Source organism: Macrosteles quadrilineatus, unplaced genomic scaffold, assembly GCF_028750875.1.
Source record: "Macrosteles quadrilineatus isolate MER2022 unplaced genomic scaffold, UCM_ALF_1.0 Scaffold_23__1_contigs__length_1887923, whole genome shotgun sequence".
NCBI classification, from domain to species: domain Eukaryota; kingdom Metazoa; phylum Arthropoda; class Insecta; order Hemiptera; family Cicadellidae; genus Macrosteles; species Macrosteles quadrilineatus.
In genome coordinates, this window is record NW_026542616.1 from 1,397,391 (window position 1) to 1,685,748 (window position 288,358).

Below are 288,358 nucleotides of genomic sequence, written 5' to 3' on the forward strand. Positions count from 1 at the left end.
TGTATGCCATATGAACTTGCAGCCATTTTGAATCTTATCATTGATAGCACTGTGATAACTATAGTATCTTAGTATTTGTTCTTGTTCTTGTTAACATCTCTATCTGGTGGAACGTCTAGGTCACCGTTCTGTTGTACTAGTATATATTCTTGCTATATGATACTATAACGTTGTTAATGTAAAGCTAGGATTTTCAATTGCTTAACGTATATGTGATTTTAGTTTTAGTTTAAAGGGTAAAATGAATTGATTTCTTGTATGGTGCCTATATTTAAGTGCATGTGGCTCAGTTAGCAAGTTTAGTCGCTAAAAAGTGTTGATTTCTTGAAGGAGAATTACAAACTGTTCAATTTAGCACAATTTTCATCTCACTGCCTCAACCAAACTTGAGCTTTTATATTACACTCAAAGTCATTGCCTTCAAGTAATCAAATAGTTTTGATATTTTGTAAAATCCAAAAGATACCCCTTGTTACTTATTTTATTGCAATTTATTTTTGCGAATTGACCATTGATTATACTGTGAAGTGCATGTTTTAAATTTAATTTTGTATCCTACTATCATTGTTATTAATAATGAAATATAGATTTGATTCTTAATAAAAAATCAAGTTTCTGGCAACTGGACCACTATTTAAGCCACCTTGATGCTTAATTTCCCTTCTATATTGTGGTTTACTGTTTAAATTTCTTGCTAACAAAACAGCTTTGACAGAAGCATAGGATCACTTGGGTTTTTTTACCATGGAATTATGCTATTGTCAATTTAAAACACTTTGTTTTTGCTAAAAAAGTAATTTTTAAGGTTTTTTTCATCAGTAATGAATCGTGGATATGACCTGAGCCACTTTGCATTTTATTTTAATCGTAGACCTTAGAATGAAATATCTGGAATTATTTGATAAAACTATCAATGTTTGTAAGTTTCCGGATTTTGAATAATAAAAGAGGAACCACACTTGACTATTGCATATTTTATACCCTGACATTAGTAGGTTTTACATGTACCTAAAGAGTTTGAGTCATATTCTGGTAGATATACATTACAAACAAGATGGAGTCTTCTCAAAATTACAGTGATGTTTCCCATTTAAAATTAAACTAGTGTATATGTTGCTGGAATTCGAGCAATTGCAAAGTATTACAGAAGTTATTTCAATGCGAATAACAGTCTTATTTACGATTAGTTTAAAAGAGTCAACTCAAAGATTACCGGTGTGTAATTCATGGAAATACTCACAACAATGGCGGATTACCCATTAGGAATGATAGGCAACTGCCTAGGGGCCGCAGACAGAAAAATAAAAATAAAATTGTTGTAAAAATAGTTTGAAAAAGCTTAAAAAAACTAACAAATTTAAAGCCAGTTTCTAAAAATTTTCCTGGACCCCCAGTAGATCTTGCCATCCCAGTTAAAAGTCTGAAATGACCCCCATGGGGGGGGGCCTAGGTTTACATGTGCCTAGGGGCCGCTGAGGTCGCAATCCGCCACTGAATAATAGTTCGATACAATTAACATTTCCTGTATATACTTTATCATATTTAATAAGCTGATATTGTTTTTTAGTGTTTTCTACAAACATTTCCTGACTTATAGCCGCATAAGGTTGTCCATGTTTATCTTCTTTGATGATAATGTAGAATGCATGGTACCACCCTTGTCGCCAGCAGTAAGTTTAAAAATTTAGTCTTTGACTTGAGGTGAAGTTTTAATTAGAGCACCAGAACTTAGTTAAACATTTATTATATAATATATTACATCTACAATATCGTAAAAACATGTAAATAATGTTACACGAGTTAGTGTGAATAAATTAAGGACATAATATACAATACACACATACATTTAGACATAGAGACTCTAATATTGCTAATACACTGGAAGCAGATTCCTGGCATCTACTGTAATAAATTAAGTAACAATCTAAAAACCATTTCAAATAATAATCTCTACAACCATTCAGATGAACAAAATTTCAAAAGCTTTGTTAAAAAGTTTAAACGTAACCAATATAATATTTGTAAATTAAAAACCAGTTGAATATATTGTGCACTATTTATTTAGTAACAGTTATAAATTTGTTTGAAATTATCACCATTTAAAGTCCACATTAACTGTTAGGATATAAACGGGTAATAAATAATAATCTGTAATAAATGTCTTTAGGAACTAGCTAAACAGCTACAGAAGAAATTCTAAGTAGTAATTTAATTACATGCTAAACATTTGAGAAAATATACAAAATCAAGAAGTAATGTACAATAAACCTTAACCTAAATTATACAAACATGTTCTTATCCACTGTAAAGCTAAATACAGGTGCAAGGATACTGGAAAATTAGACAGATAAATAAGTTATGGACAACCAATTATACATATCACTAGTTTAAAATTGTGATTCCATTTTGCTATTATGGTATTTAGTCAAGTGGAATATTTTTAAAAGGAGATTCTCAAATGAATAAAAATTTTGAAAACTTTGAAACCTTAACAAATAAGCGGTTGACAATGAAAAATAATATTCCAGTAAGAATAAAATATACACAATCTGGTAAGGAGTTTCTAAGTGAAAACTTGATTCAACACGTGTAGCCGTAAATATATTACTTTACAACCTGTATAATTTTGTTCACTGCTTAGTACATTTCATAAATCGTTTATTCATTGAGAACAGTCAGGCTTTTTATTCAAATTTTTCAATAAATCGGCTATAATTTTTCATTCTTGTAATATATTTACGGCTCAAACTCTTTGGCTCAGTTCATCCAACTGACTACAGATAAACGATAATGTACAAGAACATTAATGCCTTAGGAAAAGGTAAATCCCTTCCTCTACCTAACTAGCTTCACCTAATATATTAAAGCTATGGCAAATTATATACTCAGTCTGTTAATATGATACATTCAATAATTACAATCATACGCAAAAACTCTGCAGTGGTTATTTTCAGCCTTTAAAACTCAACAATTGAAAATTTGCTTGGACTTTATTTAAGAGAAGTTAGATGGAAAATTCACTTTGTAAAAAATAATATGGAATTTTCAAAAACTTTCTTGAAGTGATAAAAATTGTTTTTGGCAATGGAAACGTTGATATGTTAGCTGGAAACTTTCAAATTTTATGATATGTTAAAAGATAGTTTATGACAGAAAATATGGTGAAAACATTTTGAAACTCCAAAACCACATTTGTCAAGCATCATGTAGCAAAAATATGTTAAACCTAACATAGACACAACCATGGGACATCAAATGATTCTAAATTGGCACAACCTTTAATAGTTTTTATAAGTAATTTGACAAAACCGGTCAAATAGTGATAAAACGTGTGTTCTTCCACTCATAACATTATGCAAAGTACAGATTATTTTTTTATCACTCACCCCAAACACTTTTGGAAATACTGTTCAGTCCTAAGCCAAACTACATAATAAGATACCTATGGGGATGCTGATTTGTGACTTTTGTTGAATATAAAATGACTCAATACATGGATAAATATAAATAAAATTAACTTATATTACCAGCTAAATTAATCTGTGTTCTAAAAATAAATCAATACTGTTCTTATTTTTTTTACGTCAAAACATTTAAAAACATATAAAAATAAACCTTATTTTACTCACAATTTTGTTTTAAAAGAAAAAATTTAATTTTCCCAGCTAGACACAGCTAGTATAATCTTGTTTTAAATAAATACAGGAGCAATAAAAAATTGTATCCATATTTTAAGAAACGTTTATGAAACGTCCTGACATAAATATGACACGTAACTAATACATTGTTATCAGTAAATATAACTATATTTTATCATCAAACCCATCAAAATTGTTACCCAAGTCTTAGTTAATCACATAAAAAATTACAATTCAATTTACAATTAAAATCTTTAAAAACATAAGATTGATCATGCTTAGGCTGAAAAAAGTTGAACTAATACTTTGGCTGTTCCAACTAAAAACCATCTATATCCCTCAGTTCAGCTAACACCTTGTACAAACAGAACCTACGTTTTCACTCTCGTAATCCCCGCGGAGATTGACAGTGATTCAAACATCGACAACCAACTAACAACAGTTCGCTTATTTGCACTGACGAGAGCGTCGTTGGAACCTCCTCATGCGGTTGTTCCATTCCTCCTTCCACTCTATGACGATGGATCTCTGGGTGATCGTCAGGCCGGTGTGTTCTCCCTCCTTCTCTTTGCCAAGAATCAGGTAGGACCTGCAACAGGCGTAGAAGATTAAAACCGTTTGTTATCAACATATGAAATTATGATGCTGACAAACCAGGATTTGTATTTACAATAAATTATGATGAACAAAGATACAATGTTTTACGATGAAGTGTTGAATGAATGAGAAGAAAGCATTGTTACTGGACTATCAGCTGATCCTTTAGCCAGGACATTTTATTGAAAGCCCTATGATCAAGGACAGCTTTTCTCAGGATCAAACAAGTGATCTTTTGATTACCAAGCGAGCACTATATTCACTCAGCCACTCAGCATGTATTGATTGGTTGATGTTTGGAACAATAGGGGGTTTTGTCATTAGTAAATTGCCGAATAATCACCTTGAGGATCACTTTGAATGATAGTCTTTGCTGCCACTTGAGCAACAGCGTTACATGTTTTCAATCCTCAGGTTCTCCACTTTGTCTAGACTTTGCCAGTCAAAGCTGTAAAACCTCAATTTTACGGTTTGATGAAAACTAATCTAGGCCTGCTTTTTTGCATATTACTCATCCCATTGCACCCCAGATAAGATACCAGTTACTGAGCTTTGTTCCAGTTCTAGATCTCCTTTAATGATTAAAAAAACGCTGCGCAAGTGGTTCCAGAAAGTAAGGCACAGAGGAAACTTATAGGATATCTGTGCGCTTTCAGCTCAAAGATGTTTGACTAAAAAATATACTTTTGAAGAGCAAGGAAGAGTCTGAGTGGTGAGCACTGTGCGGAAATTCCTATCACACAGGTACAGTGTCTTTCTCCACCTTGAGCGTTGTAGTAGGGACAAGGAGGCGGTGTTGGACTTAACCCTAGACACCAGCTAGTGCTAGACACCACTTATACCATTGAATGTTTCCTCTGTACTTATCTTTGGTGGTTCTTTAACGCCAACAGTTTTGCTTCAAGAAAATAACTTGGGAACAGTCAGTTAGGCAGATCATACTGTGTTGGTAAGTCTAGAAGCTTGACACCTCACTCTCTCAAACATTTACTGACACAGATACTTACTTGTTAGTTTTGATCTTGGGACATTTGCAGGCCAGATCCTTGAGTGGGACCCACAGGAAAGTGGAGGTACGACGCAGTCTGGAGTCTCGCGCCCTCTTGAACACTGACTGAATCGTCAGCGAGAACTTGACCCAGTCATCGACAGTCTCTCGCTCAACCACCTTACCCAAGATGGCTGTTGACAGATGATGCAATCAATTATAATCAGTGTCGTTTAGGAAGACAGTTTTTTTAACGGAGGATCAAAAATTTATATATGTTTGGTTTTGAATTTTTATTCTTCTAACCAGCTGTTAACCGTTCGCTACTGTAATAGTATAAATTTTTTCATTCACATGGACCAGCGACGCACATATGCGACGACCGGTTTCCACCCATAGACTGTCACATTAAAATAGACTCGCGTATTTGCGTTGGGGTTCTAATGTTATTAAAATGTTTATATCTTTGTAACGGTCTATTTGAAGGCACTGAATTCCCTGCAGTGGTCTACAGAGATGTCTGACGCACAACTGTGTCGCTTGGTCTGTGGATATGATGATTGGTGATGTCATATGATAGTTGGAAAAACTGGTCTTTACTTTTCTGCATCCACTGTATGTATATATGCAGTATGTATGCTGCATTATCCTTTATAGATTTTATATTTGTTCAGTTATAAACTGTTCTTGAATAATCTGTTTTTTTTTTTTTACTTACTTTCACCTCAAAACACAAACAAAAATGAACTATCGCATATATGCAACGTTTGGTCTATTTCAAGCAAACTATGATAATTTTCACTATTGTCTTCGCTGTAGACCGGGCGTCGCAAATATGCGACATTACAAAAGGTTATAAAAAATACAAAAAAAAAACAAGAACAAATAAATTATTTACAAACACGATTGTAGCGTATTACAATGTAAATGAGCACTATTTTACAGGTTTTCCCCCGTGGTCTGTGTGTACTGTTATCCAAGTGTTAGCCCGTCTACGTGTAAGAATCAAATGTATACCTCGGTCTGTGGCATATATGCGACGCTCAGTAGCGAACGTGTTGATCCTTCAGTTATCAACTGTTCTTCATTATGATTTTTTGTTTAGTTAAAATTTTTTTTTACTTTATTTAATTTACAATCTGTTCAAGTTGAACAATAAGCAAATGATATAAATAAAAATACAACATTGACTTGAAGAACATGAGCTAGTGATTGACACTAGCTACGCTACAAAGAGAATTTTAATAATAGTACAGGTAAAATAGGGTTTTATAAACAACAAAATTTGTACATTCATGAAATTTCACCTGTGAGTTACTAATAATATGAGAAATGAAGATCTGATGAGTCCCCAAAATTTTGGGCGTCCTAAGGCCCTTTTTGGGGCCCTTTTTGTTCCGAAGGGCCCTTGTTCCTGAATAATTTTGTTTTACGTTTAAGGTCGAGTGAGGTGTGGTTTTCGATGGTTTTAGTTATTTTAAATCGATTGGGAGTAGTTTTAAGTGTATTAAACCACACCATACAGGGTGTTTCGAAATATTATTACTTTTTACGATATTTAAACATTTATTCATAAAGTAATAAAATTAGTTACCTCCATGCTCTATATAATAGGGGATTATTGAAAATAACTGTAATTCTTTACTATATACGAGGGAAGGATCACAATGAGTAAGAGAATATATTAAATACCCCCGTCACAGCAAACCTGCAGACTAAGCGAATTTTCATTTGCCCGATTTTCAATTAAATCTAAAATTGCATTGAGTTTAATGAATACTTAGGTTTGCTGCTACAAGGAGGCCAATATAGTGTGTTATAGTGAAATATTAATAGCCTAGTATAATAATAAATAAATAAATAGTATAAATAAATTTGACAAGTTTTATCAAGATATATCTATTAAAAAACAAACAAAATCATTTTACACTATTCTACATAAGAATAACATGGGAATTTTAAATTTACAATTTTAGTATTTTTATCCGTAACTAATAACCATACAAAAACACGTTTATATACTAAATTATTTGTTTTTAAGCTATTTAAAATGTTATAGAGAAAAATTGGGAAACTTTGTGTTTTGAGGGTAAAGTAAATAAGAAAACCCAATTTTTACCCCATAAATCTCGTTCCCATTGTTCAGGACAAAAATGCTTGTACCGACAATGCTGCTCTGATGTCTTAGTGCTGTCCTGGTCGTCATAACCACGAAAGATACCGGTAACCGTACTTGTATTGATTGAAAATAAGTTTGAGGAAATTAAGATACAAAGTTGGAAACGTCAGTATGTATGAAAGGTGTTTTTGCACCACATTGTTCGTGCTTTAAGATTGGTGTTGTCTGTTCTGCAATATGCAAGGTTTTAGGTTTGTAAAGGGGAATCCTGCTTGAACACCAACTTTGACAAAATCAGTAAAGATGGACAAGTTGCTAAGAATAATAAAATTGTTAATGAGTCGTCTGAGAATAATTATTGTGATGATGAAATTGTAAAGAGAGATACTACGGAAATTGTAGAAAAATTAGTTGTAGTAATTGTAGAAGCTTTAGTTTAAGTACTTCATTTTAATATGTAATGTAAGGTTTTATACAAATACAATTGTTTTAATTTTTAATAAATGTAAAAAAATAACTTAAATAACTGCCTAAGAAAAATACATATCAATTTTAAATTGGTCTTAATAGATTTGCTTAAAAAACACGTTGAAAGATTATTAAATAACTTCTTGATCAGCATTGTACGTGTTATTAAATTTACGGAAGGTAAATAAAAGAAACTTTTTATAACACTTAAAACATATATTTACGCTTATACTGTTAATCACAAGACGGTAAATATACAAAAAAGATGTTAAGTGGTGATCGATTTCGATTGGACACTTCAATCATCATCAGACCCAATGAATGATTGAATATGACGGTGAAAGATTATTCACTCCATCTTAAAAGTTGAAATGTTTGCTTAGTAACCTATGTTATTATGTAATAGTGTAAAACTTAATTCACCCCTTTTTAGCGAACATCCCACATAGGAGATAAGCTATTACCGAAGGTCTTATGGTAAAACATAGACCCGAAACCGATTTACCTTTTCATTTCGATGCCCCCAGAAGCCTAAAGCACCATCCACTCAAAATATTATATATGTGTTTATATACATATATATATCCATGCTATATACGTGTCCGTAAACATGATAGCTCGAGTAATTTTGGTTCAATTTTAACGAAACCGGCATAATCGGTCCATGGAACAGGGTTTTATCTGGTAAAAATTTGTAATCTTTGACCCTCAAAAGACAAAGTTTCCCAATTTTTCTCTAGAGCATTTTAAAGAGCTTAAAGAAAACAAATAATTTAGTATATTAACGTGTTTTGTAAGTGTATTAGTTATGAATGAAATTCAAAAATTTTAAATTTAAAATTCCATGTTATTCTTAAGGAGAATAGTGTAAAATGATTTTGTTTGTTTGTTAATAGATATATTTTGATCAAACTTGTCAAATTTATTTGTTTTATACTAGGCTATTAATATTTTACTATAAAAACACTTTATTGGCCTCTTTGTAGCAGCAAACCTAAGTATTCATTAAACTCAATGCAATTTTAGATTTAATTGAAAATCGGGCAAATGAAAATTCGCTTAGTCTGCAGGTTTGCTGTGACGGGGGTATTTAATATTTTCTCTTACTCATTGTGATCCTTCCCTCGTATATAGTAAAGAATTACAGTTATTTTCAATAATCCCCTTTTATATAGAGCATGGAGGTAACTAATTTTATTACTTTATGAATAAATGTTTAAATATCGTAAAAAGTAATAATATTACGAAACACCCTGTATGGTGTGGTTTAATACACTTAAAACTACTCCCAATCGATTTAAAATAACTAAAACCATCGAAAACCACACCTCACTCGACCTTAAACGTAAAAACAAAATTATTCAGGAACAAGGGCCCTTCGGAACAAAAAGGGCCCCAAAAAGGGCCTTAGGACGCCCAAAATTTTGGGGACTCATCGGATCTTCATTTCTCATATTATTAGTAACTCACAGGTGAAATTTCATGAATGTACAAATTTTGTTGTTTATATGGAGTGTTTTTGTATTATTTTATTTTACCTGTACTATAACACTTAGCCGAATCTGAATGGGAGGTTCAATATTATATGTCGCTTCAGTCTGTAAATGGTGTTGTGATTGTCCAATAAATTAAGTGCAAGATGATTTGAATGATTTTCCAATTTTATAATGTATTTTTTACAAGATTTTTTAATTTCTTCTTTGACTGTTCGAATGAAAAAAAAATATTCTACTTGCCTCTTAGCTGCTTCTTAAATTCTCAATTTATATCTCTCTCATCTTTTTATAACTAAATAAAGCAATAATAAACATTAGATTTTTAGCTGACAAATCATATACAAGTCCTACACACTCAGTGCTCGGGGCAGATTTTCAGTACCTACCTCTCTTTCGGGAAGATAGACATATTGACATAAATAGGTACAAATCACATTAAATAGGTTACAGATCCGGCAGCTCGTTTTTTACAAATCAAGCACTGCCTCAACTAATGTATAATTTGTATGTATGATCAGTTAAACTCAGGTTATTTGAATATATCATCATCATTTGAATATATTAATCATGTTAATACAAAAGTAAAATATATTTTCTAGGTTGTTTTTTTACTGCATCAACAGACCAACATTGGAACATTGGAAACACACTTCAAAACGTTTGGTTTATAGTAGTTGAAAGTTTGGATTGGACTGCTACATATCAAATCCTAGAAAACGTATTAAAGATACAAACCATAATCTCTCTTGCAGTATTTGTTGAGGTTGAGCCTCCTCGTGCCAGCTCGGCACTTGCCACATTCATCTGAAACATTAAACATGAACATTAGAACATAGAAGTGGTAAGTCAAAACATTGAACATGGAATGTAGAAACAATGAACAATTGTTAGATAATTAACCAAAGAGTAGGAAAACATGCAATGTTAGAGCACTGAACATGGAACCCCTAGATCATGTTTTAGAACTTAAAATGTGTATTCTTTAAAATATTAAAAACAGTGGAAAAGTAAGGTAATGTTGGAATTTGAACATGAATGTTAAATCTTTATCCATACATGAAATGTTAGAACCCTTTATACATAATAACAAGAAAATGCTAAAACAATGGATGTAAGGGATTATGGAATGTACCTTTATTTATCACCAAGCAATATGTGTTACATGAAATAATGCAATAAACATAGACCAAACAAAGTAGAGAAGTAAAAATAAGAAATCTGAGTTCTGTTGAAACAAATATTGCTGTAATTTTTTTTATATTTAAAAACCATGACCAAGACATCAATAAAGGGGCTGAAGTTTAACAATCAGTTTTAGACAAATCTGATCAATGATTAAGAGACATTTTATTTTTATTTCATTTTTGATTCAGTCTCTACTATTGACTATTGTATTAGCATTTAAAGCAATATGTCATTTGTATGGTAACAAATATTTATTTGTTGGATTCAATTCTTTATTTTAGTCTAAATTTAGAGTTAACTCTCATTAAATAGACTGATTGGGGTTAAAGTCAACACTCATCTGTATTAATGGGAGTCCAGATTAAATTACTAAAGGCATATAAGCCAAACCTTAAAAAAACATTTAACAGTTCTATATAGTCCAAGACTACACCCTTCACCCCTTGTGTATAGATAGAAAAACACCTGCTACAGAATAAAGCTTGAATAATATGTTGGATAATACCAACAGTAGTTGTGTGCTAAAATGCTAAAATATCTGTATTGTTGAGCAACTGTGCAGTTTTATTAGCTTTTTAATAGCTGTACTAGGGAGTTTGTTTTTTTCTGTGGCTGTACCAAATGAAATTAATATACTTTCCAGATAAAGTACCTATTAACAGTTCGGATTCAAGGAATTTATCATATACATTTGCTCAAGTATACAAAAATGTTTCTGGAGATATTTTTTTATTTTGCAGTTTTTATAGTAAAAAAAACCCTGGACATTACACGTATTCATTAAATAACACTACAGTGCAGCGTTTTTAACATTTCTACTTCAGTTTTCAGGTTTCCCAGGAAAAACAACATTGTTTCAGAAAGTTGTAAATTTTAAACACACTAACCTGTGTGCATTGTGACAAACAAAACATTACGATGCTCAAAGGCCCAAGGGGGGGGGGAGGGGGGGAGGGGGCCTACCTACTGTTGTGTGAAAATTTAATTGCAGTAAACAGTGTCGCCAACCTAAACAACCTCTTTTAATAACTTTCCGGTGGTTTATGTTCATTAACATCAGCACCTGAATTTTTATCCCAAAAATGTGTCCCGTAAGTTTAGTTGAAAATTTACATATTTTCATTGACTAAACGTATTAATAGTCAAAGATAATATCTTGTACTGTTGGCTTTCGAATAATATATATTATTTTTCTGTGGTTACCATTGTGAGAAATAAAGCTATATAGCTTAACTTGCGTGAAAACCTATTAACCGTGGAGTAGTAGGCCTACTCCTTATGTAAATACCAATTGAAGTTATTTTTTGTAAAAGTTTTACCATGTTATACATGTTTATGGGGTAAATTATACAGTACCATCATTTAAACATTTTTACAAATAATTGAACAGAACCGGTAAGGATCATAAACATGAACAAATGACGTTGCTGACCCGAATCCTATACTAATAGATTTAACATAAAATGTTTTAGACCGTTCCATTTGGTCAATGTTAAATAATGTTAACTTTCGGCATTGATCCAGTAACATCATTTGGGCCAGTAACATCATTTGTTTATGTTTATGTAAGGTGTAGAAACAACAACTGTAAAATCAGCTGATTTGGATTTAGCAAGCGGGAATGGTCTTTTGCCGATCTAGAGCGTAAATGAGCCATTTTGCGTACTTTTTACAGGTATGGGAATGTGATCATTTCTACGCAGTGGTAAGAACACAATACAATCTGCTAACTCCATAGAGAACAACTCTAAATCAGCTGTGAACTACGGCTTTTGAAAAACAACACGACTAAATTAAACTAGATAGAGACAAAACAAGCTACTGTATATACACAACAATATGAAAGCAAATAAATGTATCTCAAAACACATTTCCTGTAATCTGCTGCGCGGATCACATAAACGTTTGTCTACCGGGCCATTTGGCGGAAAACACGGCTTTTACAAAAAAACACAAAGTGCACCCTTCCTTGCCATTGTTGTTTCCGGAAGTGCTTGGCATCTCGCCAACTGCATTATTGGCTATTTCCGGTTTTATGGCCACCGAGCGATTCCCCCGAGCCCTTTATCAGAAAAGCTGTAAAATGGAAACAGATCGGCCCTACACTGCCCGGCCTTCTTGTGGAATTTTTACGTTGAATCTACAAGATAAAGTATACTTTATTCACTCCACCCATCACACGTTAGTACAGTTATATATAATAGTCAATGGTGCAGCTTCGTAAACAATAAAAACAAAATCTTCATTCTAACCTGAATACATTAGTTGTGTTCGATTTGTATAGCAGTTCGAGCAAAGAAGTAGCTTTGTTAAATAATCGAAACTTGGCGTTATCGTTTATTGGGCTTTAATACTGCATATGTATATGTAAGTTCAGAAATAAGAATATAATTAATTGTTTTCTTCATTATAGACTGTATTTAAGTGTGTGCAAATGTTTTTTTTGTGATAGCGGGTTTATTATTAATCTAAGAAATATCATCATTTGTTAAATTAATCCAAGAAAAAAAGTGTTACAGTAGTAATAGTAGTATTCCCTATAATTGGCTAACATGTAACTCTAACCATTACAATGTTTTAATGAGACGATGCCAGATAAAATGTTTCAAAATTCCACATTAAACTCTAATCTACTCATAATACAGTTCCACATATTGAGGTTGCATTTTAGCACAGTTTTTGGTTCTTGAGGTTATCTAAAAGTAGGCGATCGCTGCCTACAAGGGCCCTTGATGGGGTGAAGGGTGCATATATTACACATCCACCACACCGATACTTCGATATTATTCATAACTGGGGTAATATCGATATATTATCAATAGTTGAAACACTTGTCCGTTCAAATATAATTAAATTGAATTTAGCACGTTCGTTTAATTAATAAATTCCTTAACACCTTCAAACCAAATTCCTTTAGATAAAAAGCTATACCAATACAAGTTATTTAACTGAATTTAATACTTGCGCTGACAATAGACAAATATGAAGTGAAATAATCAACCCATTTCTATGTTTAAATTATAACTAGTTTTCAGGATAAAAAATTATGTACCATTGAGTGACTGACAGTGTTTTGCAGTAAATATTAAAGTACTTGGGTTTCGGTTATATACTTATTTTTTAATCATACCAAACTAATGGGGCAATTTGTATAATTTGATCTTTTATGAACTCATAAATTATTAGTGTGAGGAAAGAGAAAACGTAACTTTAATGTGTTATATAACAAATATATTTATTTATTTTATATTGGATATTGTTCACATGTAGGGCTACTGTAATTAATAAAGATTTAATAACATTGACCATGACCTGAAATTTAATGACATTTTAACTGTGACCATGATCTAAGTATAATGCATTAGTCATTAAAAAAATAGTACAATGGTTTATTTTGTTCATTTATTTTATTTTATAATGCTAAACAATTTTTTTTATTAAATCGTAGCATAAAGAATGCACAAAGGGGTGTTTACAAAGGGATTTCAATATAAAAAATTAAACTAGGTAAAATATCCTTTTATTAACCATAATCAATAAAACACTATCAGTGGTTGTAATCTTGAAAAAATATTACCCAAAATATAAATTTAGGAATGACAATGATCATTTTAAATAAATAAAAACAACAAGAACGTTTCTAGAAATAAATTATAAAAAACAGACCAAATATGTACTTAAATGTCCATTTCCAATGGAATTTGTAAGTCGATTCTCCAATTTTATTTAACAGAATCAAAATAGAAAAACGCATTTGAGAGTGGTGTTTAATGATTCTGTGTCTACTTCAAAACACTGTACAAAGACCAGCAAATAAGAAATCAACGACGACCAAGCCGAGACAAAAGACATATCTGAGATGTTCAAAGACAAATAAGCAAACTGTTGAAGGGAATGGTTCGTCTTTGTGGAGAATGACTACTTCAAACAGCAGTTGCTTGTTGCAGCATACAAAACGATTGTTGTGGTTTATTGTTAGAAGAACAGTCGATATAAGGGGATGACAATAATGAGGATTTGGCCATTTTATAATTCCAAGTTATGAATCTAACTATTTTTAATCTTAACGAAACATGCTTCAAGTTAATTAATTACATTTCCTAGCTACCTATTTATTATTTTGCATACTGACTTTATTTATTTTCTGAAAATATAATAACAAAGGTACAATAAAAAATAATAAAGACTGCAACACAACATAAAATATTTGTTCACAAGTAGATGATTAATAATAGCTCTGTTACATTTTTTGGCCCCTTCAACAAATGTTACTGTACCTACAGGACGCAACGAGTTGAAATTGCCTGTCTCATATAGTAGGAGTTTCGTTGCTCTAAAATAAACCAGGAACTAACTGCAAATTGTAAAAAAATACAAATAACTTTTTTGAATTTTACACAATCTAAACGAGTTTCTTTAATTGTTATCGCAGTAGAATACAAGTACATTGTAGTAGATAATTCAAGTTTTTATGAATAAATGTATATAGTATTGACTAGAACCAAGAAATAATTATCAACATGTTTTTCATCAGCAAATTTGTTACTATTTTAATTAAAAAAATTATAATTTCATATTTTTGAGAAAATTAGCTTAATTTTCGCTCAGTCCTTAGTAGTCTGATTTTAAAGAAAAATGTTAAATAGATTAAGATACTAAGTTATCTAGTTTCTTTTTCGTAGTTTTGACTTTTTAATTATGTTCACCTCATAAAATAATGAAAAACTGCTCAAAAACTGTTTTAACAATTTCAATGAAAAACGAACAATCAACAACCACACAACACAAAAACAACAAACAACAAAACAACAACAACAACAACCGAAACAAACAAAACAACAACCAAACAAAACAACTTGAACAATCGAAAAACGAACGGATTTAAAATGAAATTATGTTAACAAATAATTTAATCACAAACAAAATGAAACAACCCACTTAAGATTCAGCAGTTATTCCTAAAAGAAATTTACAAACTTATCACCAATTAATTGAATAAACAAGCGTTGTACTACAGAGATTTATATATACTGTATAAAATATTGGTTCACTGGCTAATAAAAAAATTCAATCGATTTCCTTGCGAAATTGTCCTTTTACAGAAAGTAGTTTAAATATATTTATAAACGGGAGAAATATGCATCAGTATCTGATGCCGTTAATTTGTCCTAGATTTAATTAGTGTCAAACATAAAGTAACAAGCAAACCGTTAAGTGATGACGTCATCTTGAGCAAGGCCATAAGACGAGTCATCACCACAAGGTCCACAGTTCAATCCCCAATATAAGACGTGAAATAGGTCAAAGTCTGTGTTGTTAGGGCCGCTGTTGGGGAAGGGATAATGTTGCCACATTTGCTCTAAATGACACCCAGTTATAGCTGCGCTCTGGAGACTTTATTGTCTCAAAGAGATTGTTTGCTCAATAAATTTCTGAGTTTTATATTCTGTTCAATATCTTACAATGTCCTTGAACTTGGAAATACTCTAACATTGCTTCTTTTTGACTGTGGAAGGATTCAAACTTTTATAATATTGTTCTAATACGTTGTGGAGTAATTTAAGTAGTTTTACCAAAATCTGACATTAATGTAGATTATGAAATATAATTGAAAAGCTCAGTGTATAGACTAATGTTTAATAATGAGTATTTTTTTCGGTTATTAAGATAAGTGATGTAATTTCGAAACATTTATGACGTCTGTAGGGTGGGTGAGTTTTACTTATTCAATAATTTTTTGGTGTCCAAAATACATAAAATTGATCATAGTATCCCGAGTCATGTTCAAGATAATGACTTAGACAAACAAATTCGGTAATAATTTATTTATTGTTTATAGGGTAAAGTGTTGTTGCAGACTCTTATACATTACACATTCAAAATCGTAGGGAACAAACTTGTATAATTTCAAGTTATATGTTTGAGTAATATTGAATTCCCACTAACATTTTTTAAATCCATAAGCTCTTTTAGTTCAACTCGCGTAGTACGAGATGTTTAACCTACAATATGCAAAAATAGTTCCCAGTACATTACCCGGATTAGAAAACCCTCTCCGCTAATAGCCAAAGGACGTTTGGCCATCTTATTGAAAACCCAAATAGGCCTAACCTTTTTCTCAGCGTAACTCAATCAAAAACAGCTGTGAGACGAGCCTGAAGACGATTGGAGATCAGTGATTTTCCAAAGTTTTAGTGAGTTTTGTAGTTTCAATGAGAGTTTATTTACGTTGTCAAACCAGATAAGAGACGAGTAAACAAAGTTTGTTGTAGAACGTAATTTTGACATCGAGACAAGTGTGTCTCGTAGACGACAGGTGAGTAGGTGACATGAGTGTGTGTGAGTGAGAGAGAAGATATCAGTAGGTGTGATAAGGAGGTCACATCGCCTCACCCTGGTGTTATCAATGAATATGTATGTGTTGTCACGGCCTCTAGCATCTTATCTGCCCACAAATCTACACCATAATCCATCCATACACCATCGCTACCGCTGCACCTTAATTTCTAAACGCATCATTCTCCTAGCGTATTTGTTGTAACATTTTCAAATGTCCTGAGAAAATTGTAGTATTTGATTCTTGCAAAGAGTATGCGTGCGAACTAAATAAAAAAAAAATGGCCAACGTCAACAATAGAACACGTAATATGGCTCCTAAAGTATTTAACTACAAAATAATGATGAACATAACGTTATAAACTCCCCTCATCTAAGTTTAGTTTGTGTGTAGAATATTTCGAAAGTATTTGCTACTTCTAAAAAAAACCAAAGTTTTGTCCAAGTACCTACTTTGTAATGGTAATACTTACATTGTTTTAATTAAAATCACAAACATGTACAGACACACGTTGCTGTAATAAAACTGAACTCGATGATACAGGTTTAATACGATTGCAAATTGGGCTGAAAAGCTAAACACTGGCTAAGACAGGACTCCTACAATATATTATCCGTTCATTAACCACTGTCTCTAAATGACATACTGTATATCATAACGGTTAGAATGGCTTTTGATCGCCGAAGTAAGTTATGGGGTTGTGTAGGTTACAAACAGTAGGTTATGTGGTTATGGTGACATATATTCGAGGGGTTCCAGTGTATTTATGTATAACTCTAACCATTGATAACTGTACAATTTAAAGGATGCATGAGCTTAAGTAGAAAAGAGCCCTAACCGGCAACTTGAGATAAATTGCAATCTTAAGAGGTACACAATGAAACTAAACAGGACAGAGTTTTTGTAGACACCTAAACAAAAGCCGTACTCTTAAGATAAATCACAATAACAAATTGTACAATTACCAAAACAGTGAATCTTAACAGCAAGGCGTTTTGTAGACACCCTTGCCATATCCGTCCCATAAGAGAAATCACGATTGTAAACGATATTCTCAAAACAGCGAAACTTCGCAGAAAGGATGTTTTGCATACCGTCATCTGAGAAATTACAATCGCAGAGGTATAGTCCACTTCAAAGAGTAAGGGCGCGAATGGTTGTGTTATTCCTAGTTAGTGTTGGAGTAAGGCCAAAGTTGTGTCACTTCTAAATTGCCAGAACGCCCAGAACATCTAGGCTGGCTGTCGGCTGTGCTGCGAAGCTCGTGTCAAGTTTGTGCGAGTATGTCCAGCCAATTGCAACCTTTAAAAGCACCTGACACAATTTTGATATTTATGTTTCAAGTGTTTATATCTGAAAGTAATACAAAGTTTTACGTAAAATAATTTCAATGTAGCCTATCTTTTATTTTTCAATATAATAAAACAAGTTTTACGCCACACTGCACTATTTTGACGAACTTCCCACGCAAGGATTTAGTCCAGAAAACAGCTGTTTGCCACCAGCTTGATCAAATGGGATTTCATTACGTACTACTGTACTGTAATGAGTTTTACCGGACACCAATCAGCTGATTATACTGCATTTGGGTGGCAATGAGTGGTTATAAACAAAAACATAAGGTTATGACTAGTGATTTTTAGTCCTTTAGTTGGTGGTAATATATAAGGATTTGTACAGATTTAGTAGTATGGCGTAAACTATCGTACGTAACTCGTACAAAACGTGTTTACCAGACTCGTATGGTAATCTCATACTCCACTCCGTCTCGCACGGGAACGACCAAACTCGTCCGGCAAACCCTTATTTTCAGGACTAGTAACGTAATACTATAAAAATTCTGCTAAATGATTGTGTAAAAATATTATTAGTCAACAGCAAAGTGTGTTTTAACTAAAAGTACTCAATCGCACCATACAATAACGTGTTGACAGAATAGAAAGATATTTGGCACAGAGATTGATTTTAGAATGGAACAGGACAGGACATAGGCTTGTTGTGTTTGGTATATCAAAAAGGGCTTCGCCCCAAGCCGCCAAAGCTCTCATACAAATTATGAGGAGTATTTTGTTGTTTTAAATTCATGCAATACACAATCATGAACACAATTTCATAAAACTGTTTAGCTTCTGCGTATGCGTTATACGTAAAATGTTGTAAATACCCGATTGAAGAAATTGGCAACTGTGGTGGCAACTAGGTTCAATTCTTAAGTTGAACCACCATCAAGGATTTCAAGAAGCAATATTTGTGAATAAGCCAAATTTAAATGATAACTTACCCTAAATATACTTACCTTTTATCTCAAGTTAAACATCGTATAAAATAAACAAAAGCTAAAGGAAAAACTGAATTTTCCCAGAGTGGCTTATTTAACTCAGTTGTACTGTATTTGAATAAAAAATTGGCCACAGCTAGTGAATATAGATGCAATGAGTATTCCAATCCCAATAAATGCAAAGACAAATTAAAATATTATTTATTTCATGGATAGTACAAACGCTATTCGATAACACTGATGCGAAGCTGTTTAATTTGCTCAGATCAATCGACCAGGTTGATTAGGCAGGTAATGAATCGACGCAGGGCTGCCAACTCTAGAAATAACCTCTCAGTAATGGGACGACAGAATGTGAGGCTCATTCACTGTCCAGTCTAGTACTGGGCGAGAGAATCGACCATTCCAATTGAGAAAACATTGGACAACAAATTGAGAAAGTCTAAGAAAGTAATCCCTTCTTAACAGTCAACACAACTACAAATTTAAGGTTGTGTGAAGAAACCAATTGAGGAATCAACAAAAATAATAAAAATAGTTGCTAGGCAACGGTGATACTGATTGTGTATTTAATATGAATTCATGTTTTAAGAAAGTAAGCGGACAGCTGATTTTGCGGCCCTAGGGCCGTAAAAACCTGCTTGGTCCCCAAATGACGATGACAGCTGGCATTGCCAGCAAAACGTAACTTTCAGCCACCAATTAACGTATGTAAAACAGCTAAAAACATCATAGTGTGGTGAAAAAGATTTATTAAATATGAGCATGAGCCCAGAGAACCCCTGCAAGTAACGGACTTTGGAGGAAGTAAACGAGTATACAGAATCGTATACGGATGTAGTAAAAATCAATTCAATTTACGATTCATTGAAATTAAGAAAGTAATCCCTGAAAAGATCAACATTTGGACAAAAGTTTTTTGAATTTTTCTAGGGGTTTAAATTAAAGGATTCAGGTTTAGCAAACACATAAAAGGAAATTATAATTTTAAGGAACACGCTTCCAAAAACTAAACTAGTTTCATATGATGTAGTTAACAAATAATTTTGCTAAAATAATGCATTCAAAGGACTAAGTGGATTAATTGTATGCATTGCTTTGAGAACCTCACATGGGTTCATAGCAAACGCAATAATTACAGGTTTTTAAGTAATTAGTTTTAAAATTACTCAATAACGAACATCAAGCATAAGTCAACGAGTGTTTAAAGATGTTCAAGGTAAAGGAAATGGATTTATTAGTTCGGAACGTTTTCCTTGTCAAAACTTCACACTTGCGTATTCTAAGTAATACTTGTAATGCAGCCTATTATGCATAGCTGGTTCTTATGTCTTTTTTGTGTTCTGAATAATCTTTGTTCTATTATTCTTCATTAATACCTACTGCGAACCGTTGTTGTTGAACAACAAAACCCTGATTTATATGATTTTTTTACTACATATTTTCATCGCAAGTATCGTAGCTTAATGATGTCAATAATTAAAAATCAAGATTTAAAATAGATTTAGCACCTTATGATGACAGACGTTTAATGTATTCCGGAACACATATCGAAGGCGTATAAAAGCTTTATATGTAAAGAAGAAAAAGAATACTAAATCTACACCATGTAGTTTTTCTACCGACCGGAAGTAACAGGAAAACTTGGGTCGTTCCATTCGTTACCTTCCCTACTCAAGTTCCAAACTTGACTTTGTATAAGTCAAGCCTTATCCCAGCTGTCTATGAACTCTACTGCCTATGAACTCAAAGATATTATGCAGTTAACAATTCCAGAAATACTGTATTCGTCAATGATAAAATTGTTTTGACAATTTTTAAATGTAACCGTTTTCCAATAAAAAGTATCTGACAATAAGAATGAATAAGGAAGAGGTCTTAATTGATATTTTTCTATACATTTAGTGGATAAAATTCCATTTAATTACATTGTATTAGCTAATAAATGGCTAAACCCCATACATCGACCCAGCAGATCACTTACAACCAACTGTCTGGCTAAATACCTACTTAATGGCTTCATACTTTACTAGCTAACTACTGCAAGACTCTTATTATTATACACTGATCCCATATCAAACAGAACGATCTATACTTGCACAACTTTTGAAGTACCAAGATACGTATCTTCCCGTAATTCAAAGAACTTTGTTCCCTTAAAGCACACAAATAAACTATTGAGTACGATTTAAGTTAGTAACCTGGAAATATTAGTGTTTTCATGACCAAAGGTACGTCGCTTAACTTAAATTATTCTTTATTCGTTTGGTTTTGTGTGTGATTTAGTTTTTTATTCTTCAGGCGCATTGTCAATGGAGACTGAGCGAATGCCAGGGACGCGAATAGCTCGTTGATGTTCCATTCAGTCCATTCGCTAATGAAACTGAGCCAAGTGTTAAGTATAGGTTAAAAACTCCATAGCAGTCAATAGTAAATTTGTAATGAATATGATGTTATTTTTTACACGCAAGCAAGTTGAATTCGTACAATCAGATGCAGTTATGGTGACTTAAACAATATTGGACTTTGTTGTACAACTTATCGTGACTCTAGGTCCTGAAATGTTTTTGAACCGATGTAAATAATATGTTGTATCATTATAATGGTTAGAAGGTTAACTGATAGGTCCATAAGGTCCTAAGTTCGTCTATAAAAAATAATTTTTAATTAATTTTATTTCATTTCAATATTTTCAATAGTCTCTAAATAGTTCTTACTAAACAATTAGTTCACATAGGTTATGTATGTTCACTGTTATTCTAGCAGTTTATGTAAATATGTAATTTATTATGTAGTTCGGATTATGTAATAATGACTAGATCTACTTTTGTGTATTAGCTTTTAGCCGCAGTGACATATCGGATGATGAATGGTTCACGATCGTATAAATAGTTACACCAATCGGGATTTAACTCTTAACTATAATCCTATGTCGCTGCTGAGACGACATTGTATTAATTAATAATTAGTCCCTGTAGCCCTGTGACAAGTTACTTATGATTGGTTGAGAGGGTGTGTCAGCTGTTCAAACTAAATGTGTCTATTGAGCAATATTCTTTCCTAACTAGCTTACAGATGGTGGATTATGCTTTTTCCATACGATGTGTATAAATGATTATCTTACAACCTCTTTTCCGTACATTGCGTCAAGAGTAATCTTCATATTTTCTATGCAGCACACAAAAGAATCATTGGAGCTTCGAGCAAAGTCTACAGCTACAAAACTGTTTTCCTAACCTTTTGTATAAAATTATCATCTTACCCTACTACACTTGGAAAATCATCCATACTTCTAAGCGTACAAAGTCGAATAATAGTCACTTTACCCATACTAATGTAATAGAGAAATAGTATCCTTATCTCGTAAGGCTATTTAAATCTAAATAAATAATGTTAGCCTATTAGAGAAATAAAGTTCTTTTCGTCCCAACTGATTTGTGCAAAATAGTTATTTATTAATGTAATAGAGAAATAGTATCCTTATCTCGTAAGGCTATTTAAATCTAAATAAATGTTATTAGATAAATACAATTCTTTTCTTCCCAACTGATTTGTGCTAGAATATTTATTATTCAACGAAAATACTATGATGATGGCGTTAATGAATGCTGTAGCCTAATTTTACAAATTCAATTAAATCAAGACAATTTTCATTCCATTGTATTTCAACGTTTGAGCGAACTATTGATTTAATATTGTTCAATAATCTATATTGATTTGATAGGTTGGGTGAAGGCTGTCTAACTTGCTTTGACAAGATATCTGATATTATATGCAACAGTTAAGAGGGGCTCTGGCGTGGCAGTATCCAATTTCCTACCTCTATAATAACATAACCCTACACCTACACCTAGATGTTAGGATAATGATGTGCAAATTGATCAACGATTTCAACATATCATAAATTCCAATGATACCGAATCTTAAGTTCAGTTAATAGTAGTATAATAAGTTTGTCAAATTATGTTTGAATAAAAGTCTGCCAATTAAGTTAACCAGTTTACAAAACATTAATCTTCGATCAGTAATATTCCAACACTTAACATAAAAAATTCAGTTAAACAGCATGTCACAAAGTTAGAAATTGTAAGTAGTACAATATATACTGTATTTTAATTTGTTGGAGTAAAGCAATAACATTAAAGGCTAGTGAATACAGTATACATGTATGCGGAAAATAAGCAATTTAAAATTCTGTTGTTAAAATAAAGAGTCACTAAATTAAATTGCCATTTGACCTAGTGAGCATTTTACCTCGTGACAATTTTATCTAGAGACAATTTGACGAGAAAGGAACGTCGATTACATGAAGATATGTAACTATGTGTATGTGTTAACTACTTTAACACGTCGATTAAAACTTAGACCAAGTGGCACTGCGATTAAGTGTAAAGTCGACCAAGTGGCAAGTCGACAAAGTGGCAAGTCGACCAAGTTGAAAGTCGATTAAGTGGAAAGTCGACCAAGTGACCAGTTGGTTAAGTGGCAAGTTGACCAAGTGGCAAGTCGACCAAGTGGAAAGTTGACCAAGTGGCAAGTCGATCAAGTGGCAAGTCGACCAAGTGGCAAGTCGACCAAGTGGCAAGTCGACCAAGTGGCAAGTCGACCAAGTGGCAAGTCGACCAAGTTGAAAGTCGATCTTATGGTAAGTTTACCTCTGGCTGGCGAGGTATCCCCTTGGCCGTTGTCTTCCCCAGCGTCCGCCGACATCTGGTTGATAGGCATTCTTGGAATTTCTGAAACAAGGAAATAAATATGTTATCGCCTGTAACACTATGTGGATTAATTGCAACTTTTGAAGACATTAAAACTAACGGATTAATTTATAAAAGTACCTAAACAAATTCGATTACTGCTAATGGTTTTGCTAACACATTAGTTAATCAAAATACAAAAATAAAAAAACGTTATTGGCTTTCGAGATTCCAATATCAACGTAATTTAATTTTATGTTGTGCAAAGTCAGTTAATCTTTGATCAATTTAAGAGGGTTCAGCCAAAAAAAACAATAAGAATAATGCAGTACACTAACTTTGTTGATTTTGTTTGTTGCTATATCAAAATCAAATTAATCGATTCCAAGCAATAGGTTCATTTGTGATGATGTACAATTATATAAAAACAATCTAACAAAAACGAGTACAATATTTACACAAAAATATCTAATCAAACTCAGCACATTTTGGTAGCTAAAAAAAATATTACAATCCTGCTTCATTATATTAATATTTTAAACAGATAATTGATTTATTCACAAATTAATTATAAATTAACACGAATAGCTTGTCATATAAGGTAGTTGTGTTTAAGTGTTATATATCGAAGTTCTAACGAGTAATATCAATTTATTCAGTTACTAAGGGAATATAAAGGTATATATCGAAATCCGTAACATTGAAGAATTAAAACACACTTTATGGATCGGAATAATATTGTGGAGAGTATTTTAAAGAGAAACATTTAAAGAGAAGCCGTAGCTTTGGAAATGTACCCAACTAATTGTAAGCCTGGGGCTAGTTCCGTGTATTTGTAGTAAACCCTTTTGTTTGTTACGAAGTAAAATGTCGAGAAAAGAGAAAGGTTGCAAATCGAAGGAAAAGTTAAGTTTGTCCGTTTATTTTCTAGCTTAGATTTATCCTTTTAACGTCATAGTTGAATGAAAGTGTTTATAGGTATGGTTAATTCTATACACAACGCAATTTATTATATTATTCAAACAACAAACAACTCGCATTAAGTTAGTGTCTGCAAAATATTTAAAAACTCATTTTTGAGAGAATTGCTGATCATTTTGAGGCAATTTATTACTTAAACGAAATCTTCTTGACGTTTTGGGCCATCCTACTTATTTAGACGAATTGGTCTAGGATTTCTTATAGTTATAAATGTTGACACACTTAAAAAACATAAGATAAAAATACAAATTTTGGTCAGAAGAATCACAAAGCTGTCTAGCTTAAGATATAGAAATAAAAACAATTGTTTTTTCTTAAAGGGACCTTCTTTTTAATGTTTTGATTATGATCTCAATCCGTCAACCATTTTACCTTCTGTATTTCAACGCTACGGGTTTGAACTAAAAAATTCCACAAACGCAAACAAAAGCTGTTGCGTTGATGCAATAGAAATATTCTTGATATGATTAAACTTAGAATAGGAAAGTATTCTAAATAAAAAACCTACAAAAATATGCCTTCAATTGATCCGAATCAGAAATGAGATTAAGAAACATCCACGTTTTACTAACAACTTCTAGCTGACATTTGTAAGAAAAATCACAAAGTATAGTGAATGTTTCAAGTTCGACTTTCCAAGTCTAAGAGGAACGGCGGAGTCGAACCGCCTGAAGACTTGTAACTTGTAGTTTGAACACATTAGACGAGAGTGCACAGATTACAAGCAAACTTACGCATTATCCTGACTTGTGACGTCACGTCAATGGGGCTTGACGTGTAGACTAATAGGGATATATCTCCACGTTGATTATGAGGGGGGGTTCATTCAATTATGTATGATAGTATGATAATTAACTGTACAGTATAACCATTGCTTATTGTGTTACAAACTTTAAACACTGTATTAATGCTAGTTGGTATTGTGTTTGGTTCCCAATCTACGATAAAACTGTTTAAAAACTTTATGCCAAATTTACTGGTAATTTGTTTTAAAATTAAGACGGATTTTAACTTACACTTTAGTGACAACTTTTGCGAGAAAAAAAACAACAAAAATGTACTACTAATCATTTGAGGAATTTTGTTTGGAGAAGTTATTAAATGCAGATAATCTTCTGAGAAATATACCATTGCGTTTTCATAGATGGACTTTTAACCCAAAAAAGGTTTCGAACTTCAGGGCTGTGATATTATTATAAACCAGTACTTAATACTTATAGCTATGGTGATTGGAGGGATATGAACCTGGGACTTTAAGAATTTACTTTTAGTTCGCTTTTGACAAGGCTCTTCGCTCCCCCCAGATGCCTACTAAACTAACTAGTACTTTAAAACATTATTAGAGTTAAATAATGAAAATACTAACATTTACTTTATCAAAATATAAGCTTCTGCAAAAATTTTCACCCATTTCATTCCTTCAACAAACAAAATTGATGATACATTATAACCATTTCTAGATACAGAAATAGGTTTTAACAAAGGGGAAATCTGTATACATTTTAATACGTTGACATCTAACTTTTTGAATACAAAATTCCTGATTGAACTACAAATATGTTCTTAAACTATATATGTAAAGCACACATAGCTGGGTAATCCACAAAGTAATCCACTGTAATGCAAACATATTACGCTTCACGATTGAAGAATATAATTAGCACTATACAAAGACAAATCACTAGATGAACAAACATGGACCATATCACTCTATTCACCTCCCATTCAAAAACAATTAATGACACTCATTACAGACAGATGTAACAGCGAGATGTACTTAGTTCAAACAAATGACTTGATTTAACGGCACCACGTCGTCCCGCACGCGTCGCGGACTATTACAAAACGATGTACAGAGTAATCCCAGTATATTGTGAAGGGACTGATATTGGACATAGGGGGATATAATTACATTTTTGAATCAATAGCTGACCAAGTTTGGGTACAAGTAGGATTCACATCATGGTGGGAATATTACTTAGAAATGGTGCAAGAAGTAGTAGGGATTCTTTATATTGCTCGCCTTCAAATATGAAGGTCTGTGGTTCGATTCCAAGTGACCCATATCCCATTGTTTATCATTGGGCTATCAATGAATGATGCTATTTAACAAATGGTGGACGTTTGATAGCTACCAGGGTTTGGACCGTTCCTTTTCAAAACGTTGAAAGATACAAGTTATTGTATCTTCCTTTTGACTGAATTGGCGACTTGCCAATAACCCTTATAACATCATCCTTTATATTATACAAACAAAAAATGAATGTGAAGGCCTAATGCAGAAAAATGCCTCATCGAGCCATATACCACTTTTCTTGTTAATATTTTCTGTATTTTAAAACATCCTAAGATCTATGTAAGATGTATTTCCTCAAGTATACTTTGCTGGTCGGTTTAGGGTGAGGCAAGATAGAGACATCTGTTAGCGTAAAACAGCTCATTTTGTGGTAAGTTGAACGTAAAAAGCAGATAATAGGGAGCTAGAGATAATTAATTAACATTTTTTTCAACAAATACATAATATGTATTATTATTCCAAAATTCATACAAGTTGGATTTTCTTCAGAACGCTCAGCTGATCGGTTCAGGGTAAGCCGAGGTAGATATGTTCTGATAGCATGGATCAGCTGATCAGCTCAGTCCGCAGCTAAGGTTGAGCTGAGGAGGCAGATAGCAGGCAGCTGATAAGATGGACAGATGCAGCTATTTCAGAGGAACAATCCGACACTTCCGGTGTTGAGCCCGGGAGATTAATAGCGACTTCTCCATCCTCCTTCAGCTCAACACGCGCTCAGGTGGGGTCATCCACACCTTTCATGTGTTTATTTTTCTTCCCGTAGTGGCGTTTATTGTAAGAAATGCTTCGGGATTGATTATGTAACTATTATCAATTTATTAGGGGATTCACGTTCGTGTGAATGACTTAAGACTGGTTTGTGGTTGAGGGCTAATTTATTGTGAATCAGGGGTGGAATTGTGCAAAACAAAATATTTGTTGGTGTTCCTCAGGGATATGGTTTTGGACCATAACCGTTAACAGTAAATTTTATATGTTAAGGAATGGTCCGACCAAAATTCCGATAATGTTATCAATCAGAGATAATCCTCAATCGTGTGCGTTCAAAACTAAACAATAGCTGATTTTCTCTACAGGGCTAATATATTTATTGTGGAGTGATAGTGGAGGTTTTGCAACGCCAAATACGTTTAAATACGTCTAGCAAAAAAAAAAAAAAAATTCTATGATTTTTTGGACTATTAAACATGAAGATTTCGTTTACTTATCAAGGACTTGCAAAAACATTGTGATAATGCTGTGTTGAACAACAGACAGTGTGATATGAACAACAGTTTATTTAATTTTTTTGGTAATTTATGATTAGGTTTTATAATTTCTTGTCAAAACGTACCATTAACTGTGCTAAGTACAATATAAACACAACATCAACTCTTGTCATTGAATGAAGTTACGCACAGCAATGAAGTGTTTTTAATGATGGGGAGACGTTATATTGATGAAATTCCACACATGTTTGCGACAAAGTTTACATTTGGTGACATAAGTGACGAAATCGGCCCTCAACTACTTACAGACAGACAAGCAGACACTCGCTTATGATTTATAGATACCCTAGACGTTTGGAGAATGTGGCCATCTATTACAGCTAGATAGCAATAATTACCAAAGTTACACAACACATGACAGAACGCTCGGCTGTCGACGTATTTGTCTGCTTGTTTTGTCTGTCACGGATTCTAGCAGTGATATGAGTTTGTAACCAAAGGCAATGCGTGGGTGATAAGTTCAACCAAGGGTAAAAAGCGAGAGAGAACTTTTTATTTTCCTATCATTTGGACTAAAAATGAAAATCCCATAGGTTTCCTTTGTATTGTTATTCTGTCATATCATATTCCAACTGGCTCTATAAAAATACCTAATGCATTAAGGACAATTTTTGTTGCTGAATAGGTTTTTTTGGGATAGACATGTACAGTATGTATTCATTTTTAGAATCACAAATGTTTTGCTCAGACGCAGATATAGAGTTAAGGCGTTAAGGTGTACAGTTCTAACTTTAAAATTCGTCCGCTGATTTTGCCGACGGAAATAATACCGATTGTTAAAATTATAATTACATCGCTTCAAGTGTTTTGGTGCTTCTTGTGTAACATTGTTTTAATCTCCTCTCCTCTTATTTTACATTTTGACAAATTTTAATTCATATTGTTATAGATATCGATTTTAAATAACGGCAACAAATTACGTATACTATCAAAACGAGCACGGTATTCGGTGAACACACGACATAAATTATTTTGGGTTTTATTTTTTTTAAGGTGGTGCACAAAATTGTCGTTAGCTTTAATAATAGTGCGGTATTACGATACGCATTTTTCACACACGGGTCAAAATATACAACACAGGAAGTTGAAATTCTCCCAGGTTAATCCACCAAACAAGCGCCAAAGCGATTCTCGTCCGTCATCGAACCTTCACAATCGCAGAGACCGATCGTGTGTGGGAACCATAAACAAACCGATGAACATAACTTCACACACACCAATTCACAAATTAACACCACGCCAGTGAAATCCCCGTTAAGCTCGGAACCCAATATATATGCTGATCAATCTTTGCGCAACTCTGGTCTGAAGTGTTCTTTAGTCGACTCTCGCAGCGTGTTTATGTTTCCATGGAGTAATTGATGTTGGCATTGGTTGTTTTAATATTTACTCATCGATAGGTTATTTATTCGATGTATTATTTTAAACTGTTTTTTCAAAGTCCAGGTCCACTAGACATGGAAAAGGTAATTATTTAATTAAACCTTAATATTTTGGTTGATATTGTATTAAGCCTCATGATCAACAAGAAATACATGCAAATTTTGTTTGTTTGAGAAGAGTTTAAATCGAACTGAAGACATGGCGTACACTATGTTAATGAATATGCATATTTAATAATATCAACAAATTCCGTATACTATGAAAACGAGCACGGTGTTCGGTGCTAATACAAAAGGTAAGAATGAGTATATTCTCATTTGTCCATTTTACTACCCTAAAATACGCAATAGGTCCCAGTTAGTTTGACCATGATAAAAGCCGTTAAAACAGCTTGCCGTTTTGTAGTATAATGCATATACTTCAGTCTAATATGATAGGTCATAAGTTAAACCCTCTTCAAACTATGCAAAACTGCACAAGACATCTAAATGCATAGACTATCCAAATAACATCCTGAGTTGTAAATAACCGCGCGGATGACATATTTCAACCATAAGCGCAACCATAAGCGCACCATTACACCGCACTATGCGCAACTACGTGGGACGCAATCGTAAATTATCAACACTGCATCGCATAAACAAAGCAAATTAGTCGTTAAACCAACATCCAACAAGACTGCACGCCTCGCCTGTAAATGCTTCAATTATAAGAGATAGCATAAATCAAACTCCCGCGATGGCTCGTAGATGATCATTGCGCATGCGCTGTAGAACGGAACATAACGCATGCGCAGACACACACTACAGGCTTGAATACGATATTGTTGTGTTTGTAATACTGCAATGTGGCGTGAACGCAGTAAATGGTTGTATGACAGTTTTCTATGCTAAAACAAAGACTTAGTAGGGATAGAATCGTGGTTTTGTGGCGACGAACGTTTCAAAAACGACGAAACACACTCACCGAAGTTTCGGCCTCGATACAGAGTGTCATCTTCAGGGTGACTTCGCACAGATGACAAATCATAAGTCACACAGATAACTTGATTTGTTTATCTGTGCACTCTGTATCGAGGCCGAAACGTCGGTGATTGTTAGTTTTTCGTAGTTTTTGACACGACGTCAACAGAAGAACAAGATTCTACGTTAAGTGACCGTGGAAGCCTATTCATATACTTAAAATGGTTTACAATACCTGCATATAGTAATCCTTTGTTGCTGATTTAGGCAACTAGTTTCGGTTCTTGTTTTGAACCATCTTCAGGCCTCAAGGTGTCAAGGTGTTCACCAGTCTAGACATTACCTCAGCCCGGTCACGATCGTTTGTCAATGTCCCTTCGTGTTTTTCGTGTTTTTTGTAATGTGTGTCCGTTCCGTGTATCGTGTTTTGTATATGTTTTATTTATTGAACTCTGTTAACGACCTTCGAATGAAGTGATCACTTGACACCTTGAGGCCTGAAGATGGTTCAAAACAAGAACCGAAACTAGTTGCCTAAATCAGCAACAAAGGATTACTATATGCAGGTATTGTAAACCATTTTAAGTATAATACAGTAATCCGGAGGCTAAACAACTATTTCTATTCATATACTTTGTAGAGGTATTTCGTCACCATAGATGAACTTACATAATTACTTCCTCTCTGTCACCAAGAAAACTATAGATCTTAACGATTGCCGAAAAGTATATTTACATACAGCCAAAGATTATTTATTTAATCTGGTGTCTGTTTGTCCTGCGTTTTGTAACTTTTTGTAATTCATGACTGGGTCATGAAACTTCTTAATGTATTGCCTTGCAGAAAATATTAATTCTCGATCATTAGTATAGGTAAAACTCACCTAAGAAAACATAAAAATTGGTCCGTTCATGAAACTTGCAGGAAACATAATACTTTCCAGTAGGCTTTGGAATCTGAAGAGTCCCTAGTGATTGTGGGTGTGGAAGTACCATTTTATGGGGGTTAAAGTTTATGGGGGTAGTCATTTTGAGAAAATTGGTATTTATGTGATCCAAGCAAGTGGGGTGTCGTTTATGTTTCTTAGGATGCAGAATCGAGAAAAAACATAATAAAATCAATACAACCGACAGTTTATTAGAAATACCCCCGCCGCAGCAAACCTGCAGACTAAGCGAATTTCCATTTGACTGATTGGATTTACACTGAAATGTCTACTTAAAAATATAACATTTATTCCCAATTTAAATAGAATTAGTTTAACAAGTACTTAGGTTTGCTGCATCAGGGAGGGTAAAATTGTTTTTTTTTTGGAAAATGTTAATAGTTGGTAAGAAATAAAAAAATTTTCCAAATTTGATCAAAATATGTTCATAAACAAGCAAACTACAACAGTTTACTTATTCTCCATAAGAATAACATGGGAATTTTAAATTAAAATTTTGTTGAATTTTCTCCGTAACCGTTAGGCGCATAATAACGCTTCAATATACTAAATTATTTGTTTTTTTAAGCTCTACAAAATGGTTTGGAAATAAATTGCAAAATTTTAAGTTTTTTGGGTCAAAAATGGGAAAAACCTATTTTTACCCCATAAAACCCCTTGTAAACACCCGTTCCCATGGTCCGATCATGCTGGATCGCGAACTCGTTCGAATAAACGTAGGTTTACACGTTTGTACCAAATTTCATCAAAATCGGATCATTTTTGCTTGAGTTATCGTGCTGACGGACACATATATTTATATATATATAAATATATATATATATATATATGTGAATTTGAACGGATGGTGTTTTTGGCCTCTAGGGACCTCAAAACGAAAAAAAATCGGTCCCGCGTCCAGGTCTTACCATGAGTACTACGGTAATAGCTTATTCCCTATATGGGAAATTCGCTAAAAGACTAATTTATTCATGAAAAACTAAATATGGCAAATTACTTAAGGTAAAGTAATCCATTTAATATCAATTATTACGAAGTAGATCATGGGTCTGTGTCATATGTTAAAGTTGTGAGGAAAATTAACCAAGATACTGGTAGTCACGCCTCTTTAAACACCACGTGTCATATTGTTAATCTGCTACTGACGCATCTTCACCATCCATGGAATCGTCAGGGTCTCTAACTCGTTCTTCTCCATCGCGTCTTGACTTGACACTGACAGCTTAGTAGTGGGGGTGGGTAGCAGAAAAATATTTCAGTTCTGGCGGTGATCTTGCAACTTAGGGTGCTGATAATATATAAGACCAAGAATGTAAAACCGCCCAGGGCCGAATTTTTAAGGACCTCGGTCGCCCGCATTGACGACATAAATATGGCGCCCGTAAGAGGATGCTGACGCCTATGAATAGGTTATAATACTAAAATGCCTGACACTATTTTAGTGAAATTTGGCATACAAGTGCTTGAATACGATATCTAATCCCAGGTTGTCAATGGTCGAGTTTGATTTAGTCATTTCAAAATGGCGGCCGCTAATAACTAAAATCGTTAAAATGTTTCAGTGTTTTGTTTTTTCAACTATCTCCAGGGATCTGAAGCAATATTTTCATTTTCCTTGCAATCACAGGTTGTGATGCCTCCTCTGCATTTCATGGAATAGGCAATATACCCCTACCGCAGCAAACCTGCAGATAAAGTGAGCTTCCATTTGCCTGATTTGATTTTCAATTAAATCTATTTCAATAACATTAGTCTTAATTAGTAACCCTAGTTAATTAGTAACATTAGTAACATTAGTCTTAATTTATCCTAATTAGTAGTTTGTATATATATACAAACTTCCTCTTTTATAAATATAGATAAGTTCAAAGTGAAATCTTTATTAAAATTAGATTTGCTGTTTAACAGGTACTGTTTTATAGGATATAATTTTTTTAAGACTACAGTTTAAATACGCATAGTATTTTGGACAATAAATCAAGTGAGTATTCCTCTGAAATCAGTTTAATAAAAATCGTAAATATTTCCATACCTGTTTACAGAGCTTCAACGACGTTTGTCACTAAATCGGCATTGACCTTTTGTTGCATCTACAAACGGTTGTTTGAAAATAGCCTGGAATGCTTTTGAATCACGAATAGTGTTGAGGACTCCTGCAAGATACTTCTTACCATTATCATAAGGGATAACACCCTCTGCCTTTTCACTACCGACTGAAGTAGGATTTTCGTTTGTGTCTGAAATAGACTTTCTAGTAGGTACGGGTAGATTCACTGTTTCTTCACTTTTACCTCTCGTACTTGTACTCCAAGAAAGATTGCATTCGACCATATTCGAATTTTTCACTATCTGAAATTTTAACGGTCTCACTTCAATTGGGACGTTAAATTCTGTTAAAGTAGCATAGGGTGGTTGACTGCAACAACGTCCCAGATCAAATAGCTTGTAATCTTTCTTCGATATATGAAATGAATTAACATGCAAAGTCACAGTTTTGAATATTATATTGTCAAAGAATCTCCCATTGACTGAATAATAAGATTTCCATTCTGCGTTTGAAATTGACAAGGTCATCCCGTCAACGCATCCACAAACATGAGCTGGTTTGACTACCTGACCATCAAAGTCCTCCTCACCGGTGTTGATTTTTTCTTTGAATTGGTATTTACCTGAAATTCTTCGGGGATAATTTGTTTCCTTTAATTTTTTTTCCAACCGATCCACCACACGGTTCACGTTCCAGTTCAGGTTTTCATCTTGTGAAGTGTCAACGGCCACCACTTGTAAAAACACAAACAATGATAACAAAACTGACAACACTAACATGTCCACGTCAAGCTCGTCCTATATTAAATAAATATATCAGTGAACTATCAAAAAGAATGCTAACTTGGTGTGTATTGCCGAGCCGATGCAAGTATTTTAATGACACACACCTGTTTGGCCACCTGTTTAATTATAACTCTAGTACCAGGGGAACGAGCTTTGCTCGATTAAAATCATTAGTATATAATTACCTGAGAGCAGTCTTTGGTCAATGTGATTCATTCAAATATTTTGTAGAGTATTTTTTATCTGTTAAATTTTCATTTGTAGTTGATACTTAATAAGAACAGTAACGAATATTTAACAGACCATAAGACCATTTTAAAACGTATTTTGAACACAATGAAAGTATTGTTAGAAAAGAGTTATGTTGTTTTAGCTATGAAGTATGTTTAAAGCAGGGAATGTTTCGTTGAGAGGTGTAATAACTCAAATAACATCATGAATGCAACTCCTGAATCATAGGGAATGAACACAGTTACTCTATTATCATGGCCAGGATAAACCAACGATCACATTAGTCTTATGTGATCGTTGGGATGAACTGCCAACGACATTAAATACTTACTGTACATAATTCTATATCAACTAGAAGTAATAATGTCGTTGGCAGTTCATCCCAACGATCACATAAGACTAATGTGATCGTTGGTTTATCCTGGCATTGTAAATATAAAGAATGACCGGTCAAAACTTGACTAACAAGACACCCGGTAACTCTGCAGTCAACAGCTGACAGGGTAAACACAAAAAGAATTGCAACACAAATGCCTAATTGGTCAGTCATGGTTGTCAAAGTGTACACAGTACACGGCAATTAATTATGAAGATTAAATCTTTTGGTGGTTTAGTCAGTGAAAAATAATATGAAAATTACAATTAAATCAACCACTTCTGGGTTTCTTCTTTTTGTACTTCTGGCCAATAGATTCTTAAGATTCTTCTTAAGCACTGGTTCACGAATTGTTAGACACATCCATAAAGTAAAACTAACTTTACGTTGGTGTTAAATATTCTTAACTTTGTTCTAGTTGATACTTCCCTAGCTCTCCAAACTGGGTCTCCAAACTAGCTCTCCAAACCCCTTTCACTAATACCCCTGAATCACTCTTGCTCTGGGGAGTCAAACGGCACTCGGGCCTACCTTGACAGTTTTGACAGATCGTGAACCCCACGGCAAAGAACAGGACGGCACTCGCTATTGGTTGTTTTACTCATCGATATGTTATTCATTCGATGTATTTTAAACAGTTTTTCTAAGTCCGGGTCCACTAGATTTACTATAAATGATGGTAAGAGGGTCCCGATCAGTTAACCACTAAACCTAGTTGAAACAGTTTAAATTTTTTTAATTTAATTAAAACAGGCTAATATATAAAACAGCTACGCAGAAAAACAAAATTGGAATGCATTGACATGGAAAAGGTAATTTACGGAAAGTAATTATGTAATGGTATGTATTTAGTTCAAATGCTCATCTATAACTACAGTGCAGGCATTTACGTTTCAGGAAATCATTGAGTAAAAATGTTTCTCAGCTCAAAAACCTTAACATTGTTTATAAAATATTGAAAAAGCAATACTCATACAAGTCCACATTATTACACAGTATACCGATTATTTCTAGAACATTACAACATGGCAATCACACAACGTCAAGAATGTACTCTTACTATCACTAGTTGATGAACAAAACTGGTTTGTTTCTGTTATGTTATTTAAGACCAGAGAATCTATCTTCTGAGACTATTACTTTGAACTCATTTACCATTCATATTTGTTTTCTGATTCCACAACTCAACGTTATGTGGCGAGATTCTACTCAAACCTGTTACCGTTCATATTTTCTCATCATCCTCTGACCACAATGAATTACGGTTATAGTTTCTGTCAAGATGGGTTGTAATTGATATGATTGGTTGGGAGATTGTTTACCGAGTGTGAGGTTTTGTATGTTTACAGAGTAAATTATGTGACTAGTAGAACATATTTTCCCTCTACAAATACATTTTAATGTTTACAAGCCATTTTATTAATTGTAAAAAGTATTTATGTAAAGCTTCATGTAAAAAATCAAAATACTCTTACTAAACTTCGATAAACCTTGCCTGTGTTTTGATTGTTTTTGTTGTGCTTTTTCTATCGTATTTTAAAATAATACTCCCCGTTGGCTATGATTGAACAATATTTCTATTATATTAAAAGTTTATTAGAAGTTAAGTTATAGTTAGTTTAAGTTAAGTTAAGTTTAGTTATTATTAGAAGTTTTGAAATAAAGAACGAATTTGATTAAATTTATGGCTATGAAAGAGCTTTCTAAAAGGTTTAGGATTTGACGCATTACATTGTTCGACCTAACTTTGTTTCAAATCCTTCATATTCAATGCTTTGAAATTAAAAAAAAAATTGTATTTCATGAACAAATTGAACAGAAATGTATGTAATTTTATGACTTTGTAAAAACTTTTATTATACTACAAATAAATTTGGTCGATCAACTGATATTTTGTTAAACCTTGACATGGGAAATGCAATTTTGTGCATTTCGTTTGAGAGGAATTAAAGTGCACTGAAGACATGGCGACAAATTAATATCTTAATGCATATACAATTTTTTTTTAACTTCAAGTTGAATACTTTTATTTTATTCCCGCTGTTTGCGATACTTTTCTAAAATACTTTACTTATCCAAGGTATTGTATTGGCTTTAAACACGTACAGTATGCACCGTACCGACAATTTTCCTTTATTTATTTTTTTCAAGACATTTCTATCTTACCATAAATACTTAGGCATGTGTGAACTGAGAACCATTAAATACACAAAACTACAAACTCCACAAGCCACCGTATAAGACACACAAGGCGGCAAGTATCAAGTAGGCGGGGGTCCCAGCGCCTTCTAAATCACGACAAGCCTTTGAAGCCTGCTTAATCGCTTCGTATCTCACAGCTCTTTAAATATTTGTTTATCTCTCAGCGACTGGCATATCACCTCCCTTCAACTCTCTTTTGATTTTCCCACTTTGGTAACAGTATACTCGTCAGGTCTGTTGTGTGTCACCCAACATTATGTTGTTTTCTTGCCGTCCTTCCTTTTCGATACAAACAGTCCTTTTGATGTAAGATTTATTTCTAGGAAAATATTGTGGATTGGAATAAATGCGAAAATAGTTCGATGGAAGTGTATTTAGGGACCAATCTTAAATAATGGCTGTTATTAAAAATCTGACTTATCAAAATTAAGGGTCAATGTTAGGATTTTTTACTTGCAAATATTGTATTATTTGACTTATAACGACCAGTATTCAAACATTTTCTAGTTTTTAAATTGTTTAAACATTTCTCCCATAAAAACACAGAAGAAATAGAAAAACAATTCTAAAAGTTTACCTTAGCCCAACATTCCACAAAGACATTTTCACTGTATTCTTTGAGTTACAGAATACATTCACTGTACAAATAATACACGTAATCCTACAATACATTAACAACATAGTATAGTTTTGCTAATACGCCTTTATCGCCTTCTAGATGTTTAACTAAAAATCACTTTTCAAACGAATAATAATCAATTATTTCATCCCACAATCCTCCGTGGTTCCTCCATACAAGCAAATCACTTTATGACTCCTTTTGTAAGGCACCTGCACAATACCACATTCGTAACGATTTAGTTATGGGTAATAGTTACTAAAACGTACACAATTACAGGTATTTTTTAAAATATTGAAATGAAGGTGATGTGTATTGTAAATAGTCAATGCACCGAAATAACAGAAATGAATAGTTTTACTTACATCTCGTAAGAAAATTAACCTAAACTAACCTAACAAGGCCCCTTCCCATCACGCACCATATTGTTTGTCTGGATCTAAAGTTCCCCAATTTCCAACCGAACCTAACAGAACCTAACCTAACACAACCTAACCTAACCTTACATAGCCTAACCTTACATAACCTAATATCTTTTACAAAATGTAATGCAATTTTACAACCCGTCCTATAGCAAATAACTAATAAGAATGTATACATACTGATGCATGGTGCGATGTGAGAGCGACTCTGCTGGTATCCTTTGGCACAGCGGTTGCAGGTGATACCAGTGACTCCATCCTTGCATGGACACTGGCCCGAGGTCTGGTTACAGGTCTTGCCCGAGGCTCCGATTGGATGACAGTCGCAGGCTGCAACAGAGAGGGAGGATTAGACAGGTAGTAATTAACTAAACATCTTGAGGTGTTGCATACAGTACTGGGTTGCAAGACTCGTGAATCTGAAGCTATATAACATAGATAGAAGCACATCCTTTTTGCTTAAGCTTATTCCAGCAACTCCAATAGAATGACAGTTACAGGATGCAAAACACAGATAGTTAGTTTGAGAGTAACCGTGAGAGAAGTCTTTGCATTCAAGTGTGAAGGTTGCCGAAGAAACAAAATATTTAGAGGTATGACATAGACTACTCAACTGCTAGATTAGAGCTCCCGATAAAATTGGTAAGGGATTGAGTCTAAATAGAGAGAATTACCATTATTCTAAAGGAGAAAATATTAGGAGAGTGTAAAGATACCATAATCTTTCATATCCTCTCCTTCGCTTTAGCCTCCTTCCTCTATTCCAAAGAGAAATCGAAACAGACCTTTAATGTAGGTCCCTAACTCTAAGATTTTTTCTTTAGCATGTACATATGTCTTCTTCTCTTTATTACAGTGGAAATCTAATGAGAGAGAATCTAAAGTTAAAGATAGAGGGCTAAAGGGAGTGATTTGTTACCATATGCATTACATGTTCAAAGTTTATATCATCGACGTCGATGTTTAAATAATAGTAATCGTGCTTCAAACCAGAGTTTAGTATCCACACACTTTATTCCAGTTCAACTGTACCAGCTCAGTGAACCAATAAAACCATGCAATGTGTGAAGGCCTAGGTTGTTATTTGCCAACATGAACCTCAGTTCATAACACGTTATTTGTATAACTATGTTGTTTTCAATGTGATAAACACCTTAATACGAGTATCTCAACGCATAGTAGACGGTTAAGATTACAAAAATACATCCAGGACCCAAAATAAGCACTACTGAGTATCATTTGTATCACTACGAAGTTGTTTGATCTTAGCCTAGTTCAAATGGATGAGTCATGTAAACCATTTTATATTTGCATTACAATTTTTGTGAATTAATCTGTGTGTTTATTCACATCATGATTTAACGTGAGACACTTTGCATGTTAAGTGTCGACCACGATTACTGGCGACACTCGCTAATTCGTAATAATGAAAAATGCGCACAACTGGCTCATTTCAGGGCTACACTTCATCTTAATCTGGAGTTTCCTTAAACCGATTAATTTACAGGTCTGCCAAGTTTTTTCCAAGAATATTTCAAGTGTATTTTTACCACTTGAGACATAGGTACTGGTTCCAGTTGAATGTGCGGTTGCCAAATGACCACCCGAGTTGTCTGGATATTTTGTCAGCGATCTCGACTCTCTGTCAGTGTTGCAAGTCAGATTAATGTTTATCAGCTGGAATTTGTAAAACATGCAGATGCTTAGAAGCAAGCTAAAAATCCTTTGTGGCGGCGATATCTTGGGAGTTTACAAAAAAGGTGTCAACGACATCTTGCCGGTCTGTACCTGAAATCTGAGACGTGTTGAAGAATTCTCCAAAGTTTTTGTAAGGTGAAAGACAGTTATCGACTAAAGTTTCGGAGTTTTCAAATTCTTCTGTTTTATTGATTTGGATAGCATCCCAATTTTACATCATTGCATTCCTGCAGCTAATAGATTCTCTAAGCTTTACAGGCAAGATCTAATAAAATATATTACGTAAACATCCTTCAGGAACTTGTTTTGAGTACTATGTGTACTAATTTATCCAATTATTATCAATTTTATGATCCTAAATATTGCTTTATTCTTAAATAAAATTTATCCTATCAAGTGCGTGAACGATATGCTGGATATTCTTAATCTATTAACTAAAATTCATTCAATACTTAATGCAAATCTTTATCTGACTATGCACCTGTACGACCGTCATGTTTAAGTTTGTATGATTTTGAGTATGTTGCCGCAGTTTCGATACCTCAAGTCATCGGTCTATCCACATCAGACTTGGATGAAATAATAAAAACCTGTCGTGACAAGTAAAATATCTTCTGATGCACACAGAAAACGAAAACTGAGACAAAAACCGCCTCAGACTTTTACAAAGGTGTATTTCTTTTGTAACCCATTAATTTAACACTCGTCCAGTTCCACTGCATCTCCAGTAAGTACGACTTCCAATTTATCTCCCAACTGGTCAGCAGCCCACGCTGTTCAAAGATGAATGAATCCTACCCCAACTCATTAGTCTCTTCTATTTACAATTCATATTTGTTTTCCAAACCGACCAGTCAACGTCTGCCCGGAGGCACGAACGGTTCAGATGAGCCCAGGATGCTCCGGACCCAGATGCTGGATGATTGCTACATGTCATCGCCTGATCTAGTCAAAAACTCTCTAGACGGTGATGAAAGATGCATTTTGGAAATCTCAACGTTAATCCACGGCTGTTTGGATGTTCTCGTTCTTCATCAGCCTTGAGGCTCATCTGGTGGCCTTTTAAATATGACTGGTTTTACACACTTCACTTTTTTTACCCGAGTCGTTTAAGAGTAAAAGGTAAAGGGTGATAATGTTTCCTCCGTAGTGTTTTAATTACTTTAAATCATTATTGAATTAAGACGAGGACACAATACTACATATTTGAAGTGAAGGATAAGTGAATAATGAGGGTAGAATGGAGTTAGATACCTTGTGTACCTTATGTTGTTTTACCTCACGTTAAAGGCCACGAAGTTAAATATATGCAACTACATGTCTGCATTTTGCGTAATATTTTTGTTTAATTGAGCAACCACCGGTAACTAACAATAATAGCATAATCTTTATTTCAAGAAAATAATTCTTCATAAGCACACTTTTTATTTAATGTACCTAGTTTATGTAATTATTCGATCGTTTAAATCACTAAATCGCTTGATTACAATAGCAACGTATTTGTGCGCGTATTTTATTCTGAGTATGTATGCAGGGTTGGTGTAAACCTTTACGTGTTACCAGTATGCATTTGGTACTAAGACCAGCACATCTTCAACTATGATCGTTCATTCCAAGTCCAGTCTTCGTTTCAGCAATCACCAAAAACATAAAGAATTCAAGCTTACTCAATAAACTGATTCACACACAAATCCACTTTTCCACATTTCCTCCCGCACCTCCCAAGGTGGCCGACTCCTGCCACATGGTCACACCATATGCACCATGACTTACTGCCTACTCCAGATACATACGCGATGAAAGCGTTATTTACAGTGGCGCTGGAGCGTAACGTGGAACAATAGCGGGGAGAGCGAGGACGCCTTTTTCGGACGAAATAAAGAAAACAAGAATCGTCTGTGAGAAAAAGCTAGGAGGCGGCAGGCGGATTCCTCAGTCTTGTCTCACAAGGGCCTCCGTCTAAGCCTGGAGGTCTATGGAAGCCTCACGTTCACGACGTGAACCCCCATAGCACCATGGGATTATGTCAATCACTCATGTCTGCATGTCCGCTCGCCGTCTGTTCTGATTTACAGCTGGGAATTACCGCGTTTATTGCACCGCAACAAGTGTTTACTCGCGGGCTTCCACAAGGCTGCGTCCTTGGACCTATTTTGTTTTTCTTTTTTTCGCGTGGCAATATTAAACAATGAATTTTAAAGATAATACATTTGTTATGTGTTGATGTTTAGTATGTACTAGCTTAACAACGTTGATGGCAATAACAAATGAGTTCTTGTTATGTAAGAACGGGTCAATTTAAGGATGATTATAGATATTGGAAATAAATTTTGATTTGCAAAATTTTCATAGTCAAATGGGATGGGAAAAAACAATGATTTAACCTTTAATCAGACACTTGTAAATCACTAATATACTACTAATGCTGTATTTGATAGGCATGATCAATAGCAGTACTAAGAATATAATTAGGAAGGCAAAAACACCATTTTAATGTCATACTGAGGTGAACTTGGAAATGGCTATGTAACAATGTACCAAAACAAAATCCTCATAATTAAAGCATGATTTTTTTAGGACAAAAAATATATATGTATCACTGGCCAGCTAGCCATTTGTAATAATTTAGCTAAAAACCCTGTTTTGGGAATTAATTTAATGTATTTTTAAAGGCAAGTTTCTTAATTCCAATATATAAATTAACTCAAGAAGCATTTCAAGCACTACACTGATCCAAAAACAGTGAGATCAGATATTAAATGATTGTCGCTTATTTGTTCTGTTTCTGTTTTTCTTCTTTCTATATTATTATTGTGCTAGATGAAACGCAGCTAGTTAAAGCCGATGTATACAAGATGATGAATAACTGAGACCAAATCAGGTCCTTGCTTGATCTCATCAAACATTTACGCAGTTTATGATCACTTTGGCGTCGGCTCACTTTAAGCCTTAAACTTTAACTTTGTTTAGGCAGACTTTAAAACAAAGCCGTAACTTTGTTAAAAGTTGCTTATAAATGATGAGACGGTAACACTCTTACGGTCTTCATTTATTAGTAAGTTATAAAAATTTTAACTTTTTGGAAATCCAAAGTATAGTAGATTACCAAGTACTCTACCAAGTAATCTATTCCTAATCTACCATGTGATCTATCAAGTAAAGCAAATTACAGAATATAAGGTAGCCTACTACTCTATTCTAGCCTGGAGGGACACTTCTTAGATCAAACTTTGGAGAAACACCTCACAGTAACCACTTAGAAAAATCCATAAGGACGTTATCATTATCTAATAATAGCGAAAAAAAAACAGTTGGTACATCAATCTTGGGCCCAATTTGAGCCATATTTATGATCATCATTATTGCACCATCATCAAAACTAACTTCAAACAAGCCACACCGTACAGTACTATTATTTTTAAAACATACCAACAATCTCTTGTTTGTTTAAGAAAATGTCATAATTGTCCAAATAAACTACGTGTTTATGGACGAGCACATGGCCTTTGAGCCAAGATATACGAACTGTAAACCACACAATAAATATGTTTGGATATTGTGGGTAGAGCATAGAGATTTTTCTAATCTCTTGACAATCTCTTTAGCACATAAGGTAGAAGTGATGAAGTAAGGAGTGCCAACCTTGGAGAGGTGTTAGCCTCGACGCCAGCTCCAAGTAAGTATTATCCTCTTACCGTAATATCTTTAGATCTTACTTAGTCTTACTGAACTCTCTCGAGCGTTGTATATCCTGTATTGCTTACCAAACAAGACGGTTGCCTTAACTAATCTATATTCGATAGGATGGAGTTTTATACTTATTTATATAAACTGTATGTAGTTTGAAATATGCAATAATTAAGTTACTTGGGGTTGCAGTAATTAAGTTAAAGTTAGTTGGGGGAGCGAGCTGGTATAGTGGTTAGAGCGCGGTACTCAGGTTCCTGGGGTCCCGGGTTCAAATCCCACCAAATCACCAATGGATTTTATCTAATTGATAATGTCGTAACCCCTAGGTCTAGCCTGAAGTAATGTGAAAAAAACAATTCCGGGCTCGTGCCTAGCGTCCTAGGACAAAAAATATAGGTTACGATTTTGAGAACAAACTAAATTAAACAACCATGCAATATTTTACTATCTTCGAATGTGTACAATGCATACCAATGATTAGTTTGACAATCATCACATAACTTGTTGTACACAGCACTTATTTTACAATAAATTGTCTAAAATTGTCAACTAAACTTTGTGTGACTTTCAAAACTCAAATACGAATATGACCAGTTCTATCCCCTTCGGGATAAATTTTTAACCCGATGAATTTTGGTCTCGGCGTTACTTGGTAAATCCTGTTACTTTTTTTTTCTTGGAACTATCTACCTTAAATGATAATTATTGAAACTAATCGATATTCATATTACAGTATCAACTTTCAAATCTGATGGTTGCTGGGACGATCCCACGCAGAGTCAATTTTAGAGCTTTGTCGAGAATTTATCGTCCAGCTATCAAAATGATGCTAACAACATAAGTAATAAAACCAGGGTTTGGACAGCCACTTTACGAAATACGTAAAAATGTCAATTTAGTTCAAACTCACAAGACCTAATAAAGATAAAATGATATCATTATTATTTTTACCTTACTATAATCTACAGACAATTAGATTGAGTATAGTAACCAGCCAATATAGTATATGATTTTAAGTATATTGCAATTTTAATTAGGCCTAAATACTTGACGTATAAGTTGTACGTATAGTTATTTCTACCGGTACTGTTGAAAAAATAGGAAATATTGATTTAAGCAAACGCTTTAAATACAAAAATTTAAACTCGAAATTAAGTAAGACCCCCACGTTTATACCATGCATATAAGGGATATGTAGCTTCATTCAAATCAAGCTTTTCTACACGTTTTATACCGTACTTATCTAACAGTGTTGAAATGTTCCCGCCTAGAATTGAAACCAAAGGTTAGTCGTATACAACAGCTCGCAATGGTCATATCTCGACAAAGGTCATGCCCATAGAAGTTGTGTAATAGATATATAGCCGGGGCCCCCGGGCAGCGGCAAGCTATGCAAAACAACGACGGTCCAAGTGCTGAGCCCTGAGGGAGTCCACAACGAGCGATAAACCCAGCCATGGTGGAACTTCCTGGTGATCACGTTACTGTGATCACAGTGTGGAAAATTGTAACTCCAACGTGTTGTGGAGGGGATGTAGAAGTAAGTAAGACTATTCATGCCTTCTTGGTTTTTAAGAGGTTTTACTGAAAAAAAATCTCTAACAATATTTGGACTCTACAATACAATACAGTAGAGTTACTCCAAATTTGTTAAATATCCACAACATCATTTTTAGAGAGAGAATTATGTCTCTATTAAGCCAAACATTTTTGCAAATGCCAAACATTTTGAAAACCTGTATTATGCTCTTTTCTAAAGGAAATTTTCCCTAACAATGCATTATAATATTGCGCTAATCTCCGATTTCACATTTGGGACATTTCTCTTCTTCTTCATTCGAGTGTAATGTATTTTATAGAATCTTAAAATACTATGCACAGTAAAAAGTCATTCATATTCTTATTCCTATAGGAAGACGTTCATATTCCTATTCTTCTTGTATAATAGAAAACCGTCTCTGAAGCTGAACCCCGTTACAAACATTGTAAAAGGTATGAATAAGTTTTTTTGTGCTCTAAATATCACCCAAAAATTCGTTATTTCCAAGTCATTATAATAATTCCTATGGTGATATTGCAGCAATAATCCATACTTTAATACTTTTTTAATACTTTAATACTTTGAAATACTCTCTGAAATGGCAACCATACAAGATAGGTATTTTAAGCCAAGTATGAATGGAGATGAGTGTAGGATGAGTGGCGCGATCTTGCAGTCTTGTTAGTGACTAAGGCCGACATATTCCTTAGACACAACTGTTAATTAATAGCCCATACAGCTAATGGCGACTAAGGGACCTACAGTTTATAGTGGAATCCAAAAATCCGAACGACTTTTTTTTAATTGGTATATATAATATATGCAACTCCATAAATGCCATTATGTAGCATCATATCTGCGTGTTGAAGAGCCTTGAAATGCAGCTCACAATATATCTGTCATAATGTATATCCTTCAACACAGCGCTAATGGCATCAGAGCTCACAAAGGAACTACAAGGACATTCATAACCAGTCACTCTCATTAGTATTACTATCAATGGCTGATTTTCAATCAGTATGCAGAAGTAATGGATGTCTAGGTGTGAATAATCCTCTATAATAACACATCGGCTACTTCTCTATCGCTGCGGTCGGGCAGCTCCTGGTTGAGAGATCAGATAAGATGGCAGTTTTAATCGTATTCTCATTATTGTGACTATTAGTTAGAATGGATGATTCTGCTATCTGAGTTCGATTGGTCAGTGAGAATGGGAAGGTGGTATAATTGAATCCCACTTGTAAGTAAGTTTAAAAGCTGGAGGAGATACAAACTATAGATGCAAAATCAACTGAATGAATTGCTTTTCGTGGATACAAACACTGTGCCCAATTAACTTAATTTTTGAGGTGGTGTATTTATGATGAGCTCCAAACCATCGGGTATTGTCATGGTCTTTATTGGATACGAGAGCAATCCTCATTGCCCAAGAGACTTCTTTTTGTTATATATTGCTATTAACATACAGCTTATAAATGACTCAGAAACACCAGGTTATAGCCAATGAACGTATCAATAAACAAACTGTGCAAATTGGCTAAATCTTAACTTGAAGGACAGAAATAGGAGCAGCACCTATAAAATGCATTGGATTGTTCGTATTTTAAAGGGTTTGAAAAATAATTTGAGTTTGGCCAACATACGAAACAAAACATAAGACTTGTAACTATATCTGTTAACATACACTAACCAAAAACTAGTTAAACATAACAAAAAAAATTAGTTGCCAAGGCTAGATCTGAAACCATAATCAAGATGGAATCTCAAGGAGTAAAAAATTACCAACACCCTAACGGAGTCACTCTGAATAAAAACAAAATTTTTCACCACACATACTTTCACTAACGTGTCTCACAGGTCCCATACCTCCACTTTCCCGCCACCCCGCAAGACCACGCGCCCATTCAAGTGACATTGGCGCCAAATTGCAGCGCGGGGTTCAAATTACCTTAATTGCCGTAGTGGGCGCGCGGGCCCAATTTCAAGTGTTACACTCGCCTACAATAGCTAGGCGGGGCTGGGCTGCTACCACGTGAAATATCAGATCTCGTTTTGGAAATTGGGCTCACTTGACGGTTCCACTGTGTTTATGTATAGGGCAGTTTGCTTAAGTGTATATAATTGATTGTCCACAGTGTATTGTTTGGTGAGAAATGTGATTTTTGTGAGACCGTTGTATTGTTTTGAAGTTTATTTAGGCTACTTGTTCACCAATTTAATAAATTAATACTTTTTTTTCCTTTTGCTCTAAAATGAACAGAATATTTATATTTATTGGAGTGTTTTAAATGTACGAATCGGAAAAGTAAAAGGTAACTTGTGTTACTATTTAATAGTACAAACTACAATTGACAACGAAAACCCAATACACATGAGTAAACAGCATAATTATCAAAAGTTTTGATCTATTAATCTAAATACATGTGGTCAGTTAGTTTGATATGTTTTAATTAATTCTAGGTATTATAATTTACACATTTTATATACAATACCTTATTTTAATTCGATTTCGATTGAATATTGGTTCTACAAATAGGGAATACAAGAATGACTAATTTTCCTTTTGTACAATATTGAACATTATAATATTTAAATATACATACAAACATTGTTGTAGCAATGAAAATGTTAACTTTATTCTTTCAAACGACCTTTTTCGCTCATAAACTATTGATCGAAATTAATTTTAACAAATTGAGAAACATAGTGTCACAAAACCACCGAATTAACTTAATAAATCTTACTTGTTGAATATAATCGGAATTAAATACCTGTGGTGTTGAATTGTTGCATGTTTTAATTAAACATCTGTCGAAATCGACTTGTTACTGACAGCCAATGAGTGACAGCTGTCAAAGTACGAATTAAACAACAAGTTTTGAGTTTGAGTTGCTGTCAATTTCCATTAAAGCAATCTCATGGACGCGATATCGAATATGTTACATTCACTTTACCTTGCGGTTAATTTAAAGGCAAAGGTGTTTTAACTACATTAAGCCAAATAGTTTTGCAAAACTCAACTTCTCTAAAATCCAATTTATAGGATTTTTGAAAAATAAGAATATTTGACGAAAATTCTTAACCAAATGATATATTTAATATTCATTACAAGCAGTTGTCATAGTAAACTTCGTGGAATAAAAAAATAAGAATGTCCAACGAAGAAATTCCAAATACCAAGAATGTACTCAGAAATCTCCCCATTGTTATTTAATAGCCTCGAGCAAGGCCCCAGTGCTATATACCTGTCTGAGGCTACACTGTTTAAACACAGCTGTCTGTCCTCAAGTCGCGTGTCTAAACAACTGCTCGAGCATCAGTCTCGCTTCTGGTTAGTGGATTAATTGATCTGTGATATTTTGAATTTAAAATTTAGGCAACCATTGATGTTCATTATAAGTTTGGAAACATCAATAACCCATTTTGTTCTCCTCAGCAGGTAGGTCTTTCTATTATAAGCAATATATTGTTTTATAACAATAACATCTCTATCCCAAGGGTATTATCTACTATCAATACGGTTCACTAGAGCTCTATCTGTAGAATCCAACAAAGTAAAGCAGTTAGCAGAGATCACACAAGGTAGGTGTTCCCCAAGGGTCTACTCTACTGCCAATACTGTTCACTAGAGCTCTATCTGTAGAATCCAACAATGTGAAGCAGTTAGCAGAGATCACACAAGGTGGGTGTTCCCCAAGGATCAACTCTACTACCAATACTGTTCACTAGAGCTCTATCCGTAGAATCCAACAAAGTAAAGCAGTTAGCAGAGATCACATAAGGTAGGTGTTCCCCAAGGGTCTACTCTACTGCCAATACTGTTCACTAGAGCTCTATCTGTAGAATCCAACAAAGTGAAGCAGTTAGCAGAGATCACACAAGGTAGGTGTTCCTCTAGGGTCTACTCTACTGCCAATACTGTTCACTAGAGCTCTATCTGTAGAATCCAACCATGTGAAGCAGTTAGCAGAGATCACACAAGGTAGGTGTTCCCCAAAGGTCTACTCCTACTCTACTGCCAATACTGTTCACTAGAGCTATATCTGTAGAAGAATCCAACAATGTGAAGCAGTTAGCAGAGATCACACAAGGTAGATGTTCCCCAAGGGTCTACTCTACTGCCAATACTGTTCACTAGAGCTCTATCTGTAGAATCCAACCATGTGAAGCAGTTAGCAGAGATCACACACGGTAGGTGTTCCCCAAGGATCAACTCTACTGCCAATACTGTTCACTAGAGCTCTATCTGTAGAATCCAACCATGTGAAGCAGTTAGCAGAGATCACACACGGTAGGTGTTCCCCAAGGATCAACTCTACTGCCAATACTGTTCACTAGAGCTCTCTATCGGTCAGATCTCCCATCAACCTTGATCCCTCCCACCACGTGGCTTAGGCACAATCTTGATCACTCACTATTACACCATCGCACGTTACAAGCCAATGCATGATTTGTATCAATAACCGTGCCTTATCCCCTCACTATCTTAATGTGCACCTCCAGTCACAGTCAGTGAGTGTGCTAAGAGTCACTTCCTGGGCTGCAAACTGCGAATGAGTCGTGCATGAATGGTTAAACAATTAGTCTTGTACGAGGTTATCCGTGTGATATTTGGTGACATCATCGAATGTGTCGCAATGCTCAGCTGAGTGTAATGACAGTCATATCCTGAACAAACAGCAAATAAATCATGGTTGTATGGGTTAGCAATCACCACTTCTTATACGGGGTTATTATTCAGTGTTGTGACAGCATCGAATAATGCAATAACCCCAAAGGAATCGGTTGATATTATCCCACTTAACTTTGTGAGATTTGATCAATATTGAAAAATGATCCCGATGCAAGAAAGAATTCTTTAATTTAGATTTTAGAGCCTCCTTCAAATAAATTCTACCTCCATCATCATCATTCAATATTAACAATTCATTTTTCTAACTAACTTACATATACAAATGATGTTTTTCTTTAGGTGGTTCCACATTTGTCCGGTAATTACCTTTCAGTAATTCCACCGAGGGATCTCGTCTGGACGGTGACAAAAAGTAAACAAAGCCAAGACACATAACGATAAAGATTCCCGCCTCTGCGCCAACCAGCTAATCGCCGCCATCTTTATTGCCGCTTGTTACACAGTCTTGCCAAATTTCGCACGTTTAAACAGCTGATTTAAGCGTGACATAAATATCACTGCTTTGTGCTGTCTAGTAAATCTGCCAGCGTGCCTCGTCACTCGCGAGGCGCGGCCGTCGTTAGTTTTTCCTGACAACTATGTCCCAAACATGTTAATAGTTCATTCTATTTCTGCGCGATTCCTGCTGCATCCGTCAAGGTCTGTGTGGATTTCCTTGTGTGATTATCTTCTGTTAATACTACAGCTTTTTGTCGAAACAGGTTTTCGGTTTCATTATTGGAGATTGTTGGTGATGTTGCAGTGTTAGGTTCCGGTCAATTATCAGAAGGTGTTATGAAGTAAATATTGATTGTAGAAAATTTCCAAAACTTTCTTTGAAAAAAATGTCTTAAAAATGAAGAGCTCTCACCCCATTCTCGATTGAAACACTTTTGTTCACTCTGCATACAGCCTTTAGCTTGCCTTGCCTACCTTGATTAGTTGAAAAATAAATTTACTTCCTACATGATGCACAATTGTCGGAGAAAAGGATTTTAGGAGTGTTGGAAAGCTTAATTTAAGATAAACTCACAGATTAACAAACACTTCTAACATTATTTTATTTTCATGAACTGAACAAGAATTGTGTATATAAAAAAACTAAAAACAAAACATTGGCAGATGACTAATTTAAATCATTTAAATAATCAGCTGACAAAAGCAAGTAAAGACTATTTGAAATAAATTCATTTTACCAACATCCTCCCTTTCTTAACTTTTTTTTTTATGTCTTTAAAAAGCGTCTGTTGCGAACATATAAGTTTCCACCAACTTGTACCACATATCTTCGATCTCTTTCTTTTTTTATAACTTTACCTTCTACCCAGGGATCCCTTCTCTCTTGAGGTTTCCTTTGAACCCAAACAACTTGTCCTGGTATCAGTGGGGCGAGGTCTTTAGCTCCTTTGTCAAAATATGTTTTGTATGCATCTTTCTTTTTATCCCACTTTTCAATTACTTTCACAGGAACATTAGGACGCAGCAGATCTTCACAAGTGGGTACAAAGCTTTTAGTTCTTCTAGACATTAACAACTGAGCTGGACTCTTACCAATTTCTTTGAGTGGTGTATTTCTCAACTCAAGAAGAGCCTGCTGAAAGTCGCCTTTGTCTTCTCTCACTTTTTTTAAAATACTCTTAAATATCTTTACAGCAGATTCAACTTTTCCATTTGCCTGGTGGTGATATGGAGAGGAAGTAATTATCTTAAATTTCCACTCTTCTGAAAAATCTTTAAATGCTTGACTTAATATAGGGGTGCCACTATCACCAACTACAATGTCTGGAATGCCGTATCTTGCAAATAACTCTTTACAGAAAACAATCAATGATTCAGAGGTACATTTTTGTGTTTTCCTAATCTCAAAAAATGACGAATAGTAATCAGTCACAATAATGAAGTGAGTTGAGCCTTCTTGAGCAAAATCAACCCCGATTCGCTGCCATGGTCGTGATGGTGTTTCTTGAAGTAAGAGGGGTTCTTTCCGTTGAGTCGGTGCATATTTCTTGCATACTAAACATTTTTCAACTTCTTTTCTTATATCTCCTGCCATTCCCGGCCAAAAAAATACATCTTTTGCTCTCCTTATACATGATTCAACCCCTTGATGTGAAAAATGAATTCTATGGACTAGTTCAATTGTCATGCTACTTGGGATAACAATCCGCTCTCCTTTGAGGACAAGTCCGTCTTCAACTCCAAGCTCTTCCTTAAAAGGCCAGTAATTCCATAGCTCCTTGGGAACTTGAGTCTTTCTATTAGGCCAACCATTTATAATCACCGGTATAAGCTTCTGAAGCACGGGGTCTTTGTATGTGTGTTCTTTCAGTTGGTTTAAACGCTCATCCGTAACATTTATGTACTCTAAGGACTTACACTGTTCAAACTCCTTTGTCGAGCTGTTCATTGAGGTTTCAAAAATCATTACTGAATTGTCCTGCATACTGCATTCATACTTAGTTTCTGGGGCGCGTGACAAAAAATCTGCTAAAAGCATTGTTTTACCTGGTCGATAAACAACAGTAAATGTAAACTTCTGCAATCGCAGCAACATTCTTTGCAACCGCTTAGGTGCGTTGACCAAAGGTTTTTTGAAAATAGTCTCAAGAGGTTTGTGATCGGTTTCTACCGTAATATCACACTTACCGAACAAATACTGTTCAAACCTTTCAAAGGCAAATAGAACTGCCAGGCATTCTTTCTCGATCTGAGCATAGTGGCATTCTGTTGGATTTAAAGTCCTTGATATATATGAAACTGGCTTACCATTTTGCAATAGCGAAGCACCCAAACCAAACTGACTTGCATCACATTGCAACGTCACAGGAGAGTCCTTATTGTAATACTGTAGGGTTGGAGAGTTGGTCACCATGTTAACTAATTTCTTGAAAGCCAATGAATGTAATTCCTGCCACGTCCACTTAACATCTTCTTTAATTAGAGTTCTTATTGGAACTGCTACTTCTGACAGTCCTGGCAGAAATTTACTTAAATAATTGATAAATCCCAAGAACCTTTGAGCTTCCTCCTTGTTCTGAGGCTCTTTCATATTTGAGACTGCTGATATCTTGTCAGGATCTGCTTTCAAGCCATCACTGCTCAAAACATGTCCCATGTACTTAACTTCCTTCAGTCCGATTTTACATTTATTCATGTTGAACTTTATATTTCTTTGTCTAGCTCGCTCAAGCAATGCATGCAGATTCTTGTTATGGTCCTCTAAAGCTTGTTCATCTGTGTCTCCACTGCCGTAAACTACGACATCATCTGCAATCGTAAAAATTCCTTTTAGTCCTTCCAGCTCTTCGTGTACTCGCCGTTGAAATTCTTCTGGAGCTGACTTTACTCCGAAAGGCATCCTTAGCCAGCGGTACCTCCCAAATGGAGTCCAAAATGTCGTTAATTTGCTTGCCTCTTCGGTTAACTTTATATGCCAGAACCCATCTTTTAGGTCTAGAGTACTAAATATCCTGGCTTTTATAAGTTTTGGAGCAACTTCTTCTATAGTGGGGACCTGATAATGTGACCGCTGGATAGCTTTGTTTAGTTGATGTGGGTCAATACAAATGCGTAACTTGTTCGGTTTCTTAACGACAACCATAGCACTGACCCATGAGGAAGGTTCCGTTACCTTACGTATTACACCTAATTCTTGAAGACGTTGTATTTCACTTTTTATCTCATCTTGTAAAACCAGAGGATATCTTCGAGGTGGAACCACTACAGGAACAACAGATTCGTCAAGTCTAAATTTATGTTTACCCTCAAAGCATCCTAGACCTTGACCAATGTCTTGAAAAGAAGATAGAATGGAGCTTGGATTTGGAGAATTCTTTAACTCAAAAACATCCTCATCTACTGCAATAAGCCCTAACCGTAAACAGTCTTGAGCTCCAATCAATGGAATATGCTTCGTATTGATAACTTCAAACGACATTCTTTGCTTAATATTCTTCCATATAACATGCAATGTTATTTTCCCAAGAGAAGCCTTTGAAGCACCACCATAGAAAGTAAGCGTTGTATTACTTTTTTGGAGGACTGGACGATCAACTCCAACCAGCTCCTTCAAAATATCGTAACTCATTACATTGCATGTCGCCCCGCTATCAAGTTGACATTTTAGCATTCGATTACCTTTCCTAAATGGGACTTTCAAATGGACGAATAGACGTTTTTTTGGAATGTCATCTTCCATTTCATATATGTCATTTTTGTCTACATAATCTCCAGGAATGGTATCTTCACAAGCAGAGCTTACTACTTTAATCTTTTCTTTTGCTTTAAGGCACATTTTAGCAAAATGATTGTTTTTTCGACATAAACTACACGCTTTTCCAAACGCAGGACAGTAACTTGCTCCTCTTTGGTGTTTCCCCCCACAGAATTTACACGAAAGAAGTTTTTGATCACTGTTTATTCTAAACGACTCATTAACTATATTTTCCGTAGAAGGTTCAGTCTCGTTAGTTCTACGTTCATTGATTTTTTTAGCAAGATTACTAGCCTGCTCATCAGAAAGACATATGCTTGTCGCATTATCAAGAGTCAGATCTTTTTTTGATAAGAGCCGTTTTCTTAAGTCATTATTTGATAAACCTACTACTAACCTATCACATAAGAGCTGCTCTTCAATTTCAAGCCTAGATAAATTTGACAGTGACTCAAATTCACATTTTCCTATCATTTCATGTAACCTGTTAATATACTCTTTACAAGACTCATTTGGTGATTGTGTAGCACTATTAAACATAAAGCGCTCAAAAGTAACATTCTTAGCATTATTAAAATAATCATCTAGTCTATCAATAATCTCATCAACACTGGCCTTGTCATTGCATATTTTATTTATTAGCTGTAATGTTTTACCTCCAATGAGAGACTGGAATAAAGCTACCTGAACTTTTTTGCTTGTTATCTTGCTGCATTTTGAGCCACCACACGCTTCAGCCAAAGTTAGATAGTTGTTCCATTGGACCTTGAATAACATCCATTTCTCTGCTGCATTTGTTTTGTCCGAAATGTCAAGTGGATCTGGTAGAGGTATTCCATTCATTATTGTAATTCTTCTAATAACCTGACACCATGTTGGAAAGCTTAATTTAAGATAAACTCACAGATTAACAAACACTTCTAACATTATTTTATTTTCATGAACTGAACAAGAATTGTGTATATAAAAAAACTAAAAACAAAACATTGGCAGATGACTAATTTAAATCATTTAAATAATCAGCTGACAAAAGCAAGTAAAGACTATTTGAAATAAATTCATTTTACCAACAAGGAGCAAAGATATGCTATCAGCCGATGCCTGATTTATTTTCTTGAAACACAAAAAACATCTACGTTATACAACTCTGGACAACTCTTCGAATTATATGAAAACCGAATTAATAAAATGGACCATTTCATTACAGACATAATTATTTGCGTTTACTTCGTGCTATTTTGCACGACTTCTTCGAATAATTTCAAATGTTTGATTGTAATAAGTTTATCGTGGTTCGTTCCTAATTAACCAAATACAAATTATTGAACAGATTTAGTAGAAACTGGTACACACCTGGCTTAATTGAGCTAAAGTAGCCTATATGGGATTTCGAGATTAGAAATATTCATATCTCTTCATAAGGCAAGTCTGGGAGTAACTCCATTGTAAATTCTACCAGTCAGCCTCAGCCAGATAAGGTAAAGTCCACATAGGGTAAGTTGTACATTCCAGACCATACCACTCCAACAGGTAAGTTTATTATGATAGTGAAATGCTGACCAAGCGTATTTTACCTTACTCACAAGGTCAGAATATAAATTGGATGTAATGCAATTTGTTTCCTAATGTACAACTTCGGACCCATACGCTTTTCTGTTGGGAGTAGCGTTGAGGGTGAAGGTAGCAAAAGTAATTGTAATAATTGACATAATATCTATAACATTAATACAAGTGGTTTTATGGACAATTGCAACGTTGTACTTCAAAATTAGTAAAACAAATTTACGACATTTTTGGATCTATGTCTATTTTGTTTGCATATCCTCTGTTTGTACTAGTGTACTTGTTTTCTTTCTGAATCGTTTTATTCTTGTTTTGACCAATATACAGTTTTTCTTTGTAGAGTTTATTTTGTGGATTTCAAAGCTTTGGCTAGGTATATGAAATATTTTTCACCTGTTGACGGGATTAGATTCCAGACAGTGGAGAGTGGTTAATACACAAACTTTGCTTTAACTGTAAGTTTTTTAATCACATCAACAATTAGATTTAAATGCTATAGGAGCTAGTAAACGCTTTAAAACGATAAACCAGAGAGCTATTACTTTTCAACAAATACTTTAATATTTCAATTTGAACTCACAACAATACAACAATGAACACCTAAACCATAGATCAAGCTTAGTAATCAAAACAACAACTGCAAAGAGTATAGAATAATTAAAAGCTGATTCAAATTACCGTTTTAGCTGTATACAACTGTAATGGATGTCCTTACAATAACAAACTGACAACTTCTAACTTGTATTATCTACGTTTGAGCTTTAGAGTTCAAATTGATATTGCTTCATGTAAGAGCAGTAAGGAACAGTATAATGTGATCCCTAAAACACTGCTAATTAGTGTCGCTTGATCAGCTTTAACACAGTTAGTGCCACAAACTCACATAGTTTACAGTTAGTGCAGGAACATCTGTCTGACACTGTATGCTAAACAGGTATGGATAACATCATCTCTCACAGTTGACCGTGCTGGAAAGCGGTCAAGACTTGACCTCACTTCCTTTAGCAGGATTGCGATTACAATTCAAACAATTTACCGCACGTGTTCTTGGTTTCACATCCTGGTTGAAAGTTAAGTGGTTGGTAATGCTACGATTTGCTCTCTTCATTTCACTGACTTGAGATGCTTGTTTGGATTACATTTGACCCATTTAGCCAGTTGCTTTTACTTTGACCTCTATTGTAACGCGTTTGCGTGATTCAAACTAAAATTCTGAGTACCCACTAACATATACGACTTCAAGGAAAAATGGTTACTTTGATTAGATTTTTCCTTATTTTTTTACCTAAGGTCTTATGCTAAAGATCCCAAAACTTCCTTTTAAGTTTTAATTCCCAAAAGCTCTTTTAAGCAAAGATGACAACACTTGACCTTTAAGTTATCATACTAATATTAATAACTAGTGTGTAAATTTACAGGCTAAAACGTTTCAAAACAAAATAAGACTTTTCGATGATTTCTAGGAGTTCAGATATCACTGCATACTTATCAGCAATAGCGTCGTTATGAGGTTAGGTTGTGTACAAACCAACATCGTCATTTGACCAATACACTGACCTCTGACTACGACCATGTTTTGATGGGACCTAATCAACCTTATCACAAAATGATTAGACTGTCTGTTGAATATCAATTAACTATCTGCCGCTTCCTTATCAATAAGAGCTTTACTGACCTTTGTGTCTTATCAGGTTAGGTTAAACAGTTTTATTTTCAGTAACCACTTTTGCCAACGTCCAACAAATTTGGATTCCAAAGTCCAAGTTTTTGAGTCTATTCAAAAGTTGAATACTAAGATAACCTCAGGGAAAATCAAAGGCTCAGTATAGTTAATTTTCACTACCTTACATAATTATATAGTACAATAAATTTATAGGACTCTGAGTTAAATCGATTTGTATACATGAGGGATATCCTCCAAAGATAATTTACCTTAGTAACCCTAATTTTGCAAAAGATAAAAACCTAGACTTCCTCAGCCAATAACGAAAGTTATTTTCAACGTTACTGAGATATTACTGCCTCTAGCATAGTGAGATACTGATGTATTGTGTGTCCTGCAGTATATTCAGGACAGACAGTATCGATACTGCAATACAATACTCCCTCACCATTGTCTGCTATCTTACGGGCTATAAACAACCGTAGCTCCCACTGAGTGCCACAATGTTATAAATACTATTCAAAAGAATAATTTGGAGTCTTTTGATAATTTAAAAGTTTCGAATGGAAAGGAGAAAAAATACTGTGTAAAGTATCTTTGTGGATTGGTTGTACTTATAACCATGATTGAAAATGTAATAATTTTAGGTTTAGCAAAAGTGATGAATGTTAGCGATTTGTGTTAAGGCTTATCTAAAAATGATTTCTACTATATTTTATGCTCCTTCAATTGATTTAGCCATTGATTAGTCTAATGCACTATGTCTGATGATGGAATTTGTATAAACGAACGTACAAAAAATACAGTAATGTGTTTTAACTTCATGGACATACCTTTTCACAATTTTAAATGCCCTTAAGGTGTCTTATTCCTAAATGTTTGCCAGAGTTTGATAAGAGTAGCTGATGATTCGATGGGTTTATGTGTTTATTCATGGTTTTTATAGGAATTTTGACTGAATTTTGTACATTACGTGCTTTTTTATACAGTTATACAGTTTTACTACGAAAGTGAGTCGTCAAATGGGTTGTATATTGACAAGCTGCAGAGCCGATGGGTCATCTAGGATTTTGAGGGACTACACTTAAATTCTGCTCGATATGAGGAAGACTACCGGTAAATAATGAGACAGTCCTACTAAGGTAGTGAGTTGTCAAATAGGTTGTATGTTAGCTACGAATTTGATGGGGTGTTGTGTTGCTGGGTCCATGCAGGGTTTTGACAGGGAAAATTGTGCTAAAATTGTGTTCTATTTAAACAACACTACGGGTAAATAAGAAGACAATCCTGCAACAGTGGGACAACCTAAAGTAGTGGGTCGTCAAATGAGTTGTACAGTATATTGACTAGCTACAACGTCAATGGGTTAGTGTTTTTCTAGGTTCATCTAGCATTTGAGAGAGGTCACACGGATTATACGCTGAAATTGTGCTCGATTTCGAGCAACACTTAAGTAGTGGGTTATCAAATGGGTATATTGATTAGCTGATACGTTGAGTTGATGGCTGTTCCATATGAGCTACCTTGAATGGCTACGTTCCAATGACTCGAATAATCGTTTGATGATTGCCAATTGATGGATGTTTGATTAATTAATGTTCTGCGAGATTGGAGCAGCAATTAATGTGCATGTGATGATGTAATTAATTAATTCAACAGGAATACAACGTTAAATTTACCAAGTTTTTTGTTTGCTTGGAGCTTAAAATTATAACTGCACTGGAAATTTTAGTGTAAATAATATTAGTAGGGATTTTAGATTTTGCTCGGTCGAAGACAAGGAGACAGTTAAATCATAATTTAAGGTGAAATTCACCAGTAGTAAGCAACTGTACTGTAGTTGGGAAGACTTGAGAAAAACTTGATTCAATTGTAACGGGATTCCATTCAATTTGATCAATTACTTTAATTCAATTCTTGAATAAAATTTTACCAACTAGTCAGTACAAATGTTAAACACATCAGACCAATAATTTTATATATCCATTTTACATACTACATTTACAAGGAAACCCCCATAGATTTCTCCATTACAAAAGAATTCTCATGATTTAATGAACTATATTTAATACATATAGATGTCGGATACATTTTTATATTCAATACACATACACTATTTAATACGTAGTATTTAAGATTCGTTAGGTGTTAATTTAGAAGCAAATAATGCTTTGAGTTACGAAAGTAAAAGTTATGAAGACATTTAATGATAATTAAAAAATCCTGTAAACGCAATTTATCAAGAACGAAAATAATTGATCTCGAGCTTGTACTAACAGGTAAGCGGTTTCGTAATTTTTTGCTATCAAAAATAGTTTTACCAAACATACTACACAAAAACTAGCTCAGTGCTACCAACTTTACAGAGAGCAGAAAGGGTGTACATCTTGGGTGGTGGCTACGAGGCCCCGGGGAAACCCAAAATTGGTTCTCCACAAAACGCCCTCCGAGTTGAAACCTTCCCAACTTTATAGAGCCAACAATATTGTGCTTCTAAGACTGGACAATAGTGTCCGAAACATAGTTGACAATTTTTTTAGTACAGTGTATCTGGTGTACCAATCCCTAATTATCTGAATTTTGAAAGAAATTTACAATTTATTTTATGTTTGTTGGTTTTTTATGTTCAAGTTAGTAAACGGTAACTTTTTGTACTTAGGTGCTACATCATTATGTGTCGAATTCTAAATAGATTTAACTTAGGCTCTAGATTTATTTTACGAACTAAATTTTATCACGTCTGATTCTACCAACACACTATCCTTTAGCTTATTCTATTACCACAAATAAAAATTAGTGACAAACTGGTGCAGGTTTTATTGTCGCGCAGTTATGATAGTTTCGCCGCGTCGCGCTGTAAATTGCGTGATAATTTAAAGCGCGCGCGTGTTCGTGTATTTCTGGCTATCCCTGGGGAGAGAAGCGCTAAAGTGTTGGTAATTGTGCGACTTGCGGAGGCTAAACGATAAATAATCGTGGTCGCAAAGTAGTCACAACAAGACAAGTTAGAGCCCAAGATAAAGGGGGACATGAAGGTAATATTCATCACTTGTTAGGTTACAGTACTACAAACTCGGTGATACAAATACTTCGCACAGTGGATCTTTGGCTCGTTTTGCCGAGTGGTTATAGCGTTCGCCTTCGAACCTGAAGGTCGCTCGTTCGATTCCAAAAGATACATATTTTGAACTCAGATGCCATTTGTCATTCGCCATTGATGATGCGATCTGACGAAAGGTTGGCGTTAGAGCAAGATGATCAGAAAATGTATAAAATACCAATAGTGCCATAACACATATAAAATAAAAATGAAATAAAATCCTAAACCGTCAGAGAAACTACGTTTGAGTTTCGATGTTCCGACTTATGGAACAAAGAGTTTGCCAGATGAGCAAATCTATTATATTATTAAAGTGATACAATCAAATTTTATGTAAACGGTTAAGGTCATTTACCAAATAAAAATATAGGCATATGGCACATCAAAATGAAGCTTAGAGTGTGTAGATTTGCCGAAAAGTATTGATATGGACGAATTTCCTAAGGGCCCTGCCCCACAGGCTGATTTCCAAAGGTCTACGCCTGGCTTGCTTTCAATGTTTAAATGATTTAATTTAATTTAGTTAATGAAACAGCTGGTCAGTACAATAAACTGGAGTTTGTTTATTTACTCGAAAAAGATGTTTGTGACGCTTTATGTTGATTGAGGAGGGTTACGTTTGGTTTTAAAGTGAGGTTGTATACGTTTTGTATAGTATTGCTCAAAGTTTCATTTTTAATTTATATAGTGTAAGTTACATGTGAAGAGGCTTGACTAAAATTGAAGAATTATGGTAAAACATGTCATTCTCGAAGCATCAATATGAAGCAGTTGATGCTATTGCTACACTAAGGTACCGGTATGTTGTCATATTCTTATGGATCTATTAACCTTAAAAGTAGGGGTTTACGCTTTTAAATCAGTTTATATTTTCAAACTAAATAATAGAGTTGCTGTACTTTAAAACACACACATCAGCATCACTTTAATAGCTCTATAGGTCACATTTTCATCCCGTTGCAAAGCACGGGTATAGCAGCTTGTAACTTAGATTACCCGAATTTCTCTTAAAATAACCCTAATGAATGATTAATTTTAACATGTTGAACATATAACTTATAGAAAACTTTGATTTCCCCAACGACACCAATTATTGGCTTTACCACATTTATTGGGTTAAGTGTAGGGTTGCAGTTCTTTTCCTAAATTTACAGTTTACCAGGATTTTTCGTAAAGCTTGGTAAACGGTGACTATAAAAATATGCTTCAGAATTATTTTAGAAAATTACACTTTTTCGCCACATACAGAACTTGCTCAGGCAATATTTGAATAACTCTATCCTTTGCCCTTATTTAATCCCTTCCTCTCTACAACCATTGACTACAAAACTTACTTTTAGAAAATTACACTTATTGTTTGTTTCTCTAAATAATATCACTTATTGAGCTTGGTCAGGCAAAAATTCAGGCAACTCAATCATAGGTTTTTATTTGACCCTACAACCATCAATTACAGAACTAATTTTTACAAAATCACACTTGTTTACTCCTTAAACAGTGTAACTTATTGAACATGTGCAGACAATATTCATTCCTTTAATTTCCTGCGTCCTTCCCATTCAACCCTAGAACCATTGACGTCCCTATTCATGTCTAAAGTTCGCATTCCTAGCTGAAGTCCGGGCTAGGAAAACACTTCAAAAATCTTTTAGAGAGGACAAGATTACAATGGATGCTTGTGGAGCAGTCTTGGACGCTTATGTGCACCTGGGATAACATAGAGACTGGATCCCACCGTAGAAATAAACATGAACTGTAAAACACAGGCCTACGTTCGTATCACTTGTGGAATTTGTATACAAAATTCATGTATTTTGGAGGGTAAAAGAGGGATTATGACAAGGTTACGGTATAAAAGGAGTTAAGCCAGTTTTAACTCTCAAAATGTCTCAATAGGGTGTAGTTATAATAATTAGGGGAAAACAGGAGTAAATGGTTTAAGTTACATGGCAAAGGGGATTACAAGAGTCAAAATTTGGAACGTGTAAAATTGTTGTATTCCAATACGATTAAAGTAAATTGTATGGTACTGTATTCTAAATATTGGGAAGGAAATGTTGATAATGAAGAAATAAATACTAAGGAATACTCAAATTGTGATGAAATTACTCTTTTGGGTAAGGGTATTCACAAAAAGGTTAACTTTAGAGTTTTGACATTTTATAGAGATAAATATTTGCTAAATTATGTGGTCGCACAAGGCGAACAGGTGTTGGGATAATGGAATCGTTATCATACTGACCATTAGAATATTTTTAGAATCTGTTGGAAGACCACCATTGTAAGAATCAGTAAGTAGTGAAAAGTAACACAGTATACGATAGTTGGAAAATTGATTTTCCATGTGAGACATGGGACACTGGATCTGCTAAATCAACTATGATGGAAATAGTAATGGAAATGGTGAGTTTCCAATAAAAAAATAACACATTTAGTGGATAATAAATCAGTATATATGGATCTAATATAACCTCAATGGGTTACGTGTTTGGTCAAAACTCCTTAAAACATTTAAATACATTTTTTATTTCGTTATATAGAGTTTAATTTTTGATATTTCAACCAAAGTTTAAAATCACCCTGGTATACAGTCATGTTAATTTCCTGACTATGAAGATATTCGTTACCAAAATGTTTGACACAGTTAAGATCAGCATTGCAATAGAAAATCCCTTACCTTTAAAACCAGAACAATACTTTCATCGTCTCTTTTGAAAGTAGAACAATGTGTATTTGAATATTTCGTCAAAACATGTATTTTTAGGCAATCAAATGTTGAGGTCACAAGTCGGTTTATTCAATTACCTTTTGACCTTTGCCCTCCCGTGGGAGAGGGATGTGTCTGGCATTTGGCGCCCGAGGGAAACCAAAATGGATTTGCCAAAACTGTTCAGACCTTTCCAAACTTGTGCGACCACGAAATCAAAGTTTCCCAGAAACCGCATCTTTCTAATGGAACACGGTCTGAATATAACTCAGATTGGAAAGCAGTGGTGATACAGTACTTAAATTGGTGGTTGGATGGAATATTTTAAAATATCAACAATTAATCGAGAGGATAAAATAAATTAACTAGTTGTTTTTTTGCACTGTTGGTGGCAGTAAATGAAAATGAAGAAGAGAGATTTGACTATAAAACTGTGAAGAAAAATGTATCTAAAACATTATGTGCCGTATCATATTTGTTTGATTATGCCCTACGATTGACTAGGATTAAGATTACGACTTTAATATAAATTATAACAAATAATGAAACTTGTTATGTTGTACAAAGAATAATAAACCTATTTAACTAGCATTTTTACGATATTCAAATGATTATATTTTTTTACTACGTAACAAAGAGAAGCCATAACTTGATATATGCTTTGCGATTTCAACGAGATTAAATCAAATCGTCGAAACAGTTTACAGGGAGTTTTATAAAACTCAGTTGTAAAACAAAATTTTCCCCCTACAGTCAATATTAGAAAATAAGCTTTTTTATTTGTCAATAGCTAACCTACACCGTGAACTCAAAATAACCTGTTCAGTCATTAAAACATTGCTGAAACCTATAAGTGATTGGCAGTATTCGAACCCTTGCCCTAAAGATGGAAGGTTTGCGTCCCAACCCTTGTTTAGACGCAACCCATTCATAAAATCAATACTATATGTGTAAGATAAAAATTTGTGACTTATACAGAGAGAAAATTGACTATGATGGAACTATTTTCCTCCAAGCTTCTTAGAGCATATGCACAATTCCACATTCCAAGATACATCACTGAAAACAGAATCCAAATTACTACCAACACTGTATTACTATTACAAACCCATGTGATGTGTACACGATACTGTATATAATTTAACTGTTATTGAGTGATTTTCCAAGGTTGGCAGCACTGCGCTAAACAGCTGATTACATTGTTTATATAAACAGCTGATGTGTGACACTGGGCAGCCGCCAATGCACGACCGTCCCATTCATCATATGAACGGCTACAACCTGAATTCTGGATCCCACTTGGTGAAGTTAATCATTGTGAAATGTTGGAGTCGTGTTTTCCGACTCTCCCTGATTAAAGGGATGTCTACATTTCATTCCTCGAATCATGTCTTCATTGCTTGAATGGTTTTGCTGTTACTGTTAGTCCGAATGTGTTCAAATTTTTCTGAGGCATAATTTATATTGAATCGTTTTTGTTTAGTATTCATTTCAAATAAGGAATCAATGATGAAATTTAGGGGACGAATTTATAACCGAGTAAGTTCAATGTATGGTTGTAAATACGAAAAGGTAACAATTCATAAAAGTACACTTTTATAATTGGAAAAAATATTTGAATAAGAATTACAATAATTTTTTAACTTGACGACCATGCAGCATTTCTTACGGCTTATTTACTTATAAGCTTGTGAAACATACTAGTTACATAGAGTGTTTTTAAATTTTTTACTGATATCGGTTTATCATTGACAAACATACTTTTACTGCAGGAAGTTTAAGTCGAGTACTGGATCATCCATGATGTAGTGGGCACTTAAATTATTGAAAAAATACGAACTAAATATTGAATCTCACTTCCAACCTTATCACATCAGCTGATATCATATGTAGACCAGCTGTGGGCTGTGGAGGTGAATGGGAAGCCATGATTTACTTCCGCTAATTCATCCTGAATGTAAGACGATATTTTGTTCAACAAAATGGCACCTTCCGTCTCGCAAAAGAAGGCTGATTTTGCACGTTTTATTATATGGAATAACACTATTCGAAAATGTGCTGATTCTTATGCCTCAAATAAAATTAAGGAACAAACAGATTTTCTCACTCGAAAAAATACAAGATTTGTTAGAAATATCGATCCTTCAATACGTATTGATATGAATTTTTAAATATTCCCAAGCAAAAACAACCTTCGGAAAAAGTAAACATGATACACGGGCAGTGACTGGCTAGGCTGTTTTTGATGTATGATACAGCAGAGCTTTGGCTTCCCTCCAAAACTATCAGCTGTGAACTCAGGGAGCAGTGAAATCATCCGTTTATAAGTGTTGCCAACAAAATAAATGTGTTGTACCCCAGAAACTCATGTAACGATAAAATTGATTTTAAGTGATGTGGTTTTGTTATTATAAAAATTATAATGTAGAATTTTCATTGAATTTCGTCCGTCAATGTTTTGTTTTCCGTTGCATCTTATATTCTTCTCATTTTGCAAGAAATAAACATGTTGTTTCAAAAGCGTGTTCGAATTGCAAGTACTATGAGATACCGTTTAAGAAAAAAAAAACTAGCTCATAATTTGGTATTCCTGTTTTCTTTACTTCATTGCCGATCAGCTGATATGCATTGTTGCATTGGCTACTCGGTTTGGTGTTATAGGAAATTTATTGTGAATAATACTCAAAGGGGTATTTTTGCAACCTTAACTGGTATGTACTATAGGCCAACGATTTTTTCTACACATCTGGTCTCCTTAAATTAAAATGTCTATACATATTTGATTTATTAGGTACTAGAATCACACCAGGAGACTTTATTACAAACCATTATTGGCAAAAACTAATGATTTACTTATAACAAGTATTCTTCTCCAATACATACTGTTTCATCTTGCATAAACCACATTTTGAGTCTTATTCACAATAAATAATAAGAATAAACCTTATAGACAATCGTGCAACAATAACAGCTGATCGACAACGAAATAAAGAAAACAGGGATACCACATTAAAAACACCCTGTATACAAACAAATGTTTATAATAGGAACAACCAAATACCTAATATTCTATAGACCAATCACAATAATACCAATTACATAAGAATAACAACAACGATTCCCGTGATAGCTACACACAGGTCACATTACCAGGTGAAAGTGGTAACTAATTAATAGCCAAAGATCGCTTACCGTCACCGTTACCATTATCATTACCAGCCAGTCAGAGCAGTGACGTTTGTATCTGTTGTCTGAATGCCTCTCATACTTTCTAATCACCACCTTAGCCGGGTTTCACTCGTATCGTGTTTTAATTAAACGGCTGCTAAGTGATGGAACGTGTTTAGATGTCGATTCATCCACCATCATTTGTCCAGCTGTTAGACCGAGGCTTTAATGTTTTCGTTAGTGACCACTGTCGTGGCCGTGATCGTGTGTGGCCCACAGGAATGCTTGGAAACTGTTCCAGAAATGTATTTATTATTTTATTTACTTTATTATTTAGTCAATTTTAGGCTATGTTGTAGATTATGGACACAATGACAACATCGAGGACAACATAAAGTGATTCAGCTACTAGAAAAACAACTCAGGTAGGTAAAAGCTGTGCGGAATTTTTTAAACTTGGAAAATTATAGGCGATTTTGGAAAAGTTGTTGTTTGAGTTACAGTTTGCTCTGTAACACAGCGAATAATATTTTAATGTAAACAATAAAATACCCAAGCAGGTACAGTTGTGAGGGGATTAGGAAGAAAAAATCTTCTTAGATCAGTTATTGTTTGTATATCGTAAGTATGCCCATTTTTTTTCTAGAAGTAAATTAACATAATGAACAACATCGAAAATTGCTTAAGTAATTCAACTAACATAGAAGCACAGTATCAAAGAGATATGGAAATAATAGGTTTTGAGAAGGTGGATGATGATTACACTTATAATTCGGTGAATAGTAGGTGATTTCGTAAAGGTTCGGTAGAGGTGACAATGCATAAAAACATCGAGGATGAAAATATTTATCTACAAGAGAATAACCTGGACACAAAGTGGAAATATGTACGAAAGTAATAGCTTCTTCCAACAATTATAATTTGGTAAATCGTAGGTTCGGTTGTAAATGTTTATGTTTAAGTGGCGATTTACTTGATAGAGAAATGCATCTGGCTACTAAAAACAATCGTTAGATCAAAGTAAGTGGTTACTATATGAGATCAGTTATTATTGTTTACTAAAACGTAGCCCTTAAAAAAGTGAGCAGCTATAACTAACAGTCTAGTTTAGAAAATAATAGTAACCATCATGACTTCAGATAGAGTTGGGTAAAAGGATTTCCAATGGTAAGATTGAAAAATGTTTACGACAACATGTGAGACATTTTCTTTAGCGTTCTTCAGTTAAGCGGTATCCATTGGTGTAGCGTCAAAGAAGGAATGCTAGTTATGTGCGTTTGTCAAATTTATGTGAACATCTTGGTCATCGAGGGTAAAATAAGTTATTCCACTACTACAAAATAACCAAGGCAAGTCAACATGGTATTTGTAGGGAATGTGTTTCAAGTTAAACTGATGTCAGCAATTTCTATTAAAATAATTTAACGTCAATAATAAAGTTGTTAAGATTTACATCTTTCAAATATAAATCTATTTAGAAATCGTCATTATCGGCATTAAATGTTTCCTTTGTATTATTAGATTGAATTCCTAACAATCTAATATATGCAGTAGTGTAAACTGACTGTACTGATCGTAGTATCAAACTGACATCTCAGTTAGTAGATTCTTCACAAAGAATTAAAGAAAATAAAGAAACAAAATTGACGATTATTACTTACACTATGTTATTATAGTTTCACAGTAGTTAGCTATAATTACATGTATATTTAGTTCTTTACTAATCGAGAAAAATCAATAGTTTTATATGGTACCTTGACTCTATGGTACGAAACTTTACCCAGCTTTCCTCAATCATTCGGATTTTAATAAATGATCCTGACTAAGAATCGGCTGATCTCAGTCGTTAACAAAGGCTCCACAAATTTAACTAATCCTTATTTGAACAAAAGTACGTTCGCATCGCAATGTCTAACATAATTAGCTTTCCTACTAATCAATACTAGTAGGTTATATTCTGTATTTTTTACTACACCAAAACAAAAACAGTATACTTTCAAATGCTAAAATCGAACTGAAAAATTAAAAAAATCCCAAATAACTCCGCAAAGAACTAAACATCTCCCGCCAAATTCTAGTGTGAGGCAACAAGCCCGCGAACCGCAGTCGCAGGCAGGTGTTAATTGGTGCAGACAGTATATAAATAGCTGATTAGCGCGACCAGCTTGTGTGGCGGAAATGTGTTGTGAATGTGTAACTAGATCTTCCACGGCCATTACAAGAGTTACACGGTTGTCGTAATTTAAACACTAATTAATCACCCTTGCACTTGTAATGTGTAATGTGTGTTGACGTTACAGAGAGTCTTACAACTGTGTCGAGAGTAAAACAATGTCCTCTGTAGCACAATAAAAATGTCTTCATTAAGATGTTTTTGAAACAGTACTTAGGTTTTTGTATTATGTATTCACCACACCATTTAATATGTAAAATGGCTTAAAGTGTGGTGTAAAAAGCGGATAGAACCCGAAAAGACAGGTACCAAGCATAGTTTGATTCAATGTAATTTTGTTCTATTTCAGCATTTAACTCATGAACTTTTGACTTTTTTACACAAAGATTGTCAATTCTAAGATAGTTCCCATCGCATATGAAAAGTTTGAGATATCTCAATTAAAACCTAACTTTGTATATCATCTTTAAAACATCATTATCATTATGAGATGGGGACGCTACATAGGTGCGTATCTTAACTCAAATATGAGTGAAGTATGAGTCTAAAATTGTGTGAGATGATATGTGTATATTTTTTACTGACTAAGATCAGCTGTTTTATTAGTCAGGATAATTTGCCCAATGATCAGGGACAGCTGGGTACATTTTCGAACCCACCAATAAAGTAATGAATTTTCACAGGATCGATCCAGCGACCTTTAATTGTTAGGCGAGCACTTTAACCACTCAGCTACCCAGCCAGTATTCTTAGTGACCTTTAGTTTACTTCCAGAAAATTCTAAAATGTAAATGTTTTTACTCAATCTCAAAGTTTTATGAAAGAACACCTGATATTTTATGCTCAAACGGATTAACAGATTTTACTATCAATATCCAGAAACAACACTGAGTTACACTTGATCAGACACGTAATGATAATTAAAAAGCAATTAAATTCTCGCTTCAAAAGTTATTAGCTTGCAAAGCTGCCTGTTACACAAACAGGTCGACAATGTTTGCTCGCTGCTTATTGCTTTTCTGCTATCAAAAGGTAAATACAATATTCCTTTTACAGCGACATTATGAAGGTATAATTATTTGTGTGTTGGTAATCTAAATGTTGTGTTTTTGTTTACTTACAAACGAATTGACATGCCGCAATTATTACAGGAAAATTTATGTCATTGATGTAATAAAAAATATATTATCTATACAATTCTTTATGAAGTGTTCTGCGTAGCAAAACGATTTAGTATGCCAGATCTTCAACTTAAATCATTATAGCCGCATTTTATTCAATTAGGTCTTCTACAAACATTGTCCATGACAAAAAGTGGAAATCATTTAAAATGTCAAGGAAACTTTAACCTGAACATATTGTATTCAGGTGAGATGGTGCCTAAAAGAAACTAAAACATAAAAGGACTGAGTTAGAATTGGTTGTGTTAGTCATATTACGTAATTCGTTAATTTTTGTTACTTTTTCTGCAATTTTAACTATGTTCAGATTTTTTAATAGTATTTTTATTTCATATGCGTTTCCAGCAACGCCAGCGTCAAGTATCAGGATCATTTACAGTACCAGATGTACAAATCCATAGAAATTTTTTTTTCCTAGAAATAATATTTATTTAGTCACCCTTTAAATGGCAACGCGAGTATTATTGTCATACTCAGCTGAGTACTAACATTGAGTATAAACCTAACTCAATGGTACTAAACAACAAGCAACCCTTACATATTTACATTTTTAGATCCGGATAACTGTGTCAGATGCAGTGTTCTGTACCCAATGCCCACACCGATCCACCGATCTCTACCTAAACAAACAACGGTAGGCTGTTATATCACCGACACCTACAGTCGTTAGGACCATTAGCCCACGGCTGGTCCTGTTCCATCGTTCCAGTAGTCCAGTGTTCCGCGGCTACCATTGTAGCTGTAACACACACAATGGTAGCCTCGTCAATGGACCAATGGACTGACCACTTTGAGCTACCGCGCCTACAAGAACGGTTCTTTATTGTCCGTTCATCAGAGGATACCGAGGATCTTCGGTTTCGTAACAAGGTGCCGAGTGTGGGATTAAATGGATCAGGATGTGCTGGTCATCTCGAAATGAAAATAAATACGCATTGGGGCTCTATAAAGAATATGTTTTGGAAATACGAATGTTACAAATTTAAATGTTTCTAAAGCACAATTTAAGAAAAGATTTAATCCCAACTATGGAAATATGCTTTGTTAAAATATTTCCAACTCCATTCGTAGAATGTGTCTAGTTATTTCACAATGTTCATACGTTTAATTGAGTCAGAATTTTTGAAAAATTTCAAAATACCTAAAGGTCACGAATTAAATGAGCAATCAAAATTTGAACCGGACCCTTTTACACAGAATTTATTACATAGCTATGAGATAAATTCAGTGTAAAAGGGCCCGGTTCAATTTTTGAGTGCTCTTATAAATATGATGGATATCGGCGTGTCAAAATATATTTTTAGCTCAAGTTATAATAGTTTGCTTCAGATATGTTCATTGACGATTACATGTATTTCACAACTCACAAGCCACATACTTCGCGGAAATTACGTATTTAAAGAGAATATTTTTCATTGTACTTGTTCTTAGGAGCAAAATAGATCACCCAAAAAGACTCTATAGATCCTTCCAAATAACTGTGAATGCATGTTCAATATTTCTTCAATTTAACCGTAGATTAGGTAAGAATTTAATCATGTAAAAGTTGTATTTAAACCGTTCGCACTTCATGATCATGTTATTTTCGCGATGAATCCAAGTCTCAAAGCTTTCTTATTTTCTATATAAACTTCATTTAATATACATTCTATCCACGAAATAAATTAAATCAAAGCTTTCTTAAGGCAGTTTTCACGGATTGCACAGGAAACTTATCTGTCTTGCCCTTCGCTGAGGCCAGCCCTGCACCCTAGGGGAGGTTGACATATATAATGTATGTTGGGGTGGTCCTAGGGCTAGGTATTGTCCAGCAGACCCTCCCAGCATCCCTGTCGTATAAACCTCATCAGCTGAGAATTACAATTTATTGCGTCATTAGAGGTCAGGGGTTGGCAACACTGTGTTACTTGACTTGCCTAGTTAATGTCTTTATTACAGCGAGGGGCGCTGGGATAGGAGATGAGAAACCGTGGATTTGGTTAGAGCTTTGATAACAATTGTAGTTTGGCTGTGAAATTGTGTGTTTTAATTTTCTGTAATTAGTGTCCTACTTATTTTACGGGGGGAGCGAGCCGGTCTAGTGCAATGTTCGTGCCTAGCGTCCTAGAAAAAAAACTTATTTTACGGAAAGTGAATGAAAATAGTCTAATAACACTTTAAACATGTATTTACACTTATACTGTTAACTCAAAAGACCGCAAAGACACAAGAAATGTTGTAAAGAAGATTAAAAAATTAAACGACCATTTTTGAAGAAAAATTTAAAATTCTCGTTTCAATTTTTCACATTGTTTCTTGGTAGATTAAAAAGAAATTTTTTTTTAGGTAAGACTCATAATTCAGGTATACAGGAGTTTAAAACACGAGAAATTTTAATATGTCAATGTATGTTTATGAATACACTTAATGACAGCTTACATGATAGGCGAAGCGATATCGTAAGATGAGCAACTATTGGCCAAGTACAACTGAAGCAGAACTTAGATAAAATAGAAAAGGGAGGACCCAATCCGAAAAAAAATATTTCGAACACATCCATCAGTATTCGATCCCGTAAATGACTAGGACTATAACTTCTTTTGTAAATTGGGTATTTGTGATATGGATAGTTTATTATGCGTTCTAAAACAGGTTAACGTCAAATTGTAGTTATTGTGGTACCAAAGTTTGGACTGTTCCGGTATGGAGAAAAAGAAAGTAGTAATGCCCTTAAGTACAAAATAGATAAGATTATAATTACAGCAGTCCATTCCTTAATGGTGCGTTTCATTGTACATCTAAAACGGCAATGAACTCTAACTATCATGATTTTTTTTTAATTTTACAGGCCTATCTCAAATGGAGCATAACAAATAATTTTCCAAAAATGTGGTTCTAAACACATTCTTCAGCATCAAGAAACTCTGAAGACCCTCACAATAAACTGCGGAGCGCACTTCATCAGCAAATTCTATTGCAGAACTCTTTGAACTCTTGGATATTTCACGCCTGATTCTTCAACAGTGTTAACAGACTGTACAAACGTCTTGCTCTGTCCAAGATGGCACAAAACATTGGCGGCTCAGAGCCTTTGACACAGGCACGAACCTACATCTCCGCAATCTATAAATATTTGGTCTCGCGTATTTGTCGTTTGTCCGGCTCGCGCTTGCGTCGCCCTTTTTTGGAATTGTTTGTGAAGGTTGAATGTGACTGTAGATTCTGCATAGTTTGCACTTCATTAGTATGTTAGTCTTGTGAAGTTATTTTGTGAAATTAATTTAAACAATTGTGGCACAACGATCTATATATGGCATTTCTGAAGAAGAACATTGCTACGGCGCTACTTATAATTTTCCCTTGGTCTATCAGATACAAATTTATAATAAAAATGCGAGATTGTTTGGAATATTTAAACATAACTCAGATGTAAATTGTATCTTTGATAAGTTCCTAATATGACAGGTGATAAAATCAACTAAGATGTCTAAGATGTGTAAAAAGACAGCTAGATGTCGCCTTATCACAAATCCACTTGGTATGATACGCATAAACATTCTTAGCAGTCACAGATAGACCCATTTGTCAGCTATCACTTCCATAACAAAATGTATATTTGAACACCACTTGAGACACATCACGGTTAATTTCTATATTTACTTAACACTCAATTACAATAGAACATTAGTAGTGGGGATAAGTGTGTTCTGGAACGTACCTTTACAGGCTTTGCGGTGTGTGATGGGCTTGGTTGGGTCACGGTAATATCCCTCCTTGCAGTAGTGGCAGTGCCTTCCTGCGGTGAAGTGTCTACACTTGAGGCAAACCCCGCCACTGACTCGACCGCTTAGCTTGTACAGCTCCATGTTAAAACGGCATCTGCGGGCGTGGCCGTTACAGTTGCATGCTGAAAAAGAAAACCACAAGTTAGAGAGGTGAAGAATAGAAGAGTAGAAGGTTGGTGTTATGAGGTTGATTCATAGTGGATGATTGTTCAAAGCTAAACAGGAATTAAAATATTTAATAAGTTAATTCTTTACAGTGTTAATAGGGAACTAATGGTCCAAATGTATCTAAATCATGTAATACCATTAACTTACTTAGCATGTGAATAGAGAGACCATGCACAAAAACAAATGACAGCGATTCGTATTATAATACAGTTAGTTGTTTCAGCTTGCCAACCTAGAATGTGTTGTATCATTAGACCAAAGCTACTAGTTAATCAAAAGAACAATTGAAAATTGTACATTTAATATGTTACTCGTTAACAAAGATCCTAAGTTTACTTTGAATCACACACATAATTTCTTTTGAGCAATACCCAGAACATACTTAAGTTGCGTATCGTACGGCGAAGATGAGTGTTGAATAAATGAAAAGATACCGTGGTTGCTGACTGAAATCAGCTGATTCTGTAGCCAGGGCCATTAGTTTAAAGCCTATTGCTAAAACCACCCGGGTCAGAACCATCAAAATCTACCGACTTCCTAGGATCGAACCGGTAACCATCTTATTAGCAGGGCATCACTATTATTACTCAGCACATATTAATGATACAAAACATCACCATCGTATAGAACAAACTGGTTTTAAAACAAAGTAACACAATTGTTTTACAACTGACAACTTGGTAACTTCAAGAGAGAGTTGTATGTAATGTATGACAATAAAGCCACCCAGTAGTGGTTGTCGAAGGACTGTAACATCTAAATTACTCCATAAACACCGGTATGTACGTGGCCATTCCATCTCCTGTCTACCTAGCACCAACGATATAAACAACTCAGTTAGTTTTTACAGTTAGTTTTTACATCGTTGCCTAGCACCACACTAGCGCTCCTCGTGGCAGAGTGAGGAACTACAATACCAAGGTGTTGATGTACGGAGGTATGATTAACTCAGTTCCCCGCCCTAGGCAATAGATGGTGCCACCGCCGCCGGTTTATCACGATGGCTGTGTTTTTGCGAGGGAAAATGACCCGCCACTTACTACTCTAGTGTTACTAATAGGATGTAATTTTGTCGGCCCTCTCAAAAACTGCCTGATTTGTGTAACAGCCTGGTCCGCCACGCTTCACACCCTGAGGCCGCGGCGGCTTTTGGATTTGATATGCGTCAACATTTTAAATTTTTTATTCAGTTGTTTTTTTATCCAAAGCATATTTAGAGCGATTGCGAGAGGCGCCTTGTTGGAATTATTGAGGTTAAACGGTTCAAATCCACATAGAACAAAGACACATCCAAAGATATTTTTATGATTAGAACATATGATGTCTAGAACCACGGTTGTTTAACACAGTGATTACTTGAAAGAGGTACAAAATACTATAAATATACCAATGAAATGCAACAATTTTTCCGGTACCATCTATTAGGTAGTCTATAAAAAACCAAAACCAAAAATTTCTTCAATATCGTTGTCACATAACACATTTTATCACCAGTAAAATACTCCTCTTAAACTTAACCTAACAAATAATACTCTTTCAAAATAACACACACACGCAGCTTAGAGCTCACAAACTTCAAACACAAGTTCCAAACTGTATCTACAATCTTTGAAAGCTTAACGTAAGAGTCACATTCCAATCGATTGTTTATAAGCGACATTCTCTATTTGACCTTTAACATCACCTATCTCTCCCAAAGGTGTCGTTAATCGAATGCCAGTCCTCGATACATCGATTACACCTATCGATAGTATCGCAGTGGCAACTTGATAGCCCTTATCTGGCCGCTGGACGTGTGTTATTCTTATCTATGGATCAGCTGTTTGGAGTGTCATGGACAATCTGTTATGTTATGCAAAATCGGTGGCGGATTTGGTGGCGACGGTTGTGGGTGGCGACCCCCTGGTGGGTCCGACTGGATGTGGCAAATTGGGGGCGTCGGGGGGTCTTTGAAAAATGAAGGGGGGGCAAATAACGTAGGAAGAGTATGGAGAATGGCAGGAAAAAGAGTGGCAAATGTTCTAGAGGTTTGTAATTAGCTTCTATTCACACCATTGCTAAAACTAAGTTTTTTTATAGGGGCCAATTTAAAACCTGGTCTTGTTGGAATTTAACTTCGAGCTTTTATATACAGTATTAGCATAAACAGTTTAATTCTTTAAGACATCCACGCACACTTTGGTGCGTATTTTAAGCTGGATATGAATGAAAGATTTATAATGGAGTAAGATGATCTGTGTTGCTTTATTACTGACAAAGACCAGCTGTTTAGCGTGGAACATTGCCCGATGGCTCATGACATCTAGATACAGAATCAACCCTGTTTCGGACTGAACCAGGAACCTTGAGATTTGAAGTTTGATTTTAGCTAATGTCTATTACATGTAAGACTAGTCAACTTTAACTGGGTAACGTTTAACGTTTCTTAGTAAGTCGCAACAATATCAACTAATTCTTTTAAAACTTAGTGGACTTTTAAAACTGAGATATTAATGTCTTAGGAATTTACCCTAAAAAGTCAAAAACAAATATTTGAAATATCATGTTCTCATTCCCTAGTACTCTATGTTATAAGCATAATTATAAATTTTCAAAACTATACCTTTATAAATAACGCCGGCATGCTGCTACAAATGATGGTATGTTCTGTCAAATTTAATATTGCTCTAATGGGAATAAAATCCAATATGGCTGCCACTGATGAGGACTTTTAAGATTTGTATCACTGTGCCTAAAACACTAATATATAAATTGACGGATTACAAGGCTATGTTTAGACATCCATCTATGTTTTTAATTCCCCAATAATATGGTATGTAACATTATTTTCAACAAATAAAAATCAAGCACGACTTTGTCACATTAGTTAATTTGACTGGTTTATTGATGGCTTGTTATTTTGATTGCTCTATGTTTACGCGAATACTTTGAGAATTTAGCACACTTTTATAAACCAAGAAAATAGAGGAATAGGAAATTAGGATCATACTTCTCTTACAAATATTTTAAATAAAGTTAAGGCGTTTCACCTTGGTTTGGTCGACGGTGGTTTTACCTAAGTTTGTGTTTAATGATTCGCAACATAAAACCGTTCCTGTGCCAGTTTTATATCTGTGATCCGATCAGACGTGGATGTCAAGATGGTTGTTAAAGTGGAAAATTTACAGTCGAAATATTTCCACTAATTGGGAGTTTAAGGTTTACAACCTACAGAATCAAAAGGCAGTAAAATAATCCGCTGCTTTTAAACTGCAGTAAACTCGAAACATGGGTTGAGTCTTTTTGCATTTGGACTGATATAGTTAATCTTGTGAATCCATTAATTAATGTCTCCAGAAAGTTTAAGTAGCAGACTGTGCAGGCATATACAATAAATTAGAGAGAGGACGAATTATTATTATTTTTTGTAATTTATGAAATATATTGATGAAATTCACATAATTATTACTGTACTTGAAAACATTATTGAAATTGGACATTTCAGTTACTTTTTATGAGCTAATTGGTATTTTAACTTTACAAACGACTTAAATAAAAACAATTACAGTCAGTCAACATTGAATTTTGTTTTAGGTTTAAGGTTTTACAGTGTTTGGGATTTAAGGATACATAGACTTGTGGGTACTGTAATACTAAGGCAAACAAGACTGCGTTGAGTTGAACAATTAGCTTCTATACATTGCTAACAATATTAACGTAAAAAATGACAATTTCCGTTAAACTTTAAAAAGTTAGTAAAATTGTTGACTGTTAATACACTACAGTATTCAATAGTCAATGGTTGAATGTTTCAAACAATCTGAAGCCCATAATCCGTCATTCACACACACTCTTCCTCTTGCCATTGACTGTATATTAATTAACAGCTGTGTCTAAAGAATATGTCGGCCTTAGTCACTAACGAGACTACAAGATCGCGCCACTCATCCTACACTCATACTTAGCTTAAACTGTGTATGGTCACCATTTCAATTACTAGGTGGCTTTCTCAGAGGCATCCACAAAATTGAGCGGAGTCATCAAGGGTTCATATTATATTGTTTTTGTCATTATGCAGTAAAAACAGTCGTTTTTAATGCATGCGTTGCGGGTCGAAAGTAGCATTTTTACTCTCTAGGGAGTAAACGATTGCATGTATCGAAAATATGTATCGATTCGTGCTTCGTAATCATTTTAACCTACACAGTCTACAGTCTCTTCCCATAGCATTATAGTATTGCAGATACATTAATCTATTCCCACACTCAACACTGCTCACCTTTAATAATTCCTTCACCACCCCCTACGTCGTGAAACTGTTTCCCTCTCTTCCCATAGCATTTTAGGATTGCAGATACATTAATGTAATTGCCAAAAACAGTTCCCACACTCTGCACGGCTAGCCTTACTAATTGCTTCGCCATTTCCTACGTCATAGACCTGTTTCCTTCCTTTGTCATAGCATTTAAGTTAAGTATTACAGATACATTTATCTAACTGCAAAAACGGTTTCCCCACTCTGCACAGCCAGCCTTAAATACTTCCTTCACCACTTCCTCCGTCGTGGGGCCTGTTTCCTTCCCTTCTCATAGCATTTTAGGATTGAAGATACATTATTCTAACTGCCACAGACGATTCTCACACTATGCTCATACTTTACCACTTCCTAATCAACTTCCTACGACGTGGACCTGTTTTCATCACTTTCCATATCATTTTTGTATTTCAGATACGTTAATCTAATTGTCACAAACATTCCCCACACTCCACACTGCTAGCCTTTAATACTTCTTTCACCATTTCCTATGTCATGGGCATGCTTCCATCCCTTCTCATAGCATTTCAGCTTTGCAGATACATTAATCTAACTGCTACAAACGGTTTCCAGTTCCCACACTCCACACTGCTCACCTTACTACTTCCTTCACCTCTTCCTACGTCGCGGACCTGTTTCCCTCTATGCCCATAGCAATTTAAGATTGTAGATACCTTAATCTAATCGTCATAAACAGTTTCCACACTCCGGACAGCTCGCCTCGACTACTTCCTTCACCACTTCCTACGTCTTGGACCGGTTTTCCTCCCTCCCATAGCATTTTAGGATTGCAGATGCCTTAATCTAATCGTCATAAAAGGTTCTCACACTCCAGACTGCTCGCCTTTACTAATTCATTTATTACCTCCTACGTCATGGACCTGTTTCCCTCCCTTTCCATAGCATTTTAGGATTGCAGATACCTTAATCTAATCGTCATAAACAGTTTCTACACTCCGGACAGCTCGCCTAGACTACTTTCTTCACCACTTCCCACGTCACGGACCTATTTTCCTCCCTTTCCATAGTATTTTAGGATTGTAAATACTTTAAACTAATCGTCATAAACAGTTTCCACACTCCGGACAGCTCGCCTTGACTACTTCCTTCACCACTTCCTACGTCACGGACCTTTTTCCCTCCCTTTCCATAGCATTTGAGGATTGCACATACCTTAAACTAATCGGCATAAACAGTTTCTACACTCCGGACACCTCGTCTAGACTACTTCCTTCATCACTTCCTACGTCGCGGACCTATTTTCCTCCCTTCCCATAGCATTTTAGGATTGCACATACCTTAAACTAATCGGCATAAACCGTTTCCACACTCCGGACAGCTCGCCTTTACTAATTCCTTTATTACCTCCTACGTCATGGACCTGTTTTCCTCCCTTCCCATAGCATCTTAGGATTTTAGATACCATAATCTAATCGTTACAAACAGTTCCCACACTCCGGATGGCTCACCTTGACTACTTCCTTCACCACTTCCTACATCGCGGACCTGTTTTCCTCCCTTCCCATAGCATTTTACGATTGTCGATACCTTAATCTAATCGTCATAAACAGTTTCCACACTCCAGACAGCTAGCCTTGACTACTTCCTTCACCACTTCCTACGTCGCGGACCTGTTTTCCTCCGTTCCCATAGCATTTTAGGATTGCAGATACCTTAATCTAATCGTCATAAACAGATCCTACGCCCCGAATAGCTCGCCTTTACTACTTCCTTCACCACTTCCTACGTCACGGACTTCAAGCTAGTGTCGTCATTTGATTATATTTATGATCCATACCGTTTCTGTTCTAATATCTGTGGAATAATGCTATCAGCTATTTCTTTATTTACCGCATTCAAGAGTCAACAGCTGATCATATGTCTTTGTTTATGTGTCAAATACTGCTTCCATAAGGATTACATCGAAACTTTGAGACCCAGTGGGGCGGATTCCTGAGAGACTTATTTAACGCCATATAGATGTTGGCACTCAACGATATGGTCTTTATCACTATGTGCAAAATTTGAAAACGATTGATTCAGCCGTGTAGGAGGAGTTTGCGTATTACGAAATGCATAAGAGTCGACGTATAAGAGCTTCGCTCGCTCCGCTCAAAAAGTATTAACATTTTTTTTATGTTACACTTTACATTAAACCCTTTATTTATTCATAGGCAGGTTTCAAAATATATAGATTGCTGCAATCATATCGACTCTAAATTACCGACATTTGTTGCGACACCGATAATCGACCGTGAAAACATCCAGGTGTCTAAACAACTAACATTTGTCCTCGTCCAAGGCTAATTGAACAGTGTAAATATTTATAGGATCATACCAGACAATTAGGGATATTTGTCTCTAGCTCGTGGTGGGTGGTAGCACTGACGTCCTGATTACCATACACTAGATGTACTTAACCGTCTCGTTCTTCTAAGGACATATCAGCCCGAAGGTAATAATTTCCCTTGACACTCGCTATACTGAATTGATTCTGCACGGATATCACAGACCAAGGTTTAGTATTGACCTTGAACTGGACGTTCTAAAATAGCGACAAGCGTGAAGATTTTCATATTAATTTTTATATGAGATAAAAAGTTATGTTTATGGATTTGCGCTGAAATATTGGATGAACCTAGTAAAAGTTGGCCATTTTTAACTTAGTTTGGTGTATAATGTAGTAGTTAATAAACAATTAAAATTATATTTTCTTACGCTGTATGTCTAATTAATTAAAATCGTAAGTGAAAGAGTTACCCAAGCTTTACAGTAACTTATCAAAACACTTTGGGAGAGTTAAGAATATAAATGTGTTGAGTTTATAGATGATCCAAACTTTGACCTCCTGACCTCTACACTTTAAGCGAACGCTTACCCTACATCTAATTGTCGATTATTAAGAGGAGTAGCTTTTGAAAAAAGATTGATTTTAATGAATCTAATATTAAGGGAGCTCATTGACCGATGTTATATTCCGATAAAAATAGCTACAGCCTGTTAGTCTAGGTGACATGTCTACTACGATATCAAAAGGTCAATGATTTACTTAACATTATAAACAACAGTACATGGATGTCTAACCAATTTTTTAGATATGGTGTTCTGCGTATATACCAATTCTTTATTTATTAATTTGTTTTTTTTAGTATCTGAGTTTATTATTATCTATATTATCTTAGTTTATTAGTGCATTTGAGGAGGTTAAGCAATTGTATTGCTAAATATGAGATCAACTTTGCTTTAAGATTCCAGTACAACATGCAAAAGACGTATGATTATGCTGGAAAAATCGATTTTTTTCTAAAAAACCCATGTGGTACAATTAAATTGTGCCTGGTATGCGTGTAGACTTGACCTGTCAAATTGGTAAAAAAAAACATTTAAACTCAAAGACATCTGTTTAACTCATACGTATATTGTGTGTCGCTCTACTTTAGGAACAATATAAAGTAAAACATATTTTAATTTATGTGATGAACTCAAACAAGATTTTCAGGCCACTTTGGGTCCAATCGGCCTCCATTCTTGTTAGATGGAATGTTATGAATAAAATTATCCGCATCACTCACCTAACTCGTTTCTTATCTCGATTGTAAATCAAGACAATTAATCCGTTATTAAAATTGGCAGCGGCAACATAAAAGTGACTAACCTCCTTTGGAATGTCATTGTTTTGTATGGTTGCAAATTAACTCTAGTTGTAATGATTTGTATTTGTTCTCTTAATACATGCAATAAGAATTTATAAATTAAAACAATAAAAAAGTTAGATTAATAACCACGTATTTGGTTACAGCTGTGTTCAATAAAAGAAAAGGACATGTGGACAAAATTTTTTACTAACTTATTTCAAATATATTTAATGAGTTGCCAATGGTTTCCTTCATTATTTGTTTATTTAGGACATTGAGGTTAGCATCTGTAAGATTACATAATGCTGTAAATACACTTTTCGTGCTTAAAAATAAAAACAAAGTGTGATGGCTTAGTTTTATCTTTACAATGTCTCTGTCACTAAATTAAATTAGAAAAACGGTGCTAATGATTTTTTATAAAATAAAAGTAGTTTTCATACTACACTTTTTTATCAAATAAAATGATAGTGTTCGTTCTTCTTCATAAGCTTGCAACTCAACCAATATTTCTTTTAACAAACTCTATAAAGCTAAACAATTTAAAAGTGAATAGAACGTAAATATGATGTTTCTTTTAAACGCATATTAGGTACTTATACAGATACAGTACAGGTAGTCACAGTTTATAACGCCCCTCCCATCATTATTCTTCAGGCAATTTGTGCTGAAACTGCAGGGTGCCAGCATTGGAACGACATAACAGATTACCGGTACTTGACAAGCGCTGCGTGTCGCGACATGGCATAATAACAGTTGCGGGCGCGGAGCCGTTCCACAGTAACACGTTACATTACTGTCACTGCGATATAATAAATCATCCTTTACAATGGATTAAAAATGTTGTTTGAATGACTTAAAAATCATATGGAGGATTTCAAATAAGAACAATTTCATCCCTAGGACGTAACGATTTTGCTAATTCAAATAAACAGCTATTTAGTAAGTTTAGTTGTTCAAATCATTTAGTCTATTTCGATTGTGTTAGTGTACATTAGACTATTGCTATAATGTACTATAATGTATAATGTTTGGTATAATGTACTTGTACCATGTCGAACGTTTAACAAGAATGCAACAATAAGCTACAACCGATAAAATCAATCCATACATAATTCCCGATCCATACGATTGCTTAAGTCAAAGTTTACAACTGAGTTTATAACAGCTGACTTTAACTCCTTAGTCACTGAATAGGCTTTTAATTCCCCAGGGAGTATAATAGCTACCCGCAACGCATGTATTAAAGCGGCTATTTTTCTAGCAGTACGGCGAAAAAAAAATTTATCTTCAACCTTGATCTTTGCACTAACTAACTACGAAATTGTATAATATTTTTATCCAAAAGTATAACCATCCCAAAAGTCTACTTCCCAGTGGTTGTTTGCATTACTCTAGTAATTTATCTGGAACAGCGATTCATTGTTTAAAACTTTTAATTGTTTGCAACCAACCAAAGCTTTGTTTGATCAATATTTCATAGATTGATCAATAGATCTTTAAATAAAATGCATAATTGTGACTGGGCAGATTAACTGTGATTGTGTTGTAATCCCAACAGTTTCAAAGGGGTTAAATACGATAAAGGATAATCCAGACAGTTGGTTAATTAATTATTGGTATTTACCGGGTTTCCATTGAAGACAGCTATTGTGCGATTTCACAATTCATGTATTACTATTACATGTAATGTAAATGCAACGTTTTGAAATTAAATATTATTGGTTGGATACGTTTTAAAACGTTTCTAAGCTAAACAAAATTAAAAATATGAACTTGTAAAAATGTTCCAACATGTCGTTGACCAAACAGATCATTATGCATTACATTTTAAGTTTATACTATTTTTCTTGGATGATAATTTTAGTTTATGGTTTTTTTATTACCATGTAAGAGATAATTTACAATAAATAGTAATAAATGGTTTCATTTTAGAATAATTTAACGTAATTAGTTTTCGAATACAGCATTGTATTGTGTATTGTTGTATCTATAATATTCTATTGCTTTGAATTAGTATATAAAGTGTAATGTTATTAGCAGTTAGGAATTGTTAGAAGAAAAACGTACTGTATAACACACTTTACGACAATGAGCCCGTTCGCACTTACCAAGCCAACATAGAGATAAGGAAAGTTCAGTAGCGAAGTTGTTGTTTCTCACAGCATAAAAAGGAACGACTTGAAGCTCTCCCGTGGGAGGAGTTTGCTGCGATGGGATTCACGGGATACGGGACTCTGGACCGGGAGTGGCCAACTTTATCTGGACTCTGGAGGCCGTTCTATCATGGGACAGGGGACTTTACATGGCACTCAGTATGAAGCAACTGAGTGAAACATAACTGAGGTGTGTGGTATTGTTATGATCATATTAAAATACACAAACAAAAAAAACATGTTAAAATACACGTAAAATAAATTGCTAAGAAAATATGTACACCAAAATATGTACACGAATTACCACAGCAGCGAAAAAAAGAAACTTAGCTTTAATTTCTATACAACTATACATCATTTCAATATTAAAATTTTGTCAAGTTTTAGAATTACAAACGAACGTAAATTGAGCCAACGACAGAGTGCGATAATGAAAATTAGGGATTTTTGTTGAACGGTCAAAATTTTTTACCGGGACAAACAAAAAGGAAAATTTATCGTGAATACATAAATTGTGTTATGTATTTTTTTGTCGCATTAACTTTATACAAAACTAAGGGTGGAGTAGAATTTTTCTAGTACTTTATGGTCCTTTATTGATACAATCTAAAGATAAGAGCTTATTCATTCATGTCGTTTTTTTTATTTATTTATTTTTTAAACAGTTGGCAACATTTGGTAGATTAAGACAGGATTAATACCTCAGTATCAAAAAGTCAATTCTGGTATTCCAAATTACCGCTTTATAGTAAGTTGTGTTTTAGATGTAGTAAAATGGGTGTGCTAAATGTTAAAAAGGATTACATTTCGTTAATTAATTTACTTGTGTATGATTTAACAATGTTAACATGGACGGTTTGAGTATTTATGAATTTTTAAACCTATTGTGTGACTTAATATGGTGTGTTAAAAATATAGCTGGGTTGTTCAGCTGTGAGTAAAACTACAAGACCAACTGTTTGTCAGATTCATCCTGTATTTATATCAGTGAACATGATAGTTTGAGTAGGCCTAATTTTGGTCCGATTTTGATGAAATTTTGCATAATTGTATAGAGCTGAATAGAACTAGAGAGCTAAACATTTTATAAAATTCCAAAACAGTCCTTGAAGAAAAGAAACCAAGACAGAATTTAGTCCCGAAACTTAGGATTACCTTTTTTACATAAGATAGAGAAAGCATGTTTTGTAAACTGTCGATTTGTTTTTGTATTGTTAGTAAACACATTTTTTTGAAACCAATCTTTTTAGTCAAATAGATCTTAAGTTCCAACTATTTCTAAAACGAAAATCAGACGTAGCCTAAATCCCGACGGATGCGAGTTTAAGTTTTAACAGGGTAAACAATTAATTTATATTTCAAAATTGTTATTATCTTCAGTCCAGTTATATCAAACTTTAAGCAAACCACGCTACTATCGAAAATAACTAAAATTTAAAAGAATTATAGAATTTTTTTTAAGTCAACCTCAACCAAGTCCAGTTACCAATAATTCATATATTCATGCATTTTTCAGGACGTAAAACACCAATAAGTCTCCTTTCAAATAAGGAACTACGAGAAATGAGTCATTAAGAGAGTAATATTGTGGTCAGACTAACGTGTGTCATTCCCTGTCGAGGTCGGGGTTAATAGAGCTCAGAGGGGTCCCAGTGAGGGAGGTGGGGGGGGGGGGGTAATGTTGTGTCCGAGTACCACTGTAACCCCAATGATGTCTTGGAATCATATGATTTGGTAAAACCATGAATTGAGTACCTTTCCTACTACTAATTAAGCATTACTATTTATACGTTAAAGATTTTATACCACTGAAAAAAAAACTGAACCTTTTAAAATATCATCAGGTCATGTTATTTTGTACAAAGGTTTAGGAGTTTCCAAATTGAGATTGATGTAATAAAACATAGAGTACATACATTTCTTAAAATGGGAAATTTTTGTTCTAAAATGCGTGTTTTTACTACGTAATCTAAAAAAGGTTTCGTTAAATGTCACTAAAGATTAAGCAAAGTAGACAGTTTTGTTAAATGCCTAATTTGCATATTGTATTCATTTTGTACCCATAAAACAATACAAGCTTAAAAACCCCATAAAAACGTCACCTCGCAGTGTTCTAAATAGTTTTTTTTATTATATTGAGTTTTTGCCTCCTGATCGCATTTAAATAATAAAAAATTGTGAAAATACCTGAATTTATGTGATCGCATTGCATGACCTGCATATTGCAACGCTTTAGTTGCACAAAAGCAGGTATTTTACACCAATTTATAGTATGTTTTTAAGATGTTTGAAGAAAGGTTTAAAACAAACAGTCATTTATTCCCTCTAAAAAATGTACAATACTTCAATGGACTTTGTGAAGTAAAGTTTAAAAAGTGCTTAGTCCATATAACTACAGACAACGACAAACAAGAAGATATATAAGATTACATTATTATTATTATGCTATATAACAACAAAAAAATAAATGTTAATTTTCAAGCTTAACAATATACAGGTCAAATAATTAGCAGGCTATAGCAAATTAATTGCAAAATTCTAATTTACTATGGTTAAGTTTATAGTGTATAACGTTAGATTGTATATTGTATAGTGTATATCGGGGACAAGGTTCATAATAAGCTTCATGACAATAGACTGGTAATGGATGGACTTGACATAGTTGGAGATAGGAACACTGCCTAGCCTTATTGACAGGTATACTGCGATGTAGGGTAACTTAAAACCACTGAATGTAGAATGTATAATAGCAAGTTGATGAACTTATAGCAATAATAAATTAAACACATCATATAGGTCGTATTAGTTTCTACAAAAATAATAGAAAATAAGATTAGTGTGATTACAATGTTTTTAAAGAATGTAGTCCTGAGGATAACAATAATACGTTTTCCATAAAAATACACTGAATAATTGTTTTCAGTTTGATTTATGTTGTTAATTTTAGACATTAGTGCTTTCTTGTAATAAAGGAAATATGGGTAATCCTGCAAAATTATTTTTGGTTCAACGGGTTCAATTTAACAATATAGTTATAAAAATCTATCAACACAGGAAATGATCAGTCTAAAATAAAAAATAAACAAAACACAGATCGTTCAAGAAATTGATGATTATTGGAAAATATATGATTGTGATAAAAAAAACATAAAACGTAACTACATGTATTTACAAATATATATATATATATATATATTAACTAGTGTATTGCATTATTTCTTGTATAGTTATGTAAACATTGTGAAAAGATGCAACAAACGTATGCGTGTAAAGTAACATTCTTAGAAATCTGGTTCTAGGATTGTTTCTCAAGAATATGATGTGTCAAATTAAATTTAAAAAAATTAAGAATAAGTTAAGAAGAAGGATAAAATTAGTTGTGACCATTGTGCTGGAGTCAGAGATATATAGCTGGAGTAGGGTTAATGCAATAAATTCAATTGCCACAATATTAAAGTAATTTTTACATTGTTTTGAATTTATTCTATTTTTTACTAGATTGATTATAATATAAATCAACATATTTCATCATGATCGTGTATAGCTACTTATTAGGAAACATTTCAATACGCTATTTAATACATTTTTAAATAGCCATGATTTTTGTTGCTAGATTATTCTGTATGTTTTTCATTTAACCTGAATCCAATAATGTATGAGTAGTGGTGAACTAGCAAAGATACCCACATTTTTCCCATGTTATTCTTATGGGGATCATTTTTTGGCCACCAATTCCAAAAATCCTGATCTTTGCCTAAATATCCCTATATAATTGTTAAACCTTATTTCTTACTTATTCCCTATATATATTTGATATTAAGCAAAAAAAAAAAATTATTGACCCATGCATGTGTATATGTATAGTAGTATAGGTTGTCGCCGCCGTTTTTTGGGGGTCGAGGTTTTTGAGCCAACTCCCCGCCCATGCCTAATTGCTAGTACATCTAACATTCCCCTTTCTAGTTGATATGTTGATATGTTGTAGTCTATATTTCTGTCTTATCTATATATATTAGTTGTATGAGTTGTTTAATATTTTCATTTCTTTGTCTTTTGGGATATACCTCTTAAACTTACTCTTGGGCCTATACAAGCCTATATAAATGTACAACTCCATATCTATATTGTATAATTTCAAATCCATCTCCAACACCCATTCACATGTATATTCTCAAAATCATCAACTTGACAGTGCGAGGTTTGTACGCGAACTCGGCCGTGCTCCCGGCTCATGGCGCGCCCCTGGCTCACGGGCAAGCTCCTGCTTCTTGCTCCTTGTCTCTAGTGGTAGCTCTTGATTGAGTCCTGGGTGGGAAACCTCCTGTTGAAGTAATTTCTTAATTAAAAAAAAATTTATAAATTTCAAAATGTTTAAAGTTAAATTTTGTAAATTAAAAATGTTAAAGTTAAATTTTATAAATTAAAATGTCTAAAGTTAAATTTTATAAATTAAAATGTCTAAAGTTAAATTTTATAAATTAAAATTTTCTAAATTTATAATTTTATAAATGAAAATTTTCTAAATTTATAATTTTATAAATTAAAATTTTTAAAATTTATAATTTTATAAAAATTTGGAAATTTCCCAAAAGTCTATATATAGAGGTGGCATCAGCCCGAGACCTCATTCCTAAACATGAAGCCGTCATGTCAACACTGCTCCGTGTTGCTCTCCACCAAAAGCAACCTGATTCGTCACTATAAGGTAATGCATCAAATGAATGTGAAACTGTGCAAGGTTTGTGATTTAATCTGTGATAATAACTTGGCTCTAAAATCGCATATATTACAAAGTCACAAGAGTTGTAATTTTTGTAAGAAAAATGTTGTTGGACATTTTAGAAGACATGTCAATTCTTGAAACAAATGTCCATACACAATGATTAAATTTGTTGGTGAATCAATTAGAGCTGAACTTGAAAATACTCTCAAGTCTTGTCCTCTGCCAATAAAATGGACTTTAGTAAGGAGAATTAAATTTATAAAATATTCAATGGATCAAAATGGAAAATTAGTTAATGAGAAAGAATGTATAGCAGATTTTAGAAGTCTTACTACCTTAACTATTGAGAAGAGAGATTTAAAGCCTCAAATTGAAAATGCACTTTTAAAGATTGATGCTTCCATACACAAATATCAAGCCCAAGGCAGTGGATGGATATATGACCATACTAAATATTGGCAGTTGCATGTTTACAAGTATAAGCCCCTAACTCCAAAGTCATATATCCCCACACCAAAAAGTATTCAATCAAAACATGCTGTTTTAAATATAAAGAATTCTGACAATAAATGCTTTCTTTGGTCAATTTTAGCAGCTTTATACCCAAGGAACTTTAATGAACATGCTGAAAGGGTCTCAAACTATACACCCTATGAAAATCAGTTGAATATGACAAACATAAAGTATCCTGTGAAAATATCTGATATAGATAAATTTGAAATACAAAATAATATAAGTGTTAATGTATTTGGAGTTGAAGGCCAGAAATGTGTATATCCATTAAGAACAACCAAACTGAATAGTAATACCCACATCGATTTATTGTTATTACAAGAAGGTCGTAAATCACATTACTGTTTAATTCGTGATTTTGATAAGTTAATGCTGCGGTCTACAAAATATGACCATAAGAAACATTTTTGCAAGTTGTGTTTGCAACATTTTTACACTAACGATATATTAGAACGCCACACAATATATTGTAAAAACTTTGATGCCCAACGAGTGGAAATGTCTAAACAAGATACATTACAATTTAAAAATTATAAATATCAACTTAAAGCCCCATATGTAATTTATGCAGATTTTGAATGTTTTATAAACTCAAACAACCATATTCCATCGGGATTTGCATTTGTTGTAGTGAGAGATTCTAAGATTATTTCTGAAGAGTTATATAGTGGTGCAAATGTTATGGATGTATTTTTCGAAAGGTTGTTTGAGACTTATGATTATATTAAAAATCAAATGGCGATATATATTCCTCTTCAAATGACTCCTGAGCAAGAGGTATCTTTCCAAAACTCAATGCATTGTCACATTTGTGAAAAGCCCTTATATTTTGATAGGGTGAGAGATCATTGTCATTCATCTGGTCAATACCGTGGAGCTGCCCACAATGATTGTAATTTAAACTATAAAGTAACAAAGAAAATCCTAGTATTTTTCCATAACTTAAAAAATTATGATGGTCATTTAATAATGCAACACTTGGGAAAGTTTAATCGTAAATTAAATTGCATTGCCAAGGATATGGAAAAGTACATTTCATTCTCAGTTGATGATTTAGTATTTTTAGATTCCTATAACTTTCTGTCCCTTCCATTATACAAATTAGCTTCCAATTTAAATACATTTAGATTCATAGACAATCCACTACTACAACGTAAAGGCGTATTTCCCTATGAATACATGACGGGACCAGATAAGTTTGCAGAGTCTCTACCCCCAATTGAATCATTCTATAGCTCTCTAACTACAGAACATATCTCTTCCAACGAATACGAACATGCTAAAAATGTCTGGACCCATTTTAATATAAATAATTTACAAGAATATCATGATTTATATCTTAAAACAGATGTATTGCTACTGGCTGATGTGTTTGAGACATTTAGAGACCTGTGTTTAAAGGATTACAAACTGGACCCCGTACATATGTATTCACTTCCTGGATTAACATGGGAGGCCTGTCTTAGAATGACTGGTATAAAATTACAACTATTTCAAGATATTGACATGCATTTGTTCATAGAAAGTGCGATTAGAGGAGGAGTCAGTATGATTTCCACACGTTATGCTAAAGCCAATAATAGATATATGGGTGAACACTATGACCCCAATCAAGAGAGTGTCTATTTAATATATTTAGACTGTAACTCACTATACTCTACAGCAATGTGCGAGCCACTGCCTGTGGATGGATTTCGTTGGACTAATGAGATAGACTACAAATATAATCAAAATGATGAGTTTGGTTACATTTTAGAAGTTGATTTAAAATATGATAAAAGCTTACATGATTTACATAATGACTATCCATTAGCACCAGAGAAAATGAATGGCAAATTAATACCTAATTTAAATGACAAAACTAAATATATTTTACATTACAAAGCATTACAAAAATATGAGGAATTGGGTTTGATTGTTACAAAATACCATATAATTTTAAAATTTAGACAGTCTAAATGGCTTGCGCCCTATATTAATTTTAATATTGAAAAACGAAAAAGTGCTAATAATGATTTCGAAAAAGACTTTTACAAATTGTTAAATAATAGTCTCTTTGGTCGAACAATTATGAATCAACGAAAGTTCCGTGACATATATCTCAAGGATGAGTCACTATTAACAAAATATGTCACTAATCCAAGGTTTGACTGTAGCAAAAAGTTCGATAACAATTTACATGCTATTCATTTAAATAAATTAGTTGTAAAGTTTAATAAACCAATATATTTAGGAATGACAATTTTGGATATTAGTAATGTATGATTTCCACTATAACTATATGTCAAAATTTAAGAATAAAAGATTTCTAATGACAGATACAGATTCATTAATGTATGCTATAGTTACAGAGGACTTTTACAAGGAAATAGAATGTGACTTGCACTATTTTGATACCTCTGAATATAGTAAAGAACATTTCTTATACTCTGATAAAAATAAAAAAGTCACTGGAAAGTTTAAAGATGAATTAGGTGGTCATATTATGTATGAATATTGTGGTTTAAGACCAAAGTTATATTCTTACATTCCTCTAAAATGGTTATATGAAGAAGACAAGCAAGCTTTAGAGGTGAAGAAAGCTAAAGGAGCTGATGGTGCCACTGTTAAACATCTCCTCAGACATCAACATTATTTGAACTGCCTTGCAACTGGGCAAGATTACTATGAGAATGTGACAAGAATTAAATCTACAAATCATCATCTTCAAACCTTGACCATGAATAAGAAAGTACTATCCTTTGACGATGACAAGAGGTTTATTCTGGAAGATGGTATCAATACTCTTGCGCTTGGTCATTATAAAATTGATGAAACATAGTTATGTTCAAATGTATGTAGATGCAAAATAAATACAAATGTTAAAAAACTCCAGTCTTTTATTTATTTACCCTTACCATCCTCTTGATAGAATTGGTCAAACATAAATCTATATTTGCCATTATTCTTTGACCTTTCTTTGTCTATTACGAAAAAGCCATATTTAGTTTTATCCCAACATTGATGACAGAGATTTTTAAATTGGTCAAATGAAAAGTCATTACCAACATGATTGTGATATACATGTTTTAAATTTAAATCATCTTGTTTGAATAATATTAGGAAATTTACATTATCACGTAAATGTTTGTGTACTTTGCTGTAAGATTGACACAAGTAAAAACAGTTAATATTTTTGTGTCGACCCATTGAGAAAAATTGTGTAATATTTGGTCTATTTATGTCATCAAATACAACAACTGACTGTGATTTTACATCATTTGGTGTGATTTCACAGTCAGTAAACGTGTGTAATTTCACTTCGTCACACAAACTAAATATTTCAATTATTTTTTTATATTTTTCTTGTTCTAAAGATTTAGATATTAAATATAAGTTTGTAAATTTTAATCCTTCCTTTCTTACAATTAAATTGTAAATTACAACCGTCTTCCCACTTCCACTTGGACCACAAATAACACATCGAATATTGGTAGGAAATAGACCCAACTTCTTTGGTATATTTTCCTTAGTATGTACTATTTTAAATTTATGTTTTTGTTGAATAAAAGACATTTTTTATATAATAAAAATGGTAAAAAATGATAAGAAAACATGTAAAAAGGGCAAAGGTTTATTCCTAAAGCCTTACAGGGGTCGAGGGTTATTGAATACTCTTATAAATAACCTTCCATTCCCACTTCACATACCATCATATCAGTACTGTGGACCTGGAACGAATATACGTGAGAATATAGCTAAAAATGTACCTCCAAAAAATAAACTAGACTCTTATTGTAAAGAGCATGACATATTCTACATGAATAATCCCGATACCGCTGCTCGGAACAAAGCAGACATGAGATTAGCAGACTTAGCTTGGACTAGAGTAACGGCGAATGATGCAAGTCTTGCTGAAAGAGCTGCTGCTTATGCCGTGACAAATTTGATGAAGGCAAAAGCAAAGATGGGAATGGGATTAAAATTTAATAAAAAAGATGGACAACTACCAGCTGTTAGAGGCCGCAAAAGACGTGCCTCACTTCAGAGGGGTGTACCTAAAAAACGAGCTAAAAAATCTAACACCAAGAGTAAAATAGTGTGGAATAGTTAATTTAGACAGTTCATCTGGCACACATTGGACAGCATATCGTAAAAATAAAGATATTGTAATTTATTTTGACCCATTTGGAATCCAACCTCCAAAAGAAGTAATTAAATATTTTGAGGGATATAAAATCTTCTATACAACCGATCAAATACAAGATTTAAATAGTTCTATTTGTGGAATTTTATGTTTATCATTCATAAAAAAATTTTGTTTATAAAAATGGATTCATTTACTATAACATTTTCGGGTACAGAGCCAGAGCTTAAGTCAGTGTTCTTTCCTCCCATAGAATTAAATGATGATTATGTAATTGGATTAGTAGATTTTCAAAGTTATAATTCTATATTTAATGTTAAAAAACCTCTAAATACTTTAACATATTATAAAGTAGAGAAAAAAACATTACCAAAAGGAGATATCTCAGTTGATGATTTAAACCAGTTATTAGATGGTAAACTTAAAGTTATAATAGATAAAAATGGAGACGCATTAATTAATACTAAATCCAAACTTTTATTCAAAGGGCTTATTCCAAAATTAAATCAACTTAAAGGCAACAAATTAACCATTGGAGAAGGTGATGATGTTTTCTATTATGATCACAATGCTCCAGTTACAATAGAAATTTCTGAAGGAACATATGAGGTGGTTGAGCTTGCAAAGGAAATTCAAAAGCAAATCCCAGACTTTTTCCTTACAGCTAATAATAAAACTATGAAAGCGACATTACTTTCTAGCCATGTGTTTGATTTTACAAAACCATGTTTAGGGTCTGTCTTATTGGGATTTAAAGGTGTTTCTACTCCTGGTGTTCAGTTTGAATCTACAAATAAAATAAACATTAATAATGTAAATGTGATTAGAGTAAAATGTAATATTGCAAACGGGTCCTATTTAAATGGCAACAAATCACACACCATACATAGCTTTTATCCAGAAGCTCCTCCTGGCTACAAAATTATTGAAGTTCCAAGAAATATTATATATTTTCCTGTAAATAAGAGAAGTTTAGATGTTGTCAGTATTACATTTGCCGATCAACACGACAAGGCAATTGACTTTAACGGAGAAGAAACTACAATTACTTGTCATATAAAAAAGATATGAGAATTTATAAGAATTTATCTATAAGTGTACAAAATGCTAGGTTCCTAAAGTCAATAGGACTAAAGTTAAAATTTTCTATTAATTAAAATGGAAGATTTTCTAGATGTTACAGGGAAATCCCAATTCGACGATAGTGTGGTTAAAATTACAAATCACTCCTATGTTCCCCACAACACTTTGGCAATAAATAATTCTGATGAAATTCGAATATGTATTAATAATCAAGATTTGCTAACTCTCCCATGTAGGAGTTATCTGTATATTAAGGGAGAAATTGAAAATCATGATAAAGGTCATTTTATAAATAATGCATTTGCGTTCTTATTTGATGAAATTAGATACGAAGTTGCAGGTAAAGAAATAGACATTGTAAGAAACCCAGGAATTTCTAGTCTTATGAAAATATTGAGCTCTTACAATAAAACTACTAAATTGTCAAATGTAGCATTTGATTCTGACACGAATTTAAAAGAGTTCCATAAAGGTGGCAAGTTCAGTACTTGTTTGCCATTAGAGTTGTTAATGGGTGTATTCGAGGATTTTAATAAGGTTTTAGTAAATGTCAAACAAGAATTGGTGTTGAAAAGATCCAAAAATGATTTGAATTGTATATTAACAACCACTAGTGCTCCAGCCAGTGGCACTGCTGATACAATTCCCAAAATTACACTTAACTCTATTCAATGGGTCATGCCACATGTGATACCATCAGATGGGGAGAAGTTACAATTACAAAAGATGTTATTGCAAAATAAAAATTTGCAAATTGCATTTAGAAGTTTAGAGTTGCATGAACTTCCATCATATCCCAATACCACAAGACATACATGGTCAGTAAAGACATCTTCAAGTTTGGAGAAGCCTAGGTATATTATATTTGGTTTCCAAACAGCTAGGGATAATAGTGCACGAAAAAGAACTGATGAATTTGATCACTGTAAATTAAAAAATCTCAAAGTATTTCTAAACTCTGAATATTATCCTTATAGTGATTTAAATCTTGACTTTGAAAATGGAGATGTCTCTAAAGCTTATGAGATGTTTATGAGGTTTAGAGAGACTTACTATAATACTATCCCAGATCCTATGATTAGTAGGGCTGAGTTTATGAAGAAATATCCACTAATTATAATAGACTGTTCTAGACAGAATGAAACAGTGAAGGAAGGAATTGTTGATATTAAATTAGAGATTGAAACTGCAGACAATGTACCAGCAAATACATCTGCATATTGTTTGATAATACATGATAAAGTGTTTGAGTACAATCCTTTGTCAAATGAGATAAATAAAATGTAAATAAAAGATGAAAAACATTCAACAAGAATTGGTTGACTCTGCAAATCAAATACGAGAGAAATATAGAGCTTTAAAACGTGGCAAGTTTCTAGAGGCTGAAGAGAGGTTCCAAACATTCCAACCTTTAATAGAGCCATTACAAGAATTAAAAAAAATCACATCAGAGAGGCCTCGAATGGAGATTCTTCCAATGACTCCATCTAGAATACCAATAATACCAAGATTACAACCATTACAACCATTACAGCAATCCACTCCACAGAAATTAGATTTTGGTCTTTTAGCATCAGACTATTTAGGAAATTACCTCAGTAAAAGTAGTATGACAGACACTACATATGGTATTAGACGAGAAGCAAATAAATTTTTTATTGGAAATAAGGAAGTTGATATTGCCAATGATGATGTCACAGTTGCAAATAAAACCTACAAGGGGACAAAAGGCTTGTGGCAGTTGTTAACTTTAAAAGAACCTGAGGATTATACTCAGGTTGATTTGCAAAATTATAAAGAGATTTTGGAAGCCACAAATGGACATTTAAAGAGTTACAAAGATGGTGCACCAATTTCAAGTAATAGACATACTAAATATCTTAATATAATTAAACCTCTTTTTAAATCTGTTGGTGAAGGTTTGAGACAAGTGACTGGTAATAAAATAGACTATATTTATTGGGATGATCCTAATGAGCTTGTAGATAGGTTAAGACTTCTTTGGCTAAGTCGCCAAGCCGGTAACTCAGGAGTGGATAATGAAATAGATTCCATTATTGAGGAATTAAGAGAAAGTGGAATTATTTATTAAATAAAAATATGTTTATAGATAAATTTTATCGTTTATATAATCCATATAATAAGCCTACAGAACCCAGGGCTAGTCATGAACCTACTTTAAATTTAAAAGACGATAGTTGGAATTGTTTAAACCGTAAAATTGGTAATGTTAAAGATGGGGAGTTTGTAGATGATGTATCAACTTTGGGTCAGACATTAACTAGAAAAGGTGATGTATTTTTACAAGGTAAAACTAAATATGAGTTTTTAGAATCTAAGAATAAAAATTGGAATGCTAAAAAACAGAAAATTACTAATGTGGAAAAGGGTGAAAGTTTAGATGATGTGCCCACTTTACAACAGACTTTAATACGTAAAGACGGTGGTACATTTGTACAAGACAATAATAATTTTGAATTTTTAGAATCAGAAAATGATGTTTGGAATGCTAAAAAACGGAAAATTACTAATGTGGAAAAGGGTGAAAGTTTAGATGATGTGCCCACTTTACAACAGACTTTAATACGAAAAGAAGATGGTAAATTTATACAAGATGATAATAATTATGAATTTTTAGAATCAGAGAATGGTGTTTGGAATGCTAAGAAACAGAAACTTAGCAATTTGATAGAAGGTACAGATAGTAAGGATGCTGTGAATGTTTCACAAGTTCCAAAAATGGAAGCAGGCTATTGGGATTTTAATAATAAAAGGTTAGTACGTGTAAAACCCGCCGTTGATGACACTGACTGTGTTACAAAAGAACAGACTATAACTTATGATAAAAAAGAAAAATGTTGGGATGCCAAAAAACAATTTATAAGGAATCTGCCAAAGGGGGAATATTTAGATGATATTTGTTTAATGTCACAAGCTATGTATTATGATGGATCAAAATTTGTATATGCAGGAAGAAAATTTAATTTGATGGAATACAATCCTGATTTATTAGTTGCCGACCCCACATCTTTGAGTGGATTTAAGTATATAGATAATAGACCATATATACCAGAAAACTATGTATTTAAAAGAATGGAAGATAATCTATTGATTGGGGCTAATGGTAATATATTTACAGTACAAGGAAAGAGTGATGTTATAAAAAATGAATGAAATTGCATACGAACTTCATAAGCCTGCAAGAAAGAATTTCATTAGAAGGTCTTTTAAAGTATTAGGTATAAACGAAACTGTACAAATAGATTTAATTGATATGCAAAACTATGCTAGAGAGAATTCTGGCAATAAATATATTTTAACTTTAATAGATACATTTTCTAAAAAAGCTTATGCTGCTCCACTAAAGAATAAGACGGGTTTGGTGGTTACAGAAGCCATTAAAACCATTCTACCAAAGGGGGTTAAAAACATTCAATCTGACAATGGAAAAGAATTTTTTAATCAATATTTTAGCAAACTAATGAAAAACTTAAATATTAATCACTATCACACTTTTTCTACAACAAAGGCTGCAATTGTGGAGAGGTTTCAGAGAACTTTAAAGAATTGGTTATATAGGGAATTTAGTGCTCAGGGAAGTTATAAATGGTTGGATTTACTTCCAAAGTTAATTCGAAAATATAATAATAAAGTGCATAGATCTATAGGAATGAAGCCTAACCAAGTGAATATTAAGAATAGTAAATATGTGCATAAGAGGTTGCATGAAAAGACTTCTAAAGTAGTGCAAGTTAAAAAGCCAAGATATAAGGTAGGTGATAGTGTGAGGATTTCCAAGTATAAACATGTTTTTAGTAAAGGTTATACTCCGAATTGGACAGGGGAACTATTTACAATAGCAGAAGTTAAGAATACAAAGCCTGTGACTTATATCTTGAAAGATGAAAATGGCAATATAATCAGAGGAGGCTTCTATACAGAGGAGTTGTTAAAGACCAAGTATAAAGACATGTATTTGATAGAAAAGGTAATTAGAAGGAAGGGTGATTTATTGTATGTCAAATGGCTTGGATTCCCAAGTAGCCAAAACTCATGGATTTCCACTAAGGATGTCCAAGGGGGCGCGCCATGAGCCGGGAGCACGGCCGACTTCGCGTACAAACCTCGCACTGTCAAGTTGATGATTTTGAGAATATACATGTGAATGGGTGTTGGAGATGGATTTGAAATTATACAATATAGATATGGAGTTGTACATTTATATAGGCTTGTATAGGCCCAAGAGTAAGTTTAAGAGGTATATCCCAAAAGACAAAGAAATGAAAATATTAAACAACTCATACAACTAATATATATAGATAAGACAGAAATATAGACTACAACATATCAACATATCAACTAGAAAGGGGAATGTTAGATGTACTAGCAATTAGGCATGGGCGGGGAGTTGGCTCAAAAACCTCGACCCCCAAAAAACGGCGGCGACAACCTATACTACTATACATATACACATGCATGGGTCAATAATTTTTTTTTTTTGCTTAATATCAAATATATATAGGGAATAAGTAAGAAATAAGGTTTAACAATTATATAGGGATATTTAGGCAAAGATCAGGATTTTTGGAATTGGTGGCCAAAAAATGATCCCCATAAGAATAACATGGGAAAAATGTGCCTAAAGTGGGGTATCTTTGCTAGTTCACCACTACTTGTATGAATACAGAATCTAACTCCAGTAGAGGAGTGCATCCACAAATACTGCGTTAAATTAACCGTATTGAGGCATGAGTGGCGTTTATATGAAGTGTTTTGGAGGGAAAAGGGGGTAAAAACCGCGGGAGTAAGTCTTGCTCATTAGAGTCGTGTATGTTCTCGCCCCTAGGCACTTACCCTCCCCCAACCATCTCGGTCACATATAATTGCAAACGAAGTCGAACTCGGGGAAAATACAAGTTTAAGGTTAAAGGGCACTATGGTATGTGCTCCTAACTTTGGACATTTTTTGTCTCGGATCTTGTATATACCGAAGGTTTACTGCAAAAAAACTTTGGGTAAGAGGCTAACTAATGATTTGAAATAATATGTACTTCTTCACTTATTTGTAACAATTCTCTTTATGTATTCTCTTTCTGTTGCAGTCTAAGGGTAAATATACATATGAAATTAAACCAATTCAATATATTTTTGATATAGCCGAGAGGAAAAAGTATTATAAATGTGTATTTTTTTCATCCACCCTTATTCTTAACTCATACTTTTTTATAATTTTAGTCAAGATAATACGACATTTCCTTAAAATTACCTTACTAGCCAATAGTGGTAGTGTTGGTTCATTGATGACAGTAAAATGGTTTAGAAATCAGTGTAAAAGGAACTTCATATGGACTTAACATCAACCGATAGTTTATTTATGCCAGTCAGTACTAAATGTAAGCTTAAGCGTAATTAAATGCGTGTAAATGTGTATTAAATGTGCGTGTTAAATGTATGATAAGCTTTAAACGGCCTTTTAATTTACAAAATCTAGTGGAAAGAAAGCGATTTAGGGTTAAATATGGAGGCAACACCAAAAACACTTAAAGCAACTGATGCATTGTTAGAGTAAATGACTATGATCATTGTTTCCTTTGACTCAGAGAAAAATTGAGCTTCTATAAGAGTAATGGCTAACAATTTCGTTCACAAAGAGGGATTCCCTAATACCAATTTCTCCACGATCACCAGAAAAATCCCTTTGATTTTATTCAAACCAAATCTACATTAGTTTAGATTACAGTCTCCATGCTAAAACTATATACACATCTATATAATTAATACGCTACATGAAACTTTGTCGGTTGAACTCCTCCGCCATTTCTTAACCGATTTTATCCATTGACATCTCATTGGAAAGAGCGTGTCGTGTAGATTTGCAAACTGACCTTACATTTTTGAAAAGTCCCTTGGGCTCTACCCCAGTGGCTTTTAAAGTTCCCATGTTATCCTTATGAAGAACATAATTGTTTACATTTTGATCAGCTGTATAATTTAATTACTGTTATTTATTTTTCAATTCAATGAAACGCATTGAGTACATTTGTTTACTATTTGAGTTTGTGTAAACATAACCCCCAAGACGAATCGTGTTAGTATGGTTTCATCTTAAATTTGTGTATTTATGGTTGTTTTGTGTCGCTATGACGGATCGTGTTAGCATGATTCTAACTTAAATTTGTGCATTTAGGTTTTGTGTACCTATAATTTGTTTATTTGTTGTTGTTGTTTTCTTTTAAATGCCTCCGATGCGACGGAAACTAATCATAGACAATAGGCGTAATCGTGATAACGACCGAGTGTAGGACTTTCGGCCTGGGGTGATTAAGAGAAACTTACCCTCCGCAACAAACAATAGGGAACGTGGGTAGCTCTGAGTCTGCTGTCCCCAAAAGATTCCCTATAGGTAAATTGAAAAGATTTTGTGGGTAAGAGGGAAGTAGGGAAGGGGTGATATGGGGGGTTTGACACAGCAAGCTGGCCAAAAACTATGAATAGGATTAGGTACGGTACTTCCAAGAAGGACCTGAGCCCAGAGCACTCCAGAGCAAGAGCAGGTATTAGATGGATTTAAATCTAAGTTTGGGCTAGTTTAGTTACAAACACCGTGCTAAAAGTTGTATATTTAAACAGTTTTTAACCAATTTTAACGACGATTTGACGACATATGTGTCACCTCAGTTCAAGATACAAAAACAGTGGATATGTATAAATTGACCATCATAATATTAGTTATAGATATTATAGTTTTGTATATACATTATAGCTTTTATAGATAGGCTACTGCAGAAGGTGGGGCCACCATCTGCTTATTGTCACTATAGCTTTCATAAATCACAAACGTTGACGAATTAGTCTCACTTAATATGATTTCAAGGCTTGTTTATATAAGAATCCATCCACTCAATAGTAGAAAAATATTATCCATACAACAGTATATTATATTATTACAGTGATACAATCAAACTTTTTGTAAACGGTTAAGGCCATTTACCAAATAAAAATATAGGCATATGGCATATCAAAATGAAGCTTAGAGTGTGTAGATTTTGCCGAAAAGTATTGATATGGACGAACTCCCTAAGGGCTCCTATCAAGTGATACCTCATTTTGAATTGCTTAAACAAACTAAAAGAATGGTGAAAACTTGAGCTCGCTATCTCTTCTCTATCCAAAATGACAACAAATATTAACAATTTTACCATTGATTTTCCACAACATTTGACGGGCTACCATTTTGGATAGAGAAGAGATAGTGACCTCTAGTTTTCACCATTCTTTAAGTTTTTGTAAACACTTCAAAATGAGGTGTCACTTGAAGGGGGTTTACATTTAAAATATTTTAGTTGCCCCCCAAATCCCCCCTTTTGGGGGGACACTCAAAAATTTCAAAATGATAAAATGAAACTTCCTGCTAAGATTGCTCGACCACCAAAAGGATATCTCTGTATATTTACTTGGAAAAATATTAGAGTGGGGGGTCTTGACTTTTTATTCACCCTGTATATGTAGTTTGTTTGTTTACATTTTTGTTTACTTATTTTATTATTTACTTTTACGTTCTTAAAAGAGTCGCGGTGAATGGACAGTGAAGCTATTTATAGCTGTTTGTTACAAGTGAGTAACTAAAGGTGTTCGAACCATGATGACTATGAGATTAACAAACCATGTATGTTGTTCGTTCCAAGAGGTTGTCACCGATCTTTAACAGATCGCAATTTCATTGAAAAGTATTAAAGATGTCGTGAAAGAGAGCTGCGTGTTCAGGTACAACCTCGGCCAACCTTAGGACGTAAGGTATGAAGGTTCCACTGCCTTTAACATCCTTTCACATGAAAATTTCTCGAACTTGGGCCCTTTAAATGAAATATAAAGTCAAAGTTGATTAAATTAATTTAATGGTGGTTTCTGTTCACCCGTCAATTCACGGGTAGAACCAATGAAAAAGGGGGGGTTGCGGGTTTATGTTTAAAGTGTGAATTGTAGTTTAACAGCTGAATTCGTAGTACATTCATTCAGATAATTTAAACAAGAGACGTAGTATAAAAATAATGATAGGCCTACTTTAATTAAATTACAGTCTGGTGTAAGGTAAACAAAAAACTGCAGTGTTAAAATAATGTTTACCTAAAAAAACTTCTGGTAGTGTCCTATTTACAAGCAAATACAAAGTGAAAGTAAATAACAATTTGTTATGTAAAAACCAGATAAACACTAAGTATAAAATACGAAATTAAAAACTAAACCAATGTAACAAGAGACAAGTATGTTATAAAAATGCGTTTATAATATAATCCTATATTAATTAACAGTCTGGTGTATTGGTACAACAAAATATTAAAAATAAACTTGTAACTGCAGTGTTTAAATGATGAATTACTACAAAAGGCTTCTAGTGATATAGATATTTACAATCAATAAAAGAAATTTACAGTTTGTTATATACAAAATCAGAAAATTCAGTTGGATGGAATTAAATGCCCCTATGCATTTCATTCAACAATTAATTAATGTAATTTGCAATTTAATAATTGGAACACACAATTCATTATTGTGCATTTCCAACAAAAATTATGTTGGATGGAATTAAATGTACTGTTGTTATTAAGTGAAATAACACAGAACAAGTAAGTATCAACATTAAAATTTTACGGCCAAAATTTAGCGTACGCAGCCAACGAAATAAAGAATTCAAGTTAAAATTACTACAAGTATTTTGCATTTAAAGGTTTCGTAATACAGTAAAGTTAAATAGACACCTTCTAGTGATGAAATGCACTATTTTGTATTGTTTTACTATCTTACACAAACATCTGTTACTTTTATATTTAGTGTTCGCGGCCAACGAAATAAAGAATTCAAGTTCAAATTACTACAAGTATTTTACATATAAATGTTTCGTAATACAGTACTGTTAAATAGGTACCCTCTAGTGATGAAATGCACTATTTTTTATTATTTAACTACTGTACACGAACATCTGTTACATATTTAGCGTTCGCGGCCTAAGAAATAATGAATTCAAGTTCAAATAACTGCAAGTATTTTACATTTTAATTTGTCATAATACAGTACTAAAAACCACTATCATATACAGTATTAAAAGAAGCATAAAAGATTTATTATATGTAGTAAGAATTTGCGTATTTTTGAATCTAAAATTTTGAAACAAAAATAGGTTTATTTGGGGCGTATATCCACCACCCGTAGACACCATCACTTCCTGAGTCGTTAATGCCAAAGATTACAGCAATATTCTAATACAATAGTAATGTATTTCCTAGAAGGTTGGCTCCAATGCTATTTGCCCTGTTTCCTGTGTCGACGACCCTGTCCACCACCCCACAGGTATTTCCGTGAGATTCCTGGGATTTAGTGGGTAAAGCGCAAGCTCAGGTCAGGTACCTACTCCCGAGAAACCTACCCTTTACACCACATAATAGGGGCAGCCCAGGCCGAGTCAGGGGCAGCGCAGGCCGAAAGTCCGTTTCCCATAACGACCGCAGCTACAGAACAGTGGCGCGTAATAGGCTTAACTCATCACAGTCAGCACCTGACCCTGGACAATCTCAACTATTAGGTTATAAATGCGCCCTAACACTACCCCAAAACGACTTTTCGTTCTCAATTGGCCCTCTATCAATGATCTGTGTTGCATGTACAGCGAGGCATTTAGAGAAGGAGAAAACCGGCCGGAATGCTTTAGGTTTATCAATAACGAAGATAAACATGGTCTGAGTTACACACCGGTAATCTTTGAGTTGACTTTTTTAAACTCATTGTAAATATGACTGTTATTCGTTTTAAAATAACTCCCGTAATACATTGCAATTGCTCGAATTCGAGCAACATGTAAGCTAGTAAAATAATATTTAGTGTAATAAGTCATCTAGTAAGAATATAGCTCATATAGTTTTGTAAATAAACAATTAATTTTCTACATGTAAACGTTAGATTTAGAACTTAAATTTCCAAATACACTTTACTTATCTTTCGTTTCAGGAGCTTCAGATCTTTATCAAAGCACACTTCACAATCAGTTCAACACGCACGCCAGAGCAGCTACAAATCTACCGTGGACGTCGTATGGTAATCAGCTGATATGTCAGCTGTGATACCGGAAGCCGGCGACAACAAAAGAGCATTACCAGCTGATTTGAGGCTAATTACGGTATGTGACTGGTTTGTACTCTCCGCTACGTGGTTGGAAGGAATGGTTTAGTTTGTCGTGGTTTTACTAATTTGAAGGACACCGTTTTAATTGATTTGGGAAGATGAAACTGTTTAGTTAATAACGTCAGTGTTAGGCTTCAAAAAATAATTAGAGGAATTTAAACACTTTAATTTAGACCATGCATGCTTTACTCAGTAAAACGAGTTCATATGTTTGACCCTAGTATATTATTAATGCATAATCTAACAGCCATATACAGATACTCGGGAAACGAAGTAGACATTCTATCAAATGAATCAGCTCCATAATAAAAATAACATTCAGCAATTGGTAAAATGATCGATTATGTACCTGAAAACGAAATAGGCTACTGTTTAACCTGTACATCGATGCCTGTACCGTAATTATTTACTATAAGGTTTTTGGTTGTACGGTAAGATTGTACAATAATTAGTTTGCATTCATCAATCAACGTCGACTAACCATTAACAAATATATTTTTCTACAGAATAAGAATGCCATACGTATAATTTTTCTTCCAGTTTGCAGCGTGAAAATCATTCTTGACCTTTATGCAACGCACTAATGCAAAGTGATGCAGGATTGAAATTCTTCGCAAAACAAATTAAAACGGAATGCAATTAAAGTAATGCAGCGCCTGCTGATAGTGATAGCGCTGATAACACTGACACTCAGCATTATGCTAATCCCTGGTGCGATTGACAGATTGTACGTTCACTTAGCAGAGTGTGGCGACATCTAGACTGAGCTGTCTGCGGTGTTTGGTAAGCTGATTAGTACTGTCTGTCAAGTATGACTTGTTGAAATTTCATTTTATGATAATTTGGCAGTTCTTAAATTACAGTGTAAAAAGTTATTTATTTGAAAATTGTTATGGCTACAAGGTCGAGCATGGTCGAGCATGGTTCCAGAATGATAGACGTATTTTTTATTTTTAGGAAACTTAAGTTTTAAAGGATTTTTATTACAACTTTAACCAACAGAGGTAATATTTAAACCCCCACCTAGGCTAGTGTTTGTTTTACTACAAACAATTATGTAGGTATTCATAGTATAAAATGTTTTGAAAATATAACCAACAATATTTTAAGTGTAAGTTGCGTAACCAGTTGCTTTAGGGGTTCAATCCCATTCTCCCTTTGGAAAAATACTTTTTAATTTGCATAGGAATAAAGTACTTATTATATTCAGTTATGTATATTTTCATACTTCAGCGTCATTTCTAGCATTACACATTATAATTTTTTATATCACCTATTCCAAACTGACACCCTTTATTTAACACCCTTAAATGATATATTACTTTCTTGAGATCGTCCTAGTTTCATACATGGATTATTTTTATAATACTAGGTTAAGGTTACAATAACAGTTCTTTAGTACAGAATGTACTCTCTCTCTCTCTAAAAACTAATTTGTTTCTTCATAATATTGCCAAACGGCTAAATCATTTTCCAAAATAAACTAATCACACACTTTTTTTAAAAAAAGTTCTATATTTCGGCATTAGCCTTCTTCAGGAACAAACAAACAATAACAAATATAAGTGTTTACCACTCTGAATCAGATGGTTTTAGCAAAAATCCAAAATACATATAATTTATAAAGAAGTAAAAAAGAAAATGTTGATAGAAAGAAAGAAAGAAAATATGTTTTATATACTATCTCAAATTTAGACCGGAAGGTGTTTTAGATTTAAGTATTAATTTATGAGCTTGCTCAAGCTGTCTTAATTTTAAGTCTGATGCGTCTTTTGCCAATTTTCTTACTCCCTTTAATGAATAACATTGTTGAAAATTTTGAGAATGCTCTCTCGCATAACTACTAAAATTCTCTAAAAACTAAATAACACATTGACTTGAATCAAAATTAGAATGAAACTTCAGGTAATGTTTAATCGTGTGTTGTTTTGTTCTACTTGGGATTTTGTGAAAACCTTGGCAACTCCACCTTGATAATGTTTCTTAAAACGATGTATCTAAGTATATTCTTGGGCTATTTTAGTAATATAAAAGTAAGGTACAGAATATCTTTCAAGAGTCAGAATGAGTATACATGGTAAAATGTGCAATAACCAGTTAAACTTTAAGATATACGTTGCATCAATTTCATCGTAAAACTACACCAATATTCATCATGGTGAGGTTGCTTCTGAAGAGGTTCCCACTTCAGAAATAAATAGCACAATTTCTCAAGGTGACTAAACGTACGATTTATGTAAAATCCACCACGGACTGTTTGCATCCCGGCAATGCAGTGACACTTGTGCATGCTCATATGATATACAACCACAACCGCCTGGTGCGGCGCCTAACTATATCCTTGTCAAACATTGCTTGTTTGCAGCAATCCCAACTGATAAGGTGGAATTAATTCGGACTCATTTCCTGGTGATAAGGAGATGGGGGACTCGTTATCCACGTGATTTACTGCCAGGAGTAGCGCGGTGTCTGGTAGGTATGCTAATATGCAGTCCGTTCATTCAAGTCTCCGGCGCAGTCGGTGGTGGGCCAAGCTTTTCTAGGGGATTGTTGTGCTGTCTTCTCAATAGCTACGTCGCACAAGTTCTAGACGGATAAGGGTTTACACCTAATATTTCAAGCTAGGGTTAGTGGATCGTGTTATGACTATAAGACAAGAACGTGCTTTTTTTGGTGGTTGGAGGGATTTGAACCGATGACGTCAAAGACAGAAGCTCCGTTCTGTACCAGTGGACCAGCTCGACCCCGAGTGGATGGCTTATAGCCTACTCGATGATTGTATGGCGTTTTAGTTGGAATTCTGCAATGCTGATAAGGTTTTCGTTTGAGATGCGTGTATAGACTGAATAGGTGTGCATGGCTTCTACTGGAACCTATCAAATAGTGACAATATCACATGGATAAATGAATTTGCGAATGTTGAGATCCAAACCTAGGCCCCCAAGAGTGTAGTTCCGCGCTCTATCCACCATATCAGCCTGATTATTCAGGGAAACATTTTAGACTATATTTACTTCAATATTTATTTTTATTTTAGCTCATTATGGTCTCTATAGGTTCTTGTTTTACTTTACCCTTGTACCAATACTCCTTTCCAAGCTTAGTAGTAAATGTTATTGAAAGACAACTGTTTTCATATGACTATAATATTTTGTTTAACGTTTGTGATACTCTAACGAAGTACGAAAAGTAATCTCAAAAAATCGTCAACGAATCAAAAATATTACAGTACACTGAAATGCTATAACTAACATTTCATAGTTGTACCCGGCATTACCATTTAGGGCTACACAACACGTATAAGCACCAAAATGATTCGTAGATGTATAAATGGTATCGTCGTAATTTGAACAGTAACAATCTAAAATATCAAATAGCGTGGACTATTTCGAGGAAGTACTTCAGCTAGCTGAATTTTTCACATGGAAAAAAACACAACTATAATGGAAACAGTATCCTATTAGATACATCAAAATATTAAGTAATTCTTTGTTAGGCCTACTTGATAAACTATATTTCTAAACTAAGTTAGAAGTAGAACACTCGTTGAAGTTTTTGAGCAAACACGTTTGTAGATTTACTTTATAACTAGTAAGATACTTTAGTAAACATATGACGCGAGTTGACAAATCACCACTTGACTCACAGGCATAGATGTATACTCTACAGTAGTTACAGGGAGTTATTATACATCGATGCTCACAGGTAGCTGGTTGTCGCCAGTAACTAAGGTAGTAACTCTACAGGTAGTTAACTGATGGACAGCTTAGTTAACAGTTAGTTACAGGTTTTACAACTCTATGCGCGGACCCCCGCTAACACTTATTAACTCCAGCCACGAAATGACAGTCAAACTTATGGCAAACAAGCAGTAGTATTACTGACAGTGGATGACTTCCTTCATTCTTGCTATGACTAAATTATGTTATTCAAATAACTACGGGTACAATAATATACTTCGTATTTACGTTTCGTGGTAGTTAACTCTTTAAGTTCTAACAACAGGAGTATATCGAAACGTTGAGATTTTAATTTTATAATCAAATGTCTTATAATGTGTAAGTATTAAATCCTGTACATGTACAATGGTTAATATTAATTACGTAAGTACTGGAATTACAATCTTGCGGTTATGAAATTTTATCATATTGATAGATTTCCGTTATGAGATTTACAACACATTTTTACATATACATTTATTTGTACGTAGATGTATTATAACGGTGTTAATCGGGTTCCAAGACTGTGTGCTGATGTTAACTCGTTCCTCACGCACAGGCTTAAGCCTGTGTGGGGACCATCCTTGTTTAAATAGTTTTTCTGTATTATTAATTTTCTGTGACAGGTGTTTTTCACGTGATAAACTACTTTTATTTGATTTGATTGATACGATGAGTTCTAGATAGGAAGGCCACAGTGTCTACAATAAGGTTTACAAACGTACATATCCACCAACAACTTCCAACCCCTTTTAACTCCCTCAAACACACACTACTGTGTTTATATAAACGCCACCCAAACAGCTTTGTATTATGTAACTTTAGAGCGTGTTATTCGTATCTCTTTATCAAATTTTGGAGAACACGTAATTATCTCCGATGCAACAGTAAGAGGTTTGGTCCTAGCATTTCCACAAAACCTTGAGTTAAACAGTTTCCCCTAAAAACGTAAGTGATTCTACCGTATGATATGAAACAAGCGTAGACACTTACATGAACGGAACACGTACACAAGTTACGATTGTTAACACAAAAGTGCATTTTTACTACTTGAACCATTTAACAACCATAACACATGATGTTGTTTCTGTATAAACACCACACTAAGTGGTATTGCCAAACTTCCACCAGTATTTTTCTAATCCACACAATGTTGACAGATAAAGTCCGACTCGTCAAATGATGGAGACGTCGAGAGGTAGTCATGCTGTGATTCTCTGATGCTGTGATGCTGTGATGCTGTGATTCTGTCGAGCCGTGATCCTCTTAGCCAAATCCTGCTACAGATGGCCAAGATAGCCTCAGTCACAAGTCTATCAACGCGTGATATGGAATTAGCATAATCCAGCTTTACGACGAATGTCAGCGAGCCACGCGGTATCAGCTTTGTCAATATCAGTTGGGTTAAAAATGCTATAAGTTATGACAGATTGTAAATTAAAATGCCTAATAGCATTTTATATTCTTTGTTCCCAATACGATTAGTGAAAAGCCAAGTTTCCACGACGTTTCGATATCTAAAATCTGACTTAATGTGAAAAATTAATAGTGTTTGTGTTCACTTTCCAACATGTATCAACATTTCATGTCAATTTTGCAAAACTGAAAGTTTTTCATGTGTTATAATTCGCATGCACATATCAAAATTATTTTTACAAACTTTTACTGTAGGTTTACATTTTAGTAAAAAGTTAAAATATGCCAAAATGGATTATACTCATTCTGTTCTCAATAGTTTAGGATACAGAATAGAAGAAACTAGAGTCTAATTAAGCTATAATGACAACCATATTTTAAGCAGTAAAGAAAAGTGATGCTCGTTCTAATAGAAAATAGAGAACAGACCACAAAAAAGTAAATAATAAGCAAATGTTATTTGAAAAACCTAAATAATTAAAGTATAACGTAAAATATTAAAACACAATAGTCAAAATGTTTCTTGATACTGAAAATAAATGTTCGCTATAGCCTACCCTTTAAATTTATGTTTTAATTTCATATGATATGATGGGAAGAACGCCTGCGGATGGTTAGGTACACGACTGTAATGAGCAAGACTTGGTCCCGCGATTTTTGCTCCCTGCCACTTTACCCGCCATAATTTTTAACATACATGTAAACATTATTAAGATTTTCCATGTGAGAACTAAGAATGATGCATATTTTAAAATATTATCTAGTGCAGGTCCTTCAATTTTACAATAGATAATTAAGAAGCAATTTAAGTAATACTGAAATGAAATCCCCTATTTTATATTCGATTTCAAAGCTGAATAGACCTTTCTTATTCAGATAAAAACGAGCCTAGCATGTACTCTATCACAGGATCACAACATGGTGAAAAACATTGATTAACTGTAAAATAGAAACTTGAATAAAAAATTCATAAGTTCTCGGGGAAATAAAATTTGTAACGCTATTCCTAATACTAATTTATTGGTATTCATTCAATAAAAATAATTTATACGTTGATATTTCATCTAAGTTCTTAAATCCCAATGTTTATCTAATCAACTCTATTTTAATAATGTTCCTTGTCTTTAAAGATTTTTTCTAGCAATTTAATTAAAATATTAATATTATTAGTTAAAGAAATTTAAACCAAAAACATAAAAATTTCCCTATCAATAGGCCATTAATAGTGTGTATTTCATTTGTTATTTTCCTTACTTTCAGAAAAAAACCTGGTTATTATTGTGTTCCCAATCCCATAGAAAAACCTAATACTATAGAAATCACCGTGTAAAGAATTGTACAGAGTGGTGATTGACCTTCTGTCGTCTGACGTCAGAACTACTTCGACTACCTCATTATGACGTCACCACTTCATCAGCAAATAGAAGTGAGTGCTTCAGAAGCATCAATAGATTATGTATTAACACAGTATTAACAAGACGCATGTACTCCTGACTTTTTTATGGAAGAAGTGTTTCCTCTAATTATGTTCTTGTCTAATAAGAATTTAAAATTGACTAGGCTTATACAACATTCAAAAATATCAGAACTACAAAAAATCTGTTCTCATCGAAGCTTTACCTTATAAGCTATTCACACGCTACATGTTTAAAATTTAAACCCAAACGTCAAGTTTTATTGTAGCAAAAGTCCGAAGTTCCTAGTTTTCAAAAGTAATCGTAAATACTTAAACGTTAAAGGAATACTAAAAGGAGTCGTAATGTCTTAGGAAACGTTAAAATTACTGTTGAAAAAATGTTTAAAAAGTAGCCAAAGAGAAATTCTAGAGTCACATTCAGTAATGTTGACCTAAGACATTTAAATACCCAAGCGTTGTAAAAGCCTCCCAAGTAGACTTGTTGCGTGTGGAGATCTGCGATCGCGTGAGATTCTTCTTCTTCTCCCGCGTGTCGCAGGTTAGAGAATTCCGCAGGTGTCAACTGTAAACCGTATACAGCATACAGTGCCACAGCGTATACTGTATGACTGTAGAGCTTTAACTTACTAAGCTAAGTGAAAGAGTGGATCCTAGGTAAAATATGTTTTTAAAAGCTTTAAAATTATTTTTAATTAAAACATCAAACACATTTCATTACCTTTAATAGGTCATGCATTTTTATGGGTTAACATAGTATCTTTCAATTTCGTGCAAGGATTCACTCAATTATGTGTTACTAAATGGGGGTTGAGGTTAATCGCTCATTTACTGTTTTTACCCAAGGGTAAAGTCACTTAAAAAAATATTGAAAAACCATGAACATACAGATGATGTCCTATAATTAGGGAAAAGGCCTTATAATACAATTTCAAGGCACATTTGAGTTTACCATGAAGACCTTTTAGCTATTGATTATTTTTGTAAGGAGAGAATTTTGTATCTGGTATTAAAGTAAAATTAAGTTTCGACTGTGTCTAAACGTCTACGCCAGTTGGGTTGATGAATGTATTGTACCTTTTAAGGAAAATGTTGTCGAAACCCTTTCAAATGTTTTTGGATATGCAGTGGATCCAACCCGTCACCCCTCACCAAGGTTAAGGAGTTAACGTAAAAGCTTTTTGCAAAGGAAGATATCGTAGCAAACAGTACCTCGTTACACTGCCTGTCAATAAATAGTTCCTAATAGAAGTAGAAACATATTCTTAAAAAATCGTGTGTTTAATTAATTATTTGAACTAGTGGTCGTCCTGTGGTCGAAACTCGACCAAAAATAATTAATGTACAGACTTCTCTATTTTCTCCCCACACTGTAAATAAAACATGTGATTGGGATTTCTTCCATTTGTTTTGATTTTCTGTTTACATTTGGTTGTTATTTCGTCACCATCATGGCAACCCAGTTGTTCCATGTAAATTTTTGAAGTTTTCAAATTCGTTTTTTGTGCTTATTTTTTAGCCTATTTTAATTTATAAAGGGATTCTGCACATCTACAGGCACATATCTTTCTAACAGTATGCGTAGATTTCCCCTGCGATGCACACGAGCTGAGAAAAAAGGTTTTAAAGAAACACGCTTGCCTATTAATATATAGATAGATGATACGTCATTGTCTAGAGTATTCTCCAATATATGCCTTCTCAAAAAACATTAATCGTTCCAGAATGGTACACGAATACTCCAGCAAACAAATCCAAAGTACTCAATAAATTCGGCTTACGATCTAAAGATATTAACCGCATGACGGATATTCAACTTTCTACTCCTTATTAGTGCCATATCTCTGATGCAAATCACATTCCCAGTGTGTAGGAGACAAGATTTCACTTTCCTTCATCTGGTCGGCCATGGACGATCTATCACACACGAAGACAGATCATAGTCCACATAATTGATAGAGCCAGTAATAGATTGTCCTGTCGATGTCGATCTCACAGGTATCCTGTTACTGTATCTCCCGCGCAATCTAGCCACACTCCCGCCTAAATGATGTTTCCTGCCTCGCGATCGTGACGTCACAGATGTGCTTTGTGCAGTTTCTTTCTGATGGGCAATTTTCGCTGGGTTGAGGGATGGGTTTAAACAATTGAACATAGGAGCTGCATGGACGTGTATATGGAATACATTTACTATAAGTACTGAAACAGTGTTTACGTACAAATATAACTAGTAAGGTTAAGGTGCGTTGAAGGATGGTTATGTGCAAACGTGGAATGTAGATTGGTGTAAAAGCTGAAGGAGACAACTTGAAAACTCAAGTTGCGTGGAAAACTTTAGAGAGTAAAACATTGATTGCACAAGAAAGCAAAGACATTTCGCAAAATAATGTATACGTACTGTTAGTATTATCAGGTACGTTTACTCCTCAAAGATGAGCAATTTTGGCAGGTTGGGGGATAATGATAGACATAATTTAGAGGGAAAAATGTATGTAGGTGTGTACAATATACACATCATAAAAGGGACAATGTTTATTTGCAAAAATGTAACTAGAAATATAGAAGTGAAAATTTTTGTTTTGATGCGGTGAAGAAGGGTTTTGTGTGAGTGGAGTGTAGATAATTTTCTCATAAAACTCCCTGTCCACATAAAATTCCTGCTAGTCCTGCAGGATAAGTTTTGTTCTGACAAATAAAAATACTTAAATCACCATGGTACCCCTCTTAGGGTTTCACATATTTGATAGGGAAAGGTTCCACTTGTTCGGGAATAACACAGTATTCCAACTTCTAAGCTGACTGCAAAGTTACCACAGTAGAAAGGGAAACAATTTAGAAATCCACAATTGCACTAAAAATTGTCATCCAAATCTTACTCGTTCTTAAATTAAAAATTCCATACATTGTCCTAAAAGGTAAAGACATTTTGACACACGATTGTTACCAACTTCGCTAAACTATTTCAACAAAACTGCTTGCGAACTATTCTATAAAAGTAAGGGATTGGCGAGGCAAGGAAAGGGTTGAGAGATTTCACAGCTTAGTCGCTGATCCTCTATAAATTCCAACCACGGCCGCTAGAGCCTCCAGATTTATGCGAACCAATTGATTCCGAGAACTCGCGGCCAACAGTTTGCACCGCGGGTGCTACGTCGATATATATACTTTTTACTGGACTGATTTCTTTGGTCTTTGGTGAAACATGTTTTTGCTTAAAGACTACGCATCAAGAATTTGATCGACATTGGTACCTAACCTATATAAGCTAGAATGAAATGGAAAAACGTAAAAATTTAAAGGCTTTGCTTTGAATTATGTGATTTATTAGGTTCAATTATAAATTATCAATATTTTTAAATGGGAACGCACTATGTGCGTATTTTAACCCAAATGAGGGAAGGATGAGTGTAAGATGAGTGGCGCGATCTTGTAGTCTTGTTAGTAAGTAGTTGTTAAGGTTCTGAGTTAAGTAAATGTTTATAGCTTACATGGTAGTAGCAGCATGGCGTTTACGCAAATAAAATATAAATTCAGCGTTTATATTATTAAAAGTCCCTTTAGAATCTTTCAATCGTAAGCAAATTGACTCACATCGCTTTGTTGAATTGTCTTATAAGTGTTTTAAGTTATAATGTGAATTCAGTAAATTATTTGAAAACTATCAATGAAGCAAACTAATGGGAATAATGCTTTTGTCTATGGTGTTATTTCATTAACTTAAAACCAAAACTTTTCAATATAATGCTTATGTTTCGTTAAGTCTAGATGGTAGTCTATTCTTGGTTATTTTTCTTGTAAATAACATCTTTGCCTCAATCACTTTACTTGAATTGAGATAATATATTTTGGATTTTAATCTAATTTTGAATATAGGATAGTTATCAGAGTTGAATGAAGTGAGATTTGTGTGGCTTGGGTAATACAAAACGTTGTATAAACTGACTTAGATTATTAACTATTTATTTAGTTAGGATCATAATTAAAAGCCCAATGATTAAAGACAGCTTGGTCCAGTTTTGAACCACGAAAATTTTCACGATCTATTCTTTGGCCTACTGATATACCAGTCGAGCACCATATACTAAACTAATAAATTTAATTCAATAAAAACAATAATTATACAAGAATTTCTTTATACATTTGATCACGTTTTATCAGACTATGACGACAATGTCAAGTTCAATTTTGTACCTCAAGACCAAGTCTTGCTAATGGAACATGGTCAGCACGTTGTACAACAACTGATCAACCGTTGTCTGTTGTCTGTTGTTTGTTGTTTGCTGTCTGTTGTCCGCTATCTCGAGCTGTTGTTACGTAATTAACCTGTTAAACCCTTAGAAACACATCCCCCCTTAGGCGACAAGGTCTTGGATGATACAGTACAACTATGAGCTTCATACACAGCAAATACATGAGTGTAAACATTGGACTCCAGTTTGGTAGAAACGGTAGAAATAAAAAAATATTAGTTTGAAACAATATGAACTAAATGGCTGGGTACATAAACTCTGAAGTCCTTATATTAGTGGATGCGTTTAACTATTACATAGTAATTGCAAATACTGTTAAAATGAAATAAACAAACCAGAATACAGTAACACAAACAAAAAATTACAGCCGATTTTAATAAGGTGATAAATTGAAAGAATAACAAACAAGTAATACAACAGCTGAGGTATTTTTAACATTAGGTGTATGGAAAGTTCCCTTTACGGCATTAAAGGGTAATTTATGAAATAATGGATAGTTTTGCGAAAGGTTTCTCGTCATGATGAACATTTTAAGTATATGGTTCATGGAAATGTGACTTGTAGTTTTCTCGAAAGTTCATGGGTACTTTGGAATTTATATATGGATAACATAACCTAAAAAATTAAACTAAATGAGTAGTAAATTAAACTAACTTAGTCTTCAAAAAATCAGCAAACAGTTGAAAATATGTTGGACAACACGCTGCATCATGAGAGCTTTATTATTTGTGAATATTTTTTTTATTTTTTATTTTCAAATGTAATTAGAGGCCATAAATCTTACCTTAGGTCTTCCATAAATGTACGAGGGTTTATGATAGGATCGAAGTAAAAACACATTTTAAATAGGAACGGCTTGTTTTGCATGGAATTATGCTGTCCATTAGTAGACAAATAAGCAAATTTGTCTGCGATACAAAAACTGCGCGAAAACAAGAATAAGAAATACGTAAATTGCAAAGCTCTCCGTGGCACCGCTCCAAACACTCGGTGCGTTTTTCTTCATTAAAAACTCTTTACTTAAAACCTCGTTTCCACTTTCCTCTTGTCTTGTGGTTTTAACATAATTATTGGAAAATAAAAGTAGAGACATCGGTGAAAACTTGGCTCTCTTCCTATTCCCGGTGTTTCGATAAAGAGTGTTTTAATTCTTGTAGAAGTGATTACTGATAACTGGTGTATGTTAAAATTTTATCGTTGTAGAAATTTTTAAATAGTTGTATATTACTTTTATGGAATAAAAAATGAATGCTGTTCCGAACATATTATTTGTTAACTATTATGTAAAAATGATTTTTCCACAAAGAGAGTCTAATTAGATATGAAAGTATAGATTAATTGAGACTACGATTTATATTCTAAAAGAGTTCCTTAGGTTCCACGATTATCCAAAAGTAAGTTTTCCTATTTTTAACTCAAGCCCGTTATTCTCATAGATTGTTATTCATGGAGCGAATGCGCACTACACAATCCTCGACCTCACATTTGGCAAAGGCCCCCATTAATCCCAACAGGTGGGAGAGTCCCAATTATACGCGATAACAAGCCCAAACACATTCCCGATTCCTCCAATTTACACGGAGGAAACAATAAATCATAAGTACGATTTCCCCTCGGAGATTTATACAAATTAAACCCGAAAGGCCCACTCGTCCGAAAACTAGAAACGAAACCGGAACGGAAAACCAACAAACATTGTGTGACAAACGGGAACAATGGGACATTAACAGTGTCCCACACGGTTAATTGCCAACAATTAAGACCGAGGGGACAGAGAGACGGAATAAAATTATCAAAACAGCTGATTTAAAAACAGCTGATTTGGTTTGGCCCACGACCTGTTGCAAATCTGGTCGATAAACTAGCCGGATAACTCACTCAGGGATTACAGTGATTTAAGCGACCAGCTGAGGTGTGGCGGAGATTAAAAAAGCCGAATATTGTACATCGCCCACAGCGCTCGGCCGCGCCTAGCGGACGACAGCGCAACTAAACCACTTCTGCCTATCACACTTGTTTATTGCTTATGATCGCGTTTGTTTGTTTCATGTGGTTGACGGACCCGATTTCCCCAGTAGTAAAGCAGTCGTTCAGATTATGATTTACTACTGCGCAGGTGTTGGCGTTGGACGCAGAAGCGATTTGAATTTTGGTCCTTCGAGCCGGATGGGTTTTGTTTCTCTTTTGCAAAATGTTGCATTCGTATGCTTAGTTAAAGCCAACTAAATTTTCCATTAAATATATATAGTTTGTGGTCGTATTTCATTATTTTCTTCGTAGTTTTAAACTGTGGAAATATTTCCGCTTCAAATTCATTTTTTTAATGAATCATTTGATAAAGCTAATTATTGAATCCCTTTTCTCAGTTAAAGTTTATTCTTAAATAAATAACATTGATGTAGGCAATATTATGGGACCTTGAAATAAGGGTTTTACCAAAATACAGTGATTATTGTAAACAAGAATACCTATAAACAATTGTGACTCTGAGAACCACACAGAAACTATGGAAAACAAAAATATCAATACAAGCAAACTCACAGAAAACAGACAGAGATTATTAAAATAATTGGGGACTTTTAAAAACACACAAAGACTAACTTCTAAATAAAACCGTCTCAACGTATTAGACTAAAGCAAATAACTTCATGGCCTGCCAAGCAATAATCTACTTACAGTAACAGAAGGGACTGTGGAAAACATACAAAGACTAACTTCCATATAAAAACGTCTCAACAAACTTTATTAGGTTGAATCAACTCATTTCACGGACAACTAAGCAATAATATAGTTACCAACATTCTCTTAGCGAAAGAAAAATAATCTCCACAACAAACCTATGGTAAGGGGCTTGGGGATGAATCATGAACAAATACCGACGCACCCCTCTAATAAATAGCACCCTACAGATTGCCGCACCCCGCCGTCAAATGTTATAAACTGTCCGTAGGTTACTTTGGGGGGACTCCTTTGTAAAATATTCATTGAATTCTGACGGAAAATATACTTAGAAATAATGTTCATCCATGAATTGGTTAGTTTACACGATCACTTATAGCGATTTGTGATTCGATTGTTCGGTACCGACCATAAAACTGTAATAGATGTAATCGATGTTATATAAACGATTTTAAACATATTGAGTAAGTAATTTCGTCTACCAAATTGGGCCACGAACACACTACATTATACCATTTTAAGTGTCGCATTTGTGAAATATTTAATGATTTCTGCCTATGCTTAAAATTGTATTTGTTCCGAGGATAATTAATTGGTCCCTGTACTAGATTGGTCAAATGTGTTTTAGCCATACAATAAAATTGTTTAACTGTATTCAGAGGTGAATAATTATTAAACTTAGTCATATATATCAATATAAAAATAAATTACTTGTTTACTGGCTACACACTCCACCGTCATACAAATACCAGCTTACATATCGCACTCTCTGATTTATACTTATTGACTGTTTTAGTGTCAAATAGCCAAGATTGTTGCTGGAAGGTAGTTCAATAGTTAAATTCTAATTTATAATTACAGTACTTGTAATTTGTTATGTATAAGTTGTAATATAGTTGTAAGCAACGATAATCACGAACAATTAAATCATAAAAATTGGTTCTGCAAAGCAAGTAGTAGTGTGACAACAATTTTACCTGCGTTTGATTGTGTACGTATTTGTGTGTACTTCAAAACTATATGCAGTTTTAACTACAATAAATTACCTCCTTGGCTTAAATAAAATATTATTCTTTCATATTTCTTCAATAAGAGAATAACTAATAACATGTATACAGCATTATTTTTTATACTCTCCAATTCAATAGAACACTTTAAAAAAATATACCGAAATGTATTTTGCCTCCTGAAATAACGCACCCTATAACAGGATGTAAAGAAGACAGTTTTTATTGCAACAATTGGCTGGAGGGATGGAAGCGTTATTTATGACTAGGGTTGTATTAGTTGGGGGATGAAGGCATTTATGATGACTCAACGACCCAGCATTAATCTTAATAAGCGTGAAAACAGACAGGCTTGTAGAGGATGTTTACTTGTTATGTATTGTGTAAGTTATTTAGGAAGTCAATGTAGAAACTTCATACGTTTATTCTTTTTTAGATTTTTTAATGCGTGTTTCTGTCGGCTAAAAAGCTGGGTTTGTACAGCAAAATTTGCATTTACTGCAACATTTTCGTATGACTTTCTGTTAAGACAAATAAAATACATCTATGAAAAAAAAAACTTATGATGTTTAGACTTCTGTGTTCCATGGATACTACAAAGTAAAGACAAATGTTAGTGACAAAAAATATTACACTTTGTAAACCAACAAAATCTAAAAGCTATTGACGATTCGATAAAAAAACTTAGATATATAAAAATATTATATTTTTTTTAAATCAATCTTGAGGCGGCACGTATATTTTAATATCGAGCTAATATTTTCATAAAATGTATACAGTATTAGGCCTAAGTAAGATTTAATACAAATTAAACCCATACCCGGTACATGATATGTAAATCCATTTTTCAAATTTCAGCGCTACCCTGTACAAAACGTATGCTATCACAAAACTAGAATTTCGTAAGGTATTCATGAGGTGAAATCGAGCCCTATAAGCACTTTCCTTGAATTATAAACAAACAATATCAATTCGTTATCGTTTCCGTTTTGGAAACTTTCCCGATTGTTCTACATACAAATTACAAATAGGACCTTCTACTAAACAATTCAGCTATTTAAATTCCGATGGCTTCTAGTCCACACACACTAAATAACACAAATTTAACTTTCGAAACATGTGTAAACCAGTCATTTCCAAGCTGATGTTTACCAAAACAATGTCAACACTAGGCAATCGTCGATAGTTATTCGTATCTCAATCTATCGCCTAATCCGACCGGCTTCTACCCAACACATTACTATGAATAATTTTCAACACCAGTTAATTGATAAAAAAGGACAAAAACAATTAATATAAAATAACAGCTGTTAGACATCATTATTGTATCAGTGTTTAGAATCATGGTGGACGGAAAAAAACATAGGTGTGCTATTCCCGTCTTATACTGACGTCACCCAGATTGCAAACAAAAAATCGCATGATTTTATTTCCATATAAGTATATATTTGTTTTGATTTTATTGTTTTTAAAATTTTGTTATATGAGGTAATGGGATTTGCAATCTGGATGACGTCAGCATATGACGGGAATAGTACACCTATGTATTTTCCTTCCACCATGGTTTAGAATGTTAAAAAGAGTTACTTCAAATACCCCCGCCGCAGTAAACCTGCATACTAAGCGAATTTTAATTTGTCGGATTGGATTAAAAAAAAATATATTTCTAAAATATATACAAAAGATTTCATTAGACATTATATTTAACGAGTTTAGGTTTACTGCTACAGGGAATGTAATAAAAGTGTATTTTTAGTGAAATGTTAATAGCTTAATATGAAATAAATAAATCTTCCGAATTGGATAAAAATATATCTATAAACAAGAATACTGAAACAGTTTACTTATTCTTTACAAGAATGATATATGAAATTTTAATTTAGGACAACAATGTTTTAATATATTATATTATTTGTTATTTTTTAAGCTCTACCTACAAAATAATTCTAAGAGGAATTCTGTCATTCTGTGATTTGAGGTTCAAAATGGACAATACCTTCGCTTCAAAAGATATCCATTAACAAGCAAAATCCAACCGCTTACAATCTCCATGATACCACTATGATCAGTATATTGTATGGGGGGGATGGGGTTCCTCATGGGTCTAAGTCTTACCATAAAACCAACGGTAATAGCTTATTCCCTATATGGAAAATTCGCTAAAACGTTACCTACAAACAAAGTGACACCGTTAGCTAGTCATGAAATTCTTAACCTTATCAAACATCTTACTTAAATTATAAACAAACTATGTCAATTTAAAATTTTGGAACACACCAGATCGTCCCAATAAATACCGGTACTAATAACTTTCAACTAGATTATCAAAAACCCTTTAATTCATACAGCTATTTAAATTCCAACGGTTCCCAATCCAATTCCCGCACACTCGAAACAAAATTTAACTTTCAAAACACATGTAAACTAGTCATTTCCAAGCCGATGTTTACCAAACCGATGTCAACTCTGAGTAATCATCGATAGTTATTCGTATCTCGATCTATCGCCTAATTCGATCGGTTGCTAGGCAACGCATTACCATGTATCTGTGATCAGCTGTTAAGCGATCAGCTGTTTTGGGCCAGGAGCGTAAAGTAGAAACTAACAAATTGGAGGAGAGATGTTATCCAATAATCCCAGCTGAGCAGCTTTCGACAAACCGACCGTGTTACGAGGGAACTGGCTTTACAGTTACGAATTGAGAATTACCGAGTCCCGGGATTGGGGATAATTAAATGGTAAAACGCTCCAAGTTGGTGTCTTTATACTTACGTGGGGAATGATTATTATCTTTAACTCTGATAGTATTTATCAGTTTTTATATAAAAATTAAACAATTGGGTTTTGAGCCTAGGTCTTTTGTTGTTTGAAATAGAACATTTTTAAAAGACTAGTGCACCTGTTGCTCGGATTCGAGCAATTGCAAAGTATTACAGGTGTTATCTCAAAACAAATAACAGTCATAATTATTCCTGATGACTTAAAAGAGTAAACTCAAAGATAATGTATTCAATCACTCCATTCCAGTTATCGAAACTGAAAACGAACGCTCTTGTGTGTATCATGTGTTTACTAAGAACAGCTGTAATTAATACAAATCATTCGTCTGTTTAAGTGAACAAAATCATTTTTTCATAAGAAATACATTGGGATTTTGATGGCCTGTGGGGCAAAGCCCGAGGACTTTTATTACAGGAATTGGTGAAAGGGGGTGTCAACACAACAAATACTTAATTTTGACACATCGTTTGTAAAAATCCGTCCATTATTAACGGAGGAGTATTGTTTTGTAGAAATCGCCTTCACGTATTATATATAAGGATTCGGTGTCGTAAGGTAACATTTTACTTGTGTTATTTTCTGCCAATGTTAAAACCACCAGAAAAAGTGCACATTCTGTTTTTGAATGTACATTTCTAAAAAAAATCGTGATAGTAATTAATTAAACTATGTATGACGCAAAACAAAAATTTAACCTATGATAGAACGGTTTTTAGAATCCATTAGATAAATAGCTTTACCATCATTTAGACGAGATGAAAAATAAAACTCACATATTATTAAAAACAAAACTGGTGTTCCACATTATATTTGTTATATAAAACACCCCCAAAAACATGTCATGATACATCCCCATGTTTTTGTATGGTAAAGTGTTTTGACTTCTGCACAAAGAGGAATTGATTTTATCCTTGTTTTACACCAATACATTTTGAGAGGTTTAGAAAAATTTCGTTTAAAAGCTAACCCCTTTCACAATGCCACCAGAGGCGGGTCCAAGGGGGGGGGCTATAGGGACTAAAGCCCCCCTTGGACCCTGAATATAAATTTAAAAATACATTTCGAAAATGCACTGGCAGGTTTTTAGACACAGTTGTAGACGTTGACAATGGCTTTAAAAAGTCACCAAACGGCTTTAAAAGTTGTAATTTTTCTGGGAAATAACCCCAAACCCCCTTCTGGTGTGGGACAGCCCCGTAAGCCCCCCCCCTCACAAGGTCCTAGATCCACCACTGAATGACACTGCCATAAACAGTTACAAATGGGACTCCAAGTACAATTTAGTAATGGATACACTCGAGTTAGTAAAAAACTCAGAATGAAATGAACACTAATTAAAAATTACAAGTACATTGCGGTGTCGGCGGCTCTTTTCTCCCAGTTGGGGCCATTTAGCGCGAAGCCCCACAAGTGCGGGTAGAGTTACATCTCGGCAATCGGTCTTTTATGTTTTAAAGTTTTTTTACGAGACCCAGTCCCAGTCAAGCGGTACCTCCTCTTCCACACCCACACATTTACACACACACACACACTCTAACACCAGGTTCCGAATACGGACATTCCATAGCAGACTGCACCATAAGTATTGATAGATACATCCTTATATTGTTTAAAATAAGAATGTTATGTAATATATGTAAGACCCTGCGATTTAGACCTCCGCTGAAGGTACAGTACTTGATTCGTAGAGCTACTTGGTTTCTATATGTATCACGCTAAATATGAATACAAGGAGAAAGTATAATGGATTCAGGTGACCTGTGTAGCTTTGTAAGTGAAAAATTTGCAATTTCTTTAGTCGGCGAGAGACTAATTCAAATAGAGAGATATTTGAATGAAACAAGACTATGCAATAAATCAAATACTTGCAATGTCCTTTAAAGCGACCCCCTTCAAATGAAGAAACTATCAGGAATGTGAAATACCATAGGGGTACTATGGACACGATCCCTCAAAGGAGATTTGTTAAAACAAATTTTCTTCGAGGAACCATGTTCTTAAAACCTATTTCTAAATAAATAGATCAATCAGTCTATAAAAAATGTCAAATAATCTTAACAAGAGTGTGAGTTGACTCCTGATCTGAAGGAAATAACTAAATAACAAAAACATAACCATCTGAAACGCTACAAGTTCGTTTTCGTTTTCACTCAATGTTAGAGAAACAAATTAAGAATTAGGTAATGACAGATTGTTTCGTTTTCCAATTAAGTAGGACGCTACACACACCTCTTACGAAGGTTAGAGCGTTCAATGTATTTAACTTACTAACAGGATCTCCAAAAAAATATTCAAATTCTTGAAGGAAATAACTTCTTTTGTCCTCCGTGACAAAAAAACAGGTGGTAAATTATGAATGAGACCCGTTTAACCCGTTTAGCCTCCACGGGGATGATGGGTGAGGGGTGGAAGGGGTGGAGGGGTGAGAGGAGATCTTGGAGGTGTTAGGTGCGTGTCGTGTCAGGCGTGTTGGAGCGTGAAACACGCGTAGCAACCCGAGATGGGAGCCGAGGAGTTAACCGAGGTTAAATAGTGTAGAACGTGTCCTTTATGTATCGGCTCTGTGTTAGCTTTAAAGTTGGTTAGTAAATGGATGTGTATGACGCATTGCAACCATTGAATTTTGGATACTGTGGTAGACATCCCATATTGGCCAGCTATAGAAAATTATTTTCAAAATCAGAACACGGAAGTAAGAGAAAATCAAAGGTTGCGGTGCTATCAAACTTTGATTTTCTGCTTTAATTTTTGGTACTATGGTATTTTATGGGTCATAAAATGCTATAGTTCACATTACTACTTATAGTCCTTAGTCCACATTAGTCCTTTCAAATTATCTTGGTTAAATGGTTGACGTACGCCTATTTGCCAGAAATCAGATTTTGACATAAGCATTGGTGGACATTGAGTATTGGTTATATGGAAATAATGTTATTGTACTATTATAATGTATTTTATTATATTTTTCGATACTTTTTAATCATATAGGAAGACCTATTAGCTCACATGTGCAACGGTGGTGATTATAACATACTTAATGATGATCCATGGCTAAATGGATAATAACCCTTGGGGTTTTCGAGGTCTGAATGTAAGATCCTGTTTGACAATCTAGATACGTATCACAGTCCGGAAAAAATCTCAAAATCCCAAATTCTATCCCTAATAACCACAAAAAGTAATCACCCATCTCCTTTATATTCCTTTTAAAACAACGGCGGTGTTGAAAATGCTCGAATTTAATTCTAAGAGTTTTTTTAGTTTGTATGCTTGGAACTACTTGGGATAGTAGTCTTGAATGAATTGCCTCCCGAAGGTTTATGTAAGGTGTATGTAGAATACCATAGGTTTGCTGGTTTAACTCAATACAAAAGCAGCATCTCTATTGCAACAATGGATATGTCAAAGACATCAATGTTAAACACGCCATAGAAATAATCCTAATCCTTAGGCGACTCCTCTCGCCCACACCGAACATACCGGAGACGATGTCCTCTCTAAGCCAAGGGTCGCCGATCAGGTCAGGATCTGGAAGTCGTAAACGAAGAGAAGTTGGGGATTAAAGGAATAAACCAAGACTACCAATCGTAAACTCCAGAAGCGACGTTGAGTCAATATGGGTAACGGATTAAACACACGGATAAACCCAAAGTTTAGTGGAAACCTGTCTTGTTAGATGCTCAGCAAGTAAATACTTCACTGACGAGTAGTATTTACAAAATATGTATAAGGTTATCTTTGTGAGGATCGTGGGGTTTATAGTTAGAACGTTATACGGGATTGTATATATAGTATATGATTGACGGGGTGCACAAAATGCAACCTCTGACGTAATTGATTGAATTACAACCCTAACAAATTGTACACGTAGTGCTGTTAAAACTAAATAATCCACGTCATTTTACGGTTTACGAAGAAGTAAGCCAACCCAAATTAAACTATAACCAGCCTACAACTTGAGTAGGCCTCCATTTCTTCAAGTTTACCTGGCGTACTTTTAACGTTACCACAAGAAATCATATGGATACCTTTTGAGTAACTTCTTTGTAACGTATGTTGATTGAAATTGAAAAACATAACATGCAAAATAAACTCACCCACTAGGAACAACTACTGCGTTAATAACACTGCGTACCTGGAAGAAGAATGTATATTGGAACAAGTTATAAAGCAATTATATGTAGTTTTGTAAGATACAAATGTTCACCTCTTTAATCTTGAGTCAATAAACTTAAAATATGCTGTTCGGTAAATCTTAACAAATTTTCATCATAAACGTGTACAAACCAAATTGAATTATTCCCAACATTGATCAACATTCTACGTTGTATGGAAATAAAATTAATCTTTCTGACTTTACAAACATTTTAAAGTGTGTACCCATTATTTCACCTTCATGATTTTTTACTATTTCTCGGCATCAACCCAGAGTAATCATTGTATTTATATTCTACTAGCTGTACCCGCGGGCTTTGTCCCGTTTAACTTCTTAATTTTCAAGATGAGCTCGTTCGCATGGCTCAATCACGTCCTGGTTGAAGTTCGTTCGCTACGCTCACTCACCTCTATGTTAGAGCTCGTTCGCTGCGCTCACTTGCCTTCAGATTAGCTCGTTCGCTACGCTAACTCGCCTCCAGGTTGAAGTTCGTTCGCTACGCTCACTCGCCTTTTAGTTGCAAATTAGCTGTTGTCATAAATTAAAAAAAATAATATAGCTGCACCCTGTTGGTAATCCCTGTAATTTTAATGCTATTGAACATCATAGAACAGAACCAACTTGTTTAATTGAAACAGCTGGTTATGATTCATTAATTCCTTTTAAATATGAAAAAACATAAGGTTAACATGGGAAACTCCAGAGCCACTGGGGCGGAGCCCGAGAGTCCGATCAGAATAAAAATAACTTAGTTTTCCTATTTAATGCCTAAAGAATCAATGTGCCAAATTTCAGACTCCTAGGTAAATGGGAAGTGGGAGAATTAGTGATGAGTGTGTGAGTGAGTGTGTCAGTGAGGGCTTTGCCTTTTATAAGTATAGATTCAATCAGTGAATGACTTTCGAAAAATATCTCCTACTTTTTTTATTCAGTATTTTCGACTCTACTTAATATTTTAAGTAACAAATTAAATACAAAACACTCTCTACAAAACATTATGTAAGGTGAGTATCATTAAATTAAACCCACACCAACCCGACGAAAACCAAAACTAATATAAGCTCTTATTAAGCTAAGTATGGTAAATTACGACATATTAACCCACTCTAACAATTATACGCTATTAGGTTACCAGAAAAAATGTCGTTAACGGAGGATAACCAGTTATTTTGTAACAGTTATTGAGGTTAGATAATATCTGAAACGTCTCGAGTTGACACGGACATAAAGTGATGATAATGTAGCTGTTGTCAGTCTGTCGAACACTGAACAACGTACAAGCCATGGGAAAGTGAATACGGATGGTTGTAAAAAACTTCAATAGCAGGAATATTACTTTACTAGCAAGACTCCTCAATAGCAGGAATATTACTTCACTAGCAAGACTCCTCAATATAGGAATATTACCTTACCTTACTAGCAAGACCCCTCAATGGCAGGAATATTACATGACAAGCAAGACCCCTCAATGGCAGGAATATTACCTGACTAGCAAGACCCCTCAATGGCAGGAATATTACTTGACTATCAAGACCCCTCAATGGCAGGAATATTACTTGACTATCAAGACCCCTCAATGGCAGGAATATTACTTGACTATCAAGACCCCTCAATGGCAGGAATATTACCTTACTAGCAAGACCCCTCAATGGCAGGAATATTACATGACTATCAAGACCCCTCAATGGCAGGAATATTACCTTACTAGCAAGACCCCTCAATGGCAGGAATATTACATGACAAGCAAGACCCCTCAATGGCAGGAATATTACCTGACTAGCAAGACCCCTCAATGGCAGGAATATTACCTTACTAGCAAGACCCCTCAATGGCAGGAATATTACATGACAAGCAAGACCCCTCAATGGCAGGAATATTACCTTACTAGCAAGACCCCTCAATGGCAGGAATATTACCTGACTAGCAAGACCCCTCAATGGCAGGAATATTACCTTACTAGCAAGACCCCTCAATGGCAGGAATATTACTTTATTAGCAAGACTCCTCAATGGCAGGAATATTACTTGACTAGCAAGACCCCTCAATGGCAGGAATATTACTTGACTAGCAAGACCCCTCAATGGCAGGAATATTACTTGACTAGAAAGACCCCTCAATGACAGGAATATTACTTGACTAGCAAGACCCCTCAAAGGCAGGAATAGTACTTGACTAGCAAGACCCCTCAATGGCAGGAATATTACCTCACTGGATTCTTGTCATTAGTAAGAATATTGTACACTGAATGTGATATCTAAAACTAATACATTCGTCATCTTAAATAACAATATAAATCAATTGCAAATCAACGATACAATAACATTTTAATCACTAAACCCTAAGAAATTCGCTCAAGCCTCAGAGGCAATATAATCTCGGCTATAAAAGCAACATCTCGACATAGGACAAGATTGTTATAGAGCGTGGGTAAAACATGAACCCAATATGACACTGTTTATCCCTCCCTCCCCTCTACTAGCGTCAGTGTTACCAATATCCAGCTTTAATTTTCCCCGACAATATTTGGGCAGCCTCCCCCCCCCTCTGTGTTGGACAGATGCGACTTTATTAACCGACGTCCAGATATTGTTTTGATATTAGCCCCGGAAGTGTTTGCCCTAAGAGACTTCGAATTTGGAGTTATTGCTTCACCTTCACCCTTCCAGGGGTTAAGATTTTAAAAGCGAGGGGTTGCTTTGGAAAAATTAGTTTGATCAAGTTTGTAAAGTTTGTAAGTTTGTAATCGTAATATTTAATTAATTACATTGCGAATATTTACCCTTGGTGTTCGTATTTTTTCAATGTTTATGAAAGAGTTAAGGAGAAAGAAATTAGCGTTCTTTTAAATATTGCACTTGTCTGTCAACATGACCTCAAAGGCCTGAGCGTGAAACATTTCATTGGGTAAAGTACAAGAATGTAGTGTTCGATTTTTTGAGTTGTCACCGGGGAGCAAACCTTTGACATCACTTGTGTTTTCAAGATTCGCGATTCGTCAAATACACAGGATTTTTCCTACCACCATAATTAACTTACAACAACATACATATTAACTTTTTGGATGGATATAAAATGTCATGTAGGTTATGTTTGACATTTTAAGGATATGTTATTTACTTAACGGTTGTTAACTAACGTACCGAATCTGCGGCTGTGGTTGGTGAAGAAAAAAAAATTTGTGAAATCAGCTGATTTAGTGTGCGAGAATAATCCATTCCCGCACTAGAGCGGAAATGATCTATTTTGCGCACTGTTTACAGGTATGGCAATGTGATCATTTCCATGCAGTGGTAGTAACAATATTATTTTACTTCCACATCTTTTTTACACAGAATAATCTTCCTACTCCTTAAGCCCTTACAATGTTACAAATCACGAACAAAATTTCTAGACATCAGTGATCGATTGCGAAGACTGTTTACATTAAGCTGCCGTTGCATATATGGTTGTCCATTTATATAGAAAGTTCCCACTGAATAATCAAGCAGCTTAGTTCCATGTTCGACACACATTTCTCATCCTCTGATAACTCCAATCGGTTTTCTCCTTCGCCAAACCATCAACGATCCCGTCATCTTCTCTTGTTTCAACCATCACTTTCTGCCGAACGGAACTTTTCAATCTGACTTCGTATGTAAGTTACATATAGCCTACAATAAACTAGAATTAAAAACATGTTATTATATCGACATTTTCAAATCGGGGTGTGAAAGATCGGTTGTATCAGACAGTAATGTGTGCAAGAGAATAAACAATAAGAAAATAAACAATAAGCCTGACAATAGAAGTCTGAAACTGCTATGTACGTTTAACCCTACATCTGGCAAGAGGCTCAATGAGCTGAATTTGGCAAGTGTAGTGTGAGATGGCAGAGGCTCATTGAGCCGAATTTGTCATTGGCACACTCAAACACATATTTCGTTGTGTTATGATGGAATAAATTACTAACAACCTATACTGTTGTGAAGATGAGATTACGGGCTTTATTTTTCATATATAAAACATCTACGGGCGTTTCTATATACGCGTGTGGGAAATTTTGAAAACAGGTGATTTTTTATAGTGCTGTGACAGTGCAGTACAAAACTCTTTAGGCGACTTATTAATAAAGTTTTTTTATAATTTAGGCCTATTTCTTTTTTGTTTGTACAGTTTATAGCCTATAACCATGCTTGTAAATATACTTTCTTCATTATAAGTTTATTTCTAATTTAGGCCAAGGCTATTTCATTTTTTGGTTGGCAGCCAATTTTTTGCGTAGGCTTAGCCGATTTTAATTTTGTATGCCAAATACAATGTAGGCTTACTTTGTAAATATTTGTAATAATCATATTTAGTCATAAAATATATATTTCAATGTTTTTCAACCCAGTTTATGACTTGTTTTTTTTCACCATATCACTTTGTAATGACTTGTCACTTTTTTTCGAAAATTGCGAAGGTTGCGACTTTCTACAAAACATAGGTCTATAGGAGACTTATTACTTAGGTTTAGCAAAAAACCCTATATATATTCTAAAAGTACATAAAATTAGTAACAAAATTTATATCTCAGAATTTCATACATGAGGTATTGAAGATTTTATAATCATTTCATTCATGCGAATATGTTATACATTTTTCATAAAAAATGTAGAAGTTGTTTATATTTTGAGTTTTTTAATTTTTTCAGTTGCAATAATCAGTAAAATACAAATATTTATTGAAAGCCCTATGGTTTTTGAGTATAAACATGCAACTTTTATTGACTCTTGGAATTTATTACTATTTTTGACATCACTCAAAATTTTATTTGCGTTTTTTTTGTGAAAACACATTTTGAAAGATTTATTGACTTTTTACTAATCCTTTTACAATTATTCCAAAAGTCTTTATATTACTATGTAGAGTAGGCCTACTAAACTGCCAAACTTTTTCCAATATATCTTTATAAGAAAAAAAAATTGTAAAACTTCTTATAATCAATAAAATTTCAAATTTTATTTTTCAAAGTAAAAAAAAAAACTTATCTCTTTGTTACTATGACAACTATGAGTAAAAAAATAAATAACTTTCACTAAATTGTTCATTGTTTTGTGCTGAATCAGAATATATATAATTTATTGTGTTTTCCATTCAATATAACAGAGTTATTAACAGTTTAATGAGGCCACTACCAAAGTTGACCAAAACCTCTGCCATCTCACAGGTGCACGGCTAGCAGACGACGCCGCCAGATCTAGGGTTAAAGATAAGAAATAGAAATTTACGATTTCACTATAGACAAATTTAAGCTTAACAAAGTAGTTTAGGAAACCAAGAATATTTTCTTCGAAAAAGATTTAATGGGATATCACTGTCACTGATAACATTCCAGAGCATAATCCCAATAATTCAGTTTAATTTCAGGTTATCGCGAGGTGTCAAAAAACAAATTACCGGTTATTCCATTGTTTCTGGGCTTGCACCAGACGGATTCCTATCACCTGATAACTAGATACTGGAGAATGAAGTGTTAAGTGGATAGCTATCGAGATATTGAAAACATATTACCGGTTATTCGATTGTTTCTGGAGTAGAGCCACAAAAGGTGTTGGTGCTGGTGCTGGGAATCCCTATCATCTGATAACTAGATACCGGATGAGGGTATTTTCCAGATAAACTATCGCAAGATATCGAAAACATATCACCGGTTATTCGATTGTTTCTGGAGTCGAGCCACAAAAGGTGTTGGAGCAGAGTATCCCTATCATCTGATAACTAGATACCGGGTGAGGGTGTTTTCCTGATAAACTATCGCAAGATATCGAAAACACATCACCGGTTATTCGATTGTTTCTGGAGTCGAGCCACAAAAGGTGTTGGGACTGGGAATTCCTATCATCTGATAACTAGATACCGGATGAAGGCGTTTTACTGATAAACTATCGCAAGATATCGAAAACACATCACCGGTTATTCGATTGTTTCTGGAGTCGAGCCACAAAAGGTGTTGGGGCTGGGTATCCCTATCATCAGATAACTAGATGCCGGATGAGAGTGTTTTCCTGATAAACTATCACAAGATATCGAAAACACATCACCGGTTATTCGATTGTTTCTGGAGCCGAGCCACAAAAGGTGTTGGGGCTGGGTATCCCTATCATCTGATAACGCCGAGGGAAGATTGTGAGAGAAAAAGAGGGGAAGAATCTCAATCTGATGTCGCAACCTCATTTAAATATCACCCAGACATCTTTATTAATAATCTCCCGCCTTGAACAACATTGACTCCCTTTTTTTGCAATTTAGATGCCACTTTATTGCGAACCCCTCTCACCCCACCTGGTCGTTACTTCACGAGAAGTTTATTGCAAGTTTATTGGCACCGGTGATGGTTTCACCTCGTCAAGAATGCACGAGGTGATTATGTATTCTCACATCAAGTGTCAGATTTGGGTTAAAGGAATATACAGTAGATCAAACTAAGATAACAAGTATCTCTAAACGCTACACGATTATAAAATTTCGGAAAATAAGCCCTTGTGAACCCCCCCACCCCAAAAAAAATTATTTTCAAGCTAGTTCGAAGAGTTTTAAACATAATAGGCATGTGTTAGTTGAAGGGTTTACTCAATTGGAGGATAGTACAACACCAATGTAATTTGGTCCAAAAAGAGACCCTTCTAAAACACTATATAAAATCACTTCATCGTATCATGCCTCACTTTGACATGTCTACCTTACCTATATCACCACAAAATATGTTTGAGAAGCACTAAAAATGTCTAATAGTTACTCCAGTCTTGTTAAATATATTTGATGACAATAGCTCTCTCAAACTTGCCGTGTGTTAGCAACGCCTCTCTAAAAAACAGCAGTGGCCCCAGTACACACCCTTGTGGAACGCCGCACGAAGGAGCATTCCTCGGAGGCGCCTCGCTGATGGTTTCGCAAGTTTAGCGGCGGTCGTGGTATCAACGCACGCTGCGATGGCAATTAGGCGCATTAGCATAGCTGTTATCAGTGCAGTTAGGCCCGCGGCTGGTGATAATGTGGGCAGTAGTGGTCGTAACGGAGATACTCCATGTTAACTGCCACCCAGATGTTCATAGGGCAAAGATACAGCGGGTTTTTATCATGGGTGTGTTAATTACAAGGAACATAAATGATTGGTACAATTTCTGCAGATTTTAATCGGAAAATGCTTAGTCTAAGATTCGTCAGGGTGTCCACAGAAAATTTGTCATTAATTTCCATGACTATCCATGATCATTTACCTTTGATTTCCATGACTCACGAACTTTACTCGAAAATTATAATATACTGTAACATTCACTAACGAATAACACTGCCTGGACAAGTTATTTCAGAGAAAATACTGAAATATGTACTAAGAGATAACAACGGAGTACAATAGGTACGACAATGAACTAATACAGACTCAAAATTCATAAACACAGAACTGCAATACATTGAATTATCACATTATTTGTGAAAAATCCTGAAAAATGCTACAATAGTCGGGGTTAAGGAAGAAGACTAGAGCAATGAATGGTCCCCTAAAATCCCTCCATCATTGGGGATTTCCATGACTTTTTACCTATTTCCATGACTTTCAATGACCAGAATTTTTTCCATGACTATCACTGACTTTCCAGAATGTGGACACCCTGTGTGTTATTGGAGTAATTCGTAAACGGGTTGTGAATCATCGTTGTTTGAAACAACGGCGTATGTTTGAATTTCATAGTTAAAAGTATATGCGTTATGAACGAGCTATCGATAAGTGCTTTTATATTGCTATTATATTATTATAATTGAATATTCATATGTTTCAACAAAATCATAGATAGTTGCACTACTAATTCCTCACTTTAACTGGAGTCGGACTGAAACCACTTCTAAAGGCAAATAAAAAAATACTCCCAAGAGTTACTACAGTGTCCCCAATTGTGTGGCTGATGGGTTTAGTTAGTTTTAAAGGAGTCTGTCGCTAGTTCGAGTGAAGCACCGTTGTTTTATTCTCAATTCTAGACATAAAGGAATTGTCATGACTAATGCAAATTTGTATTTGTTATTTTGGGTAAATTAAAGGATTTATTGAGTTATTTTACAAATTGTATTTAGTGAATATTGCGTCAATCATACGGTTGGTTAGACGGTTCGTCACACGGTTGGCTGTCAATTCTCGAAGGCTGTTCTCATTCTTTCAGTCCGATTTGGCCGAGAGGATCTGATAAAAGTGTTCCACCTCATTAGATCGACGATGGTTGCCGATTGGAGCCAATTTGAAACTTCTGTCGGGTTCAGGTTTGGGGCTGATGTGAGCCGACGTGCTGACAAAACACTGCTGGAACTAGCGTGAACAAGGGTCTAGTTGTTGGGGAAATAGAAGCTTCAAGGCTTCAAGGAGACCCGCCAAGGTGGGTGAATAGACGAGCTAGTGACTCGAGCAGCGAGCGTTTGAGGGGAGAAAAAAATGCAATAGGGTGAAGTAGAGGTTGAAAACAGGCGAGTGCTGGTTTTCCTAACGATCCTGTAAAGCGTGTAATGTAAATAAATTGAGTTACTTAAGAGCACTTATACGTTGGGTCTATTTACTAACATATACAAGAATTCTTTGTCCTATTTTCTTTACAATTTATCACACACATTATCTTTAAACACTACGAATCTCTAGAAGACAGTGAAGTCCGCTACATTTTGTTAAATAACTTGTGACTAGCATCGTGAGTTAAGACCACACACCTTAAAAGTTTAAAAATAGGGAAATTCGCTATATAATGTATTTACTTTGTATTGAAGTCCTTCAGGTTATTTTAGGTGTAATCAAATTTACCTTCCAGTTATGGAATGCCACATTACCAATCTTTACCCACCAACGCGTCAGTTATTCACAACCAGTGACAAATTTTCACTCTCGAAATGAAATCCAAGCTGCATTCCAAGTAGCAGGTGATGTAGAATGTTAACTAGAGACAAAATATTTAGACGTGTGCGTGATGTGAGTTGAAATGTTGTTATACATTTGTGAATTCTTATTTTGAATTTTATATTACCCCAGCACGTCGAGAATAGTGTTTTTAGTCAAATTATTTTGTTACCTCAATGTTTTTATTTGTTTTATCCATCAGCTCGCCCTCTATAGGATCGCGGGCTATGATGTGATCTGGCCGGCACCTCTTCTTCGCTACGCTCCGAATTCCAATTACATGTAATGTGTCTGACCCTCATTATCTGTCTATAGCTTCATCACCGCCCCCGTCTCCGTCCCTGTACCGCACGCCGACCGATCTCGTTTTAAACTCAGGTTTCGTGATTAGTTTTATCTAGATCGACACATAATATCATCACTGTTTTATAATGTGTTAGAGCGGTTACTAAAATTACGTGTTATAATTATTATATTACAAAACGGAGCTTATAAACTATTAGGTTGTGGAAGTAAAAGTGTGTGTAATAGTAACAGGTGCTAAAATGTTTATCTGTTAGTAAGTGTAAGTAAGAAAACATGTTTTGTGTGTTAAAAAAACTATAATGTTTTATTACATTTTATTTGACACAACTTAGGCTTAGATAGTTAACTAAGCGTAACATAAAAATCTAGCTAAAGAAAACCGGACTCTATATTTTCCCCAGTTCATATTACGAGGCATTACTCAGTATACATTTTTGTGGAAATAATATGAGAAAATCGCAACAAATTCTAAAAATACACAATTAAGATACTGCAGCCAGTACACGATCAATGTCTCCCCTCAAGCTGTGATGTAGTAGTTCTACTTTAACGAGTTGCTAAATCAACAAATCCACTATTGTGTCAATGTATACATGCCCTCATAGCAAAATCCATAACGAAAACCCATTTTAGGAAATCTTTATATAAATCACGAGTCTCCAAACACAGAATCAGCAGTTCTGTAAATACAAACCGTCGTAAAATAACACACTTATATTACAATGGCAAAATAATCATAAATAGCGTGGAATATTCTATAAAAAAGGGAGAGAAAGGTGAACTACGTTCGGAAAAGAACAAACTCTGCCCTCTCTCGGAATATATTCAAAAGAAGTCATATTTCACTGTGTTATTCCAGCCTCAGCGTTCTGTATGTGGAGAAGGCAACCTTCATCTGGGAAAAGTGATTCACACTATTAAGTACAATTTGTTTTAATGTTGCAAGACTTAAATATTTATTAGTTTTGAGAATGTTATGAGAAGTTTTTATGTACAAGCTTTTAATATTATAAGAATTTGTGATGCATATTAAAAATTAGTTAGTTAACTTCAAACAAAATAAGTTTTACTCCATCTGAAAAGATAACGATTTCACAGGCTTGATTTTAATAATTGATTCAATAAATGGGGGTGTTGCCAGTTATATTGGTTAGCGCATTGTTCTTTGGTGTGCGATGGACGGGGTTGTTCCCAAGAAAATCCTAATGATTTGAGGGGATTGTACCGTTCTTCACGAAAAGCGTTAAATATTTTAAATCACAAAATGCATCTAAAATTGAAACTATCAAAATTAACAAAATATAGTAGTATATTTTCACAAAATTGTCAAAGGTTCATGGCATGATCTACCAAAGTATTACAACGTAAATTTCCAATGTGCTCCAGGTTAACGAAATAAAGATATGTTTGTGAGCTGCTACGCCCCAAAGACTCAAATTTGGGCTGCGGCACCCCGTGAACTGCATACTGATCTTTGACGTAAACAGGAAACTGCGTTTGGTTCCTGGAGAGATTTTATTTCTGTGATTGCTTCTTGTAGTTTGCTTCGTTGTATGTTTATTTGTGATACCTCCATATTTACCTAAAACATTAACACTGACCCAGTCCTCAACCAATCTGACTACTTAACAATGTTATAAATTTGTAGTTTAACTATTAGTTATTGAGACTGTACATTCTTATTTTCTTGTAACATTTTAAGATTTAATTCGCGACTTGTCAAGGGTTAGAACATATATTTGGAAGTTTAGGTTTAAAAAGCACCAATCACAAATATATTTCACCTATGTAATATTTCAGTGTAATGGTGTTTCAGATCTTACCTTAAGCATGAGATAATCAACATTGAAAATGATATATTAATAGTTACCTCAGGAAAAGAGGGGCTATACTTTGTCAGCTTCAAAAGTAGAAAAATGTATGTTTAAGGCAATTTTAAAATTACTTTTAGCCTCTGTTTCATTCTCTACACATGGGCTACATGTTTATTCGGATTGCCCTGCAGTAGGCACGATGCTTCATCTCTACAGATCATACATACCGCAGTCCCATAGAGGCTGCAAATTGTCTGCCAACACCACGGCAATGTTTACATCTCATACTTTTGGAATAATTTTAATTTCATTTAGACAATTCGTCTGGAAATGTGAAAGGATTTCGGGGTGGGAAATTCATATATTTGTTACCTTAAAGGCGGCAAATGGTAAAATTTAGTTTTAAGAATTGTATGGAAGAATAAATTACATTAAGAAAATGACTGTTTGTAACAATGAATCTGTTAATTAATGCAAAGTTAGTGTTAGAATTAAGTTAAATGCCTTGTGTAGCTTTGTTAATTAATGACTAAGGATAGATATTTTAGTCAGGAGCAACTTGGTCAAAGATAGTTAGGATCAGTTTTAAAACATAAACAACCAGCAAAATATTTCTCAGGGTTAAGAAAGGGGACGTTTTGATCAATAGGGGAAAATAATCTTTCCAATTTATAGAAAGAATTCCATCATTTTAATTTTCCGCGCCTTTTAGCATTCAGTTTCATCGATCTTTCCTACACTAAAACTAAGCACAACTATAATTTATCAGTCCGAAGCATCCACGCTAGTCTGGAAAAAAACACAAAACATTAAAAAAACACATACAGTAAGTGTAAGAAAAGTCCATCAACCATCAGTAGGTTATCCTTTGCATTTATGAACTTTAAAAATGTGACATTATATAATATAACATTACGAGCCAAATGTATAAATTAAATGAAGAATATTAAAAAACAAGATATTAAGCTATCTACATACCCAGACGACATCATTTTTTTCAAATATACTAATATGTCCTCCTCATAAGACATACAATTGGAGTACGATATCTTCCTGTATGTTTTAACCATGCAACCTACACTGAGTGTTGTCAATCAGAAGTCTGTTGTATTATGCAGCTGTATACTTAACGACGCAGTTTGAGAGGCAACCACAATGCACGGTGCACGATAATGAAGATAATGGCAGCGACTGGGGCCCGTGCTCCAATTGTGGTGGGCCCCGGGGCCCGGCGGGGCCTGCACTGTACCGGCTGGGTCTGCTACACTGGCTGAGAGGAAACGTCCTAGCTGATGATTCTACTAGCACAGCCATGTGTAAACTACGATAATATCCTCAGGATCACATCTTTGAAAAAACATATGGTCTTTCTGAAATCATGGCAAAGGTAAACTTGCAGAGAGCAATCCGTGTATTGTGTAAGTCAAAACATCGGTGCTGATGTCTTAACAATGTAACATATACATGGCGAATAAAAAGTCAAGACCTTGCATCTAATATTTTTCTAAGTAAATATACAGATATGTCCTTTTGGTGGTCGTGCAATTTTAGCAGGAAGTGTAATTTTAAGTTATTGAAAATTATGGGTGTCCCCCAAAAATTGGGGATTTTGGGGACAATTCAAAATTATGTCCTTTTGGTGGTCGTTCAATTTTAGCAGGAGAGGAAGTATCATTTTATGGTATTGAAAATTATGAGTGACCCCCAAAAATTGGGGATTTTGGGGACAGTTTAAAGTTTTTAAATGTAAGCCCCCTTCAAGTGACACTCATTTTGAAGTGTTTTACAAAAACTTAAAGATTGGCGAAACCCGGATTTTGATATATCGTTTCTACCTAAAATGGTAGCCCGTCAAATGTATTGAAGTCTTCACATTAAAAAGATAAGAAATAATCAATGTAATGGTAATATTGGCTACCATATTACGACATCATGTTTATTCCCACCTATTTAGTTTCAAACAAATTTCACCTTAAACTTTCACAAAAAGTGAGTTTTACAAAAACGTTGAACTATCTATTTGGGATGAAAAGGTTTGTCTCATGTTTTTAATAAACCAGTCATTCTAAATTCTGTGAACCCTTGTAAAGTTTTGATAGACCCTTCTCATCGTAATCAAGATACCACAGTCCCACATATCCTGTTGAGAGCAATATGTAGTGAAGTCAAAGAGGACAGTATTTGTACACCACCTTCCCTAAACCCAGCTACAGTATTAATGTTAGATGTAAAAAGTTTATGTTAATTGGATTCTACATTTCAAACCACGAGAAGCTACTAAACACCTAAAATCAAAGCATAAAGGTAGGCAATATGAACAAAGTAATTTTAAAAACAGATTATATTTATATTCCAGCATATATTTTCTTAAGGGATTCATGATAGGATTCAACCATGATTTTCCGCCCACTTCAACTCCTTACCCAAAAAGATGTTGCTAAAATATCACCTATAGTATTACAGCTTTACGTCATTAATGCAGAGTCAGTGAAGCGTTGTAACCCTTGTTTATTACAATTTCACACCCTATATTTTAACAAGTACGGTCTTAATGAAATTCTCTTACGCTATATTTTAGAGAACCCCTTCTAAGCGATAAACACAATAAGTTCACCAAGGTGTTAATTGATGTTTTATTACCTCAATGAATTGAATTACTAATAAAACTGACATAAAATAAAATTGTTTTTAACATCTTTTTCACTTAGCTTTTAACCATGTATTCTACATATAAATATGTAGTTGAGACATTATTCCGTCGAACCAACCTGACAGATAATTCCACTGATTTAACCTTTAACATTGAATATTTACGATATTCACTTAAAGATATGCTAATACAAGTTTGTTCTTTGAAAAACAATAATTTTAATCACACATTCTACCGTGGAAGGTTACACCCCTAATGAAATTCTCTTCAGGTGCTATATTTTAGGGAACCCTCGTTAAGTGACAACTAACCTAACAACAGCGTAGGAAAATAACCGTAAATTACGTTAATTAGTTTTAATTTAATTTAATTACGACTAAAATTAACAAGTAGGCCTAAGTTATTAAACAATTTATGACATTTCCACATAACTGATGGTCTTGCATGCGGGCAAAACTTGACCAATATCACTAAACGAATGAGACTTGTGTTCTATCCCCTACATATCAATATGAATTATGTATTAAAATAATATCACTGATATTAAAAAGTAGTAATTTATTAACATTTTCTGCCATTTTAACAGCTGTATTTTCGTGAAAGAAACTCAGCTAATAACCCTGACCATGAATGAGACTCCACAATCCCAATCTATCCCCTACTTATCAATTTTACAATATTGTGTATGAAATGCCACTGAAATTAACATTTTGTAACTAATTTCATTTTTCTACCATTTTAAAACACTATTATCACGGACAAAACTCCACCAATATCACTGTCCATGAATGAGACTCCCCGTTTCATCCCCTACATATCAATGTTACAATGGTAATTGACAGACGCTGGGCTAGGTCAGTTGATTAAGGTCGTTGATTTTATCAACAAGGCCACCCTCAATTAAGGGCACCCCTCCCAGACCCCAGCCGCCCGAGGCCTAAGGCCACTAAAGGCCTAAGCCCGGATTACTCGGGCTTTGTCACTTGCAGATGTCCCGCCATTGTTGCATTGGCCTAAGGCGACGTCCTGAATAATTGCATTAAAGGTCTGATCCGGCGTGTGTTCGACGGTTCACGAACGTTTGAACTAAGGTTGAAAAGGAAAGGGTACAAAAGGTTGGTATAGTAAGGTTTATGTAGCGCTGGGATGGGTAAAGTATATTGACCAGAGAAAGGTATAAATGCTTGTTTGGATGCCTATTGGAATTCTATGGTAATCGCTGGAATCTAGTTCAGTTTTTTTTCGACAGTAGTCAATGAGTGTCCAAAATACTCAGAAGCGTTACATTGCGTTGTTGATCTAAGTCATTTTAAGACACTCTTGTCAAATGTCCTTGCCATTTTGAATGCAGTGTCGTTACAGAGATCAAGTAGTGTATAACACGAGATAAATAATGGTGTGTTTATAGTTAGTACAATTTTACTTCATTGAAGAAAACTATGACTAGTCCTGTAACATAAAAAAATCTAACTGTTACAAAACAATAGGATAATTTTGTCAGCATTTCTTGGCCAATCGCGAAACACATAATATTATACTTCATGTTATCTGCAACAACATTCTAAATTTTCTCTACGTGTGTATGGATTTCCATCTAAAAGGTATAAAACAATAAGAGATTTTCCATGGAACTTTTTACAAAAATTGTTAACACTGTCATTAATTTTTGTGCTTCTGTCAAGTGTCCGTTTCAAAATTGCCTACAAAATCACAAGATCCACAGTTGTTGAAAGATCATGTGGACAAAAGTTGTAATGGAAATATAAATTTGTTTCCACAATTTACACGAGTATAGCTTACCAAGACAGAAACTGCGTTGTAAACGGATTTTACAGCCTTTCCAACGGTCACAGCTTTTAACGCATTTGCCGCGTTGCATACGCTCGACCAATGAGAAGGCGAGGTGATAAAGTCATAAATTCTCAACACTCACCACACATGTTTCATCAAGGGGAGAAAGTCAAGACTTGATTGTGTCTACGAGGAGGGTTGGGCTAACATGTGTTTAGGTGAAGGGTGTGAGTAAAAAATTGACATAACAGTTTTAAAACTGTAAACTACGTGTTTTTTGCTTGGCTTGACGAATAGTGAAAGGTCAGTAGAGTGCAAAAATAAAAGGTAATATTGCTTGAAGTGTGAATTCAAAATGCCTAAATAAATTGTTAAACTGTTAATTTTTAGGTTGTTCAAAGGTGGATTGTTGCAGTGCATTTGATACGTCGGCCTTTATCGTAACCAATTCATCTCCAGACCAAATCTTCTAAGCCAATTTAAGACAAAAAGATGCAATGACACACAGTAAAACCATTATAAATGCAGTAAAATTCAATAGAAAGAAATTTAAGATTTAAGGCATCACAAAATACAATTAAAATCAATACGACTTATTCCCACGGTTTACTTTAATCTAATATTGTTATCACACAATATTTGTGTAAATTCCATCTGGGAAAATAATACAGACACCTGGTTACTTTCATTGAATCGTTTTGGAATGAAAATAAATGGGGAAAACAACTTGTAATGTTGTTTCTCTGAAAAACTAGAATAGATGAGGCACATATGCTAATAACTAGTCCAATTACATTTATGAAGCTGTTTGGCACCCGATGCCGTGGACGGACGTCCAAAGGTCGTCTAAGTCTGGACAGCCGGTAATGATTGGCTACTTTGGCAACAAACTACAAAATATGACTGGTGAGAATATTAGCATTAGGAGAAATAAAAGTCTTTATATAACGCTCGATTTGTGTTTCCATGAACGAACTTATTCACAGAGAAATATTTAAACTCAAGTTTTTAAACCTGATCACAGAGGAAAGATTGTATTTTACTAAAACATTGCAGTTAAAATAATTTCACTTTGAAATTATGTACGTTGGCAAAATCAACATGTTTGATTAGCTTCTTGTACTAGTAGGCCTAAGGATAAATCATTTACATTTTTTTTTTTCTTAGCCATATTCACAGTACAAGCATGTTTTCGAGTTGATTTTCAAATTAATTGTATGTAGGTAGGCCTATTCCATTATATTGAATTAATTGTGTTGTATTTTGTGAGTTGTTTTCGAACGCCCGTCTATTACCAATTCTCAACGGCATACATTATCAAGGTACCTTTTAGTATTTATTGTTTCGTTGTTGTTTAACCAAGTTTTACAGAAAGTGCAAAATCTTCAAGTCAATTGTAGTTGTAATCTACAATAGCAAGCAAGTTTTTAAGAGTTTTGTGAAAACCAGACACAAAGGAAAGCTAAACTAAAAATTACTTGTTCGTCATGCTGCAGCAAAAACAACCATTTTTATTACTTCCTTTGCGGGTCCAAAGTACTTTTTAGGGAGTCAAAAGCCTTTTTAGTCCCTATGAAGTCAAAGTCAGCTGATATAAACTCAGTTGTAAACTACGATTGTAAGCGATCGCATGTATCGAAATGACGTATTAAGCTCGGGTCGAAAGAGTTACTTTACTACCTAGTGATAAAATATACTAGGCCTATTGAAATATGCTCTTAATCTAAATACTAGTTTTGCAAATACCTAATAAAGATTATTAAAGGACTCAAAGTAAATAATTAAGAAAGAAACTAACCAAATAAGCTAGATAAGAAAAAGGCTGTCAAATGATAGTACACCCTGTTTTCCCATACCTACAAATGTGTCACCTTTGGAAAGACTACAATCAGCTGTTCATTTGTACGTAGTTAGGGGAGAGTGACATCACAGGGGAGAGTGTAATCAGCGTTGTCCACCCTGTATAAACACAGTCTGTGGCTCTTTATTGCGTTGACCAGGAAGTCTGCCGGAGTTGTGGCCAAAGTTGTGTTTATATGAGTCGCAGTCCAGGACAGAATAGGCACGTGTGGGAATGGTATTTTTTTACATTTGTTGGGTATATCTTTATATATATCGATAGAAACAAACTATACCAACCTTTTTGTACATTTTTTGAAAAAGTAATATTTTTTTATAATTTTAATAAGGCCTGTTAGTCTAGTGGCTGTCGCCTTGTATTCAATCTGATAGTAACGTGTTCAATTGCAGGCTTATCAACAAACATTTTAAGAATTTTGCCCACCTATTCTTAAAAATAAAATTTTTGTGATTTAAATTAAAAAAATATATCAAACATCACGGTTGTGTACGGTAACAATCAAAATTGTGCTAAAGGCCATGGTTGTATGATATTTTAATAAGGATTTAGAGACTATGTATATCTAAATGATTATGGAACCCTAAATAATAAATCCACCTTGGTTAAAAGTTTGTATGCAGAAGACCGTTTATTTATGTTTTGCTATGTACTTACAAACAAAATAATAGATTATTTTGCATCTGAAAACATTTATGAAGATTATGGGATGAAACGTAGATAAGAAAGGAAAGGGAAGTTTGATTTAACTAGTCGTGACACCCACTACACACGCGTGTCAATGACGAATTGAAGGAAAATACCAGAGAAATATTTCTAAAAAGGAAATCAAAACAACCTACATGCCCACCTAACTATAAATAACTTACATGAATACAAAACATTATAGTGTTACATATATTCAATGTTTATGGCTATCTTTGTTCAACACGGCCCACATTCCTAGTTAGGCCTACATTTATTTTAATTTCCATCGGGGCATATATTTTGTACCAAACTTTATAGGCTGAATGAAATGTGCAAAAGCGATCAGAGATGCACCACACTAGAGATATGAAGATGACAATGCTGCATCTGGACCTCATATTAGTGTAGGCGTGCAACACTTCTTGTGAGACACTTTACGAATGTGTGTTTCCAAATCTGTTTAATTTGTGTGGGATTGCACTTTGAATGTAACACAGTTGAAAATAAAATGTCTCGAAAACGCTAGTATAGCATGTTAGTATAATCAAAATGTGTACTATCTACAAGGAAAGTTGCTATACCGCAGTCTTCATGGTCTACTATGATACCTGAGAAAATCTCTACTATTGGTCTTACGAAATAAGATGTAAATCTCTTGATTAATCCTGTAAACTACAGGGTCTATTGTGTTTAAATGGAAAGATTCTCGCAACGATATTTTCCTATGTAAAAGTATTGTGTCGTATAGTAACAAAGTACCATTATTTGATTCAAATTTCTAAGCATTTTGACGCTGGTAACAAACATGAGATAGACAACAAATATGAAATGTTAACTGGATCATAGCTGTAAAAAGAAATGCAACTACATAAACTGGTACAGACACTAACTGGTGGTCAATAATTTAAAATATTACCATAGATAAAAGTAAAACATACATTAACTAGACACGAAATACGAGCCTCAAAATTTACAATGGGATGAGAAGTCTACTAGTGTTGGTTAGTCCAACACAATGATATTACCGACCAAAATTATTTACAAAATACAAATTATCGGCTAGCTTAACTTGTATGCGGTATCTATATCAATCGCATTAATAGTTTAGAGAGCCAAAATTAAAACGTGAAAGATATTAATAATTAAGAGTACAAAATTCTGACTCGCCAACATTTCATAATCGAAATAATTAAAATCGCAAATTGAAACATATTCACACAAATTACCTTCCACCTGTCCAGTCAAAATATATATCAAATCCCAACCTGACGTAAAAGCACATTGTCAAATATCGTCCAATATCTTTCGTCCATAAATTTCGCAAAACTCGTCATGTCGTAAGATATCGTAGTCGTCTCGGCGCATTCCAGAATACCGAGTCTCTAATGGCTTTGTATGTATTTAAATTTATTCACCCTCCTGTACCGATTTCTTGGCGATTCCCAGATTTATTGGTTGGCTAATCCGTTACCGTTAGCTGCTGATTCCAGTGGCTGGCGAGTCTTGCTGATTGATCAAGTGCGTGTGTCACAGTCGATTTACATCTTTGGAATTGCAGCTACGGATTCGTTGATTAAACATTATTTTTGGTGTGGTGAAGTTATGTCATTTAAAGGATTACTGCGCAGATTTTCAAATGCTAAGATAAGTAAATTAGGTGTTATCAAGATGTATCTGGATATGAATAGGCTTATCCAAAAACTCCCGTTCTTGGTTCTTAGTTGAGAAAGTGCTTTACGTAAGAAGATTTGTATAACTCAAATAAAACTGGAAAATTACAATTAGTTATTATGGAGGTTAGACGAACTCGATTGATTCGTGTATAAAATATAATGGTGGTTTTAGCAAGATACCGCATCAAAAAATTAGATTAAACAAAATATAGTAATGTGTGTCCAGGACCATTTATTAGCCTAATATTCAAAAACAGCTGAGACCATTTTCGACCCATCAAAAGTTTTGCGACATGTTTCAAGATCAAACCTTCAACTTTTATATGATAGGTGAACAATATTATTACTCAGTTAGAAAATAGTTCTACAAGACATTTCTGTCTGTATGTAACTGTTGCAGTTACAACATGTCTCTATTACAGGATCGTAAACAGAAGTTGTAACGGTTGTAACTACAGTTTATGAGATCATATCGCAACTGCAATGCCTTATGGGTGTGAAAGGCCGTTAAATTTTGTGATCAAAATAAATTAACCGGTTGATTATGTTTGCTATACTTGGAGCTAGTTTTATTATTTCACTTGAAGAAAATTGTGTTGTAGCGAAATAAACTGATCAACATTGTGAGCGTTGGGTTTGTAGTAAATCGATTTGGAATTTATTAAAAGATTGGGATTGAGTTGTATGTGTAAAAAATTGACTCCTTCATGCATTTCTTTGTCCATTTTGCTGTAAATTGATGTTTTGCTTTTGTCAATTATTGTTTGAAATGTGTACGTAGTTTACCTAACACCCGGCAATAATAGAAAGGAGCGATTCAAAGTACGGATTGTGTGTGGCTTATCATTTCATTCATTCACACAAACAACCTACGCAACCATCTATTAATCATTTTAATCGTTAATTAATAATTTGTTCATTTACTTATTTTACTATATGACCATGTCAGCAGTAAATTACCCGTTATAAAATAAAGTTTTACTACTTAATTAGTTTATTGAGATTGGTCTACTGTTTTTTTATTGGAACATACCACTAACAAATTACATAATTTAAATGAAAACAATAATCAAAATATGCCCCAGATAGATATGTTAAGCCTAAGCTAAGGGGGAGGGTGGATTGATGAAATAAAAACACCCTTAAGGAGTTTTTTTTACATTCCTCGGGTTTAGTCATAACCGTGGGTGTTTTTATAGAGAAATTTGTCATTTTCAAATTAATTTGCATCCAAACAAAGCTATTTACGAAAATTTAGTATATCACCCTTTTAAACTGTAAACAAATTTCAAATAGAAAATATTTCACTATTAAAAAACATACTATAAAAATTAGGTTTTAATTATTGGTGGTTTATTTTTAAGTAATTTTATCCATAATTTACAAACAGAAACATTTTTTTTTTCTTCCAATATAAAAATAATATTTTTCTTACAAACAGTGTGATAATTCAAGATCGTAACAAGTACAAGAACATTTTTAAACACTGCATTTCGAGTTAACACGACAAACTTTAACCATTATCGTCAACTAGATAGGTCCCTACACGTATTTCACATAATGGACTAATCGAACCAAAACCCTGATGATCGACAGCTCCTAAAAATCGCCCGCCAAAAGTCATAATCTACAGCTGGATTGGTCACACATTAGCGCGGGTTGGCGGTAAACCAATCAGAGTGAAGTGATGACTGGCGAGTCGCGCGGTGGCGGGAGATTGTGCAAGGGTTACTCAGCGGAATGTAAATTTTGGAGGGAAACTGGGCCCCGTGTCAAGTAAAAACCGAAGGTTATAGTTTAATAGCTAAAATTATCTAATATTTTGTTTGGTAATTGTGAGGTTTTATGCTGTAATGCGGCAGTACAACGCTAAAAACAAATGGCGATTAGTGGGATTTGAACCTGAAACCTTGCCCTTTACCACCTGACTTGCTAGTACAGTATTCGACTTTCAACACAATAACATTTGGTTAAAGTATTGAACGAAAATCATACATATATTTTATCAGATCCATTAAGTTATCTCTAACAGGTACCAACAGTCGCAACCCCTTATGCATATTAGGTCTACTGTTACGACCTATTTGTCATTTGTAACAGATACATGATGTAACTACAACGGTGACGGCCCGGTAACAGTTACATATAGATTGTAGGGTGATATTTGAATGTAATTACTGTACAGTGGTGGGTACCGTAGTCAAATAATACTGGTAATTTTTTCAGATACGTGGTGTCATTTTACACGCAGTAACAGTTCCGTAAAAATAACTGTTACCGGCTGTCACAGTTGCAGTTACATCACGTTACTACAACAGTGACGGCCGGTAACAGTTTCAGAACAGTACATAAAGACTGTAGTGTGATATGTGATTGTAAGTACTATGAGTATATACACGGTTGAAGTGACAATACAAAGTACCTCCCATAGCCGTTTATTACCACGACAATCGCTTGCTCATTATTGCTTCACTAGCAATGCTTTACAGTACACGCCCTGCCCTGCTTACATACTTTCTCGTGACTGATATAGTATGACGATTAGTTTAGTAATTTTAAACCGCAAGCTGTTTAACGTAATGTTGCAGGCAGCATTTTGATGATTAATATTCTTTAATGATGATTACCGTTTGTATACCATTGATTTATGCTGGCACATAAACTTTTGCCATTAAAAGGGCGATTATTTTCTTTAGATGTTAAATTACCTAAGTCAAATTTCAGCATTTTCAATTCAAATTAAAAAAAAAAATTCAACAAAAGTTATATTTTTGTGCTAGGTCCATATCACTGGAGAGTAATAACAGCAGAAGATTAAGAGAAATTATTTTTAGTTTCATTTTCTAAAATTTTTTAAATTAAATTAAATTTTTTCTAAATTGTAGTAAATCGAGCAATGCTTCTTTACATATTTTTCAACCCAACCAAAAGTATGACGGAAAAGTTTTAACTTTAATTCAATGAAAAATACATGGACAATACCGTGCCAACATGGGTATTTACAAAAAAAAAATTAACAAAGCCTTCTATTACATACCTTTACAACAGAGGAAAATTGCTATAAAACATTTGATTTTATATTTTTTTTGAAAATGTTGTATAAATTTCAAATCCTCCACAATTTATATGATAAAAAATTTTAAAATCCCTTTACAACAGTTGTACTCCGAATTAGATATCTTTGAACAAACATGGACATTTACAAAACCATAAGTACATGTACGAATACATTCAACACTAACTTAGACGAATCTAAACCAAGAACGCATATCTTGAGCAGCGTTTGAATGTAAAACGCCTCACTGAATACAAATTAGCGTTATCCTTCCTTCGGGAGACGTTTGGGTAACTTGTTTACTGGTCTCAAGTTGTTTTACTTTTTATTTCGTATGCTTTCTCCAACTCAAAGTTCCATAACTGTAAAACTTCATTTATTTTTGTCAAACTTAAAATGAAAATGTCACAGAATAGAGCAAGGTAATTTTTTTCTTATAGGACCAAATTCTTACTTCTAGAATTTGTTAGGTTTGACACAAAATAAAATATTTTTACATATATTAAAAAATCATAAAATAACCTGCTTTTTGCAGAGTTTTACAATGGGTTTCTTAAGCAAAGCACTGGTTAATCCCTAGAAAAATTCAAGATAATTTTGATATAGAGATTTTCCGTTATTTTTCAAAGTCCTCACAAAATTCTGAGTTAGAAAGTGGTAGCTTTTAACAACAATTTTAACTAATGTTGAACAAATTTGTTTTAACAAAAGCATGACACATTATTTGTTCTTTCTAGTGGAAAATATTAACAACAAGTTTAATTTTTTCCTAACGTCATAGCGTCGATATTCCAAGTTCGCAATGGGCAATCTATATTTACATGTTTTTAACATAAGCTTATTTTTATCGATAATAACATAATACCATAGCAATGCCAACATTAGTAATTTTATCATTTTGGCCATCTGTTTGTAAAGGATAATCAAAACAGCACGCTACAAACTTGGCCACGTCCGGTGGCCGGGTCAGGTGTGAATAAGAAGAAAGGTTGCGGCATTTGTGCGTGGAAAACATTGCGACAATAGCAAGGGTCTGGGAATGGAGCCTTGGGGGACACCCTGTCCAAGAGAATGTCACCTGCGACGATATATGGCTATACTGGGGGGTCTGGCGTGATGTGACAACATCGAGTAGTGTAAAAAATCAACAAGTACGGCAGTCGATGCCAATAATATACTATTTTGATTTAGACGTTAACTGTTGCTACTGGTCCTCAATACAAAATGAAACACCACTCAACTCTGTTGTAACACAAAAATGATCTTGTGACTTGGTGAGGAGGCACTTAGGTGGTATTTGGAGGTACCCCCAAAATATCGTTTCGCTCCTATTAACAGTGTTAGTTTAACATATTTTTGATTTTTTTTTTGCTTTCAACAAATTTTATATTTTAACATATTAGGTATTCTACTCATATTTTACCGAGATATTAAATGTGCTAAACACAATACCGTAGTCTCCAATGTTATCCTTGCTTCTAATAAGTAAAATAAGATAAGAGTGCAGATTCATTGTATATAGATATATCATATCTCCATATAATTTGCAAAACTTCATGATTTTACGGTAGGCTTTTGACAACTGTGAAATAGAATTTGTGTTTTCCTCTTTGCACTAAACCAAAGTGATCTTCGATTACACTGTTTATGCAATGCATGAAATCATAACAAATTTTGTCAAGTGTTTGTATGAAATAAAAACTAAAATTACTAATTAAGTACTTAATTGTTACTTTAAATTCACTTAGCAAGCAGTTTTTTTTACTGGAGTATTTACTACAATATTCAGTTTGGTGAGTGAAGCACTAGATAACTAAGTGGATTTTTACAGATATTGACAATTTATTTATATAAATAATATGTATTTAGAGTATTTTCACTATCGTCAGATCCCCACAGTGACGGCCAGTTAAATTGAATTGAAAGAAGCCAACACAGTTTCACATATAAATGGAAGAATACAACATCCACGAACTAGGTTATTCGGCATTTGAACTACCAGGAAATGGAATAGTAATTTTAAAACTTAATTCTCGAAAACGCGAGACAAGAAAACGCAAGCGGATCTAATTCAGGCATGGAGACTTTCTACTGATTTGTTATTCGTTGGGAACGGGCACAATTATGAAAATGGGGGAACAAATTCGAACATGACACGAACGTGAGCGAGTCGCCAAAATGTTAATGAAGTTACGAAATTCATTTCAAAACCAACAAACAACGGTGAACAGGTTATCATTAAAACCAGCTCGAGCCCCACGCTATCTTTCAGCTTGTTTGGGTTTGTTATAAAACGTGTGAATCTTTTTGATTTATTTGATTAAGTGTACGGGTTTTGTGACTTTTTCAATGCACTGACTACACTGAAATGAGAGGCTTGTTTCGGAAGAAACAAGTCAAATCGATAGCGGTTTACTACAATAAAAATCCGTTTACTACAATAACAACCTAAGTATGTTACTTATTTCATTTCAATGTAGACTGGATACGCAATACCCTAATAAATGTTATAGGTCCTAATAGATGTCGACCTTGTGCAAAGATTCATGACATTATCTGCATACGAATGATAATTACAGAAATGTTTACACTTTACAATCCTTCAACTCGTTTCAATACTTAACTAATATATCGAATTTGTATTTATGTAATAAATAAGAGGACTGATAACTAACTATACGTCTATAATAGTACTAAAGGTACAGATAGATGTTAATTTCATTTCAGCGTAAAAAATAGAATCTAGTTAAAATTCCCATCAAGACAATGTTTGCAAAGCAATGATGATTCCAGAGACTTCAGGTCCAATTTAATTCATTATGATAGACAAAAAGTACAGTTCATTATTGTTATAATTAGGTACTGTAATAACCATTAGGAATGATAATTAACAGTTAAAAAACAAAACAGGCCCACAACAGGCTTGGGGCAGCAAAACAAAGATTTACCAACAACACTGGTATAATTTTTCAACAATGTGTAACTCATTTGATATGTTATAGGTATTTTGTCCCGCTGTCAATAGACCTCGTCCTTCTCTAGTAGGCTACTGATTTACCTATTAAGGAAATTAATACACAATTTTTTTCAACCTAACAAAATGTTTTCCTTGCACATTTTTCACGCTCTAATTTATTACTTCGAGCTAAATAAAACACGTTTGAAAGCAAACATTATTCAAATGACCATCAAACATTGTAATTCCACAAATTATCAATTCAATGACGTGCCGCGTGTACAAACGCAAGTCAGTGTTTGTTTTAAGTCGTCAGTTTTCCAAACACTCGACTTGGCGACCCCTGAAGACCTCAGTCCTTACGTAGGCAGTGCGGAGGTCGAACAATGGATCAGCTGATCATCTGTCTTGACTTCTTCGTCAGCTGATGACCACAAACAGCTGATGGCCCCCAAGGTCACCTTGGCAATTCGTTGGGAGGTTATAGGAAACATTCTCGGTCGCGAGTTTGAAAATTTGAAGGTAGCTATTTCTTGTGCGGAGGTTACAGTTTATATTCGAAGTGACTTTAGGAATGATTGGCGTGATCTTGAAGTTTTAGTGGGTCTACTGAGGTAGTTCAGGTTCCAGAACGTTGGACGTCTTCAGTTTTTGATAATGGAATTGGAAAACCCTTTATCTACCGTTGGGAACAGCTTTAATATTAAAATGTTAGCTATTTTGTAAAGTAGTACTTGTTTTAGACTTTTTTCTGTATTCTCAGGTGTGGAATTAACAATATGTGAAAATTGTAAATTTACATATTTTGTACGGCAAAACAACTCATTGAGACCATACGGTGAGGGGTTCCCACGTATAAAAACCAAGCGACAATCTCTTCTTCGATAATATGAGACATTAATTAAATAGTTATTGAGACATATCATCGAAGAAGAGACTCATCATCATGGTTAATGGAGATCATGGAGATCATTAATCGTTGGTTTACATCAATCACAAATGTTACACATCTAGAACCTAAATTAAATAAAATGTAAAACTGCACGTTAAACAATTTTTTCATCTCACGAAATTTTGAGGAGGCTAAGTTGACAATCGAATTTGAGAATTTAAACAATAAATAACTACCTCTTCTATCGGAATAATTTTAAATTCACTTTGTACATAAAATCCAGTAGTGTCATGCGGCTTTCATTGCGTTATTGAGGTTATAAAAAATCTTCACTTGATTAATCAAATATAGTTTAAATCCAGAAATGTACAACTGCTATTACTGCTGGAACTGCGGATACAAAATTGTGAAACTTTATAGACGGACGATAGACCACTCTGGCCAGGCCTACGTTGGAGGCGGCACCGGAGGCAAAACAGATGGTATAGTCACATGCCACCCCCACCGCCTCCAACGTCGAGCCTGGGGGCGGCAAAGACCATTCCGATAGAATCCAACCTAAATTTAAAATTAGAGTATGAAAACGAATAATAAAAGAAAAATCCACTATAGGTTAAGAGATACACTTTAACGCTGAAATAAAATGTATGTGGTTTCATCTAGTTTGTTATTTAAGTACGACTTTGTATGAAACCGATGTAAGACTTTTAAAATACCAAAATGTTATTTGTAAGTCAATATGTATTGATAAGTATCTTATATATTAATTCAGAACAATGCGAAAAACGATTATTTGTAAGTGACAGCAAGATCTCAACCCTTGGATAAACCAGGTGACTCGTACTTTGTTTTTTAGCTGATTCTGTTGCAAAAAAGTTTAATTTGCTGTTGGATTTATATGTACGAACTTTACTTATTTTTTAATAGTTATGTATAAAAGTTATCACTGTGTGGTCTTAACATAAAGGAATATTTCCAATATAGTGGCAGCTATACTGCGGTTTAAAGGGAAGAGTAGTGTACTCATCCTAACCTGAGAGGCCAATCTTTTTTTAACTTAATAACTTAATAGTTAAAATTTAGTATAAGTTGGTTCCGAGCCACAAGGTCACGGCCAGAGAAATCTTTATCAGAGAAATACAAACCATTATCAACTATCAGGAATCGATCCCCGGACTCCAGAATCACTAAGCCGAGCAGTAATAACGTAAGCAAAAGATTTTTTTTAGCATACAAAATCAGCACATTGGTGTGCCTAGATAACAGTCACCCCAAGGGGCATTCAGAGACAATGCATGGTAAGTCAGCACCAGTGTTTGGTTGACAATGACAAAGTAACTTTCAGCTTCAGGAACTATCCACACCGTAGCTTTCACCGAGATCCTTACAAAGAACGCACGATTGTGTATAATGAAACCTTTTATATGGTGGTAAATAATCTTTAAACTACACAACTTACAGAACAATCATTGAATTTGTTGGGTGGTTAAAAATTACTAAAAGAGGGGGATCACACCCTTGACTCTAATACTGAAGTCCGAGACATTCACCAAGTCAGTAGAAATGCATTATGCATTTCACCTGCATTACAATAACTAAGCCTGAAATAAAAACTATATTTGACAAAACACAGCTAATAAGCGTTTTGTTTTGTTACAGGTTAAAACTGTATTGTGTTCGGTAAAAATGTTGTTTCAGTGATGATAGTTTATTTGTAGCGATGGTAAAGTTATGTGTTATTTTGTATTAAATGTGCTAGTGTTATTCGTTAGGTTATTTTGTTTAGTTTTAATGTGCTTACCACCCATCCACAGTCAATTGGCCACACTTATAGGAAGGTAGGTGACGTAAGTCTAGCAGGTAATATGTTATAACTCATGTAATCTAACACATAATCCAATGTATCCATGTTTTAAAAAACTTCTGTACCAAACATTACCGTTTACATTTTATTTCCATTTTCTCAAGGCCCATAAACTATAGTCGCACTTCGAATCGAAGCATTTTTAAATATGAAGGTTATTTTAACCTTACAGCGCTCTAGATTTATGGCTCAATTTGGCGTTGGTTGGCGGCAAACCGCGGAACTACCGAAAAAATAAATGAGCAAGGCGGCAATAAAGGCAGGCCCCGTGTAATCATGAAGCCGCGCGGTGACAATAACATTGTGTCGCGTTGATTTTTGATAGCTCTTAACCGGACAAAACGTACCAACGATATAGGTAAACAAATTACGTTATGTGTTTTATTTTTTAGATTCAGGCCTATTGGGTCTAATAAGGTTAATAATAAAATCGTATAAATAACTGAGGAAAATTGGAAAGTTAATTTATTGTATGACTTCTGTAAGTCATTTATGGAAGATCATTTTTCACATATACTTTTTCTGTTGAAGTATCAGATAATATCAGGTATTGGAATTCATCGCAAATTCCTCAAAACAATATAGGAAACCAGCATCAAAAACACAAATTGATAATCGCTTTTTGTAATACTAAATAGCAGTTGCAAACTTAATACTTTGATTATACATCTTTTTTATAAATGTATAAGTTGATGTTCTATATTTTCGAAGATGTTAAATTTTTTAGGGTTTTTGTATTTTTTCTTATTGTTGAGAAGAAATTGTGCACACAAACAACAATTATTGAGAGATTTTCTAGTCTATTGCTATAAATTTAAGTTTTTTTCACAATAAATTAACCATAAATATAAGCAATCGATTACAAACTCGAATTCCAAACAATACGAAGAGAATATAACAAGACTACTGACATCTCCGTTAGTCAAACACTTTCTACAAAGAAAATGTTGATCAAAAAGTTGTAAGAGACGGAAGGAAGCTATCCAGCAGATGATCCGGAAGGGATCCTAGGATCAGGAGCTGATGGATGCTGATCCGACTGGCTCAGAATGCTGAGTCTAAAACAATTCTTTACCGTCCTCAGAACCCCCGCAGGATTGCCGTTATCTCTATACATATAGAACGGCTGGGGAATACAAAGTTTGTATAAACTGCGTTGCGTGGAGGACTCATTTGAATTGTTATTGTAATGGTCGATTTATTTTAAAATATTTGCGTTTAGAGAATTTTTATGTTCTGAACTTCGATCAGGTATTTTTTTATTATCCATGCTTGTAATTAAATTACTGACTTATTCCGAAACCATGGCCAACAAAAAACTATGATGATAACATAGGAATGTGAATATAGAATAAAGAAGATGGTTTTAAATGTGTATAAAATGTTAGGTTGTGTGCTAAAATCTAAGTAACAGTTACAAGTTCGTGCCCCGGAATAGACAAACAAAATGTAAGCGACTTTGACCGCTTTCTTTTTAAATCACGTTGTTCGATTGTAAACAAAACGTAACAGTAAAAAGAAATATAGAGGCTATATCAAGAAACTCTTAAAGCTAAAAAGATTCATTATACGATCGTAGACTAAGCTTAATGTATTTATCTTTCAGCTTACTAAATATGTAATTCAACGATAAAAACTTTTAAAATAAAGAAAGAGGGAGTGAAGACAATTAAATTTAAAATATTGGGTAAATAGAATTCAATAATGGTTTATTATTTAAAAAAATGTGGAACTACAGTATAACTAAAAGAATGTGGAATATCACTAGCAAAAGTTAACGGTTAATAAGTGTCTAAGTAAAATGTCCATTACTAGTGTTAATGAAAACAAATATTTTAAATGCACTGAGGATTTCAGAACTAGAATCTGCCTTCACAAAAACATTCAATACTTACAACTTCTGTATGTATCAGTATCACATCCCATTACCTGAAAAAAACAAAATCTATGAAGGTCTAAGAAAATATCAAAATAATTTTAAACAAATGTAAATCAAATCCGTGGAAATATTCAATACAGTTAAATGAGCCACACATAAAGCTACTCATTATTCTATTTCATCTCTTAGTTTTTCAGGTTTTTTCTTTATTGACATAAAAGGTACTGTAATTTACACAAAAGTGGTCCTCCTCTCAGTTCAAATTGGTTAAAAACCATACGATAGCTAAAGTTTTCATTGGCAAACACTTTCGGTTAAGCTCGATTACGCTCATTTTTTTATTTTCTACGACGTTATTTGATTAGTACGTCTATTAATGACCATAATCAAAAATATCAGTCACACCATAACAATACATCTCTTAGTCCATTCCAAATTTCTAACTCCAATAATTTGCGTTAATCTTAATCAAGAGATATGTTTTCCTCCAAATACACACCTTATTTTCCACAAGGTCGCGCTAACCCCCACACAAACAACCCCAGGTTTAACTACCAATCCATAACCGCTAACTGTCATCCCAAATTTTGACAAAGAGCCGCCTAATCCACCAGGAAGCAGCTGTTTTGAGGGATAATGGCTCATTACATTCCCCGGTTTTTGGAAATACCACGGCGCGGCTTACAGGGGACATCTGGCCCCAAATTTGATTCACCCCAATTCCCCCTCCATTCACACAAACATTGACCCACACAATGATACTAACAGGATCATTCGATTCTTTGTGGAGCTTTCACGTCGAGCCGATTTTGTTTAGCCATTTTGTTTTCATGCTGATGAGTAAACGTGATTTTGTTAATCTGTCATTGTGATAGGATTCGTTAGGGCAGTTTATTTTGCGGAGGGGTGAAAATAGGACGATTTTTTACCATTAAGTAATTTAATTGTTTTCTTGTGTGATAAAAATTACGATGTACAAAAAGAATCATTTTAATATTTTAGTATTACCAATTGAGACGAGGACACCAAAGTGCGTATTTCGATCCAAATATGAGTATGAGTGAAGAATGAGTATAGAATGTAGTGTGATGATCAACACAGCTTTGTTACTGACTAAGATCAGCTGTTTCATTAGCCATGATCATTTATTTAAAGCACAATTATCATGAACAGCTGGGTCTAGTTTCGAACCATCAAAAAGCTGCTGACTTTTCTCAGGATCGAACCTACAAACTTTTGATAGCTAGGCGAACATTACAACCACTCAGCTACCCAGCCAGTTTAAAGTTTATAAATTAGCTGTATAAGTTACATTGATACACATCAAAATATACTCGAATATGTGACGGCGGATTGTATTATATTCTGACTAAAAATATAAGTTATCTTGGAATGTAATCGAAAATTCAAAACACATCTTATAATCGAAAGTCCATTCGAAACTATCAAAAATATTTCTACTAATTTCTAATTTTTTGTTTATCTTAAGGAGAGTTACAGCTGACAATGAATGTATGAAAAATGCAGTTTAATAACATTTCTGAACTTTTTGTCCCCCAAACTAATTGTTAGATTCAATGTAACTTATTTAATTGCAAATTTAGTTAGTTTCCATATCATTATACAAACAAAATAGGTCCCTTGAAACTAAGGCCTCCAAAATATTCTTGTTTCCAAACAACAATGTATTCTTACGAAGTAAACAATTACATTACCTAACATGTGAAAGAGTTTCCTTGTTTTCCAAAGAGAGACTCGCCGTTTATTTCACTCGCTCGTAAATACTTCACAGTTTGGCAAATCGTTTCACACCGCGTCAGTTCACAGTGAGCCTCTACTAGTCTACTGATCACAAAAGAATTAAATTTAGAAAATCCAAGGTTGAATTAAGATTTACAACTTACAACAGTTAAACATGCTTCTTCGTATAAATACTACTTTTAGGTGGAGGTTTAGTATTAGGAAAGTTGGTAAATAACGAAGCTTCAAAGTATTTGTGCTTAAATAATCGTTTGTATTCTAGAAACGTTTAATTCTTAATCTTCAATTTTGTTACTTATTCTCGGATCACAGTTTTGAATCTTGTTTTAGAAGGTGTGTAAAATATATGTAGGGAAAGAATATTGGAATAATACAATGGGTTTCAGAAACGAAACGATAACCACAAAATCAGTTAATAAAATATGGCAAATTATTTGTATGATTACACTGAAGGAAACATAATTTTCCTACAGTCACCCGACAAAGTTGGCTTCCTTGTACTGTTTATAGTACAGAAAGCTGCTAATTGCTGCATATTTATACTTTGCCGTACGGTTTATACTTTGCCGTACGGTTTATACTTTGCCGTACGGTTTATACTTTGCCGCACATCAGGATTCCAACGAAACAACACAAAACAGCGTGGTTCTATTATGCACGTAATCCGTGTACGCTTGGAAATAGGTTGGCAACCCTTAAAGATAATAATACTATGAGCAGCTGATTGACTATTATAACTACGATTTAACCTGTCATTTCGTGTTTATAGTTTCGGTATTTCTGAACTTTCTGGACTTTTCTTTTAAACGTTTTTAAAACATTCCTACGATCTTAATAAACAAGAAAATACCTTTAAAGCATTTTTTTAGGCGCGGAAACCACTTCAAATTACAAAAACATACGGAACTATATTCTCAAAACGCGGAGCACATTTCTTGCCGAGGAAAAATAGCGGAGTGATACGGACCGCGGGTACTACTTTCTCTAAGGCACCATTTGTGTTGCCAGCTGAACCTAAAAACGTGTCGTATAGTGTTTGAAAGACTAATTATTTATATGCTTTATAGTGACTGTAGGAAAAATATAATGTGTAACACGAGTGAAAAAGGCCTTTGCTGCACTCGAGATCATTCCAGTAAACATTGCTCTCGTGAGCAGCTAAGTTCCACATTGCTCACTAGTTACACAAATAACTATTTAAATAGAACGCAAGTAAAAACAATACGAATAATTCATGTAAGTTTTGTTAACGTCCATTTTCATCTATCTAAAATTGAATACCACATGTTCCATCATTAAATGACTAGCTCAAAACCAAACAGACAAAACCACATTAAACAAGGTAATTCAACTTTCTCTCCAATTACCAAAAACACCAGTGAATTTGCACGTTTTCCAAATCATCCCAAAACGCCAACAAGTTGCCCCAGGTGCCAAAAACATACTCACGCACACGGACATAACCGCGGGCCCGTACCTGCCTGGAGGGGTTTTCAATTATGACGCCGCACTATTAATAAAACATGGCCTTATTAGGCAATTAGTAAAAAACCGAGGAGGATCGGGCGCCGCGCGGGCAAGGCCTCAGAAACCGCATGTTGGAATACTGTTGTTCTGCGGTTGGCAACACCGTGACTCATCGTGTGAAAACAACCTGTACAACTGGTTGAAACACAAGATTGTATTTCGGTTTCAGAAATAGAAGTTGGTCAATTGGTTTCATTCTGGTTGATGAATTTTGATAGTTAACCATTGGATAGAAATATCCTGGTCGGTGCGATTATTCAAAACTGATGGAGTATGAATCAGTTTTTGGAGTGTTTTTCAATTACATTTTTGACTAAAGGAATTTCCACTGGATAATGCACACTGTAAGCGGTATGAGAGCTGCTAAAAGTAGAACAACGGATCACGCATTATGGGGGAAAATTTTTATTTACTATCCAAAAGTCTGGGACGAGAGAATTTGTACTGCTTTAGCTAAATATCCCACTAAACAAAATGCAAATTAAATGTATTTGAAAAAGTTTTTTAAATGGTTGGTTGAAATTTTGTAGAAAGTTAAAAATGATAACGTTACTGTATCAGTACAGTTTTTTCGTGAACTCAACGTCTCACTCCATGCATTGAAGGATAGGTCAACGGAACACAAACATAACTTTGTGGACACCAGAAAATTCCAAATACAAGGTCAAAAGAACCGCTAACTTCTTTAAACATTTGTATAAATGATAAATTGAAACAAACTTAGTAGTTCTTTCATCGACTAGCTACGAGTACTTATGTTTACACATTTATGTTAAATTTTAATCGAGGTCGGAAAATTATTTTTACTTATCGTACTACTTGTGGTCACACAACATTGGATGATTAAAAGCTGTCACGTTGTAAATGCAAATAAAAATGTGTATGTTCATATAAATAATACAGTGTATCAAACGAGTAAGTTATTATAGAGACATTTCAATACTATCTACTTGAGAGATTGTAAATGTTGACAATACACAAGCAGTTAAAAACCTCAAGTGTTATGATTTCTCACAAGATTGAGCCAAATACTGATTTTGGCGGCTCCATCAAAGAATCCCTGAACTGAAAATAAAACGGCTCAGACCCCAACGTTTTGTTTGGATTACAGAAATAGGTTTGGCATTTGAATAAATGTCCACGGCGGAATTGCTCGTAAATTTAAATTCCGACGACTTCATTTATTCTTTCCCAAGTCACTAGGGACTGGCAATAATTTATTTATAGGGAACACTAAGCCACAGTTTAATATCTGTCTTTTAAATGTTCAATGTTGTAAGGAATTGCGTAATTTTCTAATAAAAGTATATGGGAATGCTTCAATTTATTTAAGAATCGGAATAACACGAAAATAAAAGGGTTTGTTAGAAATTATATCATGTTTAAAATACATTATGAATCTTCGAAAACCGAGGTCAAATAAAATACTTATTAGCTTAAAGCCCTTGAACGGTTGGTTAAAAATAAGTATTAACATTATCTCATTTTACAGAAAATTAATTGCAAATTGTATGTTTGATTGTCAAAATCAAAGACAGACTCTTTTTTGGGGGGTGGGGTGGGTTGTAATTTTACAATACACGCAGAATAATGAGAGGTATCTCTTAAACAAATGTATCTTACAGAGGCGCTTCTATTTATTCTGATCTATAACTTCTTGTAATTTGAAAATATTTACAGTGTTAACTGAATCAGCTGTCCCTTAGTCATAGGGCTTTTGATAAATGGTTCTGGCTAAAGAAGCACTAGTAAGTAATCTTAGTCAATTATCAATTATCAATCATTGAGATGGGGACGCCACCTAGGTGCGTATTTTTACTTAGCTATGACAAAATGTTGGTAGAATCTCACCATCTTTAAAATACCATTCGCAATAATTTTCAACGCAATCAAATTTCACACTTTTTCCATCTACTCTTGATATTAATCCCCTCAAGAAGCACCTGAGTATGAAATTGCCTCTCAAAAGACAGTCTACGCACAGTCAGCTGATGCGTTTCTGTTGAGCGCGAAGCGTTGCCCGCCACATTTGTCATCCCTAAACCACCCTCTCCCTAAACCGTCCCTTACAGGGTCTCCCCTGGTTTGAATCCACTTTGTCAATTGAATCGTTAGGCTTTTCTGATAAAGTGGTGATTGGTTAAGCCGTTTTGTACGGAATAATATTTGTGAAATGGTTTTTATTTGCGGAGCTCGATTTGGGCATTATTTTTTTTTGACATCAATTTTATTGTTGTCGCGAGGTCTTTGAGAACATTTTCCGGTTTTATGTTAATGAGTTAGGAATGGTGGGTAAAAGTTGTATGATTCAATTCTAAGGAATGCTGAGTATGTTCATTAGTTCTAGTTCCTACATTATTTTCCCGCCCATTATTTAATTTCTTAAACATAACTGTACATGCCTACGGTTCCTAATAGGATCGTCCCCTAGGGTGCACCGTTAATTTCATTAGATGACAAAAATAAATTAAAATCCATGTGTAATGTTACCCTCCTGTGCTGTTGGTTATATCATCTTTTGTTAGAACATGTCAGTTTCTTAAATGTTTAATTGTTTTATGTATTTATTCGTAATTTTTTACCGTTTCGTACTGTCTTTATCTTCTGACAATGTTAACTACTGATCAACTCTACATATCTACCTGAAGCTGACGATGGTGTTACACCGAAACATGTCCTGAATTGACATATTTTATTGAGCTATGACGGGATTACGTAAGTAATTTAGCATTACAAAAAAAAAATTGTTAGTATATTAAAACTATAACTATAAACTATAAAATTGGATTCTCAACTTAGTTACGGCTCTTAGATGTTAATATGACAATAGATTCTAATAGTTGTTTATACTTTTTAATTGAAATTGCAACCATACTATCTAATTCCATATGATGTGTATGAATGTGTAGACTATAGTGCGATTATGTCTACACCATCTAAGATCACCCACCGAACAAACAAATGAAATTATATTTTCTTCTGATATTGCAAAGTTGATTCATTACACCATTACGTCACTAATAAACCGCACTGTCACTTCTGTATTTTAATTAGTAGTCAACACCATCCTCGATCTTCGACTTTCTCATGTTGCATCACCAATCTTGAGACTGAGTGCTACACCGGGACTAAGAGACTATTGCGCGATGCATCTGACAATAATTGACAATTGACAATTACTGCAATACCATTGTCCCACGACATTTGACCCGTTGCACCACAGTGATCTGTAGGTAACTGAGTACTTTAGTGATACCATTGACTATTGGTCAAATGTGATACGTAAATAAGTGGTATATGTAGTTGGATAATGGGTGTACAGGTGTACACTAAAATTGCTGAATTTGTCACATTACCTAAAATCTTCCCAATCGTGTAAGTCTCGTAAATAGATATATTTTCTGGACTACCTCGTTCCATTGTGATAAGCATCGATTTTAGAAACTGAAGTGAGATCCTATTCGGATGGTTAACTTTTTTTACTCTGAGAGAAAAAAAGTCTCCCAAAGTATGTGAATTAGTTTTGTCTTCCTATTTTGTATACTATGATAGATGATGGGGAGATTTTTTCTTTAAATGATATGCTCTAGCCCAAAATAGTTTTTCACATTCCTAAGACCTAGCGGTTGCGGCAGATCCACTAATCCATTGATTAGATCAAATCCATTATTTGGCTGGATTTGAACCATGCACATAAGGGAGCGAAGACCCGCGGTCTACTAGTAGACCAGCTCTCTCCCAAGCTGATGAAGAGATGATAAATGTGTATATAGTTTACAATTAGAGATCCTTTCAATTTGTAATGATTGAATTTCCAAACGCTTGACTTTTAACGGCAATGGCTTTGTAAACTGAACAGAACTCCTATTTATATTGACCATCTGTAACCAGTTGCTTGCACTATGAGAACATGTTTGGCTTACCCTCTTCAACAATGTGTGAATTTATGTTTGTTTAATTTTCAAGTTATCCATAGTTGATCGGAACATAACAGATGCTATACTGTACAATAGGTCGCACTTCTAGATGGATATACACATTTTGGTAGACAGTAAAAGACTTACACAATTTTTACCACCATTATCCTTCAATACATTATTAAGTTACATAGAATTCAACAGATTACTCATTTCATAACAAGTAAAACTCATTCTCACATGCAACATTTCACAACACTTTCGCGCGCTTTTCGCAGCCGAAAGTGGCGAGCAGTTATTTACGCGGCAACAATACCCCTTTGTCTAATCGCTACAGGATCCCATAGAGTAACAATGCGGTACAATGGCGATGCCGCTGTTGTGTTATCGTACCGCGATCAGCTGATCGGTCTTGTAATGACAGACTATCGTGTAATGATACAGTAGATCTGCCAGCGTACCTTCATTACATGAAGCTCGGCTACCTTGTTACTGGCGGAATCTTCACGCGCTGACTTCCATCGGAGAAAGGTGTTTGAATCTTGCTGGCGTCTTTGACTATAGAATATACATACCAGTAGCGTTTTGAAATTATTGCGGTTTTGAGCCTCGGACAGAGTTGGTTACTGTTACTGTTAGTGAAATTTTCACGCAGTTCTTTTGATTGAGGAAGATGTTGGACTCCTGTTGCTAACACCTCCGAATTTATAACTACCAAACTACCACGAGGTAAACACTCCGCTCATATTTTGAAGTTGTTGATGGGTTTTTTAAAAGAAGAAAATGTTCAAAAATTAGTCAGGCAGATAGTGCTGTAGCAGTTCCAATTATGAGATTTTGACTTAATATTTTCTTTCGGTTACTGTTGGTGAATTTTTACGCAATTATTTTGATTGAAGAAAGGAGTTGGACTCTTGTTGGTAAGGTCTTTGAATTTTGAACCACCAAGAAGTATACATTCCATTCCCATTTTGAAGTCGTTACTGGGTTTTGAAAGAAGAAAATGTTCAAAATGAGCCACAGGCAGATAGTGCATCAGCAGTTCTATGGATGGGATTTTAGAATGTTGACGAAATGTTCGATTCAATGTTGTACTTAAAATGTGGACTTTGAAATTCTTAACAAAACTTTTTCCGTAAGCAAGCCGTAAACGAAGTTTTTGTTGACTTATGGTCATACATGCCAAGTAGTTTTGTATTTACGAAAATCAATTATTCTGTAATTGAAAATAACACTAACAAATTAGAAAAAAGTAGTTTTACCTTATTAAATCAAGTAATACTGTACCCCTTTGGTTGACGAATTGAAAACCCATAATCAATAGTAGATATCTGGCGCGATTGAAATTAAAAATTACGTGAACTTAAAGTTTAGCACAAATATTGTCATTAATTACTTAGTAGACCTAGTAGGTGATGTTTCACATGGTTAGCTACGACTTTTTTTTGTTTTTTTTTGTTTTGTTTTTTATTACCGTGCAAGCTATCATACTCTTGACAACTCTACTGATGTTTTCACACACACTGTACAACTGAAGGGAAAAGCCAGTACATGTTATGTTAAACTCCATATAGTCTATTGTGGAAGTGTAGGAGGTCTAATCTCTGAATGAATGGGCGTTTCATAATCAGTAGCTTTGTTACACCTACATAGCTTCGGTTTAGGGTTCGGACCTCACTTTATAGTCTGGGGACTACCATCGGTTTGTGGTACACTGTACTTGTACAACTTCAGAAGCGATTTTAGGGACTTCATTTTATGTTGTTTGTTGTCGTTCCGGATCGGTATGACAATTAATAAAAGGTTAAATTATCTGTGTCCGCCAGTCGATCCTAATAAAGCTGTATCCTATTACAGGAGATGCATTTCGGCAGAATAAATTGCCATCAACAGTCCTAATATAAGTTCTTGATCATCCCCATTGGGTGCGTCTTGAAGTTTTGAAACACGTACACGAACTTTACACTTATATACATCACGAATAAAAAATACAAATACACGATGTACGTACATATAGATGGTACGAAATACATATAGATGATGGCAATTTATTCTGCCTAAATGCAACTCCTGTAATAGGATACAGCTTTATTAGGATCGACCGGCGGACACAGGTAATTAAACCTTTTATTGCATTTTAGGGAGTATATCCGTTAAAACTTCTAGACCCACGTGGACAAAGTGTTACGAAAAACATCGTCTGAAAACAGTGAGTCTTTGATATTTAACTTTTCCATTACACTGCATTCAGATACAAACTTTAAAGACAAAAGAGTTTATGAAAGGAACATCATGAACAACTTCCAAGTGGTTGAAATATTATCTTTACCAACATATCGCGTTTTGACGACTTAACAACGCCCTGTATTATGTTACGTTTGTAATAAGAGTACACCAATAGTTTGTATTTAATAAGCTATTAGTTGTAATATTTCAAGACTTCCCTCCATCACATACAAAACAAATTCTTACAAAACTTGTTTATTTGCATCTCATATTTAAAATCCAACACAAACATGAAAGATTACGTCGATCTAACAATTTAAGAGCTTAATGTGAAGAAATAAATATGAATTTTTGTCGATGATGAAACTGATTTTCATATTTGGATTTTCAACTATAATTTCAGAACATTTAGTATTATACATTTACTTGTATGTATTTTTAAGTTACGCATTATAACCACAATACAGTAAGTTAGAATCCAACCTATTAGGAAGAACAGACTGCAGTGCACAAGTTAAATGCTACAGGCAGTACACAGCAATTAGTGGCTATTGACAACCAACCACACTGCCTACTGACATAGATTAAACTACTGACCTCTCAATACAACACTGCTGGTCGAGTAGTGCGTGATACGGTTATGTACCTGTTACAACCACATCGCTACTTTAGTCTAAAAAAATTCAGTATGAATTGTACATGTTAATATGACATTATCAATTATAAATCATTGAGATGGGGACGCCACCTAGGTGCGTATTTTAACCCAAATATGGATGAAGGATGAGTGTAGAATGGTGTGAGATTATCTGTGTAGCTTTGTTATTGACTAAGATCAGCTGTTTCATTAGTCAGGATCATTTTTATTTAAAGCCCAATGATCAGGAACAGCTGGGTCCATTACATAATGTACAAGATTTCGGTGTACAAGTGCAAATGTTTAATTTGTTAGTAGGTGAAAATCGATTCTATGAATTTGTCTATTATTTCTACTTAACATTGGATACATTATAGAATTTTACAATAAATAGGTTTGTAGCAAACTTTTGAGAAAGTAAAAACTTATATGATGTAACAAATAGTACATATTAGGTTTAGGCAGTGTTGTGCTTTTTGAGAAAAAATTTATTGCGCTTTTTTCAAAAAAGAAATATTCAAATTTATTTTTTTAGGAGAAAAACTCCCAAATCTACACTAAACGTTATTTTACAAAGGTTTAAGCCTTCTTAAAGAATCTCAAACTCAAGAATATTCTTTCGATCTCCAAATCAATTTCTGCGACAATAATATCGCTGTTTCATATAGCCTAAATATATCAATACATGTTTGGTGAAGAAAAGTTCCATGGCTTTTTCCTTGTTAAACCCCGTGAAGCAGTATTTTACATATATTTATTCATGATCTTTTACCGTATGGGTCTCAAGCAAAGCTCAGTCACAAGTGTATTTCGTCATAAATCGCTTGGACAGTAAGAAGCTTAACGCAATGTTTGGCATTTTGTACGCAGACGAGTGGGAAGAGTTTGTAGCATTTCCATAAAATATTAAAATCCCTGTGCTGCCAACAACTACTATAACTTTATAGCATCAAGTTTTATCTTATTGCGTGAATGCAAGTATGAACCTGTTAGTTTCAAGTATTTTAACCTAGTTTAGTAGTTATTGTCTTTAATCTGGTTCAATTTCAGCTTTGCTATGGAATGCATCCAAACATGTAAATAAGTTAGTCTTTTGTAGCATTTATTTGAGGAAATATTGACAATTCAGAATTTACTTTCCAAATTCCCCTAGTTTGAGAACCCAAAAAGTCAGAGGGTAAATTGGGGAAAACACAATATCAAAACGGGAATTGCCTATGTGCACGAATATCTTTGATCAGTGATATTTTCTGATCAAATTAAACCAAATTTTATAATTAAATGGATACATATATTTCAAAATGTACGTGATTGTTTAATATATGTACAATCTAAAAAAAAACTGTTTCCCTGTAATATGATTTTTTATGGATCACTAATATTTCCTTATCGTTTAGAAACTACGGAATGGGTTACCATATAACTATTTTGTAAAATATTCTATCATATTTTTACATAAAAATATAAATAAATATTAACGAGGAAGGTTTTACTGTACTTTAAACCTGTTCCCTCAATACTAGGCTCAACTTTGTTCCACAGAAAAATCATTTCATTATTGCTTAATTACCTTTATATAATTAACACCATTACCACCTTAAGCAAAGTTATTGTTTTAAAAGTCAAAGACTTTAATTCTTGGAGGTCCCTTACTGACCTTTTACTACCTTAACCCAATTTGTTTAGCCCGGTTACAATGTTGGAGACAGCCTCCGCTGACTCACCACGTATTATATATTAATAAAACAACAACAAAGGTAACAAAGCATTGTTAATGAATGTCTAATGACTTGACACATTGTGCTGTGAAGACTCCCAAGGCCTGATTTCGCCGGATTTGCCAGCCTTAACTCAATTTCCCTTTAATTACAATACAGCGGATCAAATTACTTGTAAATGCGCAAAATACTTCATTAACTTGCCATTCTTCCAAGTAATTCCCTCCTGTCTTTTGTTGTGAATAATTAGACGTGTGAGGAATAGTGTAGTTGATGACTTTTGGAAAGAAGATATCGGTTGGTTACGACATTGTAAATTGTTGATGTTAAGATTGCATTGTCTAAAATATTATCGTTCATTACATTTGTTATGAACGAAATAACAATGTATAGTATGTTATGTACTATAACGATGAATAGTACACATTATATACTGCATGAAAATACCACAATGCAATTATCATTTAAAACTAAGCATCAAATCTGTTAAAATATTACCTTAGTTTATAAAATTATTTTAGGAAAGTTTAACATACCTCATTTTCATTTATAATATTCTATTAATTTTAGGAACAAACAAAGTATCGTATGTTGCTTGTAGTCGTCGTGAATTATGATACTAAAAGCCTTTCTCGAATTATTAGAGACATAAATCGCATTTGTATAATACCCATGAATCGGCAATTTGAATCAACCTTTACAATATTCTTTTGGGAAATATAAAATATAAAACAATATAAAATTAACACTGTTACAATCTATTATTGTTCATTCTAAATGGTAATAATATCAATACTCGTATTTTAGTGGTACCTGAAGTCCATTTAAAATAATGAACATGATAAACTAATAGTCTTAGTTACTCCTAAAAGTAAACTGTATTTTAAAAATTTAAATTATCCACTAATGCAAATAATAGTTAATGAAACTGCTAAAACAAACAGTATAACAACTACAACATCCCTAATTATTTTAATTAACCATAAATATAACAGTATTTTGTAAGACATGTACATTATTATTAATTATGAATTATTGATCATCACTCATTGAGATGGGGACGCCACCTATGTGCGTATTTAACCCAAATATGAATGAAGGATGATGTAGAATGGTGTGAGATGATCTGTGTAGCTTTTTTACTGACTAAGATCAGCTGTTTCATTAGTCAGGATCATCTATTTAAATCCCAATGATCAGGATCAGCTGCGTCCAGTTTTGATCAATCAAAAGCTTTTCTCAGGATCGATCCGGAAAAAATTTTGATTGAGGCGAGCACTATCTCAGCTACCCAGCCAGTATTGCCATCACAAGCAATAATCATACTTTAAGCATTCTGCCAATTGCCAGAAATTAGCACTATTAATCAACCTAAATCGAATCCACCAAAACACCTCTAAATCATCCAAACAGCCGAGCCAGCGATAGTTTGTCTAAATTCACAGCCTCCGCCCAGAGGCAGGGGTGTGATAGGCTTCAGGTATGTAGATGATAACCTGTAATGATCGTCTCGCAGCCAATCTTCGTCACCAATGACGACTTTATTTACAACCCGACGCGCCCAACAGGTCATCACACCGCTCATTTAGGCATCATCATAAAATCGGCATACATTTAAATCGGATTTGCAGTGCTGTATGTAAAACAGTGAAGGCGAGGATTTAATGGGGTGCTGGTGTTGATTGGGGGGTTGGTGCAATAGGTTAGGAGGATTGCTATGAAATTGTCGTTAATAAGCTGACTATATTTTGGAAAATAAATACCCCACTACTTTGAAATAAGGTTATTGAACGAGGGAAACATTTCTTGTAGCAACGAAAGTTATAAAAATTATATCAGCTGGGTTACATGCCACGGACTCCAATATTTGGTTAAAAAGTATTAAAATAATTAGCGTAATGTGTAGTTATAGGCCTACTTAAATCAGCTTCTTTTGGAGTTGCACTATATTGGGTGAAAAATTGTTTAACAGAAAAAATATAATTGTTTGACATATTAACAAAGAAACGTAAACCACACTGTTGAAGAGTTAATTTATTGTTTGAAAAATTTTAACAATTGCAAATACTTGTAACAGATGATATTTGGTCAAATGGAAACCTTTACTTTTTAAGACGTGTATTTTCTAAGTTACGTTCAAAATCTACCATCAAGCCTTACACGAGGCCAGTAGAGCAGGCAGGTTATGGGACAGGTTACTAGTTTCTTATGTACATCAAGTTACCTTAGCTAAGTAACCAGTCACCAAAATGGCCTGGTAAACGTGGCTTCCAGGACTTATTCAGCTTTTCAGCTTTCAAAATTCTCTTGTTGTAATTTAGCAATCAATCAAGACTATTAAATCATCTAATTATGGTAATTGAATGTTTCAAGACGGAAACAGGAATTTAGTAAACATATATTTTTAATGAACCAAACGTTAACAAGTACAACCACGACACTATATTTTATTAATTTCGCTCTACTAGCCTATTTTATATAATTAATTTAGTTTTATTGGATTGCAGAGTTATTATTAACGTGTATGTTCATGTAGCCTATTACAACAATTAACCCCCTATTAACCACAACCGAGCACCTGGTGGTCCCCTGGCACTAACGTTTAATTGTAACTGTCAATAGACGTCCAAATCAGCTGTTGCGGTTATTAGTACTGTACAGTATAATATTCGGGCCCATAAATTCATTACTACTGTTGATGATGGTCCATACCGTTTCTGTTAGTCAGACCTTCTCATCTTCATCAACTAACAAATAAATAAATATTTTCATTCTCTTCTGTATTGAATCGAACTGGTGTCGACGTGAATCAATTTTCGCAAACTTGTACGTCTACACCTTTCCAAATTCATTTAAGAAATCTACAATTCACCACAAAGACTATTCAGCGATTCTTAATTTTACATCCTTCACGTTGAAACTCACAATGAGTTTAATCTAAAAATAATTTATCAGTCAATTTTCGCTAGCCATTATGGTGTTTTTTATCTACCAAGAAACATAACAATGAAGAGAACATTTTTAACGTAAATATAATTTTACGTCCGTGGTGGCACAGAAGCCCCCCCCCCCCCCTAGGACGTATCACAGGCTCAATTAAAGCAACTTTGTACCCCGAGGCGTTTGAGTTTGTTCTCTTACATCCCGATTTTTATTTTCCCCTCCTTTGCCATTAAACAACTGTTGTTTCTTTTTACTTTTTTACGAGACAGTTTTTCATACTTTATTAGTTATTAGGTAAAGATTGAGAGTTTGCTGCCAAGAATTAGTTGGATGAGCCTACTTTTAATTTCACAAAAAAATATATATATAAGTGGGAAACTAGAAGAGAAGGAAGAAAACGAAGAAGGAAAATATTAGGAAAGAATATGAACTTAAAGATGGTTTGAATATTTAAATCGGTATAATTTATATTCCAAACTTTGGTAAAAACCATACTTGGTATTTTATAAATCACAGTACTTACAAATTATTTCCTTTCTATTGAAGGTTTTATCATTGACTATTGATATCGCAAGTAGACTTTTTATTCTACTTTAAAGCTTAAGGCATGTGTTGTTTCATATCTGGTTAGGTTTCAATGACCTTTTTGGGCTGAATACGTATTTCCTATAACATATGTGTACCTTACAACGTGGGTACTTTTTAACCGATAAGAGTTAATGCGATGTAAAGAAATAGTTTGTAAATATTGTTCTATTTGTTTGTAGCAAGTATTAATGTCGGAAAAACGCTAAATCAATAGGTCTGACGCTTTATATATAGCAGGAAACCCACTAGTCCGACGCTCTCCGACACGACACCTTCCGTCAAGTCTCCGACACCTTCCGACGCCTTCCGCAATTTTAAGGCATTAACCCATTGGTCCGATGGGCTCCGACAGTAGGCCTGACGAGAAATACACCACCACTCTAACATGATGTAGTAACACTTCGGCCCAGTAACATTTCGGCCAAACTCAAATTTCTTAGAAAAACAGTATCACTTCGTCCCACTCGCTTTTACAGATGATTAAATAAGCTAATGGAGTAACATTTCGGCCCGACGAAAAATTGACAAGGGTTGAGGAACGCAGTTCAGGTAATAAGAGGTACATGACCTGTATACTTTGCAACCACCCTCTGGTGGAATGTCGCCCAACCGTCATCCCTTACATCCTCTGACCTCACATGACGGAGAATCTGTGGAATCTTACCTAACCTAACCTAACCTAACCTAATCTAACCTAACCTAACCTAACCTAACCTAACCTAACCTAATCTAACCTAACCTAACCTAACCTGTAAAATATTTTGTTGGGTCGAAGTGTTACTAGTGGGCAGGTAGAGAGTTGGACCGTAGGCCACATCTGAGGGTTTCGGGCCGAAATGTTACTGGGCCGAAGTGTTACTTGGGCCGAAGTGTTACGACACGTCCAAGATGGCCAGTTGCAGTGGAACATGTACTGTTCACATGCTGTAGTTAGGGAGACAAGAGCAAATAATAAAAAAGTCCATAACATTTATGACGATCTCTGTTAGTATGAGAGATTACAATGGTCAAGGACCTTCCTAGACCCACCTTTATAATTCCGGTTACAATCACTTTACTACAGGGAAATTAGCAAAAAGTACAATACAAAACATAACCAACAGTACACCTGCCACAGCAAACCTGCCAGCACATACAGCAGAGTGGAGAAATGACGGATCCGACATCCGACAAGAATGCCCCAGAGAGCAATGTTGTCGTGACGTGTCGGATCGGAAGGTGTCGTGTCTGACTATTGGCACGTATTATATTGTCTGTGCTATTGGGTTACAGTCCATTAAAAATAATGCAAAGTAATTTTATCGGGAGGTGTCGGAGCCTTGACGGAAGGTGACGTGTCGGACCAGTGGGTTTCCTGATTTAGAAACATACCAGCTTATTACTAAATAGGACAGATATTTAAGGGAGGGGGTTAAATTGGGGTTTATGGCTCGGGGGGGGAGGGGGGTTGATCGTACAACATTAGTAGAAAATCAGACATATTAAGCCATATGATAGAAATTTTCAAAAATTCAGAACTTAGTAACTTAATAGTTTCTAAAGAAAGAGGTGGTAAGTTGCTGGTCCATAATTTAAAACTTTGACAAACTGTGGATCGTACAGTGATAGGTATAACAATAGTTAAGTAATTTTTCTTGTGGGAAATCCCCCATCAGTAGAATCAACATTATTATTATCACAGTAACTTTAGGGTAAGATAATGATACATTGCATGTTAATGCGAAACACATCGCATTTGCAGTTACCAACTAACAGCTGTTGATTGAGTCTGTCAGCTGTATAATCTGATAAACAATATGACTGCGAGGAATTACAGCTGATAAACCATGGCTTGTCATTGCGAAATGTGAAGTTAGTCGCAGAAATTAGAAGTTTCGCTGTTGTCGGTTTTATGCTAATGGATATAAAATCTGCACAAAGTGACGCCTGAGGGTAAATGGCTTGAGGGTTGGAATTTAGGGCAGTTATACACATGATAGTGTCTATAAAATTAAAATGAAGACTTAACATGTCTAAGTAGAACTACACAGTTAATAACGTATACGAATGCAAAATATTTTGAGGTATGACGACAATTCACTACATGGGTGGAACGAATAAAATTAGCTGAGCTAACTAAACAAGAATCCACTGTCAGTAACTCAATTAAAACAATGAACTATAAATCATCTCCAAAGTTCAACCTAGTTTGAGTCTAGCTTAAATATCGTTAAATAGGTACATCAAAACTCAGTACCTATACTATTAGACAAACAAATTAAAATGTCATAGTTTAGTGACCGTTTTCAAATGCAGTAAGGTAGTACAGCTAAATAATTTCACTAAAACATAAATTTTGTACTGAATTCGTGATTTTCCTGTAGAATTTTAAATGTTTCAAATATTTTTAGAGCTGAAAACAGTAGTAATCAGTAACCTCACTCATCCACCTTCTCTCTACAATTAACTATTAAACAACTTGTGAAAATTGATATAAAATTCGGCATTCTATTAAATATGTTATTGAGTTTAACCACAACAATGTATTGTAATGTGTTTTTTGTGCCTGTTGTGATGGAAGATTGGACCATCGAGGTCTAAATCACAGCAGGTGAAATAAAGAAATGTCAAATGTCAAATGTCTACAGCCCTTAAAGGATTCTCACCATTTAAAAAAATCCTTTAACAAATTCAATTCAAACTTGTTTTTTTATCTTTACATATTTTCCCGACATTCTCTCAACACCATCAAATAACATGTTGCCCTTTTCACCACGATCAAAATCCCAGACATAATTCATACCCTAACTTAATCACACCAGATTGTACTCGTAGTTTGGCAGTAATCGAGTTTAAAGTTGGCAAATCCGACACTGGTTATGTTATTAGGCACAATATGTTACCCTCGCCCCACCCTTACGTTAAGCCGAGTATATTAATCACTGTAATGCAACTAGTTGCCACCCCTTCAATACACTCAGCCTCTCAAGCGATTTATTTCTAATCTCGTTCAGATTCTCCCCCCTCCCCATGGGAATCGGAGCTCACGCTCATCCATTCGTCATTTTAACATGCTTGAAGGGTGCTTGATTTGATTCGTTGTTGCAGCATTGCCATGTACAGGTATGTGTGGAAAAGTGATCAGGAATTTCCCGGTTAGAGTTGAATTTCTGATATGTGTTTTTACTATTTTATATTGGTTAGGTTGAGATATTCTAGCTGTGTTTGAAAAATAAATGGAAAATACAAGATTTTGGATTTGGATAGGAGTATGTTAAAAAAAATTATAATATGTTGAATGAGTTAAACAATATCTCCCAGTTTCAACTTGTCAAGTGAGATACATTTCCTTTGAAATATTGGCATGAATCTGCAGAAAACGTATATGGAGATTAGGGAGGTATGCACCATCAACACTTTGCCAAATAACAACATTAATAGTGATTGGCAGGGATTAAACCAAAACCCCTTGGGCTGAATAGTCTACTGTATCTTTTTTCTAGGCATTGGTCTGGGATTGTTTTAAACTTTACTGTAGGACAGACATAGGTATAGGTTTCGGCATAATCACTTGGATGAAATCCATTTTAGTGATTGGCAGATTTGAACCCGGGACCTCGGGGACCGAATTCCCGTGCTCTACTACTAGACTATATCACGCTCAACATGTATGTTAGAATCTAGCTCATTTTACTACGCTATAAAAACTAGCCCTAAACCTTTCAAAACCTGATACGAGTTTAAAATGAATAAACAAAACGTGTAAGCATTATTTAACTTTACTTTAAACATTTAAAACGTATTTCCCTAGCATGTTTTTTTTAATTTATTTCCTTGAATTCCGTTGGTAAATTTGATAATAATTATTTTTTGTATAAACTTATTTTATTGAATTAAAAAAAGAATATTAATTTCTATAAAAATAACATCGAATTGTTTGTTAATTTTATTAAGGCTAGTTCAACATTGGTACATTACTTTTACAAAATATTCTAAAATTTGTCAACATTAGGGATTTTAAGGTATTAATTATTTTCGGAATATTTGGAAGTTTAATCTCGCATAAGTGCCCGCTAAAACAATAATTTATTTACTACTGCTGAGTTTCATTACTACCAACCTTACATATTATAATTTCCGATCTCCTTCTCCGTTGATTGTATTTCTCCCAAACCTGAAATTGATTGCAAAGCGTGCCTCGAATACTAAATATTGTGTCGTTACAGGTTCAGCTCCCATTACGTTTTTTGCGCCTCCTTGGCCAGCTGATTATTCAGTGTTAACTGACCGATTATTGGATACATTATCATGGTACGAGACTGGCATGTTATGACTTTTAATGAGGTTTCCACACAACTGACAGGCAAAGTTGTACTATAGGGCCATTATTTGTACAAATCAATACATATGTATATCAATCAATTGCATAAAATGTATTAATCATTTTAAATTATTTATTGTTATAGCTACTATACAAAATCCCATATCGTAATATTCTTATTATTTTGGTGGAAACCCGTATTTTAGACGTCCACGGAAGTTTTCCAACGAAGAAATTCTAGATTTCAGTATGGAACCAGGTACATCGCCCATTAAATACCTAGAAGACCCAAAACACCTACTATTGTGACAGGACTTAAAAAAATATTAAACAGCCTAAAAGCTAAACATGTTCACCTTTGTGAGGATAGTATGGGCTTTAAAACTACACCGATAGCAAAAGTAAGAAAAAATTTAATGTAGTAAGAAAAAATATTTTTTCGTTAAGTAATAGGTCTTCCGGCTACACAACGCTTCCACCTATCAGGGTTATAATTAAGCCAAATGCTTTTCAACCTTTTCGTATAAGTGTTTATGACGAATCTCCATAGCACCTGCGATGAAGAAGACTTTTCTGACTACTTAGTTAGCTGGAAAATGAATCTTTGTGTTCGAAACCTTATCCCGATACAACCCAGATTACTGAAGATACAACAGGTTTTGACCTTCTATTTGTATATAATATGTTCCAGAGGCTACAAAATGGTCAACATTTTTAAACGTCCTATTATAATATATCCTAGCACGTTACTTAGCCTCCTTAGGTTAATTTTCACGCCCGATTCCACCTTCCAACCTCAATAACGATAAAGTTGTCTCCAAACAGGTCGAAATTATCGACTATCTTCTCCTACTTGCACTAACGATACCTCCAGGTGTAAGTTTAACCATCGTAAACCTACAGGTTCGGACCATGGCTGCCAATTGAAAACCACTTCCAAGAGTCATCCCTGCAACAGTTTCCAGCTGATCCGGACGATGACAGTTTGGAATATTTGCATAATCGGGAGTTTACTGTCAAAACGAGTTCGGTTCAGTCTGTAATCGCCTTTCCAGTTGACAAGGTTGAAAAATCAAAATGGATTGTGAAATTGTTTAGTTGTTGGATTCCAAATGTGCACCAGGTATACTGCTTTATGGGCTTATGGTCACAATACAGGGTGCCTGAAAAGTAACTTGCATCCCCCTTGGCTTTTCAACCATTTGATATATTTGAAATCAGTTTGCGGTAACCTTCTCAGAAATGAGGGGCTACAATAGTTATGGTTAATTTTGAAAATTTGACCTTAGCAAGCAAACAATTTAGATAATTTTGCTTTGGAAGGGTAGGGGGTGGTTAAAAATTTCCAAATGGCTATTATAGTCGAGTTTGGTATCATTTTCCAGGTCTTGACAAAACTAAACATTTGGCATAAATAAAACCAAAATTGGACCACTAAACAACAAAATGGCACCCTAAAACGTTTCAAATACAAATAACCATGAAGGTGGCTGCAAATCAACTTGCATCTCCCTTAACTTTTTAACTATTTGAGATATTTGAACTCGGTTTGCGGCAACCTGTTTGGATATGGGGGGCTACAATAATGATGGTTACTTTTGGTTAATATAATGTATCCCTAAGCATAGGATAACTGGGTGTGAATTCAAGATCACTGTGAAAAACTACTCAATTTTAGTTTCATTCACACTGAATTGTCAAAGAAGTATGCCCAATAACAAATTATAGTTGCAGTTTATAATCCTAAAAATATTGCTGAGCACCGCCTCGTGTATACAGAAAGTTTAAAAAACCATTAAGTTCACCAAAATCAATCAAATTTTAAACCGTAATTCCACGTTTACCTTTTCTAAAATATCAAACCTTTAGGAACTTATATTGATCAAAACGATTTTCACAGAATTTAAACTCAGGATATAAAGTTCACGTTTGGTTGAAAATGTTCAAAGCAGTATGCCATTATTGTTCCCCTGGTTTGGAGAAGTTTTATTAACTGATGCTCAAATCGCCTTCAGGGAAGTCGGCAAACTTGTTGAAGTAAACAATGCCTGATAAAGAGGGAACTTTCCTCTGATATTTTGTATTACAATGTCTGTTCATTACGGGATTAAGCCGTTTCTTGTGTTTGAAGGTTACAATTCTAAGAAGGGAGGAGATGAAAGAGTTTACAATAAATGAACAGTGGGAGTTTTCTACAAGTTTTTAAGGGAATTATTCGATCGTGTTGCGTTCATTACGCTACGTTCCCGTGGGTTGGGAAATCTTCAAGTGATTTCATAGGGATAAGATAGGTAAAGAGGAGACTGGTAGGTTTGCAAAGTTAGATTTTTACTATTTTTCTATGTTTATTTTTAAATAACTTTAAAATAAACAGATTAAGTGTAGGAAAGGGTAATGTGGTCTTACCGTATTTATGTGTGTGGATACAGGATATTTTATGCCATTTTAAGAATTTACAATAAATTTACCATATTATGAATAGGTAATACATAAACTTGCAATACATAGACAAATACATTTTATTGCGCGCGGGATGCATATCTCTTATTGTATGTATACACTTTGACACAATTTTACATTTTACCGATTGTATTTGTTGGTTGATCGTGTTGTTCCAGAGGTGGCTGTGGTTGTTCATATACTCCTGTATTACTGCAACATAACTGATAAAAAAAAAACAATATTGTTTGACGTAGCACTTTTGTATGTTTATAGAAAAATGTTACTGTAATTTACTGGACACTTCAACTGACGCAATATATCATGTGACCAAAACGGGACATAACCATCACATTAAGCAATCCCGTTCATCTAAATAGTTTGCATCAAATCAGAAACACCGAGTGGGGACCTGTTCCTCAATCGTCCGGTAAAAGTTGCGAACCGGCTGGATGCAAAAATTACACCTGATTCGCCTGATCCTTGCTTCAATCATGTAGAGAGTGGTAAATCAAAACCTGTTACGTTGGTTCATTGGAATCAGCTGATTGGAAAGATAACTAAAATAAATCCATCTTGAGTACTATAGAGTTTTGGATATTGGAACTACATTTTTAACCCATTAAAAAGATTTTATTGCCATCTGATGAACTTTTAGTTGGTGTTTTGTGAACTTCAACAAGGTTTACTCGAAAATTTGAATATGTATCCTCATAAAATCAAATTGTATATCAAATTGTATTGTAAAACAGCTGATTGCATAAATTATACGTTTTGTTTCCCTAAGGAGTACACAAATATGTGTCTTAGTATGTTATTTTTAAGAATCCAACACGCGACAATGAGATTTGATTCAACGCACTCTTGTTTTAAGTTGGGTTTATTAACACATTCTTCGTAATTTAGATTTAATATTTGCTAATTTTACTGTTGCTAATGTTAATTAAATTGCAATGCCAAAGTCTTAAATCGAGTTTGTTTACGGGTATCGACTTTTATGTGGAGTCAAAAGTTAATTTTCTTCACACCCCTCTCCATGAGGCAGTTTCCTTCACCGGTGTTTGATGGTACAAAAGAGTCAAGCAGAAGTTCCCCAGCGTAAACAAAGACCAATAAAGGGGAGAATTTCTTATGGAAATGCTCGAGAAAAACGTTAATTAGAGTTTAGACGATTTCCCCGCGACTCTCTTCCGATTTACGTTTTAATTCGTTAAGTTAGGTTTAAATCAGTGAAGTTAAACCAAACTGTGCTGAGAATGTAGTTGATTTAAACTCTCGATTAGTTCTTCTCTAACGTGACAAAGTCGTTGCAACTGTAAAATATTGCGATATTACGTTCGTATCGGTTACTGTTATTCTAGAAACAGATCACATAGTTTTATCGTGTAATTTGTAAAAAAGTTCACAAAGTTTGTCAAAGCTCAGTCGGTTTGGCTTGGCTAAGTAGTTTTGTTTTTCGATTAGCCTATTTATATAAAAAAACCGTACAAAATCTAACTCCAAAACATCGTTGAAGTGATTCCATCATTTTATTATATAGCCTAATCAAAAGTCATTACATCATCATACATGAGCCATTACATCATAATTTAATTTAACAAAGATTTGGATACTAGTTGAGCTATATATGGCTTACAATATATTTTTAATTTTTTTGCAGAGAAAAGAGGTTTAAATTCCATATATAGATATAAGTAACAAAATATAAGACGTATTTCTAATAATATGGTTCCTCCTTTAGAAAAAACACTAAGTTTGAAAAAAAAATCCACTAGCTGCTATAACCACGTAAATTATAGTACGTATTATAGTAAATTCTTTACTATTTCATCACTAGTTATTTTTGTTGTTGTTATTTTTAACGATTATTAGTTTTAAATTAATCTTATTGAGGTACAAATTAATAATGGAAAAATGCCTGAACTAAATTCAGGTCTCATTGTGCTGGTCTACATAATTATCTCAGCACAGATCACAAACACTGTGAAAATTACATTCGAGTCGTTTATTTAGCCAGAAGAGCGCCGTTACAATGCAATTCTGATTATCTGACTAGTTACGGCTCGCAATAATCATCTAGTTAAAGGCCGAGGTCCGTTGCATACATAGTGCCGGTTACCGGTTACCAATACCAGTTACCACTCAACGGTTACCAGTTAACCTAACCGGCTACGGGTTGAGCACCCTTTCATTAGCCACAACACACGGAATTCCACAACCGACCGTGCAACAATAATCAATCCCGGTAATCGAAACCGGGAAATCAATCAAGTCGGCGAAGGGAAATTAATAGCCGGCAGGTTGGTACGATTGGCATCAGCTGTTCAACAATGGGACATGAACAAGTGTTGTGGTCACGAGAACAGCTGTTTATTGCCTGTTCGATTTTATGTCCGAGGTGAGTACGCATACATAACCTCGAATGTGCGTCGTCTAGCCTGTAAACACTGATGGCTCCATTTTTTGCTGAAGTGTTTATGAGTGGTTAAACGGGTTACGTGCGATGACTTAAAACTCATTGTTTTCGTTTGTATGATTTTATTTTACATAAATCTTACCATTTGTGACAGAAATGTGCAAATGCGTGTTTTAAAACAAACAAACTGTGACTGTTTACTTTAATCTGTATGTAACTCATAAATAAGTCCCCTAGGTTCCCTTTCTTGGCTTTTTTACTCATACATTGAAGAAACTACATTTTAATAAAGGTTTCTTTATAAACTGCATTGTTCCTCAGTGGGCCTACATAACATTACTACAGTATTTCATTATTGAGGTTTGTACTCTTCACGCCTGGGAAATGTTCGTTTCTTTTCATCCATTCTACTTTTCTGAAAACACACATATGATTGTTGCTTCCTACGTCCGTCATCATTGTTGCTTTCCACCGTCCGTCATCATTGTTGCTTCCACCATCCGTCACCATTGTTGCTTCCTACGTCCGTCATCATTGTTGCTTCCTACGTCCGTCATCATTGTTGCTTTCCTCAGTCCGTCATCATTATTGCTTTTTCACCATCCGTCATAATTGTTACTTCCACCACCCGTCATCAGTGTTGCTTACACCATCCGTTATCATTGTTACTTCCACCGCCCGTCATCATTGTTGCTTCCACCATCCGTCATCATTGTTACTTCCACCGTACGTCATCATTGTTGCTTACACCGTACGTCATCATTGTTGCTTCCACCGTACGTCATCATTATTGATTCTACCATCCGTCATCATAGTTGCTTTTTCACCATCCGTCATCATTGTTGCTTCCACTGTCCGCCATCAGTGTTGCTTACACTGTCCGTCATCAGTGTTGCTTACACCGTCCGTCATCATTGTTACTTCAACCCCCCCCCCCCCCCCTCTTGAGTGTTGCTTACTCCGTCATCATTGTCACTTCCAACCCCCCCCCCTCTTGAGTGTTGCTTACACCGTTCGTCATCATTGTTACTTCCAACCCCCCCCCCCCCTCTTTAGTGTTGCTTACACCGTCCGTCATCATTGTTACTTCCACCCCGCCCCCTCCGTCATCATTGTTACTTACACAGTTTGTCATAATTGTTACTTACACCGTTTGTCATCATTGTTGCTAAATCTTTTGTCGCTATTTATTTTTACTTACACATTTAACCCCTTTATTGCTTACGCCATTCGTCCTTTATCATCATTGCTTACACCGTTCGTCCATTACAATTTCTTACACCATTCGACTACCATCATTATTACTTTACAAACGACCGTAAAATATTTTCAGGTCGGACTTATTTACTCTCATCCCTGATTCTCAAGTGATATCTGGTCTTTCAAACTCGCCTCCCCCTCCAGAGCCACCCCGAGTGTCCGCATGTTTATAGATGATCTTCCTCATTCCGCCGTTATAAACACCCAGAGGGGAGGTTTATCTGAGGTCTCCGGGTTAGTTTATATCGATTAGCATCGCCGAGGGCATTCATTGTAAGGGATCTACCCTCGAGCCAAGAACGCTATTCTTTCCGAAGTGGAATGTTTTAAAGTTGCGAGCCTGTGGGGGTAGGGGAGGGGGAGTACAAAAAGCGTTGATCCAACAGAGGAATAATTTGGCCAGTAAGTGCGGCCCATAAAGCAACCAAGCGCCTCGAGCCACTCAGAATGGGAACTGTGATTTATCCTTCGTCTTGTCTATGTACTGGACTCCGCTATAGGTTTACTACAGTAGATGGCTTTAGTGGCTTTAACTGTGTATAGTGATAATGGAGAGGAAAATCCAACTTAGAAATCACTATACAATACTTTTTGAAGAAAGTGTATACGTTCAACTACTGTTGATAAAATAAATATTTTTTCTTTTCGTTTACTACACCTATAAAGTTTATTTCAAACTAGTAATGAGTAGTTTAGAATATTTTAAATTCCCAATCCGGCTTGAGCCTCTGCAAAGCCAGCGTACTTTAAAATGCTCAACTAGTTTTAAGATCAATGAGGTGTTATTGTTACGAGATTTCCAAAATCGAAACTTTACAAATAAGTACAGTATTGTATTTCATATTTGTTTTCTGCTGTCATAGAAGTATGTCATCTCCGTTTATCGTAAAATATTTACTTGAGTAGCAGTAATACCACGTCGGGTAAGTAATTCTTTATCTGCGGAAGAAAACTAGTCGAGGCATACCACTTGTATAATTTCTTTCTCTAAGAATTCATTGTTTCTTAACATTACTATTACCACTTGACCTTTACTTTAGGGAGTTTTCCAATACCGTAAATTTCTTCTCTCTCGGGAGATATATAATTTGTTTCTGAATTTTCTGGCATTTTCACAATGTATTGGCAATCAACGGGATTTTAACCCGTGCTTTCATTACACACTAACCACTAGACCAAACAGATAAACCAGATAGTTCAAAACAGACAATTTAAAAATATCCCTGCAAATACCGTTTCTTAGTTAAGAATGAATTTTCCAAAATCACTACCAGACGAAATATAAATAATTTCCCTCATTTGAACGACATGAACAAAACAGTCGTCATTACGTGAGATCATTCGGCTACAGTGTATTTGCTTTCTAATTCAGGAACATTAACTAGGCTACATAACAGCGTCTATTTCAATGTTCTGCTGGAAATAGACATGATAAGGACTGCAGCGACCACGTGCGTTCACAATGCTGCTGAAGAAATTGACTGTCCTGCTTTCTAAGGAAACTACCACTATAAGTAACTATTGATTATTGAGTTAATTATAAGTGGTGACTTCAGTCAATGAACAATGCAAATAGGCCGGGTTAAGATCGGTATACATTTACAGCATAAATTACGAAGTGTTAAGACATTTGCAAAAATGTTGCTAGCATTTCACTTTCGATGCAAAGAAGGGAATGCTTTAAAGGATTCCTATACTAAAATTGGTGAACTTTTTTTTTCCATAAATCCAATGGGTTGGATCAGATTATGCTTGAAGAAGTATGAGGATAATATGAAGAGTGAAAAGGTGAAGGATGGAGTTTTGAAACTGGATATGGTATTAATACTGATTGTTGAACAGTGATAATTGTAAAAAAAGAACCCCTATAGTAAAAGAAAATCGAATCAGAATTTATTTTGGTCCTATCACGTTTCACAACTACACACACACAGAACCATACTAACGCATTTTACGCCAAATGCATCTTGATGACGAGGAATTTTCGTATTCTTTCGCTAGATTCTTTAGTAACACCCCCCCCCCCCCACCTATTATAAAAGGAAAACCCACTTCTGATATTTTAAATCCACACTAGATAGTAAAACCAATTCAAAGCTATTCCATATTTCTTAGGGGTTGCTTACACTGGATCCTTAGACAGCGCAAACTACATAACAAATTCTATAAACAAATATATTGTAAAAATTATTTCAATTTATTCCACCTTTCCCCTAGTTTTCATTTACTTGGCCCTATAACAGGACAAACCACTATAGCAAACGTGTATTTTCTAGAGGGGTTCGCTATCGAAGTATTACCTTCAACTCCACCACAGAAGCCACGTCAGTTACTCCTCATTGTGAGGCCTCCGCGTACTTCTCTCCTAGTTAGTATTCCCTCGCTCACCTAACACTAATGCCACACTCAATCACAGTGTTTTCCTGTCATATTTCACCTGGTTGCTGTCACTCCGTTTGTTTGTTTTTGGACTGTCGCCGTCCGCATATCAAATCCTCCAAGTCTGGTTAATTTGGGTTTGTCTCGTCCACTTATGTGGTCTAACTGGAACTTTCCCACTGTTGATTGGCCGTTTTGTCTTAACTAATGAGGTCTTTGCGGACTGCGGACAGTATCTTGCATGTTTCATAAGTTGGCATGTGTACCTTTCATGGAGTAAAAGTTATAACGAGTGGACTTCGGTAAAGATTGCAGGGGATGCTTCATATGTCACGATACTATCTTGAGTCATGGTTAATTAGGTGAGGATCAGTTATTTGTCGTTAGAGATTATCGTTAAGAGTTACGTAAAAAATCCCGAGGCATGGTTAAGATAGTATGGGTGAAACAGTATGATTGACATTTCCTTTTCGTTGTTTCAACATTTTTCTTAAAATTTGTATTTTTCACTAGACTCCTTTGCGCACACCTTGTTCAGATATTGAGTTCAACAGCGCTCTCCGGATTGTGCACATATTTAGGCAGCTTTTGGTCACTTCCTACTTGATGACGATGTCAGTTTCTGATCTCGAAACGTCATTATACTTCTGTTTTACTAATCAAGAATGGAAAATGTACGTAGTAGTCTTTTACTTCATGTTTTATAGCCGAATACTTACTACGTGCAGTACGAAACAATCCATCATGAAGACAGACCAACACGAAGAAAGTCTTTCAGTAAATCCCACCAGAAATATTAAGTGCCCCCCGTAAACGGTAACGATAATCGTAAAACCGCGGGTCGTGTCTCAGAAGCCGCGAGACGCCCAAAATGATCACCCGTCGACCGCGCAGTTCTCAGCCCATTTTACACTCATTTTACCAGCCGTAAATCACGCGGCGTCAGATTTTACACGGTCGTAAACTGGATATTAGCGGGGCCCCAATTAAGCGGTAAACGATGCCACCAGACGAGATAAAGGGTTGATTACCCCGGAGGTGATAAATGATATGTCTGACGGGTAGAGACCGCCGCGCCGACGTCCACGGGGTGTTGAGGTTGGGGATGCGGTGAGGGTGAATGTTCTTATTAGGAAGAGATAGTAAAGTTAAGGTTGAGAGTTAGAAGGGTACTCTATTTTCGAATATGCACTACGGTTAGTATCAGGAGTATGGTTACCAAACGCTCTATAGTTTAAAAATCACGTTCTCTTTGACATATACCTACGAAAAGGCACAGAGACTCTTTTCTTCAGTTTGCATGTGTATCTGTCATAGATCGAATTATTGTTTAGTTTGGAATGACAAAGTGCATAGTTTGATTTTGTATACAACGGCACAATCTTAACGATTAACGACATTCAGAATCATTCATCGACAGCAGTTCAGTAGTGACCCTTTGATGCCAGTCTAGATCATCGACATATAAAACTAACTGATGATTTAAATGCAGTTAGTTTTATATGTCGATGGTCTAGATAAGGCCTCTTGGGCGTGGAATTCAAGCATTAGCATTGCATCTTCAGCATCTCTTGCAAATTTCAACACACTTCGGACGAAACCACACAAAAATAATCAGCCTGTGGAAAGAATACACAATTCAATTTCTTATTAATGATATCTCCTCCAGGTCAAGGCTGCACAAGTGTCTTGTGTATTGTAATGTATGAATTGTGTATTTTCCCTTGTGTATTGTGTCATGATATGCACGGACGGTGTTCTTTGTCAGTTTTTACCAGTCTGGGTCTTCTAGCCAATTTTCCACGGTCGCCGTCATCCAGTTCATTCACACCTCCAGGTTCCCTTGCCTGGACACCGCCTTGGTCTTCACACTTCCGTTAATGTCGCCTCTTTTGTGGCGCTCTTTTGTGAAGGCTTCGCTCTGGGTTTCCATTCATGTATTTTACAGCTGGACGAACGTTTGAGGTTTTTACTGACGAGAAATTCGATTAAAACTCTAACGGGTGACTGCGCTGGGTCCATCCCACCCGGGCGGTTCACAGGTGGGGCAAACTCTGGTGCTTCCCAACAGGGGCTAAGATGTAAGTTGTCTTGTAAATTTAGTGTACTCCATGCAATGTGTTGTGCTTTCATTGTGATGAGGGACGACAGTGTAAGGAAATAAAAAATAGTATTTGTATTCAATGAACAGAATTTGACAAGGTGAAAGTATCGGTGACGAAAAAGTAGTGTTTTGTATTATAATTCATATTTTGTACCTGTTCATTTTTCTTTGCACATCCAAAACAAGGTCTGTAAGTTAGATCCCAAACTTGTTTGGCAGAGTCTGGAAATGGTAAGTGGGTAGTTGCAGATGCCTGTTCTTACATTTTATGCTTAGTCTACTTCTTTCCAACTGAAGTATACACCTACACATGTTAATGGATCATTGCTATTAATTATTCCTTGAGTGGTCGGTTATTTTTTTGTTCATAAGTATTTGTTTGACAATTACTGGCATGATTTACCAAACATTAGATATAACTTGGATCTTTGATATTGGACATTTCTTGGTCCAACATTCTTACATTTTAACACCCTAACATTCTTGGTTGGTTTTCTTTTAATCTTTGATTTACCAGTAACAGTGACCTCGTGACCAGAGAAAGTCCACATGTTTGAACTTCACACATGAACCACCACAGTTTCCCGCCATACTTCACAGACCGCGGGAGATAAGGACGCCCCCTGGCGACCACGGTCCCTCTGTTTTTACTCTTATTTTCACGCCTCGGCCCAGCTGTGTTGTAGTTGTCATGGTCGGGTAGTTCCTTGGTCTTTGGCCATTGTTGGGGAACGGCACCCACACTGTCCAGACTCAATTTGTGGAAAATAACCGTTGACTGTGAGTTTTGTTAATAGTAGGTAAAAATATTGTGGAACAGTGTGGATCTTGTTTTGAATGTCATTCTTTTAGGCTATTTATATACAGGAAAACTATGAATAAATGGAGAAATTTGTTGAAACTAATTTGATAATATACAGTTACTGAATGAAACCGTCAACATAGAAAAGTGTCAATAATGCTAGTGTAATCGAACTTAAGTGAAAAGCTAGTAATACTAGTAAATTAAATAGTTTAGTACTTAATAGTAAATTTAGTAGGTACGTAAGCTTTCCTTTAAATAAATTTGTCTTTTAGTAAATTTTAAGTTAATAAGTTAATTGTCAAGGACTAATCTCTTTGCTTTATTAGGTAACATAAAAAGTAGGTTTCATGGTGCAACAATTAAATTGTTAGTGTAAAATGTTTAATTATTTTACAGATATTTTCTTGCTGCATATACGACTTCTTAAAACTCATAACATAAGAGGAAGATTATATTCAACACATCACTACTGAATCTTCGCACATTTCCCAACTCTTCAAAAATGTAATCGACTACAGAGAAATTGAATCCGACTGTACCTAGTTAAAGGGTTAATCCTATTAAGACATTGATGGGTTACGGAGGAGGTCGTGGGAGGAACGGAGGAGGCGCAGCAGGTGTGGAGCGATGGTGCGATAAAGATTTATGTGAAGCGAGAACCGACAAAAACTATAAAAGCCAATAAAGAGAGAAAGAAATATCGTGAGAATAAATCTACCGTGGTTAGGAACTATCGGGTGTCATGTCTGCGATAACCTCTGTGTTTGTGGGTCTAAGACCTAACTAAATTTCGCTACAGGTACCGGTACGCGATAAGTATCACAGCAATGGGAATATTATAGCATCATCCGTAGACTATAATGCAGAAAACAAAAAGATGCAACAATGTATCAAGCAACATCCTTTGCCTGGCATTATGAAACAATAGAATAATATGAGAACAATCGTTGGGAAGCTAAATGCAAGTGTTGTTTGATCCTAAAAAGACGGAAACATAGAAAATACCAGCTAACCAGCAAATAACCAACCAGCGGTCCTTGGCCTTTGGACATTTGATAAAATTGCCGTTGGCAAAATATCTAGCTAATCTTAGTCAGTAACAAAGTTTTCACATTATTCAATCAGAGCTCATAGTTTACTCATTTTCACAAAACATTACCACCCAAACAACTGTAAACAGCTCTATGTAATTTAACTATCCGTGGCCAAGTGGTGGGAGTAAAAGAATAAATCGCAATAACTTGCATAAATATTGGTTCAATCTCTACCAACCAGTTCTCTCTAATCCAAGCACTGCTTCGAAACTGATCTTGTAGTTATCAGCTCTTCTGATTGGAAGCATCTAAAATGAGTCTCATTGTCTGAGTTTCAGACTCATATTCACATGGATCAGGTTCCCCTTTGTAGTTTCTAGAAGTTGTAAGGTGTTAACAGGTGCCGAAAACTAGGAAAACTATCCGGCCTTGCCATGGGGGCCTACTAAAATTCCTTTAGATTTTTAAAGACTATGAAAAACTCGTGAATGAAACTACTTATCTGTTTTACCTTACTATTCTGACATGTAGTGAATAATTATGTACTGTATATCCATATCAAACCAAAGTGTTGGTTTTACAATAAGACAAAATGACAATATGTATCATTATTTCTAAATAGGTCTAGAGGAAAGGAATCACTACCATAACTAGAATTCCAGATACACTTATCTGGCATTGAGAAGTTTTAAAGTGTCCACAGAATTCAATGTTGTATATATCTATTAGGCAATTTATATTTGTTGTACTTATGACAAACCTACAAAATCTCTAGTATCCAATCCATCATCTAACCAAATTAATTATTTACTTATCCAAGCTTGAGTCAACGAAGTTTTCTAACAAGGATCTTCAGCAACCACTTATCTGAAATCCTCCAGCCTCAAGTCAAACTCTTGTATGATATTATCCCCCATCTGTGTACTATTCAAACTTAGCCATAACAACTGCTGCCAACTTTACCGCGCAAAACTTCCCTTTCACCCGCCAATTACAAGCCTGATCTTTCCCCTTTGTCGTTAACTTCGTTAGTCGTCGAGAGCCCTCGTTAACATGTGATTGTTCCATAACTTTTGTCACATGATGGGAAATAGGGATGTCAATCAATACGGGAAGCTTGGAATGAATTTTACCAGGATTTAAATGGGAAATCACCAATTAAATTATCATATTAAGAGTACAATATTAATGGCAGAAATAGAAATCTTGTCAGTCGTTCAGCTTGTAAAGACAGATTTATTCCTTTTACGGTCCTTATATGAACTCAAGGAACACCATGGCAATCCCAGATCTAAAATAAAAAGTGTGTGCCAATTTCCAAACGATACAATTTACAATTTTTAATTTACAATTTTTGATGTACGATTTCCATTTGGGGTTTCATACATTTTCCACCAGTATTTTCAATTTTAATTTAAAACAAAATTAAATCAATTCAAAATGTTGAGTGTTAATTGAAATATTTGAAACTTTATTCCTAGTCTTGATTGCATCCTTAGTATTGAAGGACAACTAAATCTGCTCATACTCATAACAATTGTAGCCAAATTTCATTTTCGTTTTCGTTTCAAGTTGTAGAGTAAACAAATTGCGTAACTTCGATGTACATATCTGGTATTGATCTTTGACACTTTTTCACACTTACTGATGAATTTCGGGAATTATTGATGAAAAAGCGAACCATCACAAAGGAAAACATTGAGGTAGTTTATATGTTACTAAGCAGGAAAAAACATATTGCAAATATACAGATAAGATAACGAAATACAGAATATGAAAAACCGTTTTAAGTCGTGCAGATAACACATTACCAGATTTATGTCGTAATAATACTTACATTATCGTATTTGTTATATAATTCAGCCAAAAAATGTTCTTCTCACCTGAAAAAAAAATTATTATTTCAGATTTCCAAAACCAAAATCTTCAACAATCCTAAGAGTCGCAAAACCCCACCTAATTCCACGTAAAATTACTTTTAAGGTATATACAAAGGTCCTCCTTAAGTTTTCCAAAATTAAAACTGGATTAACGTAAGTTTATTTTATCCTGAATGATGATTAAAACAATCTCATTGAATATTGAGGATGTAAAACAACAAATATTTTTGTAGTACCTCCAACACTATCAGAGGCACTTATGCGTGTGGGCAGGAATGGTGAGAGGCTCAATATACTGTAATATAAAAAATAGCCTTCGAAACCGCGTAGGTTTGACACCTCAATCGACGATACACTTTCAAATTTATAGCCTGGTTAATTCGTCTTGGCAAGAGTTGCTCAAAGAGCAGTAAAAACATAAACCGAGCTTCGACAGCGATGATTTATAAACTGGTAAAAGCTGAAGTAAACAAGGCAAAGCCTCAGGCATGGATACAAGGGTATCTGGAACATGAAGTCCTTCACTAAATGAAATTTATAGTAATCTTGAAATATTATGCAATTGCAATTTTTCTCATCAACTTGCAAGCCAATAAATATCCTTGTAGGATCGTTCTCTATAAATAACCATTTTACTGAGCACTTAACTTGGTAATCTATGTTGGAGTGATAAATACTGACCTCGACATGATTTAACATTTTAATAAAGTCTTTTCTTATTTTTACTACTTAATAGTTGTGTACTGATGTACTGTGCAAACAATATGAACGCAAATATGCAATTTTAAGTGTGAAGAAGTAGTGCTTAATAGGTTACTGTGGATATAAATTGTACAACTATACTAGATATTTTAAGAAATAACGAAAGGCGTAATCATCCAAAAAGCAACAATGTAGCGATATAAAAGATTTATAGTTTTTGTAAAACTATCTAACTTATAAACTACTAGCCTCATGTTACGTGCCATAATATACAGAGCAATTTTGTAGTGTATTGTTTATGAACTTCTTAAATGTTTGATCTTAATTTAACACAGTTAATACAGTTAGTTTATTATTGTACATTAAGATTGTTTTAAATTCCTTTCATAAACGCTAATTAGTAAAAATCTCGTTCTTATATTATTTTTCCACTCTTTTATGAACTTTCACATTTCAAACTGACATAGGGAATATCAATCAATTATTGTATAAACGAGTAAAATATATTATCACCTATTGTAAAATTATTGTGTTCTTTAACAATCTGATGAATGAATTTTTACCTCTTTAATTAAGTCTTAAATTTTACAGAAACGATTATACAGGGTGATTTGTACTCAGTGTGACAAAATTTTTTTGGTGTAAGTACAAAGTAAATGAAGTGTGATGATGCATATCAAATGTTCCAAGTCTAAAAATTAGCTTCCCAAAATATTATTTTATGTTTTTCAAAAATAACCATGCTTTGAAACTTAATACAGCAATTTCTCAATTACCTGTATATGGATTTGAGTAGATAATGTAATTTTCGTGTTCTACATTAAATTATGAACAAGAATAATAGAAAATGACGGAGGATCAGTTGTAAAAACTCCATTGTAAATAGATTCAAAGATACAAATTAAGATTTTTGATAAAAATTTTAAAAACAATGGTCTATTACATTTTTTACACCCTGTATACAAGAAAGTGTCGGAATATGTTAAAAACTGCGCCATCTTATAAGCTTTCCAACCATATGCTACACTATTGAGGTTTAGATATTTTTTTGTTTGTTTTAGTGGTTTGAATACCAGAAAACAGGGAACTTTTTTACCGTTTTTACTGTTCAAGCTGAAACAAAAATACAACTTTTGCTTAATACATGCCGACTTTCTGTGTTTTAAAAGCTAAAGACACCATGCTTTGTAGTATTCAAACCAGTAAAGCGTACATAAGCAGAAAATTACATTATCTACTCAAATCCATGTACAGGTAATTGAGAAATTGCTGTATTAAGTTTCAAAGCATGGTTATTTTTGAAAAACATAAAATAATTTTTTGGGACGCTAATTTTGAGACTTGGAACATTTTATATGCATCATCACACTTCATTTACTTTGTACTTACATCAAAAAAATTGTGTCACACTGAGTACAAATCACCCTGTATTAACATTTATTATGGGACTAGCATTTTTCCCGTGACTAGATTTCTGAGAATACCTATTTATTGTAGAGTAACTCCTTGAACCGTGTTGAACAAAACCATCCTGTACCGGGTAAGCTGAGGCGGTGCTCGGACTGTCTGGACCTTGTACATATATTGTAATAAACTTGATAGGACCATTAGGCAGGGACAAGATCATTAAATGGCTTAATTTACCACCAGTTGACCAGTTCTCTAGTGACAGACACGACTACAGAACCTCTATACTCCCCAGCTGGCCGCTGGGGTACAGTACAATCTGTGTATGTTGTATAACATAATATACAAAACACCGTTTCTCTATTATTTGGTCCTTAGGGTGTGTTTTTTCACAACGGGAATTGTTAGAACTTGTTTCTTATACGAATCTGAGTTATTGAAATAATTGAAAATTCTCAATTCGATTCATTACCATTGATCTTCATATTTAAATTTTAAAATGAAATAAATAAGCTGGAGTAAAGTAATAAATTTTTCCTTCGTGACACGTCTACGCGTGATAAATAGTTTTTTTTTTATACTTAAATTCCACATTTTAAAGCAATAATGTATATAGTACTCAATATGTTTATAGCAGTAAAATATGTTGAAATCCTTCATATTAGAACAAACACTTATGTTTTCTGAACAATTTTGAAGGTTTATGGATACAAATAATTAGTGAAAATATTATAAATTAAATGTGTTTAATATTATTTATCTTCAGCTTTAACAGTCCAAAGTCCAATATAATTTACTTCTCCAAAGGAAACGTAACTATTGTAATTGGTTGGACAAAAATGTTGTCAAAAATACACTTGATTTTAAATCTGCAATTATAATACGAGTATATCAAAAGACAAGGGGCGCGATTAACTACAAGGGGCTAGAGCGAGGACCTCTGGGTTATAGACTTGAATTCAATTCCTGCCCATTACTAATCATTTAGGATCTTACATAATGACGTGTTTGTTAATGTGCAGCCACACTTGGTAGGTTTCAACTGTCAAGAATACAAAAACTCTCTCGTCTAGATATCTCAAACGATGAGAACTTTCTGTAGTTCGCGAACTCACTCCACTAGATGACGTATTTATGCAACTATATGAATTCAGTTGTACCAACTTCACCAATTTTGTAAACACATCCAAAATACTCACAACTAAAAAATGTACCAAACAATGTACAATGTGTGTAAAATGTACAGGCCGTGTTCCGGCCTGACCACATATACGTCAGGCTCAATAGCAACTCTAAACCGTTAAACATTCTAAGAATTGCAAATAAACAAGGCACCCGCTGTATTAGTGGCAATAAACGGTTTGCAACTGGTCTTCAAAGATGAACGGTTATACACACCGCCAAGCAATCAGCTGTTCTCGACCATATCAGCTGTAGTTGCGATGTTATCAGTTATAACACCGGTTATCGTTTATCTACGAGACGGGCCTCTTTGAAGTGGTTCTCAAGTTGAAGGCAATATTCTTGATTCGCGAGTCATGTAGCGGTTATACGAGTAGAGAAGGAATACACATGTGAATATTCACGTTTTGTGATAGAGCATATATACGTTATTTTATCTGAGTGAATATATAGTTTGTATGATGGAACATGTCTCTTAGTGTGCCTGGGGCGTCTAATGGTTTTAGGCCCGAGTCATAAGGTAGATGGAGGGTCACAAGACAGGTTCCACCATACAGACTATAGTGTTTGGCAAAGTAAAGTAGTTGACATCGCAATCCTATGAACCCTGTAGTCAGTTTAAAAACCTTAACTAATTGAATTCAGTATTTAAAGGTTGCGTTGCAAGCAAATCACTGATAAGCTGAGATTTTAGTTTTAACTGTAAATTTTATCATAGTTTATGTCACTTCAATCATCGTAGTATTGATAATACACATGAAAATACAGTTTTTGACATAAGCACACACTTTGAACAGCATTTGAATGAGTGTAACTACAGCTGGTTCACATAGAACCTCTGCCCTAGTATCCAATAATCAATGATAATACTCGAATTTGAATACGAAGCTCGCTGGTTCAGTTCAGCAACAAGTTGCTAATTTTCACTATAGCCTGTATGATGGAACCTCCTGACCCTTCAATATGTGACTTGTTCGAGCCTTTAACTATTGGTTAGTCACAAGTAGACGGCCAGGAGAAAGGTTTTATTATACCAACTGTAGGCTAAATTTAGGTACGTACTACACTGTGCACATAAACCCAATTAAATTGTAAAAACCCCTTAGAACATACAAAAACAAAAATTTCAACCAGCAAACTATTTTTGAAAAATTTGAATAAATCCAACATACCGCTTACACAGAATCCATTATTATTGTTATATGGTGTTAAACAAATGTACCGAAATATTAAACGTGGCCTTAACACATTAAAATACAAAATTCCTTCTTAAAATGACAGTTTGATCTAAAATTAACATAATTACAGTTCATAGCAAATAGACAAGATAATAAATACAAGTGACAGTATAGAGATAGATACGATGCCAAGGAGTACATATATTACGTTGTCAGGCAGGTAGTATATGAGGCAGTAAATATACAACTGAGTTACTGACAGTCAACTATCTTCAGCAAAGTGACCTTCGTACATTACTGTACAGTATTATGAGATGCAAACGGTTAACAAGTCAAATAGACCTATTTGAAGTTTTTAATTTGGTTACCAACTTGATTTGAGTTATAGTATGAAGTACAATTATTAGCAGTATATAAGTTTGTGTGTGAATTATCTACACTTTCTTAGTCATTCCATTCCACACAGTGGACACAACATTTTGTCAATTTTAAACCTCCCCTTTGGGTTACTTAGTTTACGATAAATAGCTGTTGACTTAAATATGTCCTTTTGTATATACAAGAGTTTGTGATAAGAATAAACGAAGATTTGAGCAGAAAGTTTATTAGTGTGCATCTAAATAGTGGTTATACTAAAACCCTAATAAATAATTGGCTACGAATCCTAAAACTGAAATAGCATGTTTTCTTCATTCTAAACAGTATATCTATTTACTTAGTGATATAACTGCATTGATCTAAAGAGGACGTGTTAGTCAAGCACGGGACTTCAGTCCAAGACTCACGAGTTCAAGACCCGCTAATGACGATGGTTATCCTATCCAGTAGATAGGATTCAAGCTCCTTGAGCGAAGATAAACTTTATGTATAAAACTTCCTCTACTTAGAGTCACAACATAATCTTTTCATTGACTACGTATCGCATTATGAACACAGCTATTCAAAAATTAACCACTTGTCAAAGAAACATTTTGCATATAAATCCTAATTGAATTTTCACATTTTAATTACTCTTCGTATATTTTGTTTGTATTCGTGGAAAGTATCAGACGCGCTGGCTTTTACAATTTAGTGACAAACGCCAAAATAAACCATAACCGCTACAAAAGGATTTCAAACGTCATTTTATAAAAGTCACAGTTAAATGTTAAAGGCCACTAAATCACGTGGGTCCGAAGGCTGGTTGGATGACAGCAAAGAAGGACTGTTAACAGTGATATTTCGGACATCAAAGTGGCTGTTTACTGCTGTCATTTGTCAACTCCAGGTGCGGACATTAAACCGTCATTAATTGTCATCTGTTGACAGACAAAGAACCGAGCCATTCACATACGACACAAACTGTAACTGTTGGCGCATGACGACAAAGAACGCTAATACTATTGGCTTTTGCGTGGATATCATGGAAACTGTGTATGGTTTTAAGGAAATGTTATGATTGACCTTTACTAGAGTCAATACCGTGGTTGTACAGTTTAACTCTGTGGATTTGGTTCTATGACAATATGAACTTAAAGTTGGTTCCCCACGAAGGAATTTAATTTTCAATAACTTGACTTTATTACTATGGGTCCTAAAATACAAATCCAAACTATCTCCTTGGAGAGGATAGGTTACATTTGGATTAGTATATATATCTCGTTTTGCTAAAAGTTTTTATTTAGATCAATAATCAGGCATGGTTGTTTCTTTTAACGTTAAAACATCATGCGTTCAGAGTAGCTCTCCATCAAAATATCAGACTTAAAAAAAAATTGACAGATTATGCAAAACCTATTCTACAATACCATCAACTATCTTTAACGAAATAAATCCGCCAGAATAAGGTCTTTGTCGATTTCTTCAACAAAATGTAAAAGTGCATATTATTTTAAAGCTTAATTGATTAAAAAAATGACTGTTGTCCAAGGAAAACTTGTACAACAAGGAGGCAAAAACAACGAGCTGTACAAGCGCTTGTACGACTGTTCAGAAGTTTAAAGTGCTTATAGGTAAATAAGTTTAACTGATCGTCAGTTAGAAAATCATCGGCAGTGAATCAAAAGTAGCAAGTGTAAAACCTCCAACAGATCATAAGGTTTCAAAATTCAATGAGTTATCCAAGAAATAAATTGTGTAAGACTCTAAATATTTTAGGGAACAACAAAGGAACTAACAAATGACTTCGCATTACCACGCTTGGGCACGTCATCTCTCATAATCAAATTTGACTAATCAACTTTTAAACACGGTTTGGATACAGGTTCAAATAACGTCTGTCTGGTTGTTAAATTCGAATTTGGAACTCTGCGTTAATATATGAAGCCACAGCAGCGCCCCCCCCTCAACCCCGCCACAAACAGTTAACACGTAGTAATGAAATTTTAATGGATCCCGCTAGGTGGGAATGTTTAGTAACCGACAATCAATTCAGTTGTTACTTTACTTTGTAACACGATTCAAGGTGACAATTATTGTGTTTTCTGTGTTCACTTAACTCTGGTGTATTGCCACAGAAAACGTGGTATTGCGCAGAAGATCGCTTCAGTTCCTGCATATATAAGCTGCAACTGCGGTAAAGTGTTTTTTTGCTAATCCGTTCCTTCTTGGTTCATCCTTCAACTTAAAGCTTGTGTTCATAGTTTATAATTGAAAAATTGACTGTCATAACATCTCAATTTAGGTTGCCTTTTTTATAGCTTTTAATTAGGTTCGGATAAGTTGAGTATACTGTTATTTCTTTTTCCTAACTAATATCATTATTTATAGGTATTTCCAGACTTCTAAACTTTAATAATATATTTAATGAAATTGGAGGAGTAAGTGACAAAACAGACCTAACTTGAATTATCGTTGCTCATAATTATAATAATTCAGTTTGAATAATATTAGATCAGTATTTTATTGTATTCGCCATAGTGGTAATAATGATTGTAAAAGATTTCACATAAATCAACTTTATCATAATGTATTAACACATGATAAATATCAAATCAATGAATATATCACCAATGAGGTATATTATTGTTAGCTTACCAATCGAAACGAGAAAAATATTATTTTGTTTTATCTTCTAAACAACGCAAATAAAAAAATATTTGTGATAAGTAACAAAAGAATTTCGATGCCCACAGTATTAGGTGGATTAGAATCATTATCAGTTGGGAATCGCTATTTAGAATGATTTTGTGAACAAAATCGGTAAACTGTCTAGGATCAAAGTTAAAAAATCATCAAATGAGCGAATATAATGTACTTTCCCAACCTTATGACCCATTCTTTGTGCACTAATCGTTATAAAAATGCAACTAGAGAAAAAAACTCCTGGTAACAAAGATTAAAGCCTCTTTAGCTAAAAGCTTTTAGCCAAAGGTGAAATTATTGGTCAGTTCTCTCTAACAATCACACAACTCCGCTACTGTACTTGAAATCAGATTATAAGTTTGCATTTTGAGGGCGAATAAAAGAGAACAGATCAAGGGTAAAATGGGTTAATAAAGGAGCTTGTTATTCCTTCACATTTTATTAGTATAATTCAAATCTTAAATGTAGAAATAAAGATATTACCACAGTATAATCCAATTTTAGTTTTGATTTTTGTAATGTGTGCTTTAGTAATGTGCTTTAGTTTATTGAATTATGTATCTTCTTACGCGACTTACAGTTCAGGTCCTATCGATTAATTAAGTTTTAGCTTTATTCATTTATATTTCTTTTCAAACGCCCCAAAATATCCGTGTTTATCTCCCATAGAAAAGCAATGAGTTCAGCTCGGTCAGTTCTTGCCAAGGAAAATTAAATCCAACCTAACCCCAAACTAAATACTTTAACCTTTCTTTTAAAGATACAGTATAGTGAATTAGGGTAGTTCTTCCCTGGCTAAACCTAAACCTAACCTAGCTGAAAATGGTCTGAAAAGTATTTAAGGTTAATTAGGTTAAGGAATGACTACTTATGTGCTACCTGACTGAACGAGCAAAATCCAAACTTTTTTAAGGTGAGACGATCAATTAAACCTCAAACCTTGCAAAAACTAAATTTAACATCCTTCATAATTTAGGTAGGCTTAATTAGGTTAAGTCAAACAAAAATTATGAAACCTAACCTAAATGACAACTTAATTTAACCTTCCTTACACGGTGGAGGAGGTTAGTTTGGTAAAGAGTAACAAAAGCTAAATCAACCCATCCTAAATCTGAATTCCTCTGTAAAGTAGAGGAGATTAGTTAATTTTGGTATTGCCTACATAATCTTACCTAACCTAACCCAACTGATCTAACGTTTTCCAAATATCTAATAAGGGAGAATAACTATCCTACCGAGTCCATAATAATATTATTAATCCATAATGGTTAATTCCGAAATCCGTAAATACTTTGTTATACGTTAAGATAACTTGGTCGTTAAGGTGAAAAGTCCTGGACATTAATCAGTTCCGACCACATACTCGCCATCATCACTCGCCCCTGATATTACATGAATATCCTAATCACTTGTAATGGGCTTGTTATTAACTAGGCTCCAATTAAAGATAATCTGGTCCTAGTTACAGGTTGGGTACAGTGAGAAAAGCCAAAGTCGGCGTCTATTTGAAAAGCCGCTCGAATTGAGGAGGTGCTCACCTCCAATTATATAGAGCAATTATCAAGTTTTTACCTTCATCTTATAACTATCTTATTTAGATTTTTTAGGTTATAAAATTGTGTACATCGTTTGGATTTAGTCCCGATCGATTTTATGGTGGAAATTAAACTAGCTGGTAGAATGTAGAACGTATACGACGGTTCTGCGTAAAAACGTTAATTAAATGCAATGAAAGTGTAAATTATAGGTATTTACGAGCAAATACTTCGTTTGGTATCTAATTAACACCTTCTGCTTAAGTAATACAATCAGATAGATAATGAATAGTTATAAAACGTTGAATAGTCAGAGCCCCTGAAGTCATCTTAAAAAGTTGTACAAGAGTTACTACAGTATTGAGATTGCTACTATCTTTTATAAGAGATCCTTATCTGTTGCAAGCCACAGGCCCCTATCCTTTGAGTCTTCTAATCAACCAAAGAGAAGAAATACTTATCTGTTGCAAAGCCACAGTTTCCTATCCTTTGAGTCTTTTAGTAATCCGAAGATAAGAGATCCTACACAGTGCCACAGTGCTCTAAAAGCTATGCGTCTTTTAATCGATCGAAGATAAGAGGTCCTTATCTGTTGCAAGCCACAGTTCCCTATCCTAGGAGTCATTTAATCAACCGAAGATAAGAGGTCCTTTTCTGTTGCAAGCCACAGTTCCCTAACCTACGAGTCTTTTAATCAACCGAAGATAAGTGGTGCTTATCTAATGCAGGCTACAGTTCTCTATACTTTGAGTCTTTTAATCAACCAAAGATAAGAGGTCCTTATCTGTTGCAAGCCACAGTTACCTATCCTATGAGTCATTTAATCAACCGAAGATAAGAGGTCCTTATCTGTTGCAAGCCACAGTTCCCTATCCTATGAGTCTTTTAATCAAGCAAAGATAAGAGGTCCTTATCTGTTGCAAGCCACAGTTCCCTATCCTACGAGTCTTTTAATCAACCAAAGATAAGAGGTCCTTATCTGTTGCAAGCCACAGTTCCCTATCCTATGAGTCTTTTAATCAACCAAAGATAAGAGGTCCTTATCTGTTGCAAGCCACAGATCCCTATTATAAGTCTTTTAGTCAATACTAAACAGAGATAGCAGGTCCTCCTCCCACACAATTTTACACTATCAATCCCTAACGAAGGACCTTGTCCTATCAAGCGATCGTTTGCCGGCAGATAACACAACCGTGTACCCCCCCCCCTCCACCCTTACCTGACAAATGTTGCGTACTCGTAATTTTGCCCGGGGCCACCTCAAACCGGTTGCGCGTGTCCCGACACAATTTTTATTTTTACCGACACCGCGTTGTCGACATTCCCCGTCCGCCGCTCGCCTCACACCTTGACGGTCACTCAGCGGATAAATTGTCTGTTGGGAAATATATTTACTCGAGATATCTGTACTATGCTCTCATTACCTGACAGTTACTAGCCAGTTGGAAAACGGTATCGTTGGATGAGTATTGTGTTGAAAAAATAAATAGGGAAGGAACTTGTAGGAAAGGTAGCTGTCGTCAAGTTTTACATTATTACACAAAGTAAACATAGTTCCTTTTGAACTTTTCGTCTTTAATGCTTTTGTATGTTCCTGATTCACACCCTTAGGACTTAGGTTCTAGCCCGAAACCATTTTACACTTTACTTCATGATTGCCTAGAAGTTTGTGGCACTATCACTTGGTGATTGGCGGGATTTGATCCATGACCTTGGGGGCCGAGTTCTCTCGATTTAGCACTAGACCAGCTACCTCCCTAATGGAGACAAGTTTAATGCATGTTTCTGGTTTCTGTCCTGTATGTGTGAATGAATTTTGATGTTTACCGTTCATTGCTTGTCATTAAACAAACTTAAAAACTATTTTATCTCAAATAAAATAATCGTTTCATAATCAGAAATCAATATAGAAAATGTGAACTATCATGAATCCATTTTTTACGCAGATTTGTGTTTTTATATACCTTGTAAGAGTGTATGTTTGCGGCCTTTTATAGGCCTACTTTAATTCATAGGACTTTTATTACCCGAGAACTCAGTATATTTCTGTTTTAACTATTTAACTATATAGGTAAAGTTAATTACAACTTTTTATATTATTATAATAAACAAAATATTTTATATTATGTATAGTTATGATGATAGTAAATTGTAATATGAATATGTATTATTAAAATACGTTTTATTTAAATTTAATTTGATTGCCAAGATTTGCCATATTCTACATTACAGTTTCAAAAATAAAGTTTCTCTCAGGAGTCATTTAAAAGAGATGTTTCAGATAAAACTTAGACCGATTCCCATTTATATCCCATCAATAATCAAGAACTTGAAATTGACTAACTTCATACTTTTACCAAAGTAAGATTGACTTTTTTACGGGATAAAATGACGAATGTTCCAGTGAAGGACATAAATCCCGGCAAGGAGTTGTCCAGGATGCATAATATCGATTGGTCCTGGTAATAGGCGTTCTTTACACGTTCCATCAGGCGTGAACTGGTTCGCTTCGGTGCCTCCCCCCCCTTAATTTCCCCCCTTATCACGTGACACCCCACCTGAGGCGGGGGTAAATTACTTAACCACAACAATGTCTGGGGTTAAACAGTCGAAACTGTTTGGAATTTTTTACAAGGTAGAGTTGTGTGTAAATGTAGCACTTGAAAAGCTGTCATGTATACCAAATGATTATTATACTCTAATTTATAATTATACCAGCTTGTGCTACCTCATGTAGCTAATTAAATAAAGATAATGAAAAACACATAAAAAATTAAAGTTTATACTTAACACTTTACACCAGATGTATTTAGTTTTGACGAAACTATATTTGTTAACATTTTAATATGTTTATGCATAGCACAATTTTCAAAGTTTTTCTAATTTACAATGGATTAAAGAAACAATGGGCTGTCATTTTATTTGTGTATGTGTAAATTAGGGGAAAACATAATACTTTGATACACTCAATATGTGTTGTGAAGTTGCCTACTACCATAGTATATAGATAAAAGGAGGACCGCAGGCCTATTATTGGAGGTAGTTTCTGCAACAACAAAATATTACCTTTGTCTTAAGAGACTAGCTTTTATTGGGTTCTATAAAGTACTACAGTTTAGGATCCGTTCCGAAATATTGGGTCACTGCTTTACATTTTGTGGAATTATTACGCCTTTGGAATTATTGAATTTCTTTTTTAAGGAACGGCCAACCCCCATTATTAACATAGCCATAGGTATGGTGATTTCCAGGAGTCAACCTAGGCGCCCCATTCCATATCCTGCGCTTTAGCTTCAAATACAGCCGTTGTTCCATACAGTTGTAGTTAGTAATGATAATGTGTAGCCAATATTCTACAGTAAAAACCATAAACCTCCTTAACTAAAACTCCTTCCAACAGTCCCGTAACGTATATTTTAACATTCACCAAATAATGTTCGTAATAATCAATATAAATCGAGCAAATCGTATTTCAAATCAACCATTTAAAGCAATACCCGACAGTGTTACTCGTTTATCCAACATTAGGCTTTAAGCACAAACTCGAATAGCCAAGAAAGAAAAGTTGAGCAAAGTTTCAATAAGGTTTAACAGGTGACGTTAAACGCACCGTTCATGGAGGACTTTTCTTTTGATAAACTCCCTCCAAACTTTACAGGCAGGTTTAATTGGCGGGAGATCGGGGAGTTTGGGTGATTGATTTTGAAAACAGAGTAATACTTCACCGTTCCCGCAGCGTCTGAGTTAGACACATTCGTTCTGTATGGCTTGTAAATACAAATGTTACTCCATTTTGATTAACCGACTGGTTTGAGGAACAAATACCGCAATGTGCATAACGCAGTAGAACTACAGTATCGAAAGTAAATCTGTTTTTTGTACAGATTCAAAAGTTTGGATTATATACAGTATCAGCAATTATCGATAGTGGTAATAGCTTTTTTTCACCTTTACATCCTAGGACGATGCTTGTTCTAGTACACATTACTCTCAGGCTAGTCCTAGAGGGACGCGGTGTTATCACATAGATAAAATCCATTGATGATTGGCGGGATTTGAACCCGGAACCTCGGGCACCGAAGCCTCGTGCTCTACCACTAGACGAGCTTGCTTCTCAATGGGGGTGGTAATGGTAAGTTACAATACAGTTTTGTAGCTGGACAACTTTTGCACTGAACTAAGATTGATTAAAATGTAAAACACTTCATAGGCGTCAGATATTTGTTGTTCGGATAGTAAATGGATACAAAATTATCTGATTTAAAAACGTCTAGTCAATTAATAGATGTGAACAGTTTGAAGAAATTTTATAGCTATCAACTCATAATTGCATCAAAATACTAGTACAAATACTTATGGCCATATTGGATAAGAGTTTGAGTTAACAGTATTTTGTCTTTGTATTAAAAATAGTGTTATATAAAACGTATCATGTATGTTTATAAAATGACAAGCAACCTTGAAAAATGCAGAGCCTTTTGAAAAGAAACAGTGCGAAGCTTAATTAGTTCCTCAAATATCTAAAATATTTCACAGATTAAACCTCATCTTGCACAATTATAAATAACCAATCTTAAATGATCATTTATAACCAAGTCCTACTTCCACACAATCCGTTTAGCAAGACACTTTTCCAGTAAAAGTAACAGGCTTATATGAAGTGACGCACTTGTTCGCCCTGATATTGCAATGTTCTTTGTGCAATATTAAATATTCTCGCCGAATCATCTTGTTCAGCCTCTCGACACTGTTACATTTCCACAGACTCTAGTTTAATATCACCAGAGCGCTTTCTGCTTTGTGTCTCTGTTCTGTTCAGTCAAGGAACCGTTGTGCATTACGCTGCGTTTCTGATGTAACTGTTATGAGAAAAAATCGCTTTTATTAGTAGAGAAAACTTCATACGAGGTTTTCAAAAATCCGTACCCCAACAATAGTAAAATAATGGACGAAGTAAAAACTCCCTCAGGGATTGCGAAAGCAATATATTGATCAAATTAGGATTTTCTACTACTTTTAACATAACTAATTGATTTCTTACTTAAAAGAGCATAAGAAGGAAATATACCTCCTGTTGTATATTTCCAACCACTTTAATTTGTCATGGAACGGTTATATGATTAGGCCTACACGCATAGTCTACTAAAAAGAAACACAGTAAACGATGAAGTCAATTATCAACCAGTGAGATGGTAAACACCACCTAGGTTCTATTTTAACCCAAATATGAGTAAAAAATGAGTGTAGAATGGTGTGGAGATGATCTGTGTAGCTTTATTACTGACTTAGATCAGCTGTTTCATTAGCCAGGATAATTTATTTAAAGCCCAATGATCAGGAACAGCTGGGCCCAGTTTTGAACAATCGAAAGCTGCTAACTCTTTACAAGATCGAACCGGCAACCTTTTGATTGTTAGGCGACCACTATAAGCACTCAGCTACCCACCCACCATGTATGTTTCATATTTTTGACTGGACAGTTTTTTAAAGGATTCAAGGCACGGGTTTCAAATACGGTTATGTCTATACATGGGATTAAGTGTCGGGGTTAGCATTACATTTGCATAATGTCGATTTTCTAGATTTTGTTGTGTTCTTTTCTACCCAAAAAACTCTTATAAGATATAAAGTATATCTACAGTGCAGTGAGGACAATACTCTTATTTGCCAAGGTCCAGTTTTAACAGCTGATCGTATCAATGTTGAAATTAAACAGGAATACCGACCGAGATGCGAACGGCGCCTAAAACCAGTTACTATCAGCAACACCGACCCAGTGCTGATGTTTTAATTGCCTGCTGATAACGCACGTCTGATATCAGGCTCACCATTAGCTATCAGCATAATCAGCTCAGCCTCAAGGTCACCGACACCTTGACAAGCTTATCAGACGTTGAGGAATCTGTTTGTCACGTCGTCAAATTAGGCAATGTTCCAATTAGTGCACGGATTGGTGGCGATTGAGCGGCAATGATTGGTGTTGATATAGTGATGGTTTTATGAAATATCTTATGTAAATTTGTATGAATCACAGTGTTATGTGGTTTATAGTAAATTTAGTGTTCAGGAATTAATTGTTTAACATAGTGTAAGGGAACTGTAACCATTACAATACTAGGGATTCGGTATAATGTCCTTTCAAAACGAAACCCTTCTCCTACAAAAACGTTATAAGGGTGGAAACAAATAGATTAAAAAAAATAAAATGTCTTAAACTCATTCCGATATGAAATGGCAGTTTCAGCGAATTTCCCATATAGGGAATAAGCTATTTATATTATATTAACCAGTAACCGCACTAAATATTACTTGTTTTCGCTGCTATTTTTCTTTTGTAAAAATGCCTATAGATCGTGGTAAATTATAACATTTTTGAGCTGTTTAATTTTAAAACATAGAAAAGGTTTCTTTCTATTACAAAAAAATTGCATTTATATAATTTTAAAATACATACTGGTTATATTAAATGCTGTATCACAACCTCAAAGGCCAATTTAACTCCCAGACCTTATTGAACATCTTCTACAATACATACGTAGCGATAAACATTCATATTTAAAGTCCTAACATGAAATAGTGTTGTGTGACTTTGAACCTTATAATAATGTAACTATAACATTGTTTACTCCGAATCAGGGCGAAGAATTGATGTTATAAACAGTGTTTCTTACCATAGAAGGAGATTGTATGTATTATGGAGAAGCCTGCACTTGTCAATAATGATAATACCCTTTCTTATGCTTTTTGCCCGAAACGCGATATAAGATCATGGTATTTACGGATTTTTCGTACAACAGTCTAAAAAATACAATGAGAAAACCATTCAATCCCAAACAAGCGTAACAATTCAATCACACACCAATTTTAATTCAAAAACAAAATCAATAAACGCATCACCACAATGTAATTACTTCAATTTGAACCGACAAAAAATGATTATTACGTAATTCACCACGACGCGGGAGGCGAGAGAAAAACTTAATTAGAGTTTAATTACTCGTTTAAATGTGAATGACGAACATGTGGTACAATTAGTGTTAAACACACGGGCGGGCCTAACAATAACCGTTGCTACATTAGCATAGATTAATGAATTAATCATTCGTATCGGATGATTCCCACGCGGTTGCGAAATCTGTCGAGGATATGAGAATCTCACAAAACTATCACCAGCTCATAATTACTTCCCAGATGTTAATGGACCATCAGTATGGAGATTTGGATATGTGGAGCTCTCTGGCTTCCGTTTGACTTTTGTTTATCGAGGGGGAGGAGCCCCGAAATGAAAAACTCGAAAGTATAAATCTACCAGATTGTTTTAATGAGTGGTTAGACTTCAGGCTTTTAGTGTTGGTAAATAAATCGTTATTGTGTAACTGATTTTTCTTCTTCGTTAGTTTCTTTGGAATGAGTTTACTTTTCGGTCATTAGTTTGGTTGAAGACTGCTTTACATAGTGAGCATACGGAATTAGTAAATCAATTTCAGTGGAAATGTCGTCATTAACTTTTGGGTGGCAAGAAATAATTAGAAACTTTTGGGACTTACTTTGGATTAAATATAGCTGCTTCAGCTATAAAATTCAAACAATCCGAAAATATAATTGACTACATTAAAATAACTTAGAACTCATATTATGCCATTGATTATTTTAACGTCAAGTATCATTTAGGGCATAAAGTAATGTTTTAATAAACATAATTCTGTAGTAAGATACGCTCATTTACTAGGTGCTCCGTAATTTGAAACTTTTTTCACACTTGCAAATCATCTGCCTGACCCGCTTAATCTTCCAACAATTTTGATTATCTAACCTTATACAGTATTATGGTGTATAGTCAATTGTTTTTTGTTTCGACTTCAACGCTACTTGCATGTCTACGTTTTTTATAAGGCAAGGTCCAAAACCGAATTACTATCAAACGTCAACATTTTGTTTGATGACGTAATTGATTAGTTTCTCCAATGACAGGTAGCACCTGAGTCCAGAATCGTCCCAGTCTAGGATCTATCCAGTAGCCTTCAGATTTGAAAACGAGCAACATTAAACCTGAGACAATTAAATCTAATTTATCCACTGGAAGAATCCCCTCTTTGCAGTTGGGTAGGACATCAAGATACTATTGAACAAGATAACAATCCCATGACAAAATCCAAGTACCTTTGGGAGAAGAGTTGGCTTCCATCCAACATGGTTTAGACCTCAATCGGCAAAACTTCCAAGTCAGATAATCATTGATAGCTTGCTGTGGAGTGGATAAAATCTTGCCATACTCTCGCTTGAATTCAGATGTAGCTACATTGTACAGGACTTGGAGTCAGGGGTAAAACTCTTGCAATAAAAGCGCCCTAATTTTCTCAAGGTCCTGGAGTTTGTACGTGTATTTTCTATGTCAAGTCCATGTTTAGTGGACGCCCATATCAAACAATTCATAACCACGTCCTAAACGAATATTTAATTTATTTACCAAAGCTTTCCAAAATTCCGCAGATGGTTGCAATATATTTTCGCAATCTGTGTAAACATCACCCAGTACATCAGCTGCCTATGTCCAATGCTTTGTAATTATGAGATTATCACAGTAAACCCTCGGGTTGTGCAGCTTTCTCCGCGTGATTGAATAACAGTTTCTCATTTATTGACGTATGATCATGTCCGATGATTCATCTTAATTTCATGGTCGTCGACTTTCGCATGCAAAGATCAATCAGTGTTTACGCAATGGGTTGTGTTTGATTAGTGTGAGTGTGTGAAAGTGTTAGTGTGTGTGTGAGAACATTCGACAGACGCAGCAACAATATAAGTAGATGTAAGTGGATAATTGTACAGTTGTGGTCTACGTCTGTAGAGCTACTCGGGTAAGAGACTTCACTTAGATATTGTGGCTTTAAACGAGAACTAATCTAAAACTTTTCTAAGTAAAAATTATGCATTTATTATAGTAGTTATTGAAAAGGCTGTACGTTTTCACTTCAGGTTTCAAGCTACTTACTTTTAATTAACATTTACAAGTAACTCTTAAAGACTTGATAAAAAACATCTATGAAACTTGGTTTTTAATTAATCGTTGGACTAAAAATTGTTAGTCTATGCTACACAGTGGCAATAGGTTGGCTGGTACAGTAAAAGATTGAGACCCACCAGAGACGGTTCCGGTTATAGAAAAGAGGGCATGATGTTGTTCATGTCAACAGCAAAAAGTCCTCAACCTACACGTTTTCCCTTGTAAGAAGAGTGTCTAAATTAACGGAGGAAGGTGTAAGGTCCCCCCTACAAACACTATAAACGGGACAATAACGCTAGAAATTCCGTATAACAACCAAACTATGTAACTATGGTTGTGTATTGGAGGGATACAACGCTGTAGAAACCCCTCCCTTCTTTTCTTAAGGTAAAACATACCTTAAGCTTAATTGTAGAGACCTACAGCTAAACTTGGTCATTGGTGTAAAGCCCGCTACACACGGTCAGTTCGGTGTGTCAGTTTGGTGTGTTCATTTCTAACTGTCACTTTTAACTGAACGCAGCATTTGCATCCACACGGTCAGTTCGGTGTGTCAGTTCAACTTGCTACCTGGGGTGTAATCCTCCCAGGTACGCTTCCCCTCTTGGGAAGTCGTACTCGTCCGTATGTATTTTCATAAAAATGTTTATATTCCTACACACGACAGATTTGTTGGTGATGAGATGGATCTCTTTCACCTTTCCCACAATACCCAAAAGAATAATATGATTACTAAAGTTATTATTTGTTGTGAATTGTGATAACCTTCATATGAATTATGACTTAAATGACAATAAACAAACTGTTAACAAAAAATTACATCTACAGTACACCGGACAGAACTAACAAATAAATTTTCTTCAGCTTATCCTTAAGTATGAGAATTCTACTAAGGAAGTATGTTTATCTATGGTATAGGTTATATAATGACGCTGCGTATGCTCAAATACCAAAATTTGACTAACTGAACTGACGCGGCGGTACACACGCTCACTTCGGACTGACATAAGTTCGGTGTGTCACACCGAAATGATGAATTTTCATCAGTCCATCAGTTCAGTTTTTTGATGTGAGCTCACATCAATTTGGCGTACACACGATCAGTTCGGTGTGTCAGTTCGATGTGAACACACCAAACTGACACACCGAACTGACCGTGTGTAGCAGGCTTAAAATGAACAACTTTTGGTGACTAGCAAAACACCCTTTGATATCCCACAGCTCTTAACCAGAAATATATTACAACACAATAATAGTTATACAATAATTCCTAACCCGGTTTCGATTACTCCTATTTTTACCACAAATGTGTATATTTTGAACTTTAAAAAACATTCTTGAACGAAAACCTCGCCAACCGCATGTGTAAGAGTGAGACGGAGACAGAGTGACGTATTAGGGGGGTTGGGAGGGGGGTAGTTGAGACGTCACCGCTAATAACGCAGTCAGGATGAGTGATTGCCGTTAATTGCGGACTCTGAGTGTGAATGCACGCGCCAAAACTCACGTCTTCATAATCTCGCTACATCTGTCTTGTCCTCCCACCCACAAACGCGGGATTAGCAGCTCATAGACGACCTCCCGGGCTCATTCATCCCTCCGTGTGTAGTTTGGGCGAAATCCATCGATGAGGTAAAATAATGCAATAAAAAGGGTAGAAACTAAATGGTAGAAACGGTAGTAGGTCGATGGTGGCTAGAGGTCAAACGAGATCAATGCCACACGAAACCAAAAGAAAATAACATATATTTTTATACTAGGATTTTATAGTTCAAAATGTCCTCTCCACTATTTTTTACTTTTTCAATTCACAACATTTACTTGACAGTTAGTTTGTTTATGTATTGAATAAGTACAACATATTACAGATCTGATATTATAAAACAGTTGATTTATCTTGTAGATGATGATCTTCAGATGTACAACCCATCACAATCCTAGCAGAATGCATGACCGGAGCAAACCTATACAAAACAATGCCCAACTACTGTATAATGTTGGTTTCTTCCTTAACAAAAACAGCCAAACAGGATTTGTTTTTCCGCTGAAACTTCTTCATCGAAATTTCCAACGATTTCAAATCCGGAAAAAACCACCAGGACGAGTCTCCTTCGAGGTGGCAGCAACACGTCTCCCGAAACGGGCAAAAACGCCGCGAGTGGAGAGCGGGACTGGGAGCATTGTATTCAGCGGTAGCGTGTTTTACATTCAATAGCCGTGTTGCTAGATGCAAATTGAGCGCTCGCTTTGGCACCACAAGTGTGCATAATCACGAGATGGTGGATAAAGCTTATCTGGTGGCCCCCAGGGGTGCATCTTGGGACCGTTGCTCTTCCTACTGTTTTCACGCCTCACGCGCCGCAGAACGGCGCCAAACGGAGGAAAGATAAGAGTTTATAGTCCCTTGGAGTTTTGTCACCGATGTTGCACTGCTTTGTATGAGTTAGTCATATTTTCCATCAAATTCACATTTGTGCTTAGTTATATCCATATATTCATTCATATCGCTTTGCAATGGTATTTCAGCAAACAAATAATTTGTGAATTGGATTATTTAAAGAATGAATGAGGAATTTTATCACTCTTTTCCCTCAAGATCCTTTTCACCACTTCCAAATCCAACGTCTTCTGGAACCCTCAGTCATATTTCTGTTGAAAATTAATTTAACTATCGTACTTACATCATTCTCTTAAATTATTTGTTTTTAATGCAAAATTAAATCCCTACCTGAAAGAAAAAAATGAATTAAGAGACGTCAAAAACTAAAACGGTGATTTTGTAATAGAGTGAATATGAAAAACGCAATTTACTACAGAAAGGATTTAGTTAAAAGGAATACCCACAACGCAACACAACCCTGTACATCTTGTGCGGTAGGCAAGGACCAAGATGAACTAAACCCGTCAGCACGCTGCAATAACAGCAGCTGTCGCCTCTGTGACAAGCTTATTGTAGAGTTTTTCCTCCTTTATTGCCACGTTATAGCAATTATAGTATTGTGCTGCTCTGCCGCACATACCTCTATATTGGTTATTACAGTTCCGTTGTCACATCCAGCGCTGATAACCAATGTAATGATTGTAATTACTAGTTGGTATCCAATTTGATTAATTTGATTAGCGTTTATTTATCTGGAATAAAAAATGGTTCAAATGAAAACTAATTAAAGGAAAAATATAAAATGATATTGAAAATGTTTCTACTTCAACGAAACAGTGTAAAATGGATAACTGCTTCTTCGTATCAGTATTAAACATCAGTTAAAATTTTAGAGGTTGCGGCGAAAGAAATGGTATTAAGCATTGGGCTACAATTTAGGTGGATAGAATTTAAGAATACTAGTGGCTTGTAGGGACATAAGTCCCTAAAAAGCTCAAATGTAAAACAACTTTTTGCAATACCGGTATTCAAACAAACTTAGAATAACAATATCTATGTGTCAGAATAGGCATCCCTACACCATATCTTTTGTGTAAAAACCAGTTTGTTGTTCTTCTTTGTTTGCTTTTGTTGATGTCATTTTCAATAAATAATTTGAATCACTCCAGTGGAGTGGTTTAACATGAAAAGGCAGCAAACATATCATTGTTGGTGAATAAATACTGGTTTACTAAGGTAGCGTTGGTCTTGTGGTTAATGAGGATAAATAAAAGCTTCCCTGTTTGGAATTTTAAAAATTCATTGGAGGTTCGCCTTCAGATGAATTGAAGACACCTGCAATTTCATCTGCAGTAGGCTTATTATACCTACGACGATCCATATTTATCCTGTCTACAAACCTAAGTTCTAATTCACTGTCACCTTGTACAACCATTTCTTCCGAAGCTCTTTTGTAAATTTGTGCAAATGGATTTTCTAATAGAATTTCAGCTAGTTTTGACAATATTTCAGGTTTTAAGTCACTATTTTCTCGACGCCTTTGACGAATTTCTGTTGCTGTTGATGTGTCAATAATGTACAATTTGCCATACACGGGGTCTTCATCATGTTGAGGCAGCAAATCTGAGATTGAACGATAAATCTGTCCTTGAATTTTGAAACAGTATGGTCCTTTTCCTGGAATATCTTTCTTACTGGCTGAAAAATAAGCAAAAGCCATCGCACTGTTGCATTGTCGAATGAATTTATACAGTTGTGGGCTCTCTTCAAACAAACTTTTAAGTTCTACATTAGTTTTTGACTGAGGAAGGTTAATAAGTCCGTTATGGCAACATGTCATAAAATGATTATTCGTTAGTTCTTCTCTAAAATGAAGAGCACTACATTGAATGCACTCTTGGTCCAATAATCCTGCATCATGGATCTTACATTTCTCTCGTCTACCATGGGTCTCCTAAAAAGGGGTTGTAACATATCTTGATTAAGTTCGTCATTATCTACTCTTGCTCTCCTACGCGCACTGTCATTCCTATGAACAGTTCCCTGCCTTTGTGGTATTCCCCTGGCGTTCATATTAATTACAGTACTTATAATGAAAAGAATATATATCCAGCAGCCTACATACCAAAACATCTTGAATCCCTGGTGATTTTATAAAAGTATGACCGAATATGATTACTCTACGTTGTATATTCACTGCACTAAAAAAATTTACTTACGAAGGAATGCAAATACACCATTTTAGAACCAATAACATTTATAGGTTATTTTAGTTGTATATATTTACACAACCTTAACCTTAAAATGTGTAGAAATATAAAGAAAACAACATCATTTAAAATAAACTTGAACATATGTTTAAAAAATAAAAACAAAACAGAAGTTAGATTTAATTTCGACTCTTTGATTATTTATACAGAATATTTATTCTATGTCGTTTATTCCTTTAACACGACAATAACGTAAAAGCATGAAAAAATGAAAGTTGAGTATATGATTTAAATATAAACAAAGAATGCAGACGTTTTTCCGACTAATCTTCAATATTTCAGTTTTATTATAGTATACATTTCATAGTTGACTGGCTAAAAGTAAACCAAATGCGTGTATTGATCACTGTTTTCAAATCTGTGGCACAGCTGTTTTAATTTCAAAAGATGTAAACAAATTAAACCCCATGTTGTATTAATGGGAAAAGTTTTATTCTGTTGCGAATTTATGGTAAAAAAATAAGAAAAATGAATAGTTTTCCCTCAAAATTCACGTCAAGACCTTTAAATTAAGACCCCTCCCATCCTTCTACGGCCATTCTGTCACTCACAATTTCTTTACAAAAATTTGACTTACGGAATTATATATATAGATTTCTTACGGTAATGGATCCAACAGAGTGTAGTGTAATGAGTCAAGTGGTGAATCACGACGTAACATAAGACAAGAGTCCTCCACTCTGGTTACTGCAGCATATTGCCACCTCAACATCCTTCACCGCACAGTTTATCCTCCAACATCAATCTGTCAGTACAACTCCAGACTACCTGAGTGTAGTGTAATGAGTCAAGTGGTGAATCAAGTCGTAACATAAGACAAGAGTCCTCCACTCTGGTTACTGCAGCATATTGCCACCTCAACATCCTTCACCGCACAGTTTATCCTCCAACATCAATCTGTCAGTACAACTCCAGACTACCTGAGTGTAGTGTAATGAGTCAAGTGGTGAATCACGACGTAACATAAGACAAGAGTCCTAAACTCTGGTTACTGCAGCATATTGCTACCTCAACATCCTTCACCACACAGTTTTGCCTCCAACATCAATCTGTCACTACAACTCCTGCCAACCTGAGTGTAGTGTAATGAGTCAAGTGGTGAATCACGACGTAACATAAGACAAGAGTCCTCCACTCTGGTTACTGCAGCATATTGCCACCTCAACATCCTTCACCGCACAGTTTAGCCTCCAACATCAATCTGTCAGTACAACTCCTGACTACCTGAGTGTAGTGTAATGAGTCAAGTGGTGAATCACTTCGTAACATAAGACAAGAGTCCTCCACTCTGGTTACTGCAGCATATTGCCACCTCAACATCCTTCACCGCACAGTTTAGCCTCCAACATCAATCTGTCAGTACAACTCCAGACTACCTGAGTGTAGTGTAATGAGTCAAGTGGTGAATCACGACGTAACATAAGACAAGAGTCCTCCACTCTGGTTACTGCAGCATATTGCCACCTCAACATCCTTCACCGCACAGTTTAGCCTCCAACATCAATCTGTCAGTACAACTCCAGACTACCTGAGTGTAGTGTAATGAGTCAAGTGGTGAATCACGACGTAACATAAGACAAGAGTCCTCCACTCTGGTTACTGCTTCATATTGCCACCTCAACATCGTTCACCGCACAGTTTAGCCTCCAACATCAATCTGTCACAACAACTCCTGCCTACCTGAGTGTAGTGTAATGAGTCAAGTGGTGAATCACGACGTAACATAAGACAAGAGTCCTAAACTCTGGTTACTGCAGCATATTGCTACCTCAACATCCTTCACCACACAGTTTTGCCTCCAACATCAATCTGTCACTACAACTCCTGCCAACCTGAGTGTAGTGTAATGAGTCAAGTGGTGAATCACGACGTAACATAAGACAAGAGTCCACTCTGGTTACTGCAGCATATTGCCACCTCAACATCCTTCACCGCACAGTTTAGCCTCCAACATCAATCTGTCAATACAACTCCTGACTACCTGAGTGTAGTGTAATGAGTCAAGTGGTGAATCACGACGTAACATAAGACAAGAGTCCACTCTGGTTACTGCAGCATATTGCCACCTCAACATCCTTCACCGCACAGTTTAGCCTCCAACATCAATCTGTCAGTACAACTCCTGACTACCTGAGTGTAGTGTAATGAGTCAAGTGGTGAATCACGACATAACATAAGACAAGAGTTCTCCACTCTGGTTACTGCAGCATATTGCCACCTCAACATCCTTCACCGCACAGTTTAGCCTCCAACATCAATCTGTCAGTACAACTCCTGACTACCTGAGTGTAGTGTAATGAGTCAAGTGGTGAATCACGACATAACATGAGACAAGAGTTCTCCACTCTGGTTACTGCAGCATATTGTCACCTTAACATCTTTCACCATACAGTTTAGCCTCCAACATCAATCTGTCAGTACAACTCCTGACTACCTAAGTGTAGTGTAATGAGTCAAGTGGTGAATCACGTCGTAACATAAGACAAGAGTCCTCCACTCTGGTTACTGCAGCATATTGCCACCTCAACATCCTTCACCGCACAGTTTAGCCTCCAACATCAATCTGTCAGTACAACTCCTGACTACCTGAGTGTAGTGTAATGAGTCAAGTGTTGAATCAAGACGTAACATAAGACAAGAGTCCTCCACTCTGGTTACTGCAGAATATTGCCACCTCAACATCCTTCACCATACAGTTTAGCCTCCAACATCAATCTGTCAGTACAACTCCTGACTACCTGAGTGTAGTGTAATGAGTCAAGTGGTGAATCACAACGTAACATAAGACAAGAGTCCACCACTCTGGTTACTGCAGTATATTGCCACCTCAACATACTTCACCACACAGTTTAGCCTCCAACATCAATCTGTCAGTACAACTCCTGACTACCTGAGTGTAGTGTAATGAGTCAAGTGGTGAATCACGTCGTAACATAAGACAAGAGTCCTCCACTCTGGTTACTGTAGCATATTGCCACCTCAACATCCATCACCGCACAGTTTAGCCTCCAACATCAATCTGTCAGTACAACTCCTGACTACCTGAGTGTAGTATGATGAGTCAAGTGGTGAATCACGTCGTAACATAAGACAAGAGTCCTCCACTCTGGTTACTGCAGCATATTGCCACCTCAACATCCATCACCGCACAGTTTAGCCTCCAACATCAATCTATCAGTACAACTCCTGACTACCTGAGTGTAGTATGATGAGTCAAGTGGTGAATCACGTCGTAACATAAGACAAGAGTCCTCCACTCTGGTTACTGCAGCATATTGCCACCTCAACATCCATCACCGCACAGTTTAGCCTCCAACATCAATCTGTCAGTACAACTCCTGACTACCTGAGTGTAGTATGATGAGTCAAGTGGTGAATCACGTCGTAACATAAGACAAGAGTCCTCCACTCTGGTTACTGCAGCATATTGCCACCTCAACATCCTTCACCACACAGTTTAGCCTCCAACATCAATCTGTCAGTACAACTCCTGACTACCTGAGTGTAGTGTAATGAGTCAAGTGGTGAATCACGACGTAACATAAGACAAGAGTCCTCCACTCTGGTTACTGCAGCATATTGCCACCTCAACATCCTTCACCACACAGTTTAGCCTCCAACATCAATCTGTCAGTACAACTCCTGACTACCTGAGTGTAGTGCAATGAGTCAAGTGGTGAATCACTTCGTAACATAGGACAAGAGTCCTCCACTCTGGTTACTGCAGCATATTGCCACCTCAACATCTTCCACCGCACAGTTTAGCCTCCAACATCAATCTATCAGTACAACTCCTGACTACCTGAGTAGTGTAATGAGTCAAGTGGTGAATCACGAAGTAACATAAGACAAGAGTCCTCCACTCTGGTTACTGCAGCATATTGCCACCTCAACATCCTTCACCGCACAGTTTAGCCTCCAACATCAATCTGTCAGTGCAACTCCTGACTAACAAGGAATGAATAACAAATCAACAGACAACGTCCAATAAGGAGTTTATTTTTATTTTAAAATTAAAACTATTCTGCTTTTTTAGCCTTATTATAGTATAATTTTTTTTGCAATGTAAAATTAACTGGTTCCTTTTTTTTAAAATTCTAAAGACCATTCGATAAAATACTACTAACTTTTCCAAATGGAGTGTGTTGAATTCAATCTCCTATAATCTAAATACAGTTACTTTGATGGGACACCATTCTGTAAATAGGCCACACATCAAATGCACCCATTACAAACCACGTCCCAAATCATACTTTCCACACCCGCGGCGCTGCGGAGGCCCCGAATTTCAAATTTCAATCTGGAAATATGAACGATCCTAAGTATTGTAATATCGTCGATTTAAATCGGCAATTTACGATTTCACAAGCATCTTGGCGGCAACAATAGCGACAGGTAATGATAAGCAAGAAGCTGATGGTAGGCTTTACTGGTGATTCCAAAATTGATATTCCTCAACCACAGACTGCAACCTACGGTGCTTCTTATGGAGGTCAGTGTACCTTTAGTAGGGTCTGGATGGTCTATGGGTGGGTGAAGTCCACTACAGTATTATACTAGGTATAGAAAATCCTCCGTCATAGCATAGCAATCCCGCAAACCAACTTACAGATTTGGCTGGTGATTTTTTTTACAGGTTTACAAAAATAATTTAGAGATGCTAACTTTAAATATCATTTGGAACAATCAGAAATTATGTTTTTTGCTAAAAGAGCACACGGAAAATTGTATATCTGTACGTATCAATTCTACAAGTATTTAAGTACGCATTGTTTTTGGACTTTACTACAGAGTGAAGTTCCGGATTGGCCATGATGTGGTCGAAATCTTTTGTATATATTAATTTAATGCCTTGTACAAAGTAAGTGTAGCCTACATATTTGAAACGTTTAGGAAAAAGCATTTTATTAAATTCGTACCTTAAACTTTGAGAGTGTTAGAAATACGACTTAAGTCCCCAATTCACTAAACGAAATCATTTTAGTTGGATAATGTATTGTAAAATAATAGAGAAAAAGTATAGGTTAATGGAACTCGCCTTCAAATCCAAAGGAAATATATTTTGAAACTAAGATCAACTAGACAAGCTACAAAGATCTAAATATAAACACTCCCTACATTAACTTCAAAAAGCCACTTGGACTACACAAAACAAACAAGCATAGAACATAGTGCCACCAATACAACAATGATTACATCTGCTCTGTGAGTTGACTGTTTAATCAGCTGTTATCCGTTGAAACATCGGACATCAGTGTTACCACTACAATGGCAATAGGCAGTAATTACACCAGCTGGTCAGGGCCACCAACACAACAATCAACTTAAATTGTATTGTTATTAGCTTTTCATACTGTAACGTACTCGATATTAACTTTGAGCTGTTTTTTGGTTAGTTTTTTATATAAATTGTTGATATTTTTTCATAATGGTGTAAACTAACGTGTAGTGGTTGTTAGTTCTTCTAACATACTAAATATGAATTGTATTTGGTCAAAATGTCATTCATATGGGCTTATGTAATATTTCTTACAAATAATTTTGCTCTACTAACATATTTTTCTAATTTAACTTATGTTTTCTTTATTGACCAGTAGCTACTATACGGCAATCAATAACAAGTTAGGTATGCAGTTTTTTTTTTATGATTGACATTTTTTTATCTTCGTATGTCAAATTTTAATTTTGAAAGTACTGTTAAATGCACTTAAGTGAACTTATGTTTTCATCTCGCCTTCAAATCTGAAAGTTCATGGTTGATTCCGAGTGGGATTCTCTACCCATATGCCACTTGCCATTAGCTATATATTATTGAAGATATCTATCAAACGGTTGAAGTTATAGTGACAAAAATAAGCCTGAACAGTGAACAGTTCTCTTACATAAAACTTACAACTCTTGCAAACAAATACCAATTTCGTAAATAAGAAAAAAACATAAATAAATACATTGTTATAACCAAAAAGTTAACACGTTTTCTGATAGCGACAAACACTACAAAACGTCACAAGATTGTTTCAGCTTGGGGTTCGATATTGGTGAGAGTTTAAAAAACCCGCCGTAATATCCCTTTTGGGAAATAACCCGGGGCTGGGGAGGCAGGGCTCGACGTCGAAGGAAATTACTTTATAATAAAGTTAAACACTCAAACCTTCGCGGCGAGACTCTGGAAATATTGTACCTCAATCATCGACGAAGTGTAAAGTATGAAGAATGAGCGCGACTGACTTGGCAAAACTTTGCCATTAACGATTGGTAGCAGTTAACAAGATGGATATTCGTATCGAAGTGGGCGACGATTAGTTTAGTTAATTGCATAACTAGCAATAGTAATAAAATTGGCTACTGAAATGAGACTTAAAAAATGAGTTACACTTATAGGCCTAAGTTAAGCATTTCGTCTAAACCAGTGGAATTTTTCGAATTTTGTTAGGGAGTGATACTAATTATAGTAACAGTAATACAATTGACATCTATAGAATAGCATCATTAGACCAGTGAAGACTTTAATTTGATTGCCTAATCGTACTTCATTTCGTTTAGCAACTTCATTCTAGTCCCGGTCCAAGATGAGTTATGCATTGTTGGCTAAAACAGCTGATTTCAGTCAGTAACAAAGCTTTAACCTATTTAAGTACATCATATTTTTTTAATTTCTTAGAAATATTGTGTCAAGTGTATTTCAAAGTTAAGTACAGTAGTGAGTCGCTGAATAATTGTTAGTTAAAGTTTAAGAGTAGGCTAATGGTTTTTTGTTTAAACAATTATAATTCACAAAACAATGGCCAAGATTGCAAAAAATGTATACTATAATATGAGGTAATTTTGTCCACATTACATAATAATTCTCAATGTTTCATATGGATTTCGCTTATTTTTCATCATGCATGTTTGTAAAACGTTCCATATGGTCAACAAGAGATGCCTTTGATAAGTTCACAAACATATATGAATGTGGTTTTAGGATTGTTTAAGGCTCTGTTTACATAACACTACAAAGGGCATGTATTCTAAAACACGGTGAGTATATTAAACCAAATTTTCAACAATTAAAATACTTGTTTCGCTTAACTAGGTGAGCGAAGACTTTTTTCCTCCCGGAAATACTTCTCTACGCTTAAAATATTTAGAATTTTCTTACACCTAATATATATTCCGTTAAGTTTTATTACCCCTAGCGGTGCCTAGATTAAAGAGTTTTTTAATGGGTTCCACTATAAAAATCACAGTAATTATCCAACTATGCAATCAGACCTTCCAATACGCGGCTTTTCTCACTTTATTAGACCCTCCGAACCAGATTGGCTTTAATTGGGGCCCAGTTAATAACAAGTTCATTACATGAGAGTATGATATTCATACGGTGACGAGGTAGTCTGATGATGACTGGTGTTATGATTTATGACAATGATTTCACTTTGACGATTTGGAATCTTGACGCCATTTTGTTTTTTTATGAAACTTGCCATGCCGTTGTGAAAAACAAGTAAAGTTAGGTAAATAGAAAAACTCTGAGTCTTAATTGTCAATAAACATTTTCGTATGGCTTTTCGAAGGGAGTCCTTTCTTTCGTTTGGAGTTTGTTCTTCTCTACATATTAAGTATTATTACCGACTATCATATCTCGCTATAGTTCCATAGCTAAAACACCATTGGTAATACTGTAGGAAGGAACTGACCGGTATAACCATACCTTGTATGGACACAACTCTTTAGTAACAATTTCAGATACGTATTTATGTAATCTTGCTATTATAATCTCAATTTTAAACTGCAACTCACGAGTAGGGTTTGAAATCTTAAATCAATCTTGTAAAAGTCACAAGTAAAAACCACGAATATTAGACAAATTAAAAGAACATGTAGGCATAAGACCTAAACTGTACTCAAATTTTGTGGTTTGATAGGTAAAAAATGTAATATGCTTAATCGTAGCCGTTATATTAGGAATGGTAGTTTTTACATTGCAATTTTACCACAAGAAACTTGAATTTAAATAGAAGTATTGTAAATCTGAAATATTCAAAAACAGGTGCTACTAAAAATTGTATTGAACTGTCCAAAAATACTATCGTGAAGAGCTATAGTTAATTGTACACCAAACGTAAATGTAAATTACATTGTCCTTAAATTGATCTAACAGTACACTGCAATTTGGTTAGCTTTTTTGGAATCAACAACACATCAAAACTTAAAACAATAACCTAAATATTTTCCACGAACCCCTCTTTCACCACAAGAAAGAACTGTGTTAACATCAACATAATTAACCTCCAACCACCCAAGGATTTTTTTTTTTAACCTGTAATACAATATTTAAAAACATAAAACTACAAACAACCGTTTTATTCCCTAATTTATAGCATGTCCTATGTCCAGGTCAACCAGGTCGACATTGAAGTGCCCAAGCCCTCCCTACAAGGAAGGTTGGGCAGACAATTAATATCCCGGTCTTTTTTGGTCGGCGGCAAACCAAAGAATTCACACCTTGCTGCGAACCTACAACACTCGGCACTAAACGAACGTTCAATTTGTTCATGCTTTGAGGTAGAGAATGTTCAACCGTTCATCGACGTTACTCAATAAATAGGGGGACTTTGCTGAAAATACTGTACCAAACTATTTTACTATTTACAAACTATTTTTTGTATGATTGGAGACCTTTCATTGTGTATTTATTGTGTGTTTGGTAATGGTTATGAGAATGTTAAAAGGTTTTATCAAAGTTTGTTTAAGGAATGAATAGAGTTCAAAAAATGCCCGCATTCATTAAAATTTTCTATACGATAAGATGCCTTTATTTGTGTATTTGTAGTGTGTTTTCAAAATTTACGTAATTTAAGTATGTAGTGGTTTTTTTCTTATAGTTGATAATCTGCAACTGTAAAGTTGTTTTATTTCAAAGGTAAGTAACACCATAGGCCTACCTCGATTATTTAATTTACCTTTCTCAGTTTATTCTCTTTGTGTAATTAGGTTACAGTGGATTTGTTTATATAGAACAAAAAATAGAACAGCAAAAATATTAAAATTAATGTGAACATTATTTGAGTTTTTTTTTTAACTAACAACATAACGTACAACTTATAGGTCTCTGAGATTATAAAAAGTTTTTTCCCCAAACGATGATTTGTTTGTATAAAATCCATAACTTAAATTACTGTTACTCGCAATTCCATAACCCTAATAAGATCATGTAGCTACCCCAGTTATTAACAAGTATGCCTATTTGAAATCATCGCCAATTTCAAACTATTATACATGTATTATCTTCCACCTACTTATCTTGATTCATGGATTTTTTTTATTACTTTATCATGAAATCCAAGAGTAATAATGTTAAATATACCCTGCTACTTTATGAAAGATTAGTATTGCGATGTTTGTTTTCCTAACATTTTGAGCTGTTACAAATATGCTAAAGCTACTTACATTGCTGCATATCAAAAGGAACAAAACTGGTAATTAATGTTTCATATATTGTAATAACGTTTAATGGCACGTTCTTAAGCGTTAATATGGAATTCAAAACGCTGAAATCCCCAGTTAATTGCAATTTAATGTACATAAAGACCTTCTAAACAGAAGGATTAAGTTGCACATACATTTATTACAAACATTTATAGTTCGGATTTTAGTTTTTATATGTTTTACAAAATTGAATTGTTCAAATGCGTACAAAAAAACCTTAAAAGATGTACAATCAAGTCCATAATATTAAATGTGTTACTTGTAATTAAATATTTTTATAAGGGATACAAAACTTAGTATAATGTTTAATTTACATGTATCATTATAATTATGACATACGACATATGTGTACAGTTAATGTGTTTTTTTTTTCATACAAGGGTTTGCATAGCATGATAGTATTTAATTAATAATATTTAGTAGGTTTAGCAGCAACTAGCATGATAGTATTTTAATTGAGTAAAGCAAAAAGGATGTAAATGCATAAAATTCAATAATTAATTGTATTTTTTATGTATTATATTTATCCTTTACATATTTTAAGACTAGTATCATAATAAAAGTACTGTATTCTAATTTAGAAAATGTCACAGGTTTTTCAAGTACAAGAACAGTGATCAATAGTGTACTTATTTGCATTGCAACATAGACTGTGTTTTAATAAAAAAGGTTTAGATGTAAAATGCGCTCATTTTCAAACCGTTTTATACCATGAATATTTCTTATGATTATGTTTATTTAAAATATATTGTGATTGAAATATTTAGATTCTTTCGCTATAAATGATAATATACGTGTTTTTCACCTTTAAACTCGGGAAATGATTTTTTCCATGTACACATTGTTAAAACACTTCATCATTTGTGTGTGCCTTCAAAGACTAGGATTATGTTTGAAGTCGACCAAGTTATTTATCTAGTCTAACAAGTTTGTTTAGTCTACACATGTATCGGCTGATTTCAGCGGGCTTTGATCAAAGTAATCAGCTGTTTGCGATAACTTGCACAACCAGCTGATTGTGGTAATTTAATAACAAACATCTGTATTGCACTTCCACGAACACCAACAACTACTTCTTGTATACGACCTGTGATAGGGTCAACTTGAACCTTTCGTTGGGAACGTTGATTTTGGAATTAATCATGGATGGAAAATATTCGTAATAAATCCTAAAAGAAGATAAACCCGTATCACCAAAAAATTAACTTAAAGAATTCATGAGTTGTTCAAAATTGAAAGAAAACATCTACAATGTAATTATTTGTTATTTCCATATTGGCATTTCGATCAATAATTATGTTAAACAACAATCCATTTAAAAAGCAAGAAACTTCATATTCATGTATTTAGTTGAAAATAAACAAACATAGGCCTATTCGCAAATGCACAAAATAAAGGCATTGGTACATGAAAATCCATTGAGGAAAAGACTCGATGAAAAATTCCGCTGTTACATAAGGATTGGCTATCAAAAATTTGCATTACTAATTTTCCACAAATTCAAGATTTCAAAAAATGTTGTTTACGAAGATATTTACATAAAATTAATGTGTATAGCTAACACTTATTGATTAGCTTTAAAACCTAAATTAATTTATTATTATAATTCCAGTAGAAACAAATTCACACCTATTTCAGTAATATAGGTTTTTTTTAATTAATTAAAATTGTCTGTGACGGTGACATGTTCCTTTCGGTTAATACAATAACAAATAGGGCCTATTTATTTCCACAAATTATAACATTCCCTATACAAATGGGGAAACGGTAATTAATCGTTTGGCCACTCATACGATTAAACCAATCGATTTAACATTGGTAAACAGGTTAAATCGCTTAATTGAAATCACTGCATTGAATTGCTGCAAACAAACAAAATATGTTCCGTATGGATTGAAATAATGCTTACTTTGGTTAACCGATTCTGTTTTCCCTAACGTATTATAAATAAATTAAGTTATTTAATTATTATTTGACAATACAATTTTTTAATCAATGTAATGCTATATTTTATTATTGCCGGTTAATTAAATGTGGGGCTGCGTAGATTAAATTTTAATTTGTTTCGACATAATATTCTGAAAATATTTCATTAAGTAATTTCATTAATATGAAAATATTATCATAAAGTCGTAATTTACAAGATTAACAATGCTAAGTAATATATTTATTAACTAATTTTTAACGAATTGTGGATATTTATAGGCATGCACTGTGGATGCCATACTCCCTGGTGTGGATTAACGTCCGCACGAGTGAGTACTACGACTATCCGCAGTAATATCCTGATAATTAGACCAATTCGTATATATACCTAGGCAAAAATGAAAATTTGGTTCGGATTCCACTATAAACTGTAGGTCCCTTAGTTGCCACATAGATGAAGGGTTGCCATTAGCTGTATGGGCTATTAATTAACAACTGTGTCTAAGGAATATATCGGCCTTAGTCACTAACAAGACAACTGTACAAGATCGCACCACTCATCTCCATTCATGCTTGGTTTAAAATACCTACTTTGTATGGTCGCCATTTAATTGAAAGTATGAAGTATTATATTATTTCGGTAGTTTGGGATTTTAGTTCTTTGCAGATTGACATTTTACGGTACTTATAAACACAGTTACAAGAGTAATTCGTCATCTTTTCAAATATTATTTTGTCTAGGCTTTATTAATTTATTAGATTATGGATCCAAGACTTCGTTTAACTTGGCATATTAATAGACCATTTGTTATGATAAATTTGTTTTTATCAATGCGGGCTCTGCGGGTTGGCTGATATATTATACTGATTAATACTGTATTTAGTTCTGTATCAAAATCAAATTGCTATCAATAATTTCAGCAAGATAGATCTAGAATTATTTTCATTGTGTAGACAAAGTTTCGTTAATGACAAATCTGTATTTTGTATAAATAAAGTAGTTTAACATTACGACCAAGCTTCAGTCCATAGTTTTAGTTGACACAATAACATTATGAAACATACCATTAGAGTAAACATAATGCCTGTTTTTACGAAATCCCAGCGTAGGTAATCCCTTAAGCCTATTCACCGTCTCTTAATCTTGATCAAGTTGGTTATTTTACCCATTCATCAACAACTTTAGTCCCCCAACCTTGAGTCTAAGTCCATTTATATAAGACTCGTCTTCATCATTTACTCCCATTTACGAACTTTCTAAGTAATTGTACATGCGTTGTGTAAGATTTGTATGATTCGGCTTTGTTAATTCATATTGCCTTATAATTAAGCTAAAATAAAATAATAATTTTACTGGTTTAGACAGCTTACAACACTGAAAAAAAATTTACATGACGTGTGCGCGGTAAATTTATGGAAGATGGAAAAAATTAAGGAGGTCTAGGGATAGGACTCTCTTAGAAAAAAGCGATATATATTTTTTTTCTAACGCATTGACATAGTTTGTTGGCATTAAAAAAAAATTCTAGCATAGAGACAACATTCGATTGTTATTCTACTAATAACCATAAAGAAACTGCATAATGAAACCTTTAACAATAACTACGTTTAGCACTGCTGTGGAGAACAATGTATTTATGTGGCGAATAGACACAATGAGCCTTCAGTTGCTCTCCACCATGTTATTTCTATTTTACTAGGGTTTATTTTAAGCGGAATAAAGGATTTTAAACGCATGTTTTCTGTGTTACGAGTGTGCTTTTGTTTACATTGACGCTCTTTTGTATTGCTTTTACCGTCCTATGGAACTTTTAGTGAGGGTTTTCTTTGGAGGAAATCAGCAGATACAATTTACGTCTACGATACCTATCCTGTTTTCCAGAACTGTGTACCTACGACATCAAATGGGCCTTAAATGGTCATGTCGCAGTATTTTCACATGGCAAAATTGTCATTGGTGAAATCTAGGCTTGGACCCAATCCTTCGCGGACACCTTGCCTATATTGTGAGTGTTACCTTTGCACTCGTTGGCGTCCCTAGCGGTGGCTCGGCCCCAGGGTCTGTCGAAGTGGAAGGGTTTGCATCTCTCACAGTCTCTTCCTGCAGTGTTGTGTTTACAGTCGCAAGTCAACAGTCCCGACGGCCCGGGGACACACTTGGAGGCATGTCCGTTACACTTGCACCTTCCTCCCACAGCGAAGTCCGACACGGCGTAGTGGTAGGACATGGTGGTGGAGGTGGTCGTCATCAGAGAGTTGAGCACCATCCCTGAGGGACTGTCCGCGGGCAGAGGTTCGTTCTGGAGGTCCTGTGAAGGATTCAGCTCGACCTTCGGAGGAACGGGTCCGTTGGTGATTTTGTTCACGTCTTCCAAATCTTTCTTGGGATCTTTCTCCAGGTCGACGATGGATATGGTGTCATCTTCCTCTTCCATGATGGAAGGGAAGTGGAGACGGTTGAAGACTACCTTGATGTCAGTGGCGGTTACCCAGTCTTGTAGCACGGGGGAGGTGTCAAAGTCCGCGGCGCTGGGACGACCCTCCAGCGTGCTGAAGGCGATCCTGGACGCGATAGGACCTCCAGCTCCGTCACCGTTGAACCTATGGGAGTCCGTGCACAGAGCTTCTTGCTCGTTGGCTTTGGTGATAGTGGCTCTGTTGGGTCTGCCGTAAACTCTCCGACACTGGCCGGAGTAGAACTGGAAGGGTTGCCAGGTCTTGCCGTAGTCCATGCTCTTGTAGATCGCGATGGAGTCCGGTTTGGCGGCGCGCGGACAGAACTGCAGACTGACGTAGGTCAGCTCGTACTTCTTGCCTAGAGACAGTGTGAGGGTGACGTTGTCCGGGGGACTGTTGTAGGAGGCGGGGGCGACGATGGGCTCCGACCTCCAGCAGGTGATGTTGTTGGGGTTGTTAAGGTCCGTCAGGTAGGACGGTGGGTGTCGTCGCTTGGGCTGAGAGTCGTCACACATGTGACACACACTGTCCGGGATATCGCAGTAGCGGGAAGGTCCGAACGTGCCGCAAGTGCTAGACGCCTCCACAGGGCTGCCGAACGCGGCGTTCACAAAGTCCGGGATGCATCGCCTAGGTCGGTCCTCGTCGTAGCACGGGTCTATCGGCGTTTGCTGCGCCGCGAACATCTTCAGGAAGGCTTCGTTCCCTCCGTGTGCCACCATCGGCACCAGGGTCAGCACCACCACGAACCACTTGAAAACCATCGTTACTTTATCTCCTTCACTTATTATACTTCCTCTCTCTCCAGCATCTCACGTTTATTTAGTATTGCTACACATGTCCACGCACACGCACCATACACTCGCGACACCGACTGACGCACGGACGCACACTCACCTATCGCGGCGAGCTCTGACGAGTGACTGCCGCACTGGTGTGAGAGCGCGGGGGGCGGGGCCCTCCCCCTCGACCAATCACGTCGCCGAATTCTTACCTATATATAATTGCCGTTCACACCGGCGCTATCTATAATTGCCCGTGATAATGGGTATTATTAAAAGCGTCAGACTGCATGTCTCGGACCGGCTTGTTTACACTCGGGCTCCGACTGACCGAGTTATGACAAAGCCAGCCGTTGTGACTAATTGTGTGATATGCTCCTTTGTCATTCCACCATATTGTGCTTATTTCCGGACAGAGTCGGTTTAGAGGTAATTTGACGCCTCATTAACTAAACTATCAAAGGGTAATGATTATTAATAGTGTGTAAGTCATGTCTTTTCATCTCCAGTACGTGATATTTGGATCAAAATACAGTATTATAATGAAGCAAATAACTAACGTATTGATCTGTCATAAATTAATTACCGTACGCGTCTTATTTTGGGATTTTTTTATTTTAAAGCAAATCTTTGCGAAGGTTTGTGTTAGGAAGGTGGTTTTAACATTTAATCAGTGTTATTATCAATTCTTAGTTTACCCCTACTAAGAAAAGTGATAAGAAATTATGAATACCTGAATACCTGTTGGTCAATATACTACCCCCCTAGATATATAGCCCTAATAGATCTTTTTCCATACAGCAGCTTCTTCAAATTAACCTTCTAAAATCACTACAGATCTGATACTTAAGAAAATAAAACATACCTGTGTTTCAGTTTTAGCAAAAATCTGTTACAGATGTGTATCTGGCGTTCTAACGTTTTTGACCCATCATACTCGAAGTCTGTACAGTTTAGTTTATAGTTGTTACCTATAAAAACAGGACAAAAGTTTAATTCCTTGATTCTGATAGAAATATACAGTACTTTAGTATAGAAATAAAGAATTTATTTATAAAACAACTTATAGCTACAACAATAGCTTACTAAACTCCCAAAGTGTCGATGATAAATAGAGGAAATATTATTAGAAAACATAGTTATGAGAACACGCAAAAATATTCGCATTATTGACACATATAATCAGTCTTCGAACAATATAATGTGATTGCCTTCTTTCGGATTAATAATTACAATTCAGTAGCCATTGTTCGTATACGAATTAAAATAATAAAATGTTAGATAAACTTTACATTAATGTTAGCGTTACAAGTTTTTAAAGTTTTTTTGAATTTTCACTATATTATTAATGTAATAATTATTGAGGATCATTTTAGGATAATACTGACGTTCTTTCGGTACAGTTTAACTAGGTTTACACTTGATTTATATAGCAACAGATGCGTCTGTACATGTTTAATAGTCATAAACCTTTCGTGACTGAAAATGTTTTAGTGGGAAAACATTCATGCTCAATGTTTTTCTTTAATTTTAACTCTAGCTTGAATTGCTATCAAGTAATCACCTATCAACTATTGTAACACTCATTTGTATACTCTATATCCTTTAAAAATCCCCCCCAAACTACAAATAATAATACCCATTCCTGTGACTAAACCAGCAACGAACACAGATTGACCTTTTCAGGACGCACGTGGCTGAACATGGTAGAGTGTGCCGATCCAATGACTATACACTTTCATACATATATAATCAACGGTCAAACGTCGTGCACGGTTCACTGGAAAGGTTGAATGATTCAATCCATCTACTGTCCGATGTCTTCAAAGGCACACAACAAGTAACTCAATCGTCCTGGCTAACTCCACACGTGACTGGACTTGTCTTCCCTTCCAACTTTCATAACTGCTTTATTTGTTGACGGAAAACTTTTGTCAAGTCTCGTGGGCTTTTCTGGTTATTTGGGTTTACTCTTGTGATTTCGTTACAACATGTGACAGCAAGTCTGTATTGTTTATTAGATAAGGAATTTAAAATACAAAATGTGTGCATTTTAATCAATTAAGGTTTTTTTCGTTGAAAATTACAGACAAATTGTGTTGTACCACAGCCTCCTGTGGTTGTACTGATGCTGTAGAATAAAGATTTCAAATAGGGAGTGTGGGTTGTCTTTTAAAATTTCAGGGCTCATAAATGCAAAATAGAAAAATTCTCACAATTGATTAACTAGAGTATTATTATGGTGTTACGTCATCTAAATGGCGATCTTATTGTCTCAACAATATTCCCTCTTTTAATATATATCACATAATTTATTGTGTACAATAGTATTAAATGCAACTCATCCAAACCAGAACTATCAATAGACAATAAATAAGTATATTTGTTCAGAATAGGTCCTGTATTCAATTATAGTTCTTAATTTGTGATTTTGTTTATAGAAAATACACCGGTCTTGCATGTAAGGGACAAGTAAATTTTAGACATCTCAATCACAGAATATGTCATGTACACGTGCCAAATTGGCTCAAACAATTTTGGAAATCCCATCAATTCGTGTTGCGTGTGTTCACCACTTAATCCGGCAAATTACTAACTTAAAAAAACATTGTACGGACAAAGAAACGTTTTTTTTTTAATTTAATCTTTACTACATATCAACTTAAACACTTTTGAAATCCCTTTAAGTCGTGTTTCAGTTATTTCACATTTTTCGTGTTGCATTTTTATCTATGCTAACTTTAACTAACATAAAAAAACATTGTACAGAAAAAGATAAAGGTTGTATAAATCTTTACCATATACTACCCACGGCCACCACATCCATTATCCATTACCCATATCACGACCACGTGCGAAATTACCTTGGAAAACACTTTAGAATACCCCTCCTTATCAAGTCTTGTTAGGTTGTAGCGTTGTAGGTATATTTGTTGCTTGGATGTTGGCACTACTTAATCCGGCTGTCGGGACCGGAACAAGCTAATGCAGCGCCCCTGGGGACGACAGCCTAAAGCTCTCAACTTCCGCAGCCTCTTTGAGCGCAACCCGACATTCCCTGGGGACAAGACCTTCCAAATCCTTCGTCTTGCTTTGGACTTCCTTTACAAACGTGGTAAACCAGCATTACGAATGAATAAACGTAATAAACAGCATAATCCAAACGTGGGTGTGTAGGGAAAGAAAGATATTTTTGTATAAGATTCGTAATTTACGAAAGATATCGAATTTAAGAAGTGGGCAGCTTTAATAATTGCATCAATACAAATTCTTCAAAAATATTAAATTCTTTTGAATCTTCAATCGTGATTAGGGATTTGAATGAATACAGATTGGGTTTCAACTATAATTGTATGGAAAAATAAAACAGGAAACAGAAATTAAAAAGCAGTTGACTCTGAGGGGGAATTTTTGCAGTAGACGTTCTGTTTTGGTGAAAACTGGCTAAATGTGGTCCAATTGGTCGGGCTTTAGTTCAGCAATCAAATCCAATGGTAATAAGCAGCGTGCAATGAAACAATGGTGGTAAAGTAACATTTAGTTCTGGTAAATACGGTATTTTACCTATTTGGGTTGAGAAATAAGGAAATCTTATTATAAATATTACACAAATTAAATCATTTTGAGAGAAAATAATTTTGATGGTGAGTCGTTTGTGAAGATTTTAGTTCTAAATAGTAGCAAAATATAAAACTCTTGCCTTCAAAAATCGTGCTATTCCACGGGCATTTCCTAAAGATGTTAAGCTATTAAAATATGTAATTACATAAAAAATCTGGTTTTGATGTGACATAGCTAAATCAAGTGTTAATACAAATTATCTTTAACGCTGACTTTTTTTTTTAAATCGCGCAGACTTCATGGAAAATAGATATAAGAATTCTTTTTTCAACTCAATATATTATGTATAGCATTTAAAATTGTTCAGGAAATTACCATTTAGATGAAAATAATAATACAATGGCTATACTCACTTTCCAACACCACTCCATGAATTAGGGCGAACATAATTTTAGTTTTTCATTTCTCAAAAGTTTTCTATCCTAGAGTATCCTAGGGCATGATTAAACACTCTGAGATAGCCAAAGGTTCCAAATTGCACTTTCTTTTTACAAGTTTCTACAACAGTTTGTAAACAAAGATTACAACAACATAACCACTCACGACACAGAACAGGTGTCCGAAAAATCATCTGCTGAAAAACAGGCCTGCCAACATTTGATTTGTTTTCCAACGACCACTAAACTAATGATATTCAGATAGAACGATCATTCCTCTTCTATGCTATATAAAATTAACGTACTTCTGTCAAAAAACAAGAGATATATAACGACTTTTGTGAACCGTTACATAGTCATCGTGGTCGAGACTTTAGCACTACTAGTTGAACCCGTGCGAATTCGCACGAATAATAAATTAGGATATTATAGCAACGTCTTTAGAAGTTGCGTCGTTGTATCGGCGTTTTGAGCTCGATCGTTGGCTATATGCATTCTAAGTTCATTTTGCTGTTCAGTAGGAGTATTTTGCAGGACGAAGCTCATCGTGCTGAAAACTTGCGCGTATGGATTAATATCAACCAAATGTTGAGTCAAAATGTCCATGAGTTCAGTGCTGCAAGAGACATTAGCTTCGTTTAGCATTCTTTCTTGAACAGCGGTTTCGACGACCGTAGATATAAATTTGGGCACATGTGGGATGCTCCCCTTCTGACGGTTGAAAGGTGCCAATTGAGTGATAAATTGTGTCGTGCACCTTATACATGAAAGGCCCTGAATATCGTTACGGTCGTGACTATGAACGCTTCGAGGGTTTAATTAAATATAATTTATGTAACTTGTTATGTTGTACAAATGTTGAGTGTGATATTAAAATTATTTAAATTTTTAGCAAAAATAAATCTTTAATTTTTAGTAACTAAACTTGAATAACAGAGTTGTATATTATTGTATACGTGTTTAATTATGTTTATTTATATTACTTATTTCTATTTAATTATGTTTCAAATTTGTCACGGGATTTAGAGATTTGAAAGCATAGTATTCCAGAGTAAACCTTACTTAGATTTCATTTTTTATTTTATTTGCACATCATCAAATGTTTATTTAAGGCAAACAATAAGTTATGATAATCAGACAAGTATAGGGGCAACTAAACAGGGTTACCACTACAATTTCATTGTCAGCAACGATCATAAATCTTCATAATTGGTCGCCAGAGGTTGGCAGACGTAGTTATTGCTTTGGCGGCAAATACACACACACATACAAACCTATAAACCAAAGTGCACACAGTATTGAGAGACACGTATGTACAATGTTTTTACATAGTTATGTATAGCAGTATGTTTCATCTATGGTATAGCATATTGAGATTGTCAATTCTTCGAATTTTACAGGTGAATTTGGAAAAATAAAAATACTTAAAGAATAGATATCCAAGACTAGTTTCGTTTCGGGTTTCGGGAAGTGTCCATTGAGCTGGCTGAAGGTCACTGATGTACATCAAGAAAGATTGTAAAGATTTTCAGGAACTTACCAATAGAACATTTTACACCTCTTATAAAAATGTTACACGTATCAGTAATAATGTATATTACATGAAATAACAGCTAAAAATTATTAAGACAATGGTTATTAAAAGTGATTTTGAACTGCCATTTTGTTATTAATGGTCCGATTTCTATTTTCTTTATGTTTATTGTTATGTTTCGTCAAGACCTGTAAAATAATACTAAACTCGACTATACTTGCTTTTTTAAAATTTTGAGCTACCCCCTACCCCCGCTACCCCTAAGGGCAAAATTTTCAAAACTGACAATAATTATTATAGCCCTTCATATCATAGCTAAGAAGGTTGCCACAAACAGATTTCAAATATCTCTAATGGTTGAAAGGTTAAGGGGGGTGCAAGTTACTTTTCAGCCACCCTGTATAATTATCAATTATCAATCATTAAGATGGGGACGCCACTTAGGTGCGTATTTTAACCCAAATATGAGTGTAGGATAAGTGTAGAATGGTGTGAGATGATCTGTGTAGCTTTGTTACTGACTATGATCAGCTGTTTCATTAGCCAGGATCATTTATTTAAACCCACATCTATTTTTACTTATTTAATACGCAAGCAGGTTTTTTGTGACAATTACTCCTCCGAAACTACTAAACCCATTTACATGTTCTTGGTGCCATTGGAAAGAGCTTAACGTGAAGTTGTGCAGGAAACTTTCTTTTTCTGGAAATAATTAGAGGGTGAGGCCCTGGGGCCCTTTAAAAGTTCATATTTCTCCATAAGATTAACATGGGAAACAAAAACGGTTTTGAAACTCCAGCTGTTGTCAGAAATTAAAAGTGAGAAGAAGAACATATGGTAATTGTAAACAGTCAATAAATTTGCTAATTTAACAGTTAGTTAGCTACAAACATTTACTTACTTGGTTGAAAGGAAATAGTTACTATTTGAATTTGGGTTGGCGTAAATATTGCAATGGAAAAAACGAGAGAGCCGGGATAAATTTATATACTAAAAAGTAAACTGAATTAACACTGTGCTGCATTTCTTAGTAATCATTGAAAGAGCCGATTTGCAAACTATGGAAACATAAGAAAGTCATAGAACACCACCAAAAGGAGAAGAAATAGGAATAATGTGTTGTTTTTTTTATTTATAATCGTTATTATGGACAACCTAAAGCGGCTAAGAGTGATGCTATTTGTAGAAAACAAAAAAAAACCAGATCAGCTTTTGAAAAATGATAAGATATTTACAAGAAATGTTGATTATAACCATCTGTTATGTACATCTTGAGTATTCCATTATCTTTGAGTCAAATCTTTTTTAAAGTCATCAAAATTATGACTGTTATTCGTTTAAAATAATGCCTGTAATACTTAGCAATTGCTCGATTTCGAGCAACAGGGACACTAGTTATTTAATAATGTGTAACACGAGCGCAAACTGCCTTTGCCCACACACAAATAACTATTTAGTACCTTGGGAGAAAAGTCAACTGTTGTAAACTTCTATTGTAAGCACTCCATGTATCGAAAATATTTTTCGATTGATTAATCGGTTGTAGCTCATTTTTGCATCTATCAACATATCGATAGTATAATGTATACAGACACAAATCGTAGTCACGTTGAAAAGAGTCACTTTCCACCCTAGTAATGAAATATACTATATTTGCGCCACTCGTATTACACTTCATACAGAGCTAATTCGGGTAAAATTAACAAGGTTGTACAATCAAGTGGTTAAAAAATACTCATATTTATGCTATTGAGAAGATTGATCATAGCAACAAATTGTAGTAATGTTGTCCACCTCAAATTGATAATGATAATCAATAATGAGAGTTAACTGGGCTCTTTATCAATCTTTAACTTGTAAACTAATCTAATATTTTTATCATTCACATCTCAAGATGGCGGTTGAGACACATAAGGGGTGTATACCGCGTCGTACATTGAAAAGAAGCTGGGGTTTATCGCTATCGAGTGTTTCAATCCCAAATAGTTATAGACACAGTTATCTTCTTCTTCTCCCAGGGTAGTAGTGGTCGCAGTAAAGCAGGGAGTCCCACGGGAAATATCCTTCCTCGGTCTCCAGAAATCGGTAGAGATTTACAAACAAATCGGGAGAGATTTGTAGAAACAATCAATGAGAAATTTAGGTTTAAGGTAATTTGTGCTGATTTTATTAGAATTTTTGTTTGATTGTTAACAAAAAATACTATTTTGCATGTTTAATTTAGGAGACACATTCTGAGGGATATGTTACTGCATTTCGTGTGTACAATATCCTACAATCGGATTGAAATTAATCCCAAGTTGATCAGCCAATAATAATCACCTGATAATTTGCTCTGTGGGATGCTTCCTTTGAATCCAAGGAAACGCCTTCAATGTCTACAATACGCAATACCCGCAGAGCGCAGAAGCACCCACATTGCATCCTGTAGGCTCCTTGCATGTAGATACCATACATCGATTACTAGTTATTATACTAGTTATATGTTACTAATTATATAACTACTAGCTATATAATTGTAGCTATATCGATGGTAGATACTATTGTTAAAGGAGAAAGTTTAGACACTTGAGTTTGGAGCTCTACAGAAAATTAACCAAACTATTTATAAAAAAACACGAAATATATCTAAATTGACTTAGTTTTATTCTACGTATTCCTGTAAAACAACATTCTTTAGCTCATTAATAAAAAAATGTTTGGCATTCGAAAGGTAAAAATGTCTGTTTTTAGAGTTTTTAAACCCATCTTATGACTTTGAAAAGCATTAGTTACCTTTACCTTTACCTTTACCGTTCTTCATCGTTGCCCAGCCATAGCTGGATAGATTGCGTTAATGAAAAAATTAAAATTTAAAACTCTGTCTATATACACTATATACACTATATCCAAGGCGGTGGATCATGATGTCCAAACTGAGTCAGGGGTTTCAAAAAATTCCCTGATGGAGTAAAAGGGGCCTAGTCTTCAACTCCTTAGACATGTGCGCTACGAACGCTTTCACTGGCAGGCCTCTGATCTCAACACTGAGGCTATTATACAGCTTTATGGCCATAGTGGGGAAACTGTTTGCAGTCTTACTGAGCCGATGGGATGGAAGGTCAAGTTGGCCACGGTTGCGAGTATTGCAACTATGAAGGTCACCCCTTTGAGCTAAAATCATTTAAGTTTTTCTTTATGTATACAACACTGTTTAAGACGTACTGGCTGAACAATGTCATAACTCCCAGACGCATGAAAAGAGGTCTACAGTGGGCGTCAGCTTTGCTAGAAGTTAGAATTCTGATTGCCTTCTTCTGGAGTTTGAAGGATCTCCTAGAACCAGGTGCATGACCCCACAACTGCAAACCGTAGTTCAGATGACTATGGAATAGGCCATAATACACTGTCAGTAAATACTGCTCAGATATCTCCAGCTTGATTTTACGCAGCAGAAAGATTGTTTTGGATAGCTTGTCGTTAAGGTGGGATATATGGTCTTCCCATGAGAGCTGGCTATCCATCCAGAAACCTAACAATTTGACACACTGTGAGTCTTCGATGGGAACTATGTTTCTTTTTAGGGTACAGATTAGGTTTTGGGTCTTAGAACCATTCAACTTAAGCTTATTCTGCACAAACCAATTCTTGGCAGTTGCCATGAGAGTCTCGGAGTCACTTTGGAGCAGGTCCAGTCGAGAATTTCTGGATATCAGGGTCGTGTCATCAGCGTAGAGGAGGGACTTCCCATCGCATCTCAGGTCATTGATGTAGATGACAAAAAGCAGAGGGCCTAGGACAGAGCCCTGTGGGACGCCATGCTCAATATACAGTTCTCTTGAGAAGGCACCTTTAACAGAGACAGTTTGACGTCGATTCTTGAGATAGCTTTCAAGCGATTGATAGGCCATACCTCCCACGCCATATGCTTTTAGCTTGTCCAGCAAGATTTTGTGGCTTATGACGTCAAACGCCTTACTAAGGTCACAAAGCGTTAGCTGCACGTATTCCCTTTCCTCAAAAGCTGCAGTAATCTTGGAGACAAGTTCAGTCACTGCTGTCACAGTTGATTTGGAGGGGCGAAAACCATGTTGGGACTGAGAAAAAAGGGAATTTGATTCAAAAAAGTCCATCAATTGGTTTTTCATAACTGTTTCAAATATTTTCCCTAGTATAGGGATGACTGATATAGGCCTGTAACTGGAAGGACTTGAGTGTTCACCTTTTTTGAAGACAGGCACAGTTTTAGCCCTCTTTAGCGCATCAGGAAAAATCCCATTCTGTAGGCAGTAGTTGATTAAGAATGTCAATGGTTCAACTAGGGTAGTAATCACAGATTTGAGTATTATGGTAGAAACTCCATAGATGTCCTGGCTGACCGAGTTGGAAAAGCTGCTAACTATCTTGAGAATGCTATGGGTGGTAGTTGGTTGCCATTTATTAAAATGTGAATTACTGGCATTTGTTACCATGTCAGCTGGATTGACATTCATATCGGGTATTTCCTTAATTATGTGATCGACTGACTCTTTGAAAAATGAGTTAAAGTCATCTGGAGATATACTGGAAAAAGGAGAATCCTTCCTACCCTTCCTAGAGGAGTTGACCAGATCCCAAGCAGCCTTGCAAGGGTTATGAGATTCAGATATTAGTTTTTCATTACCTATTTTCTTAGCAACAGTAACCTCTTTCCTATACAACCTCTTAGCAGCTAGATACTTGTCATAAAACTTAACCTTTAGCTCAACATTTGGAGCTGTCTTATAAAGATCAAAAAGAAAACAGATACGCTTTTTTAATTCAGCTAATTCATGTGTATACCAGACTGTGGGTTTTGAATGTTTTTTAGGCTTAGAGATGGTTGTGACCTTTTGGCCTCTTTTCACCACAACTGGAAAGGCTATGTCAAACTTATTTATAAATGTCTGGAAAAATAATGTAAAAGCCTCCCCAGGGCACAAAGTAGGGAAGTCAAAGTTCCTCCAGTTTACATGATTTAACATTGCTGAGAACAGTGCCAGGCTAGCATCATTTATGTTACGCTTGTTAAAACTATAGTCCTTATACCAAGAAGGAGTCTGAGGTTGATGACTTACCATTTCAGTAGACACATTCATTAGGACAGCACAGTGGTCGGCAACAAGGGGGTCCACAACACTTACTGTGTACGATTCGGATGGTAGATCGGTCACAACGGTATCGACACAGTTGTTTCCACGTGTTGGTTCTCGGTTTCCTAGGAATAAACCATAACTGTGGATTAGATTTAGAAATTCAAGCTCATGGGCATTTCTGTAATTTAGGTGAATATTAATGTCACCTAAAAGGAGGATTCTAGCTTTTAGCTTGCTAAGATACCTTAAGCAGTCGTCCAAACGTGAAAAGAAGCCATCGAGATTCCCAGAGGGGGAACGATAGATTGAGACAATGATCCAGTCCATATCAACAAGGTGCACCGCAGCCAATTCCAGGTCCATCTCTACACAAAACTCAGATAGATCCACATTTCTACATTTAAAATCTTTATTTACACTATTTACATAAATAAGCGTGCCTCCATGAATGTGCAGCTGTCGACACCATACGCGTTGAAGACTCAAGAATTCAAGTTTCTTATACAAATCATGCTCAGAAGAGTTTAGCCAAAGTAAATAAAAGTAAGTTTAGTGTAAAGTAAAGGCATCCCATTGACCAAACTTAACCCTAGATTTTTTATGTGGTGGTATTTCTCTTAAATGTGCGATTGACGTTACATATGGGCATAATCATCGGCCTATGGCATCAAATTAGGCCTAATCATCGGCTGATTCTTAACTCTTTCGAGCAAAAGACATTACCTGTTTAAAATCTCCAAACAATATTGTTTTTCCTCCCATTGGAACTTGTCATAGTACCGTAGATTAAACATACTACCGAAATTTGAAAAAAATCACAGTTAAATAATTTATTTCCACATTTTATAACGTAACTAAAAAGTCTTATAACGTAACTATTATAGGCAACGTTATCCAGTAGATTGCAGAATTGACTGGCAAATAAGTAATCCAAATGTTAAAATTGTGTACTGGCTTGATGATAAATCACGATCAGCTGTATTGAAGTAAACAAAACTCAGCAGTAAATGGCTTCTAATGCTTTTCTTATGGAGAACGTTTTACGTTATATCTCGTTTTCTGGTAACTTTATGGGAATTCTGCTATTTTTCCCGAGTCCATGGGGTCAAGACCTTTAATTTAAGACCTCTCCCACTTTTCTGCGACTTACAAGTCGTCCCCAATTTTTCGGTAAAAATGTTGTCTCACAGAGTTATAAGGATGGCTGACAATCCCCAAAATACATTTGTTTGTGTGGGATATGTGCAATACCCTACAGAGATCCTAGGGACATTTTCAAATCCTGGGATCTCTGTGGGATATGTGTGAACTGGTCAGGATATCCTGCTAATATTCTGTGTTGTTGGGATGGTCCCGGGGATTTCCCAAGGATCTTCCACGGATCTTCTCAGCATAAGAACAAATATCCTAAGTACCTAATTACCTACGTAATAAACGTTATCGTTTGAAAAAAAAAACATTAAAAAAACATAACCTTTAAAGCAATATTCTGTAGCATATCTCATGAAATACTTGAATTCTTAGTGGTTTTTACAAATTATGAAAAAAGGATAATGGATATTGTGGATATTCTAGGGATATACCAAAGATATTCCCTCCCATCGATCAAAAACCCTCAAAAAATGTATATTCATATGTAATGGACATATCCCAGAAACATCTAAAATAGAAACAAAATTTCGTTGATACTAGCAATCAGTCTCACCGGACATGAACAAGACAGGAAAAACTATCTTCAAAATAATTTACAATGGGGTGAGAAGTCTACTTGTGTGGGTTAGTCTATGCTTTTGGTTAGGCTTAGTGGAAATTAAATTATTTCACCAGAAACATTAAACTACTGTTTATAATAAATATTGTATCAGCAGGTCTTGCCTTTCTAAGTGCAATAATACAGGGTGTCTCAGACCACCCAGCCGGCTTGTATAGCTCCAATATGAAAGCAAATGGAAACCTAATTGCAACTGGAACCCCCTATTTTGACCCCAAGGAATTCAGCTAAATTGTTTTCAACCCCAAAAAAGCACCCCAAAGGGCAGATTTTGGGGGGTGGGGGGGTTTTTGGGAAATTTTCAAATGTAAAGGGGGGTCGTGTTATACCTCTTTTTAAAGGTCCTTTAGACCTGAGTATTTTAGTGGAAAAGGATTTAAATTATCTTCATCATTATTTACAGGGTGTTCAAAAACGTACAAAAAATAGACCTTTGAACTACTTTTCACTGTAAAGAGGTGGAATTTCGTGGGGGGTTCAAATTTTGATAACACTTTAATTGCTAAATGAGCTTTCAAAAAACTCTGGTTTCAACCCTTTTCCTATCTTTTTACTTATGTTACGCATTTTTAAACTTTTTGAAGTTTTAAAAGCTGTTATCTCAAAAATTTCAAATGGCAACATGGGTTTCATTACAAACCACATTGTAGCCCTTAAAATTTGCTATAATTTTTGTATTTAATGTTTTTTGGTATCTTCATTTGTTAAAGAGATATAACGAAATTAGTGTATTTTAATGTTTTATTAAATGGTATTCAAAGTGTTTGCTGTTGCAAATGTACACCTCTAGGTCTCAATTAAAACAAATCTTGTCTAAAAAAATAAAATATTACTCAGATTGTTGATCTTGGAAGATTGATAAAGGTAAGAACACAACTGCAAATATTCTTAGTTATTTTACAATTCCATGGCTCTAATAGTGCTTTGAATGAATAATTTGTTTGAATCAGCATTAATAGCCTACATACCGATGGACTTCTACAAATGCTTAAATTGCCTTCCATTTTGTTCCATGCAAACCCCAACTCTGTTTATTTATGCACATAGTGTTTAATTTGATAAAAAGTAAAAAGTATTTTTTAACATTCAAGTTGTTTCTCTTTATTCTATAACTGTTTACAATCAATATCATTGCTTAATTATTATTGACAACATATGTTAAACAAATTATTTTAAACAAAGACTTTTAAGTAAGTAATATACAAACATCTCCCTTTTTTAGCCGTCTTGACTGTCCTTAAATAAAAACATAGATTTAATTTTTCTTATATGGTGTGTGTTTCTTCTTAAAACAACATTACTTTCTAATTTTACCAAATAAGAACGAGGTTCCGGTAATTTTTTAAAAATCACACCAGGATTCCAAAATTTGGTTTTAATATCCTGTACTAAAACCTCTTCTCCAACTTGGAATTCATCTTTTTTCAAGGCTGATCTGTTATACATTTGTTCTTGATACCTTTTGCTTTCATTTATGCTTTCATGTACCTCAAAAGAAACTGTTTTAGGCTGTAAATAACTGTTTGGTATAGGTAGTTTTGATCTTATGTGTCTGCTGTTTAAAAGCTGAGAAGGTGAATAGTCCAGGTTTGCAACAGGTGAGTTTCTATAATTTAATAAGAAGAGTTCAAAATCCTGTTTACTTTCAGCACTCTTCTGTAACATTTTCTTTACAATTCCTACAGCCTTTTCTGCTAGTCCATTACTTTTTGGATAGTGAGGACTTGATGTGATTATTGTAAAATTCCAATTTATAGAAAACTGTTTCATTTCATAGCTATTAAATGGTTGATTATCAGCCACCAAATACATAGGGATCCCATTTCGACTAAATAGCTCTTTGAATTTACCAATTATTGTATTACTGTTTTTACTGTTCAACTTAAATACATCAATCCAACGTGAATAAAAGTCAACAGTTACAAGATAGTATTTACCTGCATATTCAGCAATATCAGCTCCAATCTTGATGAAGGGTATTTGAGGAACACTGTGAACTTTTAAAGGTTCATTCAATTGTGAACGTTGGTGTTTCATACATATAGAACATTGAGATACTGTATTTCTTATGTCTGATGACATTCCTGGCCAGTAAAAAAATAAATTGGCAGTTTTCAATATTTTAGTTGTTCCCAGATGAGTCTCATGCAGGTGTGACAGCATAAATTTCCTCAGTTTACTTGGTATTATAAGTTTGTCATTCAAATAGAGTAATCCATCTTGATGAGTTACATCATTTCTCATATTGAAATAAGTCTTTAGATCACCATCATTAACAGATTTTGGCCATTGGGTTTTACAAAATTGTATAACTTTGTTTAAAACATCATCATTTCTTGTTTCCTCTTTAAATTCCTCAAGTCTTCTATCACTAAACTTCACTTCAGAAGATTCAATACAGTGCACAATACCATCTAAGGGTTCATGCCATTCAACCTCATCTTTAATACCATTCCGAGATAAAAAATCTGCAATATGCATGTTTTTTCCTGGCAAATATTTTAGTTTAAAACTGTATATCATCAATTTAAGTCTGAGTCTTCTTATTCTGTTTTTGACAATTTTAAACAATGGCTTATTAAAAATTGACAACAGAGGTAAATGGTCAGTAAAAATTGTTACATTTTCATTTCCATATATATAGTTGTGGTATTTCTTGCACGAAAAACAAATAGCTAATAATTCTTTTTCAATTTGAGCATAATTAACTTCTGCTGTGGTCAGACTTCTAGAAAAGTAACTAACAGGCCTGCCATTTTGCATGCAACAACACCCTACAGAATCCTGTGAAGCATCACATTGTATTTCAATAGGAAGAGATGGATCAAAATTCCCTAAGACCTGATTACTACAGAGTGATTGTTTGATTTTTTCAAGAGCATTAGAATGATGTTCATACCATTGCCAAGGAACATTCTTTTTTAGTAAATCTCTAAGAGGTGATGCTATTGAAGCCAAATTAGGGACGAAATTTCTGATGTAATTTACCATACCTAAAAATCTTTGTAATTCTACCTTAGATGTAGGAGTTTTAAAATTCTTTATTGCTTCAATTTTTGAAGGATCCGGTTGCATCCCTTGTTCACTGAATATAGCACCAATATACTTTACCTTATTAACACAGTATTGCATTTTACTATAGTTAAATCTAATATTATACTGTTTTGCTCTTTCCATTACCTGCTTTATAATTTTATCATTTTCCTCTTTAGTATCAGTAGCAATGCACAAATCATCAAAATAGATTGAAAGACCTTTAATATCTTTGAAATATTTGTGTACCAATCTTTGAAATATTTCAGGTACACAAGAGAGGCCAAAAGGTGCCCTCAAAAATCTGTAAGTTCCAAAGATTGTGCTGAATGAACACATTTTACTGGATTCTTCATCTAGTTTTATATGATAAAACCCGTCTTTCAAATCTAAAATTGTAAAGTATTTCTTATTACTTAAGTTTGGAGCCAAGTCCTCTAGCAAAGGAATTGCATACCTCTCTCTTATGATATATTTATTAAGTTGTGTAGGATCAATACAGATTCTTAAAGATCCATTTGGCTTTTCTAGTACTACAATATTATTGACCCATTCAACCGGCTCTTCAACTTGCTTAATAATTTCATTGTCAACCAGCGAATTTAATGCCTTTTCAAATTTATCTTTAATTTTGTATGGTATTCTTCTAGCAGAACTTACTTGTGGTACTGCATCTTCCTTTAATTTTATCTTACAAATGTCAGGGAAACAACCCACACCATCAAAAACATCTTTATAATTGTTATAAATTTTTAATTTTTCTTCATCTTCTTTTACTGATAAACCATTAGCAACAGTATCTACCTTCTTTATTAAATTTAAACTTAGACAAGATTTTAGCCCTAGGATTGGAGTACATTCTCCACTGACCACTACTAACTTTACAACATCCATTTTATTTTCTGTCTCAATCTGTGCATCTATGTATCCTACTGGATTTATTTGAAACCCCCCGAATGAAATTAGTTTGTTTAGGTTTTTCTTCATCCTATTTTGTAGTTTATTTAGTTTTACAAAGGAATATGGGACAATGTCTACTTCAGACCCAGTATCAAGTTTCATTCTTACATTGAACCCTTCAACTTTAACACTTTTATACCAAGCTTTTTCTTGATTCCCAATGGAATCAACTACACAAACTGTGTTAATCTCATAGCCTTGGCAATTATGCACAAAAGAACTACTACTTTGATCAGTTACTTCGTTACATTTCTCATTAGAAAGAATATTTAAGTTTGTCCTACACATACTTGCAAAATGATTTGACTTTTTGCATTTACTACAGATTTTACCCCAAGCTGGACATTGTTGTTTTCCATGACTACCACCACATCTGTAACATTTAAAACATCTTTTACCTGTTTGGTCCTCCTCCAAATTACGTGTCCCAGCAAAGGTTTTAGTTACTTGATGAACTTCTTTCTTCTCATCATGAATATTTGTAATTTGAAGTACTTCTTTCTTCTCATTGATTTCATTCATATTTTGTTCAGTTAACTCCATCGTTTTGCAGGTTTCTATTACCTTTTCCAATTTTAGATCTTCTCTCAAAAGTTTTTCTTGGACTTTTTTTGAACTTAATCCCAGTATTATCTGAGCTCTCAACAGTTTTTCCTCTTGTTCTTCAAATTTACATGGTTTGACTAAATTTTTTAGGTCCGAATAGAATTTATTAAATGGTTCATCTTGTGCTGCTTTCTTTTGAAAAACTTATAAATATCCATGATTTCATTCCTCCTTGGCGTGCAATACTTCTCTAGTGTCTCTAATATCGTTTTTACTGTTTCTGGTTCATCTTGTTTGAAATCTTTATAAATTTTCAATGCTTCTTTTCCTAGTAGGTTTTTAAGCCTTGCTGCTTGTATAGAGTTAGGTTTCTTTTCGGTTTCAGTGGCTATAAAATATATCTCCACTTCTTCTTTAAATGTCCTAAAATTTTCCTCCAAGTTGCCTTCAAGGCTTAGGATATCCGGTTTGTTAAATTCCATTTCTGTGTATATTCTTCTGATATAATTCTTAATCAAATCTTTACCGACTGCGCCATGTTTAATTTGATAAAAAGTAAAAAGTATTTTTTAACATTCAAGTTGTTTCTCTTTATTCTATAACTGTTTACAATCAATATCATTGCTTAATTATTATTGACAACATATGTTAAACAAATTATTTTAAACAAAGACTTTTAAGTAAGTAATATACAAACACATAGTACTTCTTCTCCACTATTATGGTACTGTATTGCTATTTTACTACCGCAGGTGCATTCACCTCTCGTACAGATCCAGTAAGTTCCTTATAATTTGTTTTATCTGATCAAACGTGACCAGTTTCACGCACACGCTCATTGATTTCATAATGATTTTTTTTTTTACCAGTAGCATTTATAGACAGTATTCATTCAAAGCACTATTAGAATTTTGTAAATTGTAAAATAACTAAGAATATTTGCAGTTGTGTTTTTTCCTTTATTAATCCTCCAAGTTTAACAATCTGGGTAGTATTTTAATTTTTTAACATAATTAGTTTTAATTGAGACCTAGACGTGTACATTTACAACAGCAAACACTTTGAATACCATTTAATAAAACATTAAAATACACTAATTTCGCTATATCTCTTTAACCAATGAAGATACCAAAAAACATTAAATACAAAAATTATAGCAAATTTTAAGGGCTACAATGTGGTTTGTAATGAAACCCATGTTGCCATTTGAAATATTTGAGATAACAGCTTTTGAAACTTCAAAAAGTTTGAAAATGCGTAACATAAGTAAAAAGATAGCAAAAGGGTTAAAACCAGAGTTTTTTGAAAGCTCATTTATTAATTAAAGTGTTGTCAAAGTTTGAACCCCCCACGAAATTCCACCTCTTTACAGTGAAAAGTAGTTCAAAGGTCTATTTTTTGTACGTTTTTGAACACCCTGTAAATAGGGATGAAGATAATTTAAATCTTTTTCCACTAAAATACTCAGGACTAAAGGACCTTTAAAAAGAGGTATAACACGACCCCCCTTTACAAATGAAAATTTCCCAAAAACCACCCCCACCCCCCAAAATCTGCCCTTTGGGGTGCTTTTTTGGGGTTGAAAATAATTTAGCTGAATTCCTTGGGGTCAAAATAGGGGGTTCCAGTTTCAATTAGGTTTCCATTTGCTTTCATATTGGAGCTATGCAAGCCGGCCGGGTGGTCTGAGACACCCTGTATATAAAACCACAGACACTCTTGATCTTCACAAGATTCAAGATTCAAGATTAATTTAGGCGATTAAGTTATTTACAATAGGCTTTGTCTAACATAACATGTTCAACTAAAAATTATATTTCAGTCTTTTCCTGAAACAATAAAACATATAAAATAATCCACTGCAAACCAAACAATAGCACTTCTGTCAAAACTTCACACAACAAACCATAATATATAATATATAGTAGTGACGCCATATTTTAATGGCTAAAGACAATCTCGCAAATCCAATGAATACATTAAAATGATTTGAAACTTGATAGGTACTCTCGTTTTTCAGGAGAAGGCCGCGTAAAATGGCTCTTGGGCCGTGACAGACAGGAAGACAGACAGACAGAAATTTAGATGAGACTTGTTTCGGTTTCTTTAATGTATAAAACGTAAAAATAACCTAAAATTTTATCATTATGAGCAATGTACAGACAAAACCCTAATTTTATTTATAAGTTTAGTATTAAGTTTTGTGCAGCCTTCATGGCATCAAAAAATCACCAATTTTGTAATATGGGTTCAACTCAAGCCAATTTTTCACAAATGTATACAAATTTTGATCACATCTGGGAATGGACAATACCAGGGAGGGCATTGAAAAACCTAATACCTGTAACAGGAAAACAGTTTTGTGATTTACTTAATCTATTACTACTTATATGTACATTTGAGCGATTTCTGGTCATGTAAGAGTGAACGTCCTTATTATATACAAGATCAGCCTCCATATCTTTAATTGCTATCAAACATTGATATATGTACACATTGACTACAGCCATGATCCGATGTTCGCTAAATACAGGTTTGTGGTGCTCTATAAAATGAGTCTGACACATGACTCGAATTGCTCTTTTCTGAAGTAACAACACTTTCTTAGCATGTGGGGACTGGGGAGTGACCCCATGGGGTCATACTCTGCAGAGCCGCGTACCATAGACAACATGTGCCTGAAAGAATGAGAAAATTAAATCCAGCCTCAAGAAATGAAATGGCAATTCATGAGATAAGTTTCTTAAAAGGAAAATCACTCTATTGAGCTTAGCACAGAGGGCGTCAATGTGGTCACTCCACACAAGCTCAGAATCCAGGGTGAAACCCAGAAGCTTTATAGGATCACTGCTGGCTACATTTTTGTTAAGACTAAACATGATTTCCTGAGTCTTATCTTTGTTTAAGGCTAGTCTATTTCCGGCAAACCATTCAAATGCTGCATTAACCAATGTGTTTACACAATTTCTAGCTGTGATAGGGTCAGTGTTCTTGGAGAACAGAGTTGTATCGTCCGCATACAGCAACACATCATTAGAAACATTGTGATAAAGGTCATTCATTGTACTGTAACTATAAATAAGAAAGGCCCAAGCACCGAGCTCTGTGGGACCCCATGCTGAACTGCCAGATCTTTTGAGTTCACACCTGCCCATGACACTACTTGAGTCTTATTGTTAAGATAGGACTCGATCATTCCAAGCGCACGGGGACCAACCCCATACTTAGGAAGCTTCTTGAGCAATAAATAAGTCATGTGAAACATAATCGAAAGCCCGTGACAAAACACACAGGACATCAGAAGTTGAACCTTTTTCCTCAAATGCCTTCAGGATGACCTGCAGAAGGGAGCCCACTGCCGAGACAGTAGATTTGCCCCTCCGAAAACCATGCTGGGCGGGGACCAAGAGCCCGTGCGCTTCAAAATGATCACAGAGTTGAGTTCGCACCATGTAACGCGTGTCCTTGTGCCTGTCTCCTTAGGGCCATGTCATACGAGCGCTATTGCCGTCGCGCAGATGCCGTCGAGATAGCGGAAAAAGTACATGTCTTGTACAAAGTACAAGTATTGACAGCAAATGCGTCGCGTTGATGCCGTCCCGCCAACGCCAGGTGCCTGTCATACGTAGCGTCTTCCGGGCGCAATTGACGTCGCGGCAATTCAATTATGTTATTACCAAGATGCAGGGCCGTACCTAGGCTGTGGCGAAGGTGGCCCCTGCCAAGGGCGCAGGTTAGACAAGGGCGCAAAATGGGCGCCGGTTGGGCAAGAACGCAAAATGGGAAAGAGGGGCAAATTTTACTTTTTTTATGAGCTAGATGAAACAAATAGAAATTGACGTTTTTACACTTATGTTACGGTATAATAACGGTTATATGAAATTATTTTATGTTTTTTAATGTAATTTATTGATTTATTAACAATTATTACAATGTCAACCATTGTAGTTGTACAGAAAAATGGGCGCAGGGACGTTCTCACAAGGCCCGGTGGTAAGCATAACACTATTTTCGTTTTAAAGTTAATAATTCTAAGTTGGCATCGCTGGGCGTATTATTGTTTGATTTGCAAGCCTGTCACTTGCCAGTTCTCCTCCACACGCCAGTCCACTCAGTCCAGTCCCAGTGCCACTTTCAGCGCTAAGCCTTATACTCTACTTAGGCTATGTAGGTCTTGGACTTGGAGAAGGCATCTCACTTGGATCTCTTAAAGGTCATTTCAAAATATGAGTGAAAGCTGCTTATCCAAATGTAGAAATATCCTTACGGATATTTTTAACGATGCCTGTCAGTGTTGCATCTTGCGAGCGTAGTTTCAGCAAGCTCAAGATAATTAAAAACTACTTCAGATCGAGCATGTGCGAAACTCGACTGACAAATTTGGCAATTGTATCAATCGAGTATGACAGAGCATCCAAAATTGATTTCGATGAAGTAATCAATGAGTTTGCTCTCGTTAAAGCAAGGAATTGTAAATATTGATGAAGTCAGAAAACAGTTGTAACTATTAAAACTTATGTAAATAACTCTGTCTGTACACATTGTACTTATTGTAACTTACTTATTAAAATTAAATTCCACAAAAAGGGATAGGCCTACTTTTGTTTACTACCTTAATATACATTGTGATGAAATTGGGATAACAGATCATTATGTTTTATAAAAATACTAGCTGTTGTACCCGTGCTTTGCAACGGGAAGGGGACACAAAATAGAAAAATCTTTACATCTGTTGCATATAATAGTTACGCATCCGCCAACGCTTTTAGAAAGAAAATGCAACTTTTATGGCCTTAATAGAAACCTCTAAGTTATGACTTTTAAATTTGGTAAGTAGTGGATACCACCATTTTGGTTTTGATTAATTTTAAATCTTGTGTAGGCTGATATGAGAAAAACTGACCAAATCTTCAAATAAAACTTTGACATACATGATTTACCTTCATCTCCCTTTATTACATATCTTTTTATTTTATTGACATTTTAAATTTCAATTTTGAAGTTGCAAAAATACTAATTATTAAATTTAAATGAACATTCGTTTTTTAATTTCACTCTTCTTCATATTAAATCACAAATCGTTCCATTTTCAGTTTCTTCACTCACAATGAATCATTAGCAAAACTAAGTCAGCTGTTATAAACTTTAGAAATATTGTTGTGCCTTATCAATACAGTCTTTTAAAATATTAAAGAAACTATATCCATACTTTAAACAATTTTAAACAAATAATTTAGCATTTAAGACATCAGACAAAACTACTGTAATATGATTATCAAAGCATCAAGGACTAAAAAATGTAATAGCAAATACATTATGTTTAATTCATCTCTGATTCTACTACAAAAATATCAACAAACAACTTAATATACAAACCAGTTCTTTTAATCAGTTCCATCGTCCAATTGCCTTTACATTTTCACACAACCATTAAGTAAACATTAGTAACAGATATTTAATTGATTATAGAAACAAAAGGACACAGTGTGTGTACTGCTTTGTTTTATGATATTTCCCTTGGTTTAATTTAATCAGTGGTGTGGCAAAACACAAATGATATTTTTTTCAAATAAAGTAAATGTGAACTGAAAGCTATGTTAAGATAAAATAAGAGTATTTTGTATTACCATTTGATAATTAAATATAGTTACACATATACAACACATTTTAGAAAACAAAAATCAACGTACAATTTAGTTAATGATGATATTCTTTAGTTTAATTTCAGCATAGGTTTAGCAAAAGACAATAACTTAATTTACCTAAATATACACACAATGTTATGTGCAAGTTACCTATGTTAAGTTAATCTAACACATGTTAAGCAGTTCAAATTTATTTAAAGTAGACTCCAAATTCAAACAAAACATCTATACATTGTAATTTTCATACTGTTCTCATGAAAACATATCAATAACATTATTTTCATAACTTAGACGCTTTAAAAATCCAAAGCAGAGCCGGAGTTGATACAGCAACGGTTATAGAATCTTTTTTTTCTATAATCATTGACATAGTTTTAGAATAAATAATCCATGATAAAACGTTAGATTAAATATAAACCTATACCGCATAGTTATGGATAATATTATATTTAATTTCTTTGTATCAGCTGTCTGAAATTGTGAAATATGCAATTTAGCAGCTCTTCTTGTTTACATTTAAATGTCAAAGCAAATGTAAACAAACATTGTTAGTGTTCTCATCGCAGCCATGGAGACCAATCAATATTTACTTTTAAAATCTTCATCTCAGAACTTTTAAAGCCAAAGGGGCAAAGCCTACGGTCAGTATCGAAATGTGAATAGTCCTATAATGGCCCTTGGTATGATAGATATATTTTTGTAAAATTTAAGCCCAGTCAGTTCAGTAGTTTTTGCACCTATTAGTAACACACATACAGACAGACACCATTAGATTTTTATATAATAGTATGGATATTGTTTAACCAATCATTTAAGCATAAACCATAAAAAAATCATTATAGCAAAAAGTTAAATTTTCAATGTCAAAATCAGAATTATTTCTTGATGTTTTAAGAGCCAGAATTGCTTAAAAATGTGTTTTACTGATGTTCAAATTTCAAATTTTTTCCCGGGCCCCCCCACTTTTCAGGGGGGTATTCCAACCCCCCAGACCCCCCGGAGGGCGCACTTGCGCTGGTTCGCCACGTACAAAGGAGTATCTAGGTACGGCCCTGCCAAGATGGACACCATCCAGTTGGTTGTATCAGCTTTTTGCACATTTTAGATACACATAATTTAGCTGTCATCTGATTCCAGTTTTATATTCTTTCTGTCATACCATAGAGACAAATATAATGTCGTACATGGTCGTAATGAACTGATTTCTGTGTGTTCAAAATCAACAAACCAAATCATCTGATGGAGTTGGGCTGGGATCCTGGGATTGGACCACGATTACTAGAAAAAACCGGACTGATTGGAGATTGGATGGAGAAGAGGAGAGATGAAGAAGAAGAAGAGGACATGGAATTTCAAACTTCAACAAACAAGAACACTTTAAAATTTTAAAACATTAACATTAAGTTTTTCTTTTTCCAAGTTAAAAATTATAGTTATTAATTCATTTGTAGATTGGATTCCGTGGTATTAGCTGAATAATATAAAATTACAGTATTAACATCATTCAGAGTTGCTAACCTATAATATTCAGATTTAGAGGTTAAGTCTGTTGATCAAGACGACCCAGTAACAGTAATATACTATGTCTATTTAACGAAATGTTTTTAACGATTACTAATTTCTATACTATTTTAAAATTATAATATTGTGTAAACTTTAATAATAACAAACATACCCTAATATGAACGGTAGCAAACAGTTTTGGCAGTTTAACCTGTACAAGGCTATGAGGGATCCAAGCCTTATTGCCTATGAAGACGAGTTGGTCGTTATTATCAAAGATAAGTACCCCAAGTCGGAAGAGCATTTCCTTGTTCTTCCTCAAGCTACGATTCCAGAAATAAGATCTCTAAATGCTAGTCACCTACCTTTGTTGAGACATATGGATCAAGTTTCAAGATCTTTCTGTGCCAACTTTAATCATGTGTTTTGGTAAGTAACATATTTTGACCTTTACAAACATGACAGGCCTTGCTCATTTTGGTTATTATTAATTTACAACGCCCAACTCACCTTAAACGTTATAGGCTAGCCTATAAGACGTTTTTAAACTTTTCCTAGACATCAATACTACAACCTTCTCAAATGCCTATTTTGCGCCGAGGCTTCCTGTAGACACCACGCCCGAAAAACTCGCTTAACTATTGTGACAGGACAGTTTCCTATACTAGATACCTCACCTAAAATACTAGACACCATGCCCAGATTACAGTACTATAGACCTCGCCAACATTACTAACTTAGACACCTCTAACTTCAGCTCACCTAGGCCTAGATTACTAGACACCATTACCTAGATTACTTGACACTATTACCTTGAGATTACTAGACACCATGCCGAGATTATGGTTAGGTTAGGCTACGCAAGGTGTCTAGTATAGGAACTGCCCTGTCACGATGTTTAATCAAGTTTTTCATGTGTCTAGTAATCTGGGCATGGTCTTTAGTAATCTAGGTAATGGTGTCTAGCAATCTTGGTGAGGTTTCTAGTAAAAGAAACTGCCCTGTCACGATGTTTAAGCAAGTTTTTCAGGTGTGATGTTGGTGTCTAGTAATCTAGGTATTGTGTCTACAGGGAGCCTTGGTGACAAAAAAGTAATTTAAGAAAATTTTAGTGTTGGTGTCTAGGAACAGTTTAACAACGTCTTATAGGGTGTTTTAGGTGAGTTGGGCGTCGTAAATATTTACCCTCCTGTTGTTCCATCTGTACCAGGCGAGTTTATGCAATCTCTAAAGATTGCTTGAGAGTTGGTAAAGTAGCTTGACGAGTACGTCTTAAAGTACTTTTCTTTCGGTTGGAGGCGGTTAAGCCTCTCTAGCTCTTACCATTTTCAAACTGAGTGGGCTACCTTTAAAAATCAGTTCTAATCGTAGGCCAGCGGTATTTGAAAATTTAAACTACTTCGTGGCACAGTTAACTAACCGTTGCTCTTTACTAGGCCTACTCGACTTTAATACTCGTTTCGTACTCAATGACTCGTAACACAAGTTTTATGCCGCTTGATCTGAATGAAAAACAGCCTGCTAGCCTATGAACATACCAGGTGATTCTTTGTCGAATAAGTAGCTAGCTAGTAAGTAGCCTACTTAGCTTATCTTGACTTACTGGACTTAGCATACAGTGAAGAAGACATAGGTGGCCTAGGGCCGAAGATCCAGATTTATTTCTATAATCATAGTAAAAAATTATAAATGTGATATTTTCTGTGGACTACATACTCTTACATAAATGGTCAGCCCTAGCCCTAGCTGTGGATAGGCCCTAGTTCAATTTATGGGCAGAAAAAAGAAAACTTAAGTAGCCTAGAATAACACTTGTCAAAAAAACCAGTAGAACCTCAATAGTTCAACACTTTGTGGACTTAAGGGGTGTCGAACTATAGGGAGTAAATGGAGTTTAATATATTGGAAAGTAAAAACACAAGTTTTAGGCCTTTATAGAAATCACCCAAATTTATTAAATACTTACTAAAAAGCTTAACAATTTCACTGTTCATTAGTCTGAGGTCAACAATAAATGACAAATTAATGTTCAAGTCAGCTTATATCACAATAGTAAACATTAAATATTACTTGACAAAATAGCTCAGTCCGTGTCAAACTACAAGGAGTGTCGAACTATCAGTTTACTAGCTAAGATTCATTCCGCCCGGGTAAAACATTTGAAAGAAAATTATGCTCTAAACTTGTAATCAGCCAGTTGCAAAAGAGTTGAAAAAACCAAATGCTTTACATCCAGGCCTACAACTTGTGTTCAGGGCCGTCCGAAGGGGGAGCAAGCTGCCCCGAGCGCTGTGGCTGAGGGGGCGCCACGCAGCGGCTATTTGTATTAACATAGTACCTATTAAAATATGCGAATGCGACTATTACTGCTGTGGGGGAGGGGGCGCCACAACCACGTTTGCTCCAGGCGCCGCCAACCCTAGGGACGGCCCTGCTTGTGTTTAAATACCTGTACTATTGATAAATGCTAAGTTATATGGTTGCCATGGCCTATGAGTCATCTGTTTATGCTATTGTAACGTTTGTTAAAACTGTACCCTAGTCTGTTTCAAAGTACAGGTATCTAGGGTTACATCTATTGATTTCTTGCAATAGTCCAGTAACTCCAATTTTTTCCATTTTTTATTAGTGTTAAATAAGTAGGTAAATTTAAATTAGGCTAAATCTGTAAGTTAATTTCAGGGCGGGATTCCACGCAAAACCAACAATGATGCAGCTTCATCTGCATCTCATCAGTGATGACTTTAGAGGGTCCGGATTGAAAACTGCAAAACATTGGAACTCTTATACTACATCATTCTTCGTTAGCATATCACGTAAGTTTATGTAAATACAGTGATTGAACTCCTATTTAGAACGGATATTTAATATTCGTTGAAGAAACGAGCGATGATTCCTTACCTTTAGTAGTCTTAAAGGATTTAGAACACTTTTTAGTGGTTGATTTCAAAGATGCTGTAGGCTATTATATTCTTGTATTTAGGTTAGTTTTGAGAGTGAGCTGTTTATCTCTTTAGTCTGAACTAATTGAACTCTAATTATTGGTTTCCCTTTAAGGTCACACCTTTTTTTCTTGGCGTTTAAACGCCAGTGGTAGTAATTACCACTGTTAAAGTAATTAGAAGAGGAAGTAGGCTACTTAAACACTTTTTGGGAAAGCGGTCCAACATGATACAAGTGATGTGCTTATTCTGTTTATTAGTAAACAGTGTTAATAGTTGCATCAGATCCCTTGTAAAGCTGAATTTTCCTCTATGCCTAGGAAAACCCAGCTTTAGGTAATATAATGGTAGGCCTACTATTTTCCTAGAAGCGGAGTGTACCGCCACTGGATGAGCAGAAAATCAATTTTTTGCACTCCATTCTCGGAGCTCCGCTTGTGTCTTCTAGGAAAACCCAACTGAAACTCTTTGAAAACATTAATAGGCTTGTAAATTGCTAATTTTTGTTAAAAGTTGTAAGTAAACTTAAAACACAACTTTTATTTACCAAGTTGTGTCCCGTGATTAGTCAATGTTTCACATTGCTAAAGTTAGAATTCAGAACCCAGGTGGAACGTACTTTTAGAGAAATAATACCGGGTACCCTAACCCTCCTCAATGCTATGTAACCAAGAGCCTGACATAGCCCAAACAGTTCACTTACTTTGCGGCCCTCACTTGCGCCAAATGCCCAAGTTTGGTAGAAGGGTTTCCTCGCTTGCATCAGAAGTCTAACTGGACTCCCAGGTATAGGCCTCACTTGGCACAGTCGGCGGGATAGTTTACATCCTTTTGTAGTTTATCAGGCTTGTAATCCTAGCCCAATCGGCTAAGAAGTGTTAAAATCCATGTTTTTAGCCCCTGAGCTGTGAAATTATTAAAAAGGTCTATAGCACCTTTGTCTACAGCTCAAACTGTTGTAACTTGCCATTATAATGCCATCATCAGACAGAAGATTCAGCTAAAGCAGCGTCATTACATGAGAAACACATAACACAAACACGGACTAACATTTTACATTTAACGAAAATACAAACCTTAATTTAACAGGCCTGTCGCACACACGGTTGACATGACCTGAACTGGATGCCGACATCCAGTCTGAGTCGGTCCTGGAGTTGGCATCATGTCAACATCAGTCAGTTAAAGATCATGTCAACAGTGACAGAATTCTAGAAACTATTGCATTCTGTGACACAACTACTCTGTATGTCCTTTTTTCCTACAAAATTGGCGACAGCTGGTCGATATAAATGTGATGTCTACTTCAGATTCCAATAGTCAATGCTCTACTATCAGAAATTACAGTCTTGTGTAGGTGCCTAATGTCATACCGTACATATTCAGAGTATAAACAGGGATGACAAAAAAGTTGTCTTGATACACTCAGTTCGGTGTACAGTCATACTTTACGAAAAAAGCATGTGATTTCATGGTACTTGATGGATCAAAAAGAAGGTTCGATAACACAGAAGATATGAGACCAATGATTGGGTAATCCCTTTATCAATTTGAAACACTAATGCTTAAGATATTTTCCCATTTGTTTTATGTCAAGTGTCATCACTGTATGTAAGATTTATGCTATTTGAACCAGATATGGCTTTGTAGCCGAGTGGTTTTATTGCTCACGTGTCAATCAAAAAGGTCTGATACCGAGAAGAATTTACATGTCAATCAATTCTGGGTAAAATATAGCTGGTTTTAGTCAGCAAAATATCCAAACAGATCATCTCATTCTATTCTACACTCTTCTTGCTATTCAGGTTAAAATGAGATTTTGCTGAATGCTGACCCATAATGAATCATGATAGAGAATTAACAGTTTAATCGTTTACAATTTCAATGTGGGGTTTGTGCACTACAGCTATGCTGCATGACATTATTATTATTATGTTACTTCAATTCCTCCCTGTTTTTTGTTTAGTAATGTTTAAAGTTTTTGTATTTGATTTCACAGGTGTTATCCACGATTTGGAAACACATGGTAGGGTGTTGCTACCCTCTAATGCTTCACTAAATGAGTTACTGCGTGCCCCTCTACAGTGCCACAAATGCCTCTTCAAACCAAGCAACATGGCAACTTTGAAGGTCCATCTCATCTCTCATACTCCCACAGATTGAGCTGAACACACGAGTAATGCAAGACTGACAATAAATTCATGCTTGATCGTGTGTGGTAAGACTTTTTGTTTATGAGTAAGATAGTTGCGGTTAAACAAGACGCTATCTTGTTACCTGATGAAAAACGGAATGTGATCTAGTACAAGTTAAGTTTTTACAGTTTACAATTTTTATTTGTATTAGTTTAAAAGTTGTTTTAGTTATATGTAAAGTTTTAGAGACCTGTGTTTTATGAAGCAAACATGGTATTATATACGAGGTAAATAGTCTACTCAAAAGTAGAGGTGTGCGAATAGTGATTTTTGGGTTCAAATCAAATCAAATAGAATACTTCATAATATTTTCGAATATCGGATATTACCGAGCGAATATTTATGTTATTATTATAGACTCCAAAAGTTGTACAATCACAGCTTTAGAACTCGACTTAATAATCCTGATTTTAACCAATGTAACATTTTAAAATAATCTATTTTTCCCTAACTATTTGTTCTTGGTACAAAATCAGTATGGTACAGGCCTTCCAGTATTTTTCTCATTTTATTTCATTGAATATGTAGCGCAATGTAGCTTGCTAATTGCTATTCACACAACACTTTCAGACTACCGTACTTATTTTGTCATTCTACTGAACGTTAAGTTCACATTACAAAAAGTAGATCCTAATATTAACTAAGCTAAACAAATCTTTTTCAAAGTTATACAGATAGATATCTGTCTGCTCAATATAGGTTATTGTTAATTAATCAAATAAGAATGGTTGACAGTCTTATGTTTCCATGCCGGTAGGTTGTAGTATCGTATTGGAGCATTGTAAACTATGCAGCTGAGCGGAGTAATTTTAATAATGACACAAAAAATTTATCGTCGTGAAAATGGTCGAGTAGTCTTTAGAGTTAAGAAAGATGTTATAATATGCTGAAGTTGCTAGTGTTATTTTATAATACGAAGCATGAAATGTTGGGATGTAATTAAACAACACAATACCATGATTTATTTGGTTGAAATTAGAGATTATTTTTAGGTTTGTTTGCTATTTGAATGTTCGAATATACTCATTGAGATCGAGTCGGGCTCGAATACTAAAGTATTCGTTCAACTATTTGAACTTTCAAATATTCGCACACCCCTACTCGAAAGGAAACAGCCATTTCTTTTTATTGTCCGCCATTTACTGGCAATGTTAGCAGTATTGACAATAGGACAGTCATAAACAGTAACTGCTGTTAAAGTATTGGCTCATTTTATGTAGTATAGGCTTTTTATGGTTGTGAATGACCTACATCTTGAGGTACATATTGTTTGTGCCTTATATGAACTATGTCTAGTTTATATGTACAAATTCTATTAGTACGTCAGGAAACGCATATAAAACCACTATTGTTGTCGTCTTTGAAGGTAGTACAGTAAAACTTAATTGAACGTCCCTTTTTGAACCTCTCATCTCTTTTTTATCGACAACGTTATTATCAGATAGACCATGCCTATTCTTTGAGCTACCAAATTAAGTCCAGACTGCTTCTTTTATAATTTTTTGTTTAATTCCTTTTAAATAGGTACCTACCTATGTAAAAACCATGACTCATTGGGATGATAAAAACAGGGTTTTGTTTGATGTTATTTCAACCTCTCAAAGGTCTTTGACTCCATTCTATCCTCCACTACCAATAACAACAACAACTAATTAAATTAACAATTAATTAAATTACAAAAGCAATATGTTTTAATTTGTTCTGTCAAGACAATAATGGGTAAAAAATGCATAAAAGTCACATTGGTTTTATTCCCAAATTATTTGGTAATAATACCTATTGGAGATCCATAAAAAACCATCCCTATAAAAACTAATAAAATAAAAGATCAATTGGTTACATTTTTTTTCTTTTCACTGTAACTTCTTTTCACTTTTGCTACACTACACTACTGTATAACTTACAGTGCTCTTTACCGCAACACAATTCTAGACCCTATTGCGAACCATATCGCAGAACTGTAAACTGTGTTGTATATCAATTTAAGTAGTTTATATTGATCTCCTAACACTCACCATCTTAGTCATTTAAATGGAAAACTTCCATTTAGATCAATGTTGATTTCTGTGTTTATAGTTCAACCTTCTTCGCTCGCTACATATTTGCAATAGCAGAAGTATTTCATACTTTTGTGTGTTTATTTCTATGAAAGTTATCTTAAATTGTTTAGAATTTCAATCCTCATAGCATCCTACTTTTACACTTGCCAATGCAGTTCTATTCATGGGGACAATTGTTTGTTCATCATATATTAAGTAAACAAACTACTACTTATACATTTCTGTAGATCTCCTGAGTTTTGTTTTGGGTTAAAAAATTTATAGAAATGCATTTTATAAAAGTAAATTGAATTTATCTTGTTCGACCAGCTAGTGACAGAACGTTTGTCAAAAATAAATAGAGTTTAAACCGCCAAAAGTTAAATTATGAATGGATTAATTGAAATAGTAGATTACCTCATTATAGCACAATGAAGAAACACATACAGCAATAACTTTTGTATATATCGAACCGTAATTAAAGTTTAATCAAAGGTATCCATACAAGAGATCTAGTCCTCAATAAATGTTATAGACAATTGTAATACACTTTCTGTTTAGTCCTAACAGCATTGCATAATGAATATCCATTAACATACAGTACAACTAAAACAAACTCCAATCATCCTATCAACTGTCCTGAAAATCTCAAAGAGACAAAATAAATAAAATCAGCCAAAAAACTATGTCCATTGCAGTTTGCACTAATGTGTCCATCATTCGGTGAGTCTACTGTAGTGTCGTATCAATGAGTCATCTACATGAGCAACTGTTTTTATTTTTTATTTTATTCTTGAAATTCCATTCATCTAATTTTTTGAGTATTTTTATGAGGTCGGATAACAATTGTCTCAATAATTGGAGATCTAGTATGATATTTTGTGAAATTTATACATCATACTGCCTAGCTTATTTACATCAGCTGACCTAGAGGACAGTATATATATTTTAATTTTTTTCACAGGGTATTGTTGTTTAAAGTGTTAAGATTAGTGATTTAGTATTAAAAGTCATGTGTGCCTTTTTAAAAATTGCCTTTTTTAACACGTTCACTTCCAGTCACCACATATATGCGATGCTGCGGTCATTGCCACAGACTGAGGTACCATTTTAATTTTTAATATTTCACTTAGACCGGGTGTCACTTGGTTTATAGTACACGCAGACCACGGGCCAGTGGAACAGCAAAGTAACAAACAGTTTTGCTAACTATCATATGATATAACTAATCATCATATCCACAGACCAAGTGTCGCACGTATGCGACAGACATCCCTATACCACTGTATAGAATTCAGGGCCCTCAAATAGACCTTTACAAAGATATAAGATTTTGAACAACATTGGAACACCGATGCAAATATGCGACATCAATCTAGTGTGACCAGTCGTTGCATATGTGTGTCACTGGTCCATATGAATGAAAATTTTAGTACTATTGCGGTAGTGGACGTGTTAATGTACCTGAGGATACAAAAACTCGTTGCTCATTACTACTTAAGATTGTGGTTAAAGTCAAATTTAAATAATCTCATAGCAAATTCATTTAGTAATTATTGAGGGTTTTACTATGTTCTTGAGTAGACTATAGTTTAGAATATAACAAGATATTTTACAACATTTCCATGAATAATAATTGTAAGAAACTGATAGCATTGACTATTGTATGTCAAAGCTTGTACTTCACACTTTTTGTAACAAGTATTTTTTACTAGGCGCATTTGGTCATTATAAGTTAAGTTTATAACTAAATTTAGTCTACAAATTGTTGTAAAAGGTTAGTACTGTTTTCCTTAATATACTTGTTAGGCCTACATAAAATGTTAGTTACAATGTGTAAGTATTATGCTGATTTCAATATTCAATAGTCATTGTATGTATTCTCTAAACAACTTGTTTAAAACATAGCCATGTTGCATTGTTAGCATAGTTTGAACATTTTAAATTTTTTTGTCATAATGCCGAAAACAACTTTTTTAACACATGCATTGCAGGTCTTGAGTAGATTTTTACTCCCTATGAACTATGAAATAAAATTCAGCTGCACTTTTTGCTCTCTTGTAAACTCAAGCCGCATCTACACCAACCGAACATGTTGCCAAACATTATTTGCGAACATAAATAACGGACAAACATTCCACAATTAGTTCATCAGACATGTTCAACGATCATGCTCAATATCTCACGGACGATCAAATCAATGTTCGCTTTAGAGATCTGAACATTTTGAATAGTTATCTTGTGTAGTGCATATACACAGCGTTGTCGTTATTTATTGGTAGAATTGGTCATCATCGGTCAAATAGGTAATAAATTTTTCACCCAAAAACTTAAAATACTTAATTCACCATAAAAGCTTTTTTTCTCACTTGTTCCTTGTTCCCATTCAAGACTTTGTTGCACTCTTCTTCTCCCTTCTATATTTCAACACATCAAGAACACTCTCTAATTTCTTCTTTACTTCATCAACAGTGCAACCCACATTGGAAGCAATTGATGAGACATTATCACTCAGTTAGTACTTAGGCCTCGGGTACAATAAGAGCGGCGAGCGGCACATAAATGGTGGAGGCTACAATATAAGCGGCACATTTATAACGCTCATCAAATTTCCCCAGTTTTATGAGTCAGTTTACTCGAAAATGGTAAGCTATGCTTGCCTGCAAGACGTATTGCAACTATTGGTGCTATCTCACAATTGTTTGCGGCTTAAAGAAAAACTTATTTTTTAGAAAAACCTTAACCCTGACTTGGTCCATACTTTTCTGGGGACTGAAGTGTTTTAAAACTTCTGTGCTGGTCATTCCACAAACATTCCCTGGACTGCACCTTACGTATCGACCTGTATTGCATGTTTGCTGCTGTTTCCCTGTAATTTTAGGCTGAACTGAAGCATGACTTTGACTCACTTGAGCGGCGTTTTCGCGAAAATCGGTTTTGACTTGAAACCATGAGCAGTGCTGCTTGCCACTCAGACGTATCGTGACCACCCTCAACAAATATATACACAACTAAATGAGACCCGATGTCGAACGGCGCCGTTCGTATCGTGCCCGGAGCCTTATTCTTAAACAGTTTTTCACTTGGATAAGGGATGTTTTTTCATGACTGGATCAAAGCAATGGTGTTTTCTACTGTCCCCAAGTTGTTATTATACTCAATCTCTGCTGAATCACTCATCAGTCAATTTAAAAATACTGAATCTAATTTAATCATCAATCAAAAAAGTTAAAAATAACCACTACATGTGTATAAAAATCCAATAGCAAATGCAAAACTTCCCTGAAACAATGAAATCTGCTACAAGCTGTACGAGGAGATACGTGATTTCGACAGAATTATTTGAGCGAACTATTACAGCCAACAACAGATACCCACGACGACGCCACAGAAAACATACTACTATAACCCAGAATGCCAACCGCATGGTAAAAAGCATTAAGCGATTTGAGAGAGCTTTGTCTGTCAATTCGTAGGCAGCGCCACCAGCGTTGCTACGCTGAGTGCATAGCAACGCTGGTGGCGCTGCCTACGAATTGACAGGCAAAGCTCTCTCAAATCGCTTAATGCTTTTTACCATGCGGTTGGCATTCTGGGTTATAGTAGTATGTTTTCTGTGACGACGCTCAGAAGGCGTTCAGAAGTGTTTGAGAAGGCGTCTTCACCAAACCAACATCCGAACACTGTTCGACTAACATGTTCGGTTGGTAGAGACGTGGCTTTAGCTTGTAAGCAATCGCATGTATGAATTTTTTTATCATCGGTTCTTATTGCATTCTTGTCAATAGTTTGAAAAATCGATAGTATAATGTACACCAACACTATTGTAATGGACAAAATTATTTAATAATTCACTAAACCAATTTTCTAGTTTGTAATAGCAAGGTGAAAGTCTTTTTTTGAGATTATCTTTACATTTAAAGTATTTTTGTTTGCTTAATTAATAGTGCTACATGACAAAAAATATAATTCATCACTTAGGCAAAATTGTTTTTTCACACCCCGTTCATTTTCCCATTTGTTAAACTTGAACTCTGGTCAAAAAGACTCACTAGTCAATACCCTAGGGATGCAATGCTTTTATAGTTGAGCTTTATTATTTGTTAAATGTTATTTTGTTTATGTATTATTAATTATTAATTACTTTTGTAATGTATTACTTATCTATTACAATTTTCCATAGGTTGCATCTGTCTTTGTGCATTTTATTTTAACATACTAATAGGCTACATTAATTGCCTTGTTTGTTGCCTTTGTGTTCTTTGGAGTACTCCTATGTATATTTCGCCAGCTTGTGTGGCATCTTCAGGCGGTCTTTCTATCTTCATATCTTCTATAACAATAAAACTACAAACTGTGCTTTACACAAAATTAAAACACTTGTTGACTGTATTGCGGTCGGGCCAAACCAAAACATTACACCTAAAGTTAGTGTTATAAGAATATAAGTAAGTGGTATGAAGATAGAATACCTCCTAAAGATGCCATACAAGCTGGCAAAATATACAATGGGTAAATTAAAAAACTACCTTTACCTCAAGAGAAAAAAACAAAAAAGATAATCACAGTAGACTCCCTCTTATCCGGACACCTTTTAACCGGACTACACTCGGCGGTAGCTTGACATCTCTTGAACCGGACAATTTTTTTCAGCACATCAGTTCAACCGGACTAGATTGGCAGGAAGGTGGTGGCACCGAAACGACCGTTCTTGTGGGAAAGATTTGGGACCAGTGATCACGTGTCTAAATACAAAGCTCTTCTAAATTTAAGTCAAATACTATAAAGTATACATTTAAACGGTCGGTTTAATGATTTTTTGGGGTTGTCGGTTTAACCAGAAAACCTATAATCCGGCCTCGGTCGCGAGGAGTCCGGGTAAGAGGGAGTCTACTGTAGGTTAATATAATTTGAGTTCTTAATTGAAATGGAACAAAAAATTACTATAACGACAGAAAAGTGTTTAAATTGATTTAATTATTGTATGTTATTGGAATTTTTATGTATTAAAAATAAAAAACTTTCATATTTTCTAGAACTGAAAAGAATTAACAAATTAAAGATTAAAATTAAAATTAAGAATTAAAAGAATTACAGTTAAGCTCAATTTATGATGGAGACATTAAGACATTGTGGTTAAATATACATGTGTCATTTATCTTATTGTAACAAGTTTTTTATTGACTTGAAATATATTTTGACTTTCCTAAAACTCTATATTTATTTAACCTGAACTGGACTTGATTGTGCACATTGACACAGGAAACATATTACTATAACCCAGAATGCCAACCGCGTGGTAAAAAGCATTAAGTGTTTTGAGAGAGCTTTGCCTGTCAATCGTAGGCAGCGCCACCAGCGTTGCCATGCACTCAGCATAGCAACGCTGGTGGCGCTGCCTACAATTGACAGGCAAAGCTCTCTCAAAACACTTAATGCTTTTTACCACGCGGTTGGCATTCTGGGTTATAGTAGTATGTTTTCTGTGACATTGATGATCTAAGCACTTAGTCCTTGTCCTTACACTTTGTCTGTCTGCGAAGTTTTCTAACAGAGGTTGAGAAGTTCTATTGAGATAGAGACTTTGTTCTGCAGACACCACAGCATGCTAAAGATGATTTCAACCAGTAGTCTTGTCAAAGAGGGTGTTCCTACTTCAAACTACTGTAATTTCATGACAAGTCACCATTTAATGTTTGTATTGATAATTTTAGCAGTCAGAAGATAACATGATTCTCAACAAAAAATGTATATTATGTGGTCTGTTTCTGCCATAACACCTTAAAACAAACATTTCACTTCTTTGAATTTATTTAATTTCATATATGTACTAATACAGAAAACCACGTTTATAACAGGGATCCGGCTAGTTAATACAAGTGACACAAGAGCTAGACATCCGTCACTAGCACTGGCACTGTGGTTTACGTTACTGGCACCACTAATAAATGCCGAAACATATATTAGTGGCGTTACTCCTGATGGCACGCTACAGCACCATTCCTCTAAAAATGGCACGTCATTTAGCGTTTGCACGGTACATTTTTGGGGCCACTTTAAAGCCAGTAAAAGTGGCGTCAATGCTACATGCTAGACTAAACCTAGCTCTAATCAAAAAATAATATTACTGTAGGCCTACATGATATACCTTGTAATTAACTCTTCATATCTCTAAGCATGATATCATACCCTTATTTTTATTTATCACTTATTTTTATTCATAAAGGTGTAACGTGCCCGAATTACACCTGTCTGTTTTCCCCCTTTTGTTATATTAAATTGTCCCTCAGTCCCCTTGACTCCCCTTACCTCACGTCGCCTTCCGCTACCCTACGCCGCCTTCCAGATCCATCCTCGACCTTCCTCTTACCTTACGTCACCTTCCGCTTCCTTGCGTCGCCTTCCGCTATTCCCCGTCGCCCTCTAGAGCCTTCCCCGACCTTTCCCTTACCTTGCGTCGCCTTCCGCTATCCCACGTCGTCTTCCAGACCCTTACCCGACCTTCCCCTTACCTTGCGTCGCCTTCCGCTAGCCCACGTCGTCTTCCAGACCCTTACCCGACCTTCCCCTTACCTTGCGTCGCCTTCCACTATCCCACGTCGTCTTCCAGACCCTTACCCGACCTTCCCCTAACCTTGCGTCGTCTTCCGCTATCCCACGTCGTCTTCCAGACCCTTACCCGACCTTCCCCTTACCTTGCGTCGCCTTCCACTATCCCACGTCGTCTTCCAGACCCTTACCCGACCTTCCCCTAACCTTGCGTCGCCTTCCGCTAACCCACATCGTCTTCCAGACCCTTACCCGACCTTCCCCTTACCTTGCGTCGCCTTCCGCTATCCCACGTCGTCTTCCAGACCCTTACCCGACCTTCCCCTTACCTTGCGTCGCCTTCCACTATCCCACGTCGTCTTCCAGACCCTTACCCGACCTTCCCCTAACCTTACGTCTCCTTCCGCAGCCTCACGTCACCTTCCCAGACCCAGCGTCTCCTTCCGCTACATCCTCCGACCTTCCCCTTACCACACGTCTCCCTCCAACTCGCCACGTCTCCTTCCGCAGCCTCACGTCGCCTTCCCCGACCCAGCGTCTCCTTCCGCTACATCCTCCGACCTTCCCCTTACCACACGTCTCCCTCCAACACGCCACGTCTCCTTCCGCCGCCTCACGTCGCCTTCCCCGACCCAGCGTCTCCTTCCGCTACATCCTCCGACCTTCCCCTTACCCCACGTCTCCTTCCAACACGCCACGTCTCCTTCCGCAGCCTCACGTCGCCTTCCCCGACCCAGCGTCTCCTTCCGCTACATCCTCCGACCTTCCCCTTACCACACGTCTCCTTCCAACACGCCACGTCTCCTTCCGCAGCCTCACGTCGCCTTCCCCGACCCAGCGTCTCCTTCCGCTACATCCTCCGACCTTTCCCTTACCACACGTCTCCCTCCAACACGCCACGTCTCCTTCCGCCGCCTCACGTCGCCTTCCCCGACCCAGCGTCTCCTTCCGCTACATCCTCCGACCTTCCCCTTACCCCACGTCTCCTTCCAACACGCCACGTCTCCTTCCGCAGCCTCACGTCGCCTTCCCCGACCCAGCGTCTCCTTCCGCTACATCCTCCGACCTTCCCCTTACCACACGTCTCCTTCCAACACGCCACGTCTCCTTCCGCAGCCTCACGTCGCCTTCCCCGACCCAGCGTCTCCTTCCGCTACATCCTCCGACCTTCCCCTTACCACACGTCTCCTTCCAACACGCCACGTCTCCTTCCGCAGCCTCACGTCGCCTTCCCCGACCCAGCGTCTCCTTCCGCTACATCCTCCGACCTTCCCCTTACCACACGTCTCCCTCCAACACGCCACGTCTCCTTCCGCCGCCTCACGTCGCCTTCCCCGACCCAGCGTCTCCTTCCGCTACATCCTCCGACCTTCCCCTTACCCCACGTCTCCTTCCAACACGCCACGTCTCCTTCCGCAGCCTCACGTCGCCTTCCCCGACCCAGCGTCTCCTTCCGCTACATCCTCCGACCTTCCCCTTACCACACGTCTCCTTCCAACACGCCACGTCTCCTTCCGCAGCCTCACGTCGCCTTCCCCGACCCAGCGTCTCCTTCCGCTACATCCTCCGACCTTCCCCTTACCACACGTCTCCTTCCAACACGCCACGTCTCCTTCCGCAGCCCCACGTCGCCTTCCAACACGTCACGTCTCCTTCCGCTACATCCCTCGACCTCCCCCTACCCACACGTCTCCTTCTCCAATCCTACGTCACCTTCTATCGCCCTGCGTCGCCCCCTGATACTACCGATACCTTTCAGCAGTTTCCATTCCTGTCCAAACCTGACCTAACACCAAACATAACCTCAAAATGTTCCCAAAAATCAATTCCCAATGCAAATAGATTGTCCGATCCTCACCCCTAAAAGTCCAAGACATGACTAACCATTTCAGGACTACTGCGCATGCGCGGACTACCCCCACCAGGCTGACCAGGTTTTCGCATAAAAGGAGGGCTGCTCAGGACATCCGTCTCATTCGCTCCCGGGCAGCTGACCAGTACACTTCGATAGTAATGTAAGCACACGACCCGTTCCTGCTAGAGCAATCTTAGCACACGACCCTTTCCTGCTAGAGCAATCTTAGCACACGACCCGATCCTGCTAGAGCAATCTTAGCACACGACCCGTTCCTGCTAGAGCAATCTTAGCACACGACCCTTTCCTGCTAGAGCAATCTTAGCACACCACCCCTTCCTGCTAGATTAATCTTAGCACACGACCCGATCCTGCTAGAGCAATCTTAGCACACGACCCGTTCCTGCTAGAGCAATCTTAGCACACGACCCTTTCCTGCTAGAGCAATCTTAGCACACGACCCGTTCCTGCTAGAGAAATCTTAGCACTTAACCCACTCCTGCTAGAGAAATCTTAGCACTTAACCCGCTCCTGCTAGAGTAATCTTAGCATAATCATAGATCCTGTTAGTTGGAAGTTTAGCACTAATTCAGACATCCTCCCAGTTCCTTATCCACAACCTTTCCTTTGTGGCTGTGATGACATAGGCTGTTTGAAAATTGGTGTGCCACGAATCTGAGCCATTCCTTTGCTTCCCGTTGTTTCGACCCCTGGAACAGATACCCAGCAAGCACTGAGCTATCCCGGACCTCACTTGAGAGAGAGAACGTCACAAATTTTGGCGCCCGAACAGGGACTGATACAGCATCAGCATCGACTTCCCCGTAACATCGAACGAAGATGATCGAAGAAAACCAAGCGACCACAGGTGAATTTCTGCCTCAAAAGGATTTTCCGCCATTGCCTGCACCACATGTTACGACAGTTACGACTACCACTACAACCACCACAACCACTTCGGCACTTCTTAATCTACCCATCATGTCATCTAGCACCACGACCTTCCAGCAGAAGGCACCACATCAGGATGAACGTGTTGGTTTGATCTACACACTTAACAAAATACAACTACAAGATGAGTGCCTGCTTAGAGGTATAGACAACTCTGGAAACGTAAAAGAACTGAGAAAAAGGCTTGTTGACAACTTAAGAAACCCCGTTGATACTCCTGAGGAAGACTGGGAAAACTATAAAGACATCGAAGAAACCGCTTCAGGGCCTTCCCATAGCACGAACCTCCTTGGAACTATTCCCAAAGTTTCATCCCAATCTCGCATATCCTCAAACAGAGATGATGACTATAGGATACTAGTAGACAACCTGAAAGAGATTGTTGGATTATCTCCCCAGGGTAGTAATAATACCCTCAGACACAAACTAATTGAACTCATGAGAGCCGATATGAGTAAAAAGGAATTGATCCCTCCTCCCTCGAAGGGAATCGACAAACATCCGATGCAAGATTATGGCCAAAGTCACCAATCTATTATTTCCTCCCAACCAAAACTTCGAGACCACGAACCTACAGGAGGCCGACATCTCGAACGTCACCATGACCTGTACCAACGAAGAGAAGTCCCCGCTGAACGGAATTCTCCACCCGATTATCACCTACGTCAACAGGGTCAAAGCAACGAAGTTGATTTAAGTACACCAGGAATCTGCAATCTAGTCCGCAAATGGAATTTAAAGTTCGATGGAAGAAATGATTCTGTGTCATTCTTGGAAAGATTGAATGAACTCATCGAGTCCTATGATATTCCCCCCAATCGTATTCTACGCTCATTGCCCGAAATTTTTAAAGGCCAAACTTTGTTATGGTGGAGGAACAATAGGGATTTGTGGAGAACTTTTGAAGATTTTTGCCAGGATTTTGAACAGCAGTTTCTACCACTTGGGTACTACCGCAACCTTGACAAGGAAATCCAAGAAAGAACCCAAGGCGAACGAGAGACCTGTCGAGAATTTGTAGTTGCTATCTCTACGCTAATCCGACGAAGAGGAGGATTCAACAACGCAACTCGACTGGACCGAATCTATAACAACCTGAAGCCCAACTACAAACTATACATTCGAAGACACGAAATTGCTGGTCTCTCGGACCTATTGAGAAAAGCAGAAGAATACGAGTCAGTTCTAAGAGACAAAACGACCTATCGCCCACCGCCATCCCCAGCGCAGGCCCTGAATCCAGAAACAGCTTACCAATCCAGAGAAAGACGTAAAGTTGATTGGAATGATCGTGTATATCTTGAAGAATTGTCTCCTAAGTGGTCTAAGCCTGAGAACCTGCCATCTTTTCATCGAAAGGAAATCCGTCAGACTCCAAGAGACCCAGTTAGAAACTTCACTAACAGAGCTACACCTGTCAACCAAGATAACCAGCTTGCTCCCAATGAACGCAGCTACGTTAGACCACCGAACCAACACCAAATTGGGGCTATTAATAGACCACAAAATGCATTCGTGTGTTGGAACTGTGACAGTAGTGGACACATATTTCGAGAATGGACTAAGCCTCGTAAAATCCGATGCTTCCATTGCAAACGAGAGGGACAGTTAACCACCACCTGCCCTTGCCATTCGGGAAACGCCAACATGGCTCTGGGGGAGAGAAGTCTGACGTCAGACCCAGTGAAGAGAGAAGGTTCTCCTCAAAAATCATGATGAACATAGTTAAATACAAAAGAAGTTTTTAGTTTAATTTTGAAACAGTATTATTTGTTTTGTTGGAAAAGATATTTTATGTTGTTTTTATATTGTTAAATAAAGTAAAACTTGTGTTCGTTGACAAAAACCCGTTTTTTTTCTTTTCCCCTTTTCTTTTTTTTCTCCCGAAGAAAGAGGGGGACTGTAACGTGCCCGAATTACACCTGTCTGTTTTCCCCCTTTTGTTATATTAAATTGTCCCTCAGTCCCCTTGACTCCCCTTACCTCACGTCGCCTTCCGCTACCCTACGCCGCCTTCCAGATCCATCCTCGACCTTCCTCTTACCTTACGTCACCTTCCGCTTCCTTGCGTCGCCTTCCGCTATTCCCCGTCGCCCTCTAGAGCCTTCCCCGACCTTTCCCTTACCTTGCGTCGCCTTCCGCTATCCCACGTCGTCTTCCAGACCCTTACCCGACCTTCCCCTTACCTTGCGTCGCCTTCCGCTAGCCCACGTCGTCTTCCAGACCCTTACCCGACCTTCCCCTTACCTTGCGTCGCCTTCCACTATCCCACGTCGTCTTCCAGACCCTTACCCGACCTTCCCCTAACCTTGCGTCGTCTTCCGCTATCCCACGTCGTCTTCCAGACCCTTACCCGACCTTCCCCTTACCTTGCGTCGCCTTCCACTATCCCACGTCGTCTTCCAGACCCTTACCCGACCTTCCCCTAACCTTGCGTCGCCTTCCGCTAACCCACGTCGTCTTCCAGACCCTTACCCGACCTTCCCCTTACCTTGCGTCGCCTTCCGCTATCCCACGTCGTCTTCCAGACCCTTACCCGACCTTCCCCTTACCTTGCGTCGCCTTCCACTATCCCACGTCGTCTTCCAGACCCTTACCCGACCTTCCCCTAACCTTACGTCTCCTTCCGCAGCCTCACGTCACCTTCCCAGACCCAGCGTCTCCTTCCGCTACATCCTCCGACCTTCCCCTTACCACACGTCTCCCTCCAACTCGCCACGTCTCCTTCCGCAGCCTCACGTCGCCTTCCCCGACCCAGCGTCTCCTTCCGCTACATCCTCCGACCTTCCCCTTACCACACGTCTCCCTCCAACACGCCACGTCTCCTTCCGCCGCCTCACGTCGCCTTCCCCGACCCAGCGTCTCCTTCCGCTACATCCTCCGACCTTCCCCTTACCCCACGTCTCCTTCCAACACGCCACGTCTCCTTCCGCAGCCTCACGTCGCCTTCCCCGACCCAGCGTCTCCTTCCGCTACATCCTCCGACCTTCCCCTTACCACACGTCTCCTTCCAACACGCCACGTCTCCTTCCGCAGCCTCACGTCGCCTTCCCCGACCCAGCGTCTCCTTCCGCTACATCCTCCGACCTTTCCCTTACCACACGTCTCCCTCCAACACGCCACGTCTCCTTCCGCCGCCTCACGTCGCCTTCCCCGACCCAGCGTCTCCTTCCGCTACATCCTCCGACCTTCCCCTTACCCCACGTCTCCTTCCAACACGCCACGTCTCCTTCCGCAGCCTCACGTCGCCTTCCCCGACCCAGCGTCTCCTTCCGCTACATCCTCCGACCTTCCCCTTACCACACGTCTCCTTCCAACACGCCACGTCTCCTTCCGCAGCCTCACGTCGCCTTCCCCGACCCAGCGTCTCCTTCCGCTACATCCTCCGACCTTCCCCTTACCACACGTCTCCTTCCAACACGCCACGTCTCCTTCCGCAGCCTCACGTCGCCTTCCCCGACCCAGCGTCTCCTTCCGCTACATCCTCCGACCTTCCCCTTACCACACGTCTCCCTCCAACACGCCACGTCTCCTTCCGCCGCCTCACGTCGCCTTCCCCGACCCAGCGTCTCCTTCCGCTACATCCTCCGACCTTCCCCTTACCCCACGTCTCCTTCCAACACGCCACGTCTCCTTCCGCAGCCTCACGTCGCCTTCCCCGACCCAGCGTCTCCTTCCGCTACATCCTCCGACCTTCCCCTTACCACACGTCTCCTTCCAACACGCCACGTCTCCTTCCGCAGCCTCACGTCGCCTTCCCCGACCCAGCGTCTCCTTCCGCTACATCCTCCGACCTTCCCCTTACCACACGTCTCCTTCCAACACGCCACGTCTCCTTCCGCAGCCCCACGTCGCCTTCCAACACGTCACGTCTCCTTCCGCTACATCCCTCGACCTCCCCCTACCCACACGTCTCCTTCTCCAATCCTACGTCACCTTCTATCGCCCTGCGTCGCCCCCTGATACTACCGATACCTTTCAGCAGTTTCCATTCCTGTCCAAACCTGACCTAACACCAAACATAACCTCAAAATGTTCCCAAAAATCAATTCCCAATGCAAATAGATTGTCCGATCCTCACCCCTAAAAGTCCAAGACATGACTAACCATTTCAGGACTACTGCGCATGCGCGGACTACCCCCACCAGGCTGACCAGGTTTTCGCATAAAAGGAGGGCTGCTCAGGACATCCGTCTCATTCGCTCCCGGGCAGCTGACCAGTACACTTCGATAGTAATGTAAGCACACGACCCGTTCCTGCTAGAGCAATCTTAGCACACGACCCTTTCCTGCTAGAGCAATCTTAGCACACGACCCGATCCTGCTAGAGCAATCTTAGCACACGACCCGTTCCTGCTAGAGCAATCTTAGCACACGACCCTTTCCTGCTAGAGCAATCTTAGCACACCACCCCTTCCTGCTAGATTAATCTTAGCACACGACCCGATCCTGCTAGAGCAATCTTAGCACACGACCCGTTCCTGCTAGAGCAATCTTAGCACACGACCCTTTCCTGCTAGAGCAATCTTAGCACACGACCCGTTCCTGCTAGAGAAATCTTAGCACTTAACCCACTCCTGCTAGAGAAATCTTAGCACTTAACCCGCTCCTGCTAGAGTAATCTTAGCATAATCATAGATCCTGTTAGTTGGAAGTTTAGCACTAATTCAGACATCCTCCCAGTTCCTTATCCACAACCTTTCCTTTGTGGCTGTGATGACATAGGCTGTTTGAAAATTGGTGTGCCACGAATCTGAGCCATTCCTTTGCTTCCCGTTGTTTCGACCCCTGGAACAGATACCCAGCAAGCACTGAGCTATCCCGGACCTCACTTGAGAGAGAGAACGTCACAAAGGATTTCTGTTTATGAGTGAAAATTTAAAAACGTACGTTTTCATGTCCCTGGCCTTTTACTTCGTAGATACTGGATTTGTAGTTTATTATTATGTGTTTTAATATTTTTTGGGACGGGGGCAACATGTTACACACATTTATTTAGTTTTAAATAGGTTCTAGGTATTTTTTTCGTATTTTTAAAGTCTCGAAATTCACGACCATGACGTGTCCCTAGGGTAAATTTTCCAACTTTCACCCTGTTTTTAGACTAATTATTCATGCCGAAATATATAAAGCCATATTTTTATGTCATCAATGGTTATTAAACTTACAAAAAAGGAGCATATTATAATTTTATTGTCTATGCAAACTGACTACCATGACAAAATAAGTCTGTCCCTCGATTTGGCGTCACGACCATTTGGGAAAAATTTTCAACTTTGGAGCACGACAGTGGCAAGCCTGGCGTTGATAGAGTCAGTTGGTTTTAGAGACTAGTTCGGGGTGTACGTCAGGATTGTAGTGCCGGTCGTTTCGAGTTGAAAGGAGGAATTACAAGATTAATAAAGGAAAGATTGTGTTTTTTGTAATTTTGGTGTGTCCATGACCGTAAGTAGTCATTCGATGAAGTAGACATGGTGTTAATTTTTGTTTATAAGATATTTCAATTGCTAGATTAACCTAGAAGTCCACTTTGTATCCTCGAACATGAGGTGCAGGGCTACCGCCAGAACAGAGCCGAATAACACGTAATTTCACGACCAAAGTTTCACGACCATCGCGGGTTTTTTCACGACCAATCCAGGATTATGGATTATAGTGTGTTTGGTTGTGACAATAACTTTAATATAATTGTAATTTGAACAGTTTAGTTCAATTGAAACACTTTTTTTTTTTATAACTAACAGTATAATTGAAGGATTGTTTAGAAAGATTTAGATTATTTCAGAAAATTCACGACCGTACCGCTTGTCCCTGACCATCACGTTTATGATTTCTATCATAAAAAATTCAAAAATTAAAATATCGTCATATTTCAATGTTTTATACACAAAAGAAGCACACCTCTATACAAACATAACGATTTTTCGGGTCTCAGGTTAGTTTTTTCGGAGTTATACAAACTTAAAAAGATTTTATTGGCTTTTTTTCAAGTTTTTGAGTTTTTTTTATTTTTTTCTAGAAAGACCAAATATACCAAAAGCTCAGTGACCTTTTTATTGTATAATGGTCATAAAAGTAAATTAGTTTATAGCAAAACATAGTTATAAAAATAATATTAACTATTTTTAATATTCATTTAAATGTCTGTTATGGTCGTGACAGGATTTTGTGTTTTTCCACTAAAGATGCTCTTTAAAAAAAAAAAAAAAACCAAAGATATTGCGTTACCATGGACATTTTATGAAACTTCAAATGTTAATGAAATAAAAATAATAATAAAAGTTTTGAAAAAAGGGGAAAAAATTTGCAAAGTGCTTTTCCTGAAAACGTACGTTTTTAAATTTTCACTCTTATCTGGATAAAGAAATAATTGACTGATTCTTTTTACATTTATTTATTGGGTCTACATTTATTATATTTAGATACATCATATATATTATACACACATATAAATTTACCAAAAACCAAATTAAGAAATTAATTTTAATTTATGATAACAATTCATGTTGTACAAGAAGATTATACTGCTGCATATTACTTTAATTCTTTTTTAACTTGATGTTGATTAATTTGTTTTAAAAAAATGGGTGCTATTCCAATAATCAACCATATAAGCTGTCTGAGAGTTTATATATTTGTTGTTTATTTAAGCTTTCACAAAAGCTGAATTTTATCTCATCAAAAAATGCAGTATTACTATACCTTTGGACTAGATAAAAATCTAGTGAGTCTAATTTAGTAATAATATTTCTCAGCAACTATAATATATTTACTTACAACTCAGCAGCCCTCAAAGGATGTAAGCTTACTTGGATGAGACTTGCAAATTCTCATCTGTGAATCACTGACCTACTAATTTTAAAATACTAAACCATCTAATTTAGAGACATTAATAGTGGTCAAGCCTTAAGGCAGCGTGTAATAAAACTTCAGATTATGCAACAATACATAAGGTAGACTGAATTTCCATTATGATATGTGTAACCTAAAGTGCACTGAAATTCATATTACACCTTCACTCTATTCCTTTATGAAAGAAAAATAACTTACATTTTACTTCTGTATATATTTTACGAACACTAGAGTTTAGTTGCCACATAGGAATGTTTGCACCGAATCTTTTGTTTTCATATGACAGTCCCATTTCCCCTCTTAAATAGTCATTGTACGTAACTTTCTTACAAGACCCCACTGTAGCTTTCAATGTGTTAGTTACAACAAAATCACCATTTTTCACATTCTCCATTGTTACTTGTAGATAGTAATCATGTGCTAGTTTACCAATTGGTGTTACTAAAAAGTATATCTCAGTTTGATCTGATTTTGTATCTTCATAAAGTAGAATCCAAAACAAATGTTCAAACAACCATACTGGAGTGTAAGCTAAATCTGGATAAGGTAACCCTTCTACATATCTTTCTGTAATGATGTTTGCACATAGGCCTACATGATGTTCCTTGTAATGATCCAATACCTTCACAACTGGCATTTTAACACAACACATAAGCAATCTACAAACAATTGGTCTGTAGCCACAGAACTCCTCATGATCATTACCTGGTTCCACAATCTCCCCACATCCATCTTGACTGTAGATACAACAGCGAGGCAGAGCTTCCAGTATATTCTTTAGACAAACTGGATTATCTTCTGTGGGCCTAAACAGTCCTTCACATGTAGGGCATTTACTTATCTTGCTGGTACATGACAAACAAACAATATGACCTCTAGAACACAGTTTAAAAGGAACTTTTGCTGTTTCTAGACACACTGGACACTCAACACATTTTTCAACTGTGGTTAAAAGGGAATTCGCACTTTCACTTTTATCACTTGCACATGCCATTTTTGCTATAAAGTTTACATAATGAAATGCACCACAGAATGTAGGGCCTATAGTAGCAGTGAGACACTTGATGGGTCAGACTCAACTGGTCAACATCAGTGATAGCTTATCTCTTGTATCAGACAGACAGGAATAATTGTGACTGGACACTGAACAGTCTAATCCTTGTTTTTTGGAAGCCATTTTGACCTTTATCACATTAACCTTGACTGATACTTATCTGGGGTTGTCTAAAACCACTATTGTTTTTTATTCCCCCCAACATGGTCAGGAGGATGATGAATGCAAAAAAATTAACTACTTATCATAGAAAATTTTTTAATGATTCTATTTGATCAATTATTGAGATGGGGACATCTTGGTGCATATTTTAACCCAAATATGTGAAGAATGGAGTGAGATGTTCATGTAGCTTTGTCACTGACTAAGACAAGCTGTGTGACAAAGCCATATCAGTTCCAAAAAGACTGAATTAACATAAAAGAAAATAATGTTATTCTTGACTAGTTGAATTAGTAAAATGCTTATGTAAACTGTAATACTTTTAATTGTAAAAAAAAACTTTTTTCACGCTTCCACATTTATTTATTTAATTAAATTAGATCAAACTTTTAACTCCGCGCCAAGTTGTTTCATTTATCAGGACAGTTTATTAAGAGTCAGCAGGACCGACGCCCATCTTGGATTTTCTGTCGATAGCAACAATGTTAATGGTTGAAGCATTATGCCATTGTTTATTAAGATGAAAAATTTCAAATATCAATTTTAAAAGCTATTGAAACCGCGGATGTGATTTGCTATCTACATTTTTAATTTTAATTGTTAATATTTTGTCAAACTACTTAAATATATTGACTTAAACTTTGATTTTTTTTCAAACTCTAAAACAAAAGTTTTAAAAATCCGAAAATCTATCACACAAAAAATATATTTAATAATCTTATAACATTTTCTGCTCGGTAATTAAGCTTACGGTGCATGATTGATATGCTTCATGTTTTTGTTGATCGCTTGGACAACTACTGTTTTGCCAGGCATCTGACTCTTAAAAGCAAAAGCCAATGGTCAACAACAGCTGGGTCCAGTATCAAACCATCTAAAAGTTGCACTCTTTTCTCAGGATTAAACCGGCGACCTTATGATTACTACTAGACGAGCACTACAAAATAATACAGTATAGTTTTGTATTCCTAAGAATCATGATGAGTTGAGTAATAATTTTATACAGTGTGTTTTTAATGCAAAATAAAAGGACTATAACTACTGAACTCATAAGACACTGTTCACGTTTTGGTATCAACTGATATGTATAGTTCTATGAGTTCTAGGTATAGTCAATGGTTCTAGTATTTTTGGATGATGAATTTACACTTGGTATTGTTAGAATGGTAAGAAAATTGACTAAATAAATACCCCCGCCGCAGCAAACCTGCAGACTAAGCAAATTTCCATTTGCCTAACTGGATTTACACTATAATGTCTCCTTTAAAATATCACATTTATTCCCTATTTAAATAACATTAGTTTAACGAGTACTTAGGTTTGCTGCAACTGGGAGGGTAAAAAGGTATTTTTTGTAAAACGTAATAGTTTAGTATGAAATGAATGCATTTTCCAAATTTGATCAAAATATGTTCATAAACAAGCAAACTACAACAGTTTACTTATTCTCCATAAGAATAACATGAAAATTTAAAATTTACAGATTTTTGGAATTTTCTCCGTAACCATTAGGCACATAATAACGCTTCAATATACTAAATCATTTGTTTGTTTTAAGCTCAACAAAATGATTTCGAAAGAAATTGCTAAATTTTAAGTTTTTAGGGTCAAAAATGGGAAAAACCTATTTTTACCCCATAAACCCCTGTTCCCATAGTCCGATCATGCTGATTCACGAACTCGTTCGAATAAACGTAGGTTTACACGTTTGTACCAAATTTCATCAAAATCGGATGATTTTTGCTTGAGTTATCGTGCTAACGGACACATATATATATGAATTTGAACAGATTGTGTTTTTGGTCTCTAGGGACCTCAAAACAAAAAAGTAAATCGGTCCCGGGTCCAGGTCTTACCATGAGTACTACGGTAATAGCTTATTCCCTATATGGGAAATTCGCTAAAAATTAGCATAGTTTAGTGTTTTTGGCCTTAATACTAAAAGATCAAATTTTGAAATACAATCAAACATTTATGTTGATTATATCTCTTTAAACAAGTTAGTAGAGCTTAAAAGTTAAATAATTTTGTTCGGTACTTTCCAGTGTTTTTTACTGTCGATGGTTACTAAAGCATTTAAAAAAATTTAAATTCCCATGTCATTCTTAAGAAAAATTAGTAAACTGTTGTATTTTCCATGATTATGGATGAATTTTGATTAAATTTGGCAAATTGTTTTATTTAATTCTAAGCTATCAAACTTTTACTAAAAACTCACGTTATTACCGTACCTTCCCTGTAGCAGCAAATATAAGAACTTTTAAAACCTATTGTCATAGATAAAACAAACCTATTGTTATTGAAATATGAAATTGATCTGACATGTTTAAGGAAATAAGTGAAAGTCCATACAGGATGGAAATTTGCTTAGTCTGCAGATTTGCTGTGGCGGTAGCATTGTTATTTTGAACTGTAACCTGTAAAACTAATTGTTGTTTTAATTTAATACCACTAGCATCTATTTATGACTCACGGTGTTGTTAGGAACCATTATCTTCACTCTTCCCACATGCCATCCTGATTGACACAATCTATAGCATTGGTATGTCTAATCCAAACATAATAATACCTTATATTTTTTATGATATACTCAACATTATTACCTCCTCACATTTCTAAGCATGATATTATACCATTATTTATACTTTTCAAGGGTTTTCTGTCTACTTGGTTAAAAATGATTGACAAATTCTTTAAACTTGTATTTATTGGGCCTACATTCATTATTCATATACAACATCATATACATTTACTGAACATCAAAACTTATTAGGGAAAGAAAATTTAAATTCAATAATAACAATAATAATTCCCAATGTACAAGGTAAAATTTCATCCTATGTTACAAAACGATTTTTTTAAGATTAATTAACGCTATAAGGATTAAACTGTTGCATATTACTTCTTTTAAACTTTAATGCTGATGCAAAATCAGGTTTTTAACTTATTTCGAGGATCAACCAAATTGGCAATGTCAACTTTTTAAAATTAGTAACAGATTGTATGTATTTGTTTATTTAAGCGTTTAACTGAAGCAGAATTTTAGTCTCATTGACAATATGCATTATGACTTTTCCCTTTAGACTAGAAAAATCTAATAGGCTAAGTATAATTTACTAACAATATTTGTCAGCAGCCCTCAAAAGTTGTAAGCTTACTTGAATGAGACTCACTGGGAATTCTCCGTCTTTTAATCTCAGATAAGAAGCACTTACTACAACAACTAATTTAAACCTAAACCATAGGTATTATTCAATTAATTGTAACAAGTTGTTTTATTACTGCATGTTTTTTCAATCTATGATCAACCTATGATAATATTATTTTATGTTTTTGTTGATTGATCTTCTAAGAGACATTAACATTGGTCAACCTTAAAACAGCGTGTAGTTCTAAGTTAACTCCAGAATATCAATATGCATCTTATATAGATTAGGTAGTCTGAATCATTAAGATAGGCTATGTATAATCTATATTATACCTTCACTTTTTTCTCTATAATAGAAAAAGTACTTAAATGTTACTCCTCCTCCCCCTTGCATTTGATCATAGCTGGTGTTTAGTTGCCACATAGGAATTTTTGTACAAAATCTTTCATTCTCACCTGACAATGTAATTTCCCTTCTTAAATAGTCGTTGATTGTGAGTTCCTTCTCACTAGAGGACACTGTAGCTTTTAATGTATTGGTTACAACAAAATCTCCATTTTCCATTGTTACACGAAGATAGTAATCATGGTTCAGTTTACCAATTGGTGTTACCAGAAAGTATATCTGGAGTTGATCTGATTTTCTATCTGAATAACGTAGAATCCAAAACAAATGTTCAAACAACCATACTGGAGTGTAATATACTCGTGGATAACGTAAACCTTCTTCATAGCTTTCTGTAATTATGTAAACATCCTCATGATATACCTTGTAATGATCCAATATCTTCACAACTGGCATTTTAAAATTACAATCACTCCTTCTACAAACAATCGGTCTGTAGCCACAGAACTTCTCATGATCATTACCTGGTTCAACAATTTCCCCACATCCATCTTGACTGTAGATACAACAGCGAGGCAGAGCTTCCAGTATATTCTTTAGACAAATTGGATTATCTTCTATAGGCCTAAACAGTCCTTCACATGTAGGACATTTACTTATCTTGGTGGTACATGAGAAACATACAATATGACCTCTAGAACACAGTTTAAAAGGAACTTTTGCTGTTTCTAGACACACTGGGCATTCTACACATTTTTCAACTGCAGTTAAAGGGGAATTCAAACTTTCACTTTTATCACTTGCACTTGCCATTTATTCTAGAATTTTGACATTACGAAATGCACAACATAGTGTTGTAGTGAGACGCTTGATGGGTTGGTCTCAAGTGTTGAACAGTGATAGTTTATCTATTGAAAGCCACTCCAACCTTTATCATCTAGACCTTGAATGATACCTGTTTGGTATTGTTTAAAGCTCTTCTTGATTTATACTCCCCCCTACATAGTTAGGAGGACGATGACCACAAAAGTCTGGACTACTCATAATAGAACATTTTTAATTATTCCATTTAATCAATTATCAATCATTGAGTATTGAGATGCCATATGTCACCTAGGTGCTTATTTTAACCGAAATATAAGTTAAGGATGAGTGTAGTGAAATGTTCGGTTAGCTTTTTACTGACTAAGACCAGCTGTTTAATTAGTCAGGACTATTATTAAAAGCCCAATCACCATCAACAGCTGGTTCCAGTATCCAACCATCACAAAAGTTACACACTTTTCTCAGGATCGAACTGGCGACCTCATGATGATTATTAGACAAGCACTTTAATATACAAAATAGTTTTGTATTCCTTTAAGTATTATGATGTGTATTATGTGTGTGTTTGATCATTTAATAAAATGTGTTTTTTAATGCAACCCAAATTACAAGGACCATAACTCATAAGACACTGTTGAAGGACAAAATCCCCCGCCGCAGCAAACCTGTCGATTAAGCGAATTTCCATCTGTCTGAATTGATTTTCAAATAAATCTATTTAAATAAGATTAGGTTTAACGAGTACCTAGGTTTGCTGCTACAAGGAAACTAATCAAGTGTTTTTTTTTTTTTTTTGTAAAATATTAATAGCTTAGTATAAAATTAATAAATTTGCTAAATTTGATCAAAATATATCCATAAACAAGCAATCTACAACATTTCATTTACAATATTCTCTTACATGTAAATTTTAAATTTACAATTTTTTTAATTTTCTCTTCTCTTTTACCAATAACCATACAAAAACAGTTTGATATACTAAATTATTTGTTTTTTTTAAGCTCTTTAAAAAGGATTAGAGAGAAATTGGGAATTTTTTTGTTTTGAGGGTCAACAATGAGAAAAACCATTCTTTACTCTATAAAACCCCGTTCCCATGGTTCGATCATGCTGGTTTGCGAACTCATTCAAGTTTATCCTGCCTTACACCTTTAAACCAAATTTCAACAAAATCGGAACAAAAATTACTCAAGTTACCGCGTTCACGGACTTATATATTTACAGGTGTCCCGTAAGTAAACAGCCAAACTCCGGGAAATGGTTCTATGGGGGAAAAAAGAGAAAATCATGAAAAACATTTTTTTCAAAATGGCTTCTTTAACTGATGTTCGCTATTTTGTTTTTTTTTATACATAACATTTTTATCTTTAAAGTTTTTCAACCCATCATTATGAAACTTGGTATGTATGTTAAGGTAATAGAGACCCATGTTAAAAAAATTTGATTGTCAAAAATGAGAAAAACTATTTTTTACCCCATAAAACCCCGTTTCCATAGTTCGATCATGCTGGTTCGCAAACTTATTCAAGTTTATCCTGCCTTACACCTTTAAACCAAATTTCATCAAAATCGGAACAAAATTACTCAAGTTCTCGCGTTTAAGGACGTATCTTTAATATGCAGACATATATATATATATAAATTGAACAAATGGTGTTTTTGGCCTCTCGGCACATCAAAATGAAAAAGTAAATCGGTCCCGGGCCCAGGTCTTACCGTGCCACCTACGGTAATAGCTACTTCCCTGTAGGGAAATTCGCTAACAAGCTCACATTTTGGTATCAGCTGATACCTATGTATTGTTGCATAGTTATCTATGAGTTCTAGTGTTTTTGGATATTGAATTTACGCATGGTATCGTTAGAATAGTAAGAAATAGCTATTTACATTACAAGTGTAGTAAGAGCGTTAGGTGAATGTTGTGCAAGTTGCATAATTCTCCTAAGTGATGTAAACAAGCTCTTGTGAAACGTGTAACGTACAAGATTTTACCTGACCCGACAATATACAGGAGGCTAGGAACAATATTTTTCATTATCCATTTCACTCATCTTCTAACAGTAACGTCCATCATTATCAAAACAAACAAAAGCTAGGTTAGGAAAATTCTTCAAAACATAACAATAAAATTCAAGCGCACGGCTGATTTCTAGCGTTGAACGTCGTTGGCTCCATAGTGGTATATTTTTTTTAAGTTAAGCTTTCAATGTTATTTAAATGGGTTTCGTTATCTCACCGAGAGAGTTTTTTCAACTTTACATCACTCGTGAAGTAAAGAAGCTGTATACATATACTATCTGATATCACGCTTGGGATAGGGAAGTTTAACATGCAAGTTAGGTAAATTTACTAAATAAAATATTGGCATAGTAGTTTTGTTTACATAAAGACCAAAAAACAAGATCAACTTTTGAAATAAAAAATATTTAAAAAAATTTTGATTATATCTCTTTAAACAAGTTTGTAGAGCTTAAATGTTGAATAATTTTGTACGGTACCTTCCAGTGTTTTGTACGATCAGTGGTTACAGAGAAAATAAAAAAAATTCTCGTGTTATTCTTATGAAGAATAAGTAAACTGTTGTAGTTTGCATGATTATGAATATATATTTTTATCATATTTGGCAAATTGGCTTATTTCATACTAAGCTATCAACATTTCACAAAAAACTCACCTTATTACCTTCCTTGTGGCAGCAAACATAAGAACTTGTAAAACCTAATCTTATTGAAATATGAAATTGATCTGACATGTTTAAGGAAGTAAGTGTAAGTCCAAAGAGGATGGAAATTTCCTTAGTCTGCAGGTTTGCTGCGGCAGGAGTATTGTTATTTATTTTTAACAATAATCTCAACAATTGCTGTTGTATTGTTGTATTGATGTAGTAATACCACCAACATCTATTGGTATGACTCCCAGTGTTGTTAGGAGCCCTTCCTTCATTCCTCCCAACACATCCCATCCTGATGACACAATCTAAACCATTAGTAAGTCTATTCAAAAACATAATAATACCTTAGATGATATACTCATATTTATTACCTCTTCACATCTCTAAGCATGATAGTATACCATTATTTATAATTTCCCAGGTTTTTCTGTCTATTTGGTTATAAATAATTGACAAATTCTTTTAAATTTTATTGGGTCTACAACATCATATTATACACGTACATACATTTACCAAACATCCAAACTTATTAGAGACGAAGAATTTAAATTCCATAATAACAATAATTCATAAATTAATCTATATACAAAGATTATACTGTTGCATATTACTTAAATTCTTTTCAAACTTAAATGCAAAATTTGTTCCAACCACATTAGCACTACCAAATTTTTATAATATGTATTTGTTCATTTTAGCCTTTAATAAAAGCAGAGTTTTTGTCTCATAGATAAATGCAGTGTATGATTTTCCCTTTAGACTAACAAATCTAATAAGACTAATTTACTAATAATATTTCTCAGCAGCCCTCAAAGGCTGTATGCTTACTTGGATGAGACTGACTAGGAATTCTCTGTATTTTAAACCCAGTTAAGAAGCACTTACTAGAGCTACTAATTTAAACCTTAACTATCTTATTCAATTGTAACAATTTATTTTTTTCATGCATGTTTAATTTCAAACGATGATCAACCTATGATAAAATTATTTCATGATGTTTTGATTGATCTTTGAATCTAATTTAGAGACATTAACTTTGGTCAAACCTTGTCAAGGGTTTTCTGTATATTTGGTTAAAAATAATTGACAAATTCTTTAAACATATATATTTTATTGGGTCTACTTTCATTATTCATATACAACATCATATACATTTACTGAACATCAAAACTTATTAGGGAAAGAAAATTTAATAATAACAATAATAATTCCCAATAAACAAGGTAAAATTGATCTCATGGTACAAAAATATTTTTTTTTTGTAAAAATTTATTAACGCTATAAGGATTAAACTGTTGCATTTTACTTTAATTCTTTTAAACTTTAATACTAATGCAAAATCTGTTTTACAAAATAGGTATTGACTTATTTCAAGGATCAACCAAATTTAAATTGGCAAGGTCAACTCAACTCATAAGTATAACTTACTAATAATATTTTTCAGCAGCCCTCAAAGGCTGTAAGCTTACTTGAATGCACTGAGAATTCTCCGTCTCTTAATCCCAGATGAGAAGCACTTACTAGAGCTACTAATTTATATTATTCAATTGTAACAAGTTATTTTATTTATGGATGCTTTTTTTAACTATGGTCAACCTAAAATTATTTCATGTTGTGTTGATTGATCTTTGAATCTATTTTAGAGACATTAACATTGGTCAAGCCTTAAGACAGTGTGTAGTTCTAAATAATCTCCAGAATATGCATATCTTTAATAGGTTATGTAGTCTGAATCACAAAGATAGGCTATGTGTGTGTAATCGGTATTTATTTACCTACTAATCATGCCTTCAATTTTTTTCTTTATTATAGAAAAAGAACTGAAATTTTACTTCTTTTCGTATTCGATCATAGCTAGTGTTTAGTTGCCACAAAGGAATATTTGCACAAAATGTTTCATTTTCGTCTGTCAATCCCATTTCACCTCTGTTATAGTCTCCCTTCTCACAAGACATCACTGTAGCTTTCACCGTGTTAGTTACAACAAAATCTCCATTTTCCATTGTTACACGAAGATAGTAATCTTGCTCGAGTTTACCAATTGGTGTTACCAGAAAGTATATCTGTAGTTGATCCGGTTTTGAATATTCAGAAACCAGAATCCAAAACAAACTGTTGAACAACCATACTGGAGTGTAAACAAATTTTGGATAAGGTAACCCTTCTACATATCTTTCTGTAATGATGTTTGCTTTTACATGATGTTCCTTGTAATGATCCAAGACCTTTACAACTGGCACTTTAACAGAACATCTAAGCGCTCTGCAAACAATCGGTCTGTAGCCACAGAACTCCTCATGATCATTACCTGGTTCCACAATTTCCCCACATCCATCTTGACTGTAGACACAACAGCGAGGCAGAGCTTCCAGTATATTCTTTAGACAAACTGGATTATCTTCTGTGGGCCTAAACAGTCCTTCACAAGTAGGACATTTACTTAACTTGGTGGTACATGAGAAACATACAATATGACCTCTAGAACACAGTTTAAAAGGAACTTTTGCTGTTTCTAGACACACTGGGCACTCAACACATTTTTCAACTAATGTTAAAAGATTTTTTAAACTGTCACCTTTATCACTTCCACATGCCATTGTTGCTAGTCTAGTATCATAACAAATGCACCAGAGAATGTATAGTAGTTGTGAGACACTTGATGGGTCAGACTCAACTGGTCAACATCAGTGATAGTGATAGCTTATCTCTTGTATCAGACAGACAGGAATAATTGTGACTGGACACTGAACAGTCTTATCCTTATTTTTTGGAAGCCATTTTGACCTTTATCATCTTAACCTTGACTGATACCTGTTTGGGGTGGTCTGAGTTTATTGATTTTAATTTCCCCCTACATGGTTACATGGATTATGACTGCAAAAAACTATTACTTATCACAGAGCCTTTTAAAATGATTAAATTAAAAAAAACGTTTTTATTAGCTCACTTTCTTGTCCGTTAAAAATTTTGCAATCTATTTTATACTAACTTCCCGATTAGCTAGAGACTTGAAACTTGAAACATAGCTCACAAATTGGTGACAATGCAATATTATATCATTTAAATTTCATATTTCCCTTGGGCTACGCCCCATGGGCTTGTTTTTATTAGCTCGCTTTCTGTCAGGTATGAAAAAGTAGGAAATAATGTATAAATATGTTGATAATTATTTAATACTTAGTGTGTTTAAAAACGTGGCATTTTTTTAAAGTCTTTTTATTAAAAATTATTTTCTAATTTTTAGTCTTTAATGTGTTTAATGTTAAATCTATTTTATATGGTCTACATAACCAAAACCTTATTATCTTTAATCAGATGTTTTATCTTTAATTTGAAATGCTTGTTTTATATTTTTAGAATATCTTGGGAGCAGAACCGCACGATTTTTATTTCAGCTGCAGTTTTTTAATACGGACAAAATAAGAGTTAAAAAATTAGAAATTTAAAAAAAAAATTATTATAGGCCTAAAACTAAAAAAAATATATAATTATTTTTTAAATTAAACTGTCATAACCTAACCTAACTAACCAAACTTGCTGATAATGAAAAAATTGAATAATGGTTTACTAATAGAAAAAATAGTTCTGTTCATAAAATAAAACTATAAACGCCTCAAATTAAATTTTATATTTTTTAATTTTTTTAAATTAAACTGTCATAACCTAACCAAACTAACCAATCTTGCTGATAATGAAAAAATTGAATGAAGGTTTACTAATCGAAAAAATAGTTCTGTTCATAAAATAAAACTATAAATAGCTCAAATTCAATTTTATAAGGTTTTAATTATAAAATTTAACTGTTATAACCTAACAAAACTAACCAAACTTGCTGATAATGCAAAAATCTTAGACAAAAAGTTAGTGCACCCGATGGGTATCGAACCCGGTACCATGAGTTTAGTGGTCCGGCACGCTATCCACTAGACCACCGAGGCCGATGGCAATAACTTGTTTCATTGTGCTAATGGTGTTCCCTCAGCCAATAGGATGCTCTCATTTTGTTCTTAATAAAATAACTGCAGCTGAAATAAAAATTGTGCAGCAGAACCTGTACCTCTTAACCTCTGCTCTTCTAACTCTCAAATTTAAGTATTTACAGCTGACTTAACATAATTGATATATTTACATTCTATCAAAATGTGAAAATGGAAAATTTGGAAGCCCATGGGGTGTAGCCCAAGGGAAATATGAAAATTAAATGATATAATATTGCATTGTCATCCATTCGAGCTATGTTTCAAGTCTCTAGTTCATTGGGAAGTTAGTATAAAATTGATTTCAAAATTTATACCGGACAAGAAAGCGAGCTAATACAAACGTTTTAATAAGCTTAACCCCCTCTTTTTTGTTTCAAAACTGCAAAATTTTCCCATACCACAACCCCCCCCCACCCTCCGGTATTTGCCCCCCCCCCCTCAAGGATTTACGGAATGACGCCACTGCTCAGGATTGAACCGGTGACCTTGTGATTACTAAAAGCACTATAATACAGTATAGTTTTTGTATTCCTAAGAATCAGGATGTGTTGAGTAATCATTTTATACAGTTTACCTAATTACATAAAAACAATAACTGCTTTTGAGATATAAATTATTTATAAGTAATGTTGACTATATATCTTTAAAAAAGTTCGTAGAGCTTAAAAGTTGAATGATTTGTACAGTATCTTCCAGTGTTTTGTGTGGTCAAAAGCTACAGAGAACATTTAAATAAATTCTTGTGTTATTCTTATAAAGAATAAGTAAACTGTTGTAGTTTGCATGATTATGGATATATTTTTAATTAACAGCTGTGTCTAAGGAACATTTCGGCCTTAGTCACTAACAAGACTACAAGATCGCGCCACTCATCCTACACTCATCCTTCACTCATATTTGGGTTAAAATACGCACATAGTGGCGTCCCCATCTTAAATAATTGAATTGAATTGAATTTTATCAAATTTGGCACATTGGCTTCTTAAACGTTTTTATTAGCTCACTTTCTTGTCCAGTACAAATTTTGAAATCAATTTTATACTAACTTCCCGATGAGCTAGAGACTTGAAACATAGCTCACAAATGGATGACAATGATGATGACAATGGATGACAGTGGATATTTATAGGCATGCCCTGTGGATGCGATACTCCCTGGTGTGGATTAACGTCCGCACGAGTAATAACATAGGGATAATAATACGACTTAAAATTACATAGGGTGTCTTACTCGCTTCACACCTTATTAGATAAACCACTGGATGACCATCATGGAATAAACCACTATCTAATAATTCATAATTCATTTAAGGACAGGATCTACGTTGAAACCAATTTTAGTAAAATTTCCCAACTTTAACTTTAATACTTTTTTTAATGAAATGGCGACCATACAAAGTAGGTAACAATCAATTACCAATACTGATTAATAAAAAAACATTATATGCAGAATTTTGTGTTTTCCAAACTAACTACAGGTGCATTTTTGTACAGCATGCGTCGTTTAGGAGTTGTAAGCCGAAAACTGGTATAATAATCAACCTTTTGGCCATGTTGATGAAAATATCCCAACT

General features: G+C 35.1%; 2 protein-coding genes across 2 annotated transcripts; one reads left to right on the plus strand and one right to left on the minus strand.

Annotated features, from left to right (window-relative positions):
- Nucleotides 1-1,727: 1,727 nt before the first annotated feature.
- LOC129005544 (netrin-3-like) lies at nucleotides 1,728-227,244 on the minus strand. Its single transcript, XM_054434452.1, has 7 exons — nucleotides 225,912-227,244; nucleotides 73,165-73,353; nucleotides 38,280-38,429; nucleotides 23,762-23,842; nucleotides 10,042-10,110; nucleotides 5,243-5,417; nucleotides 1,728-4,227 (listed from the first exon to the last, which is right to left on the minus strand). The coding sequence occupies exons 1-7, from the start codon at nucleotides 227,113-227,115 to the stop codon at nucleotides 4,086-4,088; spliced, it is 2,010 nt and encodes a 669-aa protein (XP_054290427.1). The 5' UTR covers nucleotides 227,116-227,244; the 3' UTR covers nucleotides 1,728-4,085.
- A 24,124-nt stretch (nucleotides 227,245-251,368) lies between these two features.
- On the plus strand, nucleotides 251,369-257,044 carry LOC129005571 (aprataxin-like). The gene is made up of 3 exons (XM_054434486.1): nucleotides 251,369-251,645; nucleotides 253,899-254,032; nucleotides 256,158-257,044. The coding sequence occupies exons 1-3, from the start codon at nucleotides 251,395-251,397 to the stop codon at nucleotides 256,319-256,321; spliced, it is 549 nt and encodes a 182-aa protein (XP_054290461.1). The 5' UTR covers nucleotides 251,369-251,394; the 3' UTR covers nucleotides 256,322-257,044.
- Nucleotides 257,045-288,358: the final 31,314 nt, after the last annotated feature.

What these genes read in the sequence shown, in the direction of transcription:
- LOC129005544 (XM_054434452.1), bottom strand. Translation starts at nt 227,115, where the DNA reads ATGGTTTTCAAGTGGTTCGTGGTGGTGCTGACCCTGGTGCCGATGGTG. An exon ending in TCACATCGCACCATGCATCA is followed by an intron (nt 23,843 to 38,279) that starts GTATGTATACAT and finishes TCCTTGTTTCAG; the next exon opens with AAATTCCAAGAATGCCTATC. An exon ending in CCCAAGATCAAAACTAACAA is followed by an intron (nt 4,228 to 5,242) that starts GTAAGTATCTGT and finishes CGCCTGTTGCAG; the next exon opens with GTCCTACCTGATTCTTGGCA.
- LOC129005571 (XM_054434486.1), top strand. Translation starts at nt 251,395, where the DNA reads ATGAACGGTAGCAAACAGTTTTGGCAGTTTAACCTGTACAAGGCTATG. An exon ending in AACTTTAATCATGTGTTTTG is followed by an intron (nt 251,646 to 253,898) that starts GTAAGTAACATA and finishes AGTTAATTTCAG; the next exon opens with GGCGGGATTCCACGCAAAAC. An exon ending in ATTCTTCGTTAGCATATCAC is followed by an intron (nt 254,033 to 256,157) that starts GTAAGTTTATGT and finishes TTGATTTCACAG; the next exon opens with GTGTTATCCACGATTTGGAA.